This window comes from Chlorocebus sabaeus, chromosome 10, assembly GCF_047675955.1.
Source record: "Chlorocebus sabaeus isolate Y175 chromosome 10, mChlSab1.0.hap1, whole genome shotgun sequence".
NCBI lineage: Eukaryota > Metazoa > Chordata > Mammalia > Primates > Cercopithecidae > Chlorocebus > Chlorocebus sabaeus.
Genome location: NC_132913.1, coordinates 124,408,989 through 124,697,346, shown reverse-complemented (window position 1 = coordinate 124,697,346; position 288,358 = coordinate 124,408,989). Strand labels below are relative to the sequence as shown.

General features: G+C 43.3%; 1 protein-coding gene, 2 long non-coding RNA genes and 1 other non-coding gene across 11 annotated transcripts; 2 read left to right on the top strand and 2 right to left on the bottom strand.

Annotated features, from left to right (window-relative positions):
• Positions 1–91,992: 91,992 nt before the first annotated feature.
• On the bottom strand, positions 91,993–104,870 carry COPS8 (COP9 signalosome subunit 8). Of its 4 annotated transcripts, XM_007966762.3 has the most exons (10): positions 104,705–104,814; positions 103,957–104,021; positions 103,560–103,630; positions 102,104–102,152; positions 100,760–100,892; positions 97,328–97,432; positions 96,600–96,707; positions 94,907–94,969; positions 93,824–93,871; positions 91,993–93,025 (listed from the first exon to the last, which is right to left on the bottom strand). In XM_007966762.3, coding segments are annotated over exons 3-10 (588 nt in total). In that variant the 5' UTR covers positions 103,562–103,630; positions 103,957–104,021; positions 104,705–104,814; the 3' UTR covers positions 91,993–92,945. The 4 variants fall into 4 exon arrangements, with proteins under 4 accessions (XP_007964953.1, XP_007964951.1, XP_007964954.1 ...); XM_007966760.3 differs by lacking the exon at positions 103,957–104,021 and having other exon boundaries at positions 104,705–104,870; XM_007966763.3 differs by lacking the exon at positions 97,328–97,432 and having other exon boundaries at positions 104,705–104,836.
• A 50-nt stretch (positions 104,871–104,920) lies between these two features.
• LOC119625268 (uncharacterized) lies at positions 104,921–278,951 on the top strand. 5 transcript variants are annotated; one of them, XR_012094338.1, is made up of 5 exons: positions 104,921–105,287; positions 106,039–106,598; positions 210,635–210,806; positions 231,241–231,310; positions 271,244–272,711. It is a non-coding gene; the product is annotated as an uncharacterized lncRNA (long non-coding RNA). The 5 variants fall into 5 exon arrangements; XR_012094337.1 differs by lacking the exon at positions 271,244–272,711 and adding an exon at positions 278,564–278,951 and having other exon boundaries at positions 104,922–105,287; XR_012094340.1 differs by lacking the exons at positions 231,241–231,310; positions 271,244–272,711 and adding an exon at positions 278,564–278,951 and having other exon boundaries at positions 104,923–105,287.
• On the bottom strand, positions 124,013–127,011 carry LOC119625269 (uncharacterized). Its single transcript, XR_005241396.2, has 3 exons — positions 126,610–127,011; positions 125,608–125,687; positions 124,013–124,773 (listed from the first exon to the last, which is right to left on the bottom strand). It is a non-coding gene; the product is annotated as an uncharacterized lncRNA (long non-coding RNA).
• LOC119625423 (U6 spliceosomal RNA) lies at positions 174,563–174,664 on the top strand. The gene has a single exon (XR_005241628.1). It is a non-coding gene; the product is annotated as a U6 spliceosomal RNA (small nuclear RNA).
• Positions 278,952–288,358: the final 9,407 nt, after the last annotated feature.

The window sequence follows — 288,358 nt, the reverse complement described above, 5'->3', positions numbered from 1 at the left end:
TGGCCAGCTTGGAGGCAGAACTGAGCAAGGGACCCTGATCTAAGCTGCCTGATGTCCTTGACTCCCAAGGCAGGAAGGCAGAGGAAGAGTGAGGCAAGGGGAGCCTACCCACCTCTACTGACCTATATTGTCTGACTCAGTGTGGGCTTCTGTAACAAATACCATAGGCTGGGTGGCTTAAACAACAGAAATTTACTTCTTATGGTTCTGGAAGCTGGGTCAAAGTGCCAACAGTTAGTTCCTGGTGAGGACCCCTATTCCTGACATGCAGACAGATGCCCTCTTTCTGTATGCTCACAGGACAGAGAGAGAGAGAGGATGCATGCTCTCTCTTCCCATACAAGCACTAATCCCATCATGAAAATTTCACTCTCATAACCTAATTAACCCCCAAAGACCCCATGTCCAAACACAATCATATTGAAGATGAGGTGTTCAACATGTAAATCTGGGGGAGACACAAACATGCTATCCATAATACCTCATCATATGACAAATGCATTCAAAGACAGTTGGGATCTGACCCAGTAGTTGATCCCTCTCCAGTTAAAAAGGAGCTAGTGAGGTAACAGAAAGGGAGAATACTTCCTTTCTCCCACTCCCAGGCCTCAACATTTCCAATGCGGAGACAGAGGCAGAACTTACTGCCTCCCTGGACCAAGAGAGAAATGTGGGGAAAGGAAGAGAGAGGTTAATCTTTCCTGGTGGCCCCTACACTCCTCTGATTCTGGTCTCTTGTTACCCACTGGACTCAACAACAGCTGGTCAGAAGGCTACTACTAAACTTCCTTATGGGTGAGTCCACATCACTGTATCAGACCAGACCTGCTCCCACCTGAGGGGTAACTGTTCCACTATCCTCAGAACCTTTTGAAATAAGTCAAAACAAGATATTAATTAAGTCTATGTCCAAATCATACCCCAAGTCAAAAGTTTATTCATTTTCTCTTTCTTTGCCATGTCCTTCAACATACACTGGGTTAGGCAGTATACTAGATGCACTGTGCTCTGCTTCACACCCTCTCAGCCCACTTCTTAGTCACCCTCTGTGGCTTCTCTCTCCCTCTACAGCTATATCACATTTATTTGGCTTTTTGCCACAGGGCTAAGATATGGGTGCCTGGCATTCACCTTTGCTTCAACCTGGAAGTGCAGTTGAGTTAACATCCTCAGGAGGAAACCTTGACCCATAGGAAATGAGAGCTGATGCATAATACCCCCTATCCATCTATCCAGCAGACAATTCTAAGGCCCATTCTAATGGCTTCTCAAAAGAGTCTGGTTAGATCAAATCCTAATTACCCATAATGGTGACCAACTTAGTAATCCCACCTGTATTGGTTTTCCCTCTTTCTCTGGTTCATTCTACTCTGTTATCTATTATTGCTAACTGGGATCACATTTCTGATCTAACTACTTGCATGCAAGCCTTGCCTTAGCTCTGTTTCCTGAGAGGGACTCGGGTTAAGATATACAGTGATGTCAAATAATCATAATACAATAAAGTATGTTCCAAACTTGAGTAATATGGACCTTCTGTTATTATTCTCCTCTGGGAAACAAAATCCAAATAAAATATTCTTCATTTTATAAATTAAAAAGCAAATAAATGTCTGAAATTCTCTTTTCCCTGTTGTTGTTGCGTAGGAGACTCACTTAGGGAATAGTGTGAATTTCCTCTTTAGCAAGTTTATTCTAAACCATCATCCAGTAGAATGGGTATGATTTTGTTAACAACTCCAGAGTTGAATTAATCCAACATTCTGCTTTAGTTACTTCATATTTCCTTTAAGTAGAAAAATAAAACATAACAGATATAGCTAAAGGACACTCATTCCTTCCTCTGCATTCCCTCCCTCTCCACAGGTAACCAATTTCTGAAATTGTTATGTATTCTACTCAAAAGTAAATAGTTTATATGTAAACGATAAGAAGAGTATCAATGAAAGATTTTTGCAGGAAACAGGATGATGAGACATTATTATGTGTTTGCTTTTTCTAAGTTTCAAAGAGTCCAAAATAACAAATATGAAAACAATACTATGAATGTTGACTATTTCATTACTACAAATATTAAAATTCAGTATGAATACTGAATATTTCAAAATGTGAAACCGTGGGACAAATACTAAACCCTCATGATTTATAACTAAATTTGTACTGTGCAGCAACATCATTTCTCCCAAGAAATGATAGTCCTCTATTGTTTTGCCAGCTATGAATACTAGCAGAGACCTAGGATTATTAGAAGAAACAGGATAGACGTTAAACGAAAGAATAAAAAGAATCTTGATTTGAGCCTCCCTTGGAGGTCAGTTGTTCACAATCAAACCCAGAAGGAAGAAATATGCCATCAAGAGGTTGGTTTTGGATATTATGGCCCCCCAGTTCCTTCCAGAAAAAAATTATGCCCCCTCTTTCAGATAGTGCCATGTGGAACATAATTTGAGGCTACTTTCTACCAAGTTTTTGATGTAGCCAAAATCTCATACATTAGCATTCTGTAGCTCTTTCAGAACTGAGGTTTTTGTTTTTGTTATGTAACACTGACTCTGTATTATTTGGAAAAGAAATATTACAAACCAACCAACCACCCACCCACCCAACCAACCAACCAAGATAAAACATGTCAGCAAGAACTATGTCAACCCAGCAATGCCATATGAACTGTATATAAACTCTAAATTTTGTGAAATGATTCTTAACTAGAATGAAAAGTCTGCCTTCCTAAGACTCTCATACCAAGCTTGGCCAAGAAGATATAAGTGTGATATACATTTGCATACTTAATGATAGACCACTAAAACATATGAAGCAAAAACTGACAGAATTGAAGGAAGAAATAGACAGTTCTACAATAATAGTTGGAAACTTCAAAATCGCACTCTCAGTAATGGATAGAATGACACAAAAGATAAAGAAGGAAATAGAAGACTTGAATAACACAATCAACTAGCCATAACAGATATACACAGAACAATCTATTCAACAACAATAGCATACACATTCTTCCCAAGTGCACATGGAACATTTTCCAGGATATGCCATATGTTAGGCCGCAAATTAAGTATCAATGAATTTAAAAATTGGACAGTTTGATCCACTTACACGTAAGGTAATTACTGTTAACTGGGGACTTCTGTCATTTTGAGATTTATTTGAGATATCATTCAAAATATATTCTCCAATGGCAAAAGGATGAAGTTAGAAATCAGTAACAGAAGTAAATTGGAAAATTCACAAATTTGTGAAAATTAACCACCACACTCTTAAACAACAAATAGATCCAAAAAAAACCACAAAAGAAATTAGAAAATACATAAGCTAATAAATATATCCATCACCTCTCATACTTATTTCTTTGTGGTGACAACATTTAAAATCCACTATTTTCAAAATTTTGAAATATATGATACATTATTATTAAAGTATGGTTACCATACTGTGCAGTAGATCACCAGAATGTATTTCTCCTGTCTATTATCATTTGTTAATTAAAAATAAACTCTTCAAGAAGAAGATACTTGGAGACAAATAGAAACAAAAATACAACATAACAAAACTTATGCAATACAGTGAAACTAGTGCTAAGATAAATTTGTAGAATACCACCCTGCTCTCTTTTGATTACTATTTACATACAATATTTTTTTCCATCCTCCACTTTCAAACAATTTGTGTCTGTGGAACTGAAGTGAGTCTCTTGTAGATCATGTATAGTTGAATCATGTTTTTTTCCCCCTAATTTTGCCAATCTGTCTTTTGATTGGACAGTTTAATCCATTTACATTTAAAGTAATTACTGTTAAGTGGGGACTTCTGCCATTTTGAGATTTATTTTCTATATGCCTTTTTTGTTCATCATTTACTATATTACAATCTTATTTTGTGCTTAATTGATTGTTGTAGTAAAAATGTTGAATTTCCTTTTTCATTTTGTTTTGCATATACTCTATAGCTATTTTTTGTTTACCAAGGGGATTACAGATAACATCCTAAGGTTATATCCTAAATTTTAGCATTCTAATTTAAACTTATACCAACTTAAAAATCAGTTGCATTTCTATATATTAATGATGAATGATCTGGAAAAAAATAGGAATACAATTTTCATTAAAGAGAATAAAATATGAATTAACAAAGGAGGCAAAAACTTGTACACTTAAAACTACAAAGTATTAATCTAAAAAATGAAATAAGACATAAGTATATCAACTATATTCATGGATTAAAAGACTTAATGTTGTTAAGATGTCAATAATGTTGTTAAGATGTCAATACTACCTGAAGTGATCTACACTGTAGTCAATGTATTCCCTACCAAAATCTCAATGATGTTTCTGAGGAAGTAGAAAATCCCATCCTAAAAGTTGTATGAAATCTCAGGGGACCTGTAATAGCCAAAACAATCTTGAAAAAGCAGAACAAAGCTGGAGGACTCACAGTTCCTGATTTCAAAACTTGCTACAAAGCTATAATACTCAAAACAGTGCGGTACTGGCATAAAAACCAATAGAATTGAATAGACAGCCCTGAAATTAACCCTGTAAGTATGATCAAATGATTTTTGACAAGGGTGCCAAGACGATTCATTGGGGTAAGGACAGTCTTTTCAATAAATGTTGCTGTGAAAATGGGTATCCACATGAAAAAGAATAAAGTTAGACTCTCACCCAACACCGTATACAAAAATTAGCTCAGAATGGATCAAAGACCTAAATGTAAGACCGAAAATACAAAAAAATCTTAGAATCAAACATCAAGAAATCTTTATAATATTGAATTTTGTAATGATTTCTTGGATATGATACCAAAGGCACAGGCAGCAAAAATAAAAGAAACAAATTGAACTTCATGAAAGTTAGAAGTTTGTGCATCAAAAGACGGTATCAACAGAGTAAAAAGGCAACCAACAGCGTGGAAGAAAATAATCGCAAATACATCTGATAAGGGATTATTATCCAGAATATATAGAGAAATCCTAAAACTCACCAATAAAAAACAAATAGATTTTAAAATGAGAACAGGGCTTAAATAGACATATCAACAAATAAGATATGCAAATAGCAATAAGCACATGGAAAGATGTTCAATATCACAAATCATAAGAGAAATGCAAATCAAAACTACAATAGGTTACCACCTCACACCCATTAGGATGGCTACCATTAAAACAACAACAACAATAAAAAATAACAAGTGTCAACAAGGATGTCGAGAAATTGGAACCTTTGTGCATTGTTGATGGGAACGCAAAATGATACAGCTGCTGTGGAAAAGAGTAAGACAGTTCCTTAAAAATTAAAAATATAATTACCATATGGTTTAGTAATTCCACTTCCGGGGATACACCCAAAAGAATTGAAAGTAGGGTGTTTAAGAGGTATTTGTACACCCATGTTCATAGTAGCGTTATTCATAACAACTAAAACATGGGAGCAACCCAAGTGTGCAATTATGGATGAATGAATAAGCAAAATGTAGTATATGCATACAATGGATTATTATTTAGCCTTAAAGAGGAGGGGAATGATGACACATGCTACAAAATGGATAAACAACATGTCCCTGGTGGACATTCTGCTAAGTTAACTAAGTCCATCACAGAATGACAAATACTGTATAATTCTACTTATATGAGATACTTAGTCAAAATTAGACACAGAAAATAGAATGGTTGTTTTCAGGGGTTGAGGGGATAAGAGAAAGGAGAGTTATTATTTAACGGGAATAGAGCTTTAGTTTTACAGAAAAAAAGAGTTATGATGATGGAAGGTGGTGATGGTTGCACAGTGTTATTAATATATTTAATACCACTGAACTGTGAACTTAAAATTTTTTTAAGATGCTAAATCTTATGTGTGTTTTACCACAAAAGCATGAAAAAAGGTAGACATGCTAAGGAAAAAGAAAAAAAAAATAGTATAGTTATTTTGGAAAACAGCTTGGCACCTCTTAAAGTTAAAACACACTTACCAGGTGACCCAGTAGTGAATAGCTATTCATCAAAGTTATATACATAATTGCCCCAAACTGGAATCAATCAAAGTGTCTGTCCCTCAACTGGTAAATAAATTTTGATACATCCATACGACTGAATACTGGATAACAATCAAAGGAATGAATTCTTGATTTAAGCAGAAGAATCTCCAAGGCATTATGCTAAGTGCAAGAAGCCAGAATGGAAATGCTACAAATCTGATTCCATTTACATGACATTCAGGAAAAGGCAAAACCATAAGGACAAAACAGATCAGCCATGGCTAGCCCTGGGGATGGGGAGAAGGATTGAGCAGAAAAGGGCTTGAGAGAAATTGAAGTGTTTCTATGGTGGACTATTTCGATGGCAAGAGAAATGTTCTATATGTTGACCATTGGCAGTGGTTCGTGCACTGTACACATTTGTCAAAACACATAGATTTACTGTGTTTTTTTTAGGTGGTAAAATGTACAAAAAAAGAGTAGTGATGCAAACAGTAACACAGATACTACAGTTCGGAAGAAAGTCATAAATGTAAACTGTGGGCAGAGCTTCATTGCTGGCTGCGATATGAAGCTATATGAGCTGGATGAAGATAATTTAAATTGTGATAATGCTCTACAAGTGTAAAACGGAATAAAAATGCTCAGTAGGATTTTTATTAGACTTTCCAGAAAGTGGCCTATTGTAAAATATTTTCAACTACTGGCATGAAGCCATTCAAGTTTGAGGTTGTTTTCCAACAAAAGCACAGTGACTTTTTAAAAAAACGAATGACTTTTGAGGTTCTAGGAAACAAATAGTAAGCAACTCTTTGAGCTGTAAAATACATTTTGAAGTTAAAGACAGAGAATAAACTAAAAGCAGAGGAGTATGATCCAAAGCTGCAGTCTTGTAGCAACACAGATGCTGTTTTCTCAATTCCTGAGATTCTTGCACAATCAGTCACAAAGTCAAGGCATTTTGCTTAGAGAGAAATCTGAGATTTCTGTTAGCAAAATTCTTTGATCAAATGACACCATCTGGTGTTGCATGATATCAGTGGGGGATACCCATTAGGGTTTTGTTTTACAACCTGACAAAGCCTGTGATACGCAGAGGATCAGCTGGCTCCTGGTGGCTGTGTAGGAGGAAGAAGTCCAGGAACACTGCTGGTTCTGTTCTCACTGAAACCCAGAGGCTGTGCAAGTCTTGATGTGGCCTGAAAATCGTGCATGGCCACAGCACTGAGAGTAGAGTCTATATTCGTCTGCAGCGAGGGAGGAATGGCTTTACAGAGGGGAACCCTGGATGACCAGCCCACGTGCTCCTGAGTTCTTTCAGCCTCTGACTCCTAATTCACTGTTGGATAAACAAGTGCAAAAATGGGAAAAAAAAATCAAAGTCCGGCTACTGAATGTAATATCAGCACAATTGTCTGAAGAAATAAGCAGAGAGTGTCAGAATCTGCTTTCTTATGCTACATTAGAATGATCTTTCAACAAGAAAACTGTCAACAGGAATTTTTGAAATGAGAGATATTTAAAACCCCGTTTGCATTACCCCTGTTGTGCCAGTTCAAATCATTCTAGGATTTCAAGCCGCTTGATCAGATCAAATGGTGTATATTAGCAATATCTAATGTCTTGGATATCCAGAATTTAAAACTGTGCGTAGGGCCTTTTTTTTCTTTTTTTAATTTTTTTTTTTTTTTTTTTTTTTTTTTTTGAGACAGAGTTTCGCTCTTGTTGCCCAAGCTGGAGTGCAATGGCGTGATCTCGGCTCACTGCAACCTCTGCCTCCCGGATTCAAGCGATTCTCCTGCCTCAGCCTCCTGAGTAGCTGGGATTACAGGTGCATGCCACCATGCCTGGCTACTTTTTTATATTTTTGGTAGAAACAGGATTTCACCATGCTAGCCAGGCTGGTCTCTATCCCCTGACCTCCTCCATTCGCCTTAGCCTCCCAAAGTGCTGGGATTACAGGTGTGAGCAACCATGCCCGGCCAGGGTAGGGCTATTTTTAAGATAAGATATCAAAGTTTGTTAAAGAAAGCTACCTGTGGGCAGATGGCTGAAATGCTGATCGTTTTACTCTTCTTTGCTCAGGTGCTTTACTGGTCAGAGAGCAAAATTAATGACTCATCATTAAACACTCAAAACAATGTCCAAATGTTGCAACCAAAATGAAGAAATACTTCCCAGAAATGAATGTATCCGTTGAGTGGATGTGAAATTATTGCAAAAGTAATACCTGTCCTTTGGAATTGTTTTAAGCAGAATATAAAATATAAATGAAATCCCTTCCCCAACCCCCCACCACTCTCCTGAGATAACCATTCTTAATAGTTTCAAATGTTCCATTCATGCTTTTTTTCCGTGCATATGCAGATACTCACATACACAAACTCTCTCTCACACACACACACACACAGACATGAAAACCAGATGTCAGATGAGGAAATTTTTCCTTTGGGATTCAAATAAAATTGGCTGGGGCCTCTTCCCACATGTGTTGGGAAGTCCATGTTCCTCCCAGCCAGTCTGGGAGTTTGGTGAGAAAGGGGGATGGACACCATGTTTCCTTCTGCTTCTAGGCTTCAGTTTTCACCTAATTAGTTCAGGGAATAGCTGCTTTGTTATCCCAAATATGTTAATATTTCTCTTAATCCTCAGGTGCAAAAGTTTGAGTTAATTACTCTTTCGTTTATGGACCACTATTATAAGTGGTCTATGCTGGGTCCTCTGTCTTTCTGTCTTTCTGTCTATCTATCTATCTATCTATCTATCTATCTATCTATCTATCCACTTACTTAATCTGTCTACCTGTCTACCCATTTTTTTCCTGTCTACCCATTTGTCCATCCATCCACCTACCCCTTTTTCCTCACTAAAAAATTTAGCTTACTCTCCTGCCCTGTTTGTTAAACTATTTTGTTTTCCTTAATCTGCATCCTATGGTTTATGTGTGTCATTATAAAATGTGTAATTTTGCATTGCAAGTGTATTTTTAATTTACATAAATAGTTATTGTGTCAAATATCACACAGCTCTTTCCCCTTGGTTTTCACTCACCCTTGTCACTGAAACAGCACCCAGATTAGCAGATGTGCTAATTATCAGACAACTGAGGAATTGTATATCCTGTTGCTTAGCCCTCTCTCTCCTTCAAAGACTTTAACATCTACTATTTTGAGGTCCCTTCCCCCTGAGTTCCCTACAAAAGTTCTGTACCCTCTCCTACACTTGGACTCACATGTACTGCATAGTTTATAGTATATATTTAAAGTCTTATTCATTCTGTGCTAAACAATGGCCTATACAGGCCCCTTTTTGACATTGGTGAGACGTTGTGATGGGTGTCTGGAAGGTTTCCTATCCACTTACACTCTGTCCCAATCTCTGCAAGTGGACGGGGCACTGTCTGAATAACAAAGGCAATCCTAAGCAAAAAAGAACAAAGCTGGAGGCATCGTGTTACCTGACTTCAAACTATACTAAAGGGTTACAGTAAATAAAACAGCATGGCACTTGTACAAAAACAGACACATAAATCAATGGAACAGAGTAGAGAGTTCAGAAATAAGGCCACACACCTATGACTATCTTTGACAAAGCTGACAAAAACAGTGGATAAAGGACTCCCTATTCAATAAACGGTGCTGGGATAGCTGCCCACATGCAGAAGACTGAAGCTGGACCCCTTCCTTATACCATATACAAAAATCAATGCAAGGGGATTAAACACTTAAATGTAAAATCCAAAACTATAAAAACCCTCAAAGACAAACAAGGTAATAACATTCTGGACATAGGAACAGGCAAAGATTTCATGATGAAAACATCAAAAGAAATTGCAACAAAAGAAAAAATGGACAAATGGGATCTAATTAAACTTCAGACCTTCTACACAGCAAAAGAAACTATTAACAGAGTAAACAGATAACCTAACAAATGAGAGAAAATATATGCAAGCAATGCATCTGACAAAGGTCTAATATGCAGCACCTATAAGGAACTTAAACAAATTTACAAGAAAACAAACAACCCTATAAAAAAGTGAGCAAAGGACATGAACAGACACTTTTCAGAGGAAGACATACATGTGGCCAACAAGTATATGAAAAAAAAGCTCAATATCACTGATCATTAGAGAAATACAAATCAAAACCACAATAAGATACCATCTCACATCACTCAGAATGGCTATTATTAAAAAGTCAAAAAAATAACAGATGCTTGTGAGGTTGCGGAAAAAAAAAAAGAACACTTATACACTGTCAGTGGGAGTGTAAATTAGTTCAACCATTGTGAAAGGCAGTGTGACGATTCCCCAAAGAGTTAAAACAGAACCCCTGTTCTTCCCAGCAATCCCATTACTAAGTATATACCCAGAGGAATAGAAATCATTTTACCATAAAAATACATGCATGTGGCTATTCACTGCAGCACTATTCACAATAGCAAATACATGGAATCAACTGAAATGCCTATCAATGACAGACTGGATAAAGAAAGTGTGGTACTTATACACCATGGATTACTATGCAGTCATGAAAAAGAATGAAATCATGTGTTTTGCGGGTACATGGATGGAGAAAGAGGCCATTATCCTTAGCAAACTAACACAGGAAGAGAAACCTAAATAATGGATGTTCTCACTTATAAGTGGGAGCTAAATGATAAGAACTCATGGACACAAAGAGGAGAACAACAGACACTGGAGCCTACTAGTGGATGGAGGGTGGGAGGAAGAAGAGGAGCAGAAAATATAACTATTGGGTACTAGGCTTAGTACCTGAGTGATGAAATAATCTGTACAACAAACCCCTGCGATGTGATTTTACCCACATAACAACCCTGAATATGACTCCTAAACCTAAAATAAAAGTTTTTTAAAAAAACAAAATTGATCTCCCTACAGATTTGGATGTTGTTGCTGTTACTAAGAGGGATGAGTGGCTATAGACAAGTTTTCACATTAAATAACAATGTCTCTCTCCGTTCCATCTACATACAGACATGGTAAACCTCTCCTGGTTTCTGCCTGAGTCTGGTTCTGCAGACCTTTGTGGGATATCAGAGCTGTCTGATAGCCTTTCATTTTGCCAGAGTGGGTTTCTAATGTAACCCCTCTAAGCACAAACCTTGGAAATTGGATTAAAAGAGCAAAAGGCATCTGATCACCCAGGAGAGAAAATGATGATAAGAGAATAAAAACAGGAGTTAAAAGTCTCTAAAATTGAAGTTCTGGTGCCCAGACCTTGGGCAGTCACTTAGTGAATGTCAGGACTTAACATAAGGAGGTAAATATGAGACTGTAATCAGAAAGTGGCAGCAGCAGGACACATCCAGATCAGAAGAAAGAGGCCTTCTCAGAGTGTGCGAGCAGATGGTGTGAAGAGCGTGTGCCTCCAGGGAGGTCAGAGCTCAGGAGAGAGTTTGGACTGTGGGCAGAGAAAGTAGAGTCCTTAAATGCCACGTAGACATCCCATGGCACAAGATAGAGGGATTGGATGATTCAACTCTCACATCAACCTCCGAACATCTAGATCGAGAGATAAATGTCCAGAGAGAGGCTGTAAGGGAGTGGAAATAGTACCCACCAGACGTTTGCTGGAGCTTTGGAGATTATGTCAGGAAACCGCAACTCCACCTGAATTCTGACCAAAAAGTCCATTAAACGGGTTTACAAAACTTAGAGAAAGAAAAAAATGGAAAATTATTGACCCATATACTCAACTTAACCTTTCTGTTTTCTCTTACCTTATTTTTTGTTAGGATGTAATTCTAGCAGCCATGTCTTTTTGCAGAGTTTATGTATCTGTAGATGGCTTCACAATGAAAAAATTTCTTACAATTATCGGAAACATGTAGGTAGCTCTTGACTATTTTTGTGCCATTTAGAAAAGAAAAGGAATCACTGGACTCTCTGATACTGTCAAGAAGTCAGGTATTAGGTAACTGGTAGAGACAAGCGAGTTCTCAAAGGAAACTAAGCAGGACCAGCCTGCAGGACTAGAGGGAAATGAGGGCGTGTTGTGGAAGTCCTGCGAAAAGTGTGCTCAGAAGGGAGCCACCGTCTGGAATGGTGCTGAAAGGCCGGCCACCAGGAGGCTTAGCACAGGGCTGCTGAATTTAGTGGCTGGGAGTCATTGGTGTTTCAGGTCTGCCACCATTCAGATAGAATGGTGCAGATGGATACAGGTTCTAAGATGTTAAGGAGTGAATGGAAGGACATCTGGAAGCAAGGTCACTCAGCCTGACATGTTCTCCTCCACTATTTCACACAAGGATTTTGGATCAGGAGAAGAAAATGTTCATAATAAATGCACAGCCATGTTTAAAAGCAAGAAGGGGCAGTGTCCTATGCCCCAAATGTAAAGAGGGCACAAAGCTAAGATGACACTCTACAGCCAGTGCTGGGGCAGTGTAAATAAGTGGCTTGAGCACTGTGCTTGAGTTTTCACGCCCATACAGGGCAGGAGACAGGACTGTGGGCGCATTCTGGCTGGGGAGACAGGAGTGATATACCTGCATGCAGCAGGGGCCCTTGAATGGCTGTTCTTCTGTAAGAAGGGACCTAGGAAAACTCTGCTCCCTATGCAGAGGGCAAGGAAGACTACTCTCCAGTGGAGGAAAAGCTGTCCCCCTGGGAAATCACCTCAAATCCTGAGCCTAGAAATGAACAGAATAATGGGTCTGTGTCCAGCGAATCCTTTTAGATCCTGAAGCAAATAACATCCTGTGCCAGGAAAGCTTCCTAGCTGGTGGATTTGGGACTCAGAGATTCAGCCACACCCACTGACCATGAACTCACAATTAAAAATATGAAATACATGAGGAAATTCACCACTGAGGATGGATCAGTACCTGTGATGAATGGTTAAGAAATAAAAATCACAGGACAATCTATTAAAGATGACCCAAAATGGCATATTTATAAACATTATAGAGATAAAAGAAGACATACAAATCATAAAGGAAAAGCTGGCGGCTTATAAAAGAAATCAAATAGTAAACCTACTGATGTTGAGAAAAATATAGTCATTCAAGAGAAAATTCAATGAGAAGATTAAGCTGTAGATTAGAAAAAAAGGGAGCAAACAAAGATTTAAGGAAATCATTCTGAATGTAGCACAGAGAGAGGGAGAAGTGGAGTCGATGAAAGTGTGAAAGTATAAGAGAAGCGAAGACTTAAATGAGAACAATCACACGCACACATGCTGCGTTCGATAAAGGCACGAAAGGAAGCACAAATGTGGAGGCGGGACGGGGAAAGGCAGATCCCATCCGTCCCACAGCAGTCAGGAAAGGGATGAGTGGAAGAGGGAAGTTAGGAACCCACAGACCAGACGGTAGGATTAAATGGGATCAGTGCATAAACATGGATCAAATTCGCTTTTAAAAGAGGCTTATACTGATTTCAACATTAAAACACAGCATGAGAAAAGAAATATACGGGCCAGTCTCACTTTCAACAATTTTACGGGAAGTTTTCTCAAACATGAAGAGAACAGACTATCCCTGTCTTCTGGACTGTTCCAGAAACCAGATGGAGTGGGAACATGTTCCAGCTCATTTTATAAGTTAGGTCACTGATATCAGATGAGGATGACATAAAAGAAATTATCTCACTTATGAACATGAAAACAAAGACTCTAAATGACACATTAGTAAACCAAACCCAGCAATGTGTTTGAAAGATTTTTTGAAGTATAATTAAGTGATATGTATACCAGTACTATAAGGATAGTGAAACATTACAAAATTATTAATGTAACTCACTACAATATCAGATGGAACGGGAGGATCATACAATCAACTCAATATATATAGAAAATACATTTAGTAAAACTTATCACCTGGAACACAAGAAAATTTCCCTAACCTGGTCAAGGCTTTAGGAGATCACAAGAAACCCCACATCAAATGGTGAGGCTATGGAAATATTCTCTTTAATTCCCTGAAATGTCAGAGACAAAAAAAAATTATCCTACTGTCTCAGTTTCTATTTATCATTTTACTGGAAGTTCCAGACATTGAAATAGCAAAAGAAAAATTAAATAAGAGGTAAAGAAATTGAAAAAGAAGAAACCAAATTGCTATCATTGACAGAGGAAATAATCACTGACATGTGAAATTAAAAGATTCTAAGTACTATTATTCTTAAAAGATGAATTCAGCAAGCTCTGGGATAGCAGATCAATATCCAAAAAGCAACAGCATTCCTGCACACCAGAAAAGACAAATCACAAAATGTAACAAAGTTAAATACTGATTGCACTCATGATAACATAAAGCTCAAAAGCTTCAAGGAATAAGTAAAAATAAAAGCTGTTCGGCAAGAAAATAATAAAACTGCATTGGAGGATATAAAACGTGCCTTAAATAAATGGAAAGAGGGAGAGAAAACCAGAGAAGGAGAAAAACTATATTCACAGAGAGGAATATTCAAATTATCTCCCAGATTAGTGTGTAAATTTAATGCTAGGGCAATAAAACTCTTAACAGAGTTTTTAATAAATGTGACAAGTGGATTCTAAAGTTTGCATGAAAAAGTAAATAGGCCGGGCATGGTGGCTTACACCTGTAATCCCAGCACTTTGGGAGGCCAAGGCAGGTGGATCACCTGAGGTCAGGAGTTCAAAACCAGCCTGGCCAACATGGTAAAACCCCATCTCTACTAAAAATACAAAAAATTACCTGGACGTGGTGGCAGGTGCCCGTAATCCCAGCTACTCGGGAGACTGAGGCAGGAGAACCGTTTGAACCTAGGAGGTGGAGGTTGCAGTGAGCCGAGGTCATGCCATTGCACTCTAGCCTGAGCAACAAGAGTGAAATTCCATCTTCTGGAAAAAAAAAATAGTAAATAGCCCCAAATGGCCAAGCTATTTAGAAAAGAGTGCAAAAAAAGGACTCACCCAAATTTTGAGACCTAGTATAAAGCTCTAGCATTTAAAACAGTGAGTTTCTGACTTCGGTAAATATAAATATTGCTGATGGAGCAGAACCAAGAGCCAAGAAAGATACCCACACACATATAGAAACTTAGTTATGACCATGATGGTATTTGAAGATCAGTGAGAGAGGAGCAGAAAGTTTAGAAAATGGAGCAAGGGCAATTAGATAAAAGACTTAAATGTAAAACGTGTAACTTGAAAACTTTTAGAAGAGACTCTAAGAAAATACTGTACCTTTAGAGCAAAAGAACATTTCTTAAAGAAAACACACAGAGAAAAAGAAAGATCAATCTGACTAACTAGAAATTGAAAACTCCTTCACAACAAGGAAATGCCAAAGTCAAGTCACTGTTTAAGGGAAGCTACATAAAACACTTATGATCTGATCAAAGATTAGTGTTTGGATTCTATAAAGAAATCCTTCAAAATAGGTATAGATGGATGGATGGCTAGACAGATAGAAACCGATATACGGAAAGAGAAACACTCTAATAGAAAAACAGACAAAAAGCATGAGTAGTCATTTGACAGCAGAATATACCAACATGGCTAACAGTCTTTTGAAAAGATATGTAGCCTCACAAGTTGTCAATTAAAACATGGTGAGATACTACTTCTCATCTTTCCAGATGGCCAAATTTTAAGATAAGGCACTAAAAAATGGAACAATCAAACAAAACTAGTTTTGCAAAGGTTTTCAACTAGTTCTCAAACATCATCAGACCTACACATACTGTATGTAGCCTTAGTGTACCTGCCGCTGAAATTGTTGAATAGGATGCCCTGGATCTACCACTGCTCCTGTTTTCACTCCTTCCCTGACATTTCCTGGCCCTCCCTGAAGCCCCACAACTACCAGCCTAGATTCTCGAAACTAAGCTTTTAAAAAACATGTATCATGCCCCGTTGGGGGCAGGTACTAACTCGCTCCTTTCTGGGACAACCACCCTTCTCCAGATGAGGACAGATGACCTTCCAGGCGGCATGATCACAGGCAGAAGGGCTCTCCAGTAACCTCATTCAAAGGAGTGTCTAGAGTGGGGATTTCAGACCCTAGCACTGTCCATGAAGCAGATCTTTGGAAGACAGGAGATTCTTTAGGAGCACCTCTTAAATTGCACACCTAAGCTGAGGGCTGTCATGGAGCCTGGCCTCCCTCCTCTGGCAGCTGCTGTCCATGTCACAGAGCCACGGAAAGTCCAGGCATCACCAGGCTCCCATCCCAGCCCCCACTGTTCATTAGTAAGGGACTCCTGAGTGTCCTGCTCACCTTCCTTCCTAAACTCCCATTACAGAGGGAGAAGACGTTTTTGGCTTTTCAATTTAACTTTGCTTCTTTCCTGCTCCTGCCCTGCCAGATGCTCTCCTCCCTCTGGACACATCATGCCTCTCCTCCAGATCCTGCGCTTTCGGGAGAGGTCTTTCATCATTTGGACACGCTGAGGAGGCTCCACAGGGAAACAGTGTGCAGCATTTGGACCCTGCGGTGAAGTTGCCGGGTCAAAGTTGGATCTGCCGTTTCCTGATTCCTTCTGATGACTTCTCATGTGATGTTGGCTGGATATGCATCATTTATTTGTTCCAAGTTTCTGTACTGAACTCTCTGGGCCAGTTCTTAATTAAAACGAGCCGTTATGTGGCACATCTTTTTCCAGTTTCCATAGAACCTAGGGCACCACACGGGTGTGGGAAAGTGGTACAAAGGTGTCTGTGATTAGAGTCCCCATAGGGAACCTCCCGGGGAGCCCACATCCTTTCCTCCAAACCTCTGTCTTTACCCAACAAATGACTCTTAGTCCTCATTTTGGTGGTTTACAAAATAGTCTGAAAGAAGAGAATATAAAATGAAGAAACTAACAATCATCCATAATTCAAAATAATCAAAGGAAACATTTTAAATCATCTGGAGCTGTGGGAACCGTCCCACCGGCCTATAGGAGAACTGCACCTCCCATTTCTCTTTATGAGCCTGAAGTTCTCCTCTGCACCCCTAGGTTCCCCACACCACAGACCCCTCCACATCACAGCTATTGGCTCAGCCTCTGGGCCTCACTGCTGGCCTTGGCCTGTGGTGGCACCGGTCAGGACCTCGGATCTAGGCCCCACCAAGTCTTGACCCGGGGCCTCCCGCCAGCCTCAGCAACCCGCGCCAGCCTTTCCCTGGTCAGCACGGAGCTCTTTATTTTGTCTCCCGAAGGGGAAGCCATGTCTCTCCATCTCCTTCCAGCCCACACTCTGAGGGAACCTTGCCAAGGCCGCACAGAAGTGCTCTGGAGGATCTTGAGGGCCTGCGGATAATCAGGATTGGGCCCAAACACCTGGACTCTGCTCTCAGGAGGAATTTTCTGGCCACTCCCTAAGAGCCCTGGTGGCCAGGCCTGGCCACTTGTACCTGCTTCCTGTTCCAGCCATCCTTGCCTTGCCCCACCCTGGTCTTGGCCGTACCCACTGAGGGCATGCAGACAGCATTCTCCTCCTGCCTCGCTCCCCCAGGACTCCCCAGCACCTTGTAAGGCCTCTGTGACTGTCTTACACAGGTCGGGTCATCAAGAAACACCTGAGAATTTAGAATGAGGCTTTGTTAAATTTGGGCTTTTCTGGACAGGCACAGTGGCTCATGCCTGTAATCCCAGCACCTTGGGAAGCCAAGGCAGGACTGCTTGTGCCCAGGAATTCGAGACCAGCCTGGGCAATATGGTAAGATGCTGTCTCTACAAAAAACACAAAAATATTGGGTGTAGTGGTGCACACCTGTAGTCCTACCTACTTGGGAGGCTGAGGCAGGAGGATCATTTGAGCCCCAGAGGTCGAGGCTGCAGTGAGCCGTGATGGTGCCACTGCACTCCAGCCTGGACAACAGTGTGAGATCCTGTCTCCAAAACAAAACAAACAAATTGGGCTTTTCTCAAAACAACAAAAGCTGTAAAGAAGGGCACCTTGAAAGAACTCCAATCCTATTATCTAGCATTTTCTCTTTAAAAAAAAAAAATAGGCAGCTGTCTTGTACTCAGAAAGCCCCGAGGGCCTGGCCTTGCTTCCTGCTCCCAGCTGCAAGCTACTCTGTCCTCATTTATCTCTTTGCTCTTGCATTAGCGAGAATTGTCTTCATTGCCTTTTCCAAGTTGGCCACATACTTCTGTGTGCCCAGTTTCCACCAACTGGATGAGTCTTATGACTAAAGCCCACTGGTGTCCAGAGTGGAGGCAGGAAGCCCTTCCGGGTGGCCCCACAGAAAAATAATTTGTAATTTCCTCTGGAGTCTTTCAAAGGGACAACCCCAGAACCCGGTCCACTTTCTCGCTAATGAACACGATGTACCTCTGGTCTGATTCATCTGCACTGAGGAAGTCTGAGCCTCTAAAAGGATGCTGCAGCCACACCCCATTTGGGGCTGACTCAAGAGCCGTTTGAAAGGGTCGATCTTGTTGACCTCAAAGGAAGAGGTTGAGGTATAAAATGTCATTGAGAGTTGACTTGAGCCAAAGCGAGGACAGCTGCCTGGGACACTCAGTCACAAATTACCTTGCATGTGAGTTTCATGAGGGCTTTGTCACAAGCAGGTTTTTAAAGGCAAAAAAAAAAAAAAAAAAAAAAGTGGGGTGGGGGGACAGGAAGTGGCCTGCAAAGTCGTTTGTCTGGAATTATCATTGGCTTACAGAAATCACATGGATGGGTTAATTGACAATCCACTGTTCAGCCACAGGGTGCGGGTTATAGTGTCTGCTGCAGCATGATTAGGTTAATTTATAGCCACCTGTAGTCGGTACCAAGCAGTTTCAAGAGGGGAAGACATAGCTCTAAGTGGGGAGAAGGACGTGATTGCTGTCTCATCTTCACGTCTCTCTGGGTCTGATAATTTAAGAGGATTCTCACTCGTCAGATAAAAGTTAGTTTCTTTTCTCATTCACTTCCCAAGGTTAATTGTAGGAATGCTGTGAGGATTATTGATTTTCCCAATCTTCAATTACAATTCTAGAATCTTCAGTTAGACTTTCCAAAAGTCTAGATTTCTAGATTTAAGGTCATCTGTTTATCCTGTTTACTTACATGGATGATATTGTAAATGCTGTTTTGAATACAAAAGATACTGCGTGCATGTTATGTCCATTGGGGTGCTAATAAATGTTTAAGAATCAGCTCTCCAAGAAAAATGGGGAAAAAACCCACCTTATGTGTAGTGTTTGCCAATTTCCATGGTGTAAATACTTCCACCACAGCTGATTTTAAGCTACCAATGTGTATTGTTGACAGAGAGTTGGGAAGAGACACACCATATCACACCATTATACAGTATTTCACCGTTCAGATTTAATACATAAATAATAGACAGGGATGTGCCCTGAGAAATGCATTTTAGGTAATTTCATCATTGTGTGAACATCAGAGTGGACTTACACAGACCTAGGTGGTATAGCCCAGGGTTTGCAACCCCCGGGCTGGTGCCAGTCTGTGGCCTGTTAGGAACTGGGCCGCACAGCAGGAGGTGAGCAGGGGGTGAGCGAGCATTACCTCCTGAGCTCTACCACCTATCAGATCAGCAGCAGCACTTGATTCTCATAGGAGCGTGAACCCTATTATGAACTGCGCATGTGAGGGATGGAGGCTGTGTGCTCCTTATGGGAATCTAATGCCTGATGATCTGAGGCGAACCAGTTTCATCCCAAAACCATTCCCTCTTACCCTCCCTGGGCCTTGGAAAAATTGTTTTTCACAAAACTGGTCCCTGGTGCCAAAAAGTGGTATAGCCTACAGCATACCCAGGCTATACGGTATAGCCTGTTGCTCCTGGGCTGCAAGGTCCTACGGTATGTTACTGTACTGAATACTGTAGGCAACTGTAGCTCAGTGCTGTGTGTGTGTATCTAAACATATCCAAATGTAGAAAAAGTACTATAAAAACGTGGTATAGAAGATAAAAAATGGTATACACTTGCCATGAGTGGAGCTTGCAGGACTGGACATTGCCCTGGGTAAGTCAGCAAGTGAGTGGCTGGTGAATGGGAAGGCCTTGGGGATGACCGTACACTGCTGTAGATTTTAACCCAACCACTGTGCACTTAGGTTAAATTAATTTTAAAAATACAGTCATTGTGCTACAATGCAGCAATGGCTCTGATAAAAAAAAAAAAAAAATAGGCAGCCCTCTTGTACTCAGAAAGCCCCGGGGGGCCTGGCAATAGAAATGTTTCAGTTCCACTATAATCTGTGGGACCACCTCCGTATATATGGTCTGTCATTGTGTGGCATGTGCATGTGAATTGTGCCAAGTCAAGCAAGAAAACAGTCCCGTGGAAAAGCAGAGCACGGTGTGAGTGCATTTATGCAAAGGCAGCTCAGTGTTCTCTGCCACAGGTGCAGGCAGCCTTGGAGGGTCAGAGGAGGGAGGAACGCCAGAATTCAGCAGGACTGCAGATCCTGGAGCCACCAGCTCTCTGTTCAGATCCTGGCCCTGCCGCTCAGTAGCTGAGTGATCACAGCCCGCTCACTTATCCTTTCTGATCCTCAGTCTCCTCACCTGTAAAGTGGGGAGAGCAAGCGTGCCCATCGCCGAGGGCCGTTGTAGGACTGGAGGTGACAATATGTGCAAAGTACAGAAACAGGTCTGGCAGTGGCTCTTGAGGGAGGTGGCATCCTTCCCTCTCTAAGGAGGGCATGGGGTCTGGGGACGCTCTGAAGCCTGTTCGAGGTTGGGGAAACCTTGTGCTCCTCTGCCCTGGGCGGAGTGGACACTTTTAGCCCTTCTGCTGCATTCAGTAGTGACAACACTCGCGTCTCCGTGGCCATCGCCACCGGAAGAAGCCGGGACGTGTGCGGCATACAGCGGCTTGGGAACTGTGCTCGGTGAGCTGGGGAAGGGATGCCTGATGCCACCCTGCTTAAGAGCGTGGACTCCGAGGGCAGAGCCCTGGAAGCTGATGAGCGGCCGGGCCAGGGCTTTGACCTTGCTTCCTTCATGTGTGAAATGGGTCTGCAAGGCGCCCTCTTCTAGGGGCTGTGCTGAGGACCAGGAGTCACTCCGTGTCCCTGATTTGCAGGGACCTTGTCCCCTAAGCTGTGCAATCAACCTTCTTCAGTGTTAGCGGCAGCAGGAAAGCTGTTATCTCACTGCGGGCACAGGGAGCCCTTGGACAGAGTCTGAGCAACTTTCTGGGGGAAGAGAGAACTAAAGAAACTGAACGTCCAGTGAGAAAGTGTTCCCTGGACAGAAATGTGAAAAACAGCGCTGGCAGCACAGCCTGTGACTCACCGGCGTGTGCCCCCACACTGCAGCTGGGCCAGCGCGGGGCCGGCCTGATTCATGTTTTCCGTGGTTATCCGGGGAAATGGAAACCGTCTGGATGCGGCGCCCACTCGCACGCTGGCGCTCACGCTGCGCTGATCACCTTGGAAGTGCGGAAGGGCCTCCCCCCAGCCTCCTCCCCTACCTGCAGCCGCGGACCCTGGAGTGGGGAGGTGGCTGTCTTCACACCGCAGACCCACTGCCCAGGGCATGCTTCTCTGTAGGAAGCAGAACAAAGACCTGGTTCCCTGTCTGTAGGCAGGGGCAGGGCCACTTTTAGGTCTTTTCTTATTTTTTGTTCCCTTGGGTAGCTGCCTCTGCACACAAACCACTGCGTGGTCTTGATGATTGACCGCATCCCCTCAGTGAGGCATCCTATGGCCAATGTGGTAAGGATGGTTAGGAGCCCTCTCTAATGACATCTGAATTTCATGAAAGGGGGAGGGAGAGGACATCACAGTACCGTGCTTGTGAAGTCACTAAGTGTCTTTTATCTTTGGAAAATTGTCTCTGGGACATGCAGCTGGTTGCTAAAGTTTTCATTTTTCTGTGTATACAGATGTGCACAGAACTTTCCAGTTAAGTTCCGGTTAAGCCCTAACCTGCATTAGAAAAAAAAAAAAAGAATGTGTGCATGGCCTACAGAAGTGCTCAGTACAACCTGAAGCCAAGTCAGAGGTGCTTTTCTCATTATCTCCCAGAGCTGCATACCCTGGGCTTGTGTTCTGATCCTCTGGGCTGATTGTGTGACCTTAGGGAACTTCCTTGCTTCTCTGAGCCTCGGTTTCCTTCATGGTAAAATGGGGAGGGTAATGATGCCTCCGGAAGTTACCAGAAAGACTGACTGAGACAGGAAGCCCTCAGAAAGCACTTCCCAGGAGCCGGCCCAGGGTAAAGGCAGAGGAAACGCCACCCATCGCTGCAAACCCATTGCTGTTGAGTCCTGTGGGGACTTTCTCACCTGTGCTGGCTGTGAGGCAGCCTGTGTGCCACCCCCTTCAACAGCCACACAGTGAGTTTTATTTCTGAATTGCATTGCTCGTCCCTGAGAAGAAACAAAGGCTAAGCAATAAGGCAGGTGTGTGAAACTCCTGTCACCGTAAGAAACCTCCAGCATTCTCCCCGTCTTTGTGCACAGCCTGAACTGTTCATGTCACACTTCCTGGCTGCACTGTGGGCCTCTGTTCAGCCCCAGGATAGAGCTTCTCATACCTCCCCACTCTTCTGACTCCTTCAGACTGGCCCGTCCTGAGGAAGGCAACCCTCCTCTTTTGCTTGCCACTTTCTCATGACCTTGAGCAGACAGCTTGTCTTGCTAAGATCCCGGTGTCTGGGTACATGGAGATACTGTGAGCTCAGCTAGGGTCCCTGTCTCTCAAAAGGCAGATGAGGACTCTGATGGGCATGTCAAGAGGCTGGGGCAGAGTGTGGGTCTGCAAGTCCCATTGCCTGGGGCACCTGTGTGGGGAACAGAACCCAGGGACACATGATTGGCAGTTAGTAGAGGGAGCATGGAGCTGAGGGACTGATGGGGAGAGGCCGGATGTGAGCAGATATAGGAAGGAGCCAGGACCTGAGGCCGGGTGAAGCTGGGAAAACCCAGGGTTTCTGAGAAAGTGGTCAACACCATGCACAGCAGAGAAGTCACAGGAAGAAATTGGAATGAAAATGTGGAATTTGCAATTAGGAGGCCATGAAGAAAAGGAGTTTCAGTGTGTGGAACTGTGGGTTGAAAGTCAGAGTCAATAAATAGCAGAAGCAGAGGCAAGAATGTCCTGCTCCTTCTGGAAATCTGGTGGCAGAGGGAAGGAAGAGAGGGAGCAATTTTAAAGTCAGGTGCAGTGACAGATGCCTGTAATCCAAAGTATTTGGGAGGCTGAGGCTGGAGGATCACTTGAGCCCAAGCGATCGAGTCCAGCTTGGGCAACATAGTGAGATCCTATCTCTTAAAAAAATAAATAAATAAAAGGTAGTAACTCTGAGTGCAGGGACCAGGGTTTTCTTTGTTTGTTATGGGTGGTGGGAGACTGGACATTTTGGAAATTTGGTGGAAAGAACCAGGCGAGAAAGGGGCTAATTGACCCAACAGGGTCCAGGGCCAATCCTTTACTTAGGGACTGTTTATAGTGATGTGCAGCTGCTCTGAGGACTAGAAAACGCCTCTTTGGCAAAGAGCTTGCATGTCAGGAGGGGATCTGCCACTGGAAGGGAAAAGGAAATCATATCAATATAGTCTTTTCACGAGAGGACCCTTCATGCGGAAACCCTGGCCCTTTAAAGTTTGAAATGTATGTCCCCACATCCTCAGCACCTTTTTCTAGCTGCCACAGCAGGCCACCTCCAGCAACCTCCCTGTGTTTCAAGGATGCCATCATGTGGAAGGTGAAGGGAACAGCAAATATAAGACCCCTTTCATTCAAGGCAATTCACTTCTTCTCGAAAACTAACCACACTAACCACCTTGCCTGACATTTGTACGTCTCCAAAGAACTTTCACATTTTTTTTTCTTTTGATCATTACAATAACCCTGTTTTACAGTCTAGGAAACAAACTCAGAGAGGTTAATTGACTTACCAAAGGTCACACAGCAGAGGGAAAGCATGGTCAATTGCCTCACTCCAAGTTCTCTTCTGTCTTCACTGGGTCACTCTAGGCAATGTGATTCAACAGGTATTCTACAACCATGTTTTTCCAACTATTGTCCAACCTTTAGCTCTGGAACCCTGTAGACACATGTGCTTGGGTATGTAGACCTATAGATGAGTACTCCTGAGATAAATTTCACAAGGCAGCACTTACCTGTATCAAATGTGGTGCCTCTGATTATTCTATTATTCTATTCTATCACATTTTTTAAAAAATGCTATTTATGATCCATTAAATTGTTCTCATGACCCATTAGCAGTCAAGACCCATGGTTTGAAAGGCTGAATAATGCCCCCCCGAACCAATGATGTCTACATCCTAATCCCAGAATCTGAATGTCACCTTACATGGAAGAAAGACTTTGCAGATGTGATTAAGGCTCTTGAAATGAATATTGTCCTAGATTGTCCTAGAATATCTAAATGGACCCTGTGTCATCACAGGGTCCTTATAAAGGGGGAAGCCAGAGGGTCAGAGTCAGAGGGGAAATGGGACCACCGGAGCAGACATTGGAGTGACGCACTTTGAAGATGAAGAAGGGGCCACAAGCCAAGGAACACAGGTGGCCCCCAGAAGCTGGAAAAGGCAAGGAAATGAATCCTCCCTAGAGCCCCCGGAAGAAATCAATCCTGTCGACACCTGGACTTCAGCCCAGTCAAACTGTTACCGGAAAGGGGTCCGGATCCAGACCCCAAGAGAGGGTTCTTGGATCTCACTCAAGAAAGAATTCAGAGCAAGTCCACAAAGCACAGAGAGGGTTCTTGGATTTCACTCAAGAAGGAATTCAGGGCAAGTCCACAAAGTAAAATGAAAGCAAGCTTATTAAGAAAGTAAAGGAATAAAAGAATGTCTACTCCCTAGATAGAGCAGAGCATTCCTCAAAGCAACTGGAGGAAGGCACCCACCTTAGGTACGGTGCTTGTTTATATATAAGACAACAAAGCCAAGGAAATCATGGGGCGATGTGCTCTACTACAAGGGCTTGTGACAAAGGATTGTTCGTCTTTGTGTAACTATTGTCGTCTGCAAGACTCTATATTAATATCTTTAAAGTAAACTTATTCTTAAACTAAGAATGCTTTTGTACTTAAGATATCGGGTCATTGGGGCAGTTCCTGGGTCTGTGAAGTCCTGGGTCTGCTGGGTAAACATTGCTAATTTGTTCCCTTAACCGTAAACATCCTGTGGCTAAGAATCCCTAACTTCCTGGGAATGCAGCAGAGCAGATCTCAGCCTCATTTCACCCAGCTCTCCTTCAAGATGGAGTCGTTCTGGTTCAATGCCTCTGACAAAACTGGTTTTGGACTTCGGGCCAGCAGAACAAATGATTCGATCTGTGTTATTTTCGGCCACCAAGTTTGTGGTAATTTGTTGCAGCAGCCCCAGGATACTAATGCGGATGCTGTCTGAGCATGCCTGTTAGAGGCGTTACCCTGGCACCCTGAGGGGCATATGGCCTGCAGGCCTGGGGTGTTTGCTTGTGGTCTTCACATTTTTTTCAAGTCTCAGTTGAATTATTGGCTGCTATTTGAAAATCATGATGTTTCGTGTGTAAATCAGAATTGTTGGCTTGTCTTTGTCTATCCAAGGCTCATGTTTCCACATGGCAGCATCTGGCTTTGACCGGCCAGAACCTTCTTCTAAACCCTCTTCTCTTCCAATTCACTTCAAGAATTAATTTGAATTCTGGTCAGTATTGTACATGAACAGAATTTAGAGAGGCCGGGCAGTTCTACAAGGTTTGCATGAAAACTAAGTATCCCTTCACCCAAACCTTTGAACACTTCTGTTCTTGAATTTCCAAATAACATGCTCACTTTGGTATCTCTTGGGTAACAACACTAGACATCATCTTTCCACCGAGTGTCTAGAATGAAAGATAAGGGTTTAGATCTCTGAGCCCCACCCCAACTCCATTTCCTTTCTCATCTTCCCAATGGGATTCAGTTGCAAGATTTGGACTTCAGAAAGTCTTTGCAGGGTACTTAGAAAGGAGGGCATGATCAGGCCCAAGGTCTCAGAGTCTGTGGGCGGTGGGGAGTCTCAGGCCCTGGGGCTGGGGACTAATTCACAAGGCCACGTTGCATCTGAGAAAAGGGATAGACCAGGAGAAGGTAGAGAAAAACTGGGCAGACATTTAACGTAGGACAAATAAGGAGGAGCCAGTGAAGGGAGTATTTTCAGGAGGGCAAGCTATGGGAAGGTGGGGCGGACAGGCTGTGAGTAGAGAACTGTGGAGATTCAAAGGATCTGTGAGCCTGGGGAGAAGGTTCTTAGGAGGGGGGAATCCTCTGGGAGCCTAGAGGTTGCTGGCCCAGAATATGAGCAATCTCGGTACTCCCGAATAAGTTGTGTAAGGTCCTGAAATGAGCCACATCTGGGGGTAAGGGTGGGGTGGAAAGAAAAAAGAGAAGAGCTGGTGATTCCAGCCTGGGAGCCCTCTCAATTCTGGAGAATCCCTGGGAGTCCAGCCAGGTCTCCCAGCTCTTCCCTGAAAGAAGGCGCCCACCCACCATGGAGGGTGGCAGTTGCAGCCTCCCTGCCCTGCCCTGGCCACCCTGCTCTGAAGCCCAGACACTCCCTAGCAGCAGGCTGGAGCACTCAGGGACAGCCACTCTCCCTGGGAGCTGCCACTCGATGGCCTTTGTGGCCTGAGAGCAGGTTAAATACCTGCAACAAAAGTGTGTGCTTTGAACTTCAGAGCAACAAACTTTCTGGGCAACTTTCTGCCTGTCGTTGTAACTAAAGATGCAAGAGTCACTGGGCTACATGTCCAAACTGGAACTGGGGACAGAAAAGCAAGGCAAGGTTCCTGTAGAACCCAAGAGTGCCCAGTTGCACTCCCCACCCCCACCAGGTGAGTTTCAGTGGAAGAGAGGTGATTATGGAAGGTGGAATGGAGAGATGAGGATGGGCCTTACACTATAAGGTTGGGCAGACACAGGGTCAGCTCCTGGTGATGCCACTCACTGGCTCTGTGGCCTCCTGCAAGTACCTTCCCCTCTCCTGACCTCAGCTTACTCATGTATAAAATGGGAGTCATAAGCGCTGCCTACCAGGTGGTTGTGAGAATAAAAGAAAAATACTGTGCTTTGGACGAGGGCTCTTTAGGTTGCAAGCTAACTTGGGAACCAGGGGCATCTCCCCAGCATGCATGGATACAGTCCAAGACTGCTGGGTGCCTGGCGCATAGATCTGGAGTTACCTGTCCATTTGTCCATCTGGTTCTCATGCAACATGGTCATGGCCTCTTTTCCCCAGCCTCTCTTCCATTCTCTTTTTCCTGGATGGCCCTTGTACTCCCACATCCCTGGTTTTCTCAGGATCATACATACCTGGCCTGGGCCTCCAGGCCTGGACTCACAGCCCTTTCCTGAGGCACCCATGACCCAGTCTCATCCTCCAGCCTCCTCTAATTCACATCTTAAGGGAAACACTGGTTGGCCAGCTCAGGCCTAGGAGCCGGGACAGACAGGGTCAGGTCACTGGCCTGTCCCAGTGTCTACCCTGTGTCCAGTCATTTGCAGGAGTCCTAGTGGGGTCTGTAACCCCGAGAGGAGAGGCTGTGGACAAGTGAGGCATCCCTGGCAGGAGCCACATGCAGGTTGAATGGTGACCACAGCCCTGGGACATGGATATGTGAAAGGGTGACTCCTCTTCCTCCCAGCTGGTCTCAGGACTCCCAGGATGGGAGAAGGATTTCCTTTCCAATTGGCTCGGCTTTCCTGGGAAGATTTTCAATCTGTCCCCTGCATTTTCTGCCCCAACACACACTTCCTAAATATATTTGCTAAAGTTCCTCTTAGAGAACTAGTCTGGGAAATACAGGCCACACAGTGATGGTGGAGAAGACATTTGCTCTGAAATTATGAAGAGCTCTGGAAACAATACCAAATAAAACCAAACAGAAACATCTTCCTGCATAGATCTGCGTTGACAGCCTGCCTGAATGGGCTCTCAGGAGGTGAGCACTGCCTTGAAGGAGTCATTCTTGGGGTGGGGGGTAGTTCTCTCCCTCCTTCCCCTCCCACAGTGAGGAGCAGCCAAGTAAGGCATGGACACACATGTGTGTGCACACACACGTGCACACACACATACACACACATACACAATGCACACACATACACGTGCACACACACATACACATATGCACACACACATACACACACATACACACACGTGCGCACACACACGCACAAACACACATGCACACACATACACACACGCATGTACACACACATACACACATGCACACACACATACACACATGCACACACACATACGCACACACACACACATACATACACACACACACACACAAACATGGCCCTTTTAGGGTTGCCAGCAGAGGGTGGGGCCCAGCACCCAGCCCCACTACTCACTGCAGAAGCCATGCTGTGGCTTAGTCTGATTCAGACATTCTAACCCAATGGCCCCAGACACCTCAGAGTCTTACCCACGCCAGCCACACACTCTCTCCTCTCAAGAACTTCCACACCCACCTCAGCAAACACCCAGAGCAAATCTGCTTACTTTCCAGTGCTCTCATAAATCAACTTGTTCTTTCAAAATGGTGAGGACAAGGAGAGGAGCTAAATGCATGTATTTATGTTGAGAGAAGAGGAGTGAAACTTGCTACCTTCTTGCTCCTGAATTCTGTTTGTTTGTTTAAGTCAGATTGCCCAGAAGTCAAGGTCAGCTACTAAGGAACATTCTTTCCTATTTCTTTTACCCTGTCAGACCCTGGAGGCCTAGTAATAAGCTCAAGTGCTTCTACCTGAGCCTCCCCATGCAGTCTGAGAAGGCTCTTCTATTCCCACAGAGTCATGTGTGGAAGTCGGTGTGGAAGGTGGGGAACGCATGGAAGCAGCTCAAGAAACATGAAATCTGCAAATCTGCAGAGTCCCTTCCTCCATAAGTCAGTGAACTCATTTATTCCACTTGCATTTATTCTGGAACTTTCCTACAATGCCAGCTACCATTAAATGCCACTAATGTTAGCTGATTCACAAATAATAATAATAATAGAAATGTGAAAAGTGGCCTCAACAGGAGCCAGGGCACAGACTTACAGGTGTTGCTGTCAGAGAAGTGAGCTCCCCACCCCGACCCTGTGCCTCTGCTCAATGTCAACACCTCGGAAAGGATAATGTGATTGGACCCTGGCTGTGGCAGGAAGTGCAGGTGGCAGTCCTTCCAGGAGCACATAGCATAGGAGAGCTTCCCAAAGGAGAAGGAGGAAACTGTTAACAAAAGAAAGAGTATGGGTTGCAGGAAGCGCAAGTGTGCTCCCAGGAAGGCCTCCCTGTGGGTGATGGAGGAGTGCACGCTGACTGGCTTGGCTGAACCCATCTGTCTGCACAAAGGAAACTCTGATCAGGAAGATTGAGACCTTGCTTCACTACACATGGGGTTAAGGTAATGGTTGGTAGAGCTGGGCTGCCCCATGAGCTAAGACACCTCCCTGTCCCTCACATACCTCACAGCAGAACTGCAGATGTCATAACCCATGGGGCTTAGCACTGTGCCAGGTTCATAGTAAATGCTTCACTGATATCAGCTGTTGATGACAATAAAGCCTTAGTACAAAGTAGATTCTTGTTCATTTCTCTTTAGTGGATAGGGAGTCTGCTTCCCTTTCTGCAGTCAGTTTGGTGGAGCAAAGTGGTTTCCAGAGATGGAGTATAAAGGATACAAGATCTGTAAGGAGATAGGAGGCTCAGCCTGCTCCTTGGGACCACCCAGAGGGTCCTGATTAGTGGTCTTGGGAAAAGAATAGCCAGAAGCCCTATGCTGAGGTGGGAGAGGAGAATCTGCAGGAATAGAATTTAGGGCCTTGGGCTTTGGAGCCAGGCTACTGCACTTAGTGGTGAGAGTGAGCAAATCACTAATCTCTAGAAGACTCAGCTCCCTCTTCATCAATTAGAGATAACAACAGTGGCTGCCTCTTAAGGTTGTACAGTTTTAATGTAAGAATGATCCAGAGGGTAATATTGTACAGTGCTTCTTGGGCTGAAATTTCACGGAGCACTGGTTTATCATCCCTCTCCTCTGTGGCCCTGTAATCAGCTGATAATACAGACCCCTCTCTAATATTTCCAATGCTCTAACATGTACATTAATGAGGCTGAGAAGAAGGACGGTAAAGAGTCTTTTAAGTTATATTCAACCCAGTGTTCCCCATAGTTCCTTAGGACCCCATAGGTCCTTAACCAAGGACCTCTTGAACTCTTAGAGAAAAACATAGGGGAAAAGCTTCATGACATAGGATTTGGCAATGATTACTTGAATATGACCTCAAAAGCAAAGATCAAAAAATAAAAATAAAAATAATTTGGATTTTATCAAAATTAAAATCTTTAGTGTAGCAAAGGACAATTGCAACAGAGTGAAAAGGATAGTTTTGCTGGATACAGAATTCTTAGTTGACAGGCTTTATTTGTGTATCAATCTTTTGGACCTGTCATCCCTTTACCCTATGGTCGCCATTGTTTCAAATGAGAAATCTGCTAGTAATCTTATTATAACTTTTCTACACATGATGAGTCAGTTTTCTCTTTCTGTTTTCAAGATTTTCTCTTTGACACTGGCATTCAAAAGTTTGACTATATGTCTAGTTGTGGATCTTTGTGTTTATCCTACTTGAAGTTCATTGAGCCTCTCTAGGTAGATGAAGGATTTTCATCAAATTAGAAAGCTTTAGGCCATTATTTCTTCAAATATTTTTCTGTACATTTCTCGCTCTGCTTTTCTTGTAGAATTCCCATTATGCATATGTTAGCACATTTGATGGTGTCCCCCAGGTCACTGAGACTCTGTTCATTTTTGTTTATTATTTTTATTGGATAATTTCTATTGATCCATCTTCAAGTTTGGTGATTCTTTCTTCTATTATCTCATCTCTGCTGTTGAGCTCGCCTAGTACGTTTTTAATATTAGATACTAACCTCTCCAACTCTATAATTTCTATGTACCTCTTTTTAAAAATTTCTATCTCTTTATTGATAATCTATATTTGATGAGTCATTATCATCATACTTTCCTTTAATTCTTTAGATATGGTTTACTTTAAATTACTTGAACATATGTATAATAGCTGTTTTGAGGTCCTTATCTGCTAACACCAACACCTGGGCACCTCAAGAGATAGTTTCTACTGACCGCTTTTTATCTTATATATGCATCACATTTTTCTGTTTCTTTGCAACTCTTATATTTTTGTGGGAAACTGGGTATTTTAAATAATATATTGTAGCAACTTTGTATTCTGGTTTTCCCACAATCTTGGGTATTGTTCTTGGTACTGTCTTTGTTTTTTTGTTTAGTGGTTTTCTTGGACTAATCTTTTAGTTTGTCTCTCCATCAGTGTGTGGCTGCTAATGTCTCTGCTCAAGTTTTAAAAAATCATTGTTGTTGTTTTTATTTTAAAGCCTGACTTTCTCAGAGTCATCCCCTGTTCAGCAGAGCACAGTGATCGTGTAATTATTGGTCAGAATTTGCGCTCAAACATCTTGATCCAGTAAGCTTTCCAACCTTTCCTGACAGATCTATTCATGGGTTTGAGATGCACTCAAAGTTCAGGCAGTTTACATGTCTTCTTGATTGTTACTTTCCTCAGGACCATCTCATGTTGTCTGTATGTGTTCAAACTTCTTGTTCAACCAAGGATGTATAGATAGCTAGGGCCCTCTCTGTTCTTTCCTGAACATGCTCATACTTTTGCACATGTGCACAACCTTCCATATTTTCAGGTATATGGAGAAGTTTATCAAAGTAAAGTCCACTATGAATGTCTCATGACTTGGACCTCCCTGTTAAATTTCTGGTTAATCTGCCAGTCTTGTTGCTTCAAGCAGTATCTAAACTTTGAGCTAGTCTTGACATTTCCTTTCCTGTTCATTTGCCACTGAGATTTCTATTTATTTTCAGCAACACATCTGAGCATGGGGTTTTTCTGTGCATAGCTTTTAACCAGGTAAGCCAACTCTAGCAGGTGAGGTGCTGGTTTTTAAGGTATGCTTTCCCTGGTAGAATTACTGCATTGACTAAGCTGGGGGATGGGAAAATGAAGTAGTCCCAGGCTTAAAAATATCACACACTATTTTTCTTACCTGAGGTTCAGTAGTTTACCTTGAGTAAATGCTTCTCAATGTGTTGTATGGCTTTGGTCAATTTTCAGTCCTGAGATGGTTGTTTTTGATCATTTTGTTCAGTGTTATTATTACTTTTTGGGGAGAAGATTTGATAACCTCCTCATTCTGCCATTCTGGAAATGAAGGAGTTGACAAATCTGAAAATTACTGAGCACATTGGCAAATCTCTTAATTGTAGATTTATTTTAAAACATTTCATATAGATCCAATTGCATACCCAAGTTGTATAACAATTATGGAAACACCAGGACTTAGAAAAATTGTTATTAATTTTAGAAACACTTCTCTTTACAACCTGGAAAATTTATTAGTTCAGTGGCTCTCAACCTCCATTGTTTAATCTCTCTCAGACTTTAATCCCTAACTCTAAAAGTGTGTCTGGGGAAGATGGGAGTGCAGACTACTATTATTGTAAAAATTAAATGCAATATTTATGTAAATTTGTTTTGAAAACTGGAATAGTCTATACAAGTGTTACTGCCTTAAATGTGTTGGGGGCTATGCTGGGTGCTGAGGAATCAGAGTGGACAATACAGAGATAGTCTCTGAGCTCATGGAGTTGACTGCCTGGCAGGGCAACCAGACAGTAATTACATATGTTGGAATTTGAATGCAACCATAAACAATAACTCTTTCTTCTCCCTTAAAGTTCAAGAGATAAGGCACCGGTGTCAGGTGGAAATAAAAAATGTGTTGTATTATTGATAAAACTGGAAAGGCTGACTCAATCTGTGCCCACAATAGGGATCCCTAATGTATACTCCTACTATCCCCCTCAAATGCTTTCATTCAGTCGACTCAGGAAGAGCTGGTGAAGGGTGAGGAGAGAAGGAGAATCTCCAGAGGAGGAGGTGCCCCAAAGAGAGGGATACTGTTGGGGTCTGAACTTCTTGGATTCATTTTTTTTCAATCCATCTCTCCTCAGACTATTTGAAGTGAGAGGAGAAGCTTCTATTAACAGGGTACCTGAGAAACCGCAAAACTTAATGGTTAAGCAGAGGAGGGAAGAGTCTGTCTAAAAGGCAAACCAAGAGTGTTTAGTTCCAGAAGCCTAGATAAGAGATGGTTTCTACACACAAAAGTGTAGTCAGTAGCACAGACTGCCACAGAGAGACCCAGCATCATGGGAAGGACCACAGGTGTGTCCTTTGAATTGACCAAGGACAACAGCGGGAGCAATTCCAATGAAGTTATGTAGGCAAAACCTAGATTGAAGTGAACTGAGGAAGGAATGAGATATGAGAACACGGGGATCATAAGTGAAGACAATTGTTTGGGGCAAGTTTATCTGTGAAGGAAGCAGGAAGACAAGACAGTACCTGCAGGGAATGCGATGGGAATGGTGGGGGGTAGAGCCTGTGTAGATTATTTGTACTGGTGTTGGTAGTAGTTTTGATTGGTGTTGCTGATGGGGATTTCATGGGTGCTTTTAAAGATGGGAATGGCATGAACTGTTGAAAAGGGGAAAATAGAAGCAAAATGTCAAAGACACACAGGGGTGGGGGTCAACATGTTAAAGGTCCTTGGAATGAAGAAGTGGGATGGGATCCAGAGCAGGCGAAGAGGAGCTAGCTGCACTCAGAGAAGGCACCACTCTTTCACTGTAGTGGGGAAAAGGAAGATGAGATTTTTAAAAAGACACAAAGGGGAGTGCAGCTTTGGTGGTGCAAAGGTGAGCATGCTCCATGTGGTGGTTCCTACTTTCTCTGAGAAGAAGGATGCAAGGTCATACGTTGAGAGTAAGGGGTTGAATAGGGTCAGAGGATGGAGTAGACGAGACCATAAATCCAAGTGAGGGAGATTCCCTCCAGACACACTAAAGTCTGTGCTTCCAGCTCTGTTCTCCTTTAAAACCACATATCATGGGTAACTATGACATTGATTTTCACAGCCAGTTTTTTTAAGTGCAAGAATTTTGCAATATGATATAAATGTGATGAATCATTGAATTGATATTTGTGTTCTGTTTCTCATGCTCCCTCACTAACCCAGCCAAGATTTTCATTAAAAAAAAAAATTTCCAGACGTTGTTTATCAATGCAGGAGCTTGGCAAGAAAGGTCCACCTCTGTTCACACATGGGACAGACAAGACCAGTTCCTGACTGCCAGTAACTTTTACAAAAGATGGGTATGAAGCTTCTCTCTCAATTTCTAATAAGAAGAAGAACAATAAATGTATCAGATTTTATGTTCCAAGGACACATATTTGTACTCACATGTATTTATCCCATTTCATCCCTCCCAATGTGATGTGGGGTCTAATTTTCCTCACTCAAATCTGGGCAGACACTGTGACTGCCTGACCAATGGAGTATGGTAGAAGTTTGATGTTCCTGCGAGTTCTCTCTCTCTCTTTCTCTCTCTGGGTGTCAGGATGCTCACCTTTGGAACCAAGACACCATTATTTAAGGAAGCCCAAGCCTCATGGAGAGACCCACATGGAGAAACAAGGCCTTTGCCAACCAGCAGCACCAATTAGCTAACTACACAAATGAGCCACCTTGAAGGTGACTCCTCCGGCCCCACTCCAGCCTTTGATGACTGCAATCCTGGCTGACATTTTAATGAACCTTCCTCAGAAAGCTCAGGCCAGAGCCACCCAGCCAAGGCGCCCAGGATTCCTGACCCGCAAGAAACCATGTGAGGTAATAAATATATTTTGTTGTTCTAAGCCCCTACGTTTTGGGGTAAGTCACTAGGATTTGTTTTGTAGCATCAGATAACTGAAATGAATAATAATAACAAATTTAACAAATACTATTTTTTTTTTTTTTTTTACTATTTAAACATCTACCTCTGCCTGTGTTCTCAGTGCCCAGCACTGAATCTAGGGGAACTAGTTTGAAGTAGTAATCCTGAAATCGCTAAGCTACGGTGCCTTACACACACCACATGTAATCTTCACAAAAATCTTGTGCAGTAGGTGCTGAGATTAAACCTATTTTAACAGACGAGGAAACTCAGGTCCAAAAGTCACACTGCTGGTAAGTGGCTGGCCTGGCACCAGAATGGATGCATTGACATCTCTAAGTCACATCTAAGATGATCTTCAGGATTTAAATATATCCTTTCCCATTCCTCAGTCTTCTTACCATAATCTGCCCCAGCTCAGGATACATACGGGTGAAGGATGGCATGTCACCAACTAAGGGAGATTATCCTATGAGCTTCTGGATAACTTGCCATCTTTGCCCTTGCCATGTCAGACAACTGCCCCACTGCCAGTCCACCTCTATGCTGCTGTGCTTTGAGGGTGTTGTCTGTGTCTGAATTAAGAAGGTAGACTGTGTGAAGAAGAGGACAGCTCCATGCAGTAGGAAACAGAACACAGCTCTCAGGGTCCCCCATTGGTGATTTGTGCCTTAGCTGATGTAAGCTGTGCCACTCAGAGCACCCACGGCTTCCACCCACCCATGTGCTAAACCCCACTGACCTTTCCAAAACTGTTACACAGTCCCATGCCCTTAGGAGCCTAGCATTCGAAGCTCGAGGCTCTTTGGGGCCTCCACTTTCTTCCCAGGAGAGGTTTTCCAATACATGCCCAATATGCACCAGTTGGTACATCCTTCCTTCCATCCGATCCATCTATGCAGTATGTTGAAGACACTTTCTGAAGTTTCTTGCCTGTGGAGATCAACCTTCTCTGTTTCCCAGCACTGATTCACTTTTCAGCACTCTTCCTATGTTTGTTCATTTTCCTCGGGAATATTGGAGAGAGAAAGTTTGACTTATGAGCTTGCCATCTTGAATCATGAATTGGAGATTTTTAATGGTAAAAGAATCTCCTCTGATGAGTAAGTTAATTTGGGATGGAGACCAGAGTTTTGGGCAGCCTGGCACAGAGGAGAGAAGCTGGGAGCGGCCCTGCCCAGGGCCTTTCTGACCTCACACCAATTTTCCACTTGGCTGCAAAGTAGCAGCTCTCCCAAGAGAACATGGGGACCTGGGGGCAAAGACTTGGGGTGTGGCCATGGTTGGAAACTCTAGTTCTCTAGATGGTTTTGCCTTTCACTGTGGTTAGAAAGGATACATAAATAAAGAGTATAAGTATTCTATGTCCTGAAGATGCAATTTTCCCGCCCACAGCTAAGGGCTACTAGCCAACAGCAGTTCCCTGAAACCAAGGAAAAGATGGCCTGTGGGAACATGAGTCAGTGGCCTTGGCCTTGGGGAGGGCTGCAGTTAGGATCACTCAGCCTGTTCTCCTTCCCACCTCAATCTACTGGAACCTGTGTGTCAGGAAACCCACGATGATGCAGCATTTATGGAAGCGCACGTAGGTCTCTAAGGAACTAGAGTAACATTCTGGGAGTCATGGTCTGCTCTGTGAAGTCTCAGTGTGAATGAGGCCAGTCTCAGGCTCAATCCCTATACCAGCCAATTCACTCTTCCCTGATCTGTGACCACCCCAATGGCTGTATCCTCACCCTAGTGGCCATGCCCTACTGGCCTAATCATCTGTTGCCTCCCCCAGCCCATGGTCTTCTCAACCATGCAAGGAGACCCCATCACCACCAGGGCCAGCTCAAAGAGGCAGAGTAGGTCTGGCCTCCATAGCCCTCTGGCTTAAAGAGGAGTAGGATCACTGCAGGTCTCGCTAATGACCATTTTGGACAAATGACTAGTTTGTAGGCCTTGAAGCTGAGCCCATACTTCCTGGCCCTTCTCTCAGAACTAGGAATTCCAGAGCCTGTCCAATGAGTCCTGGAGGCCTCTATTGGGGACCATCCCTTACAAGTCAGGCTTCTCCCAGCTGCACTTGGATTGGTGGGCTAGACCTGGGACCTGCTCTGGCCTTGCCTGTGGCGCCAACCCAGCCCTGTCCTCTTACACTTAGCTCCCAGTCTCAGCCCACTTCTCAATCAGTATCTCCACTGTTGTTCCCTCAGCTAACAGCATCCTTGGCTGTCCACACTCAGCACTAACTTGACATTGTGCAGCTGCCTGACCTTCCAGACTAGATCTTCCCTGTTTTTCACAAATCAAAGAGCATCTTTTGGTAAAGGGATGATGGAGAACATTTATAAATGTTCCACAGACACAGGGCCATCAATAGCAATGACGGCAGTGGGAGGGCCACGCATCTCTGCAGGACACTGCAGCAGCCCAGCTCCTGCCAGTTTCCACCAAACAGGAAAACAGGCTCAGGATTGTCAGATGTTCACAGTATTTCAAGAGCAATGAGAAGTCTGGCATTTTCTGTGAAGTCTCCTGCTTTTTAGTTTTTAATTCATTAATATTTTAAAACACAGTGAGAGGCTCAGGCGTGGTGGCTCACGCCTGTAATCCCAATATTTTGGGAGGCCGAGGCTGGTGGATTACCTGAGGCCAGAAGTTCAAGACCAGCCTGACCAGGGTGAAACCCTGACTCTACTAAAAATACAAAAAATATAGCTGAGCGTGGTGGTGCACACCTGTAATCCTAGCTACTCAGGAGACTCAGGCAGGAGAATTGCTTGAATCCAGGAGGCCGAGGTTGCAGTGCACCAAGATCACACCACTGCACTCCAGCCTGGGCAACAGAGCGAGACTCAGAAAACAAAACAAAACAAAACACAGTGAGAGCCAACCAAAACATATCTGCAAACCTAACCCAGGACCGCCATTTGTGACCTCTACTAGGAGTACAGCTGTTTTTTTAATAATAATAATGAAAGGGATGATGTTAATAATAAAAGGTATTGAGTGTTCACCACGGGCCAGACATTATTCTAAGTGTCTTACATGGGTATCTGTTTTCAACCTCACTACAATATTATGAATACTATAGAAACTATTATCATCATATTTTATTCCAAAAACATAGTGACAAGTAACTTGGAAAAGGCTAAGGAATGTGTCCAAATTCACACACCTAAAAAATGTCAGGACTGGACCCAGCCCCAGCAGCGCAAGGGGCGACAACCAAAGCACCATGCCACAGCCCTCACAAGCACAGGAAGGAATGGGGAGGGGGTTGGTTTTAAGGGCTAGGATATATTTTTTTCAAAAACACTGGTATAAAATACACAAAAAATGCAAACTGGCCCCTCTAGACAGGTAAGACTCTAACTTATTTCTTTTCTTTTGTTTCCAAATATTCCTTTATATTTTTTAAACAAAGGTGGTAGGATTATTAGTAAAGGCCTGCATGAGCCCTGGTCTGTCTCTGTGCCCCCCACCCTGGGAGGAAGGTCACCCTCTCTCTCAGCTGAGTTCCCCAACTCCTTGGTGATACAACCTTGCAGTGAGGAACAAGCACTGTGGGTCTTAGTCCCAGTGACTGTGTGTGTGTGCGTGTGCATGTGCTTTTGTGTGTGTGTGTGCATAAGTGCATGTGTATGTGTGCATGTGTGTGCGAGCATGTGTGTGTGCATGTGTGTCTGTGAGCGTCTGCATACGTGTGCATGTGTGTGCGTATGTGAACATGTGTGTGCATGTGTGCATGCCTGTGTGAACATGTGTGCGTGTGTGCGTGTGTATCTGTGTGCGTGTGTGCATATGTGTGCCTGTGTATGTGCATGAGCATGTGCATGTGTATTGGGTGCACATGAGGGCTGGATATGCAGCTATGTATTTTGGAAAGGTTTTCCAGATAATTCTGCTAGCCAGATGGTATTTTGGCTAAGAACAATTATTTTAAAATTAAATATTAAATCTAATCTTTAATACCCCTAAGACATCTATTCTTACAAGAAATTAAAAACCTTATTTTATCCACTGTGTTATCAGAGTAGTTTGGGCTCCTTCAAGAAGATTTACAAAATACAAAATGTAGAAGGAAAAGAAAAATACACAAATCATTATAACAGAACTACTACTTATGCTTTGGTTTTCCCCATTGGTCTTTTAAGTATTCATAAGTAACTGTGCGTGTGTGTGTGTGTGTGTTGTCCAAATGTACAACTAACCTAGGATCTTCCTTTTTAAATTTAATATATTATATCATAAGTGCTTTTCCATGTTACTAATATAATGTACTGGGAAAACTGTTTAATGACTCTATAATATTCGATCAAGTGCATTTGTAATAATTTTTCACCTTTCCTATGATTATTTCAAGGTTTTTCTACTCAAGTTGATTATTATAAAAATGTTGAAATAAATCTTTGCCTGTTTTTTTATATTTTTGGTTTAGCTTTCAGAATAGATTCCAAGAGAAGAAATTAGTGAGCAAAAGCGTATGAACATTTTGAATCTCATAAAACGTGCTGCAAAATGTATTTCAAAAAATACTGAAGCGATATCTTTTCCCTCCAACAGTGTATGAAGGTGCCTATTGTACACACTCTCTAGCTTTGGGCAACCTCACCTAAGCACAGTGGAGAGAAAAGGAAAAACAAGCTGCAATTTTCAAACAATTCCACACAACAAGATGCACAGTGTGATGGGACTATCCATCCACATATTTCAATATGGAAATTTCCTTCCCAAGCCCAAGGTTTATAATTGTTTAATCAGGTGAACTGAAGCAAATCAGAGAAACAAAAAACCTAAAGTTCACTGACAGTTGAGCCATCCTAAATCCTATGGATGAGGACAGCTTTCTCTCAGCATGACAAATCCTTTCCCTTCCTGAGAGCTGTGTCTGAGGCTGGAGCTGAGCCACAGGCAGAGGGGCAGGTGGCCGTCGGCTTGGCTCTCAGGCCACGGCCTCTGGTTGATGGACAACCCCAGCCTGGGGACAGCCCGTCACTAGGACCATGGCCCCACTCAGCTCCCATGAGCTGCATGAGATTGGTCAAGTGTACTTTGTACTCTGGACCTAGAGTGGCAGGAACGCAAGAAAGTGGGGGAAGAGGGACAGGAGAGGTGGCACTACTGGACTCTGACTCCAGTGGACGGAGGTAAAACACAGCTTCGGTAAAGGGACTGGAGCGTGTCTCGCCTTTTCCACACAGGCAGAATGTTGAGGGGTCCAAGGCAGAACACAGAGTGACAAATGGACCTGGGGACAAAGGGGAGGGCCGAGGAGCAGTGACGCCCTGGCAGCAGTGAATGCACCTGGTGCCCAGGTCTTGGACTCTAAATAACGGTCTCCAGTTAAAGGAACCAGGGCTCCTGGGAGAAATGGCTGACACCAGGGCTGACACTGGGAATGTGCAAGATTAGCCAAGAACATTTGGTGGTGCTAGAGAGTAAGAAAGGGATCCAAAAATGACAGAGCCATGCCAGAACAGGGGCCAACCAGAAGGCTTCCCCGGTGACTGAGCCTGGGATATGCAGAGCAACAAAATATATAATGATGGCAACAGATGACAACTCCTAGAATCTAGAAAACACCCCTGAGTCCACACGAATACAAAGAATAACTGAATAAATAAGCAGAAGGGGAAGTTCAGCTCTAACTTCTAGTAGAATTCTAGTAGAAAGAATGATGGAAATAGAAAAATCATTACTTGGCAAGCACCATAGTACTCATTATTGCAGGCAAGGTCGTTTGGTGGAGGCTAAAATTAGTGAGTGAAAGACTGATGAAGAACAGAGTATCTATACAGCCTCTAGGTATCCCCCAACCAGATATTGATTACAAAGGGAAGAACAGTAACTTTACAGTGGGGAAATCTAGTGGACACCACTTGAACCAAATCAAGTTACCATTACTGGTGATAACACATATTGACCTCGTGTACCTACTAAGCACAGCGCACTGAGAAGGGCACAGCATTGCTCCTGGGGTACCCTTGGCAAAAATGCATCATTTCAGTGTCACAAAGAAAATATCTGCAAAATAACAGATGGGCTTTCATCGTCGGTGTGAAGATTATAAAAGGCAAAGACTGAGAACTGTCCCAGATTAGAGAGGACCAGGGAGATCTGACAACTAAATGTGGGCTTCTGGATTGGATCTGGGACCAGCAAAAGGCCACAGGAAGGACACTGATGAAATTGGAATAAGGCCTATAGATTAGTTAACAGTATTTTATCAGCATTAATCTCATGTTAATAATTGAACTCTTGGTTATCTTGGTATTAACATTTGGGGAAGCTGGCAGAAGAGTATAATAGAATTTTTGTGCTATTTTTGCAATTGTCTTACAAGTCTAAAACTATTTCAAAATAAAAAGCCAAAAAAGAAAACAAAAAGTGATAGGAGCAATTAATTGCTGCCACAACCAAATACTGTGTTTAGCTTTACTTCTTCCCTCTCTTTTACAAGATACAATTTTTTTCAATAAATTATGTGTTAAAGACATTTTAACATTGAAAACCATCAAAGACTTCATTCCTCACAAGGCTATGGCCTACAGAAATTGGCTGTTTTCCTTTCTCTTCATGTCTATCTTGAAGAGGTGACAGGTTTTTAAGGCATCTATTTTGGACGGGAATTAAAGAAGTCCTGTGCCCTCCCAGGGCCCTGGTGAACAGCACCATAGTGGTCAGTCGGTTTTTCTAACTGCCAAGATCTTTTACCTGCTTAACAAGTAATGTGTTTATTTGTTCCTTCATTTTTAACTTTGTGTAAAAATCACAAATTCCAAATTATCTCCACCTGTAAAAAAAATTAACTATCTCTTTTTTATTCAGAAATTTCTTCACTTGTTGGGTTTTGCGTCAATTAACGTTCTATCTGTCTATACACATGGTTCTTTTTCTTCCTCAAAACTGTCATTGGAGCAAAACATATTCACTGTATAATGTTTCAAAAACACAGAAAAGCACAAAGAAGAAAATTAAAAACCCCCGTACTGTTTCCCCCAGAGACATCCTTAGCAACACTTTATTGAAAACATACTCCCACATCATTAATCTAAAACGTGACTTTAATGGCTGCATATTGTTTCATTTTAAGGATTGACAACTTGACTTACTCAAACTTCTATTGCTGAACATTTAAATTGTTAGAAATCTTCTCCTACTACAGATAACATTTTAAAATGACTGTTTCTGGTTTGTAGATATTTTCATATCTCTATTTGGATGGAGTCTTAAAGTTGTAATTATAGTATTAATAAATATCTACTTGTTTAGGATATCAACACCCTTCAGAAAGATGGTCTTTTTTGAGTCTTTATTCTCGGTACCTTCACCAAATTAATTACTATTTTAAATCCTTTTGCTGCCGTTGCTTTTGGTGTTTTAGACATGAAGTCTTTGCCCATGCCTATGCCCTGAATGGTACTACCTAGGTTTTCCTCTAGGATTTTTATGGTATTAGGTCTAACATTTAAGTCTCTAATCCATCTTGAATTAATTTTCATATAAGGAGTAAGGAAAGGATCCAGTTTCAGCTTTCTACTTATGGCTAGCCAATTTTCCCAGCACCATTTATTAAATAGGGAATCCTTTCCCCATTTCTTGTTTCTCTCAGGTTTGTCAAAGATCAGATGGCTGTAGATGTGTGGTATTATTTCTGAGGACTCTGTTCTGTTCCATTGGTCTATATCTCTGTTTTGGTACCAGTACCATGCTGTTTTGGTTACTGTAGCCTTGTAGTATAGTTTGAAGTCAGGTAGCGTGATGCCTCCAGCTTTGTTCTTTTGACTTAGGATTGTCTTGGAGATGCGGGCTCTTTTTTGGTTCCATATGAACTTTAAAGCAGTTTTTTCCAATTCTGTGAAGAAGCTCATTGGTAGCTTGATGTGGATGGCATTGAATCTATAAATTACCTTGGGCAGTATGGCCATTTTCACGATATTGATTCTTCCTATCCATGAGCATGGTATGTTCTTCCATTTGTTTGTGTCCTCTTTTATTTCACTGAGCAGTGGTTTGTAGTTCTCCTTGAAGAGGTCCTTTACATCCCTTGTAAGTTGGATTCCTAGGTATTTTATTCTCTTTGAAGCAAATTATGCTGCTATAAAGACACATGCACACGTATGTTTATTGCAGCACTATTCACAATAGCAAAGACTTGGAATCAACCCAAATGTCCATCAGTGACAGATTGGATTAAGAAAATGTGGCACATATACACCATGGAATACTATGCAGCCATAAAAAAGGATGAGTTTGTGTCCTTTGTAGGGACATGGATGCAGCTGGAAACCATCATTCTTAGCAAACTATCACAAGAACAGAAAACCAAATACCGCATGTTCTCACTCATAGGTGGGAACTGAACAATGAGATCACTTGGACTCAGGAAGGGGAACATCACACACCGGGGCCTATCATGGGGAGGGGGGAGGGGGGAGGGGGGAGGGATTGCATTGGGAGTTATACCTGATGTAAATGACGAGTTGATGGGTGCAGCACACCAACATGGCACAAGTATACATATGTAACAAACCTGCACATTGTGCACATGTACCCTACAACTTAAAGTATAATAATAATAAATAAATTTTAAAAAATAAATAAATAAATCCTTGTCACATTTATTTGCTGTGGCTATGTTATTTAACAATTTACCTAGCACCCTTTATTGAATAGTATTTCTTTTCTCCACTAATTTAAACTATTATTTCTCTCTTCTCCTTAATACATACGTGTACTTGATTTTAGATTTTCCTCTTCTTTTTCTCTTGTTTTTTTTTTTTGCACCAGTATCACTATATTTTAATCAGTATACTTTTGATATATATAGTTCATTATTTGACAATGCCAATATCCCCTCATTATAATTTGATAAAATATCACTTTCTTGACTATTTTTATCTTTTCTTTCCTAAAGATACTGACATGATTTTGTAGTTTCAATTTTTTTCCACTGGGAATCAGCTTTTGTTAATCACTTTGAGAAAATTGATAAGTTAACAATACTTTGTCCTTCATGAGGTCACGTGGGTTGGTCTCTTCCTTAAAACTAACAAAATGGAGTTAGCTTGGAGGGACTACATTTTTCTCAGGGTAAACTTAGCTTGGAAGGACTATATTTTAGTGGTGAGCCGTAGAGCTAATAGTCACCTAAAGTCAACAGGATTAACTAGAGAAAGGTCAAACTGAGCTAATCATATAAATCTTTGACATGCTGTCTTGATTAAAAAAGAACTCAAGCTGGCATTTATAGGCACACTTAGGAAAGTTAGTCTAGAATCTCACAAGAGTGTGCAATCAAGACATTTTCAGAGATTTCTCTTTGAGTTCCTACAGCTGAATTAGACGCTGCTCAATTAGTTCTCCTAGCTGAAGGTCAGCTTCAGTGTCATGAACGATTAAGCCAGGGCTGTTGGATCACTTTAGTAAAATATAAAGTACAGACAAGTTGAGAATGAGCTAATAAGGGAGACGCTCCAACTGGCTACGGGTTTTATCATAAGATGAAGCAATGAGCAGAAGTCTAGATGTCAAGTTGGACTTTAATTGCATTTAGTCCCAATCTCTGAATTTACTGTTTGGCATACACTTAAAACTACAGATTATTTCTGTCACTGAGTTTCCACTTAATTTTCTTGCTCAAGATGACATCCTTACCTTTTGTAGTTTTGATATTCATTACTCTATCAAATTTCCACTAACATGACCTAACAGAGTAACAGGGAAAATACTCTGTGACCATTGAGAAGTAGGGGAAAAAAGCCACCCACATTCCTAATTCGTGATGATTCGTGGTAAGAAATGGTGCCAGAAAAAGGAAAGGGGAGATGAGAGAAAGGTGGATTCTCCCACCATTTACACTCTCTAGGGGTGCTGCAGATTACTGTGGTTCAGTTAACGGGGACGAATTTCTGTTCAACTGCAGCCCTGGGCTGGGGGCAACCTCAGCCTACAATAACCACCTGTAGAGAAAGGTGGGGAGGGTGCCCCAAGTGGAGCACAGCAAATCTGTTGTGTCAGTTGCTGCTGAAGTCTGCCCCGACCAGTCAGCTGGCAATGGGAGATAAAGACTCATCACCCCAGCTGGCTACAGAAGTCCCGGGCCAATGGCAACCAGAGAGGAAACTGTTCTGGCACAAGACTCCCAAGTTCTGGCTCCTGCTGACTAATTGCAGTTCCCACCTTGCACATCAAATTGCATGGAAAATACCAAAAAGACAGGTCAGAAATTTTTGAAGCTTCTTATTCTTTTACCTGAGATGAGTTTCCCTCTGGAAGGCTAAAAGAAGCATTGAAAACTCATCGGTTTTGGCAGATGGAACGATGACAGTCAACCCATTTGGGAAATTTGAGCCTGTATGAAACAGAGCTCTTTCAAGAAACAAAAGAAAACTTACAGAAAATAAATCAAGGTTAAGAAATGTGAACTATATATTATAAATAAGATTTGAGGAAATGTTATTCTTTCTTCATGACTGTTGCACTAATGCAATCTGAAAAAAAGAGAATTCTTAAAGTATTACATACCCAACAAAACTACCAATAAAGGAGGAAGGCAAAATAAAGACCTGTTAACAGTCAAAAAATCAGAATATTGTCCTCTATATGTAGCTCATGAGAAGAGAAAAATGTCATTAGCAAAAATTCCTGCAAAATAAAAGAGGAAGCTAGGGAAAAGGAAGACATAAAATTCAAGAATCAATGAAGATAAACCAGAAATGCAACGAAAAGAAACTCCAGCATATAAGCATTAAGATGAATGACATATGAAGAGTAAAAAAGCAACCCACAGGGTGGGAAAGGATATTTGTCTTCCATATATCTGACAAAAAATATTATCTAGAACTTATGTAGAGCTCTGAAGAATCAATAATAATAAAACGCTAAAACCAATCGAACAATAAAATGGGCAAGAGATTTTACAGAAGAGAGTGTCCAATGGCAATAAACATTTGAAAAGATGCTCTAATTTATGAGTTGTTAGAGTGGTATGAATGAAAATCACTGTGATGTTACACTGTACATCCATCAGAATGAATAAAATTTAAAAAACAAAATAGACAATACTAAATGTTGACAAGGATGTAGACCAAGTGTAACTTTTATCCACTGCTTATGAGAATGGAGATTGGTAAAACCACTTTGGAAAACTACCATAGGGGAACGGCAACCCTTAGATCAAGGATTTGGAATGCCAGATCTGGCCTCTTCCTGCTGTTTAACAGAAATGTATTCTGGTGCTCTGTGCTTTGGGAACTGCTCTGTGAGAAGTTTGGCTTAGTGTCAGTCGGGTTCTTGGGAGGAAACAGATGGCACACGCAGGCTCTGCCTCCCTGGCAGCCCCATATGGGCCAAGCCTACAGCTGAAATCCCATGCCAGGTCGTTGGCCTTCGTCCTTCTCAGCACCACTCAGGGAATTTGCGTTTCCTGTAGAGTTGCAACTTCAGTCTCCACTGGACTGGAGGTTCTGCTTCGACGAGAGGGCACCGTAAGAGTTCCACCCGAGTTGAGGCTCCTATCATATGGGCTCCTCATGCCGGCCAACCAACAGACAAAGAAAGGAACTGCCCCAGTGGTATTGTGAACCAGATAATTCTTTGTGGCAGGCTCTGTCCTGTACACTCAGCAGCACCCCTGGCCTCTACCCTCTAGATGCCAGTAGCACCTCCCACCGCCAACTGGGACAACCTAGAATGTCTCCAGAAATTGCTGAATGTCCCTTGGAGGACAAAATTGCTTCTAGTTGAGAGCCACTGATTTAGAGGCATTGTCCCCAATGGTGGAGAGATCACATGGCTTTGGACAAACAAACTTTAGTTATGATATTACAGAATTTCGTTGGATCTGTTCTATAATAAGGGGCTGAGCAACAGTGAGTGCAGGCAAAATGAGGATTTCAGGTCGACCTTCCCATAACTGCTTCCATGGCCAAAGGCTATTTCACCAGATAAGCTTCAGGTCATGCCTTAGTGCTAAAGGTAGTTTTTCCTGTAAAATTTATGAAAAAGATAAAGCTATATATTTTCTTAATACTTTATATTTGAAACCACTTGGTATTGGGGAAAGAGAATGCACTAGAATCTGACAGAGGGAGTTTAGAATCCTGGCTGCACTGTTCCCCAGCTGTGTGAGGTTGAGTTCCTGACTTCTAGGGGTGGAGACAGGGGTGGAGGCAGCTTCCTCTACCTGTAAAAGAATACCGAAGCCAGAGGCTTCCTGGAGGACTCAATGACAGAACACTTGGAAGCATTCAGTAATGCCTTCACTAAACACCTTTTCCTAGTTTAGGGTGTGGGGTTTCTTCTTGCCCTGTGTTCTTCGTTTTGTGTGTCCATCTCTCCTCCTTATCATCGTAGATGAGAAACGTCACATCGCGGGCAATGAAATCGTTAGTTCTCCTAACCAAGGCAGAAATGACAGCTTCAACCAACTGGAAAATAGAACTTGAGACTTTTATAAATATCTCCGGAATTAACAAAGAATAACTTCTGACAAACAAGTAGGTGTGGCCCCCTGAAAAAAAAAAAAAAGACGGTTTTGTGGAGTCTCATAACCCATTCGGACCAGGCTGGCAGAGGAGGCAGGACTGAGGGTGGGGAGGGGAGCAAGGACCCCCTCTCTGTGACCACTGATTCTATAGAACTGATGGAAATTGGGAGCCGCGGGAAACAGCCTTGTTTCAAAGCCTCTCCCTGAGAAAGCAGTTTGGGAGAAGGTAGAGGAAACAGAGGGAAGCATGTGTGTGTACATACACACACGTACACATGCACACAGACGTACACACACACAGACTCTCACAAAGACACGCACATGCTAACACATTTGTTCATACTCTCACACGTGCACACAGGTGCACATACTCTTACACACACTCATGTACGTAGGCTCTTATGCACAAATTCTCACTGATTTTCACACACACTTGCTCACATAGACCCTTTGATACATATATATGCATACATATCTGCACACACAAATGCACATATGCACACACACACACTCATATGCACATGTACCCATCATACACTCTCACACACACTTCCATACACTCATCACACAAGCATGTTCACTCACACACACATCACACACAGACTCGCATGCACTCAACATACTTGCTCACACATCACACACAGACATGCACTCACACATCACATGCACACTCAGAATCATACACTCACAGACTCACACTCATGCACTCGCTCACACATCACATGCACACTTAAACTCACACGCACTCACACATGCACTCACAAATATCACATGCACACTTAGACTCACAAGCACACACTGACACTCGCACATCATATGCACACTCAGACTCATGCACTTACACACACTTGCATATCACATGCACATGCAGACTCACATTCACTCACACTTGTCACATATCACATGCACACTCAGACACACATGCACACAATTACACTCATGCACATGATATGCACACAGACTCACATCACATGCACACTCAGACTCACGTGTCTTCACACACTTGCTTACACTCACAAACATCACGTGCACACTCACACAGGAACTCAAACAGATCACATGCACACAGACTCACATGCACTCACGAACTAGCTTACACACAAACGTTGCATGCACACTCAGGCACTCACTGACACTTGCACATCACATGCACACTCAGACTTACATGGGCAAACACACTCGCACATTATATGCACATGCAGACTCATGTGCATGCACACACTCATTCACACAGATCACATGCATACACATGTGCTCACACAATCACTCACATCACATGCACACTCACAGACTCACATGCATTCACAATCACTGACACATCACATGCACACTCACTCATGCACTCACACACTTGCTTACATTCACAAACCACTCACGCTCACGAACATGCACTCAGCAACTTGCTTACACTTGCAAACATCACACTCAGACTCACATGCACTCATTTAAACTCACACATCACACACACTCGCACGTATATGCACTCAGTCACTTACACCTCACATGCACACTAACACTCATGCACTCACACACTTGTTCACACACACACTGACACGTGTTCACTTGCACACACATCACACACACTGAGATTCACATGCACTTGCTCACCCATATCACATGCACACTGACTCATGTACTCACACGCACACACCACCTGCATGCAGACTCACGTGCACTGATGCTCACACACATGACACACACACAATTCACACATATCACATGTGCTCACAGACTCATGTGTGCTCACAGATTTGCTCATGCACATTACATGCACAGACTCACATGCACTTACACACTAAAACACATCACACACAGTCTTCCACTCACACACATCACATGCACACAGACTCATGCACTCACACACACATACTGCATGCATTCTCAGACACATGCACTCACTGTCACACTCACACACACCACACACTAACAGACTCATGCACTCACACACACACATACTGCATGCATTCTCAGACACATGCACTCACTGTCACACTCACACATACCACACACTAACAGACTCATGCACTCACACACACATCACATGCACACTCACATCCATGCACTCACACACTCACACATATCACATGCACACTCATACACACACACTCACACATGCACATGCACTCACAGTCACACACACATCACATGCACACTAACAGACATGCACTCACACACTCGCTCATACACATCACACACAGTGACACAGGTACTCATAAACTTGCTTATACACACATCACACCCACACTCAGACTCACATGTACTCACACTCACACATCACATGCACTCACATGCACTCACACACATATATTACTTGCAGACTCAGACACATACACTCACACACATCACATGCACATTCAGACATGCATGCACTCACACAGTCACACTCAAACACATCACGCACAGACTCGTACTCACACTTGCTTACCCTCACATCACATGCACACTCAGACACATGCACTCAGAAACTTGCTTACACTCACACACATCATACACACTCGGACTGATATGCACTTACACTTGCACATCACATGCAGACTCATGCACTTACTAACACACATCACACAGACTCACACTCACACTCAGTCACATCACACACACTCACAAACTTGCTTACACACATCACATGCCTGCTCACAGACTTACGTACTCATGCTTGCTTACACTTACAAACATCACATGCCCTCACACATGCTGTTGCTCACACATCACACAGACACATGCACTCACAAATTTGCTTGCACTCACAAAAATCACACGCACACTCAGACTCATATGCACTCACACACACATCACATGCACAGACACATGCACTCATGCTCACACATCACCCGCACACTCACATACTCATGCACTCACAAACTCACACATGCATTCCACACATGCATTCACAAACTTCCTCACACACCACTCACACTCAAACTCACATGCACTCACACACACACACACATCACACCCACTCAGATTCACATATACTCACACATTTGTTCACACATGCCATGCACACTCACATGCACTCACACTTGCTCACACACATCACACACAGGCTCACATATATTCACATACACCTCACATGCACCCTCATGCTCACACTCACAAACATCACACTGACATGCACTCACACACTTGCTCACACAGACTCACATGCACTCACAAACTTGCTTACACTCACCAACGTCACACACTCAGACTCTTGCACTCACATCCATCACAGACATGTGCTCACAAACTCGCTTACACCCACACACATGCACACTCACAAGCACTCCCACATTTGTTCACACAAATCACACACAGACTCATGCACTCACACTTGCTCACACACATCACACACACAGATTCACGTGCACTCACTCACACACACACATCACACGCACACTCACAGACTCACATGCACTCACTCACAGCCTCCTCAGCTTTCATCCCTGAGGACGCCACCCCTGCTGCCCTGTGACTCAGAGGCTCAGGAGGAAGAGGCACCACATGACGGGTCTGGCAGGGTCCCTCCCCCTCCCGCCACCTCATGCTGAATGAATCACAGCCTCCTGTTTATTTAACCACTTCAAGAAGCTGGGTTTCTTCCAGGGGCTTTCTCAGGCAGCAGGGGGCACGCAGGGGAAAGGGGTGGAAAGAAAGCAGGGTCTTCTCTACTAGTGATATAGAGAGGGGCATGCAGGGAGGGTGTGCAGGGAGCGTCCATGGGGAGCTGGTGTCCCCGTGTTGTATGTGGGCCTTGGGCATACAGGGCCCATGTCGCAGCCCCCAGGGTCCAGCTGGGGCCTCCTACATCCAGGACTGGAGAGAGACTGCCACTCACACAGGAGTGTGAGGCTGCACTAGGCAGGGGTCCTGGTCTCAAAGAAAACAAGAAGCTGGTTCAAGCCCGGTGCCCATACAAACCCTTTATCTGCCCTAAAAGTGAAGCTGAGGCCACGAGGCTTTCAGGTGGGCTCCACCAGCCCCCAGTGCTGACTCACACCTGCACCAGGCCTGCTGAGGGGGCTGCTGTCTCAGAGAGGGTGCGGCTTCAGGTTGTGCTTTAGCGCACAGCCAGCAAGGGTACAACAGGAAGAAAAGACCCTGCAGGGAAAGAAAGAAAACAGGGGAGGGAAAGGAGCTTTGATTCATGATTTCTGCCATGCAGTCAGTGCTTCCATACGCAGATGTGTGGGCACGCGTATGTTCGTATGTCTCGATTGATTTGAATATGGGCACATCTAGAATTTGGATGGCACCAGAGTGGCTCAGGGCTTGCACTCCAAACTTGAAAAAAAAAAAAACATCTTTTTTTTGTGCTAGAAAAATTTAGCCAATTAAACAAAAACACCAGTTCTATCTTTTTTTCTTGTAATACTGAAGAAATCCATTTTGAGACTTGGGCATTTTTAATTTTCAATTTTCCCAAGTGCAGCAAATTTCTTTTCGGGGATTGACATTAAGGATACGTGGAGTGTCAAAATTCACATATGCAATGGTTCTTCCATTCTATTATGAAGTTAGAAAACAGACGAAGTACTTACTGTCTCTCCCAATATTTGTCTAGACCAAACTAGACACAAAAAAATGGCAACAAAATAATTCAATTAACCAATACTTCTGAGCAATGGAAAAACCTTCAGTTATTTGTGTTTTAATTACAGGATGGGTTTGTAAATGCCAAAGGTTCTGAATGTATTTTGAAGTTAATTCAATGATTAGTTTCTCCAGTAAAACTTTTGCTCCCCCGGCAGAAAAGGGCACAGGGAGAAGGAGGACCCTTGCCTCAAGGGTGACAAATGCTGGCGTCTACACACAACCATTGCTCTCATTTTCCCTGAGTTCTGGTTTCTCTTACCAATGTTTGCATATCTGAGTTACAGAGAGAAAGAAAGGAAAGCGCTGTAGCAGGAGCCGGGCTGTGATTTAAGCAGATCATATTCAGGTTGGTGTTAGCCAAATTCCATACAACGCAGATCCCTGGAGATAGGAAAAGGAGCACGGGCTCCCTGAACAACTGATTCAACACACCAGCTCTATTTACAAAGCATTTCTATGCCCATAAACAGACCTGTGGATCCAGCATCCCAGCACTTTTACTTAGATGGAAAAAGTCTACGCTCTCATTCCAAGCAGGCACCTCCCTCCTTTCCTGTCCTCTAAGAAGACACACAGACAAGGGTGCTGGGGTGACAGGAGAGGTCGGAGTGTGCGTGGCTGGCACGTAACTGTCGGTGACTCTGAAAGGGCATCTCCTGTCTGAGCCTGCAGCCTTGCCAATGTGCATGGGGTGAGCCCAGGGACTCTGCCAGCCCCTGGTGAGGGTCTGAGGAGACGGGGCCAAGAAAGGGTTGGAATAGCCTCTCAGCCTGGCTGCCGAGCCTTGCTAGGAGCAAATGTAAGGGGCGTGTGGCTGGTCCTGTTGGGGCCAGTAGCTGGGGGATTCCAGGGGACCTCCACAGCCAGGCCAAGCACCTGCCCGACGTAGATGTAGAACAGCCTACAAGGCTCCTCAGCAGGCAGAAAAGTTGCTCGTGGGCCTCTTAGCAAAAGAGAAGATGCTCACCAAATGTGCCGTTTTGGCTGAAGATATGAAAGCAAACCCAGTGTACCTTTTGAGGGAGAATATAGCTGCATGCAAATAGCCAGTAGCTTTCTAAATGTGCTCTCCATAGCCCTGGATTCCCTAAAAGCCCACGTGGGAATGAGGCAGGAGATTGGAGGAAATGTTCTTTGGTTTTCTATGCATGCATCGGTCTCTGAAGGGGCAGAACGGCTCTGTGGCAATGGACCCAATACCTTTGGACCGTGGGTGGGGAGAGCCTGAAAAGCAATAGCATGGAGCTGGGTGGAGCTCCCCTGGCCCAGCCACTGTCTCAGGTTAAATGTCTGAGACCTTGTGAAGTGTTTGTAGGTAGCCAGATGGCCTTTGAAAGGATCTGGAGAAAAGGTCCCTTACGTCAGTGTAAGGTAAACTCTGGGTTGTATTTTTCTACCATTATCCCTGAACTCTCAACAAAATTGTATGAAAATACGTAGACTGGCTTCTGCTGTACTATGTTGGATTTGGGAAACAGGAGATGAGGCGGATGAATATATCTGCCCAAGGCCAGGGTGACAGCAGGACCAATGTCACTGAGGGAGCACAGCTTCACAGAGGAGCACGGTTTCACGTCAGGACAGCAGGGCAGCAGATGGTGCCCCAGACACCACTGGGAGACCTCTGTCTGGGGTGCTGTGCTTACAGCAGGCTGGCTTAGTTAGAGCAGTTCAGGGTAGCTCTGGAGACAAGAGTGATCTGTTATAGATAAAATGCGCAGGGATGGAAGGGCAATTAAGATTAAGATGATGGCAGGCAAGATAGTTCAGATAGCGATTCTTTTACTTTAAAAATGTTTAAAACAATGGGTTTCCTTTCTAGATATCTTTCTTCCTACTCTAAGTTAAACACCAAAGAGCAACTTCAACTGGAGAAGTGCGCCATCAAAGCACGCCTGTCTCTCTTCAGACGTCTGGAACTGGTTGGGGAATCAGAGCTCTGGGGGAGCATGAATGGAAAATCATGCGAGGAGTCATCGGGTGTCTGAGGCTGTTTTTCTAAAACCATAAAGACTTGGGTTCCCAAAGATGGTTTTGGAAGTTGAAGCATAAATCAGCCAAGGCTGTTAGAAGCCGTGCTTCAGACACTAGAAGACACTGTAATTTTTCTGCATCATTTTATAAACACACGCACATTGATTTTTTAAGTCTGTCATACACACAGCAGGAGTCAGAGGACCTGATGTCCCCACACCAGAAAGCCAGCTCTTCCCACTCTGAATGTCCCTGCACACTTAGGAACAAACCTGCAGCAATGACCCCCAATAGCTTATCTCAGAGGTTTCTTTTGGAACCTGAAGACCAGTAACTAGTTCCAGTCCCTGCTCATCTTTCTCACCCCGGAACCCTCTCCAGAGGAAGACAAGCCCCCACCCATGTTATCCCCGCACACTGAGGAAGGCGGGGTCGGGCCCATCCCTCCAAGATCCGCTCCACCTGTGTGGACTCCTCCAGGAATATTTTTCACTACGAGAGTGGCAGCTGCTCCCAGGAGTGCATTTTCTGTCAGATGTACAGTGAGGGTCACCTGCATGAGGGGAAGCAAGACCATGAGATGCAGAGGAGGCAACCAAAGGGCTGCCCTTTTTCTGCACTGGCTCCCTGGGCAGCCTGTGGTGCAGCCCTGCCCCTCAGGGGCAGCCCCTGAGACATCTGACATTGCCTCTGTCACTTTCCAGAGTCCAGACTGATTGTAGTTCAGGACTTCTCCCTTCTCTCCAATGCAAACAACACACAGAAAAAAGGAACCGACTTGCTATTAAGTAAGAAGGAAGGGCACAGATGTAGCTCCCAGAATCAAAGAAAGGGCTCTCCATGAGCTTCCGGTGCTGCTGTAACAGCTACTACAAATGCAGCAGCTTGACAATATCACATTTATTCTCTTACAGTTCTAAAGGGCAGGATTCAAAATCAGTCTCACTGGGCTAAAGTCAAGGTGTCAGCAGGGCCATTTCCTTCTGGAAGCTTCGGGGGAGAATCAGCTTCTTTATCTGACATGGTTTTGAGAGGATGCCTGCATTCCTTGGCTTATGGCCTCTTTTCTGTCTTTGAAGGGCATTGCTCTGACCTCTGCCCTCATCATCACGTGGCATTCTCATTTCTCTCCACCCGCTCCTGTCACCTCTCATAAAGAACTCTGTGATTATGCAGATGACCCATGTGGATAGCCCGGGGTCTTTCTTATTTTAAGACCCTATCCTACTCCATTTTTGCTGCTATAACAAAATGCCATAAACTAGGTAATTTGTAAATAATAGAAATGTATTTCTCACATTTCTAAAAACTGGAAAGTCCAAGATCAAGGTGCTGGCAGATTTGGTGTCTGGTAAGAACTCCCTTTTGCTTCCAAGATGGCATCTTGCTGCTGTGTTCTCACTTGGCAGACGGTGGAAGGGAAAGAGGGACAAACGCTGTGTCCTCACGTGGCAGAAGAGTTGAAAAGGCACTTTTGTAAGGACATTGACCCATTCGTGAGGGGCTCCGCTCCATGACTTAAGCACCTCCTAAAGACCCCATCTCTTAATGTTGCCACATTGGTGAATAAGTTTCAACATATGACTGTTGAGGGGGCACATTCAGACCATGGCAGATCCTTAACTTAATCACACCTGTAAAGTCTGTTTTGCCGGGTAAGGTCTCATAGTTACAGGTTCCAGGATTAGGATGGGGATATCTTGGTGGTTCACTGTTCAGTTAACCAGAGGCTCCAAGGTCAGAGATGTCAGGGACTGGACTCAGACACAGATCTCAGAGTCCCTGTTGGCAGGGGTCCCTCTCTTTGTCCCTAGTTTGCTGTTGCTCTGTGCGTGTTCATGATTTACCCAGCTCTTGTACCCATTTCAGATTCTCCTGGCCTCATCTGTCCCTGCCGCCAAGATGGATTATCTGCAGGAACTTGGACCAACTTCACAGAACCTTCCTTATGTTCTGTTTATACTGCCCGGACCTGCCCTGGCTTTCGTGTTGCTCCTGAGGCAGAAGAGGCCTTTGGACTCACTCGGCCCCACATCTGCACAGGCCAGAGATGCTGGGGGAATTAACGCCACAAAGGGTTGACTTTAGATCAATGTGAGACAAGTATTTCAACTATGATTGTATATTTGTCAGTGCCTCTTTGTAATTCTATGAGTTTTTTTCCTTCATTTATTTGATAATATACTGTCTAATAATGCACATTTTAAATTCTCATGTCTTCCTGGTTAACATTTTTATTTAGTCCTAATGTCATGGGCTTCTTTGCTGGGGATTAGGGTGTCAGCATCCTTTTAGGGATCATTATTCTGCCTACCACAACTATGATTAACTTTTTGCCAACAATTTTGAGAATATAGGTGAAGTGTGTATTTTCTTGGGAAAAATCTGTTTGCTTATTTTAATTGGTAATACAGTAACACTTCCTTTTTGTTGATTCTTGATCTGGGATGTATACGTTTCTTCTTTTAATGTTCAGATTTCTTGTCATTTCATGTTATGCATTTCTGTTGTAAAATATATATATATATTTGAATTTCATTTTGTCATCCAATATGAGAGTCTGTTTTGTGAATTTAGTTTCTTTGTATTTATTGAATGCTCATTAGCTTTGATTACTTGATACTTCCTTATGTTGTGATTTCTAATGGTCATGTTTCTTTTTCCACATTTTTTCTTTCCTTCTTTTGTCCTTTTACTCCCTTAATGGTTTCAGAGTCACACACATTCTCTTGTCTACTGTATTATGTTCAGTATATTTGGTTCCTCTCTCTGCAGAGCTTCTGCTTCAGGAGGATTAGATTTCCTGGCTCTGTCGAGCCAGCCACGGCTGGCTTTCTCTGGCCGAGGAAACATACGTCAAAGTGATAGTGTCACTTCCAAAGAGAAACACCAAGAGCCAGCATGTGGTTCCCCAGGTCTCTTCTCCCTCTGCTGAGTGACACAGAGAGGCTGCTGGGTGGCCTGGATCCTACAGTGATGCTGACAGAGAAGACGGCCTCTGCTGACCCCCAGTGGACAAGCAGCAGAAGCAGAAAAGAAGCATTTGCTAGTGTAAAGCACCAAGATCTGCAGGCCATTTGTTAGTGCAGCGTGGCTTAGCTTATCCTGACTGGTACAGTAGTTCACCATAAGCAAGTAGGAGGATTTTAAATGCCTTTATTTCACAATCATCTTAGATTGCCAGTTTAGACCACTGAACTTTTAAATATAATTCAAGTGCTCTACAATGACTTTTCTGCTTCTGATAAATGTTTGACTATATTAAAATTGTTTATCAAAAATAAATTTGAAACTGTTCAATAAAAAGAGATTGATAGTTTAGATAACAGTAGGGTTCTAGATTTACAGTGATTTTATTCATCACTGAATCTCAAATATCTTTCCAATAGCTATCGCTAATATTAACTGTTATCATTACTTATTGGCTGCTTCCTAAGAACCCATCACTTGGCTAAGAGCTCCACATGTTTTCTCATTTAATCTTCACAACAACCCAATTTAGCAATTGAGGAAACTATGATTTAGTGACTGTTAAGGAACATACATATGAGCACAGCTAGTCAATATTAATAGCAGAGCAAGAACTCAAAGTCAGGGCTGCCTGATTTCAAAATCGTGTGCCATGCTGACGTACCAATAAGCCCCTTCCATGGTACTCCACTGAAGAGCAATGTGTGCCAGTACAGTCACAGTTGTTATATTTCTATGATCACTCATCAAATATATACTTGCCTTTCTCTCCCACTATGAGTGGAGTCTACTTCCCATCCCTGTGGGCTTTTCCCTTGGTTTTGTGCTTGCATGGAGCATGCAATGTCAAATATATACTTGCCTCTGTCTCCCACTGTGAGTGGAGTATACTACCCTGCCCTGAGGGGTTTTCCCTTGTTCCTGTGCTTACATGGAGCATGGGATGTCAGCAGTCTTGTGAGGGGAGGATTGGCACAGCGCTGTGAGGTTTAGCTTGCCCTTCAGTGCATGACTGGGAGAAGAATGTAGCCATACAGCTGTGGAACAAAACTGAACCCAGCATTGAGCTCAGAGTCAAGTCCTGCTGAAGGTTAGGCTGAAGCTGAGCCGTCCACATCCTGCCCCATTAGCCAAGCCGTGGCTCTTGTGCTCACCCATGAGCATGAGAATAAAGCTTTTTGTTGTAAGCCATTGAGTTTTGCCTCCTTTACAAATGTTATTTTAATTTTTTAAGTAGCACAGTAATGATTATTCCTGTTCCCAAAATCTTTTGTCACATTTTAGATTACTTCTTTAGAAAGATGACTAAGAGACAAATTACTGGGCCCAGTGAATGGGATTCTTGAGGCATTTAATATGCTCCTTTCATCTGAATGTTTGATACTAAGGATTTCAAGATGTCTCTGTTTTATTTCTAAAGTTTCATGTCCAATTGATCATCATTATTCATGGCCTCACTCAGAAAGGCTCAAGGAAGCTCTTTGATCTCATTCCTCTGTGTCAGTTTGGTGAGAGAACTGAAATCACTAAGGTCACTGGCTTTGCCTTGATGCCTCCACCATGCCACTGTGGGAACCTGGGCAAGTAAACACCTCACTTCCGCCATTTACAAAATGGAGACACACAGCCCCATAGTTTTTTGAGGAAGAAGTCACATTATTGAGAACACAGCAGTGTATTAAACTAAAACAAAGAACTTAATTCAAGCAATATATACACAGGCAAATAACCACCAGCTCTCAGAGTTGGAGTCTCTCTTCCCCTTCTGATAACAAAAGGACAAATGACCACAACCTACTGGTGCACATTTCATGTTCACACTTGACTCCCAGGAGCTGCTGTCAGGGTGGACATGAAGGCCAAAGGCTGGGGCTGACAAATTTAGCATGTGGTTCTTTGAGAAATCTCACAAAAGCTTCTTTTTTCACTTGAGGATACATCACCATCATCACCATCAGAGATGACCATTAGTTTTCACTAATGGCATTAATATATTAATATGTTTCCCCACATGTTTAAAAAAAAATATGGAAGGTATTTACCTAAAAACATTCAAGAGAAAGAGAATTAAGTACAAGGGCTGGGTGTGGGGGCAGTGAATAGAGGGAAAGGGGAGCTAGAAAGTTGAACAACAAGGAAAATGAATGCCACTTGCCTGTGAACATTTGCCGGGCTCTGTATTTAGTGTTGAGCTCTCTACAAGCCAAGGCAAAATGATGGAAGTAACCAATTGTAAGACACACAGTATCCACAAGACCCTCTCTTGACACCCGTATCAGAGAGCAATTTCTCACTTAAAACATTACTTGGTGATACAGAGTAGAGCCCTTTTCGTATTTCAACAGAATACATGAGTGGGTTTTCTCCACCTCCTTCTCACACTGCCTCCCAGAGGCACAGGCCCCAAGCAAGTGCACAGTGGGTTGGAGTGGAGAGACTGTAAATCCTCAGAGCTGCCCAAGCATCAGTGTGCTCAAGAATCACCGGGGTCTTGTTAAATGCAGATTTGATTCAGTGTGTCTGGACTGGGGCTTCCAGGCGATGCCCAACTTGTGGTCCAGGAAGCACACTTTGAGAATATTTTTCACAGCTGAACCTTTCATAAAATCTGGATACCAGAGTGCTTGGGGTTAATTTCCTGATGAGAGCTGGGTGCTCTCATATCCTATGTGGCAGTCAAAGCCAGGGGCACATGGTTTGAATATGCAGGGCCAACCTAATGGTCTCTGATGATATTAGCAGGCTGGACCAGGGCTGGAACTTGCAGCTAAAGGCACTGCACTTCTCCAAGGAGAGGGGAGAGGGGCCATGGCACTGCTCACCCGCCAGTCATTCCCTTATGCCAACACTGCAGGTGACCGGCTTTTATTCTTAGTCAATGTCCAAGATAATTTTGTTAGGTTTTGTGTATTTTAATTTTTGCTTAAATTTAGCACACACGTGGATTTGATTATCTAAACTGGTGAGTTACAAGTGTGTGACAGGCCCCCAAAATAACACCTTGGCTGGGTTGTTTAAATAATTTTTGTTCTCTTCATCCTCACAAAATAACTGATGAGTACTAGGCTTAATACCTGGGTGATGAAATAATCTGTACAAGAAACCAGCATGACACAAGTTTACCTGTGTAACAAATCTGTACAGGTACCCCTAAACTTAAGATAAACATTAAAAATTGTTCTTAATTATTAGGAGTTCAGCCTCTAATTCCCCACAGATTTTCTTCCTTGCCAAGTCTTAGTAAACTTATCCATTCCACTCATATGACAAAAGAACTGATGACTCAAGGGCCAAACAAACTATTTAAAAAGCAAGAACACGAAGAAAACCTCTCTTCAAAAATATCTAATAAGTCAGGAGTGCTCCTTCAGCCCTTAGAAAGGACTTATTTAAGCCTCTGCAGGGACTGGGTTTCAGCCAGCAGTGACGGTGATCGGACATTCAAGGAATGAAGCGGAATGACCCTACACTCCAAGTGAGTTACGGCAGCACATTGTAAACAACAAGACACCGGGTGACAGTGAGGAGTGAGAATCAAGCAGATGTTTGGCTCTGGCTGAGCACATGCTTTACACATCTCAACTCAAGAGGGTTTTCAAACACAGCGTCAAGCCCATGTGTTTGGTTTTCCTTGTCAGAGCCCTTCTGCTACCTTGAGGAAGGGATGGGTGGAAATATAGAAAAGCCGCCCTGCACAGATTCCTGCATCTACATCCACAGCTCCAGTCACATGAAAGACACCAGATGCAGCATCAAAACATTTAACCAAGATAATGTTGACAATGTAAGATAATGTTGAAAATTAAAGCTTCCTAATCTTTTGAACTTGGTCCATATTAAATTGCCTCAGGCAAAATTAAAGCAGTTAAGACCACACTCCCATATTTCCATTTACATGCTTTGTGTTTTACGACAGAAATACATTGAAAATCTTGTGCACCAGTCTGCGAAAACTCAGGGTTATAAGGGGAGGCATCCAACAGGCTTAAGGCTCCCAAACAGATTTGGAATTTCTTGGACCTAATTCGATTGACCTCATTCACTGCCCAACCTCACAAACAACCTAATTCAGTTTTCAAACCATGTTACTTAACTGACACAGGATAGCCATGAAGAGGTTCTTATTACCTTATGCATTATTATGCACTGGGCATTTTGCCCTCTGTCCTGAATTGCTCTTCTTAGAGATCAGGTGCAGGTGCACAATTAGGAGAATATTATTCAATCAAAGCTGTTTTTGGCAATTTCTCCCATCATGTGACTCACAAGTTAAAAATGGTCCAGTTCCTCTTTCATTTAGAATGAAATCTTTTCCTGCAGCTCCACCCAGGAGAAAAAAATCATGATTCACGTTCAGGATGCACATATGCGGGTCAGGTGGGTGCACGCAACATGCTCATTCAAGTCCACTCATTTTTTAAAAAGATAACCAAAGACTCCTGGCTTCCTGCTATCTCAATTGACCCAGGAGAATGTCATCAATCATTTACATGAAATAAAATGTCCACCCTGGTTTTAGCTTGTCTTTAGATATTTGAATACAACTACACAATCTTTTCCACTAATTTTGAAAGCTTCCTTTACTTAGAGAAGCAACAAATTCAGAGGAAAGTTACTACTTTGCTCAACCACAAATGTGATGCAGATTACTCAAAGTTATTGACTCCAGCAAAAAGGCAAACCCTTACATTTCTCCAACTGCAGTGATAGCAAGGATTCTCAGGTGAGAGAAAATCCAGGCATGGCGTTTGTTAACAAGGAGGTACTTACTCCACTTCATAGGCTGTCCAGCTAAGAGGCAATAGATGCCTTTCTTCCCCTTGCTTTTCAATGCAGAGTTTAATTGTGGGTTGTTGTAAAAATCCCCCAGACACACTAAAAGCCAGAAGACTCCTGGAAAACTGCTAATCTCTCCAAGAGGTGTATTTGTCCTTGCTGCTATCATTTGGGTGGATGGGGGCAGATGCTATCAGGTGAATTCTGTTCTTCCTGCTTTTGCTATAAAAGGTGGAGTTGAGTAAGGGGAGGGGAGTCCCGGTAACCGTCCCTACATTCCTTCAAAATCGCCTTGATCAGTGGTTATTGAACTTGGCTTCAATGGTATCTGACTGATGGGATCCTCACTCTATCTGAGACCACCTGGACCACCACCAACTGATAGGCACAAGTCGGGTGGCTACTGAGCACTTGGAATGTGGAAGTCCAAATGTGGTTGTGCCACAAGTGTAAAGTACACGTGAGATTTCAAAGATATAGTATGAAGGAAAGAATGTAAAATATCTCATTAATATTTTTGCATTGATGACATGTCAAACTAATAATATTTTTGATTGGCTAGATAAGATTGTTGTTAAAATTAATTTTATCTGTTTTTATTTTTCTCCTTTTTACTGTGGTTTCCAGAAGACTTAAAGTTACATATGTGGTGTGTCTTCTAGCTCTATTGGAAAGTGCTGGTCTAGGCAGTTAAATAACTCTTCTTTGTATTGAGTCAAAACTGGCCTTTTCTAACCTTCTTGATCTTGCCTTCTGAAGCAATAAACAAAATTCTTCCACATGACAGTTAGTACAATATCTGAAGACAATCATGATCCCCACCCATCTTTTCTTCTCATGCTGAACAGCCTTTCCTTTTGCAAACATTCCTTCTAGGACATGTGTTAAAAATTATTTATCTAAAACTTGGAAAATATCAAAATGATTGCTGTTATCTTTCTGAACAATTTCTTTAATAAGCCCAGTTGACCTTCATCAAGCTCTCTCGGGGAGTGTAACTTTGATTTTACAGGGCTGTAAAACATCTGGTTCCTTATCAGTTATGGACAGTTGCTCTGAGTTTAACTTGCAAAAAGTAGAGAGTGAGAAATGTTCTTATGACCTGAGATGAAAAGCAAAAATACTGCAAATAGATCTCTGGGAATTATGGTGAGGGTGTTAAACTGAGCTTCTTCTCATGCCCCTGCATCTAGCTGCTGGGGACCCAACTCCATAATGGCTGTGGTTCAGTTTAGTGCATATTCCATCACTTGGAAGAAAGCATCCCAGCCAGTCATGCTAGCTAGTACAATAGCTGAGCCTTGAATAGGCCATCCCACCATTCTATTAAGCTAGATACTTCAGTGTAAGGAGAACTTAAAATCAATGAAATGGTCATGCACCCATTGTCACATCTCCTTGTTCATAAAATGGGTCTCTTGGACTGAGGTGATGCTCTGTAGGATTTACGGTTAATAGATGAGACTTCCATATGTTCTTAGAAGGTGATACTGGAGAAGGCACTCACGGTGCATGTAAGGCAAACCCATACCTGGAGTAGGTGCCATTTCCAGTAAGGATGTCACGCTGTCCTTCCTATGATAGATGGGGCCAGTATAACCAACTAATGGTATCTTCAGTGCTGCCAAGTGGTATCTAGTTTCCTTCTGGAACACAGTCATAGTTGATGGCTTCACATCACTCTCCAGTGACTCCAGGTCCATCGAGGAAGAAGCAAGATCAGCTTTGGTGATGGAGAACTCACGCTGCCTGGTTCCCATGTGTAAACCCCATTCCTGCTACTATTATGACTCTGTTTATGGGCCCATTGTGCCAACACAGGGATGACTGAAGACAACCTGGCCCACAGGCAAAAGCCAAGTTAACTTGTCCACTCAATAGATGACTTTTTCCTGTCTGGTGAGTGTTTTCTGGTGGGCATTAATGTGAAACACATAGATTTACTCACTGTGTGCCCACTCCTACGAGTCCATGCATGATCTCTTTCCCAGACCTCTTTGTTTCCAATTTTCTTATCTCTCTCCTTTCAGGCCCCCGATCCACTAGCCTAGCCACTTGCCACTATCTTCAAGTCCATTCTGCTGGCTGCTACTATCTCTGTTCAAAGTGAATAGCCAAACGTATGGCTCAAAAATCTGTCCACTTGGAGTATTTCCCCTCATTGCTATCTTTTATGTCCACCACTGAGTGGGTTTGAAATACGTCAGCAGTGCATTTTTTGGCTTGTATCAACGTGTCAAGCTGACCTGTTTGTGAATCAGGCCTGCGTGTTTGCTTCCTCCATCAGCAAGTCAGAAGAAACCTCCCATAAAACTGCACATGTGAGTTGAGAGAGAGGTGTAGGTACAACAGAGGTATGGAAGTCTAGGTCACCTGGTTAGCTGTTTGTAATTGTACCTGCTTGGATCTGCTATCAAATTTGCCATTTTCACTGACCAATAAATTTCTGCTGTACCCACAAACTTTTAAATCTGAAAATAGCCAGTTATAGCCTACCCATTGAAATCTTAATTTTGTTTTTCTTTGGGAGAAATTCTAGTCAACTCTTTTTCATATATGCCAGGTATGTTTTGATGTCTCTTGCTCACTCTTCATACTTTTAATGCCTTGACTTTTAAAAATATTTTTAAAAATTATTTAAACAAAAATTTAAATAGTTTTGTAAAATGAACATATTGTTAAACATGTTTTAACATACTTAAACATATGAAACATTTTCATTTTATAATTACAATTTCACACCCAACATTTTGAGGCTTTAATTCTATGGCTTTTAATTTATGCTGATTCTTATTTATAATGGCTTACTTATTATGCACTGTTTAGTTTTGGATTGTGAACTCATCTTTCTTGGAACCCTGTCTGTGGCAATTCATTCAGGCATTGAGCTAAATATATTGCCAGATATTTCCTTTTGCTTCTGGCCAACCTTCTGAAGACAGACTTGTGTACTCATATCCCCTTCCCATTACTTCTTACTTGCTCCCCTACTGCAGAATCTTCTGGAAGGGAAGGATTTTTCTCTAGTTCATCTTTCCAGGGTGTTATCTTTAAGATGTACTACTGTATGTGAGTTGAGTGATCTTACTTACCTCATCAAACATAAGGTTTTTTCTCCTGCTCCCTTCATATCAGTGGCCCCAAATAACAGAGGTTCTAGGCCATCAAAATTCGTAGGTGTCCCTAGAACAAATGCAGTCTACAGTGCTAGAGTATAGTTGTTTCTGGCCTTTGAGAATGTCCCTATTTTACTGTCAGCTCATCAATGTATACTTAAAAATAACTTTAATACTTTAAATAGCATTTTAGTTGTTCTAGACTGGGAGGTTTTCTCCAGACATTTAATTAACTATATTAGCAGAAACAGATGTTAACCTTACATTTTAACATGTGCATTTAACTTAAAGTCTAAAATTAATCTGCATCTTTCCCCCTACATGAATGTTTCAAAGATTTAGGATTAACGTACTAGACAATAATAGTTACAAGTTTGGAGTCATCTTGTTTTTAAATGGTTCTAATTTAATAATTATCAATCAAGGGTAGCGATGATGAAAATCTTCAGAAGACTTTTTCAAGTGTTACTACATGTAATGAATGTGTCATATATGTTAACAATATGAAGGCCTAACAATGTTAAGAATTCAGTGTTCTCACTGATGAAATCATCTTCTTTTAAAATTTATTTATTACTGACTTATACATCCAATAAATATATATAAATATATGTACAAAATTATATATATGTATATATTCTAAATTTAGTTTATGTTCTTAAAAGGAAATTTTATTTTATAACCACAGTAAAATCAACACAATCAGGAAAATCAGCATACTATAAAATGAGCTCATGCAAAGGCTGGAAAACTTTCTATATAGGGTCAAATAGTAAATATTTTAGCCTTTAAAGAACATATAGTTTGTGTTACAACTACTGAATTCTACTGTCATAGTGTGAAAGCATCCACAGATGATGCATAAATCAATGGGTGTGGCTGTGTTCCAAAAAAAAATTTGCAAAAACAAGCATTGACCTGGTTTGGTCCCACAAGCTATAGTTTGCCAACTCCTGATCTAATCTACAGAGTTAATTCTGATTTTGCTAATTTCCCAATCATGTGCATTATAGCATTGTGTTGAGCTGTGCCTCTTTCCTTTGATCTGGATAGTTTCTCAATCTTTCTTTGTCTTTCATGAAATTGGCATTCCTGAAGAATGCAAGATAGTTGTTTTGTAAAATATCCCTCATTTTGGGTTTGTGTGATGCTTCTTCATTATTAGATTCAGGATTTACATTTTGGACATGGATACCACAGAATTGAAGTGTTCTCTTCAGTGTTTTGTAGTAGAAAGGACATGATGCTGAAGTGACCCCTTACTGGTAAAGTTAACCTGGTTAAAAGGGTCATCCACTAAAATTTTTTCTTTAGAAAATACTTGTGGGAAGGGAGTTTGGGTCTGTAAATATTCTTAATTCCCAAGCCTTAACTCACTAGTTTAACATCCAGTGATGAACCTTTCCTGTATTTATTATTATCATGATGGTTTCCCAGTGGTGACATTGCAAGTCCATTCATTCTACATCTGTTAGTTGGAACCATTCTTCAGCCCTATCTATTTGTTTACATCCATATGGAATAATGAATTCTTATGTAATTGAATAGGTTATAATCTTTAACTATCATTTATTTTGAAGCTCAATCTGTTGCTAATTTGGCCAGAGGGATCCCCTTTCAAGCTGGCTCTAGTGTCCTGTTAGTATGTCTTCCAGTTCCTTAAGTTCCTCCTTGCTTTCTGGCACAAGCTGTTTTAAGAGGTTCTCTATTTACAGACCTGAAACCAACCATTTCTCCAAGGAGTCCTGTGTCCTTTGAAAGAAATAGGCTTGGTTTCATTGATTTTCTCTATTATTTGTAAGGTTTTTATGTTGCTTATTTCTGTTCTCATCTTTTCATTTGTCTGGGGCTTAATTTGCTCTTCTTTTTCTAAGTTCTTAAGATAGAAGCTTAGATAATTGATTTTACATTTTATTTTAATAAAATAAATATTTTAAAACATGAATTTCACTCCAAGTACGGATTTAATCCCACAAATTTTGTTATGGCTGTTTTGATATTCATTCATTTCAAAATATTTCCTAGTTATGCTGGTAATTTCTTCTTTGACCCATGGGTTATTTAGAAGTACATTTTAAAATTGTTGAATATTTGGGGATTTTTAAATATATCTCCTGCTATTGATTTCTAATTAAATCCTGTTACAATCAGATAACGCATAATGCATGATTTCTAACCTTTTAAATGTATTGACACTTGCTCTGTGGCCCAGCATATGGTTTATCTTTGTGAATGTGTATTCTGCTGTTGTTGGGTGGAGTGTCAATTAGGTCTGCATGGTAATAGTGTTGATCATGTCCTCTATATCCTTATGTATTTTCTGTCTAATGTTCTGTTAATTACTGAAAAAGAAGTATTAAAATCTCCAACTGTAATTGTGGCTTTGTTGGTTTCTCTTTTCAGTTCTATCAGTTTTAGATTCATGTATATTTGAAGCTCTGTTGTTGAGTGCATATACATTCCAGATTATTATGTCTTCCGGATGAACAGACCACTTATTTTGAAAGGTCTGTCTTTATCCTTTGTAACATTCCTTGTCCCGATATTGACTTCATCTGATATCAACATAGCCACTCCATGTTTCTTCTGTTTAGTGTTTCTATGACATGTAATTTCATTTATTTTACTTTTAACCTCTTTTTAAGTATAATAGGTTTCTTGTACACAGAATAGAATTGGGTCTTGCATTTTTAGTCAGTATGACAACCTCTTTTTGGTTAGAGTGTTTGTAATTATTCATACGATAGTTTTAAATCTCTCATTATGCTATTTGCTTTCTGTTTGTTTCATCTTTTCTTAGTTCCTTTCCTCCTCACTTCTTGCCTTATTTTAAATGGAATGTTTTTTAAATTATTATTTCATCTATGTCCACTATTGGACTTATTTGTTATATCTATGTTTTCTTTATTGGTAGTTATTCAAAAGCAGTGAGGTCCAGTAGAACTTTCAGTAATTATGGAAATGTTCTGTATTTTTGCTCTCAGATATGGTAGCCACATGTGACTAATGAGCATTTGATATGTAGTTGGTGCAACTGAGAAAGTGAATAATTAATTTTATTTCATTTTCATTAATTAAAATTTAAATTTAGTCAGTTGTGACTAGTGGCCACCATATTGGACATTTCACACTAGGCTTCAATATCTTTACCTTATTATAATTTAACTTTACTGTATTTTACCACTTACTATATAAGACCATTACAAAAGTATATATCTATTTCCCTCTTCAATTCTTTGCACTACTGTTGTCACATATTTTACCTTTACATATTAAAGATCCTACATCATTTTTGCTTCAAATAGCTATCTTTTAAAGCAATGAAAAAATAAAGACGTGTTACTCACATACTTACTATTTCTGATGTTCTTTATACCTTCATATAGATCTAAATTTATCTGATCTGATATGTTTTTATTTCAGTTGGAAGAACGTCCTTTAACATGTATTTCAGTGCAGATCTCTTGGTGATGAACTCTAAGTTTATGTTTGTCAAAAAAAAGTTGTTTTTTTCCTTTGATCTTAATTTTCAGGACATTTTTACTGGCTTTAGAACTCTAGTTTGACAGTTGTTTTCTTTTAGGCCTTTAAAGATGTCATTCCATTATCTCATTGCTTGCATACTTTCCAATATCTGTAAATTCTTATCTTTCTTTTTATGCAATGTGTCCCCCGCTACTCTAAGAGACAGCAACCTCTTTAAAATTTTTAAAAATTTTTTTCTTTATTGGTTGTCCAGCAATTTTATCATGTACTTTTGTACGACATATGTTTGTGTTTATTCTAGTTAGGGTTGATTGAACTTCTTGAATCTGTGAGATTATGTACTATTCATCAAATTTGAGAAATTTTTGGCTAATTCGTCAAAAAGTTTTACTTCATATTAGCTTGTGGGTACTCTAATCACACTTGTATTAGGCCTCTTGATATTAATCTACAAGCCCACTCATTTTAATTCTTTCTTTTAAACTTCATTTTAGATATATCCTGTTCCTTATAATTCATTCATATTTTCTTCTGTAGGATCTATTCTGACATTAATACAGTGCAGAGAAATTTTCATTTCAGATCTTGCATTTTTTTAATCTGTAAAAGTTTCACCTTGATCTTTTATATCTCTTCTATTTCTCTACTCATTGTGTTTATGTCTTCCTTTACATCCTTAAACACTTAAAGTATATTTATTATATCTGTTTTCTCATCTCTGTTTGCTATTTCCATCATTCCTTTCATTTCTATGTCTGTTTCTAGTAAGTGATTTTTCCTCCTAGTTATAACATTTTTCTTGTCCACATAATGTCTAATAATTTTTTATCTGTTGATGAGCATTGTGAGATTAGGTTATAGAATGCTGAATTTTGAAATGTGTCTTCAAAGACTGTTGTACTTTTTCTGGCAACCAATTATGTAACTTGTGGATTTAGCTGTTTTGAAGCTCTTTTAAACTTTTGTACAGAAGCTGTATATTTACCTTTAATTTAGGGCTAATTTAGCCCCGCTCCTAAGGTGTGGCCCTTCTGGAGTCTCTAGTGAACACTCCATTTAGTCAATGAGGTCTTCTTACTATAAATGAAAGGAACTTGAATGATTTCTAGCTCTTTGTTAATTTTTTTTCTCATAGTTTTCCAGTAGTTGTTCTTCCCTTGGAAGTTATTCTTGCCCACCTCATGGGATTTCACCCTACACATGAGCAGACTGGTACTCAACCAAAGACTCAAGCAGATGTCTATGCAAATATGTACAACTATTTCTCTGACTAGTCCCCCACCCTTTATCAAACTCCACCATACACATCTTAGCTCCCTCAGCCTTTTGAATCTATGCTCTTCAATTAGTAAGATTGCCAGGCTCTATTTAAGTTCCACTTTGCTGAGCTGCAGTGTTATTTGCCCCCGAGCAGAAAACATAGAAAACTGTGAGGCTTACCTTCTTTGTTCCTCCTCTCTCCAGAATTACATCTAGTATTTCCAGTTGTCTAATGTTGGAAAATAATCATTTCCTATACTGCATGCATTTTAAAAATTTATGATGGGAGGATAATTCTGAATCCTATTAGTCCATCAGAGCCAAAGTGAAAGTCCCTAATTCCTTTTAGTGGAAAATGCTTCTAGAAGCAAGAATCTGAGGGTTAGGTGTGCTTTTTGCTACACAGTCATCATTTTTGTGGTGATAGCACATAACATTGCTCTCTTTACATTTTTCAAGAATACAATATACCTTGCTGTACAACACAGTTCTTGATATTTATTCCTTCTATCTAATTGTAATTATGTGTCCTTTGACCTTTAATTTAGGGCTAATTTAGCCCCACTCCTAAGGTGTGGTCCTTCTGACCAACATGTCCCCAGACCACCTTCACCTAACTACCCCAGGCTCTGGTAACTCTCTACTCCTATGAGATCACCATTTTTAGATTTCACATATGAACAAAATTACGAGGTATTTGTCTTCCTGTGCTTATTATTTCACTTAACTTGATGTCTACCAGGTTCATCAATGTTGTCATAAATTTCAGTTTTTATGGCTGAATAGTATTCCATTCCATATATATATATACCACATTTTCTTATATATACCATGCATCCATTGATGGGCACTTAGGTTTTTGTGAAGAATGTCATTGGTATTTTGACAGGGATTGCACTAAGTCTGTAGGTCACTTTGGGTAGTATGAACAATTCAACAATATTAATTATTCCAATTCATTAAACACAGTATATCTTTCATGTATTTGTGTCTTCTTCAATTTCTTTAATCGATGTTCTGTAGTTTTTAATGTAGAGGTCTTTCCAGTTCCTTGGGCACTGATGGTTTTCGCATCAGTGTTCATCAGGATATTGACCTGTAGTTTTCTTTTTTTATTGTAACGTTGTCTGATTTTGGTATCAGGGCAATGCTGGTCTTAATAGAAAGAGTTTGAAAGAAGTTTTTCCTCTTCAATTGTGTGAAATAGTTTGAATACGATTCGTACTAATTTTTTTTAAACGTTTGGTAGAATTCAGCAGCAAATGCTTTTCTTTGATGGGAGACTTTTTATGCAATCTCTTTACTCATCATTGGTCTGTTCAGATTTTGTGCTTCTTCATGTTCAATCTTGGTAGGTTGTTATTTGTCCAGGAATTTATCAATTTCTTCTAGGTTCTCCAGTTGGTTGGTACATAATTGTTCATGCTTGTCTCTTAGAATTATTTGTATTTCTGTGATATCAGTTGTTATGCCTCCTTTTTGTAATCTCTGATTTTGTTGAGTAGTCTCTCTTTCTTAGTCCAGTTAAAGTTTTGTCAGTTTTATCTTTTAAAAAAATCTTCATTTTTTTGCTTTTGTATTTTTTAACTTCTACTTTATTTCTGCTCTGACCTTTATTATTCCTTTTTTTCTGCTAATTTTGGATTTAGTTTGTTCTTGTTTTTCTAGTTCCTTGAGGTGCAATGTTAGATTGTTTACTTGAGACCTCGCTTCTTTTTTGGTGTAGGTATTTACTGCTATAAACTTCCCGCTTATAACTGCTTTTGCAGTGTCCCATAGGCTTTGGTGTGTTCTGTTTTCATTTTCATTTGTGTTTAGACATTTTTAAATTTCCCTTTTAGAGGCGGAGGTTGCAGTGAGCCGAGATCGCACCACTGCACTCCAGCCTGGGGGACAGAACGAGACTCCATTTCAAAAACATATAATAAAATAATAAAATAAAATAAATAATAGATAAATAAATAAATAAATTTCCCTTTAAATTTCTTCAGTGACCCATTGGCTGTTGAGAAGCATGCTGTTTAATCTCCACGTATTTGTAAAATTTCTGAGGATTCTCCTGTTATTGATTTCTAGTTCTAAACCACTGTGGTAAGAAAAGACATTTGCCATGATTTCGATCTTGTTAAGTTTGTTAAGACTTTTGGCATACCGCATGATCTTTCCTGGAGAATGTTTCATGTGCAGTTAAAAGAATGTGTGTTCTGTAGCTGCTGAATGGAATGCTCTGTAAATGCCTATTTGGTCCATTTGCTTGAGAGTGCAATTTAAATCTAATGGTTCTTTGTTAATTTTCTGTCTGAATGGCCTGTCCATTGTGAAAAGAGGAGTGTTGAAATCCCCTACTATTAAAGTATTACAGTCTATCTATCTCTTTGGATCTACTTATACTTGCTTTATATATTTTTGTGCTCCCATATTGGGTGCAGCCATGTTTACAATTGTTACAGCCTCTTGCTGAACCCCTTTATCATTCTATAATGACTTCTATCTTTTTTCACAGTTTTTGACTTAAAGTCTATTTTATCTGATATCAGTGTAGCTACTTCTTCTCTCTTTTGGTTTCTATTTGCATGGAATATCTTTTTTAATCCCTTCGTTTTCAGTTTATGTGTGTCCTTACAGGTGAAGTGAGTCGTGTGTAGGCAGCATATAGTTGTCTTTTTACTCTGTCTTTTAATTGGTGAATAATCCATTTACATCCAAGAAAATTGTAATAGTTAAGAACTTAGTACTGACATTTTGTTAATTGTCATCTAGTTGTTTTGTAGCTACTATCTTCCTCTATTTTTCTGTTACTGTTTCCCTTTGTGGCTAAGTGATTTTTTTCTAGTAGTAAGTTTTGATTCCTTGGTTTTTATTTTTAATGTATCTATTATAGGTTTTTGCTCTGTGGTTATCATGTGGCTTACAAAAAACATCTTATAACAAGTTTTTCAAATAAATAACAACATAACTTTGATCACTAAAAAGAAAAATAGTCTATACTTTTAACTCCACTGCCCCCATATCTTGAATTTTTCATGTCAATATGTATTTTTTATATTGCATATTCCTTAACAAATTATTGTGGTTATTATTAATAGGTTTTTCTTTTAACCTTCATACTAATGATAAATCATTTACACACTGCCATTACATTATTAGGGTATTCAGAATTTGACTGTGTACTTACTTTTTACCAGTGAGTTATATAATTTCAGTTACGTTTCTGTGATACTCATTAGTGTCCTTTTCTTTCAACTTGATGAACTCTTTTTAGGATTTCCTGTAAGATAGGTCTAATGGTGATAAACTCCCTCAGCTATTGTTTGTCTGAAGCAGTCTTCATTTCTCCTTCGTTTCTGAAGGACAGCTTTTACTTAAGTAAGTTTTCTACCCCTTTCTCCTTTTCAAGGTTTGAGGAAGTACCTCTTGAACATTGATACATTTGCTCTTTTGATGTTATCCCATAAGCTTTCTTGCTTCTTCTTTCTTCTTTTTTCTCCTCTGACTATATATATTCAATTAATCTGTCTGAATTCACAGATTTTGTCTTCTATTTGATCAATTCTGTTGATGCTCTTTATTGCATCAAAGCTGTTGATGCTCTCTATTGCCTCTTTCATTTTGTTCATTGTATTTTTACTCCAGTATTGCTGTTTGATTATTTCTTGTTATTCCAATCCCTCTGTAAAGATTTTCTGATACATTTCTGATTTGTTTCTTTGTATTCTCTATAAGTTTGCTGAGCCTCCTTAAAATAAATATTTTAAATTGTTTTATCAGGCAATTCTTCCATTTCCATCTCCTAAGGGTCAGTCGATGGAATCTTATTTTGTCCATTTAATGACATCAAGTTTCCTTGATTATTCTTCTTCCTATGGCTGTGCATCCATGTTTTCACACTGAAGTAGATACGGAATGCAGTCTTTGCAACTGGACTTGTTTTTGAGAGTGTTCTTCAGCAGTTAGCTTATCCAAAGATAGAAGGCAGATCTATTAATGAGGTCCTTAAGCCTATGATTTCTTCAGCTGTTGAAGTGCTAGGGGGCTTACTAAGACCAGGACTACCATGACTGGAATTCCATGGCTGCCAAGGTTGAAGCAGAGCTGGATGGCACCAGAAGCCCTCAACAGCTGAGACGACTGCATTACTGGGGTGCACCCAAGACCCACAGCTTCTAAAATCTGCACACAACTAACACTAAAGTCTGAGGGTTATTCAGAGTATGAAGCCCCTGTAGTCAGCCAGTGATGGTATTGGCTAGAACTTGATTCTATCTTTTTGGGGACATGGGTTCCCACCCCACACCAGGCAGGGTCTAGAGGCTCTGTCCATGGGCACCAACATGGAGTCAGGGACTATGAGGTTCTCCCTCTTGGGGGTGTTTTACTGTAGCAGTCCTGGTACTGAGTTCCAAGGCAAAGTCTTATGCTTACCTCTCTCTTCTTCCCTCGAGTAGACAGTGTCTCTCCAGGTCATGCTTCTGGGACTGTGGTAGGAGTAATGTGGACAATGTGAAACTGCCCTTTCTACCCTCTTCAATGCATCTTTTCTTGTTATTGTGTCAAAACCAGATACTATGATCTCTCACCTGTTTTCCTTAGCTCTTGTGAAGTCATTTTTGTGCTTGAATAGTTGAATAGTTGTTCAAATTGATGTTTCTGTTGGGGGCGGGGAATAAATGAAGAGTCCTACTCCACTATCTTGCTTTACTTTTCAGATATTTTTATGTATAAACATTTAAGTTGTTTCCAATATTTTACAACTGCAAACAACAGTGAAATAACCTAGTGCATGTGGATATTAATATTGTGGGAGTTGTATTTTCAGGATAAATTCCTAAAAGTTGTATTGCTGGGATAAAAAGTAAACACATATGCAATTCTATAATATTGCTAAATTCCCTTTTAGAGGGATTGTTACAACTTGCATTCCCACCAGTAAAGTGTAAGAGAACCAATTTCCCCAGAGTTTGGCCTAAGAATGTATTGTTACACTCCTTAGTTTTGCCAGTTGACAGGATCACAAATATTAACTCAGTATATTTTTCATTTGCATTTATCTTATCTTACTGTAAATGAGGTTGAACATCTTTTTCTATGTTTAAGGGCCACTTCTGTAGAGTGTGTGTGTGTGTGTGTGTGTGTGTGTGTGTGTGTGAATTATCTGTTAAAATCTTTTGTCATTTTTTCCCATTGGTTTTTGTTTTTGAATTCCCTCAGTTTTTGACCCCTTTTTATATTCGAAATAGGACTAGCCCTTTATGTTGTAAACATTTTCTCTCAGTTGCTAGGTTTCTATTTAAATTGCTTATATTTTGGGAATGCAAAATTTATTTTTATTTAGTCAAATGTATTCTTCTTTTAAAATTTATTTTATTTTATTTTTTAATTGGCATAATAATTATACATATTCTTGAGGTGCATAGTGATGTTTTAATACATATAATATAGATAATCAGATCCGGGTAATTAGTATATCCATCATCACACACATTCATCATTTCTTTGTATTGGGAACATTTAATAAACTCTTTCTAGCTGTCTGAAACTGAACAATATGGTTTGTTAACTATAGTCATCCTACAGTGATATAGAACACTAGAATTTATTCCTTCTATCTAGCTGTAATTTTGTGTCCTTTTATAAATATCTTCTTATATCTCCCTTTCCCTTACCCTTCCCAGCCTCTAGTATCCTCTGTTATTTTTTTTACTTCTATAAGATCAACTTCTTTTTTTTTAGCTTCCACAGAGGATTAAGAATGTAGAGTGATTAACTTTCTATTCTTGGTTTATTTCACGTAACATAATGTCCTTCAGTTCCATCCATGTTGCTTTGAATAACAGGATCTCATTCTTTGTTGTGGCTGAATAATATTCCATAGTGTATCTGTACTACATTTTCTGTTGTTGAACACCTAGGTTGATTCCATATATTTGCTATTATGAACAGTGCTGCAATAAACATGGGGGTAAAGATGTCTCTCCAATGTAATAATTTCCTTTCCTTTGGATAAATATCCAGTAGTGGAATTGCTGAATCATATGGTAGTTCTATTTTAGTTTTTTTGAGGGACCTCTCTATTGTTCTTCACAGCGGTTGTACTGGTTTGCATTCCTACCAACAGTGTATAAGAGTTCCCTTTTCTCTGCATTCTCACCAGCATTTTTATTTTTTACATTTTCGATACTAGCCATCCTAACTGGGGTGAGATGATACTTCCCTGTGGTTTTGATTTACATTTTCTTGATAATTGTTGATGGCCAGCATTTTCTTTTATTTATCTGTTGGACATTTTTAAATCTCTTTCTGAGAAATGTCTGTTCAGATTATTTGACCATTTTAAAATCAGATTGTTTTCTTGATATTGAGATTTTTCAGTTTCCTGTATATTCTGAATATTAATCTCCTGTCAGATGACTAGTTTGCAAATATTTTTTCCCATTCTGCGGGTTGTCTTTTCACTCCACTGATTGCTTTCTTTGCTGCACAGCAGCTTTTTACTTAGATATAATCCCATTTGTTTATTTTTGCTTTTGATATCTGTGCTTTTGAGGTGTTATTCATTTTTCCCAGACTTATATCCCAGGCCTTATTCTCCCAGACCAGTATCCTGAAGTGTTTTCTCTCATGTTTTCTTTGCCTAACTTTGTCATTTTGGGTCTTACATTTACGTTCTTAATCCATTTTGAGTTGATTTTTACATAGGGTGAGAGGTGGGAGTCTGTTTTCAGCCTTTTGCATATGGATATTTAGTTTACACAGCACCATTTTCAAAAGAGACTATCCTTTTCCTAATGAGTGTCATTGGCACGTTTGTCAAAAATCAGTTGGTTTTAGATATTTGGGTTAATTTCTGTGTTCGCTATTCTGTTCCATTGCTCTATAGGTCTGTTAGTATAATGCTGTTTTGGTTACTACAGCTTTGCAGGATATTTTGACATCTGGTAGTGTGATACCTCCAGCTTTGTTCTCTTCGCTCAGGATTGTTTTGGCTATTTGAGGTCTTTTGTGATTCCATAGAAACTTTAGGATTAATTAAATCCAGATTGGGAGCCAGAGAAGCCTTTCCTTTGCCTAGGTTAAAGAGGAATTCACCCATTTTTCTTGTAGTAATGGTATGGTTTCATTTTTGTTTGTTTTAACATTTTCTTCAAATTTTATTTTATTTTTTATTTTTTTCTTCATCTTTTATTTTAGGTTAACAGGTACATGTGCAAGTTTGTAACATGGGTAAATTGCGTGTCACAGAGGTTTAGTGTAAAAATGATTCCATCACCCACGTAGTGAGCATAGTTCCCAATAAGTAGTTTTTCAGCCCACACCTGCCTTCCATACTTCCACCTCAGGTAGTCCCCAGTGTCTGTTGTTCCTGTCTTTGTGTCCATGTGTATTCAATGTTTAGCTCCCACTTTTAAGTGACAACATGTGGTATTTGGTTTACTGTTCCTGCATGAATTTGCTTAGATAATGAATTTGAATTTGCTGGATAATGGCCTCCAGTTCCATCCATGTTGCTGCAAAGGACATGATTTCATGCTTTTTATGGCTGTGTAGTATTCCATGATGTATATGTACTAAGTTTTCTTTATTCGGTCCACTATTGATGCACATCTAGGTTGATTCCATGTCTTTGCTATTGTGAACAGTGCTGTGATGAACATATGAGTGCCTGTGTCTTTTTTTTTTTTTTTTTTTTTTGAGACAAGTTCTCACTGTGTCTCCCAGGCTGGAACGCAGTGGCATGATCACATTTAACTGCAGCCCTGACCTCCTGAGCTCAAGCAATCCTCCCACCTCAGCCTCCCACCTCAGCCTCCCACCTCAGCCTCCCAAGTAGGGTTGACAGATGCATGCCACCATGCTTGGCTGATTTATTTTTATGTTTTGTAGAGATGAGGTCTCCCTATGTTGCCTAGGCTGGATGCATGTGTATTTTTGGTAGAATAATTTATTTTCCTTCAGGTATATATCCAGTAGTGGGATTAATGGGTTGAAAGGTAGGTAGTTCTAAGTTCTTTGAAAAATCTCCACACTGCTTTCCACAGTGGCTGAATTAATTTACATTCACACCAACAGTGTATAAGTGATCCCTTTTCTCCACAACCTCACCAACATCTGTTATTTTGTGACTTTTTAATAATAGCCATTCTGACTGATGTGGGATGGCATCTCATTGTAATGCTGATTTGCATCTCTCAAATAGTGACATTGAACTTTCTTTTCATATATTTATTGGCCATTGGTATGTCTTCTTTAGAGAAGTGTCTATTCATGTCTTTTGCTCATTTTTTAGTGGGGTTACTTTTTGCTTGTTAAGTCCCTTAGAGATTCTGGATATTAGACCTTTGTCAGATGTGCAGTTTGTAGATATTTTCTCATATTGTAGGCTGTCTATTCTGTTGATAGTTTATTTCACTGTGCAGAAGTTCTTTAGTTTAATTAGGTCCTGATTGTTAATTTTTGTTTTTGTTGCAATTGCTTTTGGGGACTAAGTCATAAATTCTTTGCCAGTGTCAATGTCCAGAATGGTATTTCCTAGATTTTCTCCTAGAGTTTTTATACTTTTGTATCTTATATTTAAGTCTTTAATCCATCTTTGGTTAATTTTCATCTGTGGTGAAAGGAATGGGTCTTCTTTGGTTCCATATGAATTTTAGAATAGTTTTTCCTCATTCTTTGAAAATGACATTGGTAGTTTGATAGGATAGCATCAAATCTGTAAATTGCTCTTGGTAGTATGACTATTTTAACAATGTTGATTTTTTCTTATCCTTGAGCATGGAATGTTTTCCTGTTTGTGTTGGCTCTGATTTCTTTAAGAAATGTTTTGCAATTCTTATTGTAGGGATCTTCCACCTCCTTGGTTAGCTGTATTCCTATGTATTTTATTCTTTTTCCGGCTATTGTGAATGGGATTACAGTCTTGACTTGACTGTCAGCTTGGACGTTATTGGTGTATGGAAATGCTACTGATTTTTGTTGTATGCTGATTTTGTATTCTGAAACTTTACTAAAGTCACTTATCGGTTCTGGGGGCCATTTGGAGCAGTCTGTGGTGTTTCCTAGGAATAGAATCATATCATCTGTAAAGAGAGATAATTTGACTTCCTCTTCTATTTGGATGCCTTTTATTTCTTTGTTTTATTTTATTTATAAGGCTAATAATTCTAGACCTATGTTGAGTAGGAGTAGCAAGAGTGGGCATTCCTTGTCTTGTTTTTGTTCTCAAGGGTAATGCTTCCAGATTTTGCCCATATTGTATGATTTTGATTGTGAGTTTGTCATAGATACCTCTTGTTATTTTGATGTATATTCCTTTGATGCCTAGTTTTTTGAGGGTTTTTACCATAAAGAGATGTTGAATTTTATTGAAAGCCTTTTCTACATATATCGAGATAATTATGCGTTTTTTGTTGTCAATTTTATTTATGTGGTGAATCACATTATTAATTTGTGTATGTTAAACCAACCTTGCATCCCAGAAAGACAGCCTAACTGATCATGGTGGATTAGCTTTCTGATATACTGCTGGATTTGGTTTGCTAGTATTTTGCAAAGGATTTTTCCATCTATGTTCATTAGGGATATTAGCCTGAAGTTTTCTTTCATTGTTGTGTCACTGCCAGGTTTTGGTATCAGAATGATGCTGGCCTCCCTCATAAAAATGAAGAAGGAGGGACTCCTTGATTTTTTGTTATGATTTCAGTAGGATTGATACAAGTTCTTCTTCGTGTGTTTGGTAGAATTTCGGTGTGAGTCTATATGGTCCTGGACTTTTTCTCGTTGGTAGGTTTTTCACTACTGATTCAATTTCAGAACTCATTATTGGTCTGTTCAGCATTTCAGTTTCTTTCTTGTTCAGTCTTGGGAGGTTGCATGTTTCCAGAAAGTTAGATGTTTCTTCTATGTTTTCTGGTTTGTGTGCATAGAGGTATTCATAATAGTCTCTGAGTATTTGGGGTGTTTTTTATTGGGGGGCAATGGTAATGTCACCTTTGATATATCTGATTGTTCCTTTTTCTGAATTTTTTGATTTCTGCCTTAAGTTCTTTACCAAAAGTCATTCAGGGGAAGGTTGCTTAATTTTTATCTAATTCTATGGTTCTGAGAGATGTTGGTATTGATTTTTACTTTTATTACACTATGTTCTGAGAGTGAGGTTTGTATAATTTTAATTTTTTGAATTTTTTGAGACTTGCTTTATGGCCAAGCATGTGGTCATTCTTAGATTATGTGCTGTATACAGATGAGAAAAATGTACATTCTGTTGTTGGGTGGAGTATTCTGCAAATGTCTGTTAGGCCTATTTGGGTAAGTGTTGAGTTTGAGTCCAGAGTATCTTCGTTTTCTGCCTCAATGATCTAACACTGTCAGTGGGCTGATAAAATCATCCACTATTATTATGTGGTTATCTAAATCTACTTTGTAGGTCTCTAAGAACTTATCTTATGAATCTGTGTGCTCCAAAGTTGAGTGCGTATATATTTAGGATAGTTAAGTCTTCCTTTTTGAATTGCACCCTTTATAATTATGTAATGTCCTTCTTTGTCTTTTTAAATGTCTGTTTTGTCTGATATAAGGATAGCAATTCCTGCTCTTTTAAAAAAAATTTCTACTTGCCTTACAAACCTTTCTCCCTTTACTTTGACCCCATGGATACCTTTGCATGTGAGATGGGTCTCTTGAAGACACCAGACAGTTGGTTCTTGCTTCTTTATCCAACTTGCTACTCTACACCTTTTAATTGGTGTGTTTAGCCCATTCATATTCAAGGCCAATATTGATATGTGAGGATTTGGTCCTGTATCATGCTCTTAGCTGGTTGTTATGTAGACTTGATTATATAGTTGCTTTATAGTGTCAGTGGGCTATGTACATAAGTGTGTTTTTGTGGTGGCAGGTATAAGTCTGTTTCCATAGTTGGCACTCCACTAAGACCTTTTGTAAAACATATCTAGTAGTAATGAATTCCCTTAGCATTTGTTTATCTGAAAATGATTTTATTATATTTCTCCTTCACTTATGAAGCTTAGCTTGGTGGGTTATTAAATTTTTGGCTGGAATTTCTCTTCTTTAAAGATACAGAAAATAAGCCTCCAATCTCTTCTGGCTTATAAAGTTTCTGCTGAAAGGTCATGTTAGGTTGATGAGGTTCCCTTTGTAAGTGACCTGCCCCTTCTCTCTAGCTTCCTTTAAGATTTTATATTTCATGTTGATCTTAGAAAATTTGATACCTATGTGTCTTGGGGATGGTCATGTTTTATGGTGTCTCACAGGGGTGCTCTGAATTTCTTGAATTTGCACGTAGCCTCTCTAGCGAGATTGAGATAAAACTTCATGGACCATATCCTCAAATATGCTTCCCAAGTTACTTTCTCTCTTTCAAGAAAGTCAATGAGTCATAGGTTTGATCCTTTTTTTTTTTTCTTTTTTTTTTTACATTTCTTCCTTGCTAGATAATGATCTCTTTACATAATCCCATATTCTTGGAGGTGTTGTTCATTTTTTAAAATTCTTTTTTTCTCTGTTTTTGTCTACCTACTTTGCTTTGAATGGGTAGTCTTTGAGCTCTGAGATTATTTCCTTAGCTTGGTCTATTCTGTTATTAACGCTTCCAATTGTACTTCCAATTGTAGTTCCAAATTGTAGTTCCAATTGTACTTCCAATTGTACTTCCAATAACAGAATAGACCAAGCTTTCCTTAGCTTGGTCTATTCTGTTATTAACGCTTCCAATTGTACAGAAATTGAAATTTCTGTACTGAATTTTTCAATTCCAGGAGTTCAATTTAGTTCTTTCTTAAAATGGCTGTTTTGCTCTTATCCTTGGAGTGGGTTTCAACTTTCTCCCGTTATCTCATTGAGCTTTCTTGCCATCTAGATTCTGAATTCCATGTCTGTCATTTCAGCCATTTTTATCTGGTTAAGAACCATTGCTGGGGAGCTACTGTGACTATTCAAAGGTAAGAAGATACTCTGGCTTTTTGAGTTGCCAGAATTCTTGTGCTGGTTCTTTCTCATCTATCTGGGCTGATATTTCTTTAACCTTTGAAGTTGCTATCCTATGGATGGGGCCTTTTGTTTGTATGCTTTTTTATGCCCTTGAAGGTTTGACTGTGGTATAAGGTGAGTTTAGTCAACTGGCTTCATTTTTTGATGCTTTCAAAAGGCCAAGGCTCAGTTCGGCACTCCTAGGCTGTGTGCTCTAATCCCAGGGTGCTAACTAACACTGGGCTTATGGCTTTGTTCTCTGGTCACTCAAACTCTAGCACCAGATGTGTGGGTGCAGGAGGGGACTGAGGTGCTCCCAGTCCACCAGCAACAGTGGCCCATCTGGAAGTGCTGGCAAAAGCACTCTGGTGAGATGGGCAGGAGAACTGCTGGTAGAAGTGGTCTGGTGGGGGTAATAGCGGGGTTGCAGGCAGAAGTGCTGTGCTGGGGTGGCTGGGGTTCTGTGGGTGAGAGCACTCCAGCAGGGGGACATCAGCAAAGCAGTCCAACAGGATGGCAGAGGCCATCTGTGAAAGCACTGCAGTGATGACTCCTCAAAAAAGCACTCTGGCAGGGCAGCTGAGGCTGTGCTGTGAGCAGATGTGGCCAGGCAGGGACCAAGGTATGGGCTAGTGGACATGGGGGAGTGCAGATCAGATGCGACCCGGTCCCACGGGAAAGATAGCTCTTCTCTCTCCAGGTCCAGCATTTAACAAAGGTTAAAGCCATCTAGAAGAGTATGGAGAGCCGTGGAGGATGGGCACCCACGGCCATATTTCACTGCAGCCATTCCAGTGCCAAAATTACTGGGCTCTGTGTAGACTTGAGCTGTCTCCTTTGGTTCTCAGGACAGTTCTCTCTGCCAAATCAAACATCCATAGGGGTTGTCAGATTTTCTGCAGCTAGAATCTCAGAGGTCTGTAGTGAGATCAGGCTGCTCCAAAGTTATTTCACTCACCCCTTCCTTAGGAGCCATTAAGGTCCAGGAAGGAGTCCTAGCACCCAGCGGCCATGCACAGCTTTCCCAGCTTCCTCCCTGTTCAGCCGCAGTGTCTGCATTGTCTCTCTATCCCTTCTCAATGCCTAAGAAGGTCTATTTGGAGTAGGCCAGTGTACCTGGTATTCATGATATTCTCTCTCATAGGAGAAGCTCTTCCTGACTGCATCTAGTCAGCCACCTTGGATCTCTCCTGGTTTCACTTTTCAATGTTAAGATCCTTGATCCATTATAATTTTTTTCTAATTGACCTAACTTTATGTTTTTCCAGTGGCTAAGGTTTTCCCAGAACCATTTATTAAAACCAACCTGCACCCCAGTGATTGGAGGTACCACATTTATCATGTAGTACATTTGTGTACTTTGGGTCTATTTCTCGTCTCTTTATTCTATTCTATTGGCTACTCATGCTCCAATGCCATGCTGTTTTAGATTATGTCTTGTAGGACTAGTGACCTATACTGTCAGCACCTTATACCTTTTCTTTGCTAGTGTTTTTATACCCATTTTCATGCTTATTTTTTCACATGAAGTTTATGATGAGATGTTTTAGCTCCATGCAAAAGCTAAAATGCTGTTAAATGTATAAATTAGTTTAGGAAACAACTGACATGTTTATAATATTGAGTTATTCTCCTCAAGAACAAGGAATGTCTTTCCATTTTATCAAGTGGCTTTCAGGAGGGTTTAGAAGCTTTTCTTATGGTTTTACATATTTCTTTTAAAATTCATTTTCTCAGATATTTTACCTCCTTTGTATTAGTCCGTTCTGACTCTGCTATCAAGAACTACCTGAGACTGGGTAATTTATAAAGAAAAGAGGTTTAATTGACTCAGTTCCACAGGTTTAACAGGAAGCATGACTGGGAGACCTCAGGAAACTTACAATCATGGCGGAAGGTGAAGGGGAAGCAAGGCACATCTTCCCATGGTGGAGCAGGAGGAGAGAGCATGAAGTGGAAAGTGCTATACACTTTAAAAACATCAGATGTCGTGATAACTCACTCACGATCCCAAGAACAGCAAGGGGGAGTTCTGCTCCCATGATCCAGTCACCTCCCACTAGGTCCCTCCTCCAATTTGATATAATATTTGGGTAGGGACACAAATCCAAACCATACCAGTTTCTATTGTAAATGAGGTTTTCTTTATATCACATCACTACTCACTTTTTATATAAATGAAGTCTATTTCTACATGTCAATTTATATATTAAATTTTACTGATTTTATTGTATGAGCACCTCCTCTTTCAAATAAACATTTTACTGAAGTATAGTAATAATAAATTACAGATAAGTGTAAATATCACAAGGCTACAGCTCAAAGAACCTTCAAAAAAGAAACACAACAAACAGGTCAAGAAGCAGAACATCATCAGATTATCAGCACCCTAGAAAGTGCTGGTGCCCCCTTCCAGTCACTACCTGCATAACTGTATACATTATTTTGACTTCTAATACTGTATTTTAGTTCTGTTACACACATATAGACACACACAGACATGCACACATACACACACACACACACGAAATCTGATAGTAATCTTTTTTGTCTTTTATTCATCATATTTGTTATGTTCATTCATGTTGTCATTTTTGGTCGCAATCCATTAGCTATCATTGCTGTGGTATATTATTCTATGTTATAACTATACCACAATTAATTTGTCCATTCTAAGTGTAATGGGTTGTTAATAGTTTGGAATTTTTTTTGAATAATTATCCCTGAATATGCTAATATATGTGTTTTGTTGATAACATGTAGATATTTCTGTTGAAAATATCCGTAAGAGTTTCCAGGTCATCAAGTATGCATATGTTAAACATACATTTTCCAAAGTAGTTATATCAACTTACATTGCCCCCAGGAGTGCAGTGCATGAGTTCCAGTTGCTCCATATCCTCATAAACAATTCATATTTAATATATTTTAAAATTTTGGCTATTATAGTGTAGATTGTGGCATCACATTAAGATTTTAATTAGTATTTCCATGATAGCTATCAAAAATTAATATTTTTATATATATTAGTCATTTTTGATATCCTCTTTGCAGGGTATTCACATCATTAACCATATTTTAAGTTATTTTATATCTGACTTAAAAATTAATGTGTAGGAGTTCTTTATGTATATTTTCTATACATAAACACAATATTATCTTCTATATCTATTGAAATTTTCTTCTCCCAGTTGGTAAGTTGCCTTTTTATTCTATTAATGGTAGGTATGTTTTAATAAGTAGTTATTATGATTAATATAGGCTAATTTAATCTTTACTTGTATGATCAATGTTTTTAGCATTTATCCTCAGTTTGGAAGAATATTCTCCGATGTTTTCCTTAAAGTGTTAATAATTTTATGTCTATAATGCATTGGAGTTTAAAACAAACTGTATTTTCTAAGAGATATCAAATTAAATAGCATAATTTATTAAAATAAATAATCCTGTCCCTCTCTGCTCCCTGTATTGCAATGTACCTTTGAAAACAAAGGTCACTTCTGCTGTGACTTTATTTGGGGTCTGTTTGGATCTTTCTATATTCCTCTGGTCCCTTTGTTTATCCTTATACCAGTACCAAGGTGTCTTCACTAATGTAGCTTTAAAAGTCTTGATCTCTGGTGATGTAAGTCATCTAATGTCCTTTGTAAAGATTGCATTGGCTATTTGTGGTCTCTTATAGTCATTAATAAATTTTAAATTCAGTTTGTCAATTTCCAGTAAGAAAAATCCCTTTGTAATTTAAACAACACACACATCAAATATTTAGATCAATATTGAGTAAGACTTAGGTGTCTTTAATTTTCTTAATGTTTGTAGTTCCTGTGTATGAATCTTGTACATTTCTTAATTTATTTTTAGCTATTGATGTTTGATGCTACTGGAAACATTATTTTTGTTTCATCTTATATTCATTCATTGTTGTTATATAGAAATACAATGACTTTTGCATGTTTATCTTATATCCAGCAACCTCAATACATTTCATTTAATAGTTTGTTAGATTCCTTAGGTTTTCTAAACACATGGTATTTCTAAATACCATCTATAAATAATACCCAGTTTACTTCCTAATCCCCATGCCTTTGTTTTTCTTACCTTAATGAACTAAGATCTTCAGTACCATTTTGAATACAGGTGATTACAGCAGATATACCTGTCTTGATCTCAGTACAAAGTGGGAAGCTTTCAGTAATTCACCACTATATGTGAGATCTGCTATAGGTTTTCCATGGATACTCTTATTAGATTAAGGACATTATTTTATTTTTATTTATGAAGAGTTTTTCTTTAAATCATGAGTGAGTGTTGAATCAAATGCTTTTCCTGCATCTCTTTAAATCACTGCATGATCCTTCTCCTTTTTTCTGTTAATGTGGTGAATTACACTCACTTTCTAATATTAAACTGCCTTTTAAATGCTGGAATAAACTCCACTTGGTCATAATAGTCTTTTGAAATATTGATGGATTTGTTTTTCTAACATTTGGATATGGATTTTTACATCTATCTTCATGAGTATACTGGTCTGTATTTTTCTCTTAAAATTGTGGCCTCTTTAAGTCAGCTGGCGATTTTTCTACTGTATTCTATTAATTGGAATAAATTGTGTAAAATTATTGCTCTTTCTTAAATGCATGGATAAATTTATCAGTGGCCCTATATGGGTGTTGTGTTTTGGAGAGGATTTTAGTAACCAAGTCATTCTCTTTGACAGATAGGCATCGTCAGATTTATTTCTTGGTTTTATTTCTCTAAGTTGCATTTTTCAAAGAATTTGTCCACATAATTTTTTTCTTGGCATAAAATTGCTCACAAAATTCTATTACCAACATTTTTTTTTTCCTTTGGTGGGGGGATGAAGTCTCACTCTGTCACCCAGGCTGGAGTGCAGTGGGGTGATCTTGGCTCACTGCAACCTCTGCCTCCTGGATTCAAGCAATTCTTGTGCCTCAGCCTCCCAATTAGCTGGGACTACAGGCGCACGCCAGCATGCCGGGCTAATTTTGTATTTTTTCTTTTATTAGAGATGGGGTTTCGCCATGTTGGCCGGGCTGGTCTTGAACTCCAGGCCTCAAGTGATCCACCCACCTCGGCCTCCCAAAGTGTTGGGATTACAGGCAAGAGCCACCACACCCAGCCCTATTACCAACTTTTTTGCTTTTTCACTACTGCTGTGTATAATTTGTGTTTTCTCCCTATTATTCTTGCTAGAGACTTAACAATTTTGTTTCTTTTCAAAGCCCCAATCTGTGGTTTTGTTGACTTATTTCTATTATATTTTTATTTACTATTTCATTGATTTTTGGTCTTAATGTTTCCCTCCAACTTTATTTAAATTTGATTTGTGATTATTGGTTTTCAGCCTCTTTTCTAGTAATTGCTTTTAAGTCTATACGTTATCTCCAATCTTAGCCTTGGATGAATTCCTTAAATATTTCTAATTTATATTTTCTTCTGTGTCTCATAGGTAATTGAGAAGTATACTACATAATTTCTTTCTTTCCTTGGGATGGGGTCTTACTCTGTTGTCCAGGCTGGAGTGCAGTGGCATAATCACGGCCCACTGCAGCTTTGACCTCCCAAGCTCAAGCGATCCGCCTGCCTCAGCCTCTCAAGTAGCTGGGACCACAGGCATGCACCACTATGCCCAGCTGATTTTTTAAAATTATATTTTTGTAGAGACAGGGGTCTATGTTGCCCAGGATGGTCCTGAATTCTGAATTCCTGGGTTCAAGAGATCATCCTGCCTCAGCCTCATAAAGTGCTGGGATTACGGGTGTGAGCTACCATGCCCAGACAACTACATAATTTCTCAGCAGTTACAGATTTCCTAGTAATCCATATGGCTTCATTGATTTCTAGCTTAATCCCACTGTTTTCAGAGAATGCACTCATTTTGATTTCTACTCTCTGTAATGTATTAGGGCTTTATGGTCCTTTATGTGTCCAGTTTTGGTAAATGGTTTATACAGCATAAAATGAATTACATTTTGTCATTGTTGGTTAGTGTTTTATGTATCCCAATTAGATCAAGTCTGTCACCTTTTCTATATTCTTTGTGATACTGGCTGTTCATGCCATCAGCTAATATGAGTGGTATGTCTTCCAGTATGATTATAGATGACTTTTCTCCGTTTAGTTCTGGCAACTTCCACTTGATTATATTTTGAATATAAAATTAGAATTGCTACATATTCCTGTTGCCTTTTGGACTGATCTCTGTAGAATAATGTCTATATTTGAATATTCCAAAAATGTCTATATTCGAATCTGTAGAATCTCAGGTTACATGGGAAAAGGAAATTAAGATAGCAGACCGAACTAGATTGTTAATCAGCTCATCTCAAAATAGACTGATATATCCTGAGTTTCCAGGTGGGCCCCATATAATCACAGGGGTCCTTCAAAGTGGAAGAAAGGAGGCAGAAGAGAGAACCAGAGAGCGAGCAGGGTGAACATAACTCTACCCAATGTTGCTGGCTTTGAAGGTGGAGAAAGAGTGGCATGAGCCAAGAAATGTGGGTGGCCTCTAGAAGCTGGAAAGGGCAAGGTAACAGCTTGTCCCCTAGAGCCTCCAGAAAAATATGCAGCCCTATTGACATAAGCCCAGCGAGACCCATTTCAGATTTCTGAACTGCAGAACTGTAAGGTAATACATCTGTGTTGTTTTAAGCCATTAAGTTTGTGGTAATTTGTTACAGAAGGAAACTATATGCAACCTTTTTCATTAAAAATCACTTTCTATCTCTAATAATGCTTCTTGCCTTGAGGTCGACTTTGTCTAATACAATCACCCTTGAATATTCACAGGGGATATACTTGACTTCAAGACCGCCGAGTATACAAAATCTGTAGATGAGAGTCCTTTATATAACAGTATTTGCAAATAACCCATACACATTCTCTTGTATACTTTATCTTTAGATTTAATACCTAATACAATGCAATGTATAATTGTTATGCTGTATTTTTTTTTTAATTTCAAATATTTTTGAGCCACAGTTGGTTGAATCACAGATGTAGAACCCACAGACATGGAGGGCCAACTCTTACTTTCAAAGATGCACCAACTTTCTTTTGGTTAGTATTTGCAGTTTTTCCAACTTTTAAATGTAAGAACACAGGAATATTAAGAGTATCTTTTGTATACAACAGTTAGGATTTTATTTTTCTTTCAACATGTTATAAATGCCATTTCACTGTCTGGCTTTACCACTACTTCTTTGAAGACAATGCCCCCACAGTCCTTCCTCTGTGCTTTTAATATATTCTCGTTGTCTCTAGATTTCAGTAGTTTTACTATTTTTGTCTGGGTGTGGTTTTCTTTGCATTTATCCTCTGTGGGGGTTTTCTGAGCTTTTTGAATCTGTGGCTTGATTTCTCTCATCACTTTCAGAAAATTCTGGGCTGGTATTTCTACTTTTCCACTCTATATTATCTCTCTTCCTTGGATTCCAATTAGATAAATGGTAGATCGCTATGCTGTGTACCACACGTCTCCAACACAATGGCCAGTTAAGTTTCACTGTTTCATTTCTGTATTTCAGCTTAGTATTTTATATTGACCTGTTTTCCAGGAGCAGTTTTACTAATATTCTACTTCTGGTTTATACTTATAAGCAAACACCCCCCCCCCCCCACCCACCAACCTTGTTTAATGGAGCGCTGACATAGCAAGACTCCAGGAAAATGGAATTGTTTCTCAAGGTTTTTGACTTGCTTTTTGGTCTCCCACCCTAGGCAGCTTAGAAGTTCACCAAATGTTTTGAAGGGTAAATAGTGCGGTTTAGCCCTCTCAAGTCTCCATTGTTATCACCCCAGCCCTTTGAAAGTGCCCAAATTCCACAGGTTGTTATTCATCAGCGGACCCCTCACCAGGCAAAGCTTGAATCTTGCTGTGCCCAGTGGAATAAGCAAACACCCGCCACCGACCTGCAAAAAACTGCTGCAGATGACCTCATTGTAGCACTCTCAAATCTTAGCATTCCACATTGATTTAGGGGCTGATGCCTCTCAAGGGATAAATGTGGGTATCCACCTATTACAGTTATTGACACAGTTCTGAGTTGGCCTCAAGGCCCTTCAACCCAGGAGCAGAAATGTTCATATTTACCACCCCCTGACTTTGTCATTTATTTTTCAAGCAAACTCACTAATCCTGTTAAATTTCCCACATTCTGGAACTGGCTGATTCTTAGTGGGATGTTTAACTTGTTCCATTAATTCTCACATTTTATGTAAAGTAGCAGATCTAAAGCTTCAATTATATATGTATATATATGTGTGTGTATATATGTATATAATTAAATACAGGTGCTTTCAACCTGATTCATGTATTATACATTTCCCTTTGATTTGATTAGGTCCCCGATCCCTGCCCCAAGGCAGAATAGCATAGGTATATACAGGTATGCAGACAGGTCACTTCTGTTTATCTCTGGGAACAAGAGACAGGGAACCAGGAAAAGTAAAACAAGGAAGGAGGAAAAAAACAATCGAAGGCTGCGTTAGAGAGCTTATGACCAAGGGACAGCACAGCTCAATCTTTTTGGGTTCTTTTTGAGGAAGGAGGTATAGAGCACGTCGGAACTAGCCTGCCCTGAGACAAGGAAGAGAGTGTTTACTCAGCCTGTCATGTTCACAGCTGCTGAAGGGCTGCCCATGGGGCTAACGCCCTCTTACCCAGGTCTGTGTGGGCATCCTGATAGTAGTGCCAGGGTAAGTCCCAGAGCAAAATTGTCGAGATATTCAATGGATCCAAAGCAGGGTGCTGTCAGGCTACACTTGTACGCAGATTGCTGGCTCAGAAATAGCCCCAGCACAAAGATAGGCTAATGGATGTACCGGACGTATTTTATGCTCAATCTCATTTTCTTACCCTGTGGTCTCAACAGCATTGATATATATTTCCACGATCCCTTCTTTGTTTCATTAAGGGCTGCAAGTACTGTTTTTCTAATTTTTATATTTACTAAGTGGAATTTTCCAGCATGAGCTTTTTGACTACCCTATAGGTTCAATTTTTGTGGCTTTAGAGATTGGTAGGATATCAATTTGTCCTGAAAATTGATAATAAAGGGAAGTGAAATCAAGCACTTAGCCTGCCTTTCTTATACAGTGATAAGGTTATTAGACACATATACAAATATTTCATGCTCAAACTGTCTCATTTTTACATGGCCTGTAGAAATCCCTTCAAGTTGGTTTGTATAAACCTTTGACAGAATCCCAAGTCTTTAAGAGCTTCCTTGAATCCTGGACATCGTGTAGCAGATATGAACCTGTATACTTACTGCCCTGGACCTATTAGCTGTTTTGCAAATAAGTTCTTATTCCTTTTAATTGCAAATGAAAATGAAAGAACACAATCTGGATACTAGTGGTGCTCATGGTTACTGAACTGTAGTTACTCTAGACCTTTTCATGTAGACAGGAGTAGGAAATATTTACTGTTTACAAAGAAAAAGCATATAATGAGGTTTTCATGTCAAATTTAAGATGACTGGGGTCTAAGGTTACATGATTACTAATCTATAATATACTTTTAATAATAATGATATCAAGATTTTGTGAAATTAATCATGAAAAACCACATTCATGAATCTAAGATTTTTTTGTCCTTAGTGTATATCCTACTATGTAAAATTGAAATACTGTGTTTGAATTATTTCAGATTATTTTTTCTCCGTGTAGTAGTTCACTGTCCTCTCCTTCCTCTCTAGGGAACTATTTTATTCATTTTGTATATATCCACCAATTGCTTAACTTTGAAATATAAGGAAATATGTACATATATATAATTGTAATCATTCTCCTTTTTTTACCCTCAAAATAACCAGATAAGCTACATGTGCTTTCTATGTTCTCTCTCTGAAGACCATTCCAGTTTAGTAGAGAGATCTTCACTCCTTTTACACTTGCGTAGTCTACACTGTTGTTTATTCAAACAATTCCCCATTAATGAACATTTGGATTGACTCTAATCTACTTTCAAAAAATAACCAGGGAGCGGGACGCGGTGGCTCACGCCTGTAATCCCAGCACTTTGGGAGGCCGAGACGGGCGGATCACGAGGTCAGGAGATAGAGACCATGCTGGCTAACACGGTGAAACCCCGTCTCTACTAAAAATACAAAAATTAGCCGGTCGCGGTGGCGGGCGCCTGTAGTCCCAGCTACACAGGAGGCTGAGGCAGGAGAATGGCTTGAACCCGGGAGGCAGAGCTTGCAGTGAGTGGAGATTGCGCCACTGCACTCCAGCCTGGGTGACAGAGCGAGACTCCGTCTCAAAAAAAAAAAAAAAAAAAAAAAACCAGGGATACGGTTTGTACTTAATACCTAGAAGTTAAAAAAACTGGCACTGTCATTCTCTTGACCACTCTACTGATCCTCTGACTTCTTAAATTTCCATTTCCTCAACTGTAAAACAAGGAATTATAATATGACTTACCTATCCGGGTTAAATAAAATTGCAATTCAAAAAGTATTCCCATATATGTTAAGAAAAACTGAAATAGCCACTAAAATGCATTTAAAATAAATAAATTATGTAATTATCACCACAGATTCACCATACAGCTCATTTCTATTTAAGAGATTCATATTGAGACAATGACAAAATAGACTGTGTCCACAGAAAGATTGAGAGAGTGAAATTTCCAGAAACTATCTTAGATGAAATAGTTGAAGAATTCAGTTAAATATTTATTGAACAAATGCAGAATAAATGAACTAAGGCCGTTATAACCTGAAGTTCCAACAAACAACTTCAAATATTCAGAGGGCTGTCACACATAGAATGAAAGACTTGCTCAGTATTTCTCTAAAGGGCAGAACTTGAGCCAAGAGATAAATATAAGCAACCAATGGGCTGCAGGATAGTTGTACAAAGTGTATCATGTATCTTCATAGCTTCTTTGCCCATATAATGCATTCCACACTTAAGTTTTCCCTTCTAAAAGGAGACAGCACAAGTTAATACGTCTCATGAATGTCTTAAATAAGTTGCATTTTCATGGCAAGCCCTCCACTGCCAGCAACAGATATACTCACACTATTGGAAAAAATCTAAAGTCAACAAACTGGTTTAGTATGGAAACGGTCTATTTGTTCCTCAGCTATGTTTCTGTATTTTACATTAGTGGCTCTTAGGAGGTGGGGGTGAAAAGAGAGCATATTCTCCAAAGAGCGTGAATCATAATCTCCAGGGATTCCGATACTGTGCCTGGGGACAGTCTTGCTTCAAGTCCAAATGAGTCATGACAATTATCAACCAATGGTACAGGTAAGAGTGTGGCATGTGCTGGGGCAGACAAAAGACAGTTGACAAACACTATTCTACATGAAACAGGAAATCTTATTTTATGAGTCACCAGAAAACTAACTGTAATACTGACGGGCTCCATCCAGATTATTAAGTATTACAAAATGAGAACTGTTTCAACAACTATTCAGCATAATGCTTAAGGACAAAATGTATATAGTATATTTTATATTCTATATGTATTTTATCACATACTCAGTAAGGAATGCTGAGGCGCTTAAGCTATCCAATAAACTGAAAATACAAACTTTACATTTCAATATTTGTCAGTATACAGGATTCTGAAGATGAATCTTGAACTCAGAGTGATAAATCAGTTTTCAAGGAAAGCCACATAATCCGTCAGTCTGGCTAACTGCTGTTCATTGGGTATTGGGGGAACTGGAGCAGGCTCTGTATGTTAAAGATATAAACACACTTCAAGTTAGATACCACTGTAACAAAGCTTTGGCCCCAACACCTATCTCCCCCAATGCCTTCAATTTCTAACAATAAGTTAACTTTCTTAGATTTGTCCTGGTTTTAGACAAAATCTTACATCATAGAGCCTTGGACATTTTTGAAAAGCAAGTCAAGAAGTCTCAACTTTTATGAGTATGGTTTTACCTAACTGGTAGTAAAGGCATGTCTGATGTTGTTGTTATTGAATTATTCTATGTAAAGGTTAAAGACACTTTTATCAAGCAACAGCTCGTTTAAAAGATCACAGCTCTTCTTGAAAACATCCCTACCCATGCAACATTAAATTCAAGAAATAATTAGCGTGCCTACCATGCCCCAGGCTTCATTGAAGAATATTAAATTATCAATGAACCAAAAAAAAAAAAAAAAAAAACACTCCACAAAGAACCTCAAGGAATTTACATTCCAACATTTAAGTTACTACATGTCAGCCTCAGGATGCCTTCTGAATAACAGTGCTGGTGAACAGCTCTGGCGGGCCTCCCCAGCATGAGAATAAGAAGGCTCTGCAGCTGGCCCAGAGGAGGCCACCACTTCAAGGCAAGCTCTGGGGGAGCCCAGTTTCACTCTTGTAACCAGATGTATTATTACACATTTATGAAATTTAACCTCTGTTTACAAGGTAAGAAATAGATACACACACTCACACACACACACACATATATATACTACAAAAAAGAAATTAGGAACAATGAGACATTTTAAAAATGTGCATATGAAAATACATACCTGATAAGGGAATAAACTTGTTAAAGGAAACATCCAGGGCCCCTGCAACTAAATATAAAAAAAAAAAACAAAAAACGTACAGCTCAATTTACAAAAGTCATTGTAAAGACCTTTCATAGAACATGCGATTTTCAGCACAACATGCATTTATGGCCATTTATTTCTGAAACAGGGATAATAACCGTCCTCTATTACAACTCTTCATTATATTACTCTTCCCCACTATCTCACTTGACTGGGATCGTGTCTTCCCACTCTTTGTAACTCAAAGGGCTGAGCACATTGAGAATCCTTTACTGTACATTCAACAATGTCTAAACGTAGGCATTCCGAGTAGCTAGAAGGAACTTTGGGTTGGCGTGGATGCAGGCGGGTTCATGGAAGTGGGCATTAAGCCTGGCTCTAAAGACCTGGCAGAAAAGGACACTCCTGGTCAGAAGGAAGAGAAACTATCAGGCAGGAACGAGTGTGGCTCACTTCCAACGGCAAGACTGAGGGGCTGGGAATTCAGATAATGACAACAAGGGCAGGTCACAGAAAAAAGGCCTTAAAAGGAGGGCTAGAGAAGTTAACTCTGTGAAAGTGGAAGCCACAGGAAAAGTGCCCGTATGACTTGAGAGCAAGCAGAAAAGGGGGGCAGTTGAATATTTAAGCTTTTTTTTAATCCAGACAACAGTTTGGATATGAAGGATAAACTCAGTTACAAATGGTTCCATAAAAGGATGGAGATTAATATTTAGTAAAAACTATGGTGTAAGAAGGACCATGAAACACCTATATAAAATCATTTATATACAGGAAAAACATTTTTAAGAGTTTAAACTAGCTGATCCTTTTTACTCTGCCTACTATGCTTTATTTAAAATGTGTTATTCCCATCATTAGAAATAACTGACGTTAGAAAATAAATCACGATCTTTAAAAGATTCTTTCTACCCTGTCGACGCTTTATTTAAAATGAGTTATTTCCATTATGTTAGTATAGCAGAATTTTATATCCAATTATCAAAAATCAAAGCCTGAAAACCTGAAGCAGTCTTAGAAGAGTTCAATGCTGCATAAATGGGTGAAAGCACCACCTACCTGGCTTTCTGGGCAGAACCATTCTTGTGGTGGAATCAGCTTGCCATCCTTGTTCTAATATACCTAAAAAAGTATATTATACATAAAGATGCAGAAAGAATAAAACACCCCACAAAATCCAAAACTTGTCCATGACATTAGTTGTACAGAAGACCTGATGTGTTTAGTATAACCCATCATATGCATTTTTACTAGAAAGGTGTATCACAAAAAGCATGGAAACTTATTATTGAAATATTTCTGAAACAGGTATCAAAGCCTCATTTTACTCTATTAGGCTGCTATAATCATTAAAAGATGGTTAGTTTTCTGTCAAGAAGACATTACAGTATTAACCTAATCAGTATTATTTGAAACAAACATAAGGAAAACTCATATAGTGCCTTTTGTGATCATCATATCAGTAATAACAAAAATGGCAATAAGAAAAACAGCTTCCATATACAGAAAGTTTACCTGTAGGTATCAGACTACGTGCTTTTATAGGGATCATTTTATGTAATCACCACAACTCTATGAAGTGGGATATAGGGCCATCATTTGACAGGTATGGAAAATGAAGTTGATGGAATTCAAGTGATTTGTCCTAAGTCACACAGGCACTAGCATCAGGGATGGGTGGTACCAGGATTCACATCCAGGTGGTCAGCTGAGAGTGTGAGCTCTGAAGTATGTTATATATAGAAAATAAATGATGGATCAATTTTAAGAGCCAAAAGAATAAATAGAAGTATTTAATAACTTAGTATAAGAACTTGCATTAACCTATCTTCATGTATCTAGAACTATGCTAGGCCCTGGAAATTTAGGATGTGGTGCTTGATGGAGCTTATATTGTAGCTGGAGAATCAAAAATGTCAATCATGGTAAAACAATGCAACAAGGTGTATACAATATTCTTGTTTTTTTTTTTTTTTTTAGACGGAGTCTCACTCTGTTGCCCAGGCTGGAGTGCAGTGGCACAGTCTTGGCTCACTGCAACCTCCGCCTCCCAGGTTCAAGTGATTCTCCTGCCTCAGCCTCCCAAGTAGCTGGGATTACAGGTGCCTGCCACCATGCCCAGCTAATTTTTTGTATTTTTAGTAGAGGTGGGTTTTCACCATGTTGGCCAGGCTGGTCTCGAACTCCTGACCTCATGATCCACCTGCCTTGGCCTCTCAAAGTGCTGGGACTACAGGTGTGAGCCACTGCACCCGGCCAGGTGTATACAATATTCTATAGCAACGAGCAAGAGGAAGGATTAGTCTGGGCATCAGCTGAGAAATGAAAATGCGAAGTTCCATTTGGAGAGACCGGCAGGTAGGTGTGAGTGGGGAGCAAGCAAGCGCCTAGGGTATGGCTCCGAAATGGCAGGGAAAATGGGCTGAAAAGGGATATGGGGATGATGCCACCTTTACCAAATAAGGGCGAAATAAGGATTTCCAGATATGAGTAAAGAGGCCAATTAAGACATATTTTTGTAACCACCTGTGTGGATATTCACGCATTTGCTTGCCACAGAACTATTAATATGCTTGACTGCAGGGTGCCTGCTGGGTGTTCCACAACACCTGTTTCATATCACCTCTCAAAAAACACTGCCTGGACTCCAAAAGCATATTCTGTTCCAAGCGTTTCAGAGGAGACTGTGAACCTACAATTCACACTTCTATTTTCCATTTTCCTTGTAAAGTAAAAAGTAAGCCAAAAATACCTTTCACAGCTTCTTCTACAGGAAGTCCAACAAAGGCTGCAAAATCATCAGCGATGATTGACGTATACGCTTGAGAGACCAGGGCGAAGGCGCGTCTCCTTGTTGCATCTATTGTGGGAGTGGAGGGTTGGCAAAGAGTGAACCAGGGGAGCAGGTGTTTTCAAAACACATCGCTAAATCACACCACTGTCCTTATCCAGTTTTCATAAGCAAGACCAGATGAACCCAAAGATTTCTGTGCTTATAGACACAAATATATATGTCCAGTATGTAAAGGGGGTTCAAATATTGCTGAATAAAAAAATACATTGCTTACACTTCCTCTCGGATGAAAAATCTCAGATAATGAAAATTACAAAGATGGAAAAGGGTTACTAAACACAAGGCTCTAACCTTAAGAAAATACAGTTCGTTTACACAATGGGGGTATAAATGTACTTATCTTATTTCATTCACAAATGCTGGAATCAAAGGAGCAGAAAAGCGATTTGTGTAATCAGCTGTCCTTTTCAAAAACGTCTCTAACACAGGACCACACCTGGGAGTCACAGGACAGATCCTGTAACTGGGGCACTCTTCAAGTCTGCATCAAACTCTTGGCTGAATTAAGGTTCAAACTCCTAAATTCCCACCCTGAAAGAATGAGTCTAAGAAGAGACTGCCAACCACCACCAGCAACAAAAACTTTCCTGAAAATGGCATTTAGGATTGTCCCCAGACTCACATACCCACATAAATCAATTCCGGAGTGATGCAGAGTTGAGCACTGTGGAACCAGCTGGCCTTTCTTCCTGTGCAGTGCTTTATGGTAACGCAAGAGCTCCTCCGCCTGGCTGTCCGGAAATATTCTGGATCTTACTTTCCATATTTTTAATAGGCCAGTGGACGTATGTAAAACAAACACCCTAACGTATTTAATATCTTCTCTCCATTCCTGGGACATTGTCAAACTACACCAATTCCCTCAGATGCCCTTTGTGCCAAACTAGTCCACTGGCTCTCAGACAAGTCTTACACCTTTTCCCACTGGGGTTTTTGGTTTACGCTGTTCTGTGGCCTGAAATGCCCTCCTGTCTGCTCTCTACCATTCCTAAGTCTGTTTATAATTCATTACGATCTCTGCCCTTCTCTAAACTCAGCAGTATCGTTTACACTTCTACTTTAACAAGCAACTTTCCACCTACGCGGCAGACACTGTTCCACCTACCCGCTTCTTTTCAGTTCTATTCCAAACTTCTCAACAGGAAGGGCTATTCTTATCTTTATAGTCCCCCAAACATCTAGCATCTCCAGTGAAATCTATGCCAAATACATGCTTGTTGATGGTATCACAAGGACCAAAATGGGGCACAACTCCAACACTCAGGCTTTGTTTTCTCAGATTCCTTAAAAACTGCTGACACTCCCGTGCCTTCCCTTCATACTGAGCCCGACATCCTCTCCAGCTTTCACTCAGCCACTGTCTGTCCGCTCTTCCTTCTGTGGCTTTACACTTCTTATTGTAGGTTCCTTCCTTTAACCAGCCTGTAACCTAACAGACTTTACAACACCAAGAAACATTTTCTATTAAGGCTGCAGACATTCAATGGAAAAGAACTGAGCCAACAATGGAAAAGAAATATTTGTTTTAGAGAAACAAAATATACACCATAAAACTATATTCATTTGGTAAGCCAACCATATTTCAAAAACATTTACTTTAGTTCAAATATTCTGGTCATATTTTCAGAGTGGGGAATAAAACAGGAATACAATAAGAATGAAGGAGATAAACAAAAGGGAGAGAAAAGTAAAAAGATATAACTGGAAAAGGAAAGAAAAACATGCAATGGGAGGCAGAAGTGAGTTGATGAAGCAAAAATAAAGGCAAAGTGTTCTTAGTCTCAGAAGCTGCAATATCCACTTGCCACGAATCACATCTACATTCCAACTAGTCACTCTGTGATCCTCAAGTTGTGAAATCTGTAACCTCAGGCCCCAGAATGACATGCTGGAAGGTGGAATAAATTGAGCCAGCACCTAGTATCTGTGGCAGAAATGCTAACAGGACGCAAATTCAGTTGTTTAACAAATACTCAAGTGCCGCTCATCCATCACTGCCTGTGCTGGAGACAGAAGGGAAGAGGAGCTAGTCACTCCCATCCTTTCGAATCTTCTTCTGTCTTTCCCAGCCATGCTGTAAGCCAGGGAGGTTGGCCACTAATGCCTGTGGCACCTGAGCTCTCCTGCTTTGGCAAATGGGGGTCTATCAGGTCACGGGCTGGGAAAGAAGGTCAGGGAATTTACTTCCTATGTCCCTTCCCTGCCTTGCTCCAGCTGACCTTCTGTATCCATCCTGTGGGGCTGCCCCAGAAACACTGGCCCCTCGCCTTGCCCTTTCAGGCCTCAGATGAGAATGGCTACTGTCTCCCTAGTTCCTGGGTACTTCCTCAGCCCTTGTTTCCTGCAAAAATACTTTTTGCTAGCTTCTCTTCAGTTAAGTCATTTTCAGTTTTCTAATAGGACTGTGCCTAATTTAGAATAGAATGGAAAGAGACCTTAGCTAGAAAATAAGTTTCTAATATGTTAAGAAACAAAATGTTAAATTCATCAGTAAGACCAATCTGTTAAGAGCCTATCCTGACCTGGCTGCATTTTACAAAGGAAACCACAGTACCATTCATGAATCTGGAGATTTGTAAAAGTCTCAGGATATGTTCAGGAATATTGTAGTACTTTAGAACAAGGTACATGATTATATATTAACTCATTTATAACCTGAAAAAATACTATTTCTAATCACATTTCACAAATGAGGAAAATGAGACACTGAGGAGTCACCCCAGTAAGTGAAAGAATCAGAATTTAAACTCCAGAAGCACGGATCCAGAGTTCAAACTCCCACATGGTATGCTGTATAGCCTTTCCTGGGTCTACTGAACTTCTTTCCAGGAATTCTCAATCTCATGGAATTCAGTGAGAGGAGGCTCTGGGAAGGAATAAAACTACAGACCCCACGGTGCACAACAGAATGCTTGCTGAATGAGTAAAGAGCCCCAAGCCCAGTCCTGCCAATGAACCCGCTGTGTAACACTGAGAAAAGGCACACGGCCTGTGACTGTACCACCACAATCACAAGGCTGAATCACAAGGATACTATGAAAGTCCACTGTAACACCAATTCCTCAGGCCTTATATGAAGAGGTTTCCGGTGCTACTTTCTGAAACTGCCCCTGCTATACCTGTGTAATCTTCTTCCACACTCCTCCCTTCCCATCTATCTGCCTGCCTTAGGATTCTGCTCATTTCATTCACATTTAAAGAAGCTGCCTCCTGTTTTGTCACTTACATTGTTCTGTTTTATGCTGCTAAGAATTTTACCATGCCAAGGGAATTATGTGCATCTCAGTAACAATCTTTGCTGTCTGCTGCCCTGTAAAGCTGATATCCCTTAGCAGAATGATGAACAGTTATTAAAAAATTCCTGCTCCCTGACTTCCTCCACAGCAGGAGGGCATACAGTGAAGGTGGATATTAACTATGGAAGTAAGGGTAACGGTAAGAAATAACAGTACACGACAACATAAAACAAGATTATACAATTTTATAAAGAGTGAACTAGGACAACTGGAGGCAAATGTTAAGGTTGGGAGAACGTAGAGAGGCAGGGAACGAGATTTTATTGTGGGATCAGTGCTCTGTCACACCAGGCTTGTAATCTTTCAAAGCAATTAAAAATGCATTTGACCATCTATGTATTAAACTGATTAGTTACAAAATCCAGAAGCTTAAGACAACACCTATCAAAGGCTGAGGCTGACAAAATTCCAAGAGCAGTCTCTATTTTCACATCTCTACAAACCCATACCTTAAACTTGTTAGAATATTACAAGATCTCATTTTAATAGCAAAAAAAAAAAAAAACAAAAAAAAAACAAAAAACTGACGAGCAATTTCTATCTAGAATTAAGAAACAACAAAGGCACAGGAGCCAATGTAATCTCAAGCAACAAAAAATGAAGAAGCATGATTAGGGCAAATCTAAAAAACTTTGAAAACTGCTCTTTTCACCTATCAAAAATATCTACTTAAACACACACCACTGATTTATTACTTCAACACTGCAGCACTTAGGGACCAAGTCTCATCTAATTTCATTTTTAATCACAAAGAAACACTACCTCTAAGTGCTTCCATAATTGGCTGGACCGTCTCAGACCACTGGTGAGCGTTGATGGTTGTATAGATCCCAGGGAAATCTCTCTGCCAGATTCTTTGTCCTACTGACCAAATTCCCCCAAGTTCAGAATTTGCCTGCAATAAATATTATTGCCTTAGAGGGTATTCACTCTGTAAATGTACCAATGATTGTATCTTAAAACAAAATACCAGAAATGATTAAAAAAACCTTGTTCGTTACATCATTAAAACCTAATTCAACATTTATTTTAAAAGATGCAATTACTTTTTCAGCCCAATCACTATCAAAAGGGTTTTTAAACACTATGAGCTTAAGGTAAAATTTATCTGTAGGCCTGATACACATTTGTAATTACAACAGCAAATTAAGGCATGAGAAAGTAGTCCAAAACCATTTCAGAATTAAGCCTGGGGACTAATTAGCTTAAGCATTGTTTTTAAAGATGCTGTCTTTGTATTTCATAGATATATTATGTATATATATTTAGGTCAAAAGTAACAGCAAAATGGTTAACAATAGAGACTGTCAATCTAAGATGTCATACATCGTAGCCTCTCTAAGGATAGACCTTCCCACTAATATCATTGAAACTTATGTGCATAATTTATAGTTGTTCTTTATTTAGCCAAAGAAGTTGAGGAATATTCCAATCTTACTTAACAGGATGTGTGAGGGAAAAAAAAAAAGTAAAAATACTAATCTGATCTCTTGATGAATATCGACAATGAACAAAAGTTGAGATGAATTCTTGGTAATATCCTGAGAATGTTAAAAATTTCACTTTACACTCATGTTAGACACATGGAATCATCTGACATTAAAATTTTACTTCATTCCACTTTGGAAGAACCTTTTCACAGGCTATTTCTTCTAATCTCCCATCCAAAATAAGAAATTTAAAATCCTAATTAGCAAAAATAATCTTACTGCTGTGAATCATTCTTCGAATATTCTTGTAAACAATGGCAGTTTCCAAATTAGTACCATTACAGGAAGCAAATAAACCGGTTGAAAATCACCTCGGCTGCTTCCGCCACCTCCAGGACCTTCCTTCATCTAAACTGGCTCAGCTGTTTAACTAGGGAAGCTGCACATAGAAGTGTCTCAAGAAATCTAATCAGTAGGAACTGGGCACAAATTCTACATCATCCCAGCAAAATTCAAATTTCTGACTAGAGGACTCTGAAGATTTATTTTGAATCCTTAATACTAGTTTGATGACTATTTCTAGGATGTCAGAGAGAAAACAGAAACTTATAAAAGGTTGCCATTTAAGGGAATGTCATTACATTAAAGCAGTAAGGCAGGTTTAAAGGATACTTACAGATTTTATAGCAGGTGGTATTCTTTTCCAAAGATATCTTGCATTATTCCTAATTTACGCCACCACAAAGAAGAATAATCAATTAAAAACATAATCATCTCCGTAAATGTTAAAAACTACCAGGTCCCAAGGCAAACATTCAGAAGTATACTTTACATAACACAAAGTAAAATTTAGTGTTATATGAATTTGTTTTGGGGAAACAACAGTAGTTTTCCAGATAAAAAGGACATGAAATATTTTTACCAAAGTAATATTCTGCCATTTCTAGTGAACTTTTTAAAAATAATAATCCATATCCTAAATTAAGGCAACAGCACACTAAAAATACGAGGACGTATAGAACGGCCCAAATGATTTATCTGGATATAAAAGTAAACAAATTTATGTACTACGAAGGCTCCAGCATTCCTGACAATAAGCACGGTACACAACACTTCTCTCCCTGTCACAGTCCCTCCTATCAGTGGGTACAAAGCTTCTGAGGCAGGAGTTTGTATGGGTTTGGAGGCTTGAACTATGACAAACATATAATGATAGTTTTACCAAAAAAAAACAAAACAAAAAACAAACAAAAAAAACTTACATGTGTAACAAAAATTTCAATTTAGTTTTTAAAAAGATATAAAAGAAAGGTTTTGGAACAATTTAAAATAAAATTTTATCAGGAATGATCAGTGAGTCTACAGGAGAACTACAGGAGATTTTTTTTTTTTGCACAGTTATGCTTTCTTTTTGAGACAGGGTCTCACTTTGGTTGCCCAGGCTGCAGTGTAGTGGCGCAATATCAGCTGACTGCAGCCTCGACTTTCTGGGCTCAGGTAATTCTCCCCACCTCAGCCTCCCGGGTAGCTGGGATTAGAGGCATGCGCAACCACATCCAGCTAATTTTTTGTATTTTTAGAACAGATAGGGTTTCACTATAATCCCCAGGCTGGTCTCAAACTCCTGGACTCAAGCTATCCACTTGCCTCGGCCTCCCAGAGTGCTGGGATTACAGGTGTGTGCCACCACGTCTGGCCTAGCATAGCTATGCTTTCTGACTTTTCCATGTGAACGTGAAATAGGAATAATTAAAAATTTAAAAAAACTTTCAAGAAATCTCATACATGTTTGTAATGAATCTCTTGGCTGCAATCTTCTCTTTCCACTTCTTTTGTTTTATTAATATGAAGTAAATAAAGATCATAAAAGTAATTTAAAAAGACAAAGATTAAATGAATTTACTGACATAGTTTCTCATAATAAATTGAAATGTTTTCTAGAAAGTATATATAAGACAATGACGACCTAATCATAATTCATTAAGCTATAATAGGAAATAGATGTAATAGTTATTATAATAAAAGAGGTAGCTCGTTGTGCCTATGTTTGGTGGTGCTACTTCAGGGCAGAAATATTTCCATATAACTTTTGAGAAACCTGCTGCTCTTGGCTTTAGGTTAAATGTACTTACATGTCATTATGGAGCAAATATAAAGCTAGAAGCTGACCATACACTGGGGGTGTAGCAATTCCTCCAGGGGCCTAGAAGGCCAATGAAAACAAAACAAAACAACACAAAATTTAAAAAACCTCATTTACCCTTTAACTTTCATTTTTGAAATAATATTTTATAAATACTAATTAAAAAGTAAGCCTTTTTAGTCTAACATTATAAATAATCTTATAGTCCTAGTATAGATTTAGAAACAGCTTAGAGAAGTATTAAACACGAAAATCCTAAGTATTAAGTTTATATTCGTCATCAGCTTTGATTTATCTCCCTTTGGGCCTCAGTTTCTCTATACATTCAAGAATATGTAAGAGGATCCCATTCCCCAGTTCTCAAATTCCCATTTAAATGATCTTACTAGTATAAGAAACAATTTCGACAGATTCCTGAAGCATTCTGATTCTGCCCATTACATCAAGCGTCCTGAATAAGAGACAGAAAATCACCACACCTGCGTTGCAAAGACAATTCTTTCAATTTTAACTCAATTGGGAAGTATCTATTGTCTATTAGTGAGCTGCTTCTTCTAGATGTTGTCTCCTTAATTGATTTTAAAACTAATGATATAAACGCTTTTTAAGTGTCTAAGAAAAACGTTAACTTTAACAGCTGCATAACTTTCATTTGTCTTACTAAAGACAAAATGGCAAGTTTACTTGACAACATTACGAGAAAGGCTCTGTGAGTTAAGAAAAGGTTACAATGGTCACTTCTTGGTGTGTGTGTGTGCTTTGGGGTGTGTGTGTTGGTGTGTGTGTATACCAAGATCTTTAATAAAATCCACATTACTACTCTTTCCCAACCCGAGACTAGGAATGAAAGATGTCTAATTAATATGAGCTTATCGGTAGGTGCTGGAGCAAAGATGCACAGGGTTTTCGGGATCACAAGCTGAAGACATATAACAAAAAGGTCCCGGTGACTTAGGGGAGACCGGGCCCGGTGGCAGCAGGCCGCGACGGTCAGGGCTCCACACGTCCACCTCCCGCGCCCGCCCCGCGAGCTCCCAAAGCCCGCGAGCCTCAGACCCCGTTACCCTGGAAACTAGTGCCGCCCCGGGGCCTAAGACTACTCCGCAGTTTCTCCCAGGGAACGCAAAGGGCTACCTCGAGCTCCTGGTTTTCGCACTGATCCAGCAACTTTTTGAAACTGAAGGCACTTTCCGCCATCACCGCCACTGGCATCTTCCCAGCCGGTCTCGCCGCCGCACCTTCCGGACAGCCAAACCCCAGACCGTCCCTCGGGCGTCGCGCCCGCGATGACGTTTAAAGCCGCTGTTGCCGCCGAGCGCCCCTGCGTACCAGATCGTCAGTTCCGGGGCGCCGTCAGACATTGCCGCGGCCGGGATAGGGCGCCGCCGTTCTGGCCGGCTCTCTCGGTGCCCTGGAGGACCTGGCCGGCTTGGCTGGAAGCTGTGCTCAGAGCGCACGGCCGCCCCCTGGCAGGGAGGAGTTCGTTGCACTTTTGAGGGTTCTTCACGAAGACATCCAATATATAGAAAACAACAGCAACAGTAGCGCATTTTTAAATATTAAAATTGCTGGGGAACACGACGGATCCTGCAGCTGCTCGGCTGTCCTGGTCAAGTCGGTGACCCTAGGGCTCCGCTCCGTGCCCTGCATACCGTAGGCGCTCACGAAACGTTCGTGAGTTCCCCGCTTTGAGGAGACAAGCTTAAAAACTCGGAATGTAAGGTTCGAGTCTCCCCAAACCTGCTTGTTGGGTAGCGTCCCCCGCCCGGGCTCGCCCCGCACACCCCCCAACTCCGGAGCCACGCTTCTCCAGCCGGGACCCCTGCCTCTTTCCGGGCTATTCTCGGAACCGCAGCCAGAGGGAATTTTTTTTTCTTTCCTGAAACGTAGAGCAGATCTGGTTACTATTATGCACAACGCCCTAAAATCCAGGGCCCTTCCCATCGCTCAGAATTTACATCTAATTCTCAGCTCTCCCTCGGCTTGCTGTAGCCATCCTGGCCTCTTCAGTTTTAGTGTCTCACAGCACTGATTGTTAGCGAACGTTATATATTGCGTATTATTTATTAACATATTTGTTTTTTACATCCCTCACTAGACCCCCAGGAAAGAGGCTTTGATTGTTCCCTGCTGCAAGGCTGGCTGCATAATTTGTGGGGCTCAGAGAAAAGTGCAGAGTTTCCTTGTTCAAAAAACAGAAGGAAAGTGACTTTAAGGTCATAAAATATAAAACTTTCTCTTTCCTCTCAGTTTCTCTCTTTTCATAGTGTTTTTATGGGTTATTTAATATCATTCCAAGAAAAATTTCGATTTAAATTGTTAGCATGAAGTTTACCATTCATCTTTACGTTGTGCAATGCCAGTTTTAAATACTAATATAAGTGCACTGAACTCATATGTGGAATCACAGAAATGATACAATTTGTACTTCATAGCTTATACATGCGTATGTGTTTTGTTTTTACCAGAACCACGCCGCACAAAGTGAACTTACCTGTTTTCATCGCACTTTATATGCACGAATTCTACCTCCACTCTCGACCTGGGACTCACTCATGAGTAAGGAAGGACTGAAAGGCAAAAGGACTATGGACTGGCCTTTTGGCATAATCAGGTGTTTAATATAAAGAAGTGCACGGATAAGAAAAGATATGACATGTGTGATGGTTAATACTGAGCGTCAACTTGATTGGATTGTAGGATGCAAAGTATTGATCCTGGGTGTGTCCGTGAGGGTGTTGCCAAAGGAGATCGACATTTGAGTCAGTGGGCTGGGAAAGGCAGATCCACTGTTAATCTAGATGGTCACCATCTAATCAGATACCAGCGCAGCTAGAAATATAAAGCAGACAGAAAAATGCGAAAAGAGTGACTGGCCTACCCTCCCAACCTCCCAGCCTACATTTTCTTCCGTGCTGGATGCTTCCTGCCCTGGAACACTGGACTCCTAGTTCTTCAGTTTGGGACTCGGACTGGCTCTCCTTGCTCCTCAGCTTGAAGACAGACTATTGTGGGACCTTGTGATCATGTGAGTTAATACTTAATATACTCCTCTCTTTCTCTTGATAGATAGATAGATATAGATATATATCCTATTAGTTCTGTCCCTCTAGAGAACCCTGACTAACACAATATGGTTCCTTCATGTTTCTTAAGGCATCATTGCCTTCTTTCTGCCTTCGAAACAAGTTTAGGCTCTAAGGGGAAAAGTGTGGCCTTTCAGGGCTCAGCACCCAGCTCACTCAGTTGTAGATACAGCACGAGTACCTTGTGCTCACTTTGAGTCTTGCTGGCCTTGCAACATCAGGGGTCCACAGGGAATTCAGTGTGCATGGTGCATTGTGAATGCTGTGTGGAACATCAGTGGCCACATGTAGAGGCCTGTTTCCCTGGCTCCTGCTTCATTGTCTTAATGGACCTCACTTACAAACCACAAGTTTACAGATAAAATTATTAAGCATTTCAAGACAGAAACAGCCATCTTTGATTATTTTTGTGTAATCCATAACATCTCTGTGTGGAAATGATTGTTTAGTAATTCTCTGAATGGAATGTAAAGAAAAAAAGAAACACTACAGTGTTCCTCATGGAACTGCCAACATTAAATAGAAGGGCACATAAGCAGTTAGCAGAACTAGAGAGATCTTGGAGGCATAAAGCAACAGAGTTTCATCCATGGCTGCAAGGAAGGAAGGACTGAGGGTAGTATGATTGTCAGATCATTTGACAGAGCTATGAAAAGCAGAATTTTGAAGCTTGTAATACTGGTCTCTAACCCTTTTGGGGCAAAGAAATATGCAATAGAAACCCTGCTTGGCAATTTGATCGTTTAAAGGGAAAACTATAATGTGAAAGCTTTGGCAAGTGCTTTGGGCCTGTAAGAGGTGGAAACCTACAAAGGTGGCTCTTCGCTGAATAGAAAATACTGGTGAGGCTTTTGATACATATCACAGGTTAGAGGTGGAGATGGGGTGTCACTTAAAGGACCAAGCTGTTCTTTAGAAGACCAGTATGGGAATTTGGGAGTTGGAGCCTGGGTGCCAGAAAGGGTAGGAAGAGAGTCCTTGCGGGGCAGAGAGGAGCCTCTGGGAGCAGTTGGGGTCTAAGGTGAGACCCTGGTCTGGACACCGGGAACTCCAAGTGGCAGTGAAGCACTGAAGCGTCTTCAGGGCTGTGATGGTTGACATTCAGTTTTAAGTTGTCACTGTACTGTGCTGGCGCCACCTTTCCCCCCAGACTTTTGATAGTAAATGGGAGAAGTGAAAGGGTACAGGAAAGGGCAATGTGGCGTAAAAGGCTGTCATCTCCGGAGGTGTGACTCAGAAGAGGGGTCGAGACTCGGAAGAAACAAGAAAGTCAATGAGAGGCACCTACAGGGACCCTCTGTTCCTGGAGATGCTGGCGCTGTAGTGGCAAGGACTGCGTTTCTCTCTGCTCTTGCAATGAGGGATGGGGTCAGCATGCTGAAGGGAAGCATGCACTCCGAAAGCTGGAGGATGGGGGTCTCAGACCCGTTACTGCCCCTGGTCTTCCCCTTGTGCAGGTGGACCCTTTTTCCATAACTCTTCTCTGGGAGAAGCACAGTGATGGAGGAGGTTGAAAATTGTGCCAGGATGGCTGATACAGTTGGGATGTTTGTCCCCTCCAAGTCTCGTGTTGAAATGTGATCCCCAGTGTTGGAGGGGGGCCTCGTGGGAGGTGATTGGATCATGGGGATGGATCTCTCACGAATGGCTTAGTGCCATCCACTTGGTGATGAGTGAGTTTTCACTCTGGCAGTTCACATGACATCTGGTTGTTTAAAAGAACACGAAATCTCCTTCCTCTGTCTTGTTCCCTGTCTTGCCATGTGACATGTCTGCTCCCCCTTCACCTTCCACCATAATTGGAAATTTACTGAAGCTTCACCAGAAGCAAAAGCTAGCACTATGCCTCCTGTACAGCCAACAGAGTCATGAGCCAAAGTAGACCTGTTTTCTCCATAAATTACCCAGTCTCAGGTATTTCTTTATAGTCACGCAAAAATGGACTAGCACAATGGTTAACTCAAAACTCTGAAATTTGATGTTTTTTTGGTCCTATTTTCTACCCTTTCAAAGCTTTCTGCTGCATTTGCTCCTGGGAACTATAGAGTCATTTATCTGAAGAAGTGATGTCACAGGGCCTCAGGTGTGCTCCCACGAGTTTCACACTGGTTGCCCATTTGCTTCGGGATCACAGTTTTCATAGCTGGGTCTACGGCTACATGATCTGTCTGATTCATGTCATGAAGAAACCACAGCAAGCGTTTATCAAGTGACCCATCTCCCCTCCGGGGGCTCTTGGGCCCATGCACCTGCTCTTGAAACTCTAGGGTGTGGATAAGTCAGCCAGTGTGGGACAAAGCATAGGAGAGGAGAATGGAGGATGAGCCCTGGTGACCTCTGTGCTCAGAACACTCCCATTGTGTCAGTCAGGATTGCAGCAAGAAACATGGAATGCTCAGTGTATTCATCTGTTTTCATACTGTTATAAAGAAATACCCAAGAGTGGATCATTTATACAGGAAAGATGTTTGATTGACTCACAGTTCTGCATGGCTGAGGAGGCCTCAGGAAACTTACAATCATGGCAGAAGGGGAATCAGGTACATCTTACATGGAGGCAGGTGAGAGAAGAGCAAAGGAGGAATTCTCAAACACTTATAAAACTGTCAGATCTTGGCCAGGTGCGGTGGCTCACGCCTGTAATCCCAGCACTTTGGGAGGCTGAGATGGGCGGATCATGAGGTCAGGAGATTGAGACCATCCTGGCTAACACGATGAAACCCCATCTCTACTAAAAATACGAAAAATTAGCTGGGCATGGTGGCAGGCACCTGTAGTCCCAGCTACTTGGGAGGCTGAGGCAGGAGAATAACTTGAACCTGGGAGGTGGAGGTTGCAGTGAGCCGAGATTGCGCCACTGCACTCCAGCCTGGGCGACAGAGTGAGACTCCGTCAAAAAAAAACACAAAAAAACAAAAAACTGTCAGATCTCATAAGAACTCACTATCACGAGAATAGGAGAATAGCAGGGGGCAACCGCCCTCATGATCCAGTCACCTCTCTCCCTTGATACATGGGGATTACAATTCAAGATGAGATTTGGGTAGGGACACAGAGCCAAACCATATCTCAGATTGGGCAATTTGAGGAAAATTTAATAAAATGGCTATTTACAAAGATATTGGAAAACTACGAAGGATAGCACCCCAGGGCTCACAATAGTGTAACATCATTACCACCCCTAGAGTTTAAAAAGTGCATGAAGGGGAGTTCTACTTCTGCAGACACACTCCCCACCAAAACAGCCATCATTGGAGAAAATGGTTTCTAAGAAAACTTAAAAGTTTCTGGAAATTATCTTAAAGGTATATAAAAAATGAAAAAACAATTCAATAAAATATATCACAACTTGGTAAGAACAGAGAGAGTGTGTGGCATTTGAGCTGCAACCTGCTCCTTCCCAACCCATACCTAGCTCAGCTTGATAGAAGCTCCACTGTGGGTGGATGTGGTCAAGAAGATGGGGCTCACTCTCCCTTCTTCTCTCAAACAAGGGATAAGGTGTCTCACAAGAAGGCAAAGGATGCAAGCATTTCTCATCCACTCCAACTCCAAGTTTAAGGCCAAATTCCAGATAAGTGTGGCCAAGAGGCAGGAGGCTCCCTTCCTCCACCAAGCTCCCACTCATGGATGGAGACTATACACTAGGTATAACAGGCCCAGAAGCAGGGGTCCTAATTGCCTTCACTCCAGCTTGCTTTCTAGGGTAAACATATATTCTGTGTACAGTAGAAAAGCTGAGAAGACCAGAGGCTACCACTCCTGCCACGTGCCAGAGTAATGACCATGGCATCCAAAAATCAAGCAGTGTAATGAGCCGTATCAACAGAATATAATGGATCAAAACACACGTTCATCTCAGTAGATGCAGAATACATTTATAAAACAAAATCCAACTTTTTTTTTAGTAATAAAAACGCTTAACGAACTAGGAAGAAAAGGGAATGTCTTCAAACGGATAAAAGGCACTTATGTAAAAACTGCAGTTAACATTACATTTAATGGTCAAAGACTGATGGCTTTTCTCTATGATCAGGAAGAAGACAAGAAAGTCTGCTTTTGCCATTTTTATTCAACAACGTACTACAGGTTCTACAATCTACAGTTCAACAGTGTACTACAGGTTCTACAATCTACAGTTCAACAACGTACTACAGGTTCTACAATCTACAGTTCAACAACGTACTACAGGTTCTACAATCTACAGTTCAACAATGTACTACAGGTTCTACAATCTACAGTTCAACAATGTACTACAGGTTCTACAATCTACAGTTCAACAGTGTACTACAGGTTCTACAATCTACAGTTCAACAACGTACTACAGATTCTACAATCTACAGTTCAACAATGTACTACAGGTTCTAGCCAGGGAGATTAGAGAAGAAAAATCAATGAAAAGCGTCCAGATTGGAAAGGAAGTAGTAAAGCTCTATCTATTAAAGATGACATGATCTTGTATATAAGAAATCCACCAAAAAACAAAAACAAACCAAAAAACAGGTAGAGCTAATTGTGAAAGGAAAATAAATCTTTGGATCCCAAACTTACTAAGCCAAAGGGAAAAGTCAAGCCGGAAAGTGGGTCATGCAAGCCTGCCTCCCATTTTATTTCCTAAATAAGATGGCTACACACATGAAAAGCTACACACCTCCTCTGTGGGTGCAAGATCTTTACCCTAAAGCGTTTCTGTTAAAGTTCACCATGGCAATGTAAATTAATAGCTTATCTTCACAGGTGCGAGGACATAGGACAGAACTCAAAGCTATCCCTCTGCCCACCTGAGACAAATTCATATCTAATTTTTTCCTCTGCCCTACCATCTACGTTATCTTAAGTAAAAACGTATATTCACAGAGCCAAAGACATGAATGACTCTTTTCCTCTAACCCTCTTTTACATGAAAATTGTGCATTTCTCAATATCCCACCGTTTCCCCCTTAAACATTGAAGCTCTCAAAGATCATCTCTCGAGAAAGGCATAGACCTGTCTCTCAGGCACATCCTTAACTTTGGCAAATAAACCTCCTTAAAATGATTGAGACTTGTCTTGGTCATTTACCTTGATTGACATAGTATTGGGTCCAGCGAGGTTGCAGGATACAAAATCAACATGCAAATATCAATTTTATTTCTGTACATTAGCAATGAATAAACTAAATGTGAAATTAAGAAAACAGTTTCACCTGTTGTATTAGTCCATTCTCATGCTACTATTAATATAAAGAACTGCCCAAGACTGGGTAATTTGTGAAGGAAAGAGATTTAATTGACTCAGTTCCGCATATCTGGGGAGGCCTCGGGAAACTTACAATCATGGCAGAAGGTGAAAGGAAGCACAGACCTTCACACGGCAGCAGGAAAGAGAGAGCTAGCAAGAGCAGGGAAAACTGCCTTATAAAACCCATCAGATGGCTGGGCATGGTGGCTCACGCCTGTAATCCCAGCACTTTGAGAGGCCGAGGCAGGTGGATCACCTGAGGTCAGGAGTTCGAGAACAGCCTGACCAACATGGCGAAACACCTGTCTCTACTAAAAATACAAAAAAATTAGCTGGGCGTGGTGGCACGTACCTGTAGTCCCAGCTACTTGGGAGGCTGAGGCACCAGAATCGCTTGAACCTGGGAGACGGAGGTTGCACTGAACTGAGGTCATGCCACTGCCCTCCAGCCTGGGTGACAGAGTGAGACTCTGTCTCAACAAACAAACAAACAAAACAACAACAGCAAAATAAAAACCATCAGATACCTTGAGAACTCACTCACCATCACAAGAACAGCATGGAGGTAACCGCCCCCATGATTCAGTCAGCTCCCACCAAGTCCCTCCCATGACACATGGGGATTATGGGAACTACAAATCAAGATGAGATTTGGGTGGGGACACAGCCAAACCATATCACCTGTAATAGTATGAAAAAGAATAAAATAGTTAGAAATAAATATGAAGAAGTGTAAAACTTAAACTCTGAAAACTGCTCAACATTGTTGAAGGAAATTAAAGACCTAGGTAAATGGAAGACATCCCTTGTTCATGGAGTGGAAGACTTTATATATATATATATATATATATATGATTGCAATGCTAAAATTGACGAGCTCATCCTAAAATTCATATAAAAACTTAAGGAACACAGAATACCCCCAAACAATCTTGAAAACAAAGAACTATGAGGACTCATACTTTCTGATATGAAAACCCACTGTTAAGCTACAATAATAAACATTGGATAGACATTTCAGTAAATGGATAATAAGAATCGACATAAAGATCAATGGAATAGAATTGAGGATCCAGAAATAAGCCCTTGCATTGATAATTGATTTTCAACCAGGGTATCAAGACCATTCAGTGGGGGAAAGAACAGTCTTCTCAACAAATGGTGGTTGAATGACTGTATATCCACATGCAAAAAAATGAAGTTGGACCTCTATCTCACACTACCTACAAAAATTAACTCAAAATAGATCTAAGACCTAACTGTAAGAGTTAAGACTATAATAGTCTTAGAAAAAAATAGGATAAATCTTTATGTCTAGGCATTAAGCACTGATTTCTTAGATATGACACTGAAAGCACAAGGAACAAAAGAAAAAAATCGATGAATTGGACATTATCAAACTTAAAAACTTTTGTTCTTCAAAAGACACCATCAAAAAGTGGAAAGAACCAAGAATGGAAGAATATTTTTACAAGTCACATGCCAGATAAAAGACCTGAATTTAAAAATTAAAATATATTGATAACTCTTGAAACTCAAAAATAAAAAGGCAAATAACCTGATGTTAAGATGGAGTAAGGATTTGCTCAGACGTCTCTCCAAAGAAGACAGATGTCCAAACACACATGAAAAGATGGTTTACGTCATTAGTCATCAGGCAAATGCAAATCAAAACCACAGTGTGATAGCACTTCATACCTACTTGGGTGGTTATAATAAAAAGACAGCAGCAAGTGTTGGTGAGGATTTGGAGAAACGAGAGCCCTTATGTCCTGCTGAAGGACTATACCATGGTGCTGCTTTGGAAAATCGTCTGGTAACTCCTCAAAAGTTTTCAGAGTTGCCATATGATGTAGCAGTCCACTCGTAGGTATATTATATAGGTATGTTCCACTTTCATTCCAAGAGAAAGGAAAACGTATATCCCCACAAATACTTGTAAGTGAATGTTCATAGCAAGCTTAATTCGTAATAGCCAAAAAGAAGAAAAACCCAAATGTTCATCAACTGGCGAATGACTAAGTAAAATGTGGTATATCCATACAACAAAATATTATTCACCCATAATGAGGAATGCAGTGCTGATACATGCTGCAATATGGTTAAATCTTGAAAACATATATTAAGTGAAAGAAGACAGATGCACAAAGCCCATATTGTATTATTTTATTTACATGAAGTGTCCAGAGTAGCAAGTCCATAGAGAGAAGCAGATTGGTGGTTGCCATGGACTGGGATGTTCGGGGGAAATAGGAAATTACTGCTAATGTATCTGGCGTTTCTTTTTGGCGTAGTGAAAATATTATTATTATTTTACAGTCTCACTCTGTTGCCCAGGCTGGAGTGCAGTGGCACGATCTCAGCTCACTGCACCCTCCACCTCTCAGGTTCAAGTGATTCTCGTGGCTCAGCCTCCCAAGTAGCTGGGATTACAGGCATGCACCACCACGCCTGGCTAATTTTTTGTATTTTTAGTAGAGACAGGGCTTCGCCGTGTTGCCCAGGCTCGTCTGTAACTCCTGAGCTCAGGCAGTTTGCCCACCTCAGCCTCCCAAAGTGATGAAAATATTTTAAACTTCTATTGTGGTGATGTTTGTATAATAGTAAACTTTCAGTGGGTGAATTCTTGTAAGAGAAATGGAGGGAGTATTTAGTAGAGCCCAGCAAAGACTGTTTGCCTGGGACTCTGATCTTTCATTGAAGGGCCAGCCAGGCAGTGAGGGAGTGAGGAGTCAATACTCAGAGGACCTTCCTCCCCTCTCACCCTCTGATCTCCTGCTGGGGCTCCCCATTGGCTGAGCGCAGCCGGAAGCCGAGGGCAGGAAGTCTGCAGCAGTTGCTTATACAGCTGGCCTTCTGAGGCACAATGGGGAGGAGAGCATGGAGAGTGGATGGGTGGGACAAATGGAAGACACTCAGTGCACCTAGTGTGGTGACAGTGTGGTTGGGGCCCCAGTGATGGTAAAGTGGCCTCTGTGCTGCAGGGCATGGGTCACCAACCCCCGGAAGCCCCATGCAGGAAGGTCACCTACAGAAGAGAGGAATGTGACATTAGCCCCTGCCAAACCCTCAAGAAGAAAAGTCAACATAGATCATTTGCAGCCATGAAATGTATCAGGTTTAGAGTCCAGCCAGGCAGGCAGGCGAGAGGTGGTGAGTTCATGGGTATCAGTGAGAAGGATTTCCACATGGATCACCTGGCTGGAGGCAGCAGGACCTGAGGCCAGAGGATGGGCCCCAGGCAATGACGATGGCTCTGCCAACAAGGATCTGTGTCAGTTACTGGAAAGCAGCTGTAGAAATAGGCCGGCCCTGAACCAGCTCTCCTGGTGGCCAGGAGTCCTGGCTTTCTGCTCAGGGTGGAAACCAACCCTGCCCACAGCATGGGTGGCTGACTCTGAGCAGGGGCCACTGGGGTGAGAAGAACAGATAGGGAAAGAATGGGGGACATTTATTATTATTCCTGAGGCATTGAACTCTCAGCAGACTGGAGGAGATTACTAATTCTGATGAGTTGTCCTCTGGAGGAACTGGAGTTTGGGGGGTGCTGCCATTGGACCATTGCCACTAGACATTCATATCCATGACCAGCGAATTTTCCAGTGGATCTCTTGGCAACGTCATCCCCAGTGGCAGTAGGATGCTACCAGTTTGGAAAGGCAGGTAGCAGTACACAATGAGAGCAATAGAACAGTCTTAGCTTTGGACTTAGCATTCTGGCTCTGGGAAGTTATCGTGAGGAAGTTATTAACAAGAGGAAATAAGCTACAGCTAAACATGGGACAGCAGCATAAAGTACAATAGCTATTCATAAATATCAAGTCTATATAAAAGTAGTGTTTCTGAAATAACTTTGAAGAACCATGAAAAATAATATTGTATATACCTCTTGGTTATTATATATCACAATCCAGACTAGATTCATGGGGAAATGTTGAAAGGGAACATGGAAATTAACATGACGATAAACTGAAAGAGCTAGATTATGGGTGAAAAGTATCTCCTTATAGTATTATAAAATCAATGAAGATTTTGTTCTTCTAATCTTAGACAACTTTCACAATTCAAACTTTAAAAATAGGACACTTTTCTTTCTTTTTTCTCCTCCCTTTTACTAATGCTTGTGTTGGCAAGTGAATAATAAAAGAGAACATTTTTGCAAAACTTCAGAAGGGCCCTGGAGCTAAGGGCAAATACATGTTAGGGGAAGTTTGGAGGAATAAAGAAAAGCCGCGAAAAATGATGGCAGTGGTAGAGGCAAAGGCAAAGGGGTTATAAATAAAGCATGGAGGAAGAGCACAGGCACACAGCGACCCGGGAACGGAGCGATGGTGCTTCCAGAACAGGGTGGCTTCCAGGCACATGACATCATTGAAGGCCGCTCTCACACTCATTAACTGTTTCCTGGGTCAGGACATGTGTCGTGGCTAACCGCGTGAGTGGAAATATAGAACAGGTCACTATGCTTTTGATTTCTCGTTTTATTTTAATTCTGTGAGCTCAGTGAAGCTTGGTGTATTATGAGCACTGCACATAGTATGTGTTCCATAAATGTTTGTTGAATGAATGCTAAGTGTGCTCCCTTTTCTTGAATTTATTCCCTGAGAACAGGATCTCGCCTTGCTTTTATTTGCCTTCCTTGTTTTCCATCCACCCTTGCTCTTTTGCCTTCTATGACTCAAGCAGTAGGGTGTTGTATGAGTCTGTTCTCGCACTGCTATAAACAAATACCTGAGACTGGATGATTTATTTTAAAAAGAGGTTTAATTGGTTCACGGTTCCACAGGCTGTAGAGGAAGCATGATTCTGGCATCTGCTTGGCTTGTGGGGAAGCTTCAGGAAACTTACAATCATGGCAGAAGGCAAAGGGGAAACAGGTGTCTCTCCTGGTGGGAGCAGGAGCAAGAGAGAGTGAAGAGATGCCACACACTTTTAAACTCCAGATTTCAGGAGAACTCACTCACTATTGTGGGAACACCACCAAGGCAATGGTGCTAAACCATTCATGAGAAACCCACCCGTGTGATGCAGCCACCTCCCACCAGGCCCCAGTTCCAACACTGGGGATTACAATCAGACATGAGATTTGGTGGGACACAGATCCAAAGCATATCAGATGGGCTGATGCTTTCAGCTCCCATGGCAATTCTGACAAAGAGGACAAAAGCATGTCCAGATGCTGCTCTCCCCTCATAACTTGCTCTCTCAAATCTCAGTTCAGGGGCTGGGCCAAGAGAGCCTGGGCCAGGAGAACCAGGGACAGGACAGCCATGTTGACCTCCAAGGAGTCCCCTTCTCTCTTTATAGCTGCCCTCCCCAGTATCATCTGATATGTCTGCCTGAGACATCTGTTCTCTGTCCTGCAATACTTCCTACTTGTTTATGCTGATTACTTCTATCTTCCGCATTCTTCCATGCCTACAGAATCACCCAGAACCCTATCCGTTCCCACGGGGTTCAGGCTCTAGTACTCTTATCTCATTCTCTCAGATTTTCTCCTGTTGTGTTAGGTCATTTCCTCCATGCCCAGTCTTTTGGCATAGTTTTCTTGTGTGCAGGCAGCCCTCTTAGCAGCAGAAACTGCAAATTCCTGGCATGAATCCTGCCGCTACCCCAGATGCTGACCATGGCAGACATCACTAGTCAATCACAGCCGACTTTCCCATGGAGCCTGGGCATGGCTTCAGAGTCCTCCCAACAAATAACTTCAGCCTGCTTCTACCAAAAGATCAGAGTGGGTGTGCAAGAAGAAACCTGTCGACATTTCTGTGCTAAAATGAAGGCTGCTGCCAAACTACTTGCCCCAGATTTCTTGTGGTTGCCACGTCCCGTGTGCTTGATCAGGGGCCCTAATCCTGAGCATTGCCCGTCCCTCTCCTCTCCTGCCTTCTGCTTACTCAGAGCTCTCCAACTCCCAGTACACTTTGCACCCAAGCCCGTCTGTATCACAGTGACTCCCCAAGCCTAATCCAGTTCTTATACTAGCGACACACATTGATTTCAAAGCTCAGAGCATCTCAGCGTAGCCTTATGTCAGTCACCAAAGTCACCTTAGATTAATGTAAGCCTCCCGCCAGAGGACTCTGCCCACAGTGCCTAGCCCAGCCATCTTGAAAACAGTATGTGATCAATAAGCTTCCTCAAAGGGATGACTTATACTTTCCTAGAAAAACTAGGCTTTGGAGTTGCCTAATGGAAAGCCAATATTCAGTGAGAAAAGAAACATAACAATGTTGGGAATCTGAAAGAGTTAATCATGTATTTTGATGGAACCAAGCAGAGACGGCCATGTTTTTCCTAGGCTGTTTATAGCGGTGTGTTTGAGAGCCCAGGCTTGAGAATCCTGGCACTGACCACGTGACTTTGGGCAAGGCCATAGCCCCTCTCTGAGTCTATGCCTGCACCTGTAAAACTATGGTTAACAGCCAGGCTGCAAAGTAAGGCTGTCTTAAGCATTGCATTAGATTATTCTTAGCTCAGGACATGGGCAAATAAATGGTGATTTTTGTTAATTATAGGAATGCCAGGTTGGGATGTCCCACAACCTTATTCATACAGGGTTTTAAGACATGTCTCTTTACCTTTGATAGTGGAAATCAAGCATTATACTTAACTTGAGGGAATGCAGTCTTGGGAAATAATTTCTGAAGTTCTTCCCTCCAAAGTAGAGATGAGAGGGTCAAGCCAGACAAGGACATCTGGAGACCGTCGGTGCAATCTCAGTCTCTCCCACCAGGGGGCGGTGTGGCACCGTGCAGGATCCTAAATTCCCCACTGGCTGAGGGAACGCGGACAGGTCTTGGGTTGGGCATAACTTTTCCTCCTCTCTTTATTTTTCCTTTTCCCCAAAATTAGTTTTTAAGTGGCAGTCCCTTTAAGTGTGCTTTCAGGGAGTCCCTTTCCAGGTGCTGTATGTTTGTCTAAGTCTTGCCAGGCTTCCTCGGGCTGCATCCGCTTCTTGGCTCCATCCTGAATGAGGTGGTCCAAGCCGAGTGGACCTTGTCCTTGTCCGTGAGGCTGGGGGAAAGGTCATGATCAGCCTGAAGCATCCTTGGGAAAACTGGATGAAGTTCCCGGGAGAGCAGGAGGGGAAGGTATCAGGAAGGCTTTTCTCTGGACCCCTATGTCTTTGCACTGGGAAGGGCGTTCCGCAGGGAGCACAGTTCAGTCCCTACAGAAATGCCAGGGGCTTCTCCTGCAGCTTCCCGGGGAAAGATTTTTTGTTCATCATCACTTTCCACAGCATTCATGGCCTTCTCAAAGGGGTGTGTGAGCCCCAGCGGTACTGAGTCCCTGGCCTCTATAGAAAACCTGCATGGCCATAGGAGGGGCCGACAGGAACCAGCTTGAGGCTGTTGCATATCTTGGAAGATACCTGTCTGATAAGAGTTGAGGATGCTTTTTAAACTGGATTTGGCTGGATTTGAATGACCATTTATTAAGCTACCTCATTTGATTCATCTGCAATACTCATGACACCAAATGAAGAACCGAGGCTCAGAGAAGTCAGATAACTATCCCAAGGTCACACAACTCTCAGGGATTTAACTCAGGGCTCTCTGACTCCAAAGCCCATGTTCTCAGCAGCATTGCACAGATTGAGGAGGCCCCACAGCACCAATGAGTGTTCACCCCAGTTATGTCCAAACTCCTGGGGATCAGTGCCAGAGGCAGCCTGGAAATGACTTGATACCCAGTCACAGCAGAATATCTGAGGCCACACTGTGAATCCAAGTTCTTCCTGATAACCCTTTCAATTTCAAATGGCCTCCACACTGGGATGCACTCTGCCTACTTCCCCATTCCAAGTTCTACTCATTCCCACCCGTGTCTGTTCTTCTCTTTCCAGGAGCCATTTTCTTATTAAGCACCTACTGAGTGCCAGACACTTTACTAACTGCTGCGATACAGTGGCAAATACATTCAGCCCTCACATTGGAGTGAAACATATTGCCTTGAGGAATTCCTTTAGTTCTCTTGGGGTTTTCTAGAATTTACTAGTCTATTTCTATATCAATTAAGATTGCATATCAATCCCAAAACTTAGCAGATTAATACAACAGACATGGGTTATCTGATGCTTTTTGCGATTCAGGAATCCTTGTGTACCTTAGTTGTGTTCTATCAGAGTCACTCACGAGGCTGTGATTAAGGTGTTGTCTGGGACTGTGGTCTCATCTCAAGGCTCAACTGGGGAAGGATCCCTTTCCAAGATCACTTATATGGTTGTTGGTAGGATTCATTGTACCCTTCCCCAGCAGGATTTCTGCTGATATTCTGGGGGAAGGGTACACAAAATGGTGCTGGTGAAAAAGAGTCAAACTCTGTAAAATATTTGAGGAGATTTATTCTGAGCCAAATGTGAGAATCATGACCTATGACACAGCCCCAGGAGGTCCTGAGAACATGGGCCCAAAGTGGTTGGGTTTTATACATTTTAGAAAAACATGAGACATCAATCAATACAGGTAAGATATGCATTTGTTTGGTCAGGAAAAGTAGGACAACTCAAAGCTCGGTGGGGGTGTGCTTATAGGTCATACATAGATGAAAAGATTTTCTGATTGGCAGTTGATTATTATATTACCTAAAGACCTGGAATCAACAGAAAGCAGTAACCAGGTTAAGATAAGGAGCTGTGGAGATCAAGGTTCTTATTATGGAGAATAGATGGTATATGTCTCTTATTAGGCCTTAAAAGGTGTAAACTCTTAGTTAATTCTCTCCTGGATCAGGAAAAGATCTGAAAAGGGGAAATGATTCTGTATAGAATATAGATTTTTCCCATGTGAAACAGCTTTCCAGGGCTATTAAAAATATGTCAAAGGAATATACCTTGGGGTAAAATGCTTTGATTTCTTTCAGTGCCTGCTATCTGTCATGTGATGGTATACTAGAGTCAGGTTATTTTATTGCTACAAAGAGTCTGTTTTGTCTATCTTAATATTCCTGTTTTAATGTTAATGCTGGCTAGTTGTGCCTGAATTCCAAAGGGAGGAGAATATAATCTGGCATGTCTGAACCCCCTTCCCATTATGGCCTGAACCAGTTATTCAGGTTTACTTTGGAATACCCTTAGCTGAGAGGGGGATTCAGTTCAGTCAGTTGGAGGGCTTAGAATTTTAGTTTTGGTTTACCAAGGTTTCAGCTGTGGTGGTAATTATTTCTTCCCTAAATTAGGTGATAGGTACATGGGTCATTATTGTCTTACTCTTTGAACTTTTTTGTGTGTCTTTTTATATTTCATAATCAATGTTTTAAAATGAAAATATTTAAAAAATAAACCTTATGGTATTTGTGCATGACTAGAGAGACACATCAATGGAACAGAACAGAAAGTCTAGAAATAACTCAAGTACATATGGAAATTTAATATATGATAAAGATGACATTTCAAGTGCTGGAAAAGTGATTGGCTTTTTGATAAATGACACAGAGAAAATTAAATAAACATATCTCACATGATACACAATAAACTCTAAATGAATTAGAAATGTAAGCATAAAAGATGACATCAAACAAGCACTTGGAGGCAACATGAGTGAGTTCACCTATGGGGAAAAGCTTTCTCATTATGACTCAGAAAATCCAGATGAGATGCCAAGAAAGAAAAAATGAACAAAATTGGACATATAAACATTGCAAATAAATCTATTGTCTTTGTTCATTTTCTGTTGTCTATAACAGAATACCTGAAACTGGGTAGATTTTAAAGAAAAGAAATTTATTTTTTACGGTTATGGAGGCTGAGAAGTCGAAGGGTCAAGGGGCTGCATCTTATGAGGGCCTTCTTGCTGTTGGGTACTTTCTGCAGAGGCCCAGGTTGGGGCAGGACATCACATGGTGATGGGGCTGAGTGTGCTAGCTCAGGTTTTTCCTCTTCTTCTTGTAAAGTCACCATTAAGCCATTAATCCATGAATGGATCAATCTATTTAAGAGGGAAGAGCCTTAATGACCCAATCATCTCTTAAAGGCCCCACTTCTCAGTACGGCCACATTAGGGATTAAGTTTTAATGTGAGTTTGGAGAGGACAAATATTCAAACCATAGCACCTATGTATACAAAAAAAAAAATGCCATAGCTACTGCTTTTAAAAACAGTGGAAAGTAGCTGCAATGTATATCAGAGACACTGGGTTAATTTCACTAATAAAGAACTCTAAAAGATGAGGAAAGACAAATGAGGAACTACCATGCTGATGATAGCATAGTTTTTGAAACTCTCTGAATCCCCCCATAAGAATAGATAGAAACCTAGATACAGAATCAGAAAGCCATGGATGATATAAACAATAAAGCTAGGTCACAAGGCATTCTTAGGAACATCAAAATATAAGTAGATGGGAATAAACCATTAACAGCCTGAAGACTTGTAAGTTTGTGTGTCTGTGCAAGAAATAATATAAGAAAGCAACAGGACTGAGAAGGGGAGAACCCTAAGGTAGCCAAAAGTTTTCACCATAAAGCATAGAAAGATGATTTGAGCACAACAACTGAAGCTGAGAGGGGCATTGCCAACTTTAGTAGCAGTGATTGCAGTTGTCGCTACTAAAGTTTGAAGGGACCAGGGCTGTCTAGACCCTGTTGACCCTCAAAAGTACCTACCAGGGCTTTCTTCCAGGACAGGGCCCCATGCCCAGAAGAAACATCTAGGGGTGGAATAAACAGTTTGAAGAAAAGAGGCAGTTGAGAAACAGGAAAGAGAAGGTTCAGATTCGGCTGGAAGAAGGAAACAGCCAGGAAGTTTCTGAAGCCAAGCTGCCATGTTTTAAAAACACACCACAAAAATGCACAGCAGAGGGAGCTCTGTGGAGTCAGACGAGTTGGTGAGCCATGATTCTTTCTAAATGGTCAATGAAACAACATCACATAAAAATGAACAACAGAAATGGATTAATAGAAAATCCCATACAAGTTCTATATAAAAACCTGAGGAAAATAGACCAAAAAACCCACTAGAAAGATGGACAAACACATGAACAGATTTTCCCCCACCAATGGACAAATGAATATGTAAGAAAAAAATGCTCATCTTTATCCATCACAAAAAATGAAAGACAGAGATGTTGGTTTTCACATATCAGACTGGCAAAAATTCAAAAGCTTGACCACAAGCTGCATTGCTATGGCTCTGGGGACAAAGCTGTTCCCTTTCATCCTTGGGGGAAAGCAACATGGTACTATTCCATGAAGGGGAGCTTGACACCATATAACCACCGTATGCATGCATTTCCTGTAAGAGGTTGAAGAGTGTTTCCCCCCCAACTTCAAGCTCACCTGGAACCTATGAATGTAACCTCATTTACTTATAGGGTCTTTGCAGAAGTAATCAAGTTAAGATGAGGTCATACTGAATTAGGGTGGATATTAAGCCCAGTATGACTGGTGTTGTTATAGGAATTAAAGAACAGACACAGACACACAGGGATATGTTCATGTGATGACAGGGGCAGAGGATGGAGTGATGCGTCTACAAGCCAAGGAATGCCAAGGATTGCTGGCAACACCAGAGACTGGAACAAGGAAGGAAGGATTCTTCCCTGTAAACTTCCTGGACAGTACAGCCTGGCTGACTCCTTGATTTTGGAATTCTAGCCTCCAGAGCTGTGAGAGAATAAGTTTCTGTTATTTTTAACCACAAAGTTTGTGGCATTCTGTTACAGCAGCCTCAGGTAACAAATATATTTACCCTTTGGCCCAACAATCCTCTTCTCAAAAATAGCAATCACAATTGTATTCACTAAGGCATTATATGTAATTGAAAACAGCCTAATTGGCCGGGCGCGGTGGCTCAAGCCTGTAATCCCAGCACTTTGGGAGGCTGAGACGGGCGGATCACAAGGTCAAGAGATCGAGACCATCCTGGCTAACACGGTGAAACCCCGTCTCTACTAAAAAAATACAAAAAACTAGCCGGGCGTGTTGGCGGGCACCTGTAGTCCCAGCTACTCGGGAGGCTGAGGCAGGAGAATGGTGTAAACCCGAGAGGCGGAGCTTGCAGTGAGCTGAGATCCGGCCACTGCACTCCAGTCTAGGCAACAGAGCGAGACTCCATCTCAAAAAAAAAAAAAAAAAAAAAAAAAACAGCCTAATTGCTGAGACATAGAAGATTGGTTGAACCATGGCACATTCTCTCAATAGAGTGTTATGCAGCTTTAAAAAGGAGTGAACAATATCATCATCAGCTGTGAAAAATTGACTCCAAAGATGGTGCCCTGTGCACGTGCAGCTAATCACATCAAGAGCCTGAGCTGACCTTGCATTTTACTTTGCCCAGCAGAATGTAGAAGTGAATTCAGTTCTTTGAGAAAACTAGTCTCTAGAAGGACTCACAACTTCTACCTTCTCTCTCAGATATTATATGAAAGATGAGAAAAGATATGGAATATGGCCTGTGCATCTGTAGGGGTAGAGAGAAAGCGTTCCTTCCACCCTCTCTGAAGTTTCACTGAAATGACTGACAATAGACAGATTCATAGGAGAAAAATGGCTTACACATTTATTACGGTGCATATGGCCATGGAAGCCCTACAAATAGGAGACTTAAAGAAGGGCCAGATGGTTGAGGCTTATATACCCTCTACATAGGGGACAGGGAAGTGGCGGACTGTAGGACATTTTAAAGGGGTAGTAAATGATTTCTAAGGAAAATGAGTGAGCCCAAAGAATAGATAATAGTCTGGGACAAAGTTCCTCTGAGTTCTGGGGCAGGTGGCAGAAGGGTGAGGGGCAGAACCACACTGTGAACAAAGGTTGTCTTTTTCACAGATAAAGCCTCCCAGGTAATCTCTTGGAGCTGTCCTCAGAACAGATGAAAAGTCTGTCTGGCATGGTGATGATTCCAGTCTCTTCTCTTCTCCAGTAGTTAATCTTTCCTGGTTATTTGATGAGATTCCTAGGAAGGGTATCTAAATTACATTTCTGGCCAGGTACAGTGGCAAAACTTATTCAGACAGAGAAATTCCCTCCTGGTGCTTCAGGAAAGAAAGAGGATCAGATAGACGAGACAGGGGGATGAAGGGAGACTGGAGAGAGACCTTAGTTCTAAAGCTTATTTCTGAGGCATTTAATTTCCTTTAACTCAAAAACCCTCAGCATACCAAAGTGCCATATTTTTGAGGTACTGTTTTCTGAGCCTCAACTCATCCAAGAATGTCTTGGAGGTATCATGGTCAAGGACATTGAAAACATGGTCTCTTTGGCAAGTCTAACCCAGAGGGAAAACAGAAAAGCCCCTGACTCTCCTGGCCAGGGGTGAGGAATGTGGTGGGGGCCTTTAAGATTATGTAAGTCATGGCTGGGCATGATGGCTCACGCCTGTAATCCCAGCACTTTGCGAGGCCAGGGTGGGCAGATCATGAGGTCAGGAGACTGAGACCAACCTGGCCAACATGGTGAAACCCTGTCTCTACTAAAAATACAAAAATTAGCCAGACATTGTGGCATGTGCCTATAATCCCAGCTACCCAGGAGGCTGAGGCAGGAGAATCACTTGAACCCAGGAGGCGGAGGGTGCAGTGAGCTGAGATCACACCACTGCAGTCCAGCCTGGGTGACAGAGCGAGACTCTGTCTCAAAAAAAATAAATAAATAAGTAAGTAAAAAATAAGTCCTTCATTCCCACTCTGTACCATCCACAATGACCTTGTGGTTGGAAGTTGGTTCTCGGGAGGCCATCCACAGGCAAGAATGGACTGATGGGAGGTGTCTGGTCAATTTGGGAACTGACCTGGGTCTTCAGCTGCCACCGTCTGCTAAGGTTCTGTCTCAAGGCTCTCTGAAGGGCCCTGTCACACCCAGCCCTCCAGCCTGTGAAGTCAAGGTGACTACATTTAGTTCTCCTTCCCAGAAGGCTCTGGGAACATTCCACATGATTTGAATTCTTTGAAGAATTCAATCACTGGTGACGTGATTTGGGTGGATAGTAAAACACTGTTCCATTTGCCCAAAGGAAGAGAAAAGTGCTCATGTTTTTACAAACATAATAACTTCCTTTTAGAGCTACTTCTTTTGCAATAGTCTGTGAGCAGAACTTTGTGGTAAATGATGTTTCTGATATCCACCAGCAAATCCTGCGGCCCACCCACACACATGCCCGCTTAGATGACTGTTGATATAACGTTTTCACTTCCCTATCACGGGGGCAAACCAGGGTGAAGTTTTGAAATCTGAGATGATTGATAACATGCTCTGGTGAAACAGATGGTCTTCAATGGAATATGATACTGATATTAATTACGGGATTGGAAAATAAAGTTCTTGACAGAAAGTGAGTAGGCCAAAGTGGCATTATGCATACAATGATAGGATTTTGATGATCTTGCTGTTTGATTAAGTAGCAATCTCATTGCAGAATTTAAATGTGATTACTCCTATCCTAGAGCCCTGTTCTCCTAAAGGGAGGTCAGTAGCTGGTTGTGTAATAAGGATTCTGGTTGGTCTTTGTGGCAGGTTCCTCAAAAGAGTCTCTAAACCTTAGGATTACCTCGCCCGGGAATCTAATCTGCTTGCTTTCTGTCAGTGGAGCTGGAAGGAGCCGAAAGGCCAGTGAAGATTAGCCCGGCCTTGAAGACATGGGCTCTACCAAGCAGCAAGCAGGCCCCAGTGGTCTCTGCTCTGCCTGGAGGGGGAAAAGGATAGGGATGCATTTCAGGGCTGAAGCTTACACCCCAGTGCTTCCCTGAGAAGCCCCCATGCTATGGGCCAAGATAGGGTCCCTGCGTGGGCTCACGTGACGTCACAGAGCTGGTGTGTCCTTGTCCATGGTTGACCCAGTTTCCTCGAGGTTGGCTCCCTCTCAGACAGGCCCTCCGCCCAGTACTGCAGCAGCGACAGCCTCGCGTCTTCTCAGGCTAGTCCAGCAGGAAGGAGGAAGAGGCTCTTTCCGGGGAGTCCCAGCCCCGGCGGTGTCATGTCCCCACATGGACCAATCACTGCGGCGAGGGTACTGAGATGCTCTGATTGGCTTAGACCTAGGTCATGTAATCGACCCTGCCAGGAGTCGATTACTGGGCTTAGAGGCAGGGCGGGGTGTGTCCCAACTTAAGTGTGGATGGAGTTACCAAGAGAATGCGTTTTAGGAGTCAAGATCAGCGGATGACGACCAACATTTGTAGAGTGGTCACTGCCTGCAATATGGATAATGATGTCCAACCTCTGGGTTGTTGAGCAAGTTCAATGAATTAATGCATGTAAAGTACTTAGAACAGTGCCTGGTGCACAGCAAGCTCTCAGCAAATGTCCACTGTTTGCCAAGCAGCAGTCTCAGCATCTCTTGCACCGTATTACTTCATCCTTTTACGGCAGCCCCATCAAGTGGGTGCTATTTTCTCCACTTTACAAATGAGGAAACCAAGCCTCAGAGGGGTTGTGTAACTTACCTGGGGTCACACAACTAGTGAGGGATGGAGTCAAGATTTCAACCAGGACAGTTTGACCTCAGAGTATGGGTGCTTAACCCTTCCACATTGCTACTGCAAGAGGGAAGCCCATTCTGTAGAGACGCCCATTCTATATATTAGAGCCAATGGCAGTAGGCTGGATGGAAGTGTATTTAAAGCACCCCATAATAAAATAGTATAAATAGGATTCTCCCAGTGGTCAATTTTCACTCTAGTTTTAATTTGGAAACCGTTTAAAACTACATTAGTGCTTTTCAGATACAATTCTGAAACATGAGGACTACCAATACTTTCCTGTCATCCCAGCGGCCTGAAAGAGTTAATGTAGCTTCCAAGACTTTGTAACTTACAACCAGGGAGGAACTTACATGCTGGGAAAGTGTAATTCAATGAATAATGGGAATCTGGATTAATTCCCAAATAAAGTTGTTATCATAAGGATTATGAAGAGGGGAAAAAGACATTTAGCAGAATCTCCAGGGGCAGATATTAGACATGAAAATCAAAGTTTGCAGTGCTTTAAATGTTATTTATCATGTCTTTTTCTTTTCTGCGTCCAGCGTCTGGCACCCCAGGCCTGTGATCATATTGTTTTAAATGGACAGGATCACAAGTGGCTGCTCTCACGTGGAAGTAAGGGCAGGGAAAGACAAATGAGGCACAGATGACACACGAATGTATTCTGTGTTTGTGAACACAGAACACAGGATGTAGGTGGTATGCGCAGTTCAAGTTCAGCACCGAAAACCCTTTTCTGGGAGCTTAACAACAGGATTTTTTCATCAAGTCAATCAGAGGAGACTGGGAAGTTAAACACAGTAGTCCTGCCTCCCCTTTACTTATATCCCAGGATCAGTGGGGCTTAACTGTGTGTGAACTGGGGTGATGAGATGTCAGCTGTGTTCGTCCCCTGCAGGGGGTGCTGGTCAACTCCAGGAGGAACCTTCAGCCAAGGGCCACGGGGAGTTGCTTCCTATCTAAACAGAAGCCAAAACAACTGCCATCATGAGCTCAGTCGGGGTCAGCGTGTGCCATGCTGTCATTGCGTGCGGTTCAGGGAGGTCCCTAATGACACTAGTAATTCCTTCCAGCAGGTTGCAAATCCTGAGATTCCTTCAAAACTAGTCCATTGGAGGCCAGGCATGGTGACTCATACCTGTAATCCCAACACTTTGGGAGGCCGAGGTGGGTGGATCACATGAGGCCAGGAGCTTGAGACCAGCCTCGCCAACAAGGCGAAACCCGGTTTCTACTAAAAGTACACAAATTAGTGGGGTGTGGTGGTACACGTCTGTAATCCCAGGGAACCCAGGGAACTGAGTTCAACCAGCAACCTAACAGAGCAGGGACGGGCCTTCCCCAGAGCTCCGGGAAGGAATGCAACTTGCCGATACTTCGATTTTAGTCCAATGAGATCTGTACTGAACTAATGACCTGCAGAACATATCATCAACTTGCGCTGTTTTAAACCACAATGTTTATGGCAATTAGTTACAGCAACCAAAGATTCACACAGGGGTATAGGGGAAAGCTGTGCCTGCCTCAAAGTGGCCCCATAGCCTGAGCCCTTTGGCAAGGGGGCTGTGGGCAGAGCGTGATGGAGCAGTTTTCAGGTGTGCCCAGGTTCCCAGGTATGATGCCCAGTGGGCGACAGGGCGTTTGCCTACCTTGGTATGGAGCACAGCCTGGCCACAGCAAGGAAAGACACCCTGGGGTCCTCAGGAGTCTGCCCCGAATGTTCTCCCAGAGGGCATCTGCAGCCGTGGTGGAAGGGGGTACAGCCCTCCTTGGCTCTGTGACCAGCAGGTGGTAACAAAGAGAGTTCAAGAAAAGATGCCCAGAGATGCATCTAACTGGGGGCCTTGGTGGGGCAGCTTGGCTGCTGCTTTACATGGGAGGAGTTAGAAGCTTGTAGAACTTGAGTATCTACAGCAAGCTGATCATGTTAGGGAAATTCAAGATAAACAAGCACATTTTCAACCTCTGTGAGCCTCGGTACCCTCATCTGTACAATGGGAAAATAATCGTTCCCAAAGCTTACTATGAGAACGAATTAAACACCAAGAGCCCAAGTGCCTGCTTATACCCAGTGCATGCAGCCACCTCGTTCCGGTTCCTTCCTCCATCTCCTCGTCTTGTTCTCTGACTGTGCTTTATTCTGGGATGACACCCCGGCTCTACGTGTTTGCTTCAGGCCTTGGCAGAGCTTATCGCGGCGCTCCATGAGGCACCTTTGGTTGTCCAACGTGGAGCTACGCCAGTATCTGCAGTCACTTTGGCTGAGACGCCTCCACTGCCCCCGGGTGCAGGGTGGGTCCTCATTTGGAGGGATGCGGAGTTTCCCAGGGGGTGGGGCAACGCTTTCCTTGCTCCAGGTGTTTATGGTTGAAGTTGACTGTGATCGTAGACTAGGGGTGGCAGGCTGCTGGGAAGGTTCCTGTTCTGGGGATTGGTCAGACCCACTACATTATGCCAAAAAAAAAAAAAAAAGTCCTGGCAAGTTGCTGAAGGGGGATGTAGAAGTGAGGAGAGAGAAATTTTGAGCAAAATGGGCATATGGAGGGACTGTGTGGGTGGGTGCTGTGTAGGGCAATGGTCCCCCAGGGGTGCCCCAGAGAGACCGTGTGGGTGGCGCAGCAGCTGTAATAAGACACCTGAGCCTTGGGCTCAGGCCAGCAACTTAATGTTCAGTCTTATTTCCAGAAAGTGGGACAAGCCTACTGGGGCAAGCCTGAGATGGGTCTGAGCCCTTGAGTGGGAAGGGTGTGGTAGGGTGGGATGTAGGCACGATGGAGCAGACGTGGGTGGCTGGGGAGGAGAGGCCAGCAGGTTTCAGCAAGCCTGGGACCATGACATCGTGTTCTTGGGAAATGCAAAAGGCAGACCACAAGGTGGTGCTCACCACAAAAGAATTCCAGGACCAGTCAAAACCCAGAGAGTGCCAGCTTTTTATTCACCCCGGATTTACGAAAACAGCAATATGGACAAAAGACATTTGAGGCTCTCCTGGGCATGCTTTCCCTTTTCTTCTTTTATGGTGTTTTCCTAGTTTGTTTCAGGCAAGCTCGCCCTTCATTATTGGGAAGTCTTGTTCAGAACAGTTGGTGTCTTCACAGTGACTGCAAGCACTAATGAATACACACACACACGCGTGCACACACACACACACACATGCCCTGCAATAGGTGGCTTTCTCGATTGATACCCCCACCCCAGGGTACTGAGAGGGGTAAAGCCAGAGTCCGACAGGGCGTCCTTTAGGAGGTGACCTGTGACTTTGTCATTGTCCTGAAATTCTCAGGATAGGGAGGATTTCAGTTTGATGCAAAAAATATCCTATTTCTATAACACATATTTTTGCTTTTTTTGTACCGCACTATCCTCCGTCATCTCCCACTTTCCCCACACACTATTACATGCGTCATTAACTCTCAAGGTCCTGCCAAGACAAGCAGCTCCCCTTCAGCAGTTGAGAGCGATGTGGGACTCACCCTGCCCAGCGCATTGCCATGAGGACATGAAGTGAAGCCCGGCGGGGCAGAGGTGCACTGGGAAGGAGCCCAGGCCTTGTGAACTTTGCATACAAGAGTGTTTTGTATACATGTAGAAACTCACATAAACAGCAAATTATAGTTTTTTCCCTCTTCTGTCTCTTGGTGTATTGTATATGTGTGAATGTGTGTAAATAAAGTATTAATTTCAGTGCAGTCTGAGATATCCTCACTGAATCCTGCCCACCTCTCTCGGCCAGGCTGATTCAAGGGGGCCCTGCTGGCATCCTTTCTGCTCCACCAGCCATCACGAGGCCACCTTCCATGAGCTCCATTTCCACGACTGGCCCATCTGGGTATCACAGTTCCAACCAGCATGCGTGTTTGGTCCCTGGGGCTTCTGGATAACTTGGAGCTTTGTGAGAACTCCAGAAGGATTTCTTCTGAAGAACCAAACCCATGTTTCATAGGTGACACACAGTTTGCTCCTTTCAACATGCACACGAAACACACATTCATGAAACAGCAAACGAGAGCAGCCTCGGCATGATCTGAGAGTCTGCCAATCCCTTCCTCACCAGAGGAGGGCTCAAAACCATGTTTTCACATCCTTGGATTCTGGGGCGCAGTCCTCAGGGACAGCTTGGGGTTGAGGCCAGAACACAGCAGGCAGGGCCCAGAGCTTCTCCCCTGACCCCACCTGGCACGTGGCTCAGAGCCGGCGGGGCTGGTCAAGGGTTGCTTTTCCGGTATTGTTTGCTCATTTTCTTTTGCTGTTCTTGTTCCTGCTCTCACCTGCACTGTCTGCTCTGTCCCTGCTCCTCAAGGGTTTCAAGATCAAGATGCTTATTGTTGAGAACTGTCTTCCTTTCAAAAATGGCTTTTACAGTTCTGGCCTCCAAATGCAGGATTTTACCTACACTGCTACATCATTCAACATTTAAAAAACAAAACACAAATAGTTCACATGATTATAATTTTTCCATTTGCTAGTGGGCAAATGAGAGTTGAAAGTGCAACTGCCTGCAGAACCCCTGACAAAATCTGCAGAGAAGAGGTTTCTTTTCTGTTTTGGGGCAGGAACTAGAAAATGCTGTGCCTCATGGCTCCTGTAGACGCCCCTCCACCACTGAGCTGGGCTTCACTTTACAGTGGGCTCATGGGTTCCATTTAAAATATTAACTCTCAGCAGAAAGTACAATTTCAGATGGATGTAGAGTTTCCTACGGCTGTTGCTTCACCTGTCATCTGGAGAAAGCTGCCTGTACAGTCTTTCCAGCTTTCCACAGATAAAGGTGAAAACAATGCAAGAGGAAAACAGATGACGACCTTTCCTTAAGGCAGAAACTGGGAAGAAGGGATGCCTGAGAGGAGCAAAAGGACCCCGATGCCATGAATGGCCTCGGTGTGAAACGCAGAGGGCCTCAGTTTGTGTCCCAGCACAGAGACCACCTACACAAAGTTTTGTTCTTGTTTATGTTTTTAACTTTTCCCCTGTCCCCGATGGAGACACCTGTGCCTGTGCTCCAGGGGAACTCGGCAGCGCCTGTGCTCCATTCCTTGGCCGCTTCTGTGAGTTGAGCAGAACGCCTTTCTTCTCATTTCCATCAATCACCTCTCTTTGCTCTCAGCTGGCTCACTTCCCCGTCTTCTACACCTCAGCCAAGATGCACCATCACAGAGACAGGAAGGAGGGGCTGCCGAGGACCCCAGGAACGTGGCCTCAGGAGTCACCATGCAGATGAAGAAGGGAGGTGCCCTCACATTCGGGCAGCCTGGGAACCGGGATGTGTTCCGTGCTGTGACAGCTCCCAGCGCCCTGAAGCCATGATGGCGGAGGAGGCAAGGCAAGACCCCTCCTGCAGAACAGCCATCCACAGGGGCGATCTGGCGAGGAGTAGGAAGCAGGTAGTGTTACCCCAGGTCCCCTAAGAAGTGGCGCAAAGAAATGGATCAAATAGGCAACCATTTCATCAGGGAAAATGCCTAAGAGAAACTGGGGGGAAGCTGGGTGGAACTGGAATAGCTTTCAGACTGTGGTGTGAGTCTGACCCCAGTGAAGGAGCGAGGAGGGATGGTTGCGAGCAGGTGGCCCCAGGAAAGTTCTGCAAAGCCACGGGACATCCTCAAGCCTGAACCAGAAGACCCAGCCCCAACCTCTCCCCAGAGTGGACCTGCCTTGCGCAGCCGCTGGCTGGGAGCAGCCTGTGGGAAACGTGGCTCCATGCAAATATTTAACAATCAATAAGCCACAGCTGAGGAACCATGGCCGCACAACCGTGTTACTCCGTTCTCGCACTGTTACAGAAAAATACCTGAGACTGGGTAATGTATAAAGGAAAGAGGTTGAATCAGCTCACAGTTCCACAGGCTGTACAGGAAGCATGGCAACATCTACTTCTGGGGTGGCCTTCAGGAGTTTTACCCATGGTGGAGGCAGTGAGGGAGCAGGCATCTCACCTGGCAGAAGCAGGAGGAAGAGAGAAAACAAAAAAACAAAAAAACTTTTGTTTGTTTTTTTTTTTTAAAGAAGACTTGCTCTGTCACCCAGGCTGGAGTGCAGTGGCATGATCTCAGCTCACTGCAACCATTGCCTCCTGGATTCAAGCGATTCTCCTGCCTCAGCCTCCCGAGTAGCTGGGATTACAGGCGCGCACCACTACACCCAGCTAATTCTTTTATTTTTAGTAGAGATGGGGTTTCACCATTTTGGCTAGGCTGGTTTCAAACTCCTGACTGCAAGTGATCCACCTGCCTTGGCCTCCCAAAGTGTTGGGATTACAGGTGTGAGCCACTGCTCCCAGCCTACACACTTTTATACAACCAGATCTTGTGAAAACTCTGTCACTATACAGTACCAGCAGCAGACGGTGGCAAACCATTCATGAGAACTCTGCCTCCATGTTGCACTCACCTCCCCTAGGTCCTCCCCGACACTGGGGATTACAATTCAACATGAGATTTGGTCAGGGACACAGAGGCAAATCATATCAACGACCATTTGAAAAGTCATATGCAATGGGAGAGGGAAACCATGGGAAATAATAGAAAAGGAATTCTTTTCAGCAATGAAATCTGCTGACATCAAGATAAATACATATATACATGCATATATATATACACACACACACATATATATATATTTAATATGAAGTCTGCTTCAAACCCAAACAATAGAGAGATGGATTTATGCATACCTGAAAATGAGCACTATATCTCTATTAAATAGGTAATATTGAAAAATACCCAATGGCATAGAACAATGTTCTGAAATGAAAATAACAGGCGAAAAACAGTAAATACAAAGTAAAATGTCATGTTTCATAAAACTTCTTACCAGTGGTTCTCTCTGTGTGATGGGATTACAGATGATTTTTTTGTTTTATTATTTCTTTATTATTATTATTATTATACTTTAAGTATAATATATAATGATTTTTGTGTTTTACTATTTTCTTAAAAAAAGGAATACATGTTGTTTTGTACCTTTAAGAGATTTTAAGAGCACCATGGCATGGGTGTGGCTCTCCTAGTATGTCAGGGTGCCTGCCTCTCATCCGTGGGGTCGCAGGTCGGCACTGCTTGGGGAGTGGAGAGTCTGTGCCCCTTCCCTACGCCGCTGCCCCCTCTGCGATGAAGTTTACCAGGGAGCCCCCAGCCACTGGGGACTGGGGTCTTATTGTCCCTCTGCTCCTCCTCTAGGCAGAAATGTGAGTGCCCCCGGAATTGACATCTCCGGGGATGGGATTGAGAGAGGGGGGAGGCCGGGTATGCCAGCCTACCTGAGCTCACAGCCCTTGCCGACTCCTCTGGGTAGGGGCTGAGCTGGGCTTCATGTTACCCACCTTGGGGTCAACCAGTGCTGCCCCCAGCATGGTTTGCAGCAGTCGCCTTCTGCTTGCCAAATCTCCAATAGCCCCCTCCCTCTGCAGGCTGCCCAGCCCCCAGAAAACACGCTGGGCAGGTTCTCCCAGGTTGTGCTCCAGGCTGAGCACAGATGCATGTGACGTCCCCACTGCCAGCACTGTTAAATTAAGCCATGTCCAAGGACCCACAACACCCCAACACCTAGGTATTAAGCAGAGTCATTGGAATGCAAGTCCAGTGAATGCATTCCCATCCTGTCACATGGCTCCGTGAGGTTCTATAAACAAAGACCCTAATATGTTAACTACTCTTTTGGGTTATAATGTAATCTCCCTGCCAGTGATCTGGATTTTTAAAAAATGGATTATTTCATCTCTCAGGTTTTTGGCCCCTGTCTTTTCTGACCATAGGGGAAAAAGTCTGGCAGAAGCAAGCCTCGGCTGGCCATGTGCACCTCATTCCATGCCATTCCAACTGTCACTGTGCTCCCAGGCTCACATAGTAAGAACCAGTTTTCCCGCTTCATGATTTTGCAGCTTAATGGGATGGATATGGTGTGGCTTAATTAGAGGCCTAGTCTCATTTTGACAGTCTTTTGTGCACCCTACATATTCCAGCCGCTATCATTATCACTGGAAACGTGAAAGTGGACATTGGCAATGGGTTGGCCTCCACAAAAAGCCGTGATAATCAAACTACAAACCCAGCTAGGAACACCTAGCCAAGTTTATTCTAAAGCATTAGTTCATATTGTTGGACAGCTGTCTTTTGGCTAACACTGGGGAAACATCAATTAAATTCCTATTTTAGGGGTCAGAGTTATAGATTATTAATGAAAGCACTGAGTTGTACTTACTATATCCATCACCAGAAAGAAAATAACTTAGCTTCTAGACAGGCACAATAGCAGACGTACACAGAGGCTGGAAGACGGTGCACCCCATTGAGATACATGTCTCATCCAGTCTGCCACATGCAGCCAGAACCAGGCCACCGCCTGGGTGTCCCTTCTGTCCTGTCCTCCTCCCTCTTCTCTCTTGTCCCCACATTCCTTCCAGAGTTTCCCATACATCCATCACTCTCAGGCTCTTCCACTGGGGGCCAGAGGTTCTCACAGAGCACAGAGAAGGAGACCATTGGCCCCTGGGACCATCAGGGGAATGATCTAGAAGCCAAGCAAATGTTCTAGCCCTTCAGGGTCTTCAAGGCGAGTCACTTGGGGTGAACCAAACATTTCTCATGCACACAATGGCTCTCTCATAATCATGATGTTGCATTCTGCTTGCAAAGTCTCCCTTTCTTTACTCTGTGTTACTGAAGATCCTCTTCCTACCAGGGATGAGAGAGTGAAGGGAACAAAAGGTTGGCTGAGAGGACAAGTCCATTCGTCCACCTCATACTCCCACTGTGATTGCACGCGCCGCCCTCATCTCTATCCTCACTTTTTTCCCAGTCAACTTGTACCCAACTGTTCTAGGGAGATTACAAGGGAAGAAGGCTGAGGTAGAGAGCGGGGCGTCTATACATTTAAGCTCATAGAGATACAGAGCATATGAAGATATGGGAATTCAGAGAAGTTTCATCCAACAGAAATATAATGTAAGTCACATAGTAACTTTGAGTTTTCCAGTAGCTGTATTAAAAACAGAAAATATAAAACAGGCAAAATTAATTTTAATACTATAACTTATTTAACCCAATATATCCAAAATGTTATTTTGTCATGTAACTGATTACATGATGAGCTTATTAATGAGATATTTTATAGTTTTCCTACCAAATCTTTAAAATCTAGTGTGTATTTTCTACTTACTTTACATCTCAAGGCAGATGCTAAATTTTCATCAGAACTACTTGATCTATATTTAAATTTCATAAGATTTGCAGTTAAAAACTTAAATTCACACGCCCAAGTGTCCCCAAAGATACTTCAAAGTTTTCCGATAACTGAACCAAGTCCCAGTTTTAATTTACAATTAATTAAAGTAAAATTAAAATTAAAAATTTAGTTTTTCAGTTGCCCCAGTCCCACTTTAAATACTCAGTAGTCATGGGTGGCTAGTGGCAGCCACGTTGAGCGTGTGGATTCAGAATCTATGTGTATTTTGTTTCCAAGGATTGTAAAGTAACAGCAGCAGCAGCACTTGAATATGATATGAACAAATAGGAAGCCTCAGGAAGACGCCTGGCAGAACAGTCAGCCTGGGGAGTTGTTTCCCCACGAGAGTTTGGAATTAGAAAGAGGTATCCAAATCTGGGAGGTTCAATTCCTAAAGTTCTTTGTCCCAGAACTGCTACCTTAAATTGCATAGATCCCATGACAAGCTCAGCATGCAGCTTTCCCACTCATTGCTCCATCAGCTCCTAACTCACTTTACTGAAGACTTACCTCACGTTAGATTGCATGACCTCTGAGGGCAGCAGCCATTTTTAACCTCTGATGCTGTGGGTAACTAGCCCATATTGCTTTCGGGTCACTAAACTTCTTGCACAATTTGAATTTTTATATGAAAATTGGGGTAGACAAGAAAGCTTTCTGGCAGAGCAGATACCTCTCTTGGAGTTAACCGTGCCTGCTCTTTCTTGTTCATTGAACATGTATGTGTTTGTAACTGAAAACCAAGAGGTAGCAGAAGTACCTCTTTCATGCAGAAATAGTTCACTCCTGAATACTGATACAACAGTTTTCCCGTCAGTCCTGCCTCAGTTGCTGTCAAAACAAATCAGTCCTCAATAACTGTTATAAGTGTGTTCAAGGCCCTCTTGGCTTTAAGCTGTTGGTTATTGATGGTAGAGAGAGGGTTGAAAATTGAGGTGCTACAACTGCTCCCCAGTGAGAGGTATACCATCTGCTCAGGTTGGGCAGGCAGTGTGAGTCATTTCCAAGTTACCTTTTCTGCCTCCAGTGTGTGTGTGTGTGTGTGTGAGAGTGTGCGTGTGTGTGTGTGAGTGTATGTATATGTGTGTGTGAGTGTGAGAGTGTGTGTGAGTGTGTGAGTGTGTGTGTGTGTGAGCGTGTGTGTGTGAGTATGTGTGAGTGTGTGTGAGTGTGTGTGAGTGTTTAAGGAGGGTACGATATGCCCAAAGAAAGCCCCACGTGCCCGCAGGCCCATTGATAATCCAATACCCCCAAGTTAGCGACTATCTCCCCACAATCTCCTTCCCGAGAGCAGATGACAGCACTCGTCACTGATCCAAACTCCTAAGAATCTCCTGGGATCCAGAGGGTGATGGTTTTTTCTCCAATTCTTCCTGTTTTTTGTGCCAGTTCCCACCACAGCACAGCAAGGTGATGAGAGACCCCAATAAAAGCTTGTGCTTTCTCATCCTTCAAAAATCATGCCTCAGATTTTTCATTTTGAGGCCAAGCATAATTTTGACTCTAATTGGTTTCAGGCTTCAATCAGTGACATGACTCATAATCAGGATCCTTGAGTGCAAACTCACAATCCCATCCCCTAGCCCCAGGCTTCCTTTTCCAGCATCTGTGGGAATCCTTTTGTCCTTGATCTTTACTGTAAGGTATTTTGAAGACTTTGATGTATTAACTCCTCAGCCATCTCCCTCCCCTAATTTTCATTTTTTTCCTGGAATGAACCTTTAGTCTTTTGCAAAATTCCCTTTCCTTCGTGGGTGTAACCCTCTGGGCCAGGGAGAATTCTGGGCCCCTGTTAGCATTTATTGCCATAGGTGCCAGTTACCTCCCCATTTGCTCTCAAATTTTTAAATAAACACACAGGGTACTCAGGTCGATTTGAATTTCAGAAAAACAATGGATAAATGTTTGTATAACTGAATACCAAATATCGCATGAGGCATAGTTATGCTAAAAATTTTTCATTGTTTATCTGATATTCAAACTGGGCATTTGTGTTTGATCTGGCAACCTCACTCTTTGGATTGATCCCTGCCCTTCCCTATTCTGATCACCATCACATGAGATGCCCCCTGTCAGCTCCCTTGCCCTTCAGATCCTGGATGAGTTTGGTTGAGACTGGTGGGCCAGAGGCCGGGAAGAGCCAGGCTGCATCTCCTTTCTGTTCTTCTTGTGGAGTCTCCAGCCACAACTTAGTGTCTCCATGGCTCAGGCCCTGCCTGGATTTTGCTGCCTCTGTTGCCGTTTTCACTGGGTGACCTGCATACCCGGGTGCTGCCAAGATGCTCCGCCCTGTACCCGCCCAGCACTGAGATGGTGGCAGCAGCTGCCCACTCTGCTAGTCTTCCCATTGTCTGCCATCCCCTGTTTAGAGACTCCACTTGCCCAGTACCTGTTTAAGCAATTTTGTGTATTAGATTTTATCTATTTGAAATGTCGAGTGTGGCTGCTATTTCCCTGAATAACCCTTGATTGAGAGTGGCTTTGCTATTTATTTCTCCAGTTCTCAGAGACCCCTCATCCTTCTTCCTTCAGTCTGTCAAATACTGTCTTTGCCTGTTTTCTCTCTTGTTTTCTCCTCAACTGCCTTTGCCTGTGAAGACGGAGCTGTCATAAGCCATACACAAATAAGGTGTTATCAGTATTAAAGTGCCAAAATTTCCTTCTTTATAAATATCTAAGATGCAAGCCTGTGAAACAATGACACCATCCCTCACCTGCAGTCCAATATTGCCATCAGAAAAGTTTAGTCATGGTTCTTGAGGAGAAAAGGAAGGGTTGTGACGGGAGCGAATCCACCTGGCTCTGTTTTCACCATGGAGTGTGCATCCCATCAGCTTGTGTGAAACAGAAGAAAGGCTGCGCTGTCCTGCTGCAGAGCAACGAGGGGGGCTAACGCTCAGTCTTTGACTCCTGTTCCTTCCCAGAGAGGTATCCACATATCTGCTCCTCACCAATCCACAACTATAAAATGAAACCACATTTTCAGTTAATAATGAGATGTTAATGTCATGAGAGATGCCTAATAATTTAATTGCCAAAAAAAGCCCTCAAATTATTTCCAAGTAACGCTGACAAGTATCAGAGACAGCTGCCCCGTGTGTTCAGGAGTGGGCCCCGCGACCATCCAGTGAGTCTCCTGGTCATGCCATTCTGCTGCCTCTGCCTCCATGACTCTCCCGAGGACACGGCTCCACAGGGCCCAGCTGGGATCTGCCTTGGGTGCACGGCGTCCTCCATGGCCGGCTTTGACTGTGGAATACACTTGCCCTTAATTCTTCAAAGCATAGCAATGATCAGCCCGTAGCTTCAAAATTGTATGGAGATTTGTGAGTTAATGGAAGGGAAAAATATTACAAGAAATGCATATGTTACCTTCAGAGCCCGCTGGCTGAAGCCTTCCTCTCCCTGTTCTGCAGGGCAGGAGCCTGTGGACTCCATTGGTGAATTTTCAAAACATCTGTTTACCTTTGAGTCCAAACCAGACTGGCAAAGGCTCCCACAAACAAATTATGCAATTCCTTACTTTTTATCCCTAGATTGGCCTCTTCCTGTCACATGTGACACTGGGACCACTGACGCTCGTCAAGAGAAACAGGACACTTCTCACAGGGGTGTAGACTAGCCCCCCAAGGTAATCATGCAATAGCCCTAACAGCAATTCATGCACTAGGGTGTTCGTGAATTAATATTAAATAATATTACAGAATGGACAGCAACGGAATTCAGTGCCTTCTTATATCACCCTGAGAGTGGAGCCTACAAATCCTCCTGAGTCTTTGAGGTTCTGTATTCCTGTTATCCTTGAACAAGAAAATGTGCACATGTACATACACACACACACACACACACACACACACACACCACTAATTTCCCTGAAAGCACAAGAATGAGCAGTAATAGATATGCACAGGTCAGTCTAAATGAGTATTTATCAAAACAGATTTTTCTATTTTGCAGATGCATATTTAAAACTCTGCCTACATCTTAAAAAAACCTCTCCAATAACCACACACAACAATTTACCTCCTTAGAATTCTATTATTGGATATTTCCTTCTTAGAAGAAGGTTTTCTTTTTCCTGAGGAAGACACCTCTGTGAGCTGTTTAATTATGCAAATGTGAGCAAGGATGGTGAGCAGGGTGGTGAGCCCGAAAGGCAAATTCAAATATCTATTCTCGACAGTAGAAGCTGCTAATAACCTAAATAACAGATATTTTAAATTAAGAAATAATTGGGAGACATAAAAATACATAGTGAGTATTCTTTTAGCCAACCATCAGCTCTAAGTAATGCTAATATACTAACATATTTAGATGTTTGTTTGATGTTTTTATTTTAAATAAGACATTATAGATAAAGTTCAAACCCCATTTTATTATCCCCTGGTCCTCTCCTCCAATTTTCTCTTTCCTAATGCATCACCTCCCCTGTGTTGGCTTAGGTGTTTCTCCTACATATGTTTATGTTTCTCTATATAAAACTGGTATACAGGATACCTTTGCATGTTTTGAAATTAAGTAAACTTTTTCAGACACAATATATTTTTCTTCAAATTGGATTATTTTTACTCAATATTTAATGTCAAGATCTGTGTTACTGCATATAATCCTAATAATCTAGTTCATTTATGAAAGCTGCAATATTCTATCAAATGCACTTACTTTTCCAGGCAAAATGAAGTGATGGGGATTTTATTTACCTTCCTCCCCGAAACAATCAAAACACAGACAAAACGTGATATAATGTTTTCAAGTCACTGGACATCAAACAATGAAGGCAGTGAACTCTCTGTGATAGCAAATGAACAATAATGAGGGCTCCAATTGCTCAGCCTGTCTTCCTTGATAGTGTTTCTAGGCTCCTATTCAGAGAAGGGGGAACCCAGGCAGAGCTCAATGGAGTCCCTGAGTTGAGGAGACAGAACTGAGAGTATAGAGAAATCCAAGAGGCAGGAGGAGCTCACAGGACAGAATGCCAGCAAGGAGAGCGCTGTACAGAAAGAATGATCGGGAGGCAGACAGAGGGTGCGGAGGGTCACCACTGAGGGTTCTGGTGAGTACTCATGATCACATGAAAACCTTCCAACTTTGGGGAAAGAACCACCCCAAAAGACTGGAAGTAACTGGAGCTGACCAGGGCCTGAGAACAGTGCCTGTTTCTATTAGCTGGACTGAAGAGCTTCATGATTCACAGGGCATTTGGTTTGAATACACAGAGAGGCTTCCCTTAATCAGTGGAGAATAAGTAGAAATAGCGTCAGCATTGCTGGGGTCCTACCTAGAAGATCTTAAAAGCCAGACTCAAAAAGATCAATCTATTTCCAGTAACTTAATTACATCCCAGAATAAAGTTCAATAATATTGAAAGGACTACAGCAACTTTCAATACTCAATACCAGACATTCAGGGAAGCAGAAGAGTATAACCCTTAATGGAGAGGTCAGTCCATCAAAATTGACCCAGAACTGGCACCAATGTTAAAATTAGCAGACAAGGACATTAAAATATCAGCATGATAACTGCATTCCATATGTTCAAAAAGTTAAATAGAAGCATGGGAGATATAAAAATGACACAAGACAAACTCCTAGAGATGAAAAAAATACAAAGTATAAGACAAAAAATAAATTATAGGAGTAGCAACATATTAGACACTACAGAAGAAAAGCTTGGTAAATTTTAAGATCTAGTAATAGAAACTATCTAAAATGAAACAAAGAGGGAATAGTACAGAAAAAAAAACTCCAGTACATCAGTAAGCTGTGAAATCATGTCAGGTGGTTTAATATATATGTAATTGGAATCACCAAAGGGAAGGGGCAGAAAAAACATTTAAATAGATAATGGCCAAAATTTTCCAAATTTGATGAACATTATAAACCCATAGATCCAATAAGCTCAGAGAACCTTAAGTAAATTACACCAAAGCACATACTAACCAAATTGGCTAAAACCAATGACTAAGAGAACATCTTAAAAGCAGTCATACAAAAAAAGACAAAAGGAAAAGACAGACAAAATAAAGAGGAGGGAAGATAAGGGTGACAGCAGATTTCTCAGAAGAAACAATGCAAGTGAGAAGCCATTGGAGCTGCATTTTAAAAGTACTGAAAGAAAAAATTGCCAATCTTGAATTCTGTACCCAGTGAAAATATTTTTCAAAAACAAAGGTGAATAAAGACTTTTTTCAGATTTGCAAAGCAATTCCATCAAGTGACTATATTACAATTTGCCCCTCCATTTTTCTCTTGATGGACATTTAGGTGGTTTTCGTTGTTGTTGTTTGTTGGACAGCACTGAAATGAGCATCATACACACATTACCTTTTGTTCACATGAGAGTTTTTCTAGAATAGGCATCCAGAGGGAGAATTGTTGGGTAACAAGGGATGTGTATCTTCCATTTTTGCCAAGGTACATACCAAGTGCCTGGAAAGTGTGAGCATTGGCATTATCAGATTAAAATGTTTGCTTTTCTAATGGGCCTGTTTCTGGATGTTCTATTCTGTTACACTGGTCTGTTTGTCTATCATGGGACTAATATTAGGCTGTTTAAATTGTATAGTTTCACAATAGCAATTGCACAAGACCCTCTGAATCAGTTTGCTAGGGCTGCCATTATAAACCCTGTTGTAGTAGGGCTGCCATAAAAAACAGAAATTTCTAAACAGCAGACATTTATTTTCTCACAGTTGTGGAGGCTGGAAGTTCAAGATCAAGGTGTTGGCTGGGTTGGCTTTTTTTCTGAGGACCATGAAGGTAGGATCTGTTCCAGGCCTCTCTTCTTAGCTTGTAGATGGCCTTCTCCCTGTGTCTTTACATCATCTCCTCTCTGTATGTGTCTGTTTGTGAATTTCTCTTATAATATTCATCAATATTGGATTAGCCCCACCCCACCATGACCACAATTTTAACTTAACTTCTGCAAAAACCCTATCTCCAAATGCAGTTACATTCTGAGGTATTAGGGGTTAGAACTTGAACATAGGAAATTCGAGGGAATGCAATTCAGCCCATAATACCCTCTGTCTTAGTTTTTCATCAAAAGTGAATTTTAGAATCAGTTTCTCAAGTGTCACAAAGAAAAGCCCACCAGGACTGTAAGTGAGAATTGCATTGGATTGATTGGGGGAGAAATGACATATTTGTGACATTGTGCCTTCTCTTTCATAAACATGCAGGTCTGTCATTTGTTCAGGGATTCTTTTATGTCTTTCAGTAAAGTTTAAATTTTACTCCTAATGACTGTGTATTAATTTCTTCCCCCTGGCTTATTACCATAGAACCTCCATACCCAGGGGGTTCACACAGCCTTTTTGAGACGTTCTTGCATTCAAACTTCTGGTTCCTGTATAAATTTTTCTATCCTTATTTCTCATGACTCACTGCCTCAAACTCTTCACTTCAACAACACCAAAATTCTTGAGGTTTCTCAAACATACCATGTTAAATCATGCCTCTATGCTTTTTCATGTTCCCTCTGCCATTCATCTATCTATTACCTATTAAAAGATGAGGTACATTAAAGCCTCAGCCTAGACAAAACCTCCTCCAGGAATCCAACCTCAGCCAAGACCACCACCCAACCAATAGAGTTAGGTAGCTTTCTTCTTTGCTCTTCTAGCATGCGACTGCCGTGCCACAGCATTTTCTAAATGTCTGTATGATGCTAGAGACATTTAGAAATAGTGTTGTATCTTATTCAAATTTGGATACCATCAAACAGTAGCACAGTGCCTGGAATATAAGAAGTGATTCCAAATATTGCTAGAATAGTGGATAAAATAAACCAGAATAGCAATTGGTTAATTTTTTCATAAGTGATATTTCCGTGTTAGAGATTGCTAGCTGGAACCTCCTTCTCAGGATTAGTGGACCCGGGAATGAGAGGGATATGGAAGTGGGGAAGTGAACATGGTTTCAGGAAAAATCTCGGTGGACATGGTGAACACTAAAAACCTGTTTCTACTTCTTAATAGAAAGCAGCTAATGAGTAGCCCCAGTGTTGGTGTCTGCCTTATTTAACATCTCTCGTTCTTGGAAAGCCTTGGATAAAGGCCACCGGGTCTATCGACTTCTCCATTGCCTCACAGTTTCTTTCAGACTCAAGAGCAGCCTTTATAACTGTGGTCACAATCTCTGTTGCTGCATTGCTGAGATTACAAACAGCCCCTGAGCAACGACACCATGGACGTTCCCAGGAGGACCCAGGCTGGATTTCTAGACCCTCTCTTTCCCCAAGCCTCAGAGGATTTTCTCTCTATCCGAATCCTTGGGGGAAGGAAGCACCTCCCTCTTGTCCTCAGGTACTGACTCCACTTAACAAGAAATATGCAGTGAATTCCCAGGCCTTTTTCTCTGAAATTAGTGAGCTGACTGAGGGTTTCAAAACACCCCCAAGAGGCCACATGGTAAAGGTGACTCTTCAAACATGTTTTAAGTTCCTGGCTTTTGATGGCTTTTATCTCCTCAAAAGTAAGTGAGAGCTTTAGACAGAGCTGTGAGGACTATTCAGTAAGTGTGAGCACATGAGCTGGGGACAGGCTTCTTGCGGAGAGCTTTTCTGTCTCACATCATCCGTGCTGCGGCCTTGCTTCCTCTACAGGTGGAGGAATTTGGACGGGATGTTGACCTCCAATAACGTCTCCTAGACATTCTTGTGTAAACCAAATGCTCCAGGCGCTCTCCCCTCGAGTTCAATCTTGCAGGACACTGGACCCTGGAGATTTGCCGTGCTTGCTGTTGGGACAGTGATGCTATGGAGACAGGCTCCCTTTGCCCTGTCATCTGCATAACTGAGGCATCTCCCTTTCTCCCGCCTCGAAAGGCTGTGGGACTCAAGTGTAGCACTCAGATGAGAGTCTTCCAGGAGGGGAAAGGATGTTCTAGAAAATGCACCATCTTTGTGGGGAGCATCTGCTCTCCCCTTGCTTCCCCACTCCTGTTGGTAACAGTCTTCCTGTTTTCCTTAGGGAACTACCCTTGGCCTGCCCTTTGCAGCAGGCTGTCTTTATGGACATCCTAATCAATCCCCCTTCTCCTACATAGCTCCTCTCAGGTCATGCTTGAAATGCTCCTCATGCAGGTCCCTTCTGGGGATGCTGAAAGGCTACTCCACCTGTTCCAAAGAACTTCTGCTCGCCTGGCCATATGGGGAGGATTTCGTCTCTGTTTGTGGTTTTCACGAGTCAATGCAAGTATTCTAGGAATGAGTAGCAGTGCGGCCCGTCATTAACTTCTTAGGGTAAACTTCCATGATGCCTCTGGTATCTGACATCCTTGGGGGCGTATTGCTTCACATGAGGAAAACTACAAGATCACTGCACCGAAATTTTCTGAAAAAACCTTGACACATTATAATCTTCTGGGAAACTTTGAAATGGAACATGGTGGAAACAAAGCCCAATCTAGCTTGTTCTTAGGAGTCATGATGGTCCTTCTGCAAATCAGGTCTCTGCTCAGTGTTGTAATGTTATATACCAAAGTTCTTTGGCCTGGGGAGCTTCAGTGGGAATTCTTTTGAATGTTTTCCTTTGCGCTTTTGAAACTTCTTTTACTACCCGGCAGCAATTGGCATTTCTTGCCCATGTGAGCATTTCCCTTCTTAGAAGCTGTTGCCTGCTGCCAGGTAAGCAAAGGTATCTGAGTCACCCTGAAGGCAGAGGTGGTAACAGTGGCATGAGGAGAGCCGAGGTAGCTCTAGGAAGTTTGAGAGAAAGGGCAGGAGATCCACAAAACATCATCTCCAGCCAGACTAACCTATTTTCCCAAATGTTAGTTCAATAATTGAACACATGAATGAAAGAGAACACGGCACAGTTTTCTAAGAGGAAGCAGATTTTCCTGGAGTTCTCAAGTCTCATTAACACAAATTCCCTTTATGCAAGTTGTATAAATTGCGTGTGTTTCCTGGGCCTTGGTCGGCTTCTTAACAGCATCATTCAAATAATGAACATTGAAAAAAAGTGTCAAGAAAACTGCGTAAGCATCATATGGTCAGATTTCTTTGGGAAAATGTATTAAACCAAAAATGTTACTTTGATTATTTCACTGAAAGGGCAGGTTGTTAGGTTTTCAGATTTTTTTCCTATAAAAGTTGGTTCACTTTCATCTTCTTGTAAAGGAACTAAACATATCCTAGGAAAAAGAAAGTGCGCAATTGTAGGGTGTCTGATATCAGGGATGCTTATTTGACGTTATTATAAAGTAAACACTGAGTTCTGGCATGCCAGGTGAGGCCAGGCTTCCTTTCCACCCTCCATGTCCTAGTTTATGTCACTCCTGTCTTTTCTAAGAAACTGATACCCATTATCTCCCTCCCTGCCATTCAGGTTGCTTTTCTTTGATATCAAAGATTCCTCTGTGATTTCCTCTCTTGGCTCTGCTGCTGACAGTGGAGAATATGGACTCAGCAGCAGGGAAATCTGAAGTCATTAAATATTATAAATTCCCCCTTTGGATGTACGCAGTGATTTTTTGGCAAGTACTGCATTTCCCGTGCCTTTGTAAAAGAAAGGGAAATTAAAAAATAAATGACAAATGTCAAAGTAATTAGGTCATCCAATCACAATCCAGATGTTTACATTTGCATGATTACGGCAGCAACATGGGAGCATCCAGGTGATGCTTTGAAGTACAGTTGAATAAATGATATGTCATGGTAAAAGTAAATATTTTAAATCACTATTACGTTATCAGATTAATCACCCTACAACTGCGCGAGATAAACGGAGGCGGAAGCATGTAATGTGCATTCATTTGGAATATCTCCAGCAAACTCCACAGTGTTCCATTGGACAGTTGATGAGGCACTCTAGGTTTTGATGAGAATGTACCATCTGTTGCTACATGACCTAAATCCTCTATTGGGGTCAGTCCTCACTGAGCATTAGTGTAGTGACTTAATCATCTGTACAGTCTGCACTGTCCAGGCATTCTTGTATAGACCATATCACAAAGTGGTTCTTTCATTGAAAAAGTAGAAATAAAGACAATAATTAAAATAAATTTCAACTGTACTGTACATGGCCATGTATATGGAGTGATTTTATGAACAAGTAACTTCAAATTGAGATGACTGATCATCCATGCAGATAGACTGAGTAGGGTTCTTCCTTGGACCACTGGCAATGCCTTCAGCCTAGCATGGATCAGACACTGGGAATTCCAACTCTTGTTTCAGTTTTATCATCATCGCCAGCTTAACATGGACAATGGGCTATTTCACAGTATTTCATATACATTATCTCATTGATTTCTTAACCCAGGTTAGGACTCTTTGTGTTTCATTCTTCAATGCCATCTCTATTCCTGGGACTCTTCCCACTTTGTAATTATATATGCACTTTTGAAATTAGTTAATTTGTCTCTTTTCCCCTAGCAGGTGGGAAGCTCCATGCAGGCAGAAATTAGTCTGCATTACAATTAGCATCTGATCATGAGTAGGATCCATGCATGCCCAGGTATTCTGCAGTTCTTTAATTGGAAAACGAGAAATAAGGACATTGATTGAAAGTAACTACATTGCATATTGATAACAGTGTATATACAGAGATTTACTAAACAAGTAACTTAGAGATGATTGCTGAAACATGCATGTGGCATGGACTGGGGTTCTTGCTTGGAACTAGGACCCAAGCACAGTTCCTGGTACCCCATAAAAGGCATTCAATAAATGTCTGTGAGTGAGTAAATGTCAACATTCACAGTAACACAGTGAGTTAGGAGATAGTATTCCAAATGTGTGTAAAAGGAAACTGAGGCCTAAACAAGATAGGCTCTGTGTTCAGTAATGAAGCTGGAACCAAAGCCAGGTCTGCAGGGCTGCAGAGTTCTGTGTGGTTGACCGCCACACTGACTGCCTTTGGCATCCTCCTCTCCTATGACCACATTCTCTTCCTGTTGGGTCCAGAGTCATCTCTGCTCATTGTGGGAACTCATCGCCATTCAGCTTACATTAAATCAGTATTTCTCATGTGCAGCCATATCCCATGGGTGCTAGTTGGGAGGATTTTACATGACAGATGGATGAATATTTTTTATTTTTTAGTTATATATTTAATTTGAATTTGAAAAATATAAATGGAGCATTAAATCAATTTTTTCCCATGGATATTACTGCCTGGGATGGGAAAAAGTATTTAAATTTTCAAATGAGTCAACTTACAGAAAAACATTAAGTGATTAATATAATAGAGGAGACATATGGACAAGGCACACCTCATAAATTGTGGGAATGTTATGTAAGTTTCACCCGAAGTGGAAAACATTCTCTTTGATCGATTTCTCCCTCTTGTTAAAATTTCGTCTCACCTGCTTAAGACAATGTTGACAGTCTTCTGATGGCACAGGAGGGACACTCCTTTTTGAGAAGGAAAACCGTTTCACTGCCTTACCTATCTGACAATAGGAAGGCTTATTTTTCTGTCCCATGGAGAAATCCTAAACTTTCCAGGGGAAGAGTTTGCTTTGAGAGGTTCTATTTGCAAACCAGTCCCAAAGACAAAGCAGCTCTCTGCTCGCTATCTTTCCTGCTTTCTTTGCAAAAAGTTCCTGCTGCCCTAGAGTGGGAGGATGAAAGGGAATGTCTCCTCCTGGAGTTGGAATGGGCTACTGCTGCTTTGTAGCAGAGATGAGGGCCAAGTCTGGGACAAGACTGGATTCATCAGTGGTTTAAGAGCCAACAAACTTGTCTTAGGTATACTTAAATCTTTCCCCACAAAATACACGCAAAGCATGTATCTTAGTATTTAAAAATGCTAATTGAATGAGAAATGAATGAATAATAATTCTATTTTTCCCTCAAAGTAGCATGCTTTTAGAGTGATAATATATTCTTTAATAATTTGAGAACAGAGCTGACCTTCATGTCCAGATGGTACGAGTATGTGTCCTTATACTTTCACACTGGAATATGAAATTTGGGAAATCAAGAGACATACAATTGTTTCTCATACGTTAAGCAGGTGCTCAGGAAGTACATATGGACTTTTGTCCTGGGTTGAATAGTGTCCCCTGCAAAGTTCACGTCCACATGGAACCTGTGAATGTGACTGCTGTGGTTTGAATGCTTCTGTCGAAACTTAATCCCCAATGTAACAATACAAAGAAATAGGGTCTTTCGGAGGTAAAGGGAAGTAGATGCCTATATAAAAGGGCTTGACTGAGGGAGCTCACCCCTTTTTGCCCCTCCTGCCCCTTCCCCCATGTGAGGACACGAGGCTGCATTATCTGTGAGGAATGGGCTCTCACCACACACTGGACCTGCCAGCATCTTCACCTTGGACTTTCCAGCAAAGACTAGAAGAAATAAATTTCTGTTTTTTTATACATTGCCCAGTCTCAGATAATTTTTAGAGCAGCACAAACAGACTAACACAATGACCTTAGTTGGAAATAGGGTCATTGCAGATGTGATCAAGTTAAAGACACACACAGGGAAGCCACCTGTGAAGGTGGGGCGGAGACTGAAGTGACCTCTCCACCAGCCAGGCAACACCAGGGACTGTCAAATGACTGGACTGTGTCGCTGAAAAAAATTGATTCTGTGCAAATTTCACTTCCACCGGCAAGTTCTCCATGAGAATTTTGCATTATGTTTTCCATTTTGATGATTACTGAAAAAAATGATCATAGGCCTTCTTGCAATTATCAGGACAACGACTTTTGTCACGTTATTTCAAGGTCCCACTTACATTTGCCTCCATTTCAGTGCCCTGTGGTTTCAAAAAATGTACCAGGTCCTAACAGCAGCATCCTTCCCCGTTTCTCATTGTGTCAAGTTGAATTCTTTAACCAGCTGTGAGGGCAACATTTCTCCTAGATCATTTGGTAGAACGTTTTTATAGACTAAGACTTCACTTTCTTAAGTTACTTAGTGAGCAAAGACTTTGATCTGACAGAATTTAAAAGACCTAGTATTGCAAACGGATGCTTTCTTTAATTGTCCTGGATTAATAGCAGCAGAGGCATACTTAATGTTAAGGTGATAGCGCTGCATCAACAAGGCCAGATGAAGTCATGTTTTACCTAAGCCATAAAGGTAGCAGAGGTTAGACAGAAAAGCATGCTGGGTGAACTGAGACCTCCCCTCACACTGGCGGTGGAGCCAAGAGGACCTGGGCCTCCGCTGTCAGCCCAACATGCTCCCCTCCCAGGGATGCGTCTGCCGGGTCCTAACCTCATATACTTCATCAGAGGCAATTGCAACAGTCAGTTTGCAGTCAATGTAGCAGGAGATGGCCCACAAGGACGTTTTCATTCAATGACATATTTTTATTTTTCATGATTGCATTTTGGAATATATTTTAAAATGATTGGCCTGTCAACAGAGTGTATTGGCAGTTAAACATAACCAGGAGAATATGTAAAAAATAAAAAGCGTAAATTATGACAATGATAATATTGGTGATGCAAACAGTGGTCCACCAAGCTGAACATAAAAACACATTCCAGGCAGTGACAAGTCAACAGAAAGCCACCAACACATCATTTTCTAATCAACTCAGAACTAGCAATTTTGTTTTAGCCAAATAATGCAATCTGTCATATCAAATGAGTATCGTTGATTTAAATTCTATTAGTTTTTAAGTTAGGGCCTTTCTTTTGTTCCCCCTGTAAATGCACATTGCTAGTGAATACGGGTTTTATAGCTAGTTTTATATTTGTACATATTTAAGTAACATTATGATGAAAGAATTTGTCGACCATGGGAATTCATGAGAATCATTTTCCTTTCAAAGGAAATCACTCAAGGTGGAGTAGTGTAGCCTTAATAGCATTGTAGCCTTTTCTGTGTTTTATTTTCATGTTTTGAAAAACCACATTTTCACGTCTGTATGTCATTCTAAAGGTGTCCATTGTGAAAAGTAATTGTCACATACAGAGAAATCGCTCATAACTCCACTACCCTCACCATTTTAACACCTCTTTTTTAGGGGATGCCTATAAATATTTAATTTAATTATGCAAAAACGATGTGAAACTCTAAACCTTCTTTTACCATCTGCTCTTAACACTTAGTTGATATCCATGCCAATCATAGGGTGTTAAAATGAGAATTTTCTGTCTCAGAGTTTTAGGTGAGAACACCACAACTAAGCCGAGAACACATTTCCTAAGGTAGAGGAGAGAACAGATCACTGGAGTGACATGATGTGACATGAAGTGTCTTTTCCCAGCATTATCCTGAGCCGGAACCTGTGTGATCTGAGGCCAGGTCAGGGGGCAAAGAGGGTGAGCTGGCTCCTTGAGGGAGAGTTGTCGGCCTGCTGTCTGCCCCACTCTCCTGCCTGGGACAGAGGGCATGCTTCCTGCACACCTGGAGCCAGATGAGTGAGGCTTCCATGGGGCCTGCCCGGAAACTTGACCCCCTCCTTCAGAATCTGGGGTGCAGGAGGCGTGGCTCACACTGGAGAGGCCTCAAGGTCTGAAGCTGCATTAGGTGCCTCTGAAGAGGCAGCACTCAGAAGCTGTGGGCAAAGGTGAATGTGCCTGGATGTGCCTGGTGAATGTGCATCAGTACCCAAAAGGGTTTTAGCTGACCCCAAAAGATGACACTTCCTACCTGTATGTAGACAGATTAAACATACACACACACACCATGAAGTTGATAAAGAAAGAGGGATGGTTAGAGAGGAAAGGAGAGTACTGGGGGGGGGGGGGGTGGTCTATGAAGGAAGTTCAAGTTTGCCCCTCTCCTCTGAGGTCATAAATAAAAAGTCCGTTGATCCAAGGAACTGCCTGAGGTATCAGGTGGAAGTGATGGGCTGAGCACCATCTTAGTAGGCATGATTAGTAGAATCAGCTCCACAGGGTCGGCCTTTCACGGGTCAGTCTTCTTTGTCAAAACATAGTATTGAGGGCCGGGCGCGGTGACTCACGGCTGTAATCCCAGTACTTTGGGAGGCTGAGGTGGGCGGATCACGAGGTCAGGAGATTGAGGCCATCCTGGCTAACACGGTGAAACCCTGTCTCTACTAAAAATACAAAAAATTAGCCGGGCATGGTGTCGGGTGCCTGTAGTCCCAGCTACTTGGGAGGCTGAGGAGGAAGAATGGCGTGAACCCGGGAGGCGGAGCTTGCAGTGAGCCGAAATCGCGCTACTGCACTCCAGCCTGGGAGACAGTGAGACTCCGTCTCAAAAAAAAAGATGGTATTGAGGCCAGGCACGGTGGCTCACACTTGTAATCCCAGCACTTTGGGAGGCCAAGGTGAGCAGATCACCTGAGGTCAGGAGTTCGAGACCAGCCTAGCCAACATGTTGAATCCCTGTCTCTACTAAAAATACAAAAATTAGCAGGGCGTGGTGGTACATGCCTGTAATCCCAGCTACTTGGGAGGCTGAGGCAGGAGAATCTCTCGACCTCAGGAGGCAGAGGTTGCAGTGAGCCAAGGTCGCGCCACTGCACTCCAGCCTGGGCGACAGAGCAAGACTCCATCTCAAAAAAAAAAAAAATTTTTTTTGAGAAAGCAGTCACCTGAGAAGGCTCTTTTCCTTCTCTGATCAGTTTCTTAAGAAGAAATTCTCTTGGACTCTGGCCACAGGGGGATTCCTATTAATGAACACAATTCCTATTAATGAACATTAATGTATCAAAACAATTTTACTTAAAATTTAAAAACATAACCTTACCACTGTCAGAGGCATATAAGAAAATTTCAACTTGTTGCTACTTCTAAATGCCCCTTGCCTTCTCATTTTTCTATGAACCTATGTCTATTGCAAGGGCTGTTCTTTTTTTTTCTTATTTCCTGGAAATAGAGAAAGAGAAGTGTCTAGCTGCAAAATACAAAAATGCAGGTTGTTGTTTACCTAACGTTAGTATTCTTTGGATGGATTAATAAGGGGAGCAGTTTTGGAACCTGGCTTGCATAATTTTTCACCTGTTTAAACATTGGGGCTTTGGGAGCTTGGCTCTGCTTGGTGCTGAGTCAGCCAGCATCCTAGGGGTTGATGAGGGGGAGTCCCTGATTCTTTGACACAGGCGAAATTATGTATTTGGAGGTGTTGACATACCATCAGGCAAATGCTTTAAACCTTATCAGTAATTTTTAAAGACATGATTAAAAATGGGGGTATAAATAGCATCCAGCACCCCTAAGGCGACAAAGTATTCCATGAAGCAAGTTCTTACTTCTTGCAGGTCTGCTGTTTTGTTCTGCTTTGTCTTTTCCATTAACTAAAAATCAAGGTAGTCTCTGGAGCTCAGAATTGAGTGAAAGGTTGGAATTTAGAAGGTCAGACGCCCTGGGGTGGATAAGTCTGGCCTTTCTGGGTTTGGGAGATGATTCTCTGAATTCTTGCTTAGAACTCTGCTCTCAGATTTCACAAAGGCCTTACGAAGGGGAGATCCATGGGGCTGCCACCAGGAGGAGGAGGCTCTGGGCCTAGGTGAACCCCCTCAAATGGGCGCCCATGAGGCTGCAAGAATCAGCTTTGCAACTTCAAGAAACCTTTGCTAGCACTGACGGACAAAGCAAGGAGGTCGTGTCAGACTTGTTTGCTTTCCAAGAGTGTACAAAGTCAGTTCCACGTGGTCGAAAGGGGAAACTCGTACATGTACAGTGCAGTGACTGGGTTTGAATTCAGACCCACAGAAGTCTAAATCCTGGCTTCATTGCTCTCACTATGTGACTCTGGACCGTCAGTTCCCTTATCTGTAGAATGGGAATAGCAACCCTCCTAGGGCTATCCTACACATCAAATGCAGTGCAGCTGCTAGCACGAAGCACGCCCTTCGCTGTGACAAGCAGCTGCTGAGAGTCACTGCTGCGTACACTAGCTGAAATAAAGAACAGGGTCAAACCCAGCAGGGGACACCACAACTTTTGTGGAATCATTCTAGGACCTGGCACAGGATGTAGGTTTGTTTTGTTTTGTTTTGTTTTGAGATGGAGTCTCACTCTGTCGCCTATTCCGACAGTAGCACTGCATTCTATTGGAACGCAGTGGCATGGTCTCAGCTCACTGCAACCTCTGACTTCTGGGTTCAAGCAATTCTCCTGCCTCAGCCTCCCAAGTAGCTGGGATCACAGGCATGCACTACCACATCTGGCTAATTTTTGTATTTTTAGTAGAGACGGGGTTTCACCATGTTGGTCAGGCTGGTCTCGAACCCCTTACCTCAGGTGGTCCACCCACCTCGGCCTCCCAAAGTGCTGGGATTACAGGTGTGAACCCCTGCACCCGGCCAGGATGTAGGTTTTTTTGACAAGTGCTATACTGTGAAATCGTTTAACATATTGGATTTGGAAGAGAAATGATTCATACAGTAAAATGGATCTAAAATATATTTTATGAAAAAAAAAGCTAAGGAATGCAAAGTCTGCTTCACTTTTTCCTGGAGGGGACTGGTATTTAGCATTTTGTTGTAAATTAATGATTCTGTTAAGATAAATGTCCACACTGGATATCACATTTCCAATCATCGATCGCTAGTGACAGAGGCTTTAGTGTAAAAAGTACCTTCCATAGGGTGGAGGAAGAAAGACATAATGATGTTAAATAAAACTGAAAAAAGAAAAAAAAAATGAACATTCTAAGGCAACAATGGGGAAAAATAATGTTAAGGGATAAAAAGGCTTGTATGGAGGATAAAATACAATTACGTAAGTAAACCTTATCCAAGTATCTTAAAGGCCATGGTCTCAGAATCTCATTACTCAAAAAAGGGCATTACTAAAAAATTATTGACAGAAATATCTTAGCAAACCAGTGCAGTTAAAGAAAAAACCAATTTACTGTATACTGAACACATCCAAACTGTAAATGAGCCATTACTTAGAGTTTGGATTGAACTCAAGATCATTAGGCTTAAATGACCTTGGCAAACTTATAAAAATTACCGTCAACTTTGAACAATTATTAGATGCCTAATTGCACAAGGCGGTGGATTCCTGATTTAAATAGATCTAATTAGGAAACATGCAAAGAGGAGCCACTCATGTGGAACGTGAGACCCTCCCCAGGGTGGAGTCCCTGGCACCTTGCAGAAAGAGCCCTGGGGGCAGTAGGGCAGGGCGGAGACATCAGGAAAAGTTGGGAACAAGTTCGGAGGGCCAGCTAGGAAGCTGGCTGTGAGTGTCTCTGGAGTCTGTCTCCCTTTGCTTATTCTAAATTATTTTGGAATTCTGGGCTTTCCTCTCTTTATGTTTTGTTTATTTACTTAAAAGAACAAAGGGAAAACAGAGCTAGCGATGTCAAGCAGAAGTCCATTCTTTCTCCGGATGACAAATTGCCTTCACTTTCCTCCTCTCCTAGCAACATAACCCCATGACTGTTTCTTTTTTATTTCCTTAGGAAAACAATCTTTTACTTTTTATATTTCAGGCTTTTTTTTTTTTTTCAAGACAGAGTCTTGCTGTGTCATCCAGGCTGGAGTGTAGTGGTGCCATCTCGGCTCACTGCAGCCTCCGCTTCCCAGGTACAAGTGATTCCCGTGCCTCAGCCTCCTGAGTGGCTGGGATTACAGGCACCTGCCATCATGCCCAGCTAATTTTTGTAGTTTTAGTAGAATTGGGGTTTCACCAGTTTGCCCAGGCTGGTCTCAAACTCCACCAGTGATCCAACAGTCTTGGCCTCCCAAAATATTGGGATTATAGGCATGAGCCCCCATGCCCATCCGGAAACAATCTTTAGCTTGCTAGAATTCAGTTCTGTTTTAGACCCCATATGAAGCCCCTCTTGTGATAATCCTAATGTTCTCATTATGTATTTCTCATTAAACAGGCATATCCTATGCTTTGGCTTGAATGTTTGTCGCCTCCCAAACTTATATTTGAAAATATTAATTGAAAACAAGCTTGTAGATCATGCTGGTCCTCTCAACCATCCTTTGGCATTGGGAGTACTGACAATATCATTCCCATTTCCTCCACCCCCAGCACAACAGGCATAATGGCAGTGATCAAATGCTGGCTCAAGGCCACTGGACTAGTGTGTTAGGGTGAGGACTTGGTCGGGCCAGGTCCCTGGATTCTACCACCTGTGCTGCTTCTCCTCTGACCCATCCCATCTTCTCCAGGACACTAAGGGATTTGTGTTGTTGCTTTAATTGCTTAAAAAAACCCTGGATGGTTGCAACATGTATAGGCCCCCATTAGTTCATTCTTAAAACAAAAATAGCCTTTAGAATTAATTGCAATATAGTTGGCCTTTTAATCACTCACAAAATAAATGCATTTTGATGCAAGTAAAGCAATTTATTTATGCATCATTGAAAATTTAGATTAGAGCAGTAGATTTCAAACTTCGTGAGCAGCAGAACTTTTGTACACACCTAAATACATGGATAAAGGAATAAACAAATTAGATAGACAGATGAAAATGGCGTGTATTGAGAAAAGGGGAGGGGCTGGGCCCATACTTCTACCTATCTGTTTGGTTCTCCACTCTCCCGCCCTGGTAGAGAAGCCACTGGCCTCACTGTAGCTGGGTTTTCCCACCAGGGTTATATAAGGCTGAAACCAAGCTCGACAGTTGCAGCAATGCACACATGGTGAAATGGTGGGATCTGACACACACACGCACATGCACACAGACACACGCATGCGTGCACACACGCACACATCTTGATATTTATAGGTCTTGAATATCAAAGGTTGCTATGAATTTAGCAATGGTCTTAAATGAGTTGATATAAAATGTCAGTGCCAATTCCTTTTCAGCTGTGTTCAATCTTGTCCTACTTGTATAGAGAGCCAAAATTAGGCACTAAAATCACTTCCATGCGTTTTCCCTCTTCCTGCCTGTGTTTGGAATTCCCACGTATGTCATCTGTGTGCCTTCTAGAACTAAGACCCCCATGTGGAGTACTTGACTGTCCACCCATTTGAGGGTAGCTTTATTCAGAGGCCAACACAGAGAGTTAGAGGACAGTTAAAAAAGCCCCTCAGTGTGACTACAATGCCTGCAGAAGTCGTTTCTCCTGCAACCCTTGTGGTTTAATTAAAAGAGAGCAGTAAAGTTGCCAGTGCAGCATTAGGAGCACAGTATAAAGGCAATGCAGAGAGTGAACTTATTGTATTGTTGCTGGATTTTTGGAAGAGGTTGAAGCTAAACATGAAGTGAGTTTCATATCAGGGAGGAAACTTAATAAAAAAAATTCCTAGTTAATTGCTTGCTATTTGCACTCTCTCTTAATGTCTTGCAACTGAGCTTTTGTTTCATATGTCTTTGTGAACTTCGGATGATAAATATCTCCATTAGAATATATTGTGTTCTCCTAAAGACTCCAAATGAGGAGAAGTTGTTCTAAATCTTATACAGCCCACAGATCCCTTTAAGGTTAGCCATTTGGGAGCCCTCTGCATGATAATAGGTGCAGTTGGATTGAAAAATACATACTGTCAAAAGTGTATGTGAGGTCATAACTTGTTGATCTCAAAGTCCTGTGAGGACACATTTACATGACAGTCAAGCCTTGGTACGCAAGACTGTTAGTATTCAGGAGGTACTGGGTGCTTACAATGACTGTGAGATTCCTTGAAGAAGGATGCAGCTCGGAGTGTCCGGGGTCTGCTGCAGACAAATCAGGAACCATTGCTCCAGGAAACAAAAATTCTAGAATGTCTGGTTTCAGAGTTAATTTTCCATTAAGAGAGAGAATTTAATCTTCTGATGTTACCATACCCATTTGTTCATCATTGTAACAATATGACCAAAGAGTAAATATCACTGCAAATCTCTTCCATTAGATAGACATGATACAGTTAAAATACGTTGCCGTTAAAAATGGCAATTACACAGTAGGTAGGCCAGATGGGAAGCTTGGAAAAGCTGATGCGTGTTAAGCCTACAGCAGTTTACTGAGAACAAAACGTGCACATCATTATTCTAGAAGTGGACATAATTTTGTTTCTTGCTTTGAACTTCCATAGGAGCTGTAGCTGGGATGTTGACTCCGGCTTCTATGAAGTGTTTTGGAGAAAAGTTAACCACGTAGGAACAGGGTGCCTGTATCTGATGATTTGAAGCAATTTTGGTACAGAGCTTAAAAAAGAGGGGGAGTAGGCAGCCAAAACCTCCACTGGGCTTTGTCAGGAGCCTCATCAGCCATGTATGGTTGGCATCCACAGAGAGAACCTCAATACAGGCACCCCGGGGGCCAACTGAGGGGGGCTTCTCCTGCTCTAGATGTGTAGCTGGGGAGGACGCTTGTGTTCATTCATTCCATTCGCCCAGCAGTCATCTGGGGATACAGCAGTGAACACATCCAACTTCCTGCCCTCATGCCACCTAAGTTCTCGTGATATGGGGAGGGGGTGCAGATATACAGCAAGCAAACAAACCAGTTAGTGTAGATTCCACATCGTGCTGTGTGTAGACTTCACATGGCGTCATGTGTAGACCCCACATGGTGTTGTGTGTAGATTCCATATGGTGTTGTACGTACACTTCACATGGTATCATGTGTAGACCCCACATGGTGTTGTGTGTATACCCCATATAGTGTTATGTGTAGACTCCACATGGTGTTGTGTGTAGACTCCACATGGTGTTGTGTGTAGATTCCACATGGTGTTGTGTGTAGACCCCACATGGTGTTGTGTATATACCCCATATAGTGTTGTGTGTAGACCTCACATGGTGTTTTGTGTGGACCCCACATGGTGTTGTGTGTGGACCCCACATGGTGTTGTGTGTAGACTCCATATGGTGTTGTGTGTAGACCCCACATGGTGTTGTGTGTAGTGTGTAAACCCACATGGTGTTGTAAGTAGACTCTACATGGTGTTGTGTGTAGACTCCACCTGGTATTGTGTGTATACCCAACACAGTGTTGTGTGTGGACCCCTCATGGTGTTGTATGTAGTGTGTGCATTCCACATGGCATTGGTGCATGGAGAAAGGAAGCAGAGCAAGGAGAAGGTGACTTGGCACAGGCTGGTCCAAGGCACCTCCTGAGAAGGTGGCATTTGAGGAGAGACCAGTGGGGAGTAAAGGCGTAAGCCATGCAGTTCTGCGAGGGAAGGGAGTTTCAGGAAGGGGCTGTGCCATGTGCAAAGGCCCTGAGCTAGGAGCTAGGGGGCCAGCAGGATGGAGCAGAGTGAGGGGAGTGAGTTGAGTTAGAATGTGGGGTCAGAGGGGTCTCCGGGCCATGGTAAGGAGCTTTCTGAGTGACATGGGGAGCCAGGAGAAGCTTTTAAATAGGACACAATCTGATCTTTGTTGCAGTAACATCACTTGGGCTTGAGGGGTGCACATGCTGTGTCCATGACACTCACACAGCAAGACTTTCGCTCTCTCTGGGAGGGAGTTCAGACCACCCCTTTATAGAGTCATAGACATACCTCCAGCAACTCCTACATCTCCCTTTCCCAGCTCAGAATCCATCCACGGGACTGCTGCCCTGAGGCCAGGACATGGAACAAGGGCTACCTCCCCTGCTGGCAGTGTGTGCGTGAGCGAATTAAACCCAGGCTCAGCCAACATGCCCACCTCTGGCTCTTAACTCCCTCCCTCCTTCCTCTTTCCCCATACCATGAGAAAATACAGCATAGGGTTTAAGAGGATGAGCCCAGGAGCCATGCTGCTTGAGTTTAAATCACAACTCCACCAACACTAGCCTGGCAAGTTACTTCATCTCTCACTGCCACAGTCTCCTCATCCATGCGAGGGGTTTGATGCTATTCGCACTTCCCTCACAGGATTGTTAGGAGTTCAATGTGTCATTGCATGCCCAGCATGGAGAAGAAGAGTACCTGGCTTACAAGAGTGCCACAGGAGTGAGTGCCACATGAGTGAGTGCCACATGAGTGAGTGCCACAGGAATGAGTGCCACATGAGTGAGTGACATAGGAGTGAGTGCCACAGGAATGAGTGCCACATGAGTGAGTGCCACAGGAATGAGTGCCACATGAGTGAGTGCCATCTGGGTCTCAGTTCCTGCCTTTGTTGTTAATGTCAGCATCTGTCCCACAGGAATAGCTTTGCTTGGGTCTCCCTGCAATGCTGCAGCCATCTCTGTGGGCCCGGGGTGAGGAACTGGCCATCTCTCTGGGCCTAGGGTGAGGAGCCGGCCTTCTCTGTGGGCCTAGGGTGAGGAGCCGGCCTTCTCTCTGGGCCTAAGGTGAGGAGCCGGCCTTCTCTGTGGGCCGAGGGTGAGGAGCTGGCCATCTCTGTGGGGCCTGGGACCCTGCCCAGCTCCTGCAGCCACTTCCCTGGGAGCCCCGCTTGGGGCCATGGGCTGCTGCCAGGCCTCCATCACCTCGAAGCAGACCTTGGAGAAAGCACTGAGCCAGTCCAGCCCTGCTTCTTGGGTGTCTGACTGCCCATGGGGAGCCCTGTGGCAATGCCCTCCTGGCTGGGTACCTGGCACCACCTACCCCACGGAGGAGTCAGCCACTCCAGACCCCGAGCCTCATGCCCTCCTGCACCAGCTTGACTTTTGTGATTGTTGTATTGTTTTGACCAGGATAGTCCCCCAAGGACCCTCCTTGGACTGGTCCAGATGGGGACCCGAGTGTCCCCACACCTTTTCAGCACACCCCAAATGCCCCTTTGTTTTCCTCTACCCTGAAAGCTGGCATGCCTGCTTTTCCTGAGTTTCAAGATACCTGATGAAGCCCTCAGAAAACTTGGTTATTGAATGGCGCATCTACTTCTTAGATGTTATTACCGTTTTGACCACCTGTGAAATACTTTTACCTGATAATGACTAGTTTAAATTCTGCACCTTAAACAATGGACTCTGGGCTCACCATGCCCCCCATGCCCCCCAGCTGTCTCCCTCACCCTCAAATCTCCTAGCTCCTCTCAGGGCCTCCTGTTCCCCCAGCCCTTCCTGTTCCCTCCTCCTTCCCAGCATATCTCAGCACCCCCGCCTCCATTAACCCCAGGCCCTGCCCGTATGAGAAATATCTGTTTAAAAAACAGCTTTATTGAGTTGTTTTTAAAATTGATATACAAACCTGCACTTATTTAATGTACACAGTTTGAGGAGTTTGATACGTTCATACCCACTGAGACCATCACCACAATCAAGACAAAATGTACCTATTGCCTCCACAAATGTCTTTGTGTCTCCCCATTTTTTACTGTGTTAAGAGCACTAACCATGTGATCTATTCACTTAACACATTTTTAAGTGCACAAAGGAGATATAACCTTAAACCAGGGGGCTTACGTCTTGGCTTGGGTCCCGTGTGCCAAAGGCTACTGTGAAACTTTACCATGAGAAGCGGGCACAGTTGGCTTTCAGAAGAAGAGCTTCAGCAAGCTTTCAGAGCATTGGGGTGCTTCACATTCCAGAGGAAATTTCACAAAAGGACTCATTAGACCATGCACCACTGTGTCATTTTAACAGGCCTTTGTAAAATAACTTTCGCCCTGAGTTTTGAAGCAGCAAATGACTTTCAATCACATTGGAGAATTATGAAACAATCAAAATTGGTGCCTGAGCCATTTAAGCATCCATTGGCACAAGTGGTATTTACTAAGCGTCTCTGGGCTGCCAGGCAGTGGGAAGTGCAGGGGACAAGGTGTTGTTCCTGTGCTGTCGAGGGACTCACAGTTTCCTACGGAGAGACCCAGGTAGACAAGGAAGCAAGGCTTTAACTGGAGTGTCAACAAAATGCTATGAGGGCCCAGAGGACGGGTGAGCGCTGGAGTTTGACATGGCATAAAGAAAGAGGACCGTGCATAATAAATTAAACAATCTTGATGCTCCCATTGCAAAGGGTTACTTTCATGTAACTTTCATTCCAGCTGTGCATCTTTGGCAAGTTCGTTAAATCTCCTTTTGGCCCCAACTCTCCCATCTTTGAGGGGTCAAGTCTCACATGGCTATGGTGAAAATCAAATGAGGTGAAGGATGTTGAAAGAACTTAGTAAAAGATCTAGTCTACACAAATTGAAGCTTCCATGGCCGTCATTAACACTGACCATCTTTGATAACTTTGCTGCAGCCTCTCCTGAAATCACTTGCAATGATAGTACTGCCTTCATATCACCCACCGGCCACCAGGTGGACTCAGCTGCCCTGGCTTGGTGGCTGCATATCCAATTTCTCACTGCTTCCTGAGTGTCCTTTCCTCTCTAAGCCGCACCTTCAGAAGGGGAGAGCCTTTCCTGTAGGGGAAGACTGTTCCTCAGTCAGGTGGTCAGATGCAGTCGTCTCACCCTGTAACCTCTCTCCTCCCCTGCGTTTCAGGGCTCACTCATGGAGCTCATGGAGGTGGGCAGATAGCAGGTTGGGTAGAGGTTGGGGGTCGAGAGCTTTCCTCCTTCCCTGGGGCCTTGGCACAACTTCTCCTGTTCACCCCTTTCATAGAAGAGACGTTTCCCCTGAAGTTCTGCCCTTGAGTCTCCTCTTTCTTAACTCATGGTCTCCTGAGCAATCTCATCTACTCTGTGACTCCAGCTCTTGCCCCCTAGGACACTCTAAATGCCACTTCCTAATGTGTCTAGGGGTCCGAGGGAGTGCACGGCACACAGCAGCCTCTCAGCAAATACCCCTGAAATGAATGCACCCTGGGCTTCCCATGCCTCCTCCTTGTCCCTGCGCAAACTGCGCTCCTCTGTGAGCTCCCTCAGATCCTCCCTCCCTTCCTCTCCCTCCTTCACTCCATGTCTCCCATCCTTGCCAAGCCTGATACTGTGGGCCGTCACTCCATCCTCTTTTGTGTTTCTCCCTTCAGTTTCTTTTTCCTCTGGTGACTTCTCAGCACTGATACTCTGCTCATACATTCCTGGGGCCCCTGCTCTCAGGCCGATCGGCACTTCTGGTAGACACAGCCCATCTGGTCTCCATTCCCAATGGGGCCATCTGTGGCTGCTCAGTATCTCCCATACCCTGTTCATCTCTCTCCTCCAAACCACCTCACCTCCTCCTGGCCTCCTTCTTAATATGTTAATAAAATTTCTCTCGTCACTCTTCCCTTCTTCCTTTGGGTACAGAGAGTGCATCTTCTTCTTCACTCAGGTGAATCCCTCTGCCTCTGAATTCCATCCAATAGATCCAGGCTCTGGGGCCTCTGGTCATCCCCTCCTCCCTGTGTCTGTTGCTTCTTCTCTCACCACCTCCTTCCCTTCAGCCTGTCCACTTGCTCTGTGGTTTCAGATATTTGCACACACACTACAGCCAAAGGCACACACCTTTCTGGGACCCTGTTTAGTGTCAGAACACTGCCTTATCTCTTTGTGCTGCTTTCCATTGATTCAATGCACGTAAAGTGTTTAGATGATAGATATTAGTGAGTGACCATCATTGTCATCACTATGGTCATCATCATTGTAATTTTTGTAGGAAACATTCTTAAATATTTGTCCAAGTTCACCACCTCCATTTCCTCCCCTTCCAAAAGCCCCTGAAATCTCAGAAGCCACAGACTGGCTTTGATTCTGCCACACCCTGAAAGTATTCTGACTAAGATCATCACTGGCACCAAATCTAAAGGAGGATTTTGGCTCTTGTCATACTCTACCTCCCCATCAGCTTCAGATCCAGTTGGAGCCTCTCTCTTCTTTCCCGGAAATGCTCTCCAGCTTCCTGAGATTAGGCAGCCCCTACCCTGCAGCTCACCCTGCCCCCAAGCACAGCTGAGGCTCCTCCTCATCTCTCTGACCTTGAAAGTCACAGTAATCCTTGGTCTTCATGGTAATCATCAGGGTTCAGTCCTCTGAGCCCCTCTCTTTTCTGTCCTCACCCACCCCTAGGGGACCTCATGCTGTTTCCTGGCTTTAGGTATCATCTATATCCTGACCACTGGCAAATATACTTGCTGGCCCTGGCCTTCCCCTTGAATTCCAGACTGGTGCACGTGAGCTTCTCCTTGACATCTGCTGCTTTGGGACATTGAGTGGGCGTCTGAAGCTCACCATGTTTGAATTAGAGCTTCTGATGCTTCCACCAAACCTATTCTTCAAATCAGTCTCCAATTTCAGTGAATTCTTCCAATTGCTTAAGATTGGAGTGAACGTTCATTCCTCTCTACTTCTTACACCCCACATGAAACTCCCTAGCAGATCATGTTAGCTTGAGAATCAGGTCACATTCTCCCCCCGTACTAACCCACCCTGCTCCAAGCCCCCATCAGCTTCTTCCAGCTTCCCACAATAGCCTTTTAATGATCCTCCTACAGATCTGGCTCCCCTGCCCTCTCCCCTCTTCACTGCTATAGCCTTCTGTCAACATCAGTAAAATTAATATCAGTTTTGTCAGTTAAGTCAGCCACAGGGATCCTGTTACAATCAGATCATGTCATTCCTCTGAGCAAAATTCCCCACTGGCCACCAACTCACTCCATCCAGGCCAACGTCCTCATGACGTGCGAGGCTGTGAGTGGCCCCGTCATTCTGACTCATTTCTTACTTTTCTTCCCTATTCCTTCTGTTCAAGCCACAATGCCCTGTGCACTATGCCCTGAACACGCGACACACTCCTGCTTTGTGTCCGTGCACATTCTGTTCCTTCTGTTCCCGAAGGCATTTGCATGGCTTCCTCCCTGACTTCCTTTGAGCCTTCACTCCACCTTCTTAGTGCATCCTTCTCTGGCCAGGGACACTACAATTTCACCCCCTTCCCATCACTACATAGCCACTTCTCTTCTTTGCTTTAAATATTCTTTTACTACCACTTAATAACTAACATTCTACATGTTTTATTATTTATCTTGTATATTGTTGGTCTCCCCAATGTCTTACTAGAATAGAAGCTTCATGATGCAGGGGTTTTTTTTTTGACAGCTTTCCCACCCCAGAAATAGAAACAGAGCGCAACCCATAGTTGGCACTCAATAAATAGCTATACAATCAATAAGTGAAGATTCTTTTTAAAACCTTTGTCATGTGCCCATCTTCTGCTCCATAGCTATTGGTGTCCCCTTATCTCACTGATATTTTCTTCAGGGTATTTTATCCATGCCCAGGACTTCACCTGGAATGGCACCATGTGATGGAGAGCAATATTGTTCCACAGCTTTTATTTCTTCCTGAAACCATACCCTTCTCGATACAACTTTGAAGCAGAAGCAGAATATACATTCTCCAGCCAACTGAAGATGGACTCAACTATGTGATTTGCTTTGGGAGTCTTAATAAACATATAGAGGCTGAGTCCAGCCAAGCTTAGCAGCAATGAGCAGAGCCCCCACACCTGACCATCTCACATGCTTCTGAGTTTGGGGAGGTAGTTTGTTATGCAGCAGTAGCTGACTGATACATATTTTAGTAACTCCCGAGTTCATTCTGAGTCTAAGTCTCTATCCTGAGTTCAAGGTACAAGTTCCACTTTTTAACTGCTTCCTGGACATGGCCCCTGAATATCTTGCAGGGATTTAGCAGCTGTCTTTCTCAATTTCCACCCCATTCCCAGCCAGCTCTGAATTAGCCAGGACACTTTAAATTATCAGGCAATTAATTAGCTCATTAAACTGGAAAGCCCAGTAGCAGGAAGGACTTTGGGTCAGCAAATCCAGTGACTCCATGCTGCCATCAGGGATCCAATTTGTTCCTGTCTGGCTGCTTGGCCTTCTGTTGTGTTGGTTGCATTCCAAGGCTGACTGCCTTCTTGGCCTTAGGATGGCTGCCATTGCAGCCTGGGCTTCTTTAAACACACACAATAGCTGAGAGGAGGCCTTCCCACAATTCTCAAGCTCAAATCTAGAGCTTTATGCTGGTTGGATCACCCTTGAAGTGAGCAGTGTGGCCAGGGGAATATCACTTGCTGAATGACTCAGAACTGTGCTATTTGAACCACATCAGGTGGATGGGGTCTGGCTGCTTGACGTGGACCTGTGGTGGGATGGGGACCTGTAGAACTGACATGGAGTCCATTGCCCCAAAGAACTCAGTTACTGAACAGTGGGAGAGGAAGAAAGGATGTTGAGGAGACCCTGGCATCTGCCACATGTCCCTTCTGTATTTCCAATATTTATGTGCTGTCTACCAGTTTTTTGGATTGGTGTTTCCCTAGCTCCGGGTCACTCTCTTGGTCACCAGGCCTAGCACTCTCTAGATACTCTCACATCCTTTTCTTTCTCTCTCTATTCTCACTGCCACTGCCTGTATCAGTCCCCCATATCTCAATTACAATGAATAGCTTATTGCAAAATGCTAATATGATATTATGGGAAAGTCAAGCAATACTGCTAAGTAAAAAGGAAAAGTGTTAATATCACCCACACTACTCACATCACAATTCACATTTTGATGTCTGTCGTTTGAATTATGTTCTTCGAAGATTTTAATCGAACATGTGACTGGGTTCAGAAGAGCAGCCTGGTCCGGACTGTGCATGGAGTTAGGTGACTCCTCACTTTCCAGAGCCCTTTCTGGGTTTTGGGCTGACAAGTCCATGCATGTGCTTGTGGGTATTTGGGGACATTGAAGCCAATGCACAGCCATTTTTTTTTTTTTTTTTTTTTTTTTAGTTTAAAGGAGGTCCAGGAGCTCCATAGGAAAGGCTGAAGCTTGACCCCAGAGATGTAGAGATGTGTCTGACCTGGAAGAGTTGGGGGGAAGGGGAAGGAAGCCAAACTGCAGAGGGACAGAGTGATTCCTGAGAGAAAAATCACACGAGTGAGGAGGCTGGTGGGGGGAGGTGTGAGGAAGCAGGGACATTTCAGGTAGAGTGTGGGGGTCCACTGGAACCTTCTCTGACCCGGGTTTTCATTTTCCTTGAGGAAACAACTTCATGTCCTGAAAATGCAAAACTGAAAGAGTTATTTTGGTACAGTCCCCAACTCCCAACCTCTTCTCCCAGAGGAGATCCAGTGGAGGAAAGAAATCAAACAAAAACATGTAACTATAAAAGCATTATCTTACCGGATAGAGAGAAAGATGAGAACCCAAGGTCACCAGCAGCCACTGAGATGCCACTACTTGATGGTGGCAGCAGAGGGTGGCAGAGGTACTAGTATTACCATGAGCACTAGCGGGCAGATAGGGAGAAGGTCGGAAGTGCCACAGATGGGCAGCCGTCAAAGGTGGCTTCTCCAGCTCTAGGGTGGACAGCTCTCTTCACCTGTGTCACCTCAAGTGGGAAGATAGTCCAGAGGGTCCAGCGATAAACAGCTAACATGAGCATTTCTTACTTCCCTTCCTTCCTTCCTTCCTTCCTTCCTTCCTTCCTTCCTTCCTTCCTTCCTTCCTTCCTTCCTTCCTTCCTTCCTTCCTTCCTTCCTCTCTTTCTCTCTGTGCCTCTCTCTCTGTCTCTCTTTCTTTCTAGACAAAACCTCACTCTGTTGCCCAGGCTCTAGTGCAGTGGCATGACCTCGGCTTACTGCAACCTCTGCCTCCCAAGTTCAAGTGATTCTCCTCCCTCAGCCTCCGGAGTAGCTGGGATTACAGGCACGCGCCACCACACCTGGCTAATTTTTATACTTTTAGTAAAGATGGGTTTCACCATGTTGGTCAGGCTGGTCTTGAACTCCTGACCTCAGGTGATCCGTCCACCTCGGCCTCCCAAAGTGCTGGGATTACAGGCATGAGCCACCATGTCTGGCCCTAACATGAGCATTTTTAACAAACAAAACAAAGCTAGTCAACCCCCCAAATTCATACTCAATATACTGTCATACAAACTGAATCTTTTCAATGTAAAAGTGTTGAGAATATTTTATAGTCAATTTAAAATTTGAACAGACAAGTTAGTGACCACGTGGTTCATATAATTTCAAACTTTTCGGTCCTTTACCATTGTAAAGAGCCGTGACCCTTTACGCCAGCTCCACGCTGGTGATATATAGCACTCAATGAAACCAACACCTTATTGAACCATCAAATATGTCAAAAGGAAATTTAGAACAAGTGGCAGGAAAAGCTTCATAGCAGGAAAATCTTATGGGAACATAAAATTATTTCCCAAGGAAGTTGTTAAAAATCCATTATGCGAGCCATTTATAAACGTGTTATTTATCAACATCTTGCGCAAAAAAAAAAAAAAAAAAAGTGAGACAGCACATTACTAGCAAAATTCCTATACTGGCAAGCTGGACCACATGCCTTAATAGCACCTTTTTTCAAGTCCACTGATGATTTAATTTATAGCATTTCTTTTTTTCACGCGATAGAGAATGTTATTTTCCTGCAATATGATATGTAATACCAAAATGAAACAGTTGCTTTCTGAGAATGAATATGGAAAGATATTTTTTGTTGTCCCTCATAGCTCTCAATTTGTAAATCAGTGCAAAATACATGTGAAAAACCTGTGTAACTTCAAATAAATGTAATTTTTAATAGTTAGATTAGTTATGTGAATATGTCGTTAGATGACACAAAGTTGATTTATTACTGATTAACACGATGTATTAATATTAACGTGGTTATTAGTACATATTAATTTAAAAAGACCCAAGGGAAGGTTGGTTGGGAAGGAAGGCATCATAGGGAAAGCCTCTGGTTGGGCAGGACAATGGAGAAGGATGAGGTAGAAGAAATGATGAGCAGAGGGCGAGTACAGTCTAGGATTGGGAGGGAGTGGGTTTAGGGCATTTCATATAAGAAAGATTTGCATTCAAGGCTGAATCAAGATGGTACCACTGAAGACCACTGGCAGAGATCTTTTAAAAATCTAAAATATGGCTGGATGCAGTGGCTCATGCCTGTAATCCTAGCACTTTGAGAGGCCAAGGTGGGTGGATCATGAGGTCAGGAGCTCAAGACCAGCCTGGCCAAAATAGTGAAATCTTGTCTCTACTAAAAAATACAAAAATTAGCCAGGCATGGTGGTGGGCACCTGTAATTCCAGCTACTCGGGAGGCTGAGGCAGAGAATTACTTGAACCCGGGAGGTGGAGGTTGCAGTGAGCCGAGATCACACCACTGCTCTCCAGCCTGGGCAAAAGAGTGAGACTGCATCTAAAAAAAAAAAAAAAAAAAAAAAAAAAAAAAATTCTACAATATGATTTTTAACATGAGATCCCACCATAAAGAAGAAATTAATAGGAAAAAATTCATTCATATGAGCCACCCTGATCTGTGCTTGAGGGATATCTCTATATGTGCCTAAGGCCTAAATGATGCAATGCACTTTTAGACATCAAAGTCTAAGGAAAAAAATGGTGTGTGGAGCCCACAAGATATCAACTACCAAGTTTCTAATTTACAGAGCAGCCTGAAGGGATCAGAGAACATTCTGTAACCATGTCTGAAGTGACCACTGTAAAGTTCTTCAAGCTATGGAAAATATTGAAGTCAAATATTTACAGTACTGAAGGGCCCACATGCAATGGAAAATAACCCCCAAATTAAGAACATCTGGGGGAAAAGTCTAACGAGAGCCAAGTAATGAAAGCAGCAATAAAGATGCAGAATGCATTTGTGGAAGGCTCATGAAGAAGGGAACCTTTTTTTCTTTTTCTTTTTTGTTCTCTTTTTTAGGTAATGAGGCTACCTGCCTGTGGTGAGCTTAAGGGAAGTGATTTGATTCTGTCTGACTGAGTTTACAAGCTGCCAAATGAAAAAAACTGCTACTTCCCATTTCATGAAATGAAATAATTACTGATGTATAGAACTTGTAGACGATCTTAGATGTTAAAACAATGGAGAAATAAAACATATGCGTATATAATTATCTAGGATCAATCAATTGAGGAATGTTTTATCTGGGTTATAGAAAAACAAGAAATGGAGAGCATTTAAAGAGAGGAAGAAAAATATTGACTTTGTTGTCGTCAAGTCCTGGATCCATGTGTTACTTATCATTATTTTAGGTCAGCTGCCTAAACCTCTCCCAGCCTCAGTTTGCACATCTTTAAAATGGGACTCTGATAAAGATTCATTGACAGAATTGCCAGGTGTGGTGGCTCACGCCTGTAATCCCAGCACTTTGGGAGGTCGAGGCGGGTAGATCACTTGAGGCCAGGAGTTTGAGACCAGCCTGGTCAGCATGATGAAATCTCATCTTTACTAATATACAAAAATTAGCCAGGCTTGGTGGAACATGTCTGTAATCCCAGCTACTCTGGAGGCTGAGGCACAAGAATCGCTTGAACTTGGGAGGTGGAGGTTTCAGTGAGCAGAGATTGCACCACCGCCCCCCTTCAGCCTCGGCGACAGAGCAAGACTGTGTTAAAAAAAAAAAAAAAAAAAAAAAAAAAGATTCATTGACAGAATGCAGATGAGGCACAGAGCCTTACACCTGGCCTATAGAAAGTGCAGACCACCTGGTGTTTGCCATTACTATGATTTTGTCGTTGTATTGTTGTTATTGTTGTAAGTGTTTTTATTACATTTTTACTTAGGGAAGCAAGGTGTCAGAAGGAGGTTACGATTCTATCAAACAATAGCGTCCTAATGAAAAGTACTTATACATTTTTAAGGGTTGAAACTCTCTTGGAAGTATTTTGGATGATAAGCCACATAAAATAATGAGGTGAAGTGTTTTTTTTCCTTTGATGAGAACAGTTGCATGAATGCACAGGAGTGCCCCTGGAGCGTGTTCAGATGGTCTCATGTTGAATGTACTGGGGAGGAAAAATTAATAAAACCCAATATGAATGAACAAGGCCTCACTCCCCAAGTTTCCTCTAATCTGATATTTCTAATAGGACATCATACAAGGGTAGACTCTCACAGCTGCTGTCTAGCTTAATACAAATGGTTTTGAAGTCTTGGATGCTCTTGGATGTGTGTTATTTATGCTGTGCATTGTATACTTATTTAGCATTTCCACCTTGAAAACCTCCTGTTACTTAGGCATCAAGAAAACTTTGAAATTAAGAATGTTATAAACTTCAAAAGATTGCTATTGGTTGAACTTGCAAGAGTATAATAGGGAATCAGAAGAGGACAAAAGAATCCAGTGGTATTCAAATCATGTTAGAGACCATATGATGTCTGCTTGCTGTTTAGGGACTGAATAGCAAATTGCAAAGAACTCCTAATCATAGGTGTGGTCTAAGTGCCTATTAGAATACCTTGAGCAGTTAACAGTAGCAGCAAAAGTCTACAAAAAAAAGTCAGAAACATCCAAATTTGTTGTTGGTCAAACAGATTGACTTAGTTACTGGCATTATCAATAACACCAGTGGCTAAAAAACCATGATACATAATGATACGATAGAATACATATAATAATCCTTTCAGAACTGCAAGGGATGGAAGGAGATACCATGTCTGTTCAATGCCTGATGCAAAGCTAATGATTAATCAAGTTCTTTTTGTTTTTCCTCTTCTTCCCTTCCCGGAAAACCAAATAAGGGTCCCAATGACATTTTGCCTTGGATGTTCCCACTGTTGGAATTGCTGTCAATGATACATGTGTAGTGCATGAGGACTCAGTTTTCTTCCTGACCTGTAGGAGGGATGGAGGAAGATGGCTCTGGGTGCGGGCAGACACGCTGATGGTCAAACCCTGAGGAGGAGGAACATCCTATGCCTGGGACTGCGTCAAAGCCCCTGAGTTACCAGTGATTGTGCATTCCTCTGGAATCCCTCTTTTTCTGAACCCCGGGTCCTAGAATGGCTGCTCATAATCTAGAACAGGGTGGGGCAATAAGTAACACATTTGCACCTCATAGGCCTGAGATGTAAGTTCAGGGCCCTGTGTTGAGAAGAATTGTATAGCTCAGTTGGAAAGCAAGCCATGATCAATTAGTGATGCCATTTAGAACTGGGTTTTCAACCACTAAACACGTAACATTGACAGCAATTCCGACAGTGGGAACATCCATGGCAAAATGTCACTGGGACCCTTATTTGGTTTTCTGGGAAAGGAGGAAGAGGAAAAAAAAAAAGAACTTGAATTAGTCACCTGCTTTGCATCAGACATTGAACAGGCACTTTCAGACATGGCATCTCCTTCCCTGCCTTGCAGTAATCAATTATCATGGAGAAATCAATTAGTGATGTCTGCCACTGGCTAGGGCTAAAGGAAGGCAGCACATGCCAACTTGTGAGAATTCCTATCCATAGTGCAAGACTTGGCTCAAATACCATCTTACAACCATATCCCAATATTTAGCATTAAAGCAATGTATGAACTAAAGGGTAATGAGATCATCCCTATCATTGTTTCTATATTTTAGGCAGTTAATTTATTATACTACCTTATATTATAATTTTTTCTTATTCTTACCACCAGATTATAAGCTCCTTGAAGGCAGGCCCTTCTTCTAAATCATCCTTAAGTAACCATGACTCCCCCTCCTTCTCTCTCACTTCTAACTCTAATGCATGCATTCAGGCTTTCTTCTGGTGACACATTCAAAAAATGTTTGCTGAGCCCCTATTAGGGACTAGAAGTGACAACAAGAGGACAACGCTCAGCTCTGTGGAGCTTGCGGCTCGGCATAAGGCAGGTGCCCAGAAGCTCTGCTGCTAAATCTGCCTGCTGGACTCATTGCATCCTACCCTTAAGGCCTGGTCGGTGGTGACCTGGGCTGTGGCCGAAGCTGAGTGAGCATTTGGGACCAGCACTGGGTGTAGAGCAGTCTTCCGTGGCAGGCCCTTAGTGAGAGGAACTCAGAAGAGATGCTAGCAGAAGGTGGGAGGTGATTGAAATGCTGGAGACCCAGGGGGTCCCAGGGACTAATTTGCTAGCAGAGGTGGTTGCATTTTCTCAAATCTCTACAAGTTTCTGGAGTAAGCTTGGAAAGCCAGGCAGCTTCTGATGAGTAAGCAGAGGCTGCCACCGTTCAACGTGGGGACTGTAACTGCCCACAGGTCAGTGCAGAGGGAACGCCCATCTGTCCTGGTGTGCAATGATCGAAGGCTTCTTTCCTGGAATTCTCCCCTGCATTCCTGCTTTCTGGTGAGAATTAGTTAGACATTTCACCTTAACTTCCCTTATCAGAAAAATTGAAAGGATAAGACTCAATTATTTTGTATCTATTGAGCTAATGTTTGCATTTCTAACTTCCTAAATCATCTTACCTAGGCTGCTTGAAAGAAGTGTGTCCTAGACTTAGAATAATGTTTAATTTTTAGAAGATGCCATTCTCTTTCCATGGAAGGTTAGTAATTCCAAAGAAGTCAATATAACATTATCCAGTCCTTCTGTTAACATTTCGATTGCTTTCCTTGTCAGTCTTCTTGTCTCAGTGGCGAAGGGTATAAACGTTTCAACAGCTGTGGAAGAAATGTTTATTACCCTCCAGTTAGGCAAAGCCATCCGTCTTCCCCAAAACAAAGCTTGGGGTTAAAGACTTGCCTCCTCTTTGCAATTTACTTTGTGCCTTTATTTCTGAGAATGACTTCAATTCAGGCAGTTGGTAAATCAAGGATCTGACTACCACAAAACCCCCTCCTTCTTGTCCCCTGTGAGCAGAAAGGATGGTGTTCCAGTTTGTGGTGGCTGTTTTGGGTGTGAGTTGTTTGATTTTTCTGTAGAGGTTTCTCAAAGAAGCTGACTTGATTTTTCCAGGTGCCCCAGTCTGTTACATCACTCCTAAGCATCAAGAACAGCACAAAACCTCTGTGCTGCTAGCAATAGCAAGTTAGGGTAGAAATCCCTCTGGTAGAAAATCCAATAGGTTCAAGTTCCTTGAGGTTCTCCCCTTTTGCCTCAATCTTCTTTACCTGTTTGTTCCTTCCAGTATGGGAAAATCCCCGGAGACACTGCAATGCCAGTGGCACCAGGAGACCCCATGTGAGGGCCATTCTCATTAAGAGCAGTCAGACCCCCATGGCAATGCCACTTTCATCCTGCATGCCATGCTCAGAATCCTTCCAGGCTCCCCAGTGTCAGTGGGACAAAGTGGAAACGTTAGAGTCCTCCCTGGGAAGGCACGGGTGCCTCCAGCCTAGTGTTCTCTCTCTCACCCTCCAGCCCCTCTGGTAGACACATCCTGTTCCTGACGACCTTGGGCATCTGGGCTTTCCATGTTCTGTGCTGGCATTGGCTTCCAGTGGCCTCCCCGGCCCTGCCCTGTGAACATGTCTGACTATGACCCACACGGCAGAGACCAGCCTCTGTCACACACTGAATGGCCCAACCACCTCTGCACACACTGTTTCTCCACCTCCCTGTGTTAATTATTATGTACTCCATAAAGGGATCTTGGAGATCATGTAGTCTGACACCCCATTTAGTAGGCAAGAATATTGAGGCCTAAGAGGCAAAAGGAGAGTTAGTTCACGTAGAACCCAAGGGTCCTGGTGGACGCTTGAGCAGCACATACACTAAAATTGGAACAATGCAGAGAAGATGAGCACGGCCCCTGCACAGGATATCATACAAATTCATGAGGCATTCCATCTTTTTATGTTTATTCCAACACTGTTCATGATAGCAAAGTCGGGAAATCAGCCTAAGTATCCATTAATAGATGAGTGGATAAAGAATACGTGGGGCCGGGTGTAGCAGCTCACGCCTGTAATCCCAGCACTTTGGGAGGCCGAGGCGGGTGGATCACCTGAGGTCAGGAATTTGAGATCAGCCTGGCCAACACGGCGAAACCCCCTCTAAAGAAAATTAGCCGGGCGTGGTGGTGGGCGCCTGTAGTCCCAGCTACTCCAGAAGCTGAGGCATGAGAATGGCGTGAACCGGAGGTGGAGGTTTCAGTGAACTGAGATTGCACCATTGCACTCCAGCCTGGGTGACACAGCGACGCTCTGTCTCAAAAAAAAAAAGAATATGTGCTGTATATACTCAGTCATAAAAGAGAATGGAATCATGTGTTTTGCAGCAATGTGGATGGAACTGGAGACCATTCTCCTAAGTGAAATAACTGAGAAACAGAAAGTCAAATATCGTATGTTCTCACTTAGAAGTGGGAGCTAAACAGTGGGTCCACATGGACATACAGGGGAATCCTTGGAGACTTCAGAAGGTGGGGAGGTTGGGAAGTCGGTAAGAGCTGAAAGATTACCTATTGGGTCCAGTGTTCATTATTTGGGCAGTCGGTACACTAAAAGCCTAGACGTCACCACTATGCAACATAGACATGTAACAGAACTACATTCCTACTCCCTAGATCTATAAGAATAACAAAAATACAGGGGGAAAAAAGAGCCCCAGGGTCATTTCTACTACACTGCATTGTCTTTTATTTTGTTGTCTTATCAGCTTTTTTTTTTTTTTTTTTTTTTTTTAGTGCAGTGGTGCGATCTCAGCTCACTGCAACCTCTGCCTCCCAGGCTCAAGTGATTCTCCTGCCTCAGCCTCCTGAGTACCTGGGATGACAGGTGCATGCCACTACCCTCCCGCTATTTTTATAATTTTAGTGGAGATGGAGTTTCACCATGTTGACCAGGCTGATCTTGAGCTCCTGACTTCAAATGATCTATCCACCTCAGCCTCCCAAAGTGCTGGCATGACCTGCATGAGCCGTAGCACCCGGCCCTCTTATCAGCTTTTGTTGCCCGTCTATGAATCTGTCTGATTTCTCCAACCAGATTCTCAGCCCTTTGAGAATAACTATGTCTTGTTTCCTTTGTGCTACTGCTTATTTCCTTTGTAACAGTCAGCAGAGCCTGTAAAGAAGGATCCTCTGACTGAATTGATGGATAAAAGCTGTGTGCTTTATAAAACAGCAAATCACCAGGACACCCATCTTGGAGACTGTTGTGACACTCAGAACAGGGTCTGTTGAGCTGCTGGTCCCGGAAAGCAATCGTGCCTTGTCATAGAGCAGACCTGCTGGACAGAGATGAAGTGGTCACTGGGTCCAGTGTTGTCATTGTTCGGTGCAGATGCCGAAGCCCAGCATGCTGAGGTCACACAGGTATCTGGTACCAAAACCGGAATTGGAACAACGTCCTGCCCTGTGTTTATCACTTCAATGCCCCCGAGTTTTCCTGGACAAAGGTTTGCATGAATAGGAGCTGAGGGAAGTAAGCAGGAAGGAAGAGAAGCTGCTGCACTGAACAGAAGTCAGGATGCTGGGGCTCTGCGTGTGTTCCTGCAGCAGGGCCCGGTAACCGAGGCCAAGGAGGCTCCCAAGCTTCTCCGGTGTCTTTCCCAAGCTTCTGCTCTTCTTTCTCTTTTCAGCTAACCTCCAGGCTCTCTATCTTTTTGTCCTTAGGCTCTAGTCTCTGATTAAGATGTACTCGCTTCCCGCTTAGCAGAACTCATCACATCGGGCCTCACCTGTCCCCAGAACTCCCTTTGTAATTACAGAAAACAGCCCGCTGATCTTGGAAAGGGCTGTCAGGTGAGGTACCCTTCTCAGACTCATGATTCTTTTGGTCCTGCTTTTCCAAATCTGCTCCCACTTCTGTCTCTGCCTTCTGTCTCTGTCCAACAACCACTGTCAACCGTTCTTTAAATCAAAAATCATCGCTCAGGAAGCAAATTGGTTTGCGGGAAGAATGACAGTCTGTCGCCGTGCAGAGGGCGGTGTTCGTGACGGTGCTTGAAGGAATTCACGGGTCAGGCCCAACAATGCCCAGCGCGTTGATCAGACAGCTTGAGCTTGGGTTGTCTTCCGCCTTCTTGCTGGTTTGACACCGTGGATAAAACCTGGTCATTTTTTCAGAAGGATTCTGAAGAGGTTTTGTAAATGGAAGAAATGGCTTGCTCTTGTTAGGAAAGCAAAGCCAATCTTTGAGATATTCAGGGAATGTGAGGTCTAGTGGACTCTTTTACTGCCAAGTTTCTTATCATGAGAAACTCTCAGCTCCTTAGTGGAAAGAAACTAAATATATGTGAGGCATTAGCAGCTGACTCAGACGACTGCACCAGCATAAACCATGTTGTGACTACTTTGCAAACTTAGTGCAGGGAAGGTCCTTAGACGCGATTCTGGAATTGCCAACCCTATGAGCTTCCACAGATGCCGTGGGCCACTTTTAGAGCCCACGGATTCAGCATGTGGCTGTTGGGAACAGGCTTTGCTGTGGAAATCAGTGATGGCTTATGATGCCTCTAACTGCCATAAATGTTTTCATAGGATTATTATTTATGATCTCAAATAATATTTCCATCTGATTAGCAGTGAAACAAACCAGGATGTGAGGAAATGGGAACTTAATTAAAGGTTGCTGCCTGGTCAGGGTGGCGTTCCAGACCACGGATCCTGCTATGTAGGAGGGACGCCCAGATTTGCCCTGAGCGGGCCTCCCTTCCTCTTCTCGTGCAGCCTCTAACTCGGGGTGTCTCTTGCAATGCCACTTAGAATCGTTTCGCCGAAGATGTAGGTGATTAATCAAGGCCCCGGGTGTCACAATGGCCCATTGTCCCTGAAGGCATTCCTTTGGCCGGCTTCTGACCTTTTCTCTTGGGGCAAGTGTGCATTTTCCCAAACTCTTAATGGACAAGAACTCACAGACAATGGCCCTGCATGTAACTTTCATTTGCAGGATGGAACAGAGACAGTTCGGGTTTGCTGGAAGTAGGGAAAAGGGCATGCATTAACTCAATCTTTGTATTCTCGTCAAAAAACAGACACATATTTTGAAGAGGACGGCTTTCCATTCGGTTTTTTATTTTTAAAAGAATCCATTGCACATAAGCCCATCCTGATAATATTAAAGGAAATTAAAATAAAAGACTCACTCGCAGTCCTACCACTCTGACACTCTGGAAATTTAAGTATTTCCGTTTACGGTGTTTCCCTCTAATCTTGTCCATATACAAAGTTTTTACTCAGTTGTCATCAAAGCTCCCCTGGCTTTTAAAAGAATTACATTGTGATGGAGATATCTCTTTTAGATAGTTATGTATCATTATTAAAGATTCAAAATATCATTAATTTCTGTCAAGCTCTATTATGTTTATCATCTATCACTGTGTCAGCACACTAATCACTTCCTCAGCTGCCTCAGGACTGAGGCTTAACTATTTACTTTTCATAGAAATCGGACCACTGCAGCCTTTCTCTGCACCAACAAAGACATGCCATTTCGTGAGCTGTTGATCCCTCCAAACAAGTAAAGTCCTTTCATGGTCTCCTACATGGTCGAGATTTTTTTTAGATGATGAAAATGAAAGGTCAGAGAAGTTTGTGGAGACAAAGAGACTTGTCCCTATTTTCCTGCAGTCCCTGGATGAAGAGCGATGGTGGACAGCAGCCAGCCTTTACACAGTGGTGTGGAGAATTCTGCAGGAGGGATGTTTCCTCCAACCCTGTGTCCCCAGGCTTGGCTGACAGCTGCCCAGGCAGCTGAGATGAGGGAATTGGCTCAGGTTATCCTGAAGGTGCAAGCTTGGACCCTGGCTTTCTTTCTTTTTTTTTTTTTTTTGAGACAGAGTCTCGCTCTGTCGCCCAGGCTGGAGTGCAGTGGCCAGATCTCAGCTCACTGCAAGCTCTGCCTCCCGGGTTCACGCCATTCTCCTGCCTCAGCCTCCCGAGTAGCTGGGACTACAGGCGCCCACCACCTCGCCCGGCTAGTTTTTTGTATTTTTTTAGTAGAGATGGGGTTTCACCATGTTATTAGCCAGGATGGTCTCGATCTCCTGACCTCGTGATCCGCCCGTCTCGGCCTCCCAAAGTGCTGGGATTACAGTCTTGAGCCACCGTGCCCGGCCGACCCTGGCTCTTTCTACAGGCACGGTCCTTTCCCTGTAACAAAGCCTGAGAATCTGGGCTTCCGAATCAGATACTCTGGGTTCAAGTTCGGACTTTCCCATTTACTTAATATGTGGTACCAGGTAAGTGATGTGACCTTCCTCATTCTTGTTCCTTCATATTTGACATAGAAATTATATCACTCATTCATTCCATAGATATTGATTGAGCACAGTTCTGGATACTGGGAATATAATGGAGTTTACAGATGAGGAGTGGGGAGGGGATACAGATATTGATCAAATTGTCACCCTGTGAACTGCAAGTGCATTCATTAAGGAACAGAGCACCACACTATGAGAGCCTGTTAAGAGGGAACTTGAACTTGTTAGGCACGTCAGAGGATGAGTTCACCAGCTGAGGACTGGAGGGAACACCATTCCCACTGCCGGGAACAGAAAGTAGAGAGTCTCTATACTAAGAGGAAGCATTGTCACCAAAGGTTCCACAGAAGTAGGGGGGCCAAGAAGCACAGGGGCCAAGGAAGATGTGGCTGAAGGGGTAGGAGCCATGGCCCCTGTTAAGGATTCCCTCCCTGTGATGGTGAATTTTAGGTGTCGACTGCGTTAAGGGATGCCAGCTAGCTGGTTAAGTATCATTTCTGGGTATGCCTGTGAAGGTGTTTCCAGAAGAGGTTGGTGTTTGAATCGGTAACTGAGTAAGGAAGATCCACCTTCACCCAATGTAGGTGGTCACCATCCAATGGGTTGAGGATTCAGATAGAGCAAAACACACACACACACCCACACACACACACACACACACACACACAACTCACAAAGGAAAGAAGAATCCATTCTGTCTCTTTGGGAGCTGGGACAACTTTCTTCTCCTGCTCTCCTGCTCTTGGACATCAGAACTTCAGGCTCTCCAGCCTTCAGACTTCAGGATTTTCACCAGTGGCCCTGGTTCTAAGGCAATTGGCCTCAGACTGAGAGTTACCCTTACCCCAACAGCCACCTGGTTCTCAGGCTTTCAGACTTAGATTGAGCTATACTCCTGGCTTTCCTGGTTCCCAAGCTGGCAGAAGGCCTATTGTGGGACCTCTCAGCCTCCATAATTGTGTGAGCCAGTTCCCCTATTAAATCCCTTCTCATATATCTATTTTTGTATCTATGTATCAATCTATCTATCTACCCATCTAGCTATCTATTTATCCATCTATATCTATCTTTTCTGCCCTGAGTAACACATCCCCTAAGAGCAAAGAGAAGCCATGGAGGGTGTAGCAGTGCCTGCTACAATGAGACATGGGCACTGAAATGTCACTCTCACTGCAGCGTGAAGCTGGTATTCCCGGTGAGTTGGAGCAGATGCAGGAAGACCAATGGGTCTCCAGAGAATTCACCTGGTTTCCTCTCTATTAGAATCTGGCAGCTGGCTTAGTGCTTGGGATAGCGTTAGTGCTGAATAAATATTTGTTTCAGTGAATGAATGATCTAAACTGATGATTGCAGAGGTGGAGAGACTTAGACGGAATTTAGGGGTATTTAGGAGAGAAGGTTGACATTTGTTGATGCCTGGCCTGGGGAGGTCCCCATCCAGGCACCCTCGCTGATTATGGTTGGGACTCCGTGTCCGGGTTCCACTTCACAGGGACCTCAGCCAGGACGACTGGAACCTATTGGCTCTGCCCATGGTTTCCATATAGAAGGTTAAATTTTCTCTCATAGTTCCCTCCTGGCCTTTTATTTCTGCCTCCCCCATTCCCCACTGTTCCCCGGTTGTATCTTAATCAATTTAGAATTAACACTCAGTGATGAAAAAACATAACCCACCCAGAAGTGGCATGCTGTTTAAATTCCATATCCCCCTGCCTGACGTGTTTAAACTTAATATAGTGTAAGTTCGCTCCTAAGACCACAAACTCTTTCATATTGAATTGTCATGTATTTCACAGACAATGTAAACCACGCAGTAGGTATTCATTGCTGAACAATGATGTATTCAGCCTTGCAGGTTCATCCTCAGGCAATATCTTGGACCATTCTGTAAGCATCATTGTCTCCAGAATATGCAGTTTGAGCCTTTGCTCAGTCCTAAAACATTCTCCATTGTTGGCTACACTCCAGAAAACACATTTGCCTCGTATAATAATAATAACAACAACAACAATAACAATAATAACATCAGCAGCAGCTGAAAACTATGTAGTGCTTCCCATATGCCAGGCGCCGTTCTGAGTGCTTATTTCACAGAAATGTACATTCTACACTCATCCTCCTGCAAGGTTATTCAGTTATACGAAAGAATTATCTCAAGAGAGCTTTACAAAACACATCCATACTACATACAAACACTATATATTTGATAAGACATTATCAATAGAAAATGAACCTAAACACTGTCTACTTAACTATATGTTTAAAGTCCTTCTGTTTGGTTTGTAATATTAAAGTGTTTTTTTCTATAAATAGTACATTCCTTCATTTAAAAAAATAAAACATTTAGGGCCAAGCAGGGTGGCTCACGCCTGTAATCCCAGCACTTCAAGAGGCCGAGGCGGGCGGATCACAAGGTCAAGAGATTGAGACCATCCTGGCCAACATGGTGAAACCCCGTCTCTACTAAAAACACAAAAATTAGCCGAGCGTGGAGGCAGGTGCCTGTAATCCCAGCTACTTGCGAGGCTGAGGCAGGAGAATCGCTTGAACCTGGGAGGTGGAGGTTGCAATGAGCCGAGATCGTACCATTGCACTCCAGCCTGTGCAAAAAGAGCGAAACTCCGTCTAAAAAAAAAAAACAATAAATAAATAACACATTTACAGTAAAGGATTCTATAATATATTCTGTTTTGAGGAACCTGAACTCAGGTGGAGATGCACAGGCAATGGACCTAGCCCCGAAGTCTGGTGGCATCTCGGGGCTGTCCCATCTGACTGCCGAAGATGAAGGAATATGTGATAAAGCTGAAGATTGTTAAGGATTTCACAGTGTTTCCACTCTTTACTTTTAACTGTGCAATAAAAATTCATTTCCCTACTGGAACTTGGCTCTGCAGGTTTACGTTTGAAAGGCTAAAGTCACACCAAGCCATATTTCTCCCCAAGTGGAAAATAATAGACTATTTGATGTAGAGTGGATCTATGATGAAGAATGAGAGTGTGAGAAGAAAAGAAACTCTTTTAAGAAATTGAAAGTAAGACTTTGGTTTTTATTTGGAATTCCTAGAGCACTCTTTTGATGTTTAAAAATTGCCTGCCAAAAGCTCAAGGTTTATATGCAGGTAATGGACATCTTCACTCTGGCTTTGACATTTAAGAGAGTCTAGTCCTAAAAGGCAGAATCTTAATAAAAACACACTATGGGTTAAAAAAATAAAATATGGGAATTCACTGTTTTCTTACTTAAAGCAGTTATGATATCTGGCAATTCCCATTAGTTCTGAGCACCAACCCCTACACCCCCTCTCCGCCCTGGCCACACACACATCCCAAGGGCCAAAGAAACATTGAATCTAACTTGTTGTTCTCTAACGGGTGGGTGGATGGGGTAGGCATTTGTTCACCTTGGGTCTGTGTTCACATACTTGATTCATTTTATATTACAGTGTACACTTGCCTGAGTTTCTACATGGTCTTTTAACCGCTTTGTTAAAATGAATCACGTTGAAGTACCAGAATTTGCTCATCTATTTCTCTGTTATTCAACATTTAAGTTGTTCTTACTTGTTTCTCTAACAGATATCACGGCAACAATTAATTTTAAATTATACATTATAGCTTCTTTTTTTTTTTTTTTTTTTTTTTTTGATGGAGTCTTGCTCTGTCTCCCAGGCTGGAGTGCAGTGGCACTATCTTGGCTCACTGCAACCTCTGCCTCCCAGGTTCAAGCGACTCTCCTGCCTCAGTCTCTCTGAGTGGCTGGGACTACAAGTGCACACCACCACGCCCAGCTAATTTTTGTACTTTTAGTAGAGACGGAGTTTCACCATGTTGACCAGGATGGTCTCGGTCTCCTGACCTCATGACCTACCCACCTCGACCTCCCATAGTGCTGAGGTTACAGGAGTGACCACCGTGTCCGGCCAATTATAGCTTCTATTTAATTATTTCTTTAATCATTTCTGCTAGATAAATTTCTAGATGTGGGAAAACAAGGTTAAAAAATTTAGTTGTCAAAGCACAGTGACCTAAAAGTTTGTACTAATGTACAATGCTATCAACTGCATATTATATACACACAGATGCATACACACGTCTATGTATATATTAGTTTTATCCCAACTTCACCAGCAACAGATGTTATTATTTAAACTATTTTCTCATTTAAGTTTTAAAAGTTCACATATGCTGTTAGGCTAATTTTTATCTTATGTTATTTTATATTTTATTTTACGTGATTTTTATCTTACTTTATGTTTATTCAAGTGCTGGTTTATTATTTTTATCCGCTTATGTGTGTATATTTTTTGTAGTTGGCCTTGACTCGTTTTTTTATGAAGGTCTTAAGTCTTTCCAAATATGCATGAGCATTTTCAAAGGTCATTATCAATATTAATCATATTTGTAGATGTAATTCATGTAAATATTTTATCTTACACGTCTCCTCCTACATTTTAGTCTAATTCTTTCTATTTTAATCACTGCAGTCAAAAATTTCAACATTGCATTGCCCATCAGTCCGTTTCATATTTCCTTGAATTTTGAAAAATAATTATTTATTATTTCTTCAAAGGTAGGATATTTTCTGCTGATTTTTCTCTACAAATGTATTTATAATGATGAAACAGCCTCCTTTATTCAGGGATTATGGTGTAAAGTATGGATATAAATTAGGTTTTCTCCAAATTGCTCCCAGATTATCCCAACATTATTTATATTACAATTCTTTATCCTTTTGTTTTGAGAAGATTGCATCATAATATATTATTCTGGGTCTATTCTGCTGTGCCTGTTCCTTCCTTTCATCTTTATTTTCATTTCTTTGCAATTCTACTTGGCATTTTATTGCCATGGGAGCTCATATTCTGTTTTTCAAAAAGGCTAAGGTTTATTTTCTTCTGCTTGGAATAGTTGTTAACGTACCCACACAGGGAAGACTACGTGTTTTGTGGAACATAAAACTTACACCGTTTGAGTGCCCTGTTAAGAAAAACAAGACAAAATTATTAACACAGAACATCCAGGCTCCCTCTGTGAAAGAGAGCAAATGAGGGGCCCTGAAACCTCTGTGTCCTTAGCTTCGTGGCAAATTCACCTCTATTTTATTTTTGCCAAATGAATTTAACAATATTTGGCTGAGTTATTTATAAAAAAGGACTTTATTTATATTTCAATTGGAATCCCATTATATCTGTGAAATAGAACACGATGTTTCTCTACTTTCTTTGTCTTCTTTTTATACTCCTGATAAGACATTCTAATTTCGCTCATTCATCCAGCAGCAATTTACTGAGTACCTCTTCAATAACTTTGCAAGGAATTTTTTATTTTTTATTTTTTTTGAGACGAAGTCTCACTCTGTTGCCCAAGCTGGAGTGCAGTGGCGCGATCTTGGCTCACTGCAAGCTCCACCTCTTGGGTTCAAGCGATTCTCCTGCCTCAGCCCCCTCCGAGTAGCTGGGACTGCAGGCACACGCCACCATGCCTGGCGAATTTTTGTATTTGTAGTAGAGACGGGGTTTCACTATGTTGACCAGACTGGTCACAAACTCCTGACCTTGTGATCTGCCCGCCTTGGCCTCCCAAAGTGCTGGGATTACAGACATGAGCCACCAGGCCCGGCCACAAGGTTTTTAATAATGATGATATGCAATTCTGTTTATTGCGATTATTATGATTTCAGATTCTTGAATGTTTTATAAATGGGATCTTGAATTTCACAATGGTTTTGTTTATTTGTTTCCTATAATTAATGACTTTGCTACTTTTTTGTATATTTTTCTTATATACAGAGGGGTCTTCTTCTTCAGAGGGTTTTTTTTTTTTTAAGTTATGTTTACGTTTTCAGTAAGTTTGTCTTTTAGACTTTTTGGAGGTGGAGTCCAGTCATCTTAAACTAATCATGTTTTTTTTTTTTTGAGACTGAGTCTGGCTCTGTCCCCCAAGCTGGAATGCAGTGGCGCGATCTCGGCTCACTGCAAACTCCGCCTCCCGGGTTCCCGCCATTCTCCTGCCTCAGCCTCCCGAGTAGCTGGGACTACAGGCGCCCGCCACCGCGCCCGGCTAGTTTTTTTGTATTTTTTTTTAGTAGAGACGGGGTTTCACCGGGTTAGCCAGGATGGTCTCGATCTCCTGACCTCGTGATCCACCCGTCTCGGCCTCCCAAACTAATCATGTTTTAAAAAATCTAAATGTCTCTGCTTTTCCACAATTCCCCATTGCCCTTTTTGAAAACTATATTTTTGATTGTGATAACAAAAAAATGTAACATAAAATTTGCCATCTTACCATTTTTAAGCACATAGTTGAGTAGCATTAAGCATTTCTGTGACATTGTTGTGCAACAGATCTCCAGAACTTGTGCATCTTGCAAAACTGAAACTCTGTCCCCATTAAACAACCCCTCCCCATCCCTTCAGCCCCTGGTAGCCACCACTCTGCTCCTGTCTTCATGAATTGGACTGCTCTAGGAACCCCATGTAAGTGGAATCATACAGCATTTGTGTTTTGCGACTGGTTTATTTCACTGAGTGTCATGTCCTCAGGGTTTATCCATGTTGTAGCAGGGGTCTGGATCTCCTTCCCCTTTAAGGCTAGATAATATTCCCATCCATGCGTGTATGTGGTATTTTGTTTATCAACCTGTTGCTGCCTCCCCATTGCCCTTTGATGGACCCCAACTCCTCTCCCTGGACAGCCTGGTCTTGTCTCTCCTGGCTTTGTCCTGGTTTGTCCTCTCCTGTCTAGCACTGCATCCTCACTGCTTTCTTCCTGTCCCTCAGAAGATGCCAAGTGTGTTCCTGCTCCAGAGTCTTTGCTCACACTTTCCCTCCACCATTGATGTTCTTCCCGCAACTTTCAAAGGGCTGGCTCCTCTCAGCATTCAGGTCTCATTTCCAATATCACTTCCTCACAGAGGCCTGTTTACTACTTAAATAGAGGCTCGATCTCTGCCACTTTCTGCCACGCTACCTTTAAAACCCATAATCATTACATTTACCATGGCCTGGCATTCACCTGCTTACTTATTCCTGCAAACCTGATTTCTGTCCCTCCATAGGTGTATTAGTCTGTTCTCACATTGCTATAAAGAACTACCTGACACTGGGTAATTTAGGAATAAAAGACATTTAACTGACTTACAGTTCCACAGGCTGTACAGGAAGCATGGCTGGGAGGCCTCAGGAAACTTAAAATCATGGCCAAAGGCAAAGGGGAAGCCATCACGTCTTCACATGTTGGAGCAGGAGGAAGAGAGCGAAGGGGGAAGTGCCACACACTTTGGTTAAGCTTGTTCTCGTGAGCACTCACTCACTATCATGAGACTAGCAAGGGGGAAATTCATCTCCATGGTCACCTTCCACCAGATCCCTCCCTCAACACTGGGAATTACAATTCGACATGAGCTTTGGGTGGGGACACAGAGCAAAACCATGTTAGAAGATAAACTCCATATGGGTCAGAAGATTACCTAATTGACCACTGCCTCCCCATGCTGAGAGCATCTGGCAGCAACTTATTAAATATGTCTCCAGTGAATCCATTCACCGTTATTTATTTTTCTTTTGTGTTACTGCATTGCAGGGTACTTAAAAAATATAGAAAAGTAACGGGATTGGTGGTTATCTTTGTTTCATTTTTTAACTCTTATTATGTACATGCTTATTATTATTATGAATTGTTATGCATATTATGAATTATATTATGAATCTTATTATGAATGTGATATGTAAGGGCATTTAAACATTTTAAGGAGGGTTTCTTAAAACAATTTTGCTAGAAATCTATGATGAATGATATTAATTCTGCCTCAGTGTCTGTTTGAAATGTTATTCTTTGTTTGTCTCTCCAAGCCTAAGACAAACCAGTCCCCACAGGAAGGCCTGGATTAGAGATCTTCACCCTGAAATAATGGCATGCTGGAGTGTTCTCAGTGGGATCAGTTGCCCGGCGCTGTGTTAGACAATATTAATTGCTTTGTTTAAAATGAGTCACCCTTGCATTAAATGACTCTCTAAAATTATTTTGATATTGATTGGAACAATTAAAACTGACAATATCTCTTTGACTGCAAAACAGGGGTGCATAAAGCCTGAACCATTTGGAAGTGCTGAAATACAGCACTTCATGCATCTGGCTTCTTTGTTTACAACTGTTTGCCACTGACAGCAGTTAAATGATCTCAGCAATGTCTTTCCCAGACATATGCAGACATCCTGTGTGGCAGGAACCTGCCCCATCAGAACAAGAAGGCCTGCATTGGAAATCTTCACTTTATAATACCAAGGCCTGGGGCCGTGCTCAGCTCTGCCCACTGCCTAGGGCTTCCTGGGTATCCTTTCCAAAATCCTGCCTGTTTGGAGGAGGCAGCACACCACGATGGGAGCAGTGTCTGCCTCTAAGTCAGTTTAGAGTAGCTGGGTATCCTACTAGCTGTACGGCCCTGGGCAGCTCATTTACCATCTTTGTACCGCCGTCGCGGTATATAGGTCTTGACAATGCTAACACGTGCTTGTCAGGGAGGTGGAGAGCATCCAACATGGGAGGAGAGTACCTGAGCCAGAGGAGGTGTTCCGCAAACAAGAACTATTCTTATCATCATCCGAATCCTTGCTTACCACTCTTCCAGTTTTTACCAATTAAGTACCGTAGTAAAAATACACCTCTCTCTCTCATTTTCTTTCTCTCCTCTGTCTGTTTTATTTTTTATGTTCTTGCAGCTGAACAGATTTTTTTTTTCAGTCTAATCATAGCAGCGCCCATTTGAATCCATATTGAAGCTATTGTTTCAAAACATTAGCCTGGCCCACAGATTGAATTTCAGATTTGGAACCCTTCTGTCACACAACGCTTTTGATGAAATCAGTTGACTCCTTCTGAAATTATTCTGAAACAGACCGAAAAATGAACATGAAATGTCAAGTCGTTGGACTGAAACTGAAATCTCATTTTAGTCAGTGAAACCAGATGTCATGGCTATCCTGGAAAACCTTGATAAGCCAAACACATAGCGGAGCCTTGGTTACATCTCAAAGAAGGAACCCATGATGAGAAAAGCCAGTCTAAGTGATGGCACACTCCAGCAGCAGCCTGTGCAGGGGACAACCATGGCACTTAATCATGGGAATTCACACTTGGGGATGAGCCCGGAGGGTGTCTAACCCAGAGCCATGGTGTATGAGATTGCCAGGGCTACCATAACTCAGTTCCATCGACTGGGTGGCTTAAACCACAGAGATTTATTGTCTTTCAGTTCTGGAGGCTGGAAGTCTGAGATCACTGTGTCTGTAGGCTTGGTTCCTTCTGAGACCTCTCTCCTTGGCTTGTAGACAGTCATCTCCTCCATGTACCTTCACATGGTCTTCTTTCTGTTGAGTCTGTGTCCTAATCACCTCTTCTTATAAAGAGACTGGTCATGTAAATTAGGACTTATGTAAATGACCTCATTTTAACCTAATTGCCCCTTTAAATAACCTGTCTCCAAATACGGTCACATTCTGAGGTACTGAGGACTAAGACTTCAGCAGATGAATTTGGGGAAGACACAGTTCTGTCTATGACACATGGATTTTCTTGTCTCTCCTGGTGCTCTGTGGCCTGTCTGGTTTCTTACAAGTTCTCTAACCTACAGAGGTAAGTGACCTCTGGCTCATAATGTGTTATTCAGATGGCCAATTGCCTTGATATTATAGTGTGGATGATTCAGTACTTTCCCCAGACTTTGAATCATTAGTGCATGAAGCTTCATATCACATTCTTAAGTCATTTTCCTTTTTTTTTTTTTTTTTTGAGACAGAGTCTCACTCTGTTGCCCAGGTTGGAGTGCAGTGGCACGATTTCAGCTCATTGCAACCTCCGCCTCCCGGGTTCAAGCAAATCTCATGCTTCAGCCTCCCCAGCAGCTGGGATTACAAGCATGTGCCACCATGCCCATGGCTAATTTTTGTATTTTTTAGTAGAGATGGGTTTGACTATGTTGGCCAGGCTGGTCTTGAACTCTTGGCCTCAAGTTATCCACCTGCTTCAACCTCCCAAAGTGCTGGGATTACAGGTGTGAGCCACCACACCCGTCCAGTTCTTTTCCTTTTCTTTCATTAATGATTACTTTAGGTAGTTTGCAAAGGGTGAATCTACTTATTTTTTCAAGGGAGTGTTTCTGAAACACAAGGTTGAGACTAAATGTTTCTATATTTTGTAGAATGTTTTATGGCTTATTAACACATTTTAAATACGTATGTTTTGGACTCTGAAAAATAAAGTAAACCTTACCACTTCTATTTCTGTATTGATTTCAATTTCCTGAATTGAAGTGACAATAATATGGAGAAAGGTTTTTTGTTTTTTTTTTTTCATTTTTCACATAGACCCAGATGATGTTGAGCAGGTAGCCCAATTTAACCTTTTGTTTTTTGAATGAAGTTAATAAGACTAAATGTTGGAAAACAAAAGGTATTACATTTATTTAATAACACTGCAGGTCTAAAAATCCAGGCCAGTATGAAAAGCTGAGCAAAGAAAAACAACAGGAAAGTCAGGTGGATAAAATTGGCTAACATAGCTATAGACTCCAAAAGAGAGGACCTTGATTTGGAGAAACCAGAAAATGCCACCCTCTGAAAGAGAAGCTCACAGTGACCAGTAGAAAATTAATGAACTCAGGCACCTGTATGTATACACCAGGAACTGGGTCATTTGTCAGCGTGCTGCAGAAGCTCAGTAGTGTTTCCGGCGGTGTGTGCTGGAGAAGGTCACTTCTGTAAGGTAATATGGGGATCGAGGGTGCCTGGGTATGCAGACCTCTCTGTATATTGTTCCCCTCTCTTAGAGAGGTGAAATGCTCAATAATGCTTTAAATGCTCTGAGAGGCCCTCCTAGGAAAACAAGCAAATCCAGGTTACTTTCATTTAACCCAGTGTTTTCTACAAGGAGTTTGACTCTAGGCCTCTCTTTGTAGGACCACTTTCACAGGAGGTTAGCATAGGCCTCTCACATGCATTATCTCATTGAATTCCCATACAGCCCTACAAAATTTGCCACCATTAGTCCCCACATGTGATGCATAATTAAGCGGAATCTAACAGAGGTGAAATAAACTAACCTCAGGGAACAGTGAGTGCTGGAACCTGGGCTGACTCCCCGCAGCCTGCACAGAGTCTGTGTCCCACACACTCCCCACCCAGGCACACCAGCAGGCTCTTCTGAGCGGCCACAGGAGCTGCCCAAGTTCCCAAGAGAAGTCCATCCCCTGGGTGGAGATAGAGAAACCAGGTGTTCGGAGCCCAACAGCTCTCAAGTACTGTTTCTCTTAAGGCCACCCAGTCACGCCTCGTCCTCTGGTTGGTGCTCACCAATGGGTCAATGGTAGAAATTTTGTTTTCCAAATAGGTTTATCGACTTTGAGAGAAGAGTATGCTTTGCGGACTGGCCTTTGTGAATGCATCATCCTCCCCGCAATCCGAGCAAGGCTTCACCAGGTCACAAGGGAAACACTAACTGTGGACATTCGGGAAGGGTACTTCGTCATGGGGGCTGTCTTGTGCATTGGGGATGCTTGGGAGCATCCCTGGCCTCCACCTACCAGAGGCCGGTAGCACCCCTCACCCTCCCCAACAGGTTGTGGTGACTAAAAATGTCTCCAGCCATTGCCAAATGTCCCCTGGGGGGCAGAATTGCCTGGTGAGAATGACTTCAGTTAGAGCATTATGTTAATTCTCACCTACCATCCATTTGCATGTCTGTGAGCATGATTCTGGCTACAGGAGCACTCCCCAGTCTTGGATGAATGGAGAAACTCGGCATTCTGAAATTGCACAATATTAGGCTGTTCTCGCATTGCTGTAAAAAATACCTGAGACTGGATAATTTATAGAGAAAAGAGGTTTAATTGGCTCATGGTTCCTCAGGCTGTACAGGAAGCATGATACTGGCATCTGCTCAGTTTCTGGGGAAGCCTCGGGAAACTTATAATCGTAGTGGAAGGTGAAGGGGGAGTAGGCATGTCACACGTCACATGGCAAAAGCAGGAGCACTTTTAAATGACCAGATTTTGCAAGAACTCACTCACTGTCATTAGGATAGCACTAACGGAATGGCACTAAACCATTCTTGAGAAATCCACCCCCATAATGCAATTGCCTCTCACCAGGCCCCGCCTCCAGCATTGGGGGATTACAATTCAATATGAGATTTGGACAAGGACAGATCCAAACCCCATCACATAGGAAGCTGAAACTTAGTGACTGAATCCCAGGGCACCTGGATCAGTCAGTACCTCAGGAGGAACCAAAGGCCCACTGGGACTGGGCAACTGAGATGAGCCTAAGGATGATCAAGATAGTGCCAGTGGAGTTGAGGGCGTCAACAAGGAATGATGCAGCATGCTGGGCCCAGCCCAGCTGGAAGTGATTGTCATCCCCACACCTGCAGGAGCAGGTGAGTAAGCAGTTTTCTGAACCTGGAATGTTGTATGGAAAGGCTGCCCAAGTCAAGCTATAGCCCTTAGGACAGGGACACAGCCTTCTGGAGCAACCTGGCATGGAGTGCCAGGGAGAAATGACTCCTTTCATACTCTTCCTCCCTCCTTCCTGTTTTTTGCTGTCTTCCTCCATTGGCCAAGGTAATAGAAAGCCAAAAGACTAAAGAGTGGTGAATGTGGAATATTGGCTCTCATTCTAGATCAGTTTTCTCCAAATTACTCACAAGCCATCCCAGCATCATTTATTATATGATTCTTCTCCCCAAATGGAGTGCTTATTTATTGTATATTGAATTATTAGATAAAAGTCTTATTTTTGTTGATTCTGTTATGCTACCCTATATACCTTTAAAAAAACTAGCTCCTCATTATTCCAATTATTTGCTTTATGACATGGTTTAATATGTAATGGAGCTAGTTGGACTAATTTTGCTGCCAAACTACAATTTGCCATTCCCTCTTCCTCCTTCTTCATTTATTTTCCCATTGTGTGTCTTAAATGACTAACAGCCAAAACCTTTCTGATTGCAGTGGGCAGATTGCCTGAACCTTACTATGAATTTAGTACTCTTTAACACTTATCCAGGTTTTCTTTGATTTGCTTTCCTTTTCATTAAAAACAAAAAATTCTTGAAAATTATTCCTCTGCATGTTTGCTAGAATGGTTTATTTCACCTTGGATGTATGCATTTTTTTCCTTTCCAAATGGAAAATTCTATAAAATTAATAAACAAGCACACCACACCCCTCCTTTTTTTAGACCAGTATTTCCAACAGTAGCCTCAGCTTTGTTTTGATCACCAGTTATGTCCTAAGTCTTGTTTGAGCAGTGTTGCTTTGTTGAGACCTGATGCTTCACCCAGACACACACCATTTGTTCAGTGTAAATGTTTTGTTTTTAATGAGAAAAATTTAGACTCAATATCTGCAAGAAAAGTAAGATTTTGATATCTGACATTACCACTCATCCTTTGGGATGTGTAAAATGCACAACATCTGGGTACAATAAACAATAATAAGGTCTAATAATGTTTTCATTGCTCAGCATCCTTTTAATAATCTGTCCGTAGGTTTTTTTTTAAAATGTCTCAAACAAATAACAAGGAAATTTCAGAACCACAGACATCATTAGCTTGTATTTCCTGAGACTGATTCCGCAGAGTGAACTAGGGACATACACAGGTGAGATAAAATTTCTGCTTGAGAGAGACATTTATCATAGCACGCAGGGAAATGCCTAATGAGTTACACGAAAGCAAAACGTACAGACTCTTGCAATTTTGATTTGTGCTGCATTTTGAAGCAGGCGCTGTGGGATGAAGGGTCGTGATGATTAAGCTCCAACTGGAGCCAGTGAAACAATGTAAAAAATTTACCATTCAATTTGGCTAACTTTCCTTTTTTTTTTTTTTTTTTTTTTTTTTTTAACATGTTAAGTACCTTTTGGTTTCACACAGCTTTAAAATGTACTAAATAACACTAGCAAGAATTCCACCAATGCAGCAATAAGACAAGACCATAATTTATTTGGGAAATTGACCAAAACAAAAATACATTGCTGAAAAAGGTGAGGAATGGCTTCCCCTTTCTCTTTCTCCGTTGGTGGAGCGATTCTGTGTACTCGGCTCCAGCAGGGAAAACAAGTGTTGATAAATTAGGTGTTGCAAGCACCCTCCTGCCAGGTTAGCAGGCGGGACCCGTGGCATGCTTTCCCTCACTGGCTGTCACGCTCTCTCTCTCTCCTTGGGGACATCAGGAAGCTGTCCAGAAAAATAATTGCTTGACATGGTGGGTGGGTCAGGACCCTTTCCAAGCGACCTAGAAGAAAGAATAAAATATTACGTTCAAATATCTGTCTAGCAAACATGCCTATATTTTGTGTTTCCCATAATTCCACCATGCAAACAAGTCAGTTGATGTATATTACCTTTGAACAGGGTGTTAAGGGAATAAAAAGTAGAAATGTGTGGTCTCTTCCTTAAAGAGGTACAAGTAACAGAACATTTCTGATTTAAAATTAGCCAGCAGTATGAGATACTGTTACTGTTTATATGTGAATTAAAGACTACAAAGAATGTGACCTTTTGGGGTACATCCCCCAAGCAGATTAGAACAGGCTCTGTGGCAACTCTGAAAGGAACCTGGCTCCAGGGGTCAGGGGCCTCTCAAGATCCTCAGTCGAGAGCTCAGGAACTAACACATCTCTCCAGCAAGCATCTAGCAAACTGGAAATTGTGAGATATCTGAACAGCATCCGTGGTTTTAAAGAAGGGACCAGCCTGTACAAATCCTCCCCATGCTGGCAGCCTGCCTCAGGGACACAAGAGAGCTCTGAAATAACCAATTCACTTTCTCAAGGAGATTTGAGGACATTCTTTAGAGAAAAGGGAATAGTATAAACTGAGAAGGATGCTTTGTAAGTTTTGTTTTGTTTGTAATCAAAGTAGCCAATGGTAGATAAATGGTAGATAAAAAGCTCCAGAAAACTGAGCATTTATTACTTTTATAATCAGAAAAAAGTGAAACTATTTGCATTTTGGATTTTAAGAAGAAAAGCATACAATTAGGTACATCTCTGTGAAGATTTCAAAATTCCAGAAATACAGGCAACCTGCTGAAACAAAACAAAACAAAACAGGCATATCACTTCTTTGCAGCAAGATATATCAGTCACAGTGGACCAGCGACTTCCAAATATTGAGGGGACATCTGTGGCCCCAGCATCCGATCTTGCCAAGTCTCATCCCTTCCTGTGGCCACAATCACAACGATCTCAGGAACTGGACGGGCCCCTCGCCTCACTGTGAAAGTTGCCAGGAAAGATCTCCTGAGAACTGAACAATGATCAAAATGTGGAAGGCAATAACAGGGAAGATTGGTATAAAATAAACCACATGAAATGGACATGAAGGAGTAAATAAACATTGATAACAAGTTTATAAAACTCAATGCCTCAATGCAAAAGTAAAAAAAATAATAATAATACTAAAAAGAGGCTAGTTGCAGTGGCTCACACCTATAATCCCAGCACTTTCAGAGGCTGAGGCGGAAGGATCACCTGAGATCAGGAGTTTGAGACCAGCTTGGCCAACATGGCAAAACTCTGTGTCTACTAAAGGTACAAGAATTAGCTGGGCATGGTGGCACATGCCTGTAATCCCAGCTACTCAGAAAGCTGAGGCAGGAGAATCACTTAAATGTGGGAGGCGGAGGTTGCAGTGAGCCGAGATAGCGCCACTGCACTCTAGCCTGGGTGAAAAGAGTGAGTGTCCATCTCAAAATAATAATAATAATACTAAAGAGAAATGGTCTGTAATGTAAAAATAGTTTAATGATAATCATCTGCATTTTAAATTCTCACTGAGTTTACCAACAGCTTGGAAGGGAGATAGAGCAAAAGAAAAAAAACCAATAACATGCTACATACTTTCATCCTACATGAGAAAGGTAAAAGACCAATGACATGCTACATGTTAACATCTCATCCTACGTGAGATAGCTAAAAGATGCAGTTTATACAAATGTTGATTTAAATATATATATATGTGTATATGTACAAATCAAACTTAAGCATTACCGTTGTTAGTGAAGTAAACAGAAAACTCACAAATCATCCAGAAAAAAGAGAACAAGCACTGCCTGGCAATATGGCAAAAGGTAGGGAAGGAAATACATTGGAAGCATGAGGGAAACATAAATAAACATCATAAATTAAGATGACAGAATTAAGACCAAGCAAATCAGTTAATATGGCAAAGTAAATGTTTAAACTCTTCTGTTAAAAGACAAACTCTTAGACTGTATAAAAGCAAATATAAACTTTTATGTTCCTCCGAATGATCTTTTTAAAATGTGAGCATCCCCGTAAAGGCAGGTTCTTGGAAAAATAATTTCCTGGAAGTGCATGTCTTCTGACACCTAAAGGACGGAGAGAAAATGAGCAAAAGGCCATGAATTCATCCATCTGCATTCACTCAGCCAGCATCTCCGAAATGACCCTGGACACTGCGTGGGTTGTGGAGAATACGATGGTGAGGAAGACACTGCGTCTGCTCTCGGGAGGTGCCATTCCGGAGAGGAGCACAGACGTGGGAAGAGGTGGTGACCCCACGAAGGACACATGCTGTGAGGGGAAGAATGGCGAGCACAGGGCCAGCCTCCCCCACCTCAAGCCAAGAAATCAGTTTGAAGCAGGATAGGGTCATTACATAATTGGTCATTTGTGTCTATAACTCTCATAGAAAAACTCAGATTAAATAATACATGCCTACACGCTCAAAATGTACCCCACTTTGTGTACGTTTCAGTTGTTAATTTTTTTTTCAGCCGGGGTCGCTTCCCTGTGTAGATGCACAGAGCCTGATTCTCCTGCACAGCTCTCCCAAGTGGGTGATGCTTGGGAGGTGGTTGAACAGAAAAAGGCTCTGAGCTGCACAAGGGAAATTTTCCTACAGCAGTAGAGTCAGAAGATGAAAATAAGGGTCCAGGAAATCACTGCACAGAGCAGGGAATTGAAGCATTAGCCTGTTGGGGGCGGAGGTGGTAGTTGGAAGCATTTAATTACTTTCAACTGTTTTTATAACTGGTCAGCCGTCGTGCCAGATCTAAGGCTTTCTTTAGTCAATGGCAAGGTTTTTAATAATTCTGTACATTTGCAGAGCCCTCAGAGGCAATGTGAGACGATTGCAGCTTCTAACATGTCTCACATCTGTGCAAGTGACTTAGCTTATTCCAGTTGAGGACTGGCTTAGGTTGGGCTCCCCCAAAAGCACACCCCCAAACCAAGATGTGAGTGCAAGTCATGTATTTTAGAGGTGATCCCAGAGAGCCATGGCAAGTGAGTCAGGAAAGGGGCTGGGGAGGGTGGGAAACCAAGACAGGGAGTTATTGTAAGCAGGTCCCCCCCACCTCCCGCCGAGGGCATTCGGGCTTGTCCGCTACATTCTGCTGGGGAAAGGGGAAGCTGGGTATTCACCCACTCACTCCCTTCCACCATGGTTGAGAGCAGCCCTGGGATATTAACTCCCCAGCTTGGTTGGCCATGCCTGGCCCTGCAGCCATTGAACTCTTCCACACAGCAGGCCCAGGGGTCTGAAGGTCACAAGCCGTGGGCATGTATATGAATGGAGAGTACCTAGGTGATGCTGGTGGGCTGCTGGCAGCATCCATTAAACGACTGTGCCTCCACTCTTCTTGCTATCCCCTGCTACTGGTTTTCTTTTCACATCTTTGTTAAATTAATGCTTGTATATAGTTTTTAATTGTTAAAGATACTTTTATGTTGCTCAGGCTGGTCTCAAACTCCTGACTTCAAGTGATCCTCCTGTCTCAGCCTCCCAAAATGCTGGAATTACAAGCATGAGCCGCTGCACCTGGCCGGTGCCTTGTGTCTTATTCTGCTAAACTGCTGTGGCTTCACTCTGTTACACTATCCCTCCCTCCTTCCTTCCCCCTACTTCCTTCTTTCCTGTCTGCAAACATTTACTGAATGACCACGCATTTCAGCCCTGGTGATGAAAGATGACTGGACCTTTACATGCACAGATTCTTCATGACACTGTATTGGCAAGGCTAGGAGACAGGCATGCGTGAAGTACTGTGGAACATAGAGCTAGTGTCTTCTAGCTCGAAAGTAACTGCCAGGGAACTGGATGAAGTGACTCCTGAAAAGGCAGTGCAAATACATGCGTCAAGCTCAGAGCGTGCAAGGTGCTGGTTGAATGTGACGTTTGATTATGACAGCAGGTGACAGGGCTGATGTGTTATGAGGAGTCTCTGCTGCTCCAAGTTCCCATCACTTTCCCAGCAAGGAAGTCAGGAGACGAATGACCTCTGCTGTTGAGGACGGAGGAGGCCACAGTACATGCTCTATTGATGCATTTTCCAAGTGGAATTCATGTCGTAGCGTAAACAGTTTGTGAAAACTTGAAGGAAGACATATGACAGACGACATGCTCTTCAAACAAAGTAAGTCCACTGTCACCTCTCCTTAAATCCCGTCCTTCCCAGAGAATGTTCCCTGAGTGTCTAATGTGCACATCACATATCATTCAGCCAGACGTTCAAGCCAACCTTTTGCGGACCTCTCTGTCATTCCTTGAACTCAAACTTCACTGTATAAAATGAACCCTGGGGAGCCTATTATAATGATATTCCTAGGCCCTGTTCCAAACCTACTGAATCAGAATCTCTGCTGGTGGTCCCAGTACTCTCAGGTTTAGGCACTTCTTATGCAGCCAACTGTGCTTTTTCTGGGTTAGAGGAATGATACACTCATTCATCCACCTATTTATGTATCTACCCATCCATCCATCCACCCATCCATTTATCCACCCATCCACCCATCCATCCATTTATCCATCCATTCGACCATTTATCTATCCATTATCCATCCCCATCTGCCCATAAATTCTCCATTCATCTATGCATTTATTTATTTAAAAATATTCATCGAGGACCTACTATGTGCAAGGCACAGTGCTAGGCAGTGGAGCTACTGAACAAAACAGACAATAACTCCTTCCATCAGAAATGTCACTTTCTTGGGAGGGAGGCAGACAAGAAAGTGCCAGATAGGTCAGGTATGTGGTATGTCAAGAGTAGTAAGTGTTATGGGAAACCTAAAGCAGGGGAGAGGGATGTAAAATGTAAAGGGGCAACTGAAATTTTAACAACAGTGGCTGGAAAAAGTTCCTCTGAGAAGGTGACATTTGCATTGAAGATTTAAGGTGAGACAGCCCATCATCAACATGCTCACTGGGGAGAGAATTCCCCCCAGAGGGACCAGCTACATCTGGCAAGGCTCTAGAAATAGAGAGAAAGCCAGCACAGCTGAGCTGGGTGAGTCAGAGGTGAGGGTTGGGGTGTGAGATCAGAGAGGTAGGGAGAAGCTGAGGCCACTGGGGGACTTTGGGTTTTTCCCTGGTTGAGATGAGAAGTTCTTGGAGGAACTGGAGCTGTGGAGCCCCTTGATCTGATGCGTGCTTTCACAGGATCGCTGGGGCTGCTGTATGTAGAATAAACAGAAAGGTGGGGAAGTAGATTCAGGTAGTCTGGTTGGGAGGCAACCACAATGAAGTTCTCAGACCAGCAGAGAGTGTTCAAATTTTTTTGCTTTAACAAAAGGATTTTCATTCAGAAATGGCATGACAAATAAGCAATAAAACATATGAAAAATACAAAATATACTCCAGATAGAAGATGCTGGGTGTATTAGTTCATTCTCATGCTGCTATGAAGAAATACCCAAAACTGGGTAATTTATAAAAGAAAGAGGTTTAACTGATTCACATTTCTGCAGGGCCGGGGAGGCCTCAGGAAGCTTACAATCATGGTGGAAGGGGAAGCAAACATCCTTCTTCACGTGGCGGCAGCAAGGAGAATTGCAGGGTGAAGTGGGAGAAAAGCCCCTTATAAAACCATCAGATCTCTTGAGAACTCACTATCACGAGAAAAGCATGGCGGTAACCGCCCCCATGATTCAGTCACCTCCCACCAGGTCCCTCTCATGACACATGGGGATTATGGGAACTACAATTCAATATGAGATTTGGGTGGGGACACAGCCAAACCATATCACTGGGTATCACAAGGCCACCCCAGGCTGACTGTGCTCCCCACAATCCTAGGGCCACCATTGCACGCACACTGGAGCTGTGCAATGGCCCTGCTTGGGCTGGGGAATTAGCAGGGAATGAAGCTGGGACTCTGATATGTTTGAAAGGTAAGGCCAACAGGCTGTCTAGCAAGATCCCTTTCACAGTGGAAATGGAATCATCTTTTGTCATTTTCCTCATGTGGGTCCCCTCTGCAGAGCAGATTCAGTGTAGAACTTTTGTTTGGATTCTCAAGAACCAGCAGAAAGTCACCGAGTGCTGCCCTGGTTTTGTCATCAGTCATCAATCTCCCAAAAGCCTGGGGAAGATAACATGGAGAGTGAGCCCAGATGTATCTTTGGAGACAAGGTGCCCATTAATAGAATGTCATATTTAGTCAATGACATTGTAGGAATTTGTAAGTGTTTTCTGAAGGGAAAAACATTTTGTCTTTGATGGATTTTCTGTTTTACAGACATAATTAATCACATGTCTTAAGAAATCAATTTCTCTAATAGCAAAGATAATCTATGTTTTGCCAACTGGAAACACCACTTTCATTTAAGAAACACTCTCCATCAGTTGATTGTACTTCTTGGCGCCAGAAGCAAGGATGCCGTCCATATGCTCAGATTATAATGATTCACTGAAGAAATATGAAGTTCTCAGACCAGCAGAGAGTGTTCAAATGCTTTTGCTTTAACAAAAGGATTCTCATTCATAAATAGATGTCACAAATAAGTAATAAAATACAAATATACGATACACAAAGTATACAAAACAATTGTTTTGTATACAATTATACAATTGTTTTCATACTTCTGAGGAATAGGCATATTCTGAAGAGTGTCATGTGATAATGTAGAATCAAAGAATTGAACTCATACGCAGATGTTAACCTAGTCCCCTTCCCCTGCCCCCATGGCAGGACCCCTCTTCAGTGTCTTCAGGAAATGGGCTTCTACTCCCTCTCCCACCATCAGGGGAGGAAGAGGCTGACACACTGCCTGCTGTTTCCTAACTGAATAGTGCTGGCTGTGGGAAAGCCCTGCTTATTGCCCATCTACCCTCTTGTCATCTCCCCATCGGCACTGGTTAGGTTTTCTGGAATTGCAGTTCTTTTCTCAAAAAGGTGAAGCTGGCTATCAAGTCAGTACTAAAAAATCACTTTTCTGAGCTCACACTTTCCTCATTCCATCAGCTGCAACAGGAATCCAGTCTTGGTGAATTTTTTTGTTCTTGTTGTTTTTTTAGACGGAGTCTCACTCTGTCGCCCAGGCTGGAGTGCAGTGGTGTGATCTCGGCTCACTGCAACCTCTGCCTCCAGGGTTCAAGCGATTCTCCTGCCTCAGCCTCCCGAGTAGCTGGGATGTGTGTCACCACACCACCTAATCTTTGTATTTTTTTTTTTTAGTAGAGATGGGATTTCACTATGTTGGCCAGGCTGGTCTCAAACCCCTGACCTCAGGTGATCCACCCACCTTGGCCTCCCAAAGTGCTGGGATTACAGGTGTGAGGTACTGTGCCCGGCCTCAAAAAGGTGAAGGTGGCTATCACGTCAGTACTAAGAATTCGCTTTTCTGAGCCCACACTTTCCCCATTCCATCAGCTGCAACAGGAATCCAGTTTTGGTGATTTCTTAAAGAAGCCATTTGAACCGAGGCACAGCGTCCCAAAGGCACATGGCCTCCACAGAGCTCACCATGTGCTTTCCACGTCTACCCCAGGTTTCCAGAGGGAATGAGGGCTGACACATACTGAGAGTCACCTCCTTCTTGCCCTGGGGTTGAAGTGGGGTCACCTTGGGGGAAGAAGTCCTACTTCTCTGAAAACAGCAAAGGAACTAACACTTGGCTCACCCCGACTCAGCTGTGCAGGATTTGTTGGAAGAGAAAACCCCGCATCCCTAATCCATCAGGGTCTGGAAGAAATCTCACAAGAGAGAATGACTTGATTTTAAAATTCTGACTGCCTTTGTCATCCTCCTGCCAGGCCTGACCTTTTGCAGATATGCTTTTAATTAAGCAAGGGTTTTGCTTAGCGTCCTCCCACCTTCTTCAGTTTCCAGCGACGGTGCCAGATTTTTCAGACAACTTCTTAAATTAACACGACGGCTGCCGGTGAACTGGGGCTTCGATAGGAGGTACCAGTGCCTGCCTTTGTATGCTTGTCACGGCTGCTTCCCTGCAGACTGAGATCCGGGGCGCTGGGGTGACAGAGAGCACGTGGCCACATCGACGGGTCACAGGAAGGACCTTGCTGTGTGCTGCACATATTTGTGACCTGACCAATGGCTGGCAGGCTGCATCCTGGACTGAACCTAGAAGACACGCCTCTGGGGTGAAGAGGGGTCAACAAAGCAGCTCGTGTTCCCTGCTCCAAAGGACACAGCTGCAGAGTGTTTTGGTCATGGAGAATTGCTACCGTCCCCAACTCAGAACTTGGAACAAGCTGTCTCGTCTCCAAAATACAAAGAAAAAAAAAAGATCAACAGGAACACAAAGTGAGGTGAGGAAAAGTGCACTTGTGCAGCAAGCCTGCTGTTCCTGCCATGAGGAAATGCCGAAGTCACTTAGAACCGACGGCTGAAATGATTGTGGCAAGTGCTTTCTTGCCACACTGGATGAGGTGGCATTTCCCTGTTAAAGTCCCTTACCATTTTCTAAGGGGTGCAGTTTAAGGACATCTTTTTGTGAAATACCTAATTGTACTAACTAAGCCTCCTTTTGGAGAGAACTGAGCCCGCTTTTCTCCAAAGGTAAATATTGAATGTGACAGTGGGAGAAAATCATTCAAGTTGTTATTGACAAGCTCTGATAAACATTTGGCAAGCAAGAATCTGGTTTGAAATCCAGACACCCGAAGTCCTAGGTTGATCACTGTGTACTTCTCTAACATGGGTACCTGCAAACAGCAGTCTGGTACATGGGTTTCCTTTGAACTAGGAAGGCTGGCATCCTTCCAAAGGGCCACTGGGTCTAAGGTCCAGCTGCCCGCTTGGTTGCAAAACCTTCTCTTGTGTCTAGAACGTTGGGAGATATCATGGCCTTCTTATGCCTGTAGGCCAGCCCATTGATTTAGAATGCAGTTAACAAACAGAAATACAGACATGTTTGCTTCTAAGGTCTTAGGAATGAAATTCCCTTTAGAGCTCACCTGAAGTGGAGTATTAAGTGCCTCCTTGCAGAAGGGTTGCCCCTACATTTGTCCTGTTGTGATGCTTGCCTTTGACACACAGCAAACACCTAGGATCCTAGAATGTCACGCCAGCAAGGCCCTAAGGCATCACGCTTCTTCTGATGACAAACCTACAGCCCAGGGTGCCATGTGACTGGCTCAAGACCCCACAGCAAGTTGACCTCAAAGCTGCGCCCAGGCTCCTGGGCTGATAAGCCCACACCCCCCATCCTGCCCTCCCAGGATCCTCCAGACCCTTTAAGAGGAGGAGACGCTGACCTGGGCATTTGGAGAGACACAGTCTTCCTGGACTCGGGGGTGGGAGGGGTAAGGACAGTCGCCGGGTCTCTGACTCTCTTTACAGTCTCAGGAATTGTACCTGTTTAGGGTCCCTCAGTTTTGCAGCCAACGCCAAGGCAGGTGAGGAAAACAGTCCCGGTCTGCTGTGTGTTGCTGGGACACTTTGCCGCAGATGTCACCTTCGCTCTCCTGACTCACCTAATGCTGACAGTGGCGCCCGTGGACTAGGCTTTCTTCCCACACCTCCTGAAATGCTCATTTATCAGTGGAAACTCCCTTTGCAGCACCTCAAGGAATTTCCCCCTTCAAGGGTCAGTGAATGACAGCCAGAGCAGCCTATTGTATATGGTATTGTCAGACTGAAATATAGTCAAAGAACTATCACCCAATGAATGGTATTAGACCTGCATGGGGTAGTGCCAATGGGAATGGGAATTCCAGCCCCTTATCTTCCAGAAGAATTCCTCGGACTCCATGGAAGGCCATCGTGCCACAAAGCAGTTCACTGCTGCTGCTTCCCATGGAGGACTGTGTCTCAGTGCAAGATGCAAAGAAGTGGACTGGGAAGCATGTTGTCCAGCATCGGTCACCTCACCTGTCCAGGTGGGCGCTCCCTTCTGCAGCTGTCCCCATGGCTTCTCCCCATGAGGGTGGACACCCAGGCAGTGTTCTAGTGTTCACAGAGGCCACTGGCTCAGGAACAGTGCCCCAATTCATCTCCACCAAGAAGGAAGGACAAAGATCTACTTGCATCCTCAAAAAGCATACTTTCAGATTTTAGGAGCACTTTTCTGTGGGAAATACTGAAAATGGACTTTTGAACCTCAGGAGAGAAAGAGAGAGAGCAAGCCAGGCTGAGAAACATGGTTCCCAGCAAGCAGCAGCCCGCCTGAATCCCCGCACCTACACATGGGGTGGGCTTCTGGTGGAAGACTGTGGGAACCAAGACTAAATAAATGCTAAGCGCCCTCAGTGCTTCTAAAACGCAAGGATGGCAACAATACAAAATACAAACTGAAAAGAAAAGCAAACAGGTAGGTGTCTGAATAATTTTGTGATTGAATCAGGCACCTGCCTATAGCACTGTAGTTTATTCCTCCTCAGCTAAAGTGACACACTTAACGAGAATGTCGCGTTAGTGTCTGGGCTTCTTCAAAAACAAAGGTAAATAGAAGGGGCAAGAATGGAAGTGGGCATGCAGGATTTGCTCAGGACTGTTTGCTTTTGCCCACGGAAACTGCAGTGGCCTCGAGAAACAGTCGAGCGGATTGTATAACCCTCAGCTGCTTCAGTCTCAACAGGGAAAATTCTGTCCTGGGTAAGCACACCTTGGGTTTGTTGTTGTTGTTGTTGTTTGTTGTTGTTGTTGTTTTAACTGAATCAATTTCTTAGAAAAATGAAGTCTCCATAGCATTTGTTTTCCATTTTTAAGTTGTTGTAAGAGCAATGGAGTGAAATGGAGATGGAACTGCCTCCCAGTGCCTGCATCCTTCGTCTGTCTCCGTGTCATTCCCCCTTTATCACACTGTGACCCCCACTCTGATCACAATCTTTAGTTACACTATCATTACTCACCTCCCAGACAGACTGTAGATTTCAAATGTCAAAATCAAGGAATTCTCCACAAGATCATTTAATCAGGAAAACAGAGAGAAAAAGTGAAACATAAATGAATTACAACTCACATTTTCCACACCCTCTGCACCCTCTGTAGATGCTAGACTTCAGCCAAGTCTCCTTCCTAACCATGTGTGCTGCCTGTTGAACTATAAACTAAAAGGTTTGTTTCCAGGGTTATGTTACTGTTGGCTGATAGCATATCATTTCAAGGGGGTCCATTTTTCTCAGCTCGGCTCAAATCGCTTTGGCAGGTTTAATCTGGTCTAACAGCTTTGCTATTTACTGCTGGAATTTCTGTATCTTAAGAGCACCCTGGGAATTTAGCTTAGTGGCTAAAAGATTGACTTATAGCTCCAAACCAGGTGGAAGTCAGGATGCACTGAAAACATACACAAGGATATATTGCAGAATTATCTCTGCTCTGAGAGCATTCCCACAGGCACGGAATTAATTTCTGGTTTTTAAACTGTGCAAAAGTTACTGTATGAATCTAGAGATTTAGAGCATTCCTCAGGTTGAAAGTGGAGAGCTAGGCTGGGGAAGGAGTGGGGACTGGGACGCACACAGACCTGGGCTCTGTGATTGACTAGTCCTGTGATCTTGGGTGTGTTCCTTGATCTCTTTGAGCTTTCTTCTCCTCATTTGCACAAGAGGTTAATAAATCCCCAGTGGAGAGTTGTCCTGGGGATCTAGTGAAGCAATGCTCTGGGGATACAAATTCATAAGTCTCTGTCTCTATTTAGAGGACTCTCCTTCCCCTCCTCTATGTAAATCACTCTCACCTTCTCTCTGTTTATAAAATATGTTTTAAGTGTTAGAGAGCCTGAGACTTATGAGGACCATCAGAGTAATAGTGACCCAATCTTTGTAGATGGGACCAAGGTTGATCAAGATTTTTCACAAATTTGTTTCATTCCACTCTTCCAAACATCTTTGGAAGAGCTCATTCTTACTTCTGTTATCTGCTGAAGAAGCCATGCTACATAATTGAAGATAAGCAAGGCAGGGCCCTAATAATCATAAGATAACAACAATGGCAACGATGACAAGGATGATGATGATGATGATGACAGCTAACCTTCACTGAGGGCTTCCTTGTACCTGATGTTCTATTAAGTGGCCCAACGTAGAGTTACTCATTTAATACTCACAACACCTTATTTGATAGGACTATTATGATCCATATTTTATGGATGAGATCATCATGTTTCAGAGATGTCCAAGGTCACCAAACAAGTGAGAAGCAGAATAGGATTCAAATCCCATCTTTTTACTCCAGCTCCATATCAAACCATGGTCTAATTATCTTTCTACTGTCTCAAGTGATAGATGACATTAGAGAAGAAAGGTTACCTTTGTAGAAAATAAAATCATCAGGAAGATTTTTAAAGGAAGAAACAGTAAGATCATTCAGCAAATACTTTGGGTGTCTATTAAGATTAGGTGCTGCATTGGACATTGACAAGCCCTTGAAATCACCCAGGTGAGAGATAGCAGTAGCCAGGTGTATCAGATACTTTCCGTTGCTCCTCATCTGTTTCCCGCTTTCAGCTACTTGGTCTGTATCAGCCACTGTTCTGACCAGATTTCCATGGATTACAATGAATCACACAGGCACAACAAAAAATTCATCCAGAATATATACAGAATCCATACAAAAAAAGACAAAAAAATCAGATTTCAAAATGGACAAAGTATTTGAAAAGTCATTAAGCAAAAGAGGAAATCCAAATGTCCAATAAACTTACATAAAGGTGCTCAACTTCATCAGTTATTTTGGAAATTCTCGTTAAAACCAAAATGCAGTGCTCCTACATACCCATCAAAATGGCTATAATGAAAAGAGTGGAAGGGGTTTGGAGCTACAAAAACTTTCATACACTACTAACAGAAGGATAAACTCACACAATCACTTTGGAAAATTATTTGGCTGTATCCACCAAAAACACATGTGTGCCTTATGATTCAGCAGTTCTGCTCCTGGGTGTACACCAACAGTAATACATGGATACGTTCACCAAGAGGAATGTTCACTGTGACACTATTTGTAATAGTCCCAAATTGGAAGCTTGACAAAAGCCCCTGAAGAGTAGAATAGATAAATAAAATATGTTAGCATCATACAATCGAATATTACACAGCAATGAACATTATACACAGCAGTATGGAGAAACTCACAAACATAATGTTGACCAAAAGAAACCATCAATAGAAGCCATTCATTCCAGCACTACAAAGTTTTAAAATATCTTTAAAAATTAATGAATGTTATTAGAAATGAGGACAGTGGGTCTTCTGGGTTGGGGAGAAGTAGGGAGTGCCTGAAAAAGGGTCTAAGTGGGGCTTCTGGGGTGTTGGTAATGCTTTGTTTCTTGATCTAAATGCTGAGTACCTGGTTGTATTAGTCCATTTTCACACTGCTGATAAAGACATACCTGAGACTGGGTAATTTACAAAAGAAAGAGAATTAATGGACTCTTTCTTTAGGAGCACTTTAGGAGGCTGGGGAGGCCTCACAATCATGGCGGAAGGTGAACGACACATCTCACATGGTGGCAGACAAGAGAAGAGAGCTTGTGCAGGGAAAGTCCCCTTTTGAAAACAATCAGATCTTCTGAGATTTATTCACTATTAAGAGAAAAGCATGGGAAAGACCTGCCCCCATGATTCAATTGTCTCTCACTGTGTCCCTCCTACAACACACGGAAATTCAAGATGGGATGAAAAATTTTTAAAATCAATAAAATGCTAATGTGGCTTATATTGATTAGTGTGGTTGCATTTGGCCACTCTTTGTGATAAACTTACTTAAGTAACAATAGCTCCTGGCATTCTTGCTCGTATGTAGCCCCCTCCTACACTGTCTCCAGACTTCGCCATGTGACCAGCTTCAACAAATGGGACACCAGCAAGTGTGATGTAAATGGAGGTTCAGTAAGTTTTCGCATGCTGAGTTTGTTTTCTTGGAATGCCTCTTCTTGGAACCTGGCCACCAGGCTGTGAGGAAGCCCGAGCAGCCATCTGGAGATGCCCATGTAAAGTTCCCTCCTCTTATGTGCGGATAAGCATGCCAACCTTGGGAACTGTAGAGGTGATTAAGTGAGTTAGTATACACAAGTGGACACACAGTGAAAGGCAGGCTCTAGCTGCTTACCTCGACCAAAAAGATTTCCTTCCATTTCTACAAACTCGTACGTTGCCTCCTTCCACACTGCTCAAAGTTCGCCTTTTCTAGGAAGCTATTTGGCACTTCCTAGTCCTCTATCCATCGGCACAGCCTGCACAATTCAACACAGGAGTATTTGGTTGTGCTCTGGAGCTGGACAATACTTTAACAGTGAGTCATTGCACTGTATGGCACCGAGAGGCAGTTGTGCTCTTCATCTCGTCTGGGCTTCATCACAGTGCTATGTGAATTGGGCAGAGTAGGTACTATCACATCCATCTCAAAGATGAGAGAACTGATGCGTGGAGGGCTGCCATTCCCTGGCTGGCCCTGTGAGAGGAGTGGTGGGATCCGAAGGTGGGCCTTCCCCTTCTCTAGCTGCCTTGAACCCCAGGGAAGGATCTGGTGCTTCTTTTCCTTGGTATCTCCTCTCAGGCGTCTGCTCTTCCTGGACCCACCAAGACACTGAAGTGCTCTCGCCAATGTTGAACCCAGGACTTTGCTCAATAAAGCTTCTCGATTATGATACTAATAATGCAGCACGGATAACTGAGAGATAGGACGCTCTGCTGAGAATCAGAGGGATGGGTTTTCTCCACATTCACTGAAGAAGGTGCTTCATCATCCGAGGAGGTGTCAGTCCTTAAGCACAGCCTGAATGCCACCTGCTGTTGCTGCTTCTGCTGGCTGCTGCTTACTGACCACTGGTTCCGTGGGCTCTGTGGTACACAGATGGAAGCATCCTTTCTCCACTGGGGCCTCTCACTGTGACCAGGACTAAGACAGCGAAACAACGAAAGGATAGTGGGATCAGAGCTGTTGACGGCACACACAGGGTGCCATGCCAATCCACAGACGAGGAGAAGCTGGGCCAACTATGTGATGATGTTCATCTTCATTTTGCCCCCCAAGAACCACCAGGAGAAGGAAGTAAGGATAAACCTAGCGAGATCCGTAGATGCTCTCCAGAACATGTTTGTTTCACCTACTTTTCCATTCCCATTGAAGTGGTCCAGGCCCAAGGCCTGTGACCCCCAGCCACAGTATGGTGCCCTCCCCAGCCTGGCTGCCTCCTTCAGCCCTGCACCTCCCCTGCACTGGCACATGGTTGCCAGGCTGGCCTCCAGCACAGTCTACACTTCCCACAGCCTCCTCCACAGCCCATCATGGCTCCTGCAGCCTTCAGCAGCATTTCTCTACTTTTTTCTCACTGCAAAGCTATCTTTGGCCCCAAAGTGTCTTGGCCACCATGACTTCACAGGGAACAGAGGCAGCTGACACAGATTTGTCTCCTTGATCAGGCTTTAGCCTAAGTATGACGTAGTCAGGAAAACCCTCTCTGGGCTGGTGGCCTGGGGCCACATTGGTACTGCACTATCTTCTTTCAAACTATGGGTGCTCACGTGAGGGAACATTCCAGGCATTTGCTTCCTGTGTTAAACAGGACCCTCTACAAAGGCAATGGTGGTGTCCGTTCTGTTCACCATGACAGGCTGCACTGAGCAGAGGATGGGGCCCGTGGCTGGTGTTTCCTAGGTGGCAGCTGGATGACTACTGGTTCCAGAACCATCCTCTGCATTTGGAGGTCTCTGTCCAGGAAATTCAGGCTCCCCTGCATCAGGTTTTATGCTAGACGCAAAAGGAGATTCAAACAAGTTTGAAATGACAGGTTGGTGACTTACAGGTTGGTAGAGGAGACAGACTTTATTAACAAGGGCTTCAAGCCTGGGCTCCTCTGTGCCGCTGCAGAGCACGAGGCCATCTGTTGTGCCGGGCTGCCTCTCTACCACCATTGCCCCGTGGAGCAACTCCTTGGTTGGCATTTTCTGTGACTATTCTGAGTAAGTTTGTTGAAGCTAGTATTTGTTGAACACTCATTTCAGTCAGGCACTGTACAGGCAGTTTCATACCTGATCCATGCAAGAGCTCCAAGTCAGAGGAAAGAAGGCGAGAGTTGGAGATGTGAAGTCACGTGTCTAACTAATGTCCAGCACAGAGAAAATGGGAGAGGCTGCAATGGAGAGAGGTCTGCGCAATACTGTAACCAAATATGCTCAGTTACAGAGAACAGAGTCATGCTTGCCAGTTTAGAAAGGGATTTACCTCGGCCAGGCCCAGTAGCTCACGCCTGTAATCCCAGCACTTTGGGAGGCCGAGGCGGGTGGATCACAAGGTCAGGAGATCAAGATCATCCTGGCTAACACAGTGTAAACCCCGTCTCTACTAAAAAATACAAAAAATTAGCCAGGCATAGTGGCGGGCGCCTGTAGTCCCAGCTACTCGGGAGGCTGAGGCAGGAGAATGGCGTAAACCCAGGAGGCGGAGCTTGCAGTGAGCCGAGATTACGCCACTGCACTCCAGCCTGGGTGACAGAGAGAGAATCCATCTCAAAATAAATAAACAAACAAATAAATAAAAGAAAGGGATTTATCTCTGTTACTAAATTGATAACAGAATCACTGAGAGCTGAAGAATGATCCTAGGTGAGCTTCCAGGACCAACTATGATGCCACAAACGTAGGCTGTTAAGGAAGCTGCCTGTCAAGCAGGGCCCCAAGATGTCACTGCTGCCTCCAGAATGCTGCTCTCCACCCACTGAACTCAGTTCTGAATGCAGGTCTTGAACAGTGCTTCTAATTGGCAGGAGATCAGCTGCAACCAGAATCTTGGCTCTAAGAACATCTGGGAAATAGTGGTTTTAGCTCTCTAGCTTCTGTAGAGCAAAAAGGCATATCCAATAGAGTGGGAAAAAAGAAACCTTGGAGAGGGTAAGTCAGAGGTAGTCCCAAATATCAGTCCAACGTTAAATGGTGATTTCGTGTGTGTGTGTATGTGTCTGGGGTGGTGTAAGTTTGGGTGGGGTAGGGGGATCATATATGTGCATTCTCTCTACCCTCCTTCCATGCATATGCATCCAGGAGAGATGGGTCCACCTTCTCTCCTTCTGGCACATGCCCCCATATTTCATCTTATCTGACGGTCTTTGTGTCCTGCCAAACTTCTGACTGTGGGGGCCACTGCTAACTGCCTATCCCGAAGGCATTCTCTACTTCCGTACTTCAAACACCCAATATACACTCTTCCCTTTTCCTTGTCAACAGAAGCCCAGTGTATCTCAGAATGTGTTCAGGACCTCTTGCAGCTCAGGATAGACTTACAAGATGGTTCTGGCCAAGAAAATTTAAGTAGAAGTTTAAAAGGTGAAGCTTCTAGAAAAGCTATTGTTTTCCTAATGAAAAGGGACCATTAGCTTACATTTCCTTTTGATTTTTGTCCTTTCCTATTAGGTCTTACTTCCTGGAAATTAAACATGTTGCCTAGAGGTGGAGCACCCATTCAGTGAGCCTGTGACGAAGGCCATATACCAAGAACAGGAGAAAGCTAGAAGGAGCCCATATCTCTGACTGCCCTCGACTGCTCACACAAGAACTCACGCTGGAAAAAGAAAGCCTTGTTTTGGTAAGCTCATGTGTGTTTAATTTTCTGTTTTTCTGATACACACGAACCCCAGAGAGTCTTCTCTGAACTCAATCTTTGTATACTCAGTTCCATGGCCTAATGGAATTTTAGGGTCAAAAGAGGGTTTAGAGATTACTTAGCTACAGTCATATACTGCCTTATAGATTATTAGCACTCAGTGTATGTGTGTCTAGTCTACATGGTTAGTATTAAATTCTCTGAGGATGGAAATTATATGTACACTTAAATATTTGTGTTGAAAATGTTTCTCAAAACCTTGCTAAGTAAATGAATTCACAGAACCTTTCGCAATGTTTCTGGAGAAACATTTTTTTTTTAAGTACACGGATTCTATGAAAAATTTGGGGAGGATAGAAAGAAAAAGAAAAATCCTATGGAAAGGTTAAATCTTGAAACTCTTGTTAAAATAAAATCCTTAGCCAAATTAAATTTAACAGAGTTTATTTTATTTTGTTTTATTTTATTTTATTTTTGAAGCAGAGTTTCGCTCCTGTTGCCCAGGCTGGAGTGCAGTGGCCCCCATGATCTTGGTTCACTGCAACCTCTGCATCCCAAGTTCAAGGATTCTCCTGCCCCAGCCTCCCAAGTAGCTGGGATTACAAGCATGCACCACCACATCTGGCTAATACTTTGTATTTTTAGTAGAGACGGGGTTTTGCCATGTGAGCCAGGCTGGTCTCGAACTCCTGGCCTCAAGTGTTCCTCCCACCTCAGCCTCCCAAAGTGCTGGGGTTGCAGGCACAAGCCACAGCACCCAGCCTAAATTTAACAGAGTTTAATTGAGCAAAGAATGATTCATGAATCAGGTAGCCTCCCCAGCCAGAGTAGGCTCAGAGAGTCCAGCACAGCCACGTGGTGGAAGATGATTTATAGACAGAACAAAGGAAAGTGATGTACAGAAAATGGAAGTGAAGTACAGAAGCAGCCGGATTGGTTATAGCTCAGCATTTGTCTTATTTGAACACAGTCCGAACAGCTGACCACCATAGATTGGCCAAAACTCAGTGATTGGCACAAGGGTAGGTTGTAGTCTGTTTGCACTTCCATTTAGGTTATAGTTCACGATGTACAGAGAAACCTTAGGGCAATCTTAAAATATTGGCTGGTGACATTACTTTTAATGGCAAAAACTACAACTACTTTTGCACTAACTTTTGCACCAATACGTAAGGAGGCAGTTTTAGGCTAAAATCAATTTAACAGATTTATTCTGAAAACTTGCTTTGTCTGTTGCTGCATAAAAAACAACCTCGAGGCTGGACGTGGTGGCTCATGCCTGTAATCCCAGCACTTTAGGAGGCCAAGGCGGGCAGATCACCTGAGGCCAGGAGTTCAAGACCAGTCTGACCAACATGGAGAAACTCCGTCTCTACTAAAAAATACAAAGTTAGCCAGGTGTGGTGGCGCATGCCTGTAATCCTAGCTACTTGAACCGTGGGTGCTGAGGTTGTGGTGAGCCGAGATCACACCATTGTACTCCAGCCTGGGTAACAAGAGTGAAATTCTATCTCAAAAACAAAACAAAACAAAACAAAAATCAACCTCGAAATGTAGTGGATTCAAACAACCGTGATTTTATTTGTTCTTGATTTTCTGGGGCTAGAATTTGGGATGATGTTTCTTCTGCTTCACGCAGGTTGGCTGGGAATTACTTACTCGGCTGCATTCAGCTGGTGCCTGGGCTGGGCTGGGAGGCCAAGAAGGCTTCACTCACAAGCCTGCCCATGGGTGCTCCTGCTTCTGCCAACTTCTATTGGTCAAAAAAGGTTGCAGGACCTGCTTAAATTCAAGGGAAGGGGAAATAGGCTCTTCTTAAGGAGAAATAGCAAGGCTGTAATACAAAAGAACATGTATGATGGCAGAGAGTGCTGTCACAATCTCTGGAGACAAATCTACCACTCTAACTTTCACTTCTTTACAAGCCGAGATTACCCTGCAAATTGGAATTTTTATATGTGAGGAAAAATTAATATTTATAGGATCCCTACCATATGCTGAGTGCTGTGCTAACTACTTTCACGTAGAATTTCTCCTTTGCTGTGACCTATATTTTCTGTAGACCTAATCTCTGGGTTCATTTGAACCATCTGCTGATGGAAAGGCAGTAGCTCACAGCTGGTCCATCCATAAAGGAGGGTGCATGACAATTCCGACAGGTGGAACCTCTCCAGCTTCCTTCCATACGCAAGAACAACCCTAAACATGTTCTTTTTGTCCCTCAGGATCATGGGATACCAACTTGCATTCCTAAAAGAGCTCATATCACACTGTTGTTCATTTGGCCTCTCAGGGGATGGAAGCTTATCTCTTTAGAGATTCTTTTATTATCGAAAAGAAATCGTTTCTATGATTCTGGGTATCCAACTAAAACTTGTACAAACAGAAGATCCAATATCTTCTGGATCCCTGGGCAGCTCCCTGGCAACCCCCTCCTATTCAATTGTGAAACACCCTCCTCCAGTTATTCAGAAACTACACACTAAGGCAGTAGCCCCGTGATGTCTGTACAAGAACTGATGACAGGCACACCCAGAGGCTTACAGGGTGTTTGTGCTGAACATCAGCCCTGAGGGACCTTCCTGTTTTATCCGTTTTGAAACTCTTGACTGTGATTCAAAAGTAAAGAATAAAACAATAACCTGCCTGTGTACCACAGAGCAACTCTACTGCAGTAAAAACGGCAGATGCAGGAATATTTCATCCACCAGAAATTAACCTACAGTCAGAGGAAAGCTGTGACATCAGCAGAGTTGGTGTCTCTGGAGTCAAAAGGGAAAGTTCTGGGACCTTCTAGCAGGGAGGTCGTGGAAAACACAGGAGCGGCCCCAGATTGCTAATAGGGGCAATTTGCTAACATTTTCAACACCTTTTAAATGTTGTAGACACTTTAGGAGTAGTGTAGGGATTTCAAACGTTTATTAGGCAAATGAGGAAAGAGAGGCCCAAGTGGGTGAGGCGACTTGACCAGGGTCATTGGGCTGGGGTGTGGCACAGCAGCTTCTGGACCCCGTTTTCTCATCTCCAGCCCAGCCCCCTTTCCAAATACACCCTTCTTCCAACCCCGACCTTTCTGCCCAACTCATCTTTACCAAGTGACCCTGAAGTGGTGAAGAGGAATCCACTTGGTCAGAGCATGGAGAACAAGGAGGAGCGGAAGGGAAGGGACAAGGTCAGGGGTTTCTGAAGGGTCTTTAGGCAGCCTCAAGCTGGAAGGTGTGTGTGGTGGGCAGGGGAAGTCTCTCTAACACCTCCTGCCTCTCCTGATAGCACTAGAGGAGGGAAGGAGTCATTCTTGGCCAAATCGAGGGAGGCCTGCAGCAGCCAGGCCTTCAGGGATGCAGCCATGTCTAGTGGTTGTAATCTGGTCTCATATCAAACTCACACAGAAAGACAGAAAAGGCTCCTTGACTGTGAGGTCTTGGTGAGGACACACTTGTGTGAACTTGAGCAAACCAGGGAAGAGGAAGTCAGTAGAAAACGTGCCTGGAAGACAAAGAGAAGAGAATAGAGGCCAGTCCTTAGTCACAATTATTGTAAAAGATCATTGTTCATCTGAAATCACCTCCCTCTTAAATGCAGGTTGGGGCATTTATGAGTGAATTTGTACGTGTGAATATTGCAAAAATAGACAGCTGAGGGCAGAATTCCCACTGGCCTTGTCTTTGGGACTGTGTGTTAGCAGAAGACAAAAGAAACAAAACAGAGCCACCATTGGTTTGTAACTCAAAGGATAAAGGCTAGCGGGGATGGATACCTCATTCTCCATGATGTGCTTGTTTCACACTGCATGCCTGTATCAGAACATTCACATACCCCACAAATATATACTCGTACTATGTACCCACAAAAATTAAAAACTAAAAATAAAATGGAGAACAACAACAAAACCCCAAAGAGAGCTACTTCCTCTGCATTAGAAATACATAGGAAACTTAGTGTTAAGAGAGAGTGAGGAGAGGGACAGCGGAGGAGGAAAGAACGGGAAGGGGATCCCGAGACACACACTCAAGCTTTGGGGTTAGCTGAAGGGCTTTTTAACTAAAGGAAGATCCGACATTCACATGCCAGGAATGCTGACACAGACCCCCTTCTGGCTCCTAAATATTCAGTAGGATCTGTGCTGCCCCCACCAGCCTCGAGGATTTTTTTTAGTGGGTAGGGAGGTGGGGTGGACAGAAAGGAAACAGGCAGAGTCTCACTCTGGCTAAACTTGGTGAGAGGGAGAGAGGGTCTGCTGGACCGTAAGATGCTTCTTCAACTGGATTGATTCAATGGACGCAGAGCTTGGCTTGGGAGCTCCTAGGAATGACCCATCATTTGGGGAGCTCACTGGTTGGGGAAGGAAGGTCAAGTCAATGTCATCTCCATCCTAACAGCCAAAGAGCCCCAAATGATATATTGTTTTGTAGACTGATATGGTTCAGTTAGTAATGATAGTTCTAGAACTTTCTACCCATCTTTTGGTGGTCCTGAGGTCCAGGGCAGTGCTTACAGAGACCTTAGCCTGGACAAGTCTTGGCTGGATAGACACTCCTTGCACCAAGAGGCAGGAATTCTATGTTAATTCTGTTCTAAACAGCCTTGTGCCTGGAGTGCCTTTGTAACCACCCAGCAGGTTCTTCCTGCCTGCTGTACAAAGAAAATCTACTCACTGAGATTGATACGGCTCCCATGAGTGGAGGAACACCAGGGTTCTTCATCTCAGGTTGAATTAGATAAAACGACATGGACACAAGTGGAGTGGCTTTAAGGAGCAGAGAGTTTAATAGGCACGAATGAAGGAAGAAGTTCCCCCATACACAGACAGAGGGAGGGGGGCTCCAAAGCCAAGAGAGGAAGCCCTATGTGCAGTGGAAATGTGTCTACTTATGTGAGGAGGCCGGAGGAGGTGGTGCCTGATTTGCATAGGGCTCAGGGGATTGGTTTGACCAGGCATGTCACTCACACAGCCCGTGAAAAAACTGGCCCTCCCGCTCTAGCCTTTTAATATGCAAATACAGGGTGCCATGATGTTCTACACACGTGGGCATAAAAGGGGGCTGCCATGCTGTCAGCCACATGTGGGGGCAAGGGCAAGAAGAAGAGGTTGGGAATCGCCATGTTTGGGGGTACCCAGTTTCTAATGGCCTGCATTTGCATATCAAAGGTTGCCAGCCAGGCTCTAAGACCAAGGGATTTCCTGCTAGACAAGAAAACGTTTCTGCAGCTGCTTTAAAAGAAACAAAAACTTTCCAAGGACCCCTTGTCCTCTCTATCAGCCTAAAATAATTTCTTAATAACTCCTATAACAAGATCACAGCATTGCAGTAAAGAAAGAGTTTAATCGATGTGAGGCTAGCCTGGCCACCCCACGTGAGAGATGGAGTTATTACTCAAATCAGTCTCCACGAAGGCTTGGAGGCTAGGGATTTTTCAAAGACAGTTTGGTGGGCAGGGGGCTGGAGTAGGGGGCATGCTGATTAGTTGGGTTGGAGATGAAGTCATAGGGAATAGAAGTCGTCCTCTTGTGCTGAGTCAGTTCCTGGGTGTGGGCCACAGGATTGGTTGGCAAGTCCAGGTGGGGGCCATCAGGGTGTCAGAAATGCAAAAACCTAAAAAGACATCTTGAAAGGCCAATCGTAGGTTCTGCAATAGTGATGTTATCTGCAAGAGTAACTGGGGAAGTTGCAAGTCTTATGACCTTTGGAATAATGGCTGGTAATTATTTAGAACTCAAACTCTTCTCATCCTCCTAACTTGGTGGCCTTTCATTAGTTTTACAAGAACTAATGAGAGCTAGAAGTAATGAAACCAAGAACCCTAATCGTAAGTTTAGTTTAGGGGAAGCGCTATTATTATTCAAACTAAAAACCAAATTTCTCCCAAATTAGTTTGACCCACGCCCAGGAATGAGTAAAGACAGCCAGCTGGTGAGGCTAGAGGCAAGATGGAGTCAGGCATATCAGATTTCTCTCATTGGTGTAATTTTGCAAAGGTGGTTTCACCTTCCCCACTCCCAGCATTATCTCTGTCTCTCCCCTTCCTCCCCGCAGACCTTTATGTAATTTTTGTTGTAAAGTTTCTGAAAACCTACCATTAGCTGAAGAATGACAAGGTTCATGCATTTGGAAAGGAGAGCTTTATTTCTCATAAAGGGTTGTATCCTGCAGGGTGGCTATTCTGATAGGCTGGGAAGCAGAGCCTCCGGCCAGAAGCTGGAAACAGACACTTCGAGGGTGGAAAAAATAAGACAGGAATTTATGCTGAAGCAGGTGGCCACATATACATATTCAATAAGTCATGAATATTTATGAAATATTTATCCCCTGGCTGCCCCTTGCTGAAAAGACTGGGAGAGTGAGCATTTAGCTCTTTCAGTCTCCTCTTGGAGTCAGGAAAGAGAGAAGTGATTTGGGAATGGACGTTAGGTTTGCCAAACCAGAGTCCACTATCCCTTCCCAGATCGATCCCAAGGCACTGTCGCCGTATGGCCAAGATCGGAAGGGAAACAGACACAGATTCAAATGCATACCTGCACAGGCTCACACAGGTGTGACAACAAAACCTCTCAACCATGAAGCAAGTTGAAAAGAAAAAGGGTTCCTTTCCTTTACCACCCTCAGCTTGCTTTCTGATTTGGGAAAAGCCACAACCTCTCAACTTTGAGGTTTTCCAGCCCCTTATCCAAATAGAAAAGAAGGATGCTATGAAAATAACACCAGGTGGACGTGGCAAGGTGGGCACGGGCACCAGGGGCCAAACCTATGGTCTTCTATCGATTCAGAAACAAACCTCAGAGCGTGGCATGAAGAATACTCATGGTAATGAAATAATAGCTGTGTTGTAAGAATGCGAAGTTGGATGCTAACATTTGTCTGAGATCATGAAAAAGAGGAATGGGAAGTTCATGACATTTGTGAAGTTAGTGACTAAGGCTGTATGGTAAGGAAAGACCTTGGGGATTTCAGTGAAATTCTGAATTCAAAGAGCATGATGAATGTGGGGTGGGGCTCTGTGAGGCAGACAGTAGAGAAACCTGAGAGCAGATGCGGCTGGGAGGAGGAGCAGCCCCGGTCAGGCGGAGGGAGGGGCCCGGCTCGGGGAATTCTGTGGGCAGAGTCCAGGGATCTGCTGGTTCCAGTCTTGATGGATATGCCGTGACCTTCATACTAGGAGGGGCTGAACTGGGGCGGTGCACACGCAGCGGCTTCCTCAGTGACCCCAGAACTTGGAAAAAAGGCAGTGGTCTCCAGGGGAAGTTGGTGGTGAAGCCAAACCAGGAGAAGTGCTGGGAGAGTGAGAAAAGCCAGGTCGGTCTCCAAAGATACCGCACCCCCAATGCACCGAGATGTTGCCCCCAGCTCAGGGCTGCTGGCTGAGTGCTGAGGAAAGCGTCCTAAGGAAGGGAAATGTCGAGAAAAGAGGGTCCTGGGGAAGCCTCCATTGTCCTTTGGCAAATGGCCCATCCTTTGGGGGACAAAGGGATGAAGTAAGGGAAGCGGCAACAGGTCAGGCCCGCAGCCTCCTGCTCGGCTCACCCGGAGCCAGCCTTGGTGATAAGCAGGCAGAGGTGGCGATGGTGTCTGATGCGTCTGACCCCATAGACGAGGCAGTCCCGAGGCCCCTCGAGGCCCCACCACGTGGCGCTGGGAAAGAAAAGGAGCAGGAGGCAGATGTTTTCGACTCAGGCCTGGGTTTTGTCAGCTCGGCATGAGCCCATCCTGGGCTGGTGGGCTGGCAAAAAAAGAAACGGGGTTTTGAGGCAAGAGCTAACTCCAGGACCTCAATGTTGGAACACAAAAAACCCCTTCCTAGCTGGTAACGCTCAGCCCCCGTTCGCTGCCACCACACACATTCTGCCCCGAGAAACTCAGGTTATAGGAAAGAATGCTTTCAGGCAGTATCAGGGAGGGGAGGGGATCAGCTGCAACGTGAGCATGAGTTGAAATCACAGTTGCGGGGTTTGTGCCCCTTCCTCCTAGGAACGCCTCTGTCCCTGGACTCAGCCCGCTACCCTGGCTCCTGGTTGCTCGGGGCTCCGTCAATAATCTTAACACATAATAATGGGCTCTTTTAAATGGCCTTATCCATATGTTTATTTTACAAGATACTTTCTGGGCAAAACTTAGCTGTACAGCTTTTATATCAAGTTGACCTCCTCCACTTTTCACTCGAGGGCACCGAAGCGAAGTAACTGCGTGGTGACTGATGCAAGACGCTGCTCAGACACAGGCTGCTTCCTCAAGGAATAGCCCATGCGGGGAGCGAGGAGATTTTGTTACATCTGCCCAAATGAAAACGTTCATCGTCACCCAATTCTGGGCCTCTTCTGCCAGATGTACTGATCTGTCTCCCACATTATCCATCTGCTTAGCTGATGGCAGCCCACGCTCGCTCCAGACCACAGAGCTCTGTGTCCTAAATGATCGGGAGCAGGCATGGAGGTGAGCTAGTCCGTCATCAAACACACTGCCACACTTGCAGTCCTGTGGTCATCAGCCCTGGGGCTTGGCAGATAGAAGGTTTGTAAGTCTAAGAACTTTTAGCAGCAACAACAACAAAACGAGGAAAAAGTTGTAAATAGAAAATGGAGTTCTGAGTCTGAGCCCAGGCAGCCAGCAGCTGCAGCCTGCCGGATTAGGTCCTAGGAGCAGCTGCCCCGGGGTTTGGAAGTCAGTCTCCCCTTCCAGAAAGAGAGTGTAAGAACATACACGTGGAAACTCTCCTTTTGCGAACTCAAATTTGAATTTTAAGTCACCAGGGTGTAAAGGTGATGGTATGCTTTTGTGAGATTTCAGAACCTAGTGGGTCGTCGAAGATGCTGATCGATCTTTCTTCTAAGTGCCAAATGACCTGCTGGGAGTGTGTGGTGGTCAGTCTGATGTGCACCAACGTGGGCAGGCCTGTCCAGGATGGGTTTGCTCTCAGGCTAGAATGACTGCTCCAGCCTCAGCCTTTACATCCTACTCAGTCCTGTGCCAGGTGCTGGGAATACACAGGAAAGAAAAAGTTTGTCTTCCAGAAGCTCAGTTTGGAGGAGTGCTTTGCAATCTTTTATGTGCACTGGAATCCCTGGGGATCTTCTTCAAATGCAGAATCCGATTCATTAGGCCTATTAGGTCTGAGATTGTGAATTTCAAACAAGCTCCCAGGTGATGCTGATGATGCTGGTCCGTGGACCACAGTTTGAGTAGCCAAGGTTAGAGCAATGGTTCTGAAAGGGTGGTCCCCAAGAAGCAGCTGCAGCCAAGAGCTCCATATTAGAAATACAAATTCTCAGGTGTCTCCCAAGACCTACAAAATCAGAATCTCTGGGAGTGTGGCCCACCAATCTGTGCTTTAATCACCCCTTGGATGATTCAGATGTGCGAGCTCACCACCTGGTTACAGCAGTGATTAGCTTCGTTGCACTAAAAAGGGAGGTGGCCTGAACTAGTATCTGAGCTGGCTCTTAAGGACACATAGGAGAGATCAGGCAGAGAAGGCTGTGCAAAGGCCCGGAGAGGAAGGTGGAGCAGCAGGTGTCTGGAGAGAGACAGCCCAGGAAAGAGGCTGAGAATCACCCAGAAAACTCTTGAAGGCCACTGTCTGCAGGCCCAGAGCTTTGCTCAACCATTGGCCCTTCGAGGTTGAGCCTCACAGTGAGTCCACCTCCCACCTCCCCACGCTCAGCTGTGGTTAAGCTGGTTCACCTTCCTGAAGAGAAAGGTTGCTGATCCTGAAAACATTTTCCAATCTGATAACATCAAGATGGCGCCCAGAACTCACTTTTCACTCCAGGAGAGTCAAGGCTGTGAAGACCTAGTAAGTATTAATTCCTGTAGGAGCCAAGGCAGGAAAGAACGAAGTTGGAGAGAGTGATGGGGAGAAAGGTGAGGGGTGGGGAAGAACGCCTGAGGACCTTGTCTGTGGTTAGCATCCTAAGTGCAGTTGTAAAGAACCGAAGATGGTTCCTGTTGACATTTGTGGTTTTCTGTCGGCCTGCATCTTTCAGACATTTTTCACCAAATTATCCCCAGTGGTGGTGAATGTGTGTGTGTGATCCCAGGAGCTGGAGGAGTGGCTGGGGGGCAGCCAGCGAGAAGCTGAAGTTGTCTCAATTTTGTCTTTAAAAATGTGTGTGCCTGTATGTTTGTTTTAATATAATCAATGGCTCGGTGGTTAGTGAAATAAGTATTTCTGTGATCCTAGGGTTTCATCCCACGCAGTGTGCATCTCATTCTCTGAAAAGCAGAGGGGCAAACTTTAGAAATGCATTGTCTTCTAGGGAGGTGGAATTTCCATGAGGGGGGACATTTTAGGGGAAGAACTATTAATACATCAACCATCTGTGTGTGAGCACACAGGGGCTGGGATGAAGGGAGGGTGCTTGGGGTGTCCTTTGACATGAGGCTGTGGCAAGCACCTCTTTTTAGTTAGTGTCCCAACAAGCCCCGACTCGTAGTCCCACCCAGCAAGGGTGGCCGGGAGGCCCAAGGCAGGTGGAAAGCAGGTATGGCAGGCAGGTGCAGCTACCGGAGCCACAGCTGGTGCTCAGACACACACTCAAACCCACGCTAGCCTAAGAGCATACTCAGGGCCTGTGGAGGGGCTGCGGTGCTGGAAGGGGGCTCTGTTTCTTGAGAATTGAGCAGTAAGATGAACTCTCTGAATTCAGTCCTCAGGGCATGTCTCCTCTGCCCAAGCCTGGAGCCAAATCGGGAGGGTGGGCTCCTGGGGAATGTACAAGGTTAACTCGTTAGAAGGCCCCAGAAGACACACCTGACTCAAGCCCAGTATTTTGCAAATGTGCACATTTGGTCAGAAGGATCAGGCAGGAAGAGTGGGCAACTCCGCTCCAATCCATAAGAAAATGGCATTCATCCAGGGGTTTCCACCAGCAGAGCCACCTCGTGTTTGTACTCTGGTGTCAGCATCTCCTCCTTCCTAAACCCTTCCCCGAGTCAGGTTCTGCAGCGACACAACAGCGCCAGATGCACCTTATTTCTAAAGCCCCGTAAATGTCTAAAAGGTGGGGCTGTAGAAACTGATTTTCAAAACGTTCTTCTTTGCAAGCAGAATTGTGGGTAAGCACCAATACCTCGGAGAGGTAAGAGGAACTTTCTGACGCTGCAGGGCAGTGGGCCCCTTCCACCACGCAGTCAGACACAGCGGCAGCCCTAGTCTGTCTTCACCAGGACAAATGGGTACTGTGGGATGGGAAGGCCCAAAGGAGTGGGGAGGTGGTTCGGGACATGCAGCCAACATGGGTGAGGGTGACTCACCCGGGGGAGATCCCAGCTCCAGGAAGGGTGCCCAGCCCAGGAATGAAGGCCCTGGAGCCCTCCGGAACCAGCTCCAGATCCCTGACCCCCAGGCCAGCCTTGCTTTGGGTAGACAGATGCCCTTCAGGAGCTGCCCAAATGCTGACAGTCAGGCTTTGGAAGGACACATTTCCACAGCAAACCTTCCTCCTTCTGACCCTCTCACCCCTGGGCTCAAGGAGACGCCTTCTGTCACTGAAAACGTATGTTCATTTAAAACAGATGGGGACTTTGGACTTTCTGGAAATGGATTTATAGGTTTCCGTTTGGCCCCACCTCTCTGAACTCCAGGCTCCATGGGGTCACCCATCTTCCTTCCTGGGGGGGGTTACATTTGAACAGACACAGGGTGAGCATTTAACAACGCACTTCCTGACCTCGGTGATGTTCAGCAGAGCACAGGGAGCGGAAAAGTGTTTGATCAAAACGTGTCCTATTGCTGCATAGTTACTGAAACTGATGGAACACAGGTTCTGAACCTAAAAAAAAACCAGAGGTGAAGTCACTCACCACAAGTTCCTATGTTCCCAGTTCGTTACTACCGAGGAAGGCTAGCTGTCTTTGTGGTTCCCACACTTTAGCCTGCATTAGAATCCTCTGTGGGACTGGTTAACACAAGGCCCCACCCTCAGAGTTTCTGATTGAGAGGGTCTGGGGTGGGCCTGAGAATCTGCATTGCTAGCAAATGCCCAGATGATGCTGAGTGATGCTCCGGGGACCACAGTGAGAACCACAGCTCTACAGCCAGCGCTCCGGCACACCATGTCCCACACTGCCATTTTCTTACTGGATCATTTTTCACATCACTCTTTCCCAAGACAACATTTCTATCACGCAGCGCAGGCAGCCCAGGAGGCGGGGGCTGGTTCTGCAGGCCAGCGTTGTTCCTGAGCCCATCTTAAAATGGGAATCGGCATCTCAGACGGGCCCTAGCTCTGTCCAAATGCTCCAAGATGCCTCATGAGAGTGCTGTCCAACACTGGCCAACCAGGCTGTGCCATTCACGCCTCCTATGCCAGTCGGAAATGCCATCGAGATGAACATCAGCCAGGACAGGGGCCATCGTCCAGCCGTCAGAAGTGTGGGAACCAGAGGAACTCCATCTTGAATAAGGGCTGGATAAAAGGAGGCTGAGACCTACTAGGCTACATTTCCAGACGGTGAAGGCATTCTAAATCACAGGATGAGACAGGAGGTCATAAAGACCTTGCTGATAAAACAGGGTGCAGTAAAGAAGCCGGTCCAAACCCACCAAAACCAAGATGGTGATAAGAGTGACCTCTGGTTGGCTCACTGATACACTCCCACCAGCGCCATGGCAGTTTACAGATGCCATGGCAATGACAGGAAGTTACCCTATATGGTCTAAAAAGGGGAGGCATGAATAATCCACCCCTTGTTTAGCATATCATCAAGAAATAACATAAACATGGGCAACCAGCAGCCCTTGGGGCTGCTCTGTCTATGGAGTAGCCATTCTTTTATTCCTTTACTTTCTTAATAAATTTGCTTTCACTTTTCTCTATGGACTCACCCTAAATTCTTTCTTGTGCAAGATCCACTTTACTCTATGGACTCGCCCTGAATTCTTTCTTGCGCAAGATCCAAGAACCCTCTCTTGGGGTCAGGATCGAGACTGCCTTTCCTGTAACACAGCCACCAAAAATTCCAAGCTCAGGACCATCAGCCCCACCCCTCCAAGCACAGGTCCACACAAGCGACATCATTCCTCTTACACGTGGGAAGAGTATCTTAGAACAAACTCTAGGCAGAGAGGGCATGCATCTGAGAAACAGTGTTTTGATTTTTTCCAATAAAGATGCAAAACATTTTTTGAAATTATCAGATGGAATTGATCATTAAAATAGAATGAACATTTAGACCAGGCGTGGGGGCTCAAGCCTGTAATCCCAGCACTTTGGGAGGCCGAGACGGGCGGATCACGAGGTCAGGAGATCGAGACCATCCTGGCTAACATGGTGAAACCCCGTCTCTACTAAAAATACAAAACACTAGCCGGGCAAGGTGACAGGCACCTGTAGTCCCAGCTACTCGGGAGGCTGAGGCAGGAGAATGGCATAAACCTGGGAGGCGGAGCTTGCAGTGAGCTGAGATCCACCACTGCACTCCAGCAGCCTGGGTGACACAGTGAGACTCCGTCTCAAAAAAAAAAAAAAAAAAAAACATTATTTTTCCCCAAAACCAGCGAATGGTGACTTGAAGGGTAGGTTAGTAATAATTGTTCTCCCTACTTACAAGTCATCGTATGAGTTGAATTTCTTTGTGTCACTGCCCTTGCTTTGGTTAATGGCCATCTCTCCAGGGGCCTGACCAAGCATTAACCAGTATTCCTGATGTCCTGTGACAGCAATTGTTGATGGAAATTTGAAGGATGGTTAATCATCATCTGCTGTCTAGTTTTTTGTTGTTTGTTTGTTTGTTTTTAACAGTTTTTAAACTGTTTTTTAACAGTCTGGGAGAGAGCATTTTATCCTAAAAAGTGGGGAGCAGGTATCACATGTGACCAGTCTCAGCTCTGGAGGAACCCCAGAGAAAGAGCCGGATGCCTATCTGTTCCTGACCCTCAAGGTCCCTCAAGATCTGCTGGGAGGGGTTAGTGGTGAGATGTAGCCCCAAGACTGCACAACTTAACCTGTGAAAGTATTTATTTAGAGTCGACCATTTGCACTTTGGGAGATGCTTGCAAACACAGCTGTTTTCTTTTTTATGCAATTAAGATTGAGGTATCCTTAGTGACAATGGGTACCAGAATGGAGGCCTACTTGAAGCTACCTCTCCAATGGTGAAAAGGTATCCTCAGCAAGGAGGTGGTATTCACCTTCCTCTTGAATGCAAGCATTGACCTAAAAATTCTGTTGGATCACAAAGACCCAAGTTATGAGGAAGCAGTAAGATACAATGGCCTCTGAACTGTGAAAGACTTTTCTTTCTAGCCTCTTTTTAGAGGTGTATTTAAAGGCAGCTTTGTGGGATCCAGCATTCATTCATTCATTCATTCAAATGCAACGTTTATTGAGTTGCTACTACATGCAGACCCTCATTGGGATCTGTGCTGAGCTTGAACAGCAGGCTGCTTTCACATTCCAAGATCTCCCTTCACAATCCCCACAGGAAATATGAATATGCCACATTTGGGGTCTTTTCCTTCTCTAGGAGTGCTGGGATCATGGTGTCAGTGTGTCTCCCATCTAGGTGGCTGCATCTCAAACTTCTGTGATGCTTTTTTAAGATGTGAGAACGGGTGTTGTTTGTATAGCATTAGTGCCCACTGGCAATGAGTCCTCAACAGCAGGTTACCTTGGAAAGGGAAGGATGCCAGGTCAAAAACATGGCCTCAGGAGCAGCCCTCCCTGCAAGACAGTTCTCTCCAACCAGCATGGCCAACCGATGAGCCAGAGATGCAGGGTTAAAGGGGTCCAGCCTCTCCTACACTCCTAACAACCCTCTCTTGTTCCTAAGAACTTGAAGATGGCGCAAGAGATGTACAGGTGGCAAGGAAGGGACTGGGATGAACCATACACCCACTGCCTGTGCAGTTTTTCTTAAATTAAACCTTTTGTTTTGAGATAATGGAAGATTCCCATGCAGTTGTGAGAAGTACTGTAGAGAGAGCCCAGGTACTCTTCACCCAGTTTCCCCCCATGGTATCATCTTGCATACCTATCCTACAAGGTCACAGCCAGGCAATTCCCCCAGGCAGTTTTGTCTAGCAGAAGTGATGAGCTTTCCTGAAGGCCCTTGTCCTGCCATACTGCTCTGGTTCCTCTGGGCCTAACCCCTTTCTGCTCCTGGGTCTTTCTGCCAAGCTCAGATCTTAATTTTTTTCTATTTCCCTGCTTTTCCACTATGGATCCATTTTGGAAATTATAATGCTTAGTGACCACAGAAAAAAGTTAATCCAGTGAGCCAGAAAACGCTCATTACCTTATACTTTTAATGTAAGACATAGTTCTGAAATTTTACTGGTCTTTTGCAGGTCATACTATCTTGCATTTGATAGGAACAATTTTATGGATCATTTCAGAGCTTATAGTCCAATAAAGATAGGGCAAAGCATTTCAAGTTGCTTTTCAAATCCGTGATAAGGTGACAGTGGAGAAGAGCTGAGCTGATGGTGTTGTATCAGATTTCTTGGGGTGGCCCTAGAGGAAGTCAAATAGCATTACCCTGAGCCGTCTGCTCAGTTCAGTTCTCAGAGGATCTTCTGCAGTGTTGCTCAGACTGTGCTAAGAACAAACAGGGTGACTTTATTTTCTATCACACATATGCTGTCCAGAAGGACAGATGCCTCGTCCTGCCCCGTGATACCGACAGGCAGCGAGAGCCGTGCTGCTTGCCGCGTGTTTTGGAATCTCTTCGCCCAGCTGCAAGTGTTTCATAACATCTATTGACCTCTTCTGAGAATAAACACCCGTTAGAGTTGGCTGCATCTCCTCTGAAAGAGGCATCCGCCCCACGGTGTAATCCCACTGCGACAGTAGGCTGTGCACAAACTCTACAGGGTGCTTGAGGCATTTGTTGCCTGAGCCACATTAAGGCCCATTGGGTTTTATTAGATCAGTAAACACTGATGTGTCCCAAACAGGGGTGTGCCTGCCTCACACCCTGAAGGGGAGGAGGGGGCTGGACATCAAAAGAACCTACACGTGGCTGTCAAAGTGCACACTTCCTTCTGTTTGTTCCAGAGATAGCTGAACAGATTTCTCCTACCATACCTTGCATTTCAAACCAGCTCTTGACATGGCTGAAAGATGAAGTGCATGAAAGAAAAGACAATGAATCTGAGCTCTCACTCTGCTGTCATGAATGATGTCCCACTAGCCTAAGAGCATGCTCAGGGCCCCTGGAAGTGGGGGAGCTCAGGAAGGCGAGGGCAGAGGGGAGCAGCCTGGGTCCATGCTGCGTGTCCCAGAGGCACAGGAGGACACCGGCTGTGCAGCGGTCAGAGGCCAGGGAGCCCATCAGAGTGAGGTGGTGTGCTGGGGCCTCGCCTTAGCTGAGCATGCAGATGGGAATTAAGATGCATTGTGGCAATATAAAGAAAACATAAACGTGGCCCTGGACCCAGGGAAGATGACACTCACAGCCCCCTCTGCAGGTCACACAGAAGTGGCATTGGGCTTCCAGACCTGGCCCCAAGGAAGGCAGAGAGAAAAGTCATCACCCAGCGTCCCTGGAGGCACTGAGACAAGGAGACTGCACCCTGGCTGTCATGGGGCCAAGGCCCCTGAGATGGAGATGTGCTTGTGGGCACTGGGCTGGGCTAACGTCAGAGGCCTGTGTGTGCTGGGGTTTCCCTTCCCAAGGGACACTGTCAGGTTTGAACCAAAAATCTCAGGAATCCTGTGATAAAATACTGCCGCTCCCAGACTACCCAGTTTAGTCAGGATCTTCTAGCACATTTGTCTTGGGGGTTGGTGTAAGGTTTGATGACTCTCTTGCTTATAGGACAAGTTAGGATTCTGTAAATATATATATATGATATTCCTATGCAGCTTTGTGGCTACTAACAGAGAAGTTTTCTTCTGATCTCAGGAATCGTTATGGGCTGAACTGTGTCCCCTCCAAAATTCACATGCTGAAGTCCTAACCCTCAACACATTGGAAGGTGGCTGTGTTTGGGGATAGGGTCTTTACAGGAATAACTAAGTTAAAACAAGGCTGTTAGGATGCGCCCTGATCTAATATGACTGGTGTGCTTATAAGAAGAGATGAGGACATGAACACACACAAAGGAAAGGCCATATGAAGCCACAGGGAGAAGGCGGCATCTACAAGCCAAGGAGAGAGGTCTCAGGAGAAACCAGCCCTGCTAATGCCATGCTCTCAGACTTCCAGCCTCCAAAATTGTGAGAAAATCGATGTTTGTTGTGTAAGCCACCCAGTCTATGGAATCTGGTGATGACAGCTGAGTAAACTGATACAGGAGTGGTCTCTTGTCCCCAGGTTTGGGGTGGGAGAAGCTTTGTGAACCTCAGAAAACCCAACCCAACAGTTTTTGATATTGACCTCAATTCTTGATATTTAAAACCCCTCTCTCCCAGCAGTCATGGTGTCCACTGGACTGACCCGTGATGAAGTGTCCTTCTCCTGTGATCAGTGCCGTCTGTTCTGGAACCAGAACCCAGACACTTCAGAGACAACTGAGCAGACCACCTCCTGCTCCTCCTAGGTGCTGGAAAACAGTATAGTGACAGCAAAGAGTTATTATCCCTGATCATGCAAAGGCTGTTACCACAATAGTTTATTCAGGTTTTGGCTTTCGGTCAGTAGAAGACAATGTGAAGAGTGAGTGCGAGACATTAATATTCCAGGTTAAAAAAAAAAAAACTGTAAAATAAAAATTACTATATTAGCTGGGCATGGTAGCTTACACCTGTAACCCCAGCACTTTGGGAGGCTGAGGCAGGCAGATCATGAGGTCAGGAGTTCAAGACCAGCCAGACCAATATGGTGAAACCCCGTCTCCACTAAAAATACAAAAATTTAGCCAGGTGTGGTGGCATGTGCCTGTAATCCCACCTGCTCAGGGGCTGAGGCAAGTTCTTGCTCGACCCCAGGAGGTGGAGGTTGCAGTGAGCTGAGATCACACCACTGCACTCCAGCCTGGGTGACAGAGTGAGACTCCATCTCAAAAAGAAAAAAAAATACTATCTCATTGAATGGAAATGTCCTATAGTGCATTGAACCTTTAGCCAGAGAAAGTCTTTAGGGAAGGCCTGGATAGCCAGCAAAGCTTTGGACCTACAGACTCTGATGTCAGGCAGAAAAGAAGGCTCATGGAATTCTTCCCTGAGCTGGTCTAAGAGTCTCTGACGGCCAACCCTCCCACCGTCCCCAGGTCACGAGCCGGGAGGAATTCTGACAGAGCACACCTTAGTCAATAGTCTTTGTAAGCAAAAAAGAAACTGCTTTTTTACTTTAATGTTTGGTAATTATAAAATAAAAATATACTAATGACCCAAGGAAATCTTAAAGAGAAGAATATATTCACATCGAATGCTTTTTTGTGTGTGTATTTCTTTCTAGTCATTGTTCAGGTGTATTCATAATTGTATAGTCAGAGTAATGGAATAATACACTATTTCGTATCCTTTTTCCTGTCTTTATTTTAAGTCATTACTCTTAGGACAAAACCCAGGAATTATTTTATTGGGTCAACAAGTATGAGCATGTTGCTAAATTTCCACTAAGAAACTCCACTTAGTGTATTGCTAAGTTTCCACTAAGAAACTCCACTTAGCATGTTGCTAAGTTTCCACTAAGAAACTCCACTTAGCATGTTACTAAGTTTCCACTAAGAAACTCCACTTAGCATATTGCTGAGTTTCCACTACCAGAAGGGCCATTATCAGTGGAACCACATCCTCCCTAAATAATTTTAAATTTTAAGTCCTATTTTTAAAAAGTGAAAGTTTATTCTTAATTTTTTAAGAATTTACATGTAAAAATTCTTAAAAGGACAAAAATACTTTTCCAGACTTGTTTGGTAATTGTACAGCCTTCTGTACAAATTATTTATCACATCCTTTCCCTATTTGCCTACTGAGATTTTGATATTTTTCTTACCGGTTGAAATGAGCATTCTATATTCATACCGGCTTTTTCAGATTGTTGTAATGGTTCTCCCAGTCTGTTATTTTTTCTTATTTCTTTTAGTGTTAGTTATAAAACGTTGATGTAGTTAAATCTGTTGAACATTTCATTGACTTTTGTCTTTTACTTTTACATCCTCTCCCTTGGGTGGTTCTGGTGAACACCCTGGTCCCCGCCCGGGTCAGGGCACCCCCGCTATCTTCCTCTTCACTTCCTTGCTACACCTGCTGGGCTGGGCCCTTTCCTTATCCTTTGGCCAAGGTTGTCCAATTTAGAGAATAAAATGATAAGATAGTCAGTTATATTTGGATGTCAGATAAATAGCAAATAACTTTTAGAATAAGCATGCCCCTGGAATATTTGAGACATACACTAAAAAAAAAAAAAAAAAAAAAAAAAAAAGATTTTTTTTTTTTTTTGCTTACTGGCATTCAAATGTCACTAGGTGTCCTGTATTTTATCTGGCAACTCTATCATTGGGTCCCATCTTGCACCGAGTCTAATGAAGTCTTTCCGGGAGCGTATTCAACATGACTTCCCAATCCCCCAGTGGGCAAGTGGTTTGCGCAGGACACAGCGGAGAGGCTCCTGAGTGCTTCGCCCGCCCCACCGCGCACACCAGGCCTGGGTCTACCGTGGCGCTGTGGAGACGAGGGCCTCCCTGGTGCATTCTGCAGTTTTAGCATCTGTGGAGTCAGCTCAGGCTGCCGTAATGAAGCACTGTAGACTGGGTGTCTCAAACAGACATTCGTTCTCTCCAGGATTCTGCAGGCTGGAAGTCCGAGATCAAGATGGCGACAGGGTGGGTTTCCCTCGAGGCCTCTCTCCTGGTTTGTAGATGGCTGTCTTCCCCCTGTGTCTTCACAGGATCTTCCCTCTCTACCTCTCTCCAGATTTCCTCTTAGTGGATCCACCCCAATGGTCTAATTTAACTTTAGTTCCCTCTTTGAATGCCTTGTCTACAAATACAGTCACATAGGAGGTATTGAGCTTAGGACTTCGACACGTGAGTTTGGAGGGGACGCTCTTCAGCCCATGGCAGTGTGTTCCACTCCTGCAGTTATCGGTCCCCTTGTTCTCCCACTTGACAGCACTGTGTGTCTGCGGCCTCTGGGATCCCACTTTCCCCTCTGCGATTGGAGCTGCACACACGACCCTGATGGTTCTTCGGACATCCTGACTTCACCAAGACCTTCTCCCCCAGGCTCGACTCCAGCTATCCTTGGTGGAGCTTCCATGGGTGGGGACCTGTCCACTGTGGACAGATTACCCAACAGTGGCCAACACCCTTTTGCACTTCCAAATTGAACCAGTGCCTGGAAACTTCTGCTCCACTGCCTCAGCCTACCAGGCCTGCCTGATCCCACCCGCTGTCTGAATCACTCTAGAATTGGCCTCTTGGCCTTTGGTTCCTGGGTCCTGGACCCCTGGCTGTCTTCCCCAGGCTCTGCCCACACACAGGCCACTCACCTCCACAGTGTCTGATGCCCCCGCCTTCTCCTCCTCCTCTGCAGGCCTGCTTTTCCTGGAACCAGGAGGACTCCCACCCAGGTCCACTCAAGTTGTGACACTGCTTGGCTTACTGTAAGCTTTTCTGTTTTTTAGTTTTATAAATAGTTTGATTTACTCCATCTAGATCTTACTTTGTCAGATGACCTATGGTGTGGTTTTAACTCATCGTGATATACTTCTGCGTTTTACAAATCATTATAAGGACATATGTCATTTATTAAATATCTATTTCCTTCTCCATGACTTTCCTGATGCCTGTTCAATAACATATAGCATTCCCTACCTGTAATCCATGCTGTAAGGAGGTCATAGCCTCTAGCCACATGTGGCTATTAAATATGTGGACAGTACAAATTTCAAAACTTAGTACAAAAAAAGAATGTAAAGTATTGTGTTAATATTAAATACTTTTTTCAAGGCCTGGCGCTATGGCTTACAACTGTAAATCCCAGCACTTTGGGAGGCCAAGGTGGAAAGATTGCTTGAGCTCAGGAGTTTGAGACCAGCCTGGGTCTGGCAAAACTTTGACTCTACCAAAAATACAAAAATTAGCTGGGTGTGGTGGTGTGTGCCTGTGGACCCAGCTACTCGAGAGGCTAAAGTGGGAGGATCATTTGAGCTTGAGAAGTCAAGGCTGCAGTGAGCTGTGATTGCACCACTGCACTCCAGCGTGGGTGACAGAGTGAGACCTTGTCTCAAAAAATAAATAATTTGAAATGTTGAAATGATATCATTTTGATATATTAGGTTAAATCAAACATATTATTAAAATTAGTTTCACCTATTTATTTTTGCTGTTGTTAAATGCAGCTACTAGAAAATGTCAAGTTCCACACGTGACTGTCTGTATTTCTGTATGTGATTGTCTTTAGCTCAAGGTTTCTGCATTGCATTCCTTTAGTCTCTCTCTGTCATATTTTAAGCCAATATTCTAATGTTTTAATGAATGTTCTTCTTAAAATATATTTTTTAATATCTGCTGGGACTGCAAACTTCTTCCCTCTTACTTTTATTTTTCACACAGTCCTTTTGGAAGTCTATGTCAACTGTTCTTTCAGTTAAATTTCAAAATTGTTTTTGCCAAATTCATAAAAAGTCTGTTTGGACTATTCATCTGTGCATCTAGAAATAGTTTTCTTTTCTCAAATGGATGTCTTTTATGACTTCCTATAAACCTTGGAGGTTTTATTTATATTCTGCACATTTTCTCAAAATCACTTCTATGTTTATAACATTTTTGATACTATTGTGAATAAGATCAATACTCAGGTGCTATTGGTTTTTCCATATTTGTCTTTTAAAGTCACTTAAGCTGCTTTGAAGTAATTGTGTATTTTCCATTGTTATTATCTGTGAAGAGTATTTTTCTCCTTTTACTGTATGCATTCATTTTATTTGGTTTCCTCTATAGTTATAATGTTACAATGACCAAGGACCCCAAACCTTAATAAATAATTATGGTGGTAGTGGACATTGGTCCTGAAAACAATTTGCTAATATTGCTTTTTGGAATATTTACTCTTAAACTTGGCAATGCTTTTTCTTGGCTTTGACTGCCTTCAAGGACACCCATTAGAGAGGCATTTTCCCTTTCCAAGTAAAATAAGCAGCCTAGAAAACAGAATTTCCTTCTGGCCTTTTGCAACCCACCCACTATAAAAATAAAACAAAACCATTATGTTTTTGGTTTTGAAGCATATTTTCGTAGGGTGACATGCCAGATTACAGATAATCCATAATGCATTGCAAAAATGTCAGTGGATAGAAGAGCAGTTAGGTCTTCTTTTCTCTGGAATCGGGCTCAAGAAATGTGAGCTACGGTCAAGCTTTGTGTTAGGGTTAGATTCAGAGGTAAGGTTAAGCCTAGGAAAACCTGGTTTCAAAGCACTCTGGTATTGCATTTCAATTTTAAAACTCTCTTAAAAACAAAACCACAAACACACTTTTAAATAGCTCTTGAATTAAAGATGAAGTTAAATTGATATTACGAATGCCTTAGAAATTAAGGATGATGAGAGACTTACATATCCAAGCCCGTTAGATGCAGATTTGGAGAAAAACATGGCCTTAAATTCTTGTATTAGAAATCATAAACAAATGGAAAATAAACTAAGCTATCAAAAAAATTAAATAAAATCCCATGTAACAAATTTTTAAAGTTACTAAGTCCTCAGAATATCATTTAGAGGTGTCTTATGTTTTGCATCAACAGATAAAGCTACTAGGATACTTTTTAGAGAAAATGGCAGGCTTAGAATTTTCATAGGATAAGCTACAGGAGCAAGCAGGTATCTCTAGCTCTTACACAAAGACAAAAGATGGAAATATTGTTGAGTTTGCCATTAGCCAGCACTGACGTGACTCCTGGCTCCTCTAGACAGAGGGACTGCTGACCCTGCATGTGCAGGGCTGGGGGTAGCTGGATACTGTCCAGTTCCTGGGTCTTGGGAAAGTACATCCTGGTTGTGCCTGGAGCTGGAGCAGACAAAACTGGGTGACGAGAAGCATCTTCCTTGTCTTCAAGGCTTTGTCTGATGAAGATCCAGTGTGGAATCTTTGGCTTAGTCTGGGATTTCTGGGCTATGAAAGTTCTGGATGTTTCCATCCTGAGAAGCATGCTCAGCGTGGCTTGTCACAGACACTGTACACTCGAAACTGACAAGATATTTTCAGATGCAGCCTCCCTTAAGGGATTGTCCCTGGGATGGCATTCTGCTCAATAAAATAGTGCCCCCTCTTCCTTGGCTAAGGGTCTCTAGGAGCTGATATAGTGGAAGGGACATCTTGATAGGGACTGATTCCAGGAAGATTCTTCTTCTCCCAGCACTCCACATCATTCTTGCCATTCATTAAACTGCCCTCCAAGATCCAGCCCCCAGCCCAAGTGGATCTCTTTTTTTTTTTACATGGTAGCTCCAGCAGGGTGGGGGCCCCCCTCAGGGACTGGTGGATGGATGCACGGGAGCTCTGGGAATGGGGATTTGGGCGTGTGAAATGCTGAAATTGAGCTAGGAGAGATTGGTTTGCTGGAGATAATGGCTGTGAAAGGTAAAGGGAGGAGGGAGGATGGGCTGGGAGGGGCCATCACACAGCGGTGGATCTGACAGAGCCCCCGCCTCCCCAAGAGTAAGCTTGGGGTGAAGCTTTCTTGTTCAAAGACTCCCGTGTCAGGTGGAGGTGGCCAGGAAGTCTTGCTCAGTCACCAGCTGAAGCCACCCCAAGAACAATATTATCTTAGTTTCAAAGTTGAGGCTGATTTATGAGCTCTCATCTTCATCTGGAGGCTGTTGGCTAACCACACTCCTCACAGCGTGAAAGGGAATCTGAGTCTCCCACACACCTCTGTGCCTGCCACACCCAATGTGGACTATTGATTACCTCTCTGTAGTCTTGTCAGACACAGATAATATCTTGCTTCTACCGTCATCAAGCTGAGCTAATCCACAGTTCTAGTAGGAAGATTACTAACCTCTTAGCACACTATCTATACTGGGATCCGGTTCCATTTTGAAACAAGAAGCCCTATCTCTTGCCCCTTTTTGACTCACAACTTAGTGGGGTGATGCTATGGGAAGACCCCTCTTTGGGAAGACCCCTCTTTCTGACCTCTGGGGCATCCTAGCTGTGTGGGGCCTTCAAGCAGGGTAAAAGCTGTTTCACGGAAGTCTGGGTTTCCTCACCCATTGGGAGTTAAGATTTAATTATCTTTAGAGTAAACCTCCTTCCACTACACTAGGCTGGGAAGAAGTGATAATGCGTTATCTCTTCTGCTAAGCCCTTTTTAAACAGGGGCATCATTCAGCTGATCTGAGACAAGATAAAAGAGGGACCCTTTGAAAATGGTAATGAATCCAAACAAGAATTCTTGGATGAATCATTTCTGCTCTGGTTTATATTAGCTACGCAATTAAAGGGTTTACACAAGGGGACCCTCAAAGGAGAATTCTTTAACCACATGAAAGGCGGCAAGGTCGACTCCTAAGAGAAGGCATTCCTGAGCTTTTCTTGGCTATTTTTCCCAGACCTTGGAAAAGGCCTGTGCTTTTCAAAGAAGAGGTCACTTGGAGGGAAGACAATCAGAGGCAGGCTGCAGGGGACGGTCCTTCCCAAAGCAAACGGCTTCCTCCCTTTCCCAGTCCTTGAAGCTCAAATCTGCCTTTCACAGAGCAGAGGGAATGGGGAGCCAGACGGTCATTCTGAGAGGACTACAGTGAGAAACGATGACCCAGGGTGTTACTGGTGGCGAATCCATGTGGTCTGGAGCAACCTCAATTCTTGCCTCCTCAGAAGAAGGAATTTGACTAAAGGGGCATAAGGCAGAAGGAGAGACTGAGTCAAGTTTTAGAGCAGGAGTGAACGTTTATTAGAAAGCTTAAGAGCAGGAAGGAAAGGGAGGAAAGTACTCTTGCAAGAGGGCCAAGCGGGTGACTTGAGAAGTCAAGTGCACAGCTGATCTTTGACTTGGGGTTTTATATGTTGGCATGCTTCTGGGGTCTTGCATCCCTTCTCCCCTGATTCTTCCCTTGGGGTGTGCTGTCCACATGCACAGTGGCCTGCCAGCACTTGGGAGGGAGCATGCACAGTGTGTTTACTGGAGTTGTGCACATGCTCACTTGAGACGCTCTTCCCTTACCAGTCGAATGTCCCTGGAAGGTCATAGACCTGTTAAACTCCACCATTTTGCCTCTGAAGTAGCATGCTTGAGCCCACTCACCCAGCTCTTGAGATATTATCAAGAAGCTACTGATCACCAGTTTCAGGTGTGTTCATCTGTTAGGAGACTGTCTTTCCTTGGCATCGGCTGTGATCAATTATTATTTTAGAGAGACAGCATAGCAACCGCCTATCCATCACCTGATGGTTGCCCGACATTCGTGGTGTGTGTGTGTGGAGGGCAGTCCTCTCCTGCCCTGCTCATGCCTAACTCCCCACTGCCACAGGGAAACTCCCCAGGTCTCCCTGTCCTCTGGGACCAGGTAAGACTTCCAATTCCAAACATGGTGGCAGGAGCTTGCTTACTCCAGCCGGGTTCCAGGCACAGCCTCAGAAGGAGGGAAAGATGTCCCCTACCACCCAAGCTGGGGGCACTCCAAGACAGTCCTTCTGCACCCTAGCCCTGCCGCTAAGTCCTGCACCTGCTGCTTCCACCTCTAAGATGTTCTCATCTCACATGGACCCTGAAGGGCTGGGGTAGGACCATGGAGAGGAGCAAGATCCAGAGACCCTCAAGGTCAAGTCTACCCTTTTCATGTTTCTCCTCTGGGATTTCATACAGTGCCCAGCACAAAGTAGGTGTCCAGTGTATCTTAAAAGGATCCGTAGAAGGTTCTCGAAGAAGAAAAAGGTTCTTTTATGATCCTCCTCTTCTTAAAGTGACGAACTCCAAATTCATGCTGTAACAAGCCTGAAATCAAACAACCGTGTCTCCTTATTCTTTTGCACACTGAAGAGGTGAAATGAACTGCAGGGTGGCCTCCCAGGACCCACCATCCCAACCTCCTGTGTCAATTCAGCAGCCGTGGAGTTTGGGGGAGAGCAACTCCATCCCCAGTTCCTTGACTGGACAAGCCTATTCCTGGTACAGTGGATAGGGCAGGTCAATTAGGCCTTGGCCAATCAGAGCCTGCCTTTCTCCGGGCTAGGGGGTTGGTTCAGGAGTGTTGCAATTGGCTTAAAGCTTACGGAGGTGAATGAGGACGCATGTAGACTTGGTGACTGCTGCCATCTTCCAGTTGTGGGTGTCGGAGGTGGCAAATATGGAGAGATGGGCAGGGCTGAGAAAATGGCAAGGAAATAGAGCCAGAGTTAAGACCAAATATTGCCTAAATATCACACCCATCTCTGTTTTCTTTTTTTTTTTTTTTTAGCTGCCGTGATAAATAAACCAGTTTGAGTCACTTGGTCTAATACTGAGACCACGAACATATTGATCACAGAGTGTGTTAGGTAGGCATGTTGTTGACTGAAGTGTAAGTAAGGTGCTCACCTTAAATGCATGTGCCAACATCAGCATCTTCAGAACAGTCTCTTTCCCTTTGGGACATCGAGGTAACTGACAGTCAAACAAGTCATATTTGGAGTCAGTTTACAACCAGCCTCCTTCCAGTTCTCCTTGGCACTTTCCAGTTCACAAAGGACAATTATAGCTTCACGCCTTTTTGGTTTTTCTGAGACTGAGACAGGATCTCACTCTGTCACCCGGGCTAGAGTACAGTGGTGAGATCACCCCTCCCTGCAACCTGGGCTCACCTCAGCCTCCCAAGTGGCTGGTACCACAGGTGCATGCCACCACACCTCACTGATTTTTGTATTTTGTGTAGATGGGGTTTTGCCCTATCTCCTAGACTGGAATGCTCTTAAGAGGAGAACTGAGCAGTGAAGATCCCATCCTGGACTTTGCAGACTTGCTGTGCCTTTGAATGCTTCTCTCATGGTCAGAGCCTGCACTGGAAAAGATGGCATTTGGGACAACACACCTGGCTGCCGCCCCAGGAAGAAAGTAGTGAACACTGGAGGACTGTCAGCCCTGTCGGTTTCTGGAAATGTGCCCTGAGTTTAAGTTCTGGTTTCAGAATATCAGGAGCAAAATTACTAAGTAGGCCTCCTCCTAGAACAGGAACCTCTTCCCACCGTGGGCTGGTGGCTCTGACATATCACAGAGCCTGCTCTGATGAAGGCAGCAGGAATGACCTCAAAACAAGCAAAACCAAAGAAAACTGTTTGACAACGGAAGTAATAGAGGCTCATTTTAGAAACATAGACATAAAGAAGAAAAGAAGAATCTTCCATAACCCACAGATTATAACTACTTACATACCTTCCAGGGTTTATTTCTCTTTTCTAAAAAACAAATGTTTGAGTGGAATTTACCTGTAAAAAAGATACAGGTCCTAAGAGCACAGCTTGGCTTGATCAATTTTCACAAGTTGAATGCACCTGTGCAATTAGCACCAGGCTCAACACACAGCCCCAGCAGCACCCTGGAAGCCTTTCCAGGCCTCCTTATTGTCACCCCCTCCCTCCCCAGGGGTAGCTGCTATCACTGTAGCTTTGGTCTGAACTATATATAAATGCAATCATGCCACATTATGTTTCTGAGACTCACCCACACCCTGGCAAGCCATTGCAGTTTGTTTATTCTCAATGTTATACAAGTAGCAGTCCCCAAGCTTTTTGGCACCAGAGACCAGTCTCATGGAAGATGATTTTTCCTTAGACCAGGTGGGGATGGTTTCGGGATGATTCAAGCACATTACATTTATTGTGCACTTTATTTCTATTATTGTTGCATTATAATATATAATGAAATAATTATATAACTCACCATAATGTAGAATCAGTGGGAACCCTGAGCTTGTTTTCCCCCATCTAGAACGTCCCATCTGGTGGGGGTGGGGTAGAGATGGAAGACAGTGACAGATTATCAGGCATTAGATTCTCGTAAGAAGCTTGCAACCTGGATTCTTTGCATGCTTAGTTCACGATAGGGTTCATGCAACTATGAGAATCTAATCCTGCCACAGATCTGACAGGGGGCAGAGCTCAGGTGGTAACGCTCACTTGCCCACTGCTCACCTCCTGCTGTGCAGCCCTGTTCCTTACAGACCATGGACTGGTACCACACAACTATTTGACCATAGCTACAAAAGCTGATTACAGGTGTAATTACAAATTACATCACTATTACATAGTTTACAAAGAGGTTAAATTGGACTTACAGGTCCACATGACTGGGGAAGCCTCACGATCATGGCGGAAGGCAAGGAGGAGCAAGGCACATCTTACATGGAGGGCAACAGGCAAAGAGAGAACTTGTGCAGGGAGACTCTCATTTTTCAAAACCATCAGATCTTGTGAGACTTATTTACTATCATGAGAACAGCTGGGAATTACAAATTACATAGTTATGTAGTTACAAATTACTTAGCTAATTATGCCTGTAATCAACTTTTGTAGCTATGGCCAAATAGTTTTCCCAAGTGGTTGCACCAATTTACACTCCCACTAATAGTACATGACCCTGCTGGCAGCTCAATCTGCATTCTTATTGACTGCATTAGTCCATTTTCATTCTGCTGATAAAGACATACCCAAGACTGGGCAATTTACAAAAAAAAAGAGGTTTAATTGGACTCACAGTTCCACATGACTGGGGAAGCCTCACAATCATGGTGGAAGGCAAGGAGGAGCAAGTAACATCTTACATGGAGGGCAGCAGGCAAAGAGAGAGCTTGTGCAGGGAGACTCTCATTTTTCAAAACCATCAGATCTTGTGAGACTTATTCACTATCACAGAACAGCACAGAAAGACCTGCCCCCATGATTCAATTACCTCGCACCAGGTCCCTCCCACAACACATGAGAATTCAAGATGAGATCTGGGTGGGGACACAGCCAAACCATATCATCAACACTTTTATTTTTCCCCATCTTTTTCATTTTAGCCATTCTTTCAAGTGTGTTAGACTTTTGGATAGCCTCATTTGTGAAATGTCTCTTCGAATCTTTGCCCATTTCTTCTACTAGGTTTTTCATCTCTTTATTGATCTGTAGTTGTTTTTAATATATTAGAAATATGTATTGCAAATCTCTTCTTCTACTCTGGAAGTGGCTTGCATTTCTAGTCATTTCAGACTGTTTTAATGCTATCTTATTTCTTTCTTTATGATTCAGCACTCTTTGTGTCCTGCTAGAAGTCTATTTCATATTCATTAAAATGTAATTTTTTCTACAGTCTTCATTATTTTTCCTTTAACATTTAAATTTATAATAAATCTGGATGTGATTTTTATATGGTGCATTTTTCTCCCCAAGATATCCAGTTGTCTCAACATCTTTCTAGACTTTTGCTAAAAATATTTATGTACTATGTTATGAATATATATGCATGTTTACTTATTAAGAAATATTAAATTCATATAGAATATTTTAATATTTCATTTAAAATTAATATTGACTAATTGTCAGTGAAATCCACCAAAACATTATTCTTAGTATCTGCATTATATTCCATTTTATGGAATTGAGCAATCCAAATGCTATTAGACATTCAACTTGTTGCCAGATTTTCGCACATAAGAAACCGTCCCAACTACTCGGGAGGCTGAGGTGGGAGAACTGCTTGAACACAGGAGGTGGAGGTTGCAGTGAGCTGAAATCATGCCCTTGCACTCCAGCCTGGGCAATAAGAGTAAAACTCTATCTCAAAAAAAAAAAAAAAAAAAAAAAAGAAAAGAAAAGAAAAAGAAAAAAAGAAACCATTGTAAAAAGCTAGGTATAAATATTTCAATGAGTGTACCCAGGATAGATTCCTAGAAGAATTGATCCAAATGAACATTATAAGGCCTCTGATCATAATTGCCAAATTGCTTTCTGGGAGGTTTGTTAAAACATAGAATTTTATAAAAACTGAGACTACTTTTCTTTCCCCATGTCACCACGGTTACTAACATTGATGATTATCATTAAAATCTTTAAACAATTATATAGAAAATAAATTACATGTTGATGTGGAATTCGGTTTTCTTTCAAAATCAAATTGGAACTCTATGTTAACCATTTTTATTTCATCTGCAGAGTATAGTCTGTTTATTCATTACCTTTTACATTAAACACATTACTGTTCTTTTTATTGCTTTGTCTGAGCTTTATATAAAAGGTAGATACCAGTCATGTTTAATATAGATTATTTCCAAACATATTGACTGTCTTTAAAGGTTGCCAATTTATATAGGAGTTTCATATTTTTATGTAGCTGAGCCTCTTGATCTTCATTTTATTATTTCTTCTATTACTTTTAATCTTAAGTAGCTTGGATCAAGTATTGACTTCTATGGAACATTTTTACATTTCATTCCTTTTTCTATCTGAACTTATTCTGCTACTTTGACGTAAGATATGGATGAATCTAAATTACATCTTCTCCCCATCCCCAGACACCTAACTAGTTTTCCCAGCAGCTATTAGTATTTCCCAGTAGCCCAGCAATGCTGTGAATAACCATGTATTCTTAGCTGGTGCTGCTCCTAAGAATTCCTCTTAGGTGCAGAACCAACATGGGGAGATTCCCCTGAGAATTGTCAAGTAGAAGATAAGCCATTGGAGCCCAGCTCAACCCTGCAACATAGGCCCCAGAGAAGGCAAGAGCCGCTCCACCATTCCAATGAAGGAATCTACTGCTTTTGAAGAAAGTTAGGGAGAATGAGGAAAAAGTGGTGGTCATGGCGGGTTGGGGGTGGTAAAGAGGAAGAAGGGAAGAGCCAGAGACATGAAAAGATGCTGGAGAAGCAGAGGTGTCAGTGAAGCTTGCTGGTGTTGGGGCAGTTAACGTGGACAGCGTGGATCAATGTCTGCAGGTGGTCCACAGTTGTTACTGCAATTCCTTATATTTTGGCTATGAAAACCCCTTCTGTCACACTTCTGTTCCCCCAGACTCCAGACTGTGCTCAAAAGGACTTTGCCTGAGTTTGCTTGTGTTTTGTGAGGCTCCGAGAAGTGCAGCATTCACATGTGTGCTGTGTGCACATGGAGCAGAAGCCGGGATGCGGGGGCTGCAGAGTTGTCCTTTGGGCTTGCAGGGACCTTGGGCAGGGCTCAGGGCTGTCACAGGCCAGGAACTTCAGCATGAGGTGGAGCTAAGCCTGGCTCACATCCGGATTCATTTTGCTGGCCTCGCTGCTTTGCCATTCATTTTGGTTTCTTCCTTTATCACCAGGGCTGATATTCTGAGTTCATGTTACTTCTATTGGAAGTCTAAATCTTGAAGCTTCTTGTATTAGAAATGCAGTCAGTTCTCCCTCTCTCTCTCTCTCATTTTACCATCTTCATCATTTTTAGGTGCACATTTTAGTGTCATTAAGAGCATTTACATTTTTGTGCAACCACACCACCCAATATCCAGAAATTTTTCATTTTCCCAAACTGAGACTCTGCACCCGTTAAACACTAACTCCCCATTTGCCCCTCTCCCCAGCCCCTTGAAACCACCATTCTACTTAGTATCTCTATGAATTTGACTACTCTAGGGACCTCATATAAGTGGAATCCCACAATATTCTTATTTTTGTGACTGGATTATTTCATTTGGCATAATGTCCTCAAGGTTTATCCATGTTGCATTATGTGTCAGAATTTCATTGATTTATTGATTTATTTATTTATTTACAGATATATATTTATTTGTTAAGACGGAGTCTTGCTCCATCTCCCAGGCTGGAGTGCGGTGGCACAACCTCGGCTCACTGCAACCTCCGCCTCCCAGGTTCAAGTGATTCTCCTGCCTCAGCCTCCCAAGCAGCGGGGAATACAGGCGTGCACCACCATGCCAAGCTAATTTTTGTATTTTTAGTAAAGATGGGATTTCACCATATTGGCCAGGCTGGTCTCGAGCTCCTGACCTCAGATGATCTTCCTGACTCGGCCTCCCAGAGTACTGGGATTTCAGGCATGAACCACTGCACCTGGCTTCATTCCTTTCCATTTTAAGACTTCATAATATTCCATCGTGTGGAGAGACCCCATGTCGTCCATCCATTCATCCATCCAGGGACACGTGGGTTGCTTCAGCTTTTCTCTGTTATAAATAAGACCGCTCTTTGTATCCTTAAAATCAAAACTGCAGCCCACACTGGGGGGCTCGTGGGGAGAAAACCACATGGCACTCCATAGTGTGGGGTCTGTCCCGTGACTCTCAAGCCCTTGGGTCTCCTTGAAAAAGATGGACCTAGTCCCAGCGTGGGGGTCATTATGGAAGGGCACCATGACACAAGGGAATGCCGTGACATGATATAGCCCCTATATCCCACCAGCACAGGAGGAGGGGAGAGGAGCCTGACCTGCTCTGCCCTCCTGCCTTAGAGCCATACCCCGGCCTGGGTGAGCCCTTACCTAATCCTTTCACTCAGTTACTTCCAGAAATATGAGGGCCCAGCTGACCCAGTCCCTCTCTTTGTATCTTGATTTTCTTTTTTCAGTGGGCTCCAAAGAGAGAGAACTTTCCTAAAACACAGAACAGTGGTGGTAGGAGAGACGGCCCACAGCACACCCGAGCCAGGTGGCTTCCTTTGTCTCGGGTGCTTTCAGTGGAAGGGGGCCCACCTTGTGTTTTATGAACATGGAATCCTCTAAGATCGTGGGCGTTAGCCTCTGAGATATAGAGCTTATTATACATGAGTCCTTCATTATTCTGGGTATATCAGACACAAATATGAATAAGAATCCTTGCCCTGGAGGAAATGACCGTGCACCACGGTCACCACGTGACCACATGGTGCACCACGGGAAACTCGTACACTGAAATGATCAGTGCACATTGTGATAAAACCCCAGAGGGAGTCACAGATAGCTTTGCACATGGTACAGCTTGGACCTTTTACCTGTAGTTTCAGAAAAGGGTATGACAAGGAACGTCACCTTAACAACCAGCCTCGTTTTCAAGATGAGCGCAAGAGGCCCAAGGAGACAAATTGATTATCTAAAAGCATAAGCCGAGTCGTGGCAGACCCAGGGCCAGCATGCAGGCCCCACTCCAAGTCTAGTCTCACCTGAACTAGGTGGCCCACTTCTGGGCTCCAGCTCAAAGGTGGTCTTGGGCTTGCTGGGTTTTGAAAAGAGAGGCTGAGCTGTGGAATTTCAGTTAGAAATCCCATTCTTCCTCTATCTCATTCCCTGCTGAAATGACACACTGTTTTCGGCTCATGCTTCCTGACGCATGTGAATTTTCTCTCATATCCTGCGGGACAATAGCTGGAGTGTGGCTGCAAGATTACCACATGGTCAGTTTCCATAAACAACATCCATCAGCCTTGCTCCATCCTGCCATGTGGGGTTAGCACCAGCTGACCCTAGGGAAATTTGCTTATCAATCTGGGCTTGTAACATTCAACAGACAGGACTGTAGTTACATTCAGACGTGTTCTTGCTCCGTGGGAATGTGCTGTGTTTTCTCACTGTGCCTGTGTCCTGTCTGAGGCTTTCTGATGGACAGATGTGCTTCTACCTGCCTGGTATCCATTCCCACTTCTCCTAGTAATAGGACCTTGATGTTCCTTTAAGGACCCACCATCTCCCATTTCCACCACCACTCTGAATGCATCCAACATCCAAAACCTGGGAACGGGGCCCAGACCAGACCAATTAGATTCTCTTGGACATTTGAACATCAAACCGGGTGGTTCAAGGTCAGAAATTGGCTGGGGCTTGTTTACTGTGAGAACGGAGCCCTGAAGAGACCACCTGGCTACACATTAGTTCTTGCAACCAGAGCCCCTCCAGCTGCTTGGCTTTTAGCTGTCTTTCTATTTCGTGATATATTCCATATTTTTTTCCTATATAATACTGTTTTGCTTCAGTTAGCCAGAGTCTATGTCTGTTGTTTGCAACTACAGAACCCTGACTGACCCCTGTTGAAAATGAGTAGGCAGATGAAGGGCTCCAGATGAGGGTCAACCAGGAAGGAGCGAAGGGAGAAGTTAAAGGGAGAGGAGTCGGCAATGGTGATGAAACCTCGGTCCAATGCCAGTGAGACAGAAGAGCTCTCAAAGAAATAAAGAGGAGGTAGACAGGAGGGAACGGTTGTATGGCTTGCAAATGGAACTCTGTCAAGGGATGGAGAGATTGAGTTATCAGTGGAAAGATTCCTGGAGATGAGGGGTCGTGGAAATATGAGACCCAGGAATCAAGGGCTCTGCTATGCTGCAGTTTGAAATCACTAAGGAAGATGCTGGGAGAGGAAAATGGTGACCCAGAAAGTGGAACTGTGGGAATTTGCCCAAAGTGGGCCCTTGGCAGTCCTCATACAGTTATCACATGTGGAATAGATTAGGACATCTTTGAACTCACTTTCTCCAAAGGGTTTACTCTCCTGCGCTTGAGTCCACATGGATGAGATTGCCCAGGGTACGTGTCCAACTGGGAATATACATGACCACAAGTACCAAGGGCAGATGCGTGCTCTGACTATGAGGGTACTTTTTGGCACAGAGTCCCTCATGACCTCTCTGCTCCTCCCAGGATGAGGTAGGCCAGGCAGGCACATGCAAAGCCCTCACCGACTCATTTCCTCCCCCATATCCCCAGGGCTGAGCTATAGCTCGCTACAAGGCAATTTGGCTTTATAATGAATGAAGTTCGTATCCCAAGTGACAAGGCCTTTCCTAGCCCTGCTCTCTGGTGAAGTGTCCAAGGTTCTAAACCCTAACATCCATCCTTTCTTTCCTGCTTCCTGCCATGGGCCCTTTTCCCACAGCTGGGTTGGAAACTGTCCAGGCTCCCCAGGCACCCTGGGCAGGCTGGAGCTCCTCTTGCTTTGGTTAATCCCCTGCCAAGGAATGACCCTGACCCAGACCTTCAGCCTGGGGCTCTGTTCCTCCATGGGCAATACCTCTTTACTCTGTTCTGCTGCTACCTAAAGTATGTGAAATGGGATTTTCCAACAATTATTTTAAAAGTAGTCCAGGAGAAATGCCAGTGAACCAAAAGTGTAGTTAAACTTGCAGGAGAAATGGGCTTCTATCCATTTCTGGGTCATCGACCCCTTTGCAATACTATGGAAGCTGTGAACACACAAAAAAATCCCACAAATTGTTGCCCACAATTTCAGGGGGTTCCTGAAACCTCCTAATGGCACACATTGACTGTATCCAAGGTTCAGAGCCATCTTCAGACCCATGAAGTCCCCCACCCTGTCCCCAGGGTCTCAAATGTATCCCAGCTCTCCTGCAGGAGGTGGCCAGAGTGTGCACCCACGTGCCGGGCCCCGGAGTGTGCACCTGTGTGCTGGACTCTAGAGTATGCACCTGTGTGCTGGGCTCTGGAGTGTGCACCTGTGTGCTGGGCTCTGGAGTGTGCACCTGTGTGCTGGGCTCTGGAGTGTGCACCTGTGTGCTGGGCCCCAGAGTGTGCACCCATGTGCTGGGCTCCAGAGGCTGCCCCCGGATCCCTGGGTCTTTAATGTTGCAGTGAAAGAGACTGAGGACCCTAGAGAGCTGTGAGTGTCACCCGGGAATCATAGCATGGAGAGGGTTTGTTAGGAGCCCGCCTGCCAGCATCACGTCTCTGCTGGCTCCTAATGGGGCTGCCAGTCACCCCTACAACCAGGAGATGGCTTGAGGTCAAGTCTGGGTCTTCCAGGGACACAAGCCAGTGACCCATCTTCCACTCATCTCTCTGTTGCAGAACCCAACATTTCTCACTGGAGCCAGGGCCCTGTAGTCCCCACTGAGCCATCCAGCCCCTACCTGCTTACTCCCAGCCTCACGACCCCAGCACATCCTACGCTCACACCTCTGTGCTTTTCTCTTCATAACCCAGCATAACAATCAGCATGTTGAATTCTTACCCGCAGGACTTCTGTTCATACCTGTTCAGCTCCCATACCATCCCCTTCCCCAGCCCACACCAAGCAGGCAGGGGGTAGAGCCAGCTAGAGGAACCTGGGAGTGACTTCTGGCTCTTTCCTCTCTGCCCCACCCCCCTTTCCAGCTTATCCTGCACACAGCTGCCTCATGATATTGTACAGTGCAAATCAAGACATGCCACTCTGGCTCAAAACCTTCCCCTGGCCACACCCCCACTCTGCCACCACTACCCAGTTAATGTCTGAATACCTTGAGCCAGTTTACAAGGCATCCATGAATTTGACCTTGTCCTGCCATCAGCACATCTGTCCTGCCCTCCTGTGACTCCCAGAATCTTTGCTACAGCCACCTCAAACCAGCTGTGTGTCCTGAGGACATTATTCTGGAATCCCATCCTCTTATCCTCTCTTCCTCCCCACCTTTCAGTAATCCTCCATCCATTCGCAGTCTCCCCTAGAGGGTGGCCACTGATTGGGCCTCTTTGACTCACCCAGGTAAGAGCAGGTGCTTCTGACTCTTGGCTGTCTGAGTGTCATCTCCATGGGAGATCTTTCATCCTGATGCTTGGCACTGGGAACCATCTGCTTTAAACTACGATATCATCTCATCTTTGAGACTGAATCTTTTCATTTCAGTGTCAAGAGGCACATTGCCCATGCGTAAGGTGCTCAACAAATGTTGAACAACTAGCTAATTGATTAATGGAAGTCATAGGAGTCTCTGGAGCAGGAAGGTGTGTAGGAAGGCACACAAGCTTTTAAGTTATGCCTCCATCTGGATTGAGACTACTCTAACTCAAGTGTGACTTTGGGCTCATAGTTTAACTTATCTGAGCCTCCATCTCTTCACCTGCTCAATGAAGATAGCCAGGAAAACTATTACGTAGTGAATCCGTGGATGCACACGTGTCCTACTTGTGCACACACACACGTACACACACAAATGTGCATGCACACACAGGCACACAAAGAAACATACACACATGCATGCACATGCATGCACACACATCATGCACACACATGCACATAGAGACTTGAACAGAACATGCACAGACACAGATGCACACATGTACACACATGCACAGAGACACACATATGTACATGTATGTACATACACACTAAAGGTACATTGAATACACCTATTGGCCACTGAATAAATGGTAAAATCAATAGTTGACTAAAACTGAGATTGAAGCATCCAGGGTTTAATAATTTAAAAAGTAAAATGGAAATATTTTAAGCTTCTGTTTATGTTTACTTATCATTATTATTTTCTTAAAACTTTGGAGATCAAAACTTTAAAGTTTGACAGTGCAGGAACAATGACTCCTCAGCACCGTTGGTTCTCCTGCTATGCATTTGCAATATGAAGTAGAGAAATATGAGGCCCCCTAAAATACTTTGTTTCTTTAACCAACCACAGCTGAAAGTGGGTGGGGGAGTAAGACCTGTTTTTTTCATATCCTTGATGCTGTTGATGATGTCTGTACTAATCACATATGCTAAAGATCATGATTTGGGGGTTTTCCCTTCTTTTCATTATTTGAGATGGCAAACTATTGATATTTTGCTTTTAAGATGTGACAAATTATCAAACAGGATTTTCCCTTGAAAGACATATAACCTAAATGGAGTTTTAAATACAGGCATTTAGATTATTTTGTTTACTTTGATGAATAGCAGTACCCAGATAGTTCTACAAAGATTGGGACTATGATATAATAATCTCTGTTATCCTGCCTGTATTGCTATCTAAGATTTTATGGATACTTTTACCAGGGTCTCACTCTCTCGCCCAGATTGGAGTGCAGTGACATGATCGCGGCTCACCGCAACCTCCGCTTACCAGGCTGAAGTGATTCTTCTGCCTCTGCCTCCCGAGTAGCTGGGATTACAGGCACACACCACCACCACCCAGCTAATTTTCGTATTTTTAGTAGAGACGAGGGTTTCACCACGTTAGCCAGGCTGGTCTCGAGCTCCTGACCTCAAATGTTTCACCCGCCTTGGCCTCCCAATCAAAAGGCTTTAAAACAAAGTTATTCTTAACGTTTTCTAACACATACGATCTTTTTATGCATTACTTGCCAGTCTATTTCCTTATTTAACTATAGGAAACATTTTAATAATAAGTTTTATGTATAAAATTAATCGATTTCAAATGGTCATTTATTCTAGAATTTTACTCATGCAATATAAATAAACATGCATTTATATTTCCACGGACTGAAAGAATTTCAAAATATAAAGTACTCGAGGTGATTTTTATTCCAGGTTACATTTAGAATAGTTGTCTATGTATAGAAGTGAATGTTCATATATTAGCAAAAGTCTTATGATGTGCTTTGTCAATTTTATTACTGTTGTTACACTGATCGGATAGGAAAGTAATCTGCAGGGTCACCCGATCCTTGATCTGCAGGCTGCCAGGAAAGCCAGAAAGGATGTTGAAATGGGCTTCTAGCTGACTGGCCTTCTGAAGGTCAAGGCTGAAGCCAAAGCTGAGTGCAGAGTCTGTCCCTGAGATGAATTCCAGCGCATCCTGTACGCGTGTGTGCGTAATCATGTAGCAGAAACAAAAGCTCTGTGGAACAATTCTTATTATTTATGTATAAAGGATTTGTATATACATAACATATACATAAACACATATGTACATACACATGCATATACACACGTACATGCACACTATTTCTCTGTCTATTGCTCTTTATTCTGTCCAACGTTTTATTCCATTAAACTAATGCTGGCCACCACCTTCTAAGTTGTTTCACAACCCACAGTTTGACAAGCACTGAAGGATACTTCCTAAATTCCACTTCCCTTGTGCCTTAACGCACCCCATAAAGGAGAAGGAAAAGTCCCCACAGCTATGGCAAGCCCCACAGGAGGGTAGGGCTCCTCCATCATTTTCATTGACAACTTCCTCCCAGGCACTTTGCCGAGCACGTATTTTGTGGGAGGCTCCAGGAATGTGAAGACTTAATTCCTGACTTTACAAATCCCATACTCTAAGGACTGGGTAAGTCACTAACAGCTACTCCCATGACAGCATTGTAATGCCATTTTTAGCATAAACGTGGGCACAGGGAAGGCTATCTCTTCTGGCTTAGGGGCTAATGATGTTATCCCTGAGAAGGTGACATCTGAGCTGAGCCTTAATGGGTAGAGGAGTCTCAAGACAGCCAGAGGGAAGAGCCAGGGGTAGCTGGAATGGAAATGGGAGCAGAAGGTGGGGCTGGGTAAAGTAGGCTCTGAGTGCAGAGGTTTCTAAGCTGCTCAGATCTCTGGAACCCTGGAATTATTTCTCTCCTTTCACCAGGAAGGGGGTACAGTAGGGATGGGGTACATCTCTCCCAGGCCTGGGAACCTGCATTCGAAGCAGGCTTGTGAGGTGGTCCTTGAGGCTCTGCAGAGCCCAAGTTAAGAGACTGAGCTGGTGGGAGCTCCACCCTGACTCGCTTACCTCCCTGCTCGGTGGAGTAAGCCCCAGTGAGCCGTGAGCCCCCCATGAGCAGAGGCCTCTTTGGGGACTGTCCCAGCAGGGACTCCAAGATGCTCGCCTTCACCAATAACCACATGAGGGGGTCCCTTCTGGTCGTGGGGTGACACTGAGCCCAGGGACAAGCCTCTTTAGGGCTGTCAGTTCTCTGTCTCTTTGTCCCTAGTTGTAAGACAGAGTCCCTAGGTGCTACCCAGGGCCCATGACAGTGCCAGTAAAACCAATGAGAACTTCCCCAAGAAGCAAAACATATTATCATGAGTTGAAGAAAAGCCTGCCCACCCTTAAAGAAGGAGCTCATGTCAGCAGGGCCATCAGCAGGAATATTATTGGGAGTAATGGGAGCGAACCGTTGAGTCTGGAAGCCTGGACCCCCACCCCAGCCCTTCTGTAGGCTCCCTGCAGCCCCCACCAGACCCACCTCCTCAGCCAGAACACAAAGGAAGGCAGTTCTCCCTGGGCCCTGACCTCATCCCAGACACCAGCCCCTCCCGCCTGCCCTGCCAGCCGCATCCTGAGATGACACGGGAGGAGCTTTGCCAAGGCTGCACTGGAATCATTTGTTAATGGCTACACATGCAATGTATCAGCAAGGAAATGGCCTATTAATCATTAGAACATTTTCCCCAAACAAATCTATCAAAGAAGCAGAACGTGTATATATTGTCCCGTTTGCCAGGCCTAGCTCAGCTGCTCCTGGTGCTGAGCAGATGGCTTAGGCGAGTGACAGTGTTTCCCTCATCACGTGACTTGAAAACAGCCCAGACGGCGGTGTTTATGACCAGCGCCCGGGATGATTAGACACCCCGATCCACCCGCACTGAAAGGTGTGATCCACATGAGTAATGACGTGCTCACTAGTAGGCATGGTTCTTTAGGGTATGGCGATGTCACACTTAAGGATTCCTCCTACCCAGTGTCATGGGGGCTGGGAAGAGGAGGGTGAAGACTTTTGGTTTCAGTACATTTAATGGAGAGAGATGCTCCCTCTGGGACATATTGCTACTTACTTCAAAAATGTAACTCAAATCCATAGCCCTGCGTCTAAAATTTCTCTCATCTACATATTCTCCTCTCCATGGCCACCTCCCAGATGTAAACCTCTCGCCAGGTGCAGTGTGGGTGCCTGTCTTCCATCTTGACTCACTGAAGTCCCTCCACATCGCAGTAGCCAGAGAGAGTGTGAGCAAGGCACCCAACACAATAAGCCTTCAGTGAGGCCAGGGGATGCCAGGATGCAATGCAGACTGTGACCCAAGAATCTAACTTGCAAATGTACGGCACGACCTCGCTGAAGGGCACAGGGTGCTGACCCTAGTGACTTTGCAAGTGAGTGGAGTCTGTAAGACCACAGGCAAAGAGAGCTGCACACAAGCACTCTGCTCTAGATGGTAACAATGTTTCTCAGGGGTTAGCAAGTCTGCAACCACCATACATGGATATAGAATGGGACACTGAAGTAAATGGGTGCAGAATGTCAGGAGCCAGGTTTCTCCCCATTGCAGTGGGAGATTAGAGATAAGCAAGGGGAGGAAGCTGGAATGATTTGTGGGAAATGGAATTAGAGCTGGAAACGTCAGACTCATGTTTAGCCTCATATAGATACAGATGGATCAATGTAGATATACGTATGGATATGCATATATGTACACATACATTTCTAAGCACTTTTGGCTGCAAGGGCCTGGAAGCAATGACACTCCAGTGGTATCAAGCACACCTAGCACCCACATCTTGGTTTCTAATATCACTTTCCAGTAAAAGGAATCAGGGCTCCTGAGGAGAACTGACTGATTCTAGGGCTGGGGCAAGAAATAAACCTGATGAGCCTGGAGTATCCTGTAGTCAGAAAGTAAGGATGGGCTCAGAAAAGACGACTTGTGAGTACTGAATAATAGCGTGTCATTGTTGCTTAGTTGGTTGTGGCAAATGCCTGATACCAATGTAAGATATTAACAGTAGAGGAAAATGGGCTCAGGGTAGATGAGAACCCTTCATACTATCTTTGCAATTTTTCTGTAAATCTAAAGCTATTCTAAAATAAAACGCCTGCTTTTTAAGAAGCCTCGAATGACACTACTTGCCTTTCTCTGTAACTGCATCCACTCTCTCACCCTTGATCACTTTGCTCCCACCACAGTGGCCACCTTTCCATTGCACCTGCCTTTATCATCCCATGTCTCCTGTGCTTCCAGGACTTTCTGTGTGCTGCTCCCTCTGGCCAAAATGTGCTTCCTTCTGCGCCTGGCTCCTCCCACATCAGGACTTAACTGAAATCTCACTCTGTGGGGATGGGTTCCCAGTCAGCCTAGCCAAAGTGGTTTCCTCCCGCTGCCCAGGGCCCCCACCACACCCACACCACACATGCACACACACCCACACATGCACACTGTCTTCTGGTCCTCTTTCACATAACCTTGTGTATATTGTTCACTGCATTTCCATCGTGTTCCATAATCCAGTTCATGTGTCTCCCTGGGAAGAGTTTCTGATGCCTGAAGAAGATGTGTTCCAACCATCACTGACTGCCCAGCATCTAGCTTAGTGCCTGGCACACAGTAGGTGCTTAGTAAACATTTGCTGGAATAGATAGATGAGGGTATTAATGAATGAACTTTAAGCCAGTCATGGTTGCTCATGCCTGTAATCCCAGCACTTTGGGAGGCCAAAGTGGGCAGATCACTTAACGTCAGGAGCTCGAGACCAGCCTGACCAACACAGTGAAATCCCATCTCTACTAAAAAGACAAAAATTAGCCGGGCATGGTGGCACATGGCCTATAATCCCAGCTACTCAGGAGGCTGAGGCAGGAGAATTGCTTGAACCCAGGAGGCAAATGTTGCAGTGAGCCAAGATTGCACCACTCTATTTCATCCTGGGTGACAGAGTGAGACTCAGTCTCAAACTAATAATAATAATAATCAGTCCCACATGAAACTGTGTATCACAGGCTCTCTTCATAGGCAAGTGAGGACAATACCTATGCCCTGCTGGTTTCATGAGGCTTTGGGGCAGAATGTGTGGCACCTGTCTGACTCCAGGCAGGACATGATCTCTGCTATCAGGGATTAGCAAACCTGAAATCATCATGTGATCAAAATGCACATTGACAGCACACAGAGAAACAGAACTTTTCACACTTCACTGAAATACGTCCCATATTTTTTTCCCAGAAGCTTAAAATCAAATAAAAACCTGCAGTACACTAAGCATATGGCAACATGGTATAGCCCAACCACCATGTCACTATTATGTGGTGGTCAAAATGAAAGAGATGTGGGACATGAAGGGTGAAAATTAAAGGCAACAAATGAAAACAACAGTTTGAAGGGTATCATATGATCAAACAATATAAAAAATGGGCTTTTATTAACAATGGATTTGTGAATGGCAGTAAAATATGTCAGTTTGAGTCTGCTCTGCTTCTACATGAAAATCCATTGGAAAAAAGAACGAAGCTCATGCAGCATTGGGATTCAAAGTGAATTCTCCATTGCTGCACTGCGGAGTCTATGATGTTGCTTGAAAAATAATGACGTCAACAAGGACACCAAGCCCTCCACCTGGGTAGCCAGCCCAGGACTTTAAGTGGGCAGAATTTCACCTTTAAGTTCATAGTCTATGAAAATGTATAAACAGGGATTTTTCATATGGCCTGGCTTTAGGATTGGCTTGGATTCTGGTCAGGTTCGCCTTCAGGAGGGTGCAGGAAGGAGCCCTCCTGGAAAAGTGTCGTCTCCCGCCGGACCATAAAGCTGCCTGGCTCCCATCCTGGGAGAAGCACAAGCTCTGAGTTTTGGGAGGATACCCTGGGGCTGGCCAGCAGCTCTGCCCCTCTCTAGTTGGTTCTTTGGAGGAGTAGATGCTTCAGTGGCTCAGAGGGAAGTGTCTGTTTCTTCCCCGTGCACCCTTGGGAGGAGGCCAAGTGGACAAGACAGGAGCACATATTGGCTCCAACCTTTCCAGAATCATTTCCACAAAACCCCCTGGGGAGAGGAACCAGGCTAGGGGCCTGCATGGGCTCTCCCTGCCCTAGCCCTGCCTCTTGTCGTTCCCAGATGAGGAAGACGGACAAAGTCTTCTGGAATGGATGTCTCCCATCCTGGGTGTTTGATTCTGTCCACCAGGTAACAGGCACCTGGACGTGGTGCTGAAGTGGGCCAGGCACCTCAGCTCCTGGGGGGCCCCTCACTCCTCACCAGACCCCATGCTCCCTGCTGTCAGGGACAGACACTCCCTAATTCCTGTGGAATGAAATGGGAGTGCTCACGAGTTAACTACCTTGGGGAGGTCACCGTGTCAATGGGGCTTTGCTGCCTGTCGGGTGTATTGGAAAGTCAGATTACACTGCTTTCAAAAAATGCTTCAACAGAAACTGCACCTGGAATGTGATTGGATACATGTCAGTTAGGAGCAGGTTGAACCGTGTTTGCTGTGAAAATGTCCTTCCTGCTGCCAGCGTTCAGTTCTCCCTTCCCCAGCACCACTGCTCTCAGCAGACGACGTCTTATCCAGTAGGGCATCCTCCTCAGGCCTTTGCAGGTGTCTGTGCCAATGGGGACTCCTTGGCAGTGAAGACCCACTTGTGAGCCCTGCAGCCACCTGCCAAGTGCAGAAACTCCACCCCTCTCAAACACTCACCCAGGGATATCTGGGAGCCCAGTGTTGTCCAAGCCTGGTTGCTAAGAGTTCCTGCAGGTACTTCTGCTCTGGTGTGCAGCGCTGAGATCCACTGCCAGGAGGACCTAAAGCCCAGAACCTTGGGTCTGCTGTGGGGAAGACACTGCCACCTCCAGTGCTGCTGGCTGCAGGAGCTCCTCAAAGAGCCCTGCTGTCCTCAAGTCCCCAAAGCTGCACTGTGTTCCCAGAGGAAATGGGGAGGATGCCCTCTCCACTCAGCCACTCTTGTCCCTGGGCTGTGCCGCCTGTCTTACAGGGACCCTCCTCCTTCCTGCAGCTGTTCTCTGTGGGACTCCCAGAACAGGGTACCTTTCTGTACCCCTTCCCCCTGCCAGTATGCATGCAAGAGATGCTTTCCTCTTCATCCTTAGAGCCCCCAAACCTCCTCCATGACATTCTGCATCCATACTATGTTGTGTGAGACTCATTCTGCTCCATACTACATTATTTGAGGGCAGGGACAGTCTCTGCTGCTCTCAAGCCTAGCACAGTGCTGGCTCAGAGAAGGGTCTTCGTAAATCTCCACTTAAGGCACAGCTAACTGGACATGTCCTGGGCTGGACCCACCATCTTCCCCTGCAGCCTCCTTTTCTTCTGGTTTCCACCTAAGACAAGGGCACTGCCATCCCTGAGTTACCCAAACCAAAAATCCAGGAGTGATTTCCAGATCCCTACCTCATTGCACTGGAGTTCTCTGTTCGCGTGTCTGTCTGCCCTCTCAGGCTCTGGGATTCTCAAGTGCAGAGACTGAGTTGTATATCTCTGTATTTCTATTATTTCACACACATCTGGCACATGATAGGTGATGAATCAAGGGTTTGCACTGAGTGACTGGGGAGTTGAATGAAGACTTCATCCGTGTGTGAAGTCACGCTCTGCACTCCTGGAGGGCACGTCTCTGCACCACCCATCTGATTCCCAGAAGAGTCTCTCTAGGTGGATTTTAAATTATTTCGAGACAAGAACCCCTGCTCCATGGAATCTCTGTGTCACCACTTTCACACACGCAGTCCCTTACGTGTTGAGAAGAAGGGATGGCGGGCCACTCACCACACTGAGTCGTCTGCAGCTGGGGAGGAGAGAGCTGCGTGTGGACTGTGTAACCGTCCATGGATTCTGCACAGATCTGGAGTGCAGGCGGCCACAGAGTGGACCTTCCACCACTGAAGACCAAGCCATGAGCCACCAAAATGTGTAACATGAGTCATTTTATACATTTCTCTAAAATATATTTGACAAGTTTTATTTATTTATACCAAAAAATAACCAAACTGGGCCACATCGGGAGACTCTCCAGGAATTCTCTATGTGCACATATGACTCTGAGTAGAAGCCTGTTCTTAGATCTACTGACTGGCGAGCTTAGAGGCATCTTTGGAACTTTGGGCTGGAGAAAGGGTCCTAGAGGGGCTGGTGGGTGAGAAGAGGGAAGGGACATCTAGGTGAATATATGTGTGTGTGGGTTCCCCAGGAGCCCCCAGACTTATCCCAGGAGTCTACTTATGCTTGGACTAAGAATCTGTTCCCGCACCCCAATTGTCTAAAGCATCTGACAGACATAAAACATCGTGATTTCCAGGGGACAGCTGAGACAGCTGGTTCAGAAAGGGGCCAGGAAAGCTGGGCTGATGCCCGAGTTCATTTCTAAACAGATCATTAATTTACCCAACAAATATTTATTGACCAGAAAATGACTACTTGGAGAATATCTCGGTCTTTGAAATTTCCTCATATATCTATTTTGTCACCCTCTCTGTTTTTTTTTTTTTTTTTTTCTGACCCCAAACCCTCATAAAACCCTTGAAGACAAAAGGTCCTTGAGTTTGCAGCGGGTCTGAGGGCTGAGAAGATGGCAAGGTGGCAGCTGTGGGTGGATGGCCTGTTCCTGGCTTCTGTGAGAGAGAAGCCTTTTCCCAAAACTCTTATTTCATCTCCTTTTGCCCCTCCACCTTGGAAAGGCCATGCTGGTATTAACCAAAAGGGACCCTTGGAGCCTCAGAACTCTCTCAACTTTCTTCCTGCTTCTACACATATCTGCATGAGCACGCAAGGGCACCCCAAGAAGCTGGATGGCTAAGGAGGGAAAAGTTGGCTTGGGGACTCTGGGGATCAGACCTCGGGGGTCCCCAATTCAGATTAAATGAACTGTTTTATTATGACAGGATTCCACAGAGTTCTACAAGGTTAGAGCAGAGTAATGGCCGCAAACCATATGTCGCTTCATTTCCTAGCTTTTCTGTGTCCGCCCTCAGCTGTTTCTGATGATCCTATAACGTGGCAGCCTCTCGTGTTTCTCTTGCCTGGCCCCTTTGTGACTTGATCCTTTTGATTTATTATTCCCTCTCTTCCTTTTAGTGTTTAACAGCAGAACCTGCAGTGTTGCTCTGGGTTAGGAAACCAAACAACTGAACTTTGTTACAAGTTGCCTTAAAATAAAATAGACTGTGGCTGATATCCAGCAAATAAAGCCTGTGGGCTTTGTGACATTGATTCTGGCTGTCTGGGGTCCTGATGTGTCCCCTCTACTTTCATTCCTAGGATCCAGATAAGTGAGGCCATAGGAGAGCAGACTCTGGATAATGGAGGCAGAGCGAGGTGTTTCCAGACTGTCAGGAAAATGGAGACGCTGTCGCTTCCAGGAAATACAGGCACATAAGGCAATGTACAGCTGGAACATCTGGCCTTATAAAACTAAAAATAACACCCCATAAAATACATTTTATTCATTTATTTTGACAACGGGAACACACTTTCCATTACTCATGACTCTGTAAGTCTCCCTGGTGCAACAGTCCCGCCATTACGTGCTGTGGGATCAACACCGCCTTGGTCACATAGATTTGCCACTCTCCCGTTCTCCTGGTTTCCCAGAGGTCAGGAACTCTGACTCTGCTCACGGTACAGCTTCGGCTTAAAAGGCCCTTCCCCCTCCTTTGTTCATTGCAATCCCATTTCTTCTTTGAGGCTCCCTCCAGGAGGCGACTCTCAGGCTACTTCATCTGCTCTTAAGCAGGAAGTTGCCGCCATCTTGTTTGCCACTTTCTACCCTTTCTCCTTGATCATTTATTCTGTTGAGTCAAGGCCCCATATTCACAGAAAACATTCACACTGGGTGTTTGTCTCCCGCTTTGTTCCAAGACTCACCCTTATTCTGGATGATTTGGATGTCCCTTGTCCTTGACCAGATGGCCATTGTTCTTTAAGCTTCTCAACCCATTGGCACATTCTTTCACTTTACTTAGGGCATTTGTTATCAAGGCCCCTATTTTGGACATGTCCCTGTAATTTTTCTACTTCTAAAATCTTAAATTCCTCTCCCCGGGAGCTCTCTGACCACAATCTCCCATCATCCTCACTCTTTCTTTCTCTGATCCCTTTCCTTCTGTTCGAGACTCAGAAAAATCTCCAAGAAGTTGTTCCTTTGGTCGTCTTGCAATAGATCTGCTCCCCTCTCTCTCACCTTCACTATTCTGATAATATTCAGCCCAGATTTGGGCTGCCACAACATTCATATTCTCACGCAGATCCTCAAGTCATTATCTTCCTTGTCTTTGTCCTTCTATTTCTCCCTTCCAGGAAAACCCAGTGACAATTCTTCCTGCTCTGCATAGCATTGTGAAGCTTCCAGTTTCAACCCGTATTTCAGAGCTGCCTGGCCATCCCTCTGTGTGGTCCTTGGTAGCCTTTTCTCATATTCTGTGGAAATCTAGGACAGCTTTCTCAAACTTTTACTATTTTTCCCAAACTCTGATTTCATCTCCTTTTGCCCCTCCAGTTTGGAAAGGCCATGCTGATATTAACAAAAAGGGGCCCTTGGAGCCTCAGAACTCTCTCAACTTTCTTCCTGCTTCTACACATACCTGCTTCTGAACACACAACCTTGCCTCCTTGCTTCCTTCTCTCCAGTCATGAAATAATAGGTTGACTCCTGAAGGAATTACCTCCACACCTGTTCTGGATCTCATTCCTTTCCTCTCTCTAGGGGTCTGTACTCATCAGTCATACTCACTCCATCCTCAGTCCACAATCATAACTACTGAGTTTTTTTATTCAGTATTTGAATATTCTCAAGACTCTTTTATCTTTAAAATAGTCTGAATTCTTACTTCACCTGTCAATGGATAGACTTGGACCTTTATATCTTCTTCAAATCTTTATATTCCAGTGCTTAACATTCACACATTCACCCATTTTTCTGTTCGTCCACTTAGCCAACTCTCCATTCAAACGAATAAGTTTTGAATATCTCTACTATGCCTGGAAACAACTGGAAACCTGTTTATACAATAATGTTCATCACAGCATTATTTATTATAATAAAATTAAGCAAACTGCCAGAATGTCTGAAAATGGAATGGCTAAATACAATAGGGTAAAAATCAGATTTTTAAAGGCATTTAATGATAGAGGGGAGAATTCAAGCTACAGCAAATAGTAAATGACAAAGCAGGACGGACAATTTATGCAGTGAAATCCATACTTGTACTAAAGAGAACATAAACATATAATTAGAAGAAAAGATTCCAAAAAAGTCTTATCTATGATTATGAAAACCTTAATTTTTAAAATTATACTTTAAGTTCTGGGGTACATGTGCAGAACGTGCAGGTTTGTTACATAGGTATACATATGCCGTGGTGGTTTACTGCACCCATCAACCCATCATCTACATTAGGTATTTCTCCTAATGTTATCCCTCCCCTACCTCCCCACCCCCTGACAGGCACCAGTGTGTGACATTCCCCTACCCATGTCCGTGCATTCTCATTGTTCAACTCCCACTTATGAGTGAGAACATACAGTGTTAGGTTTTCTGTTCTTGTGTTAGTTTGCTGAGAATGATGGTTTCCAGCTTCATCCATGTCCCTGCAAAGGACATGAACTCATCCTTTTTTAAGGCTGCATAGTATTCCATGGTGTATATGTGCCACATTTGCTTTATCCAGTCTATCAGTGATGGGCATTTGGGTTGGTTCCAAGTCTTTACTATTGTGAACAGTGCCACATAAACATACGTGTGTATGTGTCTTTATGGTAGCATGATTTATAACATTTTGGGTATATACCCAGCAATGGGATTGCTGAGTCAAATGGTATTTCTAGTTCTAGATCCTTGAGGAATTGCCACACTGTTTTCCACAATGGTTGAACTAATTTACACTCCCACCAACAGTGTAAAAGTGTTTCTCTACATCCTCGCCAGCATCTGTTGTTTCCTGACTTTTTAATGATCGCCATTCTAACTGGCATGAGATGGTATCTCATTGTGGTTTTGATTTGCATTTCTCTAATGACCAGTAATGATGAGCAGAAAATCTTAATTGTTTTTAAAAGTTTTAGTTTGAAAACTTCAATGATCATATATTTGTAATGAAACGATAAATATTAACTAGTTCTAAATATTGACTGAAAGAAGGTACAGCTTCAGTTGGAAACAACAGTAATAGTTGGAAACAACAGTAATAGTAGCAAACACATATTTACTACACAGTGTTTGCTATGAGGCAGTGCATAGTAAGATTAACTCGTTTAAACCTTATAGCAATCCTGTGGTGTGAGAATCATCAATAGCTCCATCTTAGAGATGAGGAAACTGAAGCTTATAGAGACTATGCACCTTGCTTTTGGTCATGCTGGAGGTGTGACTGTCAGGATCCAGGTCACTGCTCTGTGTGTATAATTTTTTGGTATTATATTTGTTTAAAAATATTATATGTAAATATATTTTTTCATGTTGTTAATTATGTTTTTTGGGTTTTTTTGTTTCTGTTTTTTGGCTTTTCTGTTGAGGCAGAGTTTTAGTCTGTCACCCAGGCTGGAGTGCAGTGGCGCGATCTCTGCTCACTGCAACCTCCACCTTCCAGGTTCAAGTGATTCTCATGCCTCAGCCTCCCAAGTACCTGGTACCACAGGTGCATGCCACCATGCCTGGCTAATCTTTGTATTTTTTTTTTTTTTTTTTTTTTTTTTTTAGTAGAGATGGGGTTTTGCCATGTTGGCCAGGTTGGTCTTGAACTCCTGACCTCAGGTGATCCACCCACGTTGGTCTCCCAAAGTGCTGGGATTACAGGCATGAGCCACTGCACCTGGCCAGATTTTTTGTTAGAAAGATATTTTAAATTTTTATGTGCTCAGATTTATTGATTTGTTCCTTTGTGATTTGTTCAGGAACGTAGGCACTTACATCTTTGACTATCCAAAGATTAGCTGTCAAAATTACCATCTACTTGTGTGAATGTAAATCTTCGAGATCATTAATTTGTTTTTCATCTATTAGAAATAAGATACTAAATAAGGAATGGTAAATAAGTTCCAGTTAGATGCTAACTCCAGTTAATTGGTAGTGGCCATCCCGAATGTGGTGTTGAGAAAGATCTGAAGGGGTCACATATTTTTTTAAATCTAGATTTTTTCCCTCCCAGATAACTAGCCAATGGTCCAAGCACCATTTAATTAATTAATTAATATTCAATGAAATTTGTTTTGCTTATCAAGTTCTATTGGCATCGTTACTGACAAAGCTGGTTTCCCAAAACTGGAGTCTTTTCCTGTTCAGTGTCATGAAGCTGATACATGAAACCGAAAGCAGGGCAGGCTTTATTGCATGGCCATGGAATTGAGAAGCAGGAGCATGGCTCGCAAATCAACTTCTCCACTAGTGAGGGGTGAGGGGGTTAAAATACAGAGTTCCTCTAAAGAAGGGGTTGGATATTTAAAAGCCAGGGGAGGAGTATTCATGTCTTTTCTGGAAATGGGCAATGAACTTCCTGGAACTGGAGTGCTGCCTTCATTTTTCCCTTTTATGGCCTCTTGTAGTCATTGTCATGGTGATTGGCAACTGTTATGGCACTGGTGAGAGTGTCATTTAGCATGGAAATGAGATTATAATGAAGCCTAAAGTCTTTTTGAAGTCCTATGGTCAGCTCTCTTGGATCTAACCAGTCTCCGCTGGTCTGTTTACAAAGGAAAACTTTTTGTCACAGGCATCCTGTTCCATAAAGATCAGTGGAGTTAGGGCAGGTGAAGCTCTAGCTGTGTCACATAGGCATTACACTGGGTAACAGCATCTCTATTTAAACTGGGGTGTAATTTCAACTATATTTTTGTTTTTGTTTTTAGTGCTAGAGGACTTTCCTATATGTCTACTCCAGATTATATTTTCCCTGAAATTCATTCTGTGGCTTGATTTATTGATTTTTGTTCTCGTAACTTAGAGAGTTTGGGAGATCACTTTAAAAACCCTCTCTAGCAGCCTGACCCAGGAGAAGCTCACTTGTTTATTCATTCAGAAAATAACAAATACAGAGATAAGACATGCATGGCTCCTTTATCTTCAAAGTTGAATAAAAAATGGGACAGTGGGACAAACTACTTTTAATTCTTTTTTTTTTTTTTTTTTTTTTTTTGAGATGGAGTCTCACTCTGTCGCCCAGGCTAGAGTGCAGTGGCGGGATCTCAGCTCACTGCAAGCTCCGCCTCCCAGGTTTACACCATTCTCCTGCCTCAGCCTCCCGAGTAGCTGAGACTACAGGGGCCTGCCACCTCGCCTGGCTAGTTTTTTGTATTTTTTAGTAGAAACGGGGTTTCACAGTGTTAGCCAGGATGGTCTCGATCTCCTGACCTCGTGATCTGCCCATCTCAGCCTCCCAGAGTGCTGGGATTACAGGCTTGCGCCACCGCGCCCAGCCAACTACTTTTAATTCTTATTATCCAAGCTATTTGAGTGTGGTGGGACTTCTGTATGTAGCCAGACTGGTTGGGCTACTCATTACCATTGTGGACTCATGGCAACACCAGACTTACGTGTCATGGACCAACTATGTGTTAAAATCCCATCTGGACCTGTAGAATCCATTATCATTGCCTTACTCTTATATGGCTTATAAATGGTTATTGGAATAGAAACAGTATTTAGAGTTCTAGCCACAATGTCCAGCTTTAATTAAAAAAAAACTAGGAAGCCCTCCACCGCCAAAGGCACACAGACAAAAAGAAAAAACAACCCATTTTGGGGACAAAAAGCAACTAATAGTCTGGACTCAAATAACATAGTTGTTAGGACTGTGATATAGAGACTTAAAAATAGTTGATTAATATGTTTGGTAATCTAATAAAAAAGTAGACCATGTGTGTGCACAGATAGAAAATTTTATTGAAAAGATGAAAACTACAAGAAAAGGTTTAATAGAAATGTCATAATTAAAAACAAAACCAAAACCATGTTAGTGGAAATGAAATAAAGGATGTCTTTGACAGACTCATTAGCAGATTTGACAGGCTTATTAGTAGATTTGACGTAGCTGAGAAAAGAATCAGTGAAGCTGAAGATAGGGCCACATAAATTACCCAAGTTGAAACACAAAGAGAAAAATAAAAGATGAGGGAAAGAAAGACAGAGAGAGAGAGAGAGAAAGAGAGAGAGAAACAGAGTGAGAGAACAACTGAGACCAAGACCGATAGAACAATAACAGTTTTTGTTAACATGATTATAACTGGAGTCCCAGAAAGAGAAGAAAGATGGAGAGAAGAAATACTTGGAAAGATAGTAGCCACGAATTTTCCAAAAATAATAAAATACATCTAAGCAACAGACCAAAGAAACTCAGAGAATCCCAAGCAGGGTAATTTTCAAGAAAACACATCTAGATATATTATAATCACACTTCTCAAAAACAAGTAGAAATAGAAAGTCAGACGCAGTCAGACAAAAAAAGGACACAAAACATACAGAAAAATAAAGATAAGAATTACGACCAACCTCTCAACAAAAACTATGCAAACCATAAGTCAATGGAGTGATGTTTTTAAAGTACTGAAAAAAACACAACTGCTAACCCAGAGCTCTATATCCAGTGAAAATATTTTTTTTGTCAAAAATAAAGGTGAAATGAAGACTTCTTCAGAAAAACCAAGTAGAGAGAATTTATTACCCAAAGACCTGTACCACATAGAATGTTAGAGTACTTCAAGCAGAAGGAATATGATACCCAACAGAAACCAGTATCTATAGAAAGAAAAGCTAAGCTCCATAAATAGTAAGAATGAGGAAAAGAGCCAATGGTGCCTAAATATCAAGCCCTTACGCTTGACCTTTGTGTGTGTTCTACTGTATAGATCTTGTCAGATATCCAGCCAAGACGAGTAATATAAAAGAAGGATGCATGACCCCAGGAACATATTAAGCATTCAAAGCTTCCAATTATTTAAGCCTTTCCCTGGATTACAGAAGATCACAGAAAATCTAGACCATGCACATCAAACTGAGTCTCCTTGGAAAAGTCCTTTCTATCAAAAATGTTTTATCTCATCCCCAAAAGTGTTTATTTTTGTTTGAAAAATTACTATCAGTATTCAGACTCAGGGCCATAATGGTTGTCTCTCATTTTCAGTCATAAATTATTACAATCAAAGGGGCTTTTAAAATTTTCCACCTGAGAAAATTGAGGCCCATGAATGTAAAGAATTGTGGAGAAGCTGAAACAGCACAGGTTTGGAGCCAGTAGAACTTGATTTCCAACACTGACTTTACGATCTTTGACCTTCCACATGTTATTTAACTACTATGACTTGTTAGCTGTCTTATCTGTAAAAAGAGCAATACGTAAAATACATTCCCAATAAAATAGCTTGGACAATTACAAAAGGTGCTCAATAAAATATATTATGATAAAACTGACAATGAAAATATTTTTATGGCTCTGTGATCTATCTTTTTTAGCAATGTAACCTGGGAATTTCACTTAATCACTGTGTTTCTGAAAATAACAACTCTTTATGAGGTTATTGTGAGGTTAAGTGAGTTAATGATTATGTTTGAAACAGTATTTCACAAAGCAGTAAGTGCCTTTTGTTATTATTATTACTTCGGAAATACAAATTTTAGAGGCAATCTGAATTACAGATTTTGTGGATTGAAAATTTGCAAACTGGAAATATGCTGTGACAATATGTCAACAGTTTAAGGACCTTAGATGCTCTTTTGATAACTTTCTTTAGTAGCCCTACTATCTTTTGTGCTGATCTTAGGAAGGTTCATTTTACTGATAAACCTTACAACCCATATTTTAAACTATGACAAAAGGATTGTGAACAGAGAACTGTCTGCCTCTAAGTAGACAAGAAGAAAGGCAGAACTTGAACATCAGAATGATGCAAGCATGAGACAACAGCTCCTTGAAAATGAAAATACTAACAAATGAGTAGACAATGTAACGTTTGCCTAAATGAAAGTAAACAAAGTAATTAAGCACATTCACACCACACACAAGAAAATGGGAAAAAAGAAAGGGAAAAGAAATATCATTAGGGGAAAATGATACCTTGACCTCTCATTCATTTTTAAATGTTCTTATCCTAACATAAACAAAACACAAAAGAAAGAGAGGGGAAAAAAGTACTTTTGAAAACCTTGTGGCCAAACCATTTTAATCTCTATTTTCAGCAGCCTTAATTTAAAACTCAACCACACTGTAGAGAATGGTTAAAACCTAAAGGAAACCCTGTAATTTCAGAACTTAAATGGAAACAAACACCCACCAATGAGTGAGTGTCTCATTTGGCAAAAACATTTAGTGCAGATTACCAAAATACCCACTCGACATTTCAGGGCAATATTACATTTTGAAACTGAAATGTCTCTATACATGAGCTATGATGTTATCTTTCATAGGCAGTAAGGTGATTCATAGTAGACATGCCTAGGATCCACGGAGCGTGCTAGACAGACATCACCATCGTTCTCCCAATGCCATGAGATGTGCACCAGCACTAGAGTGACACCCGAAACAGTCACTCGCACCCACGGGATCTACCTGGAAAAAGTCAAGGGGGCTAGTCCTCAAGAGCCCAGGCTAGGGACAGGCACAGTGGTGGGTCATCCCTGTAATCCCAGCACTTTGGGAGGCTGAGGCAGAAGGATCCTTTGAGGCCAGGAGTTTGAGATCAGCCTAGGCAACATCAGAGGACCCTGTTTCTACAAAAAAATAAATAAATTAGCCAAGCATGGTGGTATGTACCTATAGTCCCAGCTAGTTGGGAGGCTGAGGTGGGAGAATCACTTGAGCCCAGGAGTTCAAGACTGCAGTGAACTATGTTTGCAGCACTGCACTCCAACCTGGGCAACAGAGCAAGACTCTATCTCTACAACAAACAAACAAAAAAAGCCCAAGTTTGGAAGCTGTAATATCTGGGTTTACATTTAGCTCCTTCATGCATGCTGGCTAATCTTGGGCAAGTTATTTAAACTCTGTGTGCCTATGGTTTCCCTACCTTTAAAATAGTGATGATGAAGACAATGATGCCGGGATGCAGTGGCTCACGCCTGTAATCCCAGCACTTTGGGAGGCTAAGGTGGGTGGATCACCTGAGGTCAGGAGCTCGAGACCAGCCTGGCCAACATGGCGAAACCCAGTCTCTACTGAAAATACAAAACTTAGCCGGGCACAGTGGCAGGCTCCCGTAATTCCAACTCTGAGGCAGGAGAATCGCTTAAACCCGGGAGGCCGAGGTTTCAGTGAACCAAAATCATGCCACTGCACTGCAGCCTAGGCAGTAAGAGTGAAATGATGTCAAAAAAAAAAAAGAAGAAAGAAAGAAAGAGAGAAAGAAAGAAAGAGAGAGAGAGAGAAAGAAAGGGAGAAAGGAAAGAAAGAAAGAGAAAGAAAAAGAAAGAAAGAAAGAAAGAGAAAGAGAAAGAAAGAAAAAGGAAAAGAAAGAAAGAAAAAGGGAACGAAAGAAAGAAAGAAAGAAAGAAAAATAAAGAAAGAGAAAGAGAAAGAAAGAAAGAAAAAGGAAAAGAAAGAAAGAAAAAAGGAACGAAAGAAAGAAGAAAGGAAGGAAGGAAGGAAGGAGACTATGATGATGATGATGGTGATATGTACTTCAAGGGCTGAGGTGAAGATTACATGAGTTGATGTGTGTACATATTTAGAAGGATGCTTATGCATTCTGTATAAGTGTTAGTTCTTATTATTATCAAAACATGTCTAAATATTAACATGAATTTGTTGTTTTAAGTGAGAATTTTCTGTCAGCACAGTAGTAGTGGGTGAGAGTCAAGCAGTACTCTCTTTTGGATTCATCAGAAATTGGCTTTGGCTGGTCCTGCCTTCATATCTAATTTACAAATCTATTTCACACAAACATCATTAAAATGAAAACCCAAATCCTAACTCCACATAAAAATACACACTTCATACCTCAAAACCAAGTATAGCAAAAGGAGTGTGCTCTCCTAACTGAAAATACTTTTATACATAGTCTACTCTTTCTTACAGTATGAACAAAATTGTGATGCTAATTAGGCCTTTTAATTCCAAATCCAAATTTATGAGGCAAACCTGGTGAATGTTTTACGAGACAAATGGTTACTATTGGAATAATTGATCTAGTCTTTCAGCGTAAGAGCTTAATACGCATTATAAAATTTTTAGAAACTAAAGCAAACCCTGTACTTGCTAATCTTATTTATTAACTATCAAAATGTCTCCAGGCAATATAGCCATGTATTCCAAATTAACAACAGGTGATTGCTAAATATATTACTTTCTCATTTTAGTGTTTTCCCCTAATTGTCTAACACTTCTCTTAATTAAATATGCATTTGCTTAAATAGTGTATCTGTGATATATTTAAGTTGTTCATCGTGAAATGCCATAAATTAATTTTACTCAAAGTGTTTTATGGCACCCCTTGCACGTACAACAGTTCCTTCCAAAAGGTGAAGGTTAGATTTCTTAAGACACTTCTCATTAGAGAATTGTTGATTGTGGAGTTACAGATTCTAGGTAGAACATTGTGTTGGAAGAACTTTATTATTGCTGAACCGATGGAAGTCCCACAGATAGGGTTTTTAAAAATTATGATCACTAAAATAGAACCAATAACACAGCACACTAAATAAGTAAATGAGTATTAATGGTGGCGATGTATTAAATTAGTAGCCATTAATACAGTTACATTGATTTCCATTTATCTTTGATACCAAGTTGTCCACCCAACATCATGACAATGATAGAAAAGAGGAAGGAGGAAGGGAGGGAGGTGGTCACTGTTGAAAATAGAAAGCCACCCTTGGACTTCTCCCCAGAAATCCACAAACCTGTCCTTAATTTTATTTCAAATGTTCAATTTGTACTTGTCTGTAGTGACCTCAGGGCCATCTGGTAGATTTGAAGGAAGTGAGCTTTCCTGAAGCTCTTTCTCCACACATCCGAAGGAAGTGGAAAGTGAACAATCTTTCTTTGAAGGGATTTTGTCCTCACAGGGATGCAGCAAACACTGCAGTTTTGTCTGAAGTTCAAGCTCTATTCATGAAGGACACTGATTTGACCACCTTCTCAGTAAGGTTTTAATAGTGACATTTTCTCCAAGTTTGGATGCAAATAAAAATGATTTGATGATTCTTTGAACTCTCCAGGGTCCTCCTTAGGTAACCCCAAGCCTAGGTAGATTTTGTAAATGGAGGGAGAGTAACTAGCAAGATCAAAGCTAATTTTGACTGATTTTTCTCAGGCTGAAGAAATAGTTTCAATGCACTACAGCCTTCACATGTTCTGTGACCAAGTGTCTTCATTTGGGGACTGTCAGAGCACAAAGGTTTAACAGATAGGTCATGCCAGTAGAGGAGAAATCTCTCCAACCTTCCTCCCCATCCACTGGCAAACAGCGCCATTAACAGCTGCTTTGAAAGCCGTGACATGCCAGGATCACCCTTGGTGACCACCAGTATGGCCAGGTTGAAAGCTGTGCTTGTGGCAACAGCTTGAAAACTTCAACTGTGGCAGGGGAAAGAGTGAGGGCCTGCCAAAGCCTGGCCAGGAGGAGGAAGCCTTGGTTGCGATGACTCTTCAAGAGAGACAGGTGGTGCCACATGGGAGGTTATCAGTGAGGTACCTTCCAGACCTGAGTCAGCCTCCTGAGCCAGCAAGAACCCCGTTTTCAGTGCCCCCGTGAAAATTCCTTTTAATTTTAATTTTAATTTTAATTTATTTATTATTTTATTTTTTTGAGACAGAGTCTTGCTCAGTTGCCCAGGCTGGAGTGTACTGGCATGATCTCGGCTCACTGCAACCTCTGCCTCCCAGGTTCAAGTGATTCTCCTGCCTCAGCTGCTGGAGTAGCTGGGATTACAGGTGTGCGCTGCCATGCTGGGCTCATTTTTGTATTTTTAGTAGAGATGGGGTTTTGCTGTGTTGGCCAGGCTGACCTCGAACTCCCGAATGCAAGTGCTCCACCTGCCTCAGCCTCCCAAAGTGCTGGGATTACAGGCCTGAGCCACTGCGCCCTGCCGAAAAATTCTCTACTCAGGGCTTTACTTATACCCTTCATGCTCAAAGCAGGTAGTGCCAACAGAAGTGAAGGCTGAACCAGCAATTTACATGAAATATACATATGTTGCTTCTCGCGTCCACTTTATAAAAATCTTAAACAAAGGCTAAATAGGCGAGGATTTAAATAGGTACATTTCACAAGATTTGTGATTTCATAAATGCTCATCTTTATATACATTTGTATGAGGGAAGTGCTGGGAAGGGAAGTGCATGGTCCCTTAAATGATACAGAAGGGCTGGGCAGGCGCAGTGGCTCACGCCTTTAATCCCAGCACTTTGGAAGACTGAGGCAGGCGGATCACCTGAGGTCAGGAGTTGGCCAGCCTGGTCAACATGGTGAAACCCCGTCGTCTCTACTAAAAATACAAAAATCATCTGGATGTGGTGGCTCATGCCTGTAACCCCAGCTACTCAGGAGGCTGAGGCAGGAGAATCGCTTGAACCTGGGAGGTGAAGGTTGCAGTGAGCTGAGATCGCACCACTGCACTCCAGCCTGAGCAATGGAGCGAGACTCCATCTCAAAATTAAAAATAAAAATAAATAAATAAATACATAAATGATACGGAAGCAGGGAAGGGAAGTGCTGGGTAGAGGAAGGAGTAGTCCCTGGCTAGGGCTCCACCCCCAGGCCTGTGCCCCCGGGCCTAGGTGAAAACTGGCATTTTTGTTTTCCTGTCCAAATGTTGCATTTCCCAAGACCGCCCTGGCTGCCACACCCCCATCTTGTGCCTATAAAAACCCTGAGACCCTAGTAGGCAGACACACAAGTGACTGCCCGTCGTGAGGAGCACATCAGCAGAAGACACCAGTGGCTGGATGTCAAGAGCACACCGACGGGCACCAGCAGAACGACACAGAGTTTGGCTGGGGCAGTCAGAGAAGGGATGGGCCACCAAGTGGCCTGACTCCAGGAGAAAACCATCTCCCTTCTGGCTCCCCCATCTGCTGAGAGCTACTGCCACTCCATAAAACCTTGCACTCATTCTACAAGCTCATGTGTGATCCAATTCTTCCAGGAGACCAAGGCAAGAACCCCAGGATACAGAAAGCCTCTGTCCTTGCAATAAGGCAGGGGTCTAATTGAGCTGACTAACACAAGCCCCCTGTGGATGGCTAAACTAAAGAGCACCCTGTAACACACGCCCACTGGGGCTGTAAACATTCACCCCTAGTCATTGCCGTGGGGTCGGAGCACCATAGCCTGCCCGTCTGTACGCTCCCCTAGAGGTCTGAGCAGCGAGGCACTGAAGCAGCGAGTCACACCGCCATCACACGTCCTGCGAGGGGGACGAGGAAAACTTTCCTGTTTCACAATCATAGCAACAGAAAGAAAGCCCTTATTTGGGCTGCTCTCCACCACTTGGAGGTGTCTTGAACGCTCTTCCCACTTTGACTTCTTTCCTCTGTGCCCTTTTCTCTAATTCATAAGCACTGATCAGCTAATAAACTATCTCTCTCAAGCAACATATTCTATTTCCACTAGTCTTTTCTGGAGCCATTATTCCTTAATCCAAAGTCGTAACTGGAAACGTCAGATCTCCTGAAGTGTGTTGTTTTCAGTATGATGTGCATTTCGGTTAGCCTGGCCATTCAGTCTCTGCAATTCATTGGAAAATTGCTTGTCTCAACCACCTCAGCTGGCCAGAATAATTGTACGTCTCTAGGGAGAAGGTAGCTCCCTATCTTTTCCCACCGTCTTCTAGGAGAGTTCGGAGGAGAACATATATCTTATTTATCACAAGGCTACTAACCTTGTAAGTAGCCAACACTTTGAGCAGAAAACACCCCAGATGTTTCCAAGTGGATCTTGGGAAGTGAGCATTTAGGAGGCTCCGTTTGATCCATGAACACTCGTGATACTTTGACTTTCTCTGACCCTATAAATAATACAGCTGTGGTAGATAAGCCGAGCAACCCTGGGAAAAGCTCTCGAGGTCTTCATGGGAGCTCTGAAAGGACACAGGGCAGCACAACTTCCCTTCCTACAGCCGTTGTGCTCCCGGGGCTCTCCCGTTGATATCTGCCACTACAAACAAGTTGAGTTTCCTGGAAAAAATGTCAAGTTCCCTATAGAAGAGGTCTGGAGCAGGGTTCTTCATTGTGTTATCTTTCTATGTACTGTTTGGTTTTTCTTCTAGGATAACAGAACTTCAAGAGGAAAGGACAGTGAGAGACCATGACTAAAGAATTACTCCATGAACAACTCAGGAGGACCAGCTATGATTTCACTCTCATTCACAAAAGAGAAATAATATTTATTTCAGCTGCTACCCATAAAATATTTTTGAATGTGTGTACAATGTTCATGCTGCAATGGCTGCTCTGCCATGAAAGAGGTGTTGACACCTCGTGGGTGACTTTTTACAATCCCCTTGGGCAGAGATTGGGGGATTGACGGCCCCGTCCCCTCATTTTCCACACCGAGGGGCAGTTGGGATATATGTAAAAGCTCTTTCTCTAGTTAGGCCCTGTTGCTATAAATCTAGCATCAAGAGTATCACTATTTTCTAAACACTTTGCCAGACAGCCTTCAGAGGATAATTTTCTGAAGTTTATAAAGCATAACTCATACACATACCTAGTGAGCATGTTCTGAAGGTATATTTAACTCCTGCATGAGGGAACAAGCAGGATGAAAGCGGGTTCTAAGAAAGAGACTAGTATACATGATCAATGGGAAAAATGATAAGTAGGCTTGAAACCACCTTTGCAAAAATAATAACCGAAGAGATTAAAACAGTGAAGGAGATCAGACCTAGCCGACCCCATCTTGCTTCTAACCTTTAAGCTTCCTTGTTCATTCCTGGGTGTAGGCTGAACTAACTTTGGGAAGGAATTCGTTCATGGTTTAACTATGAAACAAAAAAATTGATAATGGCCCTTTCCTGAAAAGACCCCCTTCTTGCCTGGGAAACAGTCTGCCTTTGCAGGACTAACAAATTAACTACAAGAGTAGAAATTACAGTTTAGGGGTCCTGCAACCTCTGGCTCCAAGAGTCTGAACCTCCCCACATTGCTCCTGGGGATAACATCACTATTGTAAAACCTAATATCAGTGCTTGAGAGATTTTGCAGACCCTGCACTTGATGGATCAGCTGACACCACCCAGACCCGTAATCTGGCTCAACCAGTTCTGCCATCGCACCAGGAACAGAAGACAGCAAGAAACACTCGCTTTGACCCTCTATGATTCCATCTTTATCCTGACCAATCAGCACTCCCCACTTTCCAAGCCCCTACCTGCCAAATTATCTTTAAAAACTCTGATTCCCGAATGCTCAGGGACTCCGATTTGAGTAGTAACACAACTCTGGTCTCCTGCACAGCCAGCTGTGTGTGAACTACTCTTTCTCCATTGCAATTCCCCTGTCTTGGTAAATTGGCTCCGTCGAGGCAGCGGGCAAGGTGGACCCATGGGGCAGTTACAAGACGGCAAAGTTAGAAACAAGACTGGCAATACCCCATGGGTCAAAAATAATCAATTAATTCATAACATTTGGGCTTGAATAAGTTTTCTACTGGACAGAAACAATTTGCAACGTATCCTTCCTCTACATTGTTTGCCACGTCAATTGTAAGCATTAAATAAAAATTTAAAATAATTATTTTAGAGCTTCAGGTGCACCTTACATGGGCTTGTGAGATTGTTAGACACTGCTTAGTGTGACACTGAAAGAGGGCACAATACTTTTTTTTGCCTTACTTCTAAGTTGTGGGTATCCTTTTCTTAACACTTCTTTTCTGTGATTCTGTACAAGACAATTGTTGATGAAATGGGATTTTCTGGATGGGAAGTCCGTGTACTTTACTGAAACCTCTTTCTACAGTTCTCAGTCTTTCAAGTGGGATTCTGTGAGCTGACTCATGACAGCTGAGCATCACTGGAGATTGGCTTCAATGGTCCTCAATGTGCAGAACATAAATAGCAATTTCTATCATCCCTCGATAGCATTTGTGGGGCCTTTTATATGGAGTATATAAAAGTATTTGCAGGTCTTGGTTTATCTGTCTCCATGTGACATACCTATAGAACAGGTATTTTCATCCCAGCTACTTATTATAAATATTTAATAAGTAGGCTAATGGTTTGGAATTCTATTTCTCTATTTGCATGAGTCAAATAATAGACCAAATTCTTTCACAAGGAGGTGATGTTAACATACCAAAAGAAACTGAAACAAGAGCATTGAACTCATGGCGCCCTTCAGAAACACCTGCCAACAATGGGGCAGAGTGTCCAGCTGCCTGGCCAGTATGTGCAGGGGCGGGGCCCTTCCTGTTCACAATGGCTTTGCCCAGCAGTTAAAATGCAAATGGAAGGCAGACTGAGAGTGCATCAACCTCTCACATCTCAGAGTCTAAAAGGCGGCCTTTCAGTGCCTTCTGTTCAAATTGCAAATGCTCTTCCTTTATCCTTCGAGGCCTGGGAGACAGTTCTGAATAATTCTTCCCCAACAAATTGGCTTTCCTCTTCCCAGCGACGAAAGCCCTTATCGGTTTTAAAAGTGCAAAGGACAAATTTTATTCAAGGGTCTTAAGGCAGATGAAGGTTCACAGACACTACAAGGGCAGTTCCAGAGCCTCCACGTACAACTGTGTCCTTATAATGACTGGTCCTTGTAAGAGACCAGCAACACTATCCTGTTTTCCTGTACAGGCCTGGGATTCCCCTTAATTTCTTTGCATCAGCTTTGTCAGCACAATTACCCAGAGTTCCCAAGAATTGGGACATTTCCAAGAACTTGCCCAGTGGGTCAGAGGAGTGCTGTCAAATGAGATGGACCATCTTCAAATCAAAACGTGGGTGGTTTCTGCTCATTGCTGAGTGTTTCACTTCCATTCTGGAGTCTAAGAACATCACTCCAGGAGATACAATGTCAAGGGCCCCCGCCACTCTTCATCATTGCCCAAGTCATAAGAATCATCCCCCAAATTCCTTCTATTTCTCCAAAGTGGGGTAACCCAGGGCTGGGTAAGCCTGTTAGGGCAGGTCACGGTGGCACATACAGAGGAGGAACTCAGACAGACAGATAGACAGTGACAGGGGACCAGCAGCACTGTGTGCTCATCACCACCCTCAGGAATTCAAGAGCCCTGTCCCGGTACCTGAGTCACCTTCTGAGATAAGTGCTACCGAGGTTCATGGCCAAGACCCTTGCAGGAAATTCGGAAAGCGGTTGGCTTCCATGGAAAAGTAGTCTGACTCAGAAGGCGTTTATTCAACAAGGTGGAAGCTGACAGCATGTTTCTTTGCTCTGGGCCCTGGAATTAAACTCCTAAGAGACCCTATTCTTTTCTAATGACTGCTTCTTTGGAAATGGTACAGCTTGGATTTTCAGGGCAAGAAACTCATGTTTTCTTGGCTTGCTGAACTGAATAACAAAAGAAACAGACATGGGGACCTGTCTGCAGCCTAAAGTTGGTTGTCAAAAGAAAGAAGAGAAAAGTCCTCTTCAATTTTTAACCATCCAACTGATCTCAAGTGTCCAGCCCTTCCCTAGGCAGGGGAGAGCACAAGGATTTTATTACTTGTGCTCTCAGGGTAATGAGACTTTGGTCCTGCTCACCCACAGCCTCCTGTGGTCACGTCAAGGCCCCACCTCTTCTGCTCCTCACCTACCACTCCCTCGGCTGCAGTCCTGCCCTGGGTAGGAGGAGTCGTATGGGATGGGCCACTGTCTTGTTTCGCATTGTGCACACACCTGGCCAAAGTGGTGGTCTGCTTTCGTCTCAGGGTCTCATGAGTGGTCCATGAACTCACACCCATCAATCTCCAGCCATTAAGACTCAAACAAGCCCCTCAGGTTGGCAGAGACTGGGGGACTGACCTCATGTCATCCCCCCATTTTCCACATTACCGCCAGTTAAGAATTTCAGCCCCCAAGATCAGATGGGTGAGAAATAACCCATCTTCATTTTCTTCAAATTAGCCTGACTCTGACTCCATAGGTCCCACCCACCAGGCAGGAGAGGACTGAACCTCACAGCTACTGGTCCTTCCCCATCTTCTGAGGCTTCCTCTTCCACCTCAGGACCTCAGGAGAAGGGCCTCGGACATTCCACCACTATGTGTGTGGTCTGGCAGCTTTCTGCCCTATACTCCTGTGGAGCTGGGAGTCTTGGACAAGACAGACTATCTGATGCCGGGGCCTCAGCCTTTTAAATGTACTCACGGGCCCTGAGGAGGCCTGGCCTCCTCGTGGGGATGCAGACAGGGAGCGACATGCATGTAACCCCTGCCCACAGGCTCCGTGAACCTCAGATCTGTCCTCAATCTAAGAAACACAATTCCACTTCCCCTTCACCTCTTTCACTCCGGGACACGTTGCACTACCTTTTCAATGGGCTTGAAAGAGTGGAGGAAAAATTGTCTTCAGACAACGTTAAACAGTTTTAAAACAGAAAATTTACTTACAGGGACTTCCTAGATGTTAGAAGAAATCATCAGGTAGCTCCAGGTAGCTAGGAAGTAGGAAGAACCCACCTCTTCTTGGAATGAGGAAGAACACACATGAACCCTCATCTCATAAAATCCAATAGTCAACTACAACATGGCTTATGTGAGTGAAAGGATCCCAGAATGAGACCACCTGCGTGAGCCTGTGCCTAGTGGTCTCAGAGCATCCCCCCACTCCCATCCATCCCTGCTCTGCCCTGTATCGTGGGGGTCTGGCCTCTGCAGGCTATGAGCCCTGGGTTCCTGTGTCTCTGGCTTCTGACTAGGTTGGACCAATGTGAAGCCTGGAGGGACACGGGTGTGTACAGGAGTCTGGGTGGGCTTCTTGCCTCTCTTCGTTGGGCTGTCTTGCCTGGAGGCTCTTTCCTTCTACAAGGCAGCTCCTGCCACAGAGACCCAGCCTGGTTCTAGCTTCCCTCCAGTAAGTCTGATTCCTGGGCTCTGACAACTGCCTCCTTCCTTGTGCATTCGAGAGCTGGTAGCCACTTCCTGATGCTGTGGACACCAGGGTTGCCTCAGGGTCCCTTGTCTGACTTTTTGGCTCTTCTAACATCTACAAAGTCCCTGTAATTAAATTTTCTATCTTATAAAACTTAGGATGACTGTTTATCCTCACTGGGTCCTGACTTAGCCACTTACTACTGTGTGGATGTGGTCAAGCCTCTTTCTCCTGCTATGCTCAGTTTCCTCATCTGGAAAGTAGAATAATAATGGGTTCTTCCTTAGAGAACTCACCCCAGAGTGAGTTAAAAAAGATAATCTTCAGAACTTGTTACTTGGAGCTCACACAGTAAGTGGTAGTTTTTGGGGTCTGTGCCAGAGGGTCCTGAGGTGTGGGCTGAGGGTGATCTTTGGTGGTGCCTGTTCACTGGATTCAACAGCTGCCAGTCACAGAGTGAGGAAGTTGTTCACTTTTCCGGTGGTTTTGTGTCTCTCTTCGGGATACAATGAAAGCTGTAGTCTGTTCCTAGTATGTCTTTAGAACTTGGAGTCTCCATGACCAAGGGAGAAAGAGCAGGTCTCACACTGAGGAAGCAGAACACAACAGCATCGTTCTGTTTACATGGAATTTGCTTTTACAGCCAACTTCTACTGATGGCAAATGATACAGTGTTCCATTTCTGGAGGTGATAAAAAGTTCTTTTAATAATGATTTCATGTAATTAAAAAAAAAAAAATCGACTTGGAAAAACAGAAGTAAAAGAGTGCAGTTGGGAGGAGCTTGATGACCTGAGCTTGGAAGGCCTTTCCTGCAGACGTGCTCTGGGGCTATTGGGTTGAATCAGGACACGGAACAACAAAGACAGTTTCTGCCTTCAAAGAGTGCGTGGTTCTTGGCCAAGTTCAACAGGAATAATATGACAGAACATAATTAAATAGCAAGTAATTTGTTACAGATGCAAATTCTGCAAAAGTTCAAAGACGCATGGGCCAACGGGGTCTGGAGAAGGCGGAACGGAGGAGGCGACTTAACGGGAGGGATTCTCAGTGGTGAACACAGGTGCAGAGAAACGGGGACCTGGGTTAGGGGAGTGAAGGAGAGCGAGTGTGACAGTGTGGCAAAAATGGGTTTTGAGTTTCTGGGGTAGAGATCCAGGTCGGTGTCAGGGGTGCTGAGGGTTCTGGGAAGGAAAACGATGACAAGTTGAGGGCAGGAAACGTGGAGTTCTGCATCATTAAGCCTCAGTTTCGCGGGAGGCTGTAGTCTTTGCAGAATCGTTTTTGGCTGCGGTGTGTAGTCGACATCTGCGGCTGAACCACTGCAGAAGGAGGACAGGCAGATGCTGTCACCCTGGTGTAACCCTGTTCCTCCGGAGAGAGACTGGGAAGGGGCCAGGTGAGCAGGGCCGGGGGCAGCAGCGCCATCAGGGCACTCATGGGTTAAAGCCTCATCTGGGGACACAGTGAGCAGCTGACCCGGGAAGGAAGAGGCTACAGAGTTCTTATCAGACCACACACACACACACACACACACACACACGCCAGAGATCCAACTCTTCCTACAGTTTCTCACCAGGAAAGGAGGTCATGGCTGGGTTGAAGAAAGTGAGGCAAGAGTGTTTCCTTGCAAGGAAGATTTGCGTGGAGGGGTCTCTCCCAAGGGTGCCCATGTCAGGCAAAAGGTTCTCTCTGTGGGATCCCCAATCCATCTGATCTCCTTTCTGCAGGAGCCTTGCTCTTCCTCATGGAGACACATTTGCATCTAGAGGGAAAACTGTGAGTAAAAGAGATGACTACAAAATGCACATGTGGATTCCACCGTGGGAAAGTGGGGAGCCCGGGGCCTGGCACAGCATCCCAAACGAAGGTGTGTCACAGGACAGTCGCATGCTCAGGCTGCCCTCAACAGAGAAATAGGTGAAGGAGAGCATTTCTCTTTCCACAGCTAACAATATTCTTATCTTAACAAGAACTGGTTTGTGTTTGTTTGTTTGTTTTGTTTTGTTTGTTTTTTTGAGACGGAATCTCACTGCAACACCCAGGCTGGAGTGCAAAGGTGCAATCTTGGCTCACTGCAACCTCCACTTCACTTCACAGGTTTAAGCGATTCTCCTGCCTCAGCCTCCCAAGTAGCTGGGATTACAGGTGTGCACCACCACACTCGGCTAATTTTTATATTTTTAGTAGAGACGGGGTTTCACTGTATTGACCAGACTGGTTTTGAACTCCTGATCTCAATGATCTGCTCACCTCAGCCTCCCAAAATACTGGAATTACAGGCGTGAGCCATCGTGCCCTGCCTGTTTCCCTTTTTAGTTTTAAATTTGGTAGTTGGGATTTTATATTTTGCTGTAAATGATATGAGAAAATTCAAAGAATCACATAAAATCACGCTCTCCCCTGCCTGCTGTCACTTGCCATCTATCAGTGGCACCGATCTTCAGCGGTGGCCGTAACTAAATAGCCCACACTCCTCAGCGGGGCCGCACACGTGCAATGCAGTTGCAATGTGTAACACGAATATGCAACATCTACAGAACAAATTTTCTTCTTTTCCAGAAACTATAAGCATTGAAAGGAATGCTGGGGCCTCCAAAATCTGCAATTACATTTCTCGTAAATGGCAACTCATTGTCATCCTGCAGACATTGATTAAACCACAGGACGGGGTCTGAACCGGGAACACTTGCAGGTTAACAGCAACAACATCCATCCCAACAGAATCACCCCCATCGCAGTGAGCAATGAGCAAAAACATGGCTCAGAAACCGTTTCCCCAGATGTTCAATAAAGGACATTTAAATGAGACATTTACCATCTGGTTAATAACACAACATTGAGTGGGACTTGGTAACAATATCCCAGTACGTAAGCTTTTAAAATCAGTTCTCTTCCCTGAGCATAAAACTGCTTCTCCATCTGCCCTATGAAAACAAGCGATAAATAAATGTTTGTTCAACCTCATCCTTGTCAAAGTCGTCGTTCTTTGGGGTGGGGGGGAATATATATATATGTGTGTGTGTGTGCGTGTGTGTGTGTGCGTGTGTGTGTGTATATATATATATATATAAACTGTCTCCACTGTGGGTTAAACAAAACTATCTGCAACATGTGCTATGATCAGCCTTTGCCACAGCACATGGGAGACAGGAACTCAGAGCTGCCAACAAATCCCCACCTTGTTAATTTTATCAAAGCCACAGATAATCTGAAAACAGGAAAGATGCTATAAATGGTGGTTCTGTTGTGGATCCATCTTGCAGCCGGTTTGACCAGCATCTACTCAGCCAGAGGGCAGGAGAGGGCAGGGCTTGAGATATCTCTAAATTCCTCTTTTCCTTTGCTTTCTAAGTCCTCATCCTGCTGGGCTTGCAGCCTGCCTTGGGGTCCCTTCAGCCTCCCCCGATTCCACCCTGTAGACCAAGTGGTGCTGAGCCTTCCACTATGGGCTGTGGTCACTCTGGGGCCACTACACATCCAAGGTCTACAACCTCAACAGAGTCCTCAACACGGCTCATCCACCCTTCCCGCTCCACACAGGCCCTTGCACCAGTGGCTTAGGGTGGATGAGCAAGGTGACATGGAACGTGCATGTGAAGTGCTGTGAGCAGGGCCGAGCACCCAGCATGCAAACCAGGGGTGAGGAGGCGGGAGGGGACTCCTGCAGTCATCCTGAGATGACAGGTGCGGACAGGATGGTTTTGGGCAAACAGGGCCTGCAGTCACTCCCTGTGTAAGCACTAGCTATGATTGCGATCATCCACCTGATCTCCCTCAAATCTCCTGCCCATGCCTGCCCCATCCTGCCGTACATTGAGCATGGACTCCTCCTCCTGGGGGAATCAGAAGCCGAGACTGGAGGGGCCCCACAGCTGCCTGCGGCCGCCCGCACTACCTACTCCCTGTGTGAGGCGTTCCTCCTCCCCCATGCCCTGCTCTGCTCTCCAGCTGCCACCAGCACCCCATGCAGGTCCCCACAGCCTTGTCTAGGGTGGGATTGGGAGATGGACGGGCACAGGGCCACTCACAGGATGGGAGCCTTGGGCTGTGACTAAGCTTCTGCCAGTGTCTGCTCCCTAAACTGCACAAGGAGGACAAGGGTGGGACCTGCCTGGGGGAGGGAGAGTTCAAGTATCTGGAGGATTGCGTAGCTTCAGAGAAGGCTCAATTAACACAAGCTGCTGGCAGCACCATCTCTTCCCTGGGAGCATCTCTGGGTTCTGACTCGTCCCCCACGTCCCTGGCTGAGGGAATCTTATTTCCTCCTCTCCACTGCTCTTTGCTGTAAGTACTGCTAATTATCTAAGAAACGGTGCAGAGTTGCTCCTCCATTCCTGACTCCGGGCTTGGTGCTCGGGATACAATCAGGGCCGAATCATCCACAATTCCTGATCTTGGGGGCATCCACGTGGCAAAGGAACAGACGGGAACTGGGTGGGCAGGCATCTGATCTCATGAGGGCACGAGGGGACGTGTGGGACACTGGGTCCAGAGAGAGCTTCCAAGGGGGACGTGATCAACTGCAAGGCAAGGAGAAGCAGCAAAACCTTTCCAGGAGGATTCAGCAGCAAATGCACAGAAGCCCGGATGGAAAGGATCCCTGCCACTCAAGGGAAAGGGAAGGATAGAGAGGCAAAGGCTGAGTGAGCCCGTGGGAGCAGGGGAAAGCAGTCCTCTGTGTCTTCAGCAGAGGCTCCGACAGCTGCAGAATGTCTGGAAGTGGACACAGAGGAGCACCGAGGCCCACCACAGTGGGCTGTGCTGAGTCATGCTGGAGAGGTGGCTGAAGGGCAGCTGCTGTGCGGCTGGAAGGAAGGCGGCCACACTCCTTGGCTGGACTGGCCAGTCTCGGACAAAAGCACCAGAGCCATGGCTGTGATAGACCTTGGCCATCTGGAGCCAACCTTAGGGAGGGTGGGAACACGAGAATGCGTGGCCAGGCTCCATTTCTCACCAACTCCAGGGCTCCAAGAGCTTGATCCGACCTAGAAAAATAAAGGCCGTGGCGTGTCTCACTCCCGTGTCGCGGCACACACCCTGACCCAGTTCTGCTCCTCTCACCCAATGTTTGTGGTCACCTGTGGTCACTCCACCCCATCCCTGGGTTTCTTCCTCCTCCTGGTGTCTCCGCAAATCCTGCAATCCTTTGAGGCCACCTCCGGTTCACCTCTTTTACAAAATCTTCTCAGCCTCTACAGCCACACTGGCTTCTCTAGTCCTTGAGACTGTGGTTCACACCATGTTAACATTAATCGCAAAACACACCATCTCCATGCCCAGGTATCCAACACGTGTGTTCTCATTTCTACTGAGAAAGTAACCACAGACGGGGCCTCAGACAGTGTAGGAACTCAAAAAATGTGGGTCTGATTTTCAGAGGCCACAGTGTAACGACCCACCGTATACTTTCATGGACAGAAGAGAACCGTCTGCAAAACACTGATAATTCTCTTAAACTGCATTCATTCATCACACTCTCATTCATGTATTCATTCCACATGTATGTTTTACGCATCTATTATGCTCCAGTCATCACATGCAAGATGTTTTTGATAAGAAGATGAGTTCTAAACTGAAAAGAAGTATTACGGATGCTTTGGGGTTTTTTGAAGTGGATGGTATTTTGAAACACTGTCCTGTATATCTAATTTCTTAGTTCCCTCAGACTATACATCTAAGCCAGCCGAAGTGCTGTGACTGACCAGCATGGCACAGAGCATGGCACGGTGTGGGCTGCACAGCTCCCACCGGGCTGCTCACTTCAGAGCTTTGAGGATATTTTGTTTGCTTGTTCTGAGACGTAATCTCACTCTGTTGCCCAGGGTGGAGTGCAGTGGTGCAGTGTCGGCTCACCGCAACCTCCACCTCCCAGGTTCAAGCAATTCTCCTCCTTCAGTCTCCCAAGTAGCTGGGATTACAGGCTCCCACCACTATGCCAAGCTAATTTTTGTATTTTTAGTAAAGACGAGGTTTCACCATGTTGGTCAGGCCAGTCTCGAATTCCTAACCTCAGGTGATCCACCCGGCTTAGCTTTCCAAAATGCTGGGATGACAGTGAGCCACCGCGCCCAGCCAGAGCTTTGAGGATGTCAAGGGAGGAATCAGGAAAGTCAGGCCCAGAGTTATCTCCATTCTAAAAAGGAAACAGCAGGATTCAGTAAAACCTTAGGAAGTCCTTACAATAAACAAGCTCCATCCTAATCTTCAAATGCAAATCCCCTTCTGAATAAAATATTTCTTCCCCTTGTCCCCCCGCCCCACCTCTCCACTGTCTTCCTAAACAATTTCCCTCCTCCGCATTCTATGTGAGCATGAAACACCCCTGCTGGCCGCAGGCTTCCCCACTGCATGCACCTCCCCACTGGCCTCATGTAAATATTTAATATTCTTTGTTTAGGATCTGCCAATCCTGTATCCTACAGTCATTCAGAGCATGTTCTGATTAATATAGAGTTTGTCAATAGTGCCTGTGGCAAAGGGTAACTTTGGGTCCTAAAAGATCCAGCCCCTTTCATACGCTTAACTTTTATTTTGCCTGTAATAGATGTTTACTATAGAAAATACAAAAACTGTAGATAAGCAAAGGAAACTATTATCTACAATCCAATAGTCTAGAGCATTGTATTATCTACAATACAATAGTCTAGAGCAAATCACTGTTAGGGAAACTCTGGAAGACTATTCAACAGAATGCAACTGTCCAAAATACAGTTTTTTGTTTTTGTTTTTGTTTCTGTTTTGGTTTGGTTTGTTTTTTGAGATGGAGTCTCACTCTGTCACCCAGGCTGGAGTGCAGTGGCATGATCTTGGCTCACTGCAACCTCTGCCTCCTGGGTTCAGGCAACTCTCCTGCCTCAGCCTCCTGAGTCGCTGGGACTTCAAGTGTGCGCTGCAATGCCCAGCTAATTTTTTTATTTTTAGTAGAGACGGGATTTCGCCATATTAGCCAGGCTGGTCTTGAACTCCTGACCTCAGGTGATCCGCTGGCCTCAGCCTCCCAAAGTGCTGGAATTACAGGCATGAGCCACTGCACCCAGATACAAAATGCAGTTCTTACAAAGGATGATGTCAGCTCATGCCAGCTCATTACTACTTAGCGTACACGCTCCTCTTTTAACCAGGAATCATAATCCTCTCACAAAATTTTTGTTCATATTTGCCAAATCCCTGGAGTAAAGGTCTAAAAGGAGGAACTCTGGGTCCCGAGGTATGCCACTTTAAATGGATTTTGCTACAAATTGTCAAATCGCCCTCCAGGACTTTATTCCAATTAACACCCTTGTCAGCTGTGAGCCTTCTGATTTCCTTCTATTTGCCTCACACTCAGCTCATCCGTGGCCTTTCCAGGCAGTAAGAAATGATACCTTATTGTTTCCATTTTCCCTCTTTTTTGTTAAATGCCAGTTTGTGTCTGGTGAAGACTTTTCTAAGGCAAATTCATGTAAAGAAGGGATCAGGTGGACAATTGATAGAAATGCCAGTGGTTCTTTCCTGAGTTTAGGAACACACATGACAGATCGCTTGCTGTATTCCAGGCAAGACCGTCTCCTTGCCCCCAAAACTTAGACATCAGTGTTGAGCTTAGACCGACAGACCAGGGCTGCGCGTTTTCTCTACAGGCATTTGCAAAGCTGTTTATTTCTGTTCCAAAATTGTGAATTGAAAAAGAACACCCTGGCCAGTTCGCTGACTGGAGCAGTCTTGATGGGGTGCCCGCTCTGTTCCGCAAACTTTTCTTTTTTCTTTTTTTGAGACAGAGTCTCGCACTGTGGCCCAGGCTGGAGTGCAGTGGTGGGATCTCGGCTCACTGCATGCTCCGCCTCCTGGGTTCAAGCTATTCTCCCACCTCAGCCTCCCTTGTAGCTGGGACTACAGGCGCCCGCCACCACGCCCAGCTAATCTTTGTATTTTTAGTGGAGATGGGGTTTCACCATGTTGGCCAGGATGGTCTCAATCTCTTGACCTCGTGATCTGCCCACCTCGGCCTCCCAAAGTGCTGGGATTACAGGCATGAGCCACTGTGCCTGGCCCCAGGGGCTTTTCTATCAACTTTACAATCTAATTGGGGTGGAAGGGTGAGAAGCAAGTAAGCAAATCAACAAAGAAGAAAATACAAACACCTAGCAGTGAAAAGCACTGGGGTAGTTGGAACTTGGGATGTTTGTTTTCTTGTCAAGCAAAGGGTGGTTTTCAATGAATTTATTGAGCTGATGAGTGAACTCAGTAAATATTTACAGAATATCTACCCACGTGCCAGGGACAAAAATGAACAAGACTTGGCCTCTTACCTAAAAGGAGTTCTAATTTGAGGCATAGAGAATAGGGAGAAAATAGAAATTGAAGAAATTCTTTTGCACGTCTTACTGAATAGTAATTTATGTTTCTCAGGCTGCTCCCTCAGGGCCCCACACTCCCATCCCCTAATGACTCTATGTGGCAACCAAGGTAGACACGGTCTCCACTTTGCAAAGAAAGATGGGGCTCTTGGGAGGTGAGCCTTGCCCAGGGTCACGGCGTTGGCAAATCATCCAGCTGGTGTGCACACAAGACCTTCTGACGCCAAAGCTAGTGTTCTGGCCATTACCCCCTCCCACTTGGAATGGAGTGAAGAACTGGGAGAAGAAAAGGCATTGTGGAGAGGGAAGGAGAGGTGACGCAGCCATTCGGTTGATTACACAAACTGAATCTGATATTCAAGATTGTCTGCGTAAGGCCAAAACAACCAGTCAGTGTATCCGAGTCCAACAGTCTGCCGTGTCTTGGGGAAATAGTCATTAAATCTGTGATCTGGTATTGAGTGCTCAAGCCTGGCCCACACTTGCATGCTTTGCTGGTTTTTTTGTTTGTTTGTTTGTTTTTCATTTTCATTTGGCTCTGCTGATGCTTGGGGTTCCTGGGCTTCAGGTCGGCACGTCTGGGGAGGACCTAACACCACGGCACGTCTTCTGCACAGGACAAAGGTCTGATTTATTAATTATGCTCGTCCCTGAGGGGAACAGAAACAAGGGCACTTTAGAAGGCAAAAAACAATCCTGCTGCTGAAATGATGAGGCCCATGGAAAACAAGTTGAAGCCGGACTGTGAGAGCAGAAACACACAGTTTCGCAATCCTGAGCAGAAAGTCCTCACCTGCCTGCCAGCCTCTCAGCCGGACGCCAAATGGATTTTCCTCCAGACATGCTGGGATCGACGTCAGCTTCTGTTTCACATGCCCCCGAGTGTGTCAAGGCTCTTTTTCCTTCTGTTGGCAAGTTTATTGTGGAGACCACACGTGCTTCTCCTGGGCCCCTAGAGCGGTGTCCTGGATTTCCAGGTCGGTCCAAAGATACCAAGGAAGACGACAGGCAGATAAACAGCAGGTTGCACCTCTTGCTAGCATCTCTCTGTATCTGGTCTTCATAAGAGAGTGGGGAGGAGGAAAGGAGGGAGGGAAGCAGAGCAGAGAAAAAAGTCAGGAGGGAGCAGCAGAGCCCAGGGGAGGGAAGAAGAGATGTCCTCCAAAGAGTGGAGGCTTCAGCCAGGGCTTGCCCACCGTTCGCATGGGGTATCTCCAGGTTCTATACACAAGATCTCTACGTTCACCCGTTTCAAGCTTATACATACTTGAACAGTGTTTGTTTTCCATACCATTTTATCCACAAAGGGGGCCACCCTCCAATTCAGGTTCTCCTCCAAGCAACTATTAAAGGATCCATTGGATGAGCGGGTGACGTGTACAATTTATGACTTGTTATCATGTTGAACTAAAGAAATACTGTGGCTTTTGCTTGAATGAAATTAAGTGAAATCCGCTGGTCTGCAGACACTGTGCCAATGGCGTCTGAGATGGAAAGGCCACAGGGACCAGGAACGAACCTCAGCCCTCCCGTAACTCTCCCGACAGAAAGAATGGGTGCAGGTATCCACAGGGCAGGCAGAGTGTGCTCTGGGCACATGTGGGGACCAAGCAGGGTCCTGTGGCCTCTCCCTCTTGTCCCGCCATCAGCTTGGCCAGCAGCGTTCCTTGTGATTTTTGAAGAGCTTGACCTCACTCAGCAAGCTTTCCACTGATGGATGGGAAGAAATCAGGTGATAAACTACGTACACTCATGGGGATTTTCTTTTAAAAGGGCACTTTAACATAAAATGATGACTATATTAATTTCAAGTTTGTACAATTTTGATATGCATATGGACTGCAAGGAAACCATACATACAAAAAATTCTCCTCATATTGGGGATAGTGAGCTGACTGTGCAATTCTGTCAACTTGTATTGAATGTCTATTGGAACTGAGCAACGTGTTAGGGATTCAAGCCCTGCAGTTTGCCATCTACCAGTAGACAGCACATCCTCATCATGTGTGGATGATCACACAGATAACTGTGGAGTTACCCAGGGTGACGCACTCTAGTAGCTCATTTGCACTGCAATAAAGGAATACCTGAGACTGCGTAATTTATGAAGAAAAGAGATTTACTTGGCCCACAGCTCTGCAGGCTGTATAGGAAGCACGGCACCAGCGTCTGCTCCTGGTGAGGCCTCAGGAAGCTTCCAATCATGGTGGAAGGTGAAGGAGGAGCCAGCATATCACTTGGCCAAAGCAGGATCAAGAGAGAGAGGGAGGGCCGGGTGCAGTGGCTCACACCTGTAATCCCAGCACTTTGGGAGTCCGAGGCCAGCAGCTCACATGAGGTCAGGAGTTCGAGGCCAGCCTGGCCAAAATGGCAAAACCCCGTCTCTACTAAAAACACAAAAATTAGCTGAGTGTGGTGGCGCGTGCCTATAATCCCAGCCACCTGGGAGGCTGAGGCAGGAGAAGCATTGGAACCCAGGCGCTGGAGTGAGCCGAGCTGCAGTGAGCTGAGATCGTGTCATTGCACTCAAGCCTGGGCAACCGAGTAAGACTGCATCTCAAAAAAAAAAAAAAAAAAAAAAAAGACACAGAGAGAGAGAGAGGGAGGTACCAGCTTCCTTTTTTTTTTTTTTGACGGAGTCTTGCTCTGTCGCCCAGGCTGGAGTGCAGTGGCACGATCTCTGCTCACCTCAAGCTCCGCCTCCAGGGTTCACACCATTCTCCTGCCTCAGCCTCCTGAGTAGCTGGGACTACAGGTGCCCACCACCACACCTGGCTAATTTTTTGAATTTTTAGTAGAGATGGGATTTCACCATGTTAGCCAGGATGGTCTCGATCTCCTGACCTCATGATCCGCCCGCCTTGGCCTCCCAAAGTGCTGGGATTACAGGAGTGAGCCACTGTGCCCGGCCACCAGCCTCCTTTTAAACAACCAACTCTCATGTGAACTGACAGAGTTCACGTGAGAGTTGGCCCAAGCACTTCATGAGGGTTCTGCCCCCGTGATCCAACACCTCCCACCAGGCACCATCTCCAACACTGGGGGTCACATTTCAGCATGACATTTGGAGGGGACAAAGAGCCAAGCCATATTCCATCAGCAGGAAAGGAAATCCCGGTTCCTGTGAGCGCACCCGGAGCCCGTTCTTGCGCCTGCGTGGGTGGGAGTCAAGAGCGCCTCCTCCTGGTGGCAGTGACACTGGAGGTAAGGTTTGAGGAATGTGTAGGGACAGGACGAGGACGTTGGAGTGTTCTGTGAGCCGAGAAAGAGCCACAGGGCCCCAGCCAAGGCAGAGTGAGGAACTGCACCTGGGGAGGGGGCTGGAGGCACCATCTGGCCTAGGAGTCTGGTCTTATTCTAGAGCAAAGCAGAGCCACAGAAGGTTCTGCTCATCTGTTCGCTAATAGATTTTATTTTTTGAAACAGTTTAGGTTCGAGACAATATTGGGCAGAAAGCACAGAGATTTCTTGTTACGCTGTCCCCCTACACACACACACACACACACACACACACATCTCCCCTGCTATGAAAACCCCCACCAGAGTGGGACACTTGTTACAATCAATGAACCTACATTAACACCTTTTACTATCACCCCAGTCCACAGTGCACACTACGGCTCATTCTTGGTGTTGTACATTCTACGAGTTTAGACAAACGTAGCATAGCAGGTGTCCACCGTGATAGAATCATACAGAGTATTTTCACTGCCCTAAACCTCCTGTGTGCTCCATCTATTCATCCCTCCTTCCCCCCTAGACCTTTGGAAACCACTGGTCTTTTTCCTGTCTCCATGGTTTCACCTTTGCCAGAATGTCACATAATTGGAATCACACAGTCTGTAGTCTTTTCAGACTGGCTGATTTCACTGAGTAATGTGCCTCATCTCTAAATGGCTTGAGAGCTCATTTTCTTTTCCAGTGGAATAGTATTCCATTGCCTGATCGTGCCGCAGTTTATTTATTCACCCATCTACTGAAGGACGTCTTGGTTGCCTCTGTTGGAGGTTTTCAGGGA

Coding starts and splice junctions, on each gene's coding strand:
- COPS8 (XM_007966760.3), bottom strand. CDS start 104,782: ATGCCAGTGGCGGTGATGGCGGAAAGTGCCTTCAGTTTCAAAAAGTTG. Junction 102,153..103,559: donor TATTTGCTCCATAATGACAT/GTAAGTACATTT, acceptor GGCGTAAATTAG/GAATAATGCAAGATATCTTT. Junction 96,708..97,327: donor TCCGGAATTGATTTATGTGG/GTATGTGAGTCT, acceptor CTCCCACAATAG/ATGCAACAAGGAGACGCGCC.